The 288,358-nt window shown below is 38.5% G+C and overlaps 1 protein-coding gene across 9 annotated transcripts; it reads left to right on the forward strand.

Moving 5' to 3' along the window:
* Nucleotides 1-17,168: 17,168 nt before the first annotated feature.
* Nucleotides 17,169-215,577, forward strand: PTGER3 (prostaglandin E receptor 3). Of its 9 annotated transcripts, none has more exons than XM_003260190.3 (5): nt 17,174-18,303; nt 53,251-53,430; nt 91,518-91,609; nt 118,253-118,279; nt 201,868-201,942. In XM_003260190.3, exons 1-4 carry the CDS (start codon nt 17,407-17,409, stop codon nt 118,254-118,256), a joined length of 1,173 nt encoding a protein of 390 aa, XP_003260238.1. In that variant the 5' UTR covers nt 17,174-17,406; the 3' UTR covers nt 118,257-118,279; nt 201,868-201,942. The 9 variants fall into 9 exon arrangements, with proteins under 9 accessions (XP_003260239.1, XP_003260238.1, XP_003260241.1 ...); XM_003260193.3 differs by lacking the exon at nt 201,868-201,942 and adding an exon at nt 118,986-119,615; XM_030823139.1 differs by lacking the exons at nt 91,518-91,609; nt 201,868-201,942 and adding exons at nt 184,176-184,244; nt 186,428-186,562 and having other exon boundaries at nt 17,374-18,303.
* Nucleotides 215,578-288,358: the final 72,781 nt, after the last annotated feature.

Consider the following 288,358-nt stretch of genomic DNA (forward strand, 5'->3'; position numbering starts at 1 on the left):
TCACTGATACTTGATTACTATCTGGTTCTTCCGCTGACTTCAGTTTAGTTCATGGTAACTGAGTGACTCGAGACATTCTTTATGCCTAAGTTGTTAACACCTATAAAATGAAAATGACCATTTCTACCTTGTGGGAATTATTAGAAATAATGTAGCATATATGTATACAGCAAATATTGGCAGTTTTTATCCCTTCTCCATGTTTACAGATACTTCTCATATATACACACACATGCACATATATATGCATATATATGTGCATGTGTGTGTATATATTCTCAGATGCCTATTTCCCACTCTTTCTAGAGCACCAGATCCATGTATCTAGCTGCCTCCTGTGTGTCTCCCTTTAATTAATTACTTAATTTTTTTTGGCAAGATGGGTCTTGCAGTGTTGCGCAGGCTGGTCTCAAATTCCTGGACTCAAGCAGTCTTCCTGTCTTGGCCTCCCAAAGTGCTAGGATTATAGGTGTGAGCCACTACGCCTGGCCTGTATCTCCCTTCACGTGTCAGACAGGCAATTTTACTGTATTTAAATTCTTCCTAAATCTTCTATTCACCAAACCTGTATCTCATGTTGTATTTCATATTGATAAATATCATTATCAGTAACTTGATAATCCTCTTAGATTTCCTTTTTGTGAACACTACCACTACTTTGATTTGTAGGCTAGGATATTGTAGTTTCTTCCTAAATGGTCATTTGGCATTTAGTAGGATTTCAGTAGTATTTGCTAAATGAATTTTTTTCGCCAAGCATTGATGCTTTCATCACTGATGCTAGAATGCTCTTAACTAACGAGCATTTCATTTCATGTTATTTCTTTGTTTAAACCCTTTCAGTGCCTTTTCATGGCTTTCAGAATTAAACTACAATCCTTATGCATATAGTAAAAAGTTCAGGGTTTTTTTTCAGGACTCACACTACCCCCACCTCCCATTTCTAGCCTGCTTAGGTGCACAGAACCTATACACTAGCTACATTAACTATGCTGAACTACTAATAGGCTTTCATCTTAGTACAAGTTTCTTATACCTGGGATACCCTACACATACCCCACTACCATTTCTTTTTTCATTTAGCCTTCATGACTCAATTCAGAACACTAGGATGCCACCCCTGATGCCTCTTCCCTTTCAATGGGAATTGGGTGAAACTCTAAAAGTTTCTCCTTCCCCAGTATCCCTCTCCCTTAGCATAGTGTTTGTCGTTATAGCAAGCACTCAAATGTTTGATGAGGGTCAATTAATATCTGTTACCTTTCTCAAAGAGGTTTTGATCAGTTGTATTTTTTCCTCATTACTAATAGAATAAATGTTTTGTTCTTCGCTGGAAGGCATTCTTTGATTGTGAAAGGAGTTTTTATTCTAAAGTTAAAGCTTTGTAAGACCATTGTGACCGTCATTAAACTTGTGTCAGGAGAAACTTTCATTCTCTTTTTTCTTTTTAAATCTTTATTTTAGAGACAGGGTCTCACTATGTTGGCCAGGCTGGTCTTAAACTCCTAACCTTAAGTGATCCTCCTCCAGCCTCCCAAAGTGCTGGGATTATAGGCGTGAACCACCATGCCGAGCTTTTTTCTGTTTCTTAAGTCCAAGAAGGCCATTTCTTCACAAGCTGAAAAAACAAGTTATCCGTCCAGCCATACTTCAATGGAGGGTAGAACATGTGAATAAACTTTATTGTCCTCAATTTTCTACTTAAAGTATGCCAACTTATATTTTATTACACACAACTAAGATAGGTGGAGAAAGAGCAGCCTCACTGGCATACATTTTGAAATTAGATTACTTGTACATTACCAAGGACAGAAACACAAAAAATTACTATGCTGGAAGTAAGACTAGGGGTCACCTACTGGCTTTCTTCCTAACATGCTGCGTGATTCTCTGCAAAAATATTAACCTAAGGAACTTCACTATGGATTGGTAAATTGAGTTCCCTGTAAATGTATGATCCTGAAGTAAGTGCACTGGGGTGCATCATTGGCAAAATAAGCAACAAATCAAAAAGTAGTTTACCTAACTTGGAGGAGCAGATGATAAAGAGTTCAAAATACTTTGTTAGGTTAAAATACTATGAACAGGCATATCATGTACTAGGTAGAACCGAATTTTATAAGTATAGTTAAAAAGCTTTCAATACAAGAAAATATAAAATACATTATTGCTTGATAACTAGACCAGTAAAGTAGATTTTTACTGATAAATTGTTTGGACATTTATTTTGGCTTATATACATAACACTAACTGTAAATGAGCTATTTCTGTGAAAACACCTAAAAGTCAAAACTAAAATGGAAGTGTTCAGTTTGGATGAAGCAAATCCAGTTAATTATGGTCTATCCTCATATTAACTCTTAGTGACACTGTTACCTCTAATCTAGCTGTTGATTGTGAACCTGTCAAAAATGTTGCTTTTTCAGCAATTATTTCCATGTATCAGAATTCTGATCAGGGAAAACAAATTATCTGTATTATAATTTGAGTAATGTTATTAGAGCCTAAGAATTTTAATGTGGTAGCAGCAGCTGTGACACAAGATTGTGTTGCCCTATATCACACTCACAATTATGTCTCCTGTTCGTTATTATTGATTCCTTAGAACCACAAAAAGGGAAAGGTTAAGGAGAATGTAGTTACTTCTACCAGAAGAAACTACATCAGTATTCTCAGGCTGCACACACAGTACCTGTGGCACTAAAATCTTAGGATAGAAGAGTGCTAAGAAGGAAGAAAAAATAGAATAATGAAAATTATGTTTTGTGTTTTTTCCTCATATTAGTGATAATGAAAATGTGTTTAAATTCAGGCCTCCCATATAGTATTGCGTATCAAAGTCTAAGGCAGGTACCTGACCGTGAAAAACTACGTTTTGAAGCACTGATGACTGATAAGATAGACATAAAATGTTTAACCTGTAATTTTGGTGAAGCCATTGGAAATCAGCAAACCTACACTATGTTTTCTCCACATTTGGAGACTATTCATCTGTTAATGTAGATGCAAAAGAAAGTCTTGTTCAAGGACTCCAAAGACATATTTAACACACAATATTAAACATTGAACATGCATTTTAAGCACCACTGCATTCTAGTATCATTGCTTAGTGCCCTTTTGATTGTATTTGCTGGGGCTGTTTGAATCAGTATGATCTATTTTTGTAAAATCCTTAATTGTTTTAATTAGAGGATAAGTTAGCACAGCCCTTTTAGAGGCTAATTTGAGAGTATCTGAAAAATTAGAATATTCACAGTATGAACATTTAAACATACTAATGAATTACGTTACTGCATGCTAGGTAGTGAACTAACGTTAGATACCTTGATTGAAGCAAGGAGAACAATTCCGATTGCTACTGTGAAGGATATAAAAGGGATTGGTGTATACTACTCTTAGGACAGTAAGTGTAAGACCTTGGGGTCAGGCAAATTATACTTGGTAACTGAATTCTTAAGAGTTCAGTGCTGGGGGGCTAAGTCTGCTCCTGGATATGATGAGAAGCCAGTAAATGGCTTGGGAAAACAATGTTCTAAGACAGAGTTGTAGAGTTAGAGGACCTGTCATACAAGCCTCGTAAGCCATAGAAGGGAATTTACATGGTATGCGAAGAACAGTTGGAAAATAGTAAACAGTTTGAAGTGACCTAGTTTTAATACAAATTGGCCACTGCTTGGAGAATACATCAGAAAGAACCCTACTGGATGGAAAGGGAATAGTAAGAAGTCTTACTTAGGCAAATTAAAATAACAAGCCGGGCGCGGTGGCTCAAGCCTGTAATCCCAGCACTTTGGGAGGCCGAGGCGGGCGGATCACGAGGTCAGGAGATCGAGACCATCCTGGCTAACACGGTGAAACCCCGTCTCTACTAAAAATACAAAAAATTAGCCGGGCGTGTTGGTGGGTGCCTGTAGTCCCAGCTACTTGGGAGGCTGAGGCAGGAGAATGGCGTGAACCCGGGAGGCGGAGCTTGCAGTGAGCCAAGATCGCGCCACTGCACTCCAGCCTGGGGGAAAGAGCAAGACTCCGTCTCAAAAAAAAAAAAAAAAAAAAACAAATTTATATGATCAAAACAGCACTAAATTTTAGGGTAACTACATGACAGAGACCAATAGTGTTTTAAGAAGTTTAAAATGTGGAAATTAAAAGAAGTGGAAGTAGGTAATTTGAGCTGTTGCGAGATTCATTCCTCAGTAAATGGTAAAAGTACTATTTAAGTAGACTCTAATAAATCATGGAACTATATTTTAATCTCCATAACCACTAAGAGAATAATAAGGGTATAAGAAGTAGTGGGGGAAAATGGAGTAATGAAAATGATTAATACAAATTAGTTTTTTAAGAGATAAAGAATGACAAAACAGCAAGCCAGTTAAACTCTCGTACCTAGAACTGGATTATACACTCCAATTAATCCAGAGTATCAGACAGGGTTAAGATAAATTGACAAAACCAATTGTATATTTGTAATATGCATTTTCAGTTTGGAAATAAGGGAATGGGAAAAGTAAAAGTTTGGAATTAAACATCCCTATGGGTCAGCAAATAGCAGTGGGATTTTTTTGAATGAAAATACAATTTATCAGGCTGGGTGCGGTGGCTCACGCCTGTAATCCCAGCACTTTGAGAGGCCGAGGTGGATGGATCACGAGGTCAGGAGATCGAGACCATCATGGCTAACACGGTGAAACCCCGTCTCTACTGCAAATACAAAAAAGCCAAGCGTTGTGGCACACGCTGTAGTCCCAGCTACTCGGGAGGCTGAGGCAGGAGAATCCCTTGAACCCGGGAGGCGAACGTTTCAGTGAGCCGAGTTCGCACCATTGCACTCCAGCCTCTGTGACAGAGCGAGACTCTGTCTCAAAAAATAAAAGAAAAAAGAAAATACAATTTGTCAACACCTGTGAGATTGAGCTAAAGCAGTGCTTGGAATTGTGTGACTTTGAAAGCCTACATCAGAGAAAATTAAGTCAATTAAGCTTTCAAGAATACAGGAAAATACTGGCAGATCAAACATAATTCAGAGGAAAGAGGAGCGGAGGACTTATGCTTCAGGCCAACGTTTTACCCTTCAACCTGTAACAAAACTAGACAATGTATCAAGCAGCATTTTTCAGTACATTGAATGTAAGGCTGTGGAGGAGAGGTACCTGAGAAAGGAAAACAAGGTGAGTCCTATGAATGCTTCCCAGACTGGCCAGATTTTCTCGCAGCAGCCAACCATATCACACATGTATTAATGTTATAATTTCACATACTGTATAATGCTATCCTTTGATTAGCGTTTAGTTTGATGGGAACTCCATACCATTAAAGAAAATTCAGGCCAGCTGTGGTGGCGCCATGCCTGTGGACCCAGCTACTCAGGAGGCTGAAATGGGAGGATCGCTCAAACTCAAGAGGTCAAGTGAGCCATTATCGTGCCACTGCACTCCAGCCTGGGCTGTAACAGAGCAAGACCCCCATCTCTAAAACGGAAAAGAAAAATCATAGCAGGTGCTACATTTGCGCTGAGAAGAATCCACAAGCAGAGATGACTCTGAGAACAGTGGTGTCCTCAGCAGCATCAGTTCCCGCAGACTCGAGTGAATTGGGCTCTGGCATGTGCACCACGGGGGGTCCAGAGTGCCTGGCCCCAGAACAGCCGCTGAGTGCAGGGACCCTAAAGACAGGGGTGGGGGTCTAGGTGACAAGGCCAGAGGAGTCCCTGGCACCCCTCACCCACCCGGCGGGACACCCCAGTTGACACCGTGTGCCAGCAAAGTTGGGACCTGATAGTTTTGGGAACGTAGGTCATTGAAAGTGGCCTGCAGCACACAGCCTGTAGGGGGCAGGCAAGGAGGGTCCTTATCCATCCACCCCCTGAGGCTGTCCTTCCCGTGGTGCCATGCCACCTAGGCAGGAGTGCGTAGGACTTGCCTGGCTGGAACCCACCCTTGAAAACCGCCTGAGGAGGTGCCAGAGTGTGGCTGCGGGCTCCAGACCACGTCGGCTCCACCTGCCCAGAACCCAGCTGCCACCAGCGCTGGCTGGGAACACAGGCTTACTGTCTTCTCCGGGTCTTGGGAAACCTGTACTTCTTAAGACTCATTCAGGATCAGCATGTCCATCCCAAGGGCTTCTTCAGGAAAGGCACTCCCTCCCCACTAAAGGAGCGTTCCTCAAAGCAACCTGAGAAGCGCAGCCCATCCGCCTCCAGCTGGGTGGCCGCAGACACATCAGGCTCCCGCCTCTGTATTTTAATGCCTCACAGTGAAAACCATGGTGGGTATTTCTTTCCAGTTATGTCCTGAGCCAAATGTGGAGCTTTTCTGCCTAGGAAGGGCAAAATTCTAGCACTGGCAGGGGTGCAACCCAAGGGGTGGCTGGGGTTCTCACTGCCCTTGGCCATAGGGCAGGCTGTTCTAGACAGCAGGGGGATGTTTTCAGGGTTGAAGTTTCCCCCCCACCTAGTCCTGAACCCATTGGGTCCTGGAGCACCTGTGTTCCCACGAGGCCAGTGTGGGCCACACATGACTTCAAAAGGCACTTGAGGCTTGATTAAGTGTGCCAGTTTCATTCCAAACATGCTGCTCTAAAACATCCCTGCTGAGCCACAGGACGATCAGATACTGTGAGCTTCTGGCCTGTTGATACTGAAGAGCCAGGGCGTGCGGGGAAGACTCCAGAAGTCCTAACTCTTGCTCACCTTACATCTGGGATTCTTACACCCTCAGCTGAAGAACTTGATGAATTTCAACTTTGAAGAGATTCTTCTAACACTTGGCCATTTCAACCAGGCTTTGCTAAAGTCCTCTGAAATTGGGGGACTGAAAGCCAATTACTTAGATCACAGGTTGCCTGTGAAACCTGCAAGGACCTGCTGTCAGGGCTCATTAAACCCCAAAGTACGGCACCTTGGCGTGTGGACTACTCTGACCGAGAGGAGACTGGGAGGTCTCAGAAGCCTAGTCTGTCCTTCCCTCCTGGTTCCTGTGCCCTTTTATCCCACAAAGTGAGTCACAGAAACCAGAATTTGTTTTCCCCAAGGCAGGTCATAGAAACTAGAACTCCTTTCTCCCAAATATAGCCATAAAACCTAGCAAGGTCACTCTCTCCCTTCTCCCTGGAAGACCCTCATTCCCGAGGAGTCCTGCCCCATACCCAGGAGAAGGGGAATTGTACAAAGCAACCTTGCTGGGTTTCCCCACTCCATCCATCACCGTTAGGCCAGATGCTTTGTGTCCAGTCACATTTCTGTATGGCTGTTCATGCATCAAACCTAAATATAAAATTTTCCCTGGGTCTTTGCGGAAAAAAAAAAAGATTTCATTTGCCAGATTTCTCCACTGTAAATCTACTGAAGTTACTATTTTTCCAGTTGTATAGTAAATTCATTTGGCTTATTCAATACTACCTTATATATTTTGTTGTTCAAATGGTTCCACCTTTGGCCTTTGGAATTTTTTTCATGTTGGCTTCTTTGTCCTTTTGACACGTCCCCAAATTCTTCTGTCTTCTGAGCACTTCTTTAATTTTCAGCAGTACAAGATGCTCTAGGCTCACCTTGTATTTTCTCATTCATGGATGCAGAATCAGCCATTTGTCCGAGGAACCCTGTTTCTTTTTAAAGAAGAACTGTATTTAGACACCAAGATCTGGATACTGGACTAAATCGAAATTTAGTATATGATGGAATAGGGTTTCAATTAAGAGGAGAATTATGATTTACTTAATAAATGATGTTAGCTGTCTACGTAATAATCCATAAAAAAGAAGTTAAACCACCTCATTACCATTTGCTAAAAAGTACACATTTTACCATCTATTTAGATTGAAAACATGAATATTAAAGTAAGAATATTCCCAAGTGCAACGTGGATACAAGAATTAAGGAGAGACTTGCTTAAGCAAGTCTTAAATGAAAACTGTAAATGAAAAGATCATTTTCCTGAATAAATTTCTTATATATGGTAATAAACATGATACAAAAAGTAAAAAGGCAAATGACGGGAAAATTAGAAACAGATGGTACCTCTATACAGAGTTCCTACAAATTAATAGCATAATGATAACCCAATAATGTATATAATTAATAGAAGAGGATGTTATTTAGCTTCACTGGTAGTCAAATTAGCATAACAATGTATCTGGCCCATTGGGTTGTAAACATTTTAAACATGAGTGAAAATATCTTTGCATAGAATAAAGCATGAAAGAATACACCCCAACCCATTAATATTAGTTAATTTGTAAGTGAAAATAGAGAGATCAAGAGATTATTAACATTTAAAATACAATCTAAATGCTCATTTAAGTTTGTTACAATGAACATAGTTTAAAATTATAAGGTCAAGGCAATTAGAAATCTATTGGGGTCCAGGTGTGGTGGCTCAAGCCTGTAATTCTAGCACTTTGGGAGGCCGAGGTGGATGGATCAGTTGAGGTCAGGAGTTCGAGACCAGCCTGGGCAACATGGCAAAACCCCGTCTCTACTAAAAATACAAAACTTAGCCCATCGTCGTGGCACATGCCTATAGTCTCAGCTACTCAGGAGACTGAGGCACAAGAATGGCTTGAACCCGGGAGGCAGAGGCGGCAGTGAGCTGAGATCGCACCACTGCACTCCAGCCTGGGCGACAGAGCGACGCCTGTCTCAAAAAAAAAAAAAAAAATTATTGTGGCCAGGCATGGTGGCTCATGCCTGTAATCCTAGCACTTTGGGAGGCTAAGGTGGGTGGATCACTTGAGGTCAGGAGTTCGAGACCAGCCTGGCCAACATGGTGAAACCCCGTCTCTACTAAAAATACAAAAATTAGCTGGACCTGCTCTCTTGAGGCCAGGAGGCAGAGGTTGCAGTGAGCCAAGATCATGCCACTGAGCTCCAGCCTGGGAGACAGAGCAAAACTCTGTCTCTCTCTCTCTCTCTCTCTCTCTCTATATATATATATATGTATATGTATGTGTATATATGTATATATATATGTGTATATATATGTATATATATGTATGTGTATATATATGTATGTGTATATATGTATATATATGTATGTGTATATATATATATATATATAGCAGTAAATTAGGCAAAAGATTGTGGTGACTTGAATCAGGGTGGCGACGGTGGAGATGGACACAAGTGAGTGTATATGAGATATATTTTGGTATGAAATTAAAGTTCAAAAGAGAAGTGTAGACTGCAGGTACAAATTTGAGAATCATCAGCACATAACAGTCCACTTCTAATGATTTACCATGTAAAAATAAGTCCCACAAATACACATACCAATAGGTACAAGAATGTTATTGAATCACTATTTCATTTAGCAAAAGTTACAGGTGACCAGACATTCAGAAAGAATTTAATTATTCTTAGTAGAGCCTGAGGAAGAGCCTCCAAGGTCACACTCACAGGCCACATACTGTTATGCAGCTGCGAGCCTAACTGTGAAATTGAAGGGGAATGGCTTCTCGGGGTGGGGGACTGTGTGGTGGACTGTGTGGGGCTGAGGTGGTGAGATTGCTTGTGGTCAGGAGTTTGAAACCAGCCTGGGGAACATAGCATGACCCTGTCTCTACAAAAAATAAAATTGTAAAATTAGCCAGATGTGGTTGCATGTGCCTGTAGCTCTAGCTACTCAGAAGGCTGAGGTGGGAGAATCACTTGAGCCCAGGAGTTCCAGGCTATCATGAGCTAAAATCATGCTACCGCACTATAGGGTGGAGGACAGAGTGAGACTGTTTCTTTAAAACAAACAAACAAACAAAACAGAATAGAATTTCTGTGCCTACTAACTAAAAGAGATAATCACACGTTGTTCAATACAACAACAGCAGCAACAAAGCTGTAGGAGTACTTGCAGTAATGATAGAGGAGAAAAGAGGTCACAAGGAAAAATCCTCTTTTAATCTCAGAGGTTTATAGTTTTAACAGGTACATTTAAGTCTATTATCTATTTTGTTTTGTGGTGTAAGGTCTATGCTCATTTTTATATCCATACAGCTATCTAGTTTTTCCAGCACCACTTGTTAAAAAGACTGTTCTCTTGCATCACCTTAACACTTTTGACAAAAATCTGTTGAACGTCTGCATATGTGTGCACATATCTATATCTCTATATGTGTATATATGATGCTCTCTATAATACTCTCTTTCATTGATCTATAGATCAGTGTCTTAGTCTGTTTTGTGCTACTATAACAATACTACAACTGGGTAATTTATAAAGAATAGAAATTTATTTCTCAATGTTTTGGATGTTGGGGATGTTTGAAAGCAAGGCGCCATCATCTGATCTCTGGTGAAGGCCTTCTTGCCCTGTCCTCACATGTCAGGATGACAAGAAAGGGATCAAACTCCCTCTGTCAAGCCCTTTTATAAGAGCAGCTAATCCCATTCCCTCAAGAGATGTCCTCATAGCCCAACCACCTCTTAAAGGCGTCACCTCTTAATACCATTATAGTAGCCATTAAGTTTCAACACGAATTTTGGAGAAGACACATTCAAACCATAGCCTGCCTATCTTTATGCCAGTAGCATGCTGCCCTGCATATAACAACAGTAAAATATGGTTAAATTTGTAAAAACAAGTATTTGAATTTTATTAAATTATTACATTGGAAGGCATTCAAAAGCATACAGAAATCATAGAAGAGAAAAAAAGACCTGCAAATGAAAGAAGTAAAAATTATGACTTACTGGTTTTTGGGATCGAGGATCCTGCCCATTCTTCATGACTATGGCTATGGGAAATACTGGTAGAAAAAAAAAAAAATCATAGCCTTACTGGCAAAAAGTTCCAGAGACTGGAGTTAAGACTTGAAAAGCCACTGCAAATTTAAGTAGGAAATCTTGGTAATGAGAACCAGAGAAGAAATGAGATAGAACTACCCAAATCCATGTCTCACAGCAAAACTCTGCATGAGTAGAGGAGACCCCATGAGGCCTGAGGAAAAAGCAAGCAAAGACCAGATAGAAATCTAGTCCCAGCACTTTGGGAGGTCAAAGTGGGAGGATCACGAGGTTAGGAGATGGAGACCATCCTGCCTAACATGGTGAAACCCCGTCTCTACTAAAAATACAAAAAATTAGCCAGGCGTGGTGGTGGGCACCTGTAGTCCCAGCTACTTGGGAGGCTGAGGCAGGAGAATGGCATGAATCTGGGAAGCGGCACTTGCAGTGAGCCAAGATTGCGCCACTGCATCCAACCTGGGTGACAGAGTGAGACTCCATCTAAAAAAAAAAAAAAAAAAAAAAACCATTATTCAAGAATACATCTACTTTGATGCTTTACTTAAGGGGATGTATTCCTCCCTGTGCTGTGTGTACTTTGGGTGGGAGAAAGCTGAAGCTTCAGAAACTTGAAATGTCAGGGAATAGCCCTAAGCTGGCAGAGTAGCTGGAAGTAAGAGGAGAATCCCTAGAATCAAGGAACCCACACAGAAGGTGATCTCCATTGCTAACTGACCAGCAAATTACATAGGCATAGGGAAATCAATCTCTAGGAAGCCAAGCTAAAAGAGCTTGGAAAACCATGAGAATGAAGCAGGGATATCAATAGCAGCATGCCCCAGGGGAGGCAATATTGGCAGTTTGAATCCGGACAAGTTAAATGTCAAACAGAACAAACATAAAATCTGTAATACTCAGGGAAAGAAACCCAGTAGACTCCAGAGTCATTACAATATATTACAATGTCCAGTTTTCAATAAAAAAATAACAGGCATGTGAAGAATAGGAAGAAAAGATAGGAGAAAAGGCAGTCATAGCAAGGGACTCTTTGATCTAGCAAAGACTTCTAGGCATTGCTTTTATTTTGATACAGTAATTACATTGATTGATGTTTAAATATTAAGTCTACATTGCACTGTACTTCCATGGCAATCATTCTGAGAAGACAAAAGCCATGGGATCAGTGTTCTTTCTTCTGTTATTTGGCACTTAGAATCAGTAATTTTGCACTAAAATATAAACCCCATAAACATAGGGACTGTTATGTATTGCTTTTGTATCCTTAATGACTGAAACAGTGTCTGACATAGATTGGGTGCACAATGAATAGTTATTGAATGAATGAATGACTAAAATATAAACCAAAATTACTGGTTGGTTCCATGAGGAAAGACTTTCAGATATTTTCCATCCATAGTGAGGTAGTCAAGGGCTGATCATGTGACTAGTTATTAATCTTATTTTTGTATCCATATTTACCACTGCACCCGGCCTAGTCATCAAATTTCTTATCCCAGGGGGAATGTTGCCAGGCACTGTTCTAGGTCCTGAGGATAAAACTGTGAATAAAATAGAGTCCCTGTCCTCAATAAGCTTACATTCTAGTGTGAAGAGAAACAAAATAGCTTTGGGTATGACAAAAATAAAATAGCCTGAGAAGGAGCAGCTTTGAGGTAGGAGAAAAACTAGATGAGTATGGTTTCATAAAACTTGGAAAAGATGAGGATTTCAAGAATGAGGGAGTTGTCAGCCACGTCAAATACTGTAGAAAGGTCAAGTGAGATAGTAACAAAGTGTTGACTATTGGCCTTCGCCAAGCAATGGTGATTGGTGACCTTGACAATTGTTTCAGTGAACTGGTACTATCAAAATCTCAACTGAAATGGGTTGAGGAGGAGATATAAAAATTACAACTAATCTGCTTGAGGAATATTGATTTAAAAATACGTGAGAGAAGCAGCAGAGCCCAGGTAATGCGAAATGTGCATCGAGGGGAGTTTTTCTTAAAATGTATTATATTAAGGCATGTTTATATGCACATGAAATAATCTAAAAGAAAAAGAAATGAATTCAGGAAAGAAAGAAGATCATTTCAAAAATAAAGTCCTTGAGAAGGTAAGAGGGGATAGGAACAGGGCACAAGAGGAGGGCTTGGCCTTACGTAGAAGCAGAGATACTCCTTCCATTTTAACATCCTTTCAGAGGATCTACACACACACACACACACACACACACATATAGATATGAATGGGTATATATACATATATTTTTAAATTTTTTTTTTTGAGACAGAGTCTTGCTCTGTCGCCCAGGCTGGAGTGCAGTGGTGCAATCTCATCTCGCTGCAACCTCCACCTCCTGGGTTTGAGTGATTCTCCTGCCTCAGCCTCCTGAGTAGCTGGGATTACAGGCGTGTGCCACAATGCTCGCTAATTTTTGTGTTTTTAGTGGAGACAGGTTTCACCATGTTGGTCAGGCTGGTCTCGAATTCCTGACCACAGGCAATTCATCCGCCTCAGCCTCCCAAGGTGCTGAGATTGCAGGCATGAGCCACTACATCTGGCATATATATATAAATATATATATATACATATATATATATATATATATGTAGCTATCTATCTAGATATATAGAGAGATTTTTTTTGAGACAGAGTCTTGCTCTGTCACCAGGCTGGAGCAGAGTGGCATGATCTCAGCTCACTGCAACCTCCTCCTCCTGGGTTCAAGTGATTTCCCTGCCTCGGCCTCCCAAGTGGCTGAGATTACAGTCACCCGCAACCACCCCTGGCTAATTTTTTTGTATTTTGGTGGAGATGGGGTTTCACCATGTTGGCCAGCATGGTCTCAATCTCCTGACCTCATGATCTGCCTACCTCGGCTTCCCAAAGTGCTGAGATTACAGGTGTGAGCCACTGCACCTGGCCTATTTATATATTTATGTATATAGCAAATAACAACATGCTCTATGTAGTGTTTTGCATCTTGTTTTAAAAAAAACAACAGTATGTCTAAGTATACACTTAGAGACTTTCTCATTTTGACCGCTGTATAGTGTTGTCTTTTATTGCTACACCATAATTTACTTCTAATCCTCTACTAGTAAACATTGTCTGTTCCCAGTGTTTTTCTATTGCAAACAATGCTTTAATGAACATCTTTGTACAGACGTGCTAGTGTGTCTGCAGAATAAATTACTAGAAATGGACTTGTTAGCTCAAATAGTATAAACATTTTTAATTTTGAAAGCTATTACCAAATTGTTCCTAATTTATACCAATTTATAACCCCAAACACATATTAGAGTCCCTGTTTCTGCCTCATCCACTCAGCGTTAAGCAGACTTTAATATTTCTCAATCTGACAGGTGAAAAATTGTGTCTCAGGGCCTTAATTTGAATTTATCTTGTTACAAAGGAGGTCTGGCATTATTTTATGTTTAAAATTCATTCGTGTTTCCTTTTCTGTGTATTTTCTGTACATCTGCCTATTTTTCTATTGTTATTGGTCTTTAATATGTAGGAGCTCTATATATTAAGAATTTAGAGTTTTGTTATATATAGTAAATGTTTTCCTAATTTGTTACATGTGTTTGTACTTTTACATGTATCAAATTTTATAAACTTATGCAGCATATGTAAAAAAAAGATTTTTAAATAGATGTTTAATAGAAGTAAATAGCAAAATAAATTCATCATCACTAGCTAAATATTGACATACATTATACATTTTAAGCTGTAAGGTACAAGAGGGGTACAATTAAGTAATCTGTGAATTTAAAACATGTCCAGGGTAGAATTTCATTGAAAACATAATAGGTGAATGTATACTTAAAATTAAAAAAAAAAAAAACATGAATATCTGGTCTTTCAGTTTAATCCTCTACTGGTTTATTGACTGTTAAACAAAGTTGCCAATTTGTAACCTCAAAGGAAAACAAAGTGACCACAATTATGTACTGATAAGTAGATCTCTAGGAAAGAAATCAGAGATTCCCTTAGCAAAGCATCCATTGGCCCTTTGGAAATTCTCTTTAAAACAGCATAAAGCATGTTATTAGCCTTTTGGTCACTAGAGGGTGGTGTTGTTTCAGACCAACACAATTCACACTATATCCAGTCCAGAAAGTACCAAACAGAATCCAACTGCCAGCTTCACACTTACTCCACAAAACCTCACAGTCACTTGTTTACAAGGTAAATAGCTAAAGGCAGACAATATAGAATGAAGCAAAATGCTGAAAGAAGAGAAATGTTACCCAAATTATCTGAAATGCAACACATTTTGTTCATTGGCGTAGCGGTTAGTAAGAGGCTAACAATTCTTTACTAATACATGCCCCGACGCTTACCATGCTTATCAAGTCCAATTGGCTACAGCAAGCACTTCAGCGGGAGAAGTAAAAGTTTCAAATAAGTCAAATATTTGTGAATAAAAATGAGAATAGTTTTTGATGTAACTGGAAAAAGATAAGCCTTGCTTCCTTTGCTGTGTGAATGGTGATATGGTCTTAAATTTTAAATATTGAATTACACTAGAATTTTACTAACTGTAGACAGTATAAACTTGATAGCCACTTTCATCCAAATGCTTTGGATAAAGCTTTGTCTAAGAATACCCTCAAATATTATTTTATTTTCAAACAATATTAGGCTAGAAAAATACTATCCCAAATACAGGTTTGAGATTAATTCAAAATAATAAGACCAAAGTTTGGGGAATATTTTAGAATCAAACCATTTCACCCTTCCTAGCTGTTGTTCCCATTGTAAATGTGACATTTTAGTCAATAAAACGCAAAAGTGCAAAACATTTTTAAATGACAGCAAAACACAAAATGAAATTCATGTTGTGATTAATGCATCTTATTAAAATGGAGTTTAAGTTGTATTCCTGCTTTTCCTTCTTTAAAAAACATATAATGTTCTAGTGATATTTTTTCAAACTCTCATACAGAATCAAGACAACAGCACATAAAGAAAGCATGCAGAGGGACATATCCCATTCTTACCTCTTAAAAGTAATTTAAAAGTTAAGAACACCCATACAGAACATCAGCTAAGCTAAGAAAGGCAAAACTGATTGGGCTTGTTCTGAAAGTCGATCTGTGTCAATCAAAATAATGGTCTTTAGAGTGCTATATGATTAAGTCTAATTTCTTAAATATGAGGAAAAATGAACTTTGCAATTATTTTTAAAAATCTTTTCATTTCTTAGTGTAAAAAGGCAAAAAACAAAACAAAAAACACAAGACTTTCTCAAGATTAGGGGAAATTGATCTCACCGTTAATATTCATCTGCTGAGAGCAGTTATGGGACCCACGTCAGGAATACATGCTTCAAATAAGATGGGACTTGAGAATTGCTGAGAGACTTCAGGAACATTCTTTAATTTCATGGGGCCTCAGTTACCCCACCTTTAAGGGAAATAATAATAGCAATAGTACCTTGGAGGATTTCTGTGATAAAATGAGAAAATGCTTGTGAGAAGTACATAAAATATTGGCTTACTGAAAGATGTTACGAGGCAAGCAAGTATGCCTATTTTCATTCAATGTTTCTTATTTCAAAGGCAAAGTTTCCATATAGATTAAGGCCTTCATAACATCTGAATACATTTTCTAGTTCTTATTCTATGAAGATAAGAAGGATGGTTGGAGGCTTTGGAAGGAATGCTTTTCTCCTCTGCTCCCCTCTCACTCCCATAGGCTGGGAGCAGCTGATTTCACTACCTCAGATATGCAAATGATGCCACCTTCCTGTAGCCACTTTTGCCATAGCTGGCCTTTTTGTTGGGTGTTGGGGAGGGGAGCGGGCAGGATTAGGCGAGGGGTAGTAGTTGGGATTTCTTGGTCTTGGAATTCAATCATCCGATGTATTTGTTTCCCTGTGTCTATTCCCTTAAGTCTACAGGCACTGTCTAGAAATTTTATAATTTTCAGCGGCACCCCAGGGGACAGGACACCTTGGCCTTTGTATAATCACTCTAGAGTCCCAAAGCAGAAAGGAAAAAAGGTAACGATCAGCTCTGCAAAGGCTTGTGTGGACTGCTTCAGGACAGGCGACGTGCACTTTACCAGAGTTACTAAAGGACTTCAGGAGAAGGGTCCCGTCCCTGTAGGAGCGTTTGTGGTTGGAGAAGCAGGAGGGCGAGCGCTCGGGTGCGCCTCGGCGGTTTGCCTGGGGTCCGCAAGACCAGGGAGACTTACTAGCTGCCTGCCGCCCACCGACACTTCGGCGGAGAACCGGAGGAGGCGCCCGGTGGGCTCCCGGTCCGGCCAGGAGCAGGGCGTTCCAGGGGAGCCCGTCTGGGGTTTCCCGACCCAGGCGATCAGGATAGGCAACAGCCAAGAGAGGCGCTCAGTTGCTTTGCACCCTCCTCCCACCTCGGTTCTGTCCACACCCACGGGCGCCCCGCCCCCTCGGCCTTATAGCGGGGACTCGGCACCTCGGCGCGCCTCGGAGCCAGAGGTTTCCCGGAGAGGAAGGCGTGGCTCCCTCCCCGGCCAGGGAGCCCTGGCGCCGCCGCGGCCGCGGTCCCAGTAGCGGAGCAGGGCGGCGGCTGCGCCCCGCACCATGGAGGGCAGCCCGGCCCCAGCCGCTGTAGACGCCGACCTCCGCCGCCGCCCACGCCGCGTCTGCCCGCTCGGGCTGCGGCTCTCCGGACGCCATCCCCTCCTCACCTCGAAGCCAACATGAAGGAGACCCGGGGCTACGGAGGGCATGCGCCCTTCTGCACCCGCCTCAACCACTCCTACCCGGGCATGTGGGGGCCCGAGCGTTCCGCCGAGGCGCGGGGCAACCTCACGCGCCCTCCGGGGTCTGGCGAGGACTGCGGATCGGTGTCCGTGGCCTTCCCGATCACCATGCTGCTCACCGGTTTCGTGGGCAACGCACTGGCCATGCTGCTCGTGTCGCGCAGCTACCGGCGCCGGGAGAGCAAGCGCAAGAAGTCCTTCCTGCTGTGCATCGGCTGGCTGGCGCTCACCGACCTGGCCGGGCAGCTTCTCACCACCCCGGTGGTCATCGTGGTGTACCTGTCCAAGCAGCGCTGGGAGCACCTCGACCCGTCGGGGCGGCTCTGCACCTTCTTCGGGCTGACCATGACTGTCTTCGGGCTCTCCTCGCTGTTCATCGCCAGCGCCATGGCCGTCGAGCGGGCGCTGGCCATCCGGGCGCCGCACTGGTACGCGAGCCACATGAAGACGCGTGCCACCCGCGCTGTGCTGCTCGGCGTGTGGCTGGCCGTGCTCGCCTTCGCCCTGCTGCCGGTAATGGGCGTGGGCCAGTACACCGTCCAGTGGCCCGGGACGTGGTGCTTCATCAGCACCGGGCGAGGGGGCAACGGGACTAGCTCTTCGCATAACTGGGGCAACCTTTTCTTCGCCTCTGCCTTTGCCTTCCTGGGGCTCTTGGCGCTGACAGTCACCTTTTCCTGCAACCTGGCCACCATTAAGGCCCTGGTGTCCCGCTGCCGGGCCAAGGCCACGGCATCGCAGTCCAGCGCCCAGTGGGGCCGCATCACGACCGAGACGGCCATTCAGCTCATGGGAATCATGTGCGTGCTGTCGGTCTGCTGGTCTCCGCTACTGGTAGGTAGTTCCAGGGCTGGGGGAAGTCGGGAAGCGCGTGCGAGTAAGCGGGAACCTAAGACTTCGCTAAGTGGCAGCACCTGCAGGGGTGTGTTTGCAACCGCAGAGCGCTGGAGCGTCCTTTCCTCCTGCCCGCGCTGTCTTGGCTACAGCTTCAGAGCTGAGCTCCTCACTTACTAGCCGAGCGCCTTCCAAGAGCCAGGATTCGCATTAGGCACTGGTTATGAGCACAGAGAGATCACAGGGCTGCTCACATTCGAGTCGGGGAGGAGACAGGATGTGTCACTGAAATGACATATATGCAGAGGTAGAGGTTTGTCCTGAGTGCATTAAAAGCAGAATTGCTATGATAACTGTAGCCTGATATGGTGGGATTTTTTTTTTTTAAATTTCAAAGCCCTCTTTCACGTTAATGAAATTTTCAGTCTGCAACCCCAGGCAGTCACAGCCCGCCTGCGGCTTCTGAAACACTGCGCGACCTATGGGTGCCTTCAAGGTTCATTCTTGATGAGGCAGGAGAATGAAAGATGCGAGTTGCCTCCTCAGCCCTTCGCCATGGTGTTTGACCCTCTGCTCTAGGAAGTGCCCGAACGACAGTCAGTGGCATCCGGAAGCTCAGCAGCTTCTTCAGCCCAGCATTTACTTACCCTGGCAGCACTCAAGCAGGGTTCGCTAATCCTGAGATAGGAGGTAGAGGTTTCTCCATGTCCTAGCTCCTACCAGAGCAGCGCAGAGGAGCAAGGATGTTTGCAGAGGCTCTTTGCCTAACACCTGCCCTTACATGATATTTTCGAGGTTTTTTGTCTGTGTTACTTTTAGCTAGAAATGTCCGTGTGTAAGTGCTGTTTACTAATTCCTGAAAAATGGATGCTTACTTAGACCCTGGGGAGTCTGGGTTAATAGATGTTGCAGAAAGAGCGATTTGGTCACTGTTACAAAGGTATAACCAACTATATGTGTTATACAATTGTGGAAAACCTTTGAAACACGTGAACGCAGTTTTTTTTTTCCTAATCGTGGTAAAATATATTACATACAATTCAGTATTTTAGCTATTATTATGTGTACAGTTCAGTGGCATTAGGCATTAAGTACGTTGAGTTTTTTGTGCGCCATGTATACTTTTAAATCCCTTGCATTTGAAAATAGAAATGTAATTTCTCTCACCTGGTTTGGTAGATTGGAGCACAAACCTTGGCTCCAGATCAGTGACATGAGGGGACAAGGAGAGTTATGTTGAGACCTAACTGCCCACAAGTCGCTGTATGGTCACAGTTCTTTATTCCAGGAGTTGGAACTCAGGCCGATATCATCACTATGGCTTATCAAAACCAGCACCAGTTTTAGATAGACAGTATTTACTTTTATGGCCTAGAAATGGAGTGTACAGGTGGCCAACTAGGAAGGAAGAAAGAGTTCTAAATAGTAAACACTTTACTAAAGTGTGGTAATTAATATAACTTTAAAGGCAAACAGGGTATCTGAATTTTTCACAAGTGTCATTTGAGTCCCACATCTTTGAGTTTGCTGTATCACATGATTTATATCCTAGGGAAAAAAATGCAGTTAAATCAATTGAACAAAATACCCATAGAGCTAATCAGACTTATAATTTATTGTTTGTGTATTTTGTTTTTAAGTCAAAGCGAAACCATGTAGTGTGTTTTTGATTTAGACACTTTAATTCTAGTACCAAAAGTATGGTAGCGTCAGAAAGAAAGTAGATCAATCTTGAAAACTGTAATTTAGGGTGGCGAAACTCACTCTTTCAAGAAAGACTGTATTTGAAACTAGTCTTACTTAATTTCAATTTATTTTCATTTGGATAATTCTTTTTGATTTATAGCATTTTACTGGGCACTGTATTAATTCAATTATAAAAACATTAAACAAAATAAATTCAACATGTCATTATATCAAAAAGGAGATTTTTTTTTTTTTTTTTTTTTTTTGAGACGGAGTCTCACTCTGTCACCCAGGCTGGAGTGCAGTGGTGAGATCTCAGCTCTCTGCAGCCTCTACTTCCCAGGTGCAAGTGATTCTCCTGCCTCAGCCTTTGGAGTCACTGGGATTACAGGCACCTGCCACCACACCTGGCTAATTTTTGTATTTTTAGTAGAGATGGGGTTTCACCATGTTGGCCAGGGTGGTCTCGAACTCCTGACCTGAGGTGATCAGCCCGCCACGGCCACCCAAAGTGCTTGGATTACAAGTATGAGCCACCGTGCCCGGCCTAGGAGAAATGGGAACTTTTTAAAGAAAATGGTTCCATCGGCTGGGCGCGGTGGCTCACGCCTGTAATCCCGGCACTTTGGGAGGCTGAGGTGAGTGGATCATTTGAGGTCGGCAGTTTGAGACCAGCCTTCCAACATGGCCAAACCCCGCCTCTACTAAAAATACAAAAATTAGCGGGGCATGATGACATGCGCCTGTAATCTCAGTTACTCGGAAGGCTGATGCAGGAGAATTACTTAGGCTGGGGAGACAGAGGTTGCCGTGAGCCGAGATCACGGCACTGCACTCCAGCACGGGTGACAGAGCAAGACTCCGTCTGAAAAAAAAAAAAAAAAAAACTCCAAATATCTTCAAAAAGATATACTGTACGAAGTTGGAATTACTTCAAAGAAAAGAAACTGGCAAAGCTGCTTTCTTAATAGAGAATTGTAAGAATAAAAACACTAGAATTTAGTGAATTGAATTTTCAGCATATTAGTGTTAAAATGAGAGATTAATGCTGTTTTTTCTAACTATGAGTGTAATATAGATTTCCTGTTAGCATTTGTTACGTTAGGTATAGGATACTATTCTAATTGTCCAAACTTCTTACTTGAAAGGACCCTGAATATATCCTGGAAGACTATCATGACTATAATAAATATTGAGTTGTTACTGCAGGAAAACTTGGTAGGACAGAAACACCATAATAAGAAAATGTCCCAACAGCTACGAGTTCACACTACATAAATACTTAAATAGAGGTTTATGTATCCTTAAACAAAAGCTTTGTTTCCTTTTTCTTTTTCTCAGAAATTTTGCAAAATACAATATAAAATGTGAAATTAAGAGAGTACAGTGGGAAATTATGTCACCAGGATAGATGATCTACAGTTTTTAGTTACTGCTTATGTAAGGCATCACATCGTCATTCTGTTGCAATCAGCCAATTGATCCAGCAATGCAATCTATTTGATTTTTATCATTATTGTTTTATATTTTATGAATGATGCTCACCATAGCTCAGTTGTTTGACCTGATAGCTAAATTTCCAGAAATGGGAATAACCTCAGGATTTTGTTCAAAGGAAGCTATAAGTACATTTTGTACTTTTATAACTTGGCACTCCCAAACAGGTAGAATGTGGCTAATACTGTGAGCTATCTCAAAAACAGTAAATATAAAGCCAGCTATGAACATTGTGAAAAGTGAGGTATGAGCAACAAACAGTTTCTCATCATCAGTCTTGGAACTGGATAAAAGCAGCCTTAGAAACTTTTGCCTTTAATCTTGAACCACTGAATTCCCTGCTCAGTATCCACAAATAGAGATGTTTCAGTTCAAGAAGATATTTCACAATGTAGTTGTGATTTTTTTTCATTTTAGTTAAGGAATCACTGATATATTTTGACAGGTGAAATTTGCCTTTGATATGCCACATGTGGTAGATATGTATGATGAATTATTTTCAGAAATAATATTTTACAGCATATAAAAGTATTATTCAATTGCTAATCTCTTCTGCCTCTAACTTTCTGCCATATTCAGGATGTTGCTTCAGAGAAAGTGATTAAACATATGAATCCACATTGTAGGAAAAATATTCTATAATTTTTCTCTTTTGAAAAAGGTGTGAAGGTCAACAAAATATTCTATGATTATAAAACTGATTAATGTTATAATCTGTTCAGAAAAGCAGAATTTCCACATTTATGAGTGAAATATTTGTAGAACTGTAATACAAGATAGGATGTAATTAATGCCTTTGGCTCTCAGAAAAAAGTCAATCTGAATTTGCCAGTGGAGATTTCCAAGAAGATGAATTGGCATAACCTCACTTCACGACTTCATGACTGAGAGCAAGTGTGTCCCAAAACCCAGCCCAATGAGAACAAAGGGTGCACACTAGATCAATGGGAATGATGTTTTAAAAATGTTCAAGAAAGCAAATTTAGATGGTTAGTCCCTGAATGACAAGATGAGGACTTCACTCTTTTGAGTTTATCAGAAAGAGCCAAGAATTAAACACTTCTTAAGCCATCATCTTTGAAGAAATTCACATGGTCTGAAGTTGTAATATAATTGTGAGTCACTGGCCCTTCTCTTTTGAACAAGCTGTGAAGGTCAACAACTAAATTACAAAAGTTTCCATAGGTGTAGTTTTCTGGGACTAACACTCAGGAATATGCACCACAGGCATCTGTAACAGACTATGAGTCCTCTGAGGGTGCAGAGGGGTGGTAGGTGAGGGATACTGGGTGCTAAGTTTCAGTTTTTAGTTCTGCCCTTGCATTGCAGGAAAGAAATGCGGGGAAGTCCCCCCTAAAACACTGTACATCTGTGTAATGTTTTTGCAACCTGCCAGTGTTCCACATTTATCTCATTCATGCCTCACAACACTAAGATCTACAACTGTAACATGTCAAATTCTTACTCTCCCATTTTTTCCAGTTGCTTTACAAAAAGACAGGAAGGAAGTTTGTATTTCAACTCCTGCCAGCTGTGCTTCTTGAATATCATTAGACAATCTCTCAAGTCCTCCTTTTCCCTAGAAAATTCCAACTTTCATAAAGATGGTAACCAATGAAGGAGCCTCATTTTGGGGGGTTCCTCTTATATCTTGTCCCCTAAGTATATGGCGACATTTTACTGTAAACATAGTACAGACAGTCTCCGACCTACGCTTTTGCAGCTTCATGATGGTGTGAAAGGAATGCACATTCAGTAGAAACTGTACTTGGAATTTGGAATGGCGATCTTTTATCGGGCTAGTGATATGCAGTATGATACTCTTTGGTGATGCATGCACAGCTCCCAGTCAGCCACGCAAACACAAGGTAAGCAAGCACTACTCCACAGTGGACTGTGTTGCCAGATGATTTTGCCCACCTGTAGGCTAATGTAAGTCTCCTGAGCATGTTTAAGGTAGGCAAGGCTAAGCTATGATGTTCAGTATGTTAGGTGTATTAAACGTATTAAACGCATCTTTGACCTTACGATGTATTCAACTTACAACGTTTTCAACTGACAGTGAGTTTGCCCAGATGTAACCCTGATGTAAGTTGAGGAACATCTGTAATTGATTCTTATACAGAAATGACAGTTGGACAGCATATGACCGAGATACATACAACATGGAAACTCTCTGTGAATTCCTGCACCCTGCTCTCTTTACACAGAACACTTCTTTCTCCATTTTTTCATTGCCACTTTACCCCTCAGCCATTCAGCAATATCTGCCAAGCGTCCACCTCTCTTGGATTGGCTAAGATCTCAAGTTAGAAGCCATTTTCTAGCGAAGCCGTCCTTCATCCTCTCTAGGCCGTGATTGGGTGCCCTGATCTCATGATACCCTGCATTTCCGGTTCACAGTCTGAGTCACACTTCATTGGAGACGTTGGTTTACTGTCTTTCTGTTCTTTTAGTTCTGCCAAGGTCAAGTACAGTGTCTGTCTTGCACATTATTTTTTTCCTGGGAACTATCATAATTACTTGCCATATAAGGTCTGCCCAATACGTGCTTATTGACTGAATACTTTTTTTTCTCTTTTGAGACAAAGTCTCGCTGTTGCCCAGGCTGGAGTGCATTGGCACGATCTCGGGCTCACTGCAACTTCTGCCTCCTGGGTTCAAGCGATTCTTGTGCCTCAGCCTCCCGAGTAGCTGGGGTTACAGGCGTGCACCACCACATGCTAATTTTTGTATTTTTTTTTACTAGAGAGGGGATTTCACCATGTTGGGCAGTTTGGTCTCAAATTCCTGTCCTCCTGTGATCCTCTCGCCTCTGCCTCCCAAAGTGCTGTGGCATTACAGGCATGAGCCACCGTGCTGGCCTTGACTGAATACTTGAGCAACCAAATCAGAAGACAGGGTCTGGCCCCATGTAAATAAGCAATTACTTTTGGGCCTTAGACAATTCACTTGATATCTTTATGAACCCTTCCCTTCCTTTCCTTTCCTTTCCCTTCCCTTCCCTTCCCTCCCCTCCCCTCACTCTCTCCTTCTTTACTTTTCTTTCCTTTCTTTACTTTTCTTTTCTTTCTTTCTTTTTCTTTCTTTTTCTTCTCCTTCCTTCCTTCCTTCCTTCCTTCCTTCCTTCCTTTCTTTTTGAAACAAAAATGCCTACCCAGCTCATTTCACAGTATTATAATGAAAACCAACAAGATTAACATATGTGAAAATAATGGGGTAGTGTACAGTACTATGAAAATACTTTATTACTGAGTCCTTTTAGCAAGCTGGGAATATTCCTTCCATATGAGGAATACCACTGTGATGTTTCACTGAATAGTGATGTTGACTCTTGTGCTGAGATAGATCTTTCTTCTAGCAAACTGGAGAAAAGAAGCAAGTAGTGTTTCACAGCTTGATTAGTTATAGTTCATTGGGGAAAAAACATGGTAGAGAATGCAACTTTCAGAAAAAGGAAAAAAAATGGGAAACCAACTGTGCCTAGAGTTTTTTTTTTTGTTTGTTTTGTTTTTTTTGAGACAGAGTCTTGCTCTGTCACCCAGGCTGGAATGCAGTGGCGTAATCTCCGCTCACTGCAAGCTCTGCCTCCCGGGTTCTTGCCATTCTCCTGCCTCAGCCTCCCGAGTAGCTGGGACCGCAGGTGCCTGCCACCATGCCTGGCTAATTTTTTTGTATTTTTAATAGAGACAGGGTTTCACTGCATTAGCCAGGATGGTCTTGATCTCCTGACCTCGTGATCCATCCGCCTCAGCCTCCCAAAGTGCTGGGATTACAGGATGCCTAAATTTTTATAAGGTATTGTAATTCATCCCTCCTTCCCTCCCCCCTGCCACCATCCCTCCTCTGCATTCTCTCAGCCCTGTAATCTGTTCCCTTTTACAGCTTCTAGTTAGCTCTCTAACTCCAAAACACACTGATCCCATTTCCCCTTTCCCTTACACCTGAGGGAGGAGCTAGTACCTTGTGTCCTGAAGACCTCTGTCGCAGGTCTGGAATGCTCTTTTCTGCTCTGTGGCCCTGAGAAGGGGACGACTCATCTGCAGTGAGCAGCTCCCCTCCCCACCTAAACAGTCATCCCTCTGTGTTGGAGTTAAATGCGGGTCTTGCTAGCACCCACAGCCTCTCGTGTGAGCTCTTTCCTGTCAGGGTCTTCTTCCTGTTATCCTATATGTGCACAAACCTATTCTCAATGGAATCTTGAGTTGAACTAATTGTGCATCTAACTGTTGTCTAAGATCAAGTCATTCTGCAAACTTCTTGAGAGAGTCTCTCCCTCAGTTGTCTTCATCTTTTCACAGGCAATTAGAAGTGTTGGGGCTGAACAGAACCTCTGCTGCTGACTGACGGCCCAGAATTGAATTTACACAAGCCTTAAGTCAGACCAAAGTGTGTGAATCATGGAGCTGTAAACTGCTTCACACAGTTTGACCAGGTCCTGACAACACATTAATGTTATTTGCAGCCTGCAGATAGCACAATGTGTTACTTTCCTATCCAGCGGCCTTCCCAGATATTCTCTGGGACCACATTTATAAGGAGGACATTTCAGTGGCTCATGTGGCTGCTTACTTAAAATCCAAATATTATTTTAGCAAACTAATTTTATGACAGATATTTGAAGGATCATCGATCTAAAATGAAAAATGGTAGCAGAAATGGAAGAGGAGGCTTGAGTATTCCCCCTTTATATTAGAAAAAAGAAAACACCTACTAATTTAGGCAAAAGTTGTGCAATATGAATACAAGATAAATTCTCCACCAGATACCATTACTGCTTAAAAACTCTTGGTAATACAAAAACAAAAGGCCATGTTGGAACTGGAAGCCTATTTATTTCAAGCAATAATTGGTCCCCAAATATTAAGTGTAATTTAAAACATATACTTTCCACTAATTTTTTGTTATATCCTGAAAGTAAATTTGATTTGTATCTTTTTGTCCCTCTTTCTGAACACATAATAAATATCATTTTCTGTGGTTGAGAATATGCTGCTGTTGTGATTCATAAAAATTTGGGAAAAAGAAGTGTGTGATTAATGTTGAAAATGATGAAAGAGTGATTGTAAAAGATTAGATTCATTCTGAGAAGTTCACAAGACAGTAAAGTGGAGCACTAATTGCTGTTTGAGGTATGAAATTTCCTTGGTAACATCTTGCTACCAACAACCTTATTTGGGTCACAGCTTCTGGCAGATCACGCACTTTCATATTTCCCCAAATAGAAGAAAGCCCCAACAGCCAGCTCCTCAGCCACAGAGTAGCATCAGTGATTAAGTGACCCCCGACTTGTGAGGACTCCTCTCTGCTTCATAAGAAGAACAGAAGAAAGTTATTAAAGAAGCAAGTGAATGCCACAGAGAGAATAAGGCACTGGATGGCAAGAGACCTGGATCTGGTCATGGCCTTGCCACGTGATCTAAGTCACTTTATCTTGCCGGACTTTCCTTTTCTAATCGGTAAGATAAAACGATTAACGACTCTAATCATCCTTTCAGTTCTCACTTCCTGTAGCTCTAAATACATTAAATGGTCCCTGTTGGACATACTATTTCAGATATATGGGAGAAAATACTTAAAGAATTATTAGGAAAAAGCATAGAAATGTATGCAAACGGACAAAATAGATCACACGTTCTCTTAGCCAGTGATTCTATAAATATTTATTGAGAGCTTGTTACGTGCCTGCCACTCTCATCACTCTGGTGATACAGTGATGGCCAGCACTGATTCATTTAGCTATACAGGTTGAGCAGTTACGTTGTTCGAGAGAGTGTTATTCACATTATATTGTAAGATAATGACAATCTTTGGAGTTGAGCAGTATGCAATCTGTGCAGCTTTACGTGGTAGCCTCAATGGTAAACCAAATGGAACGCTATCTTCCTTCATGTAGCTTTCAGTCTACTAAGGTAGACAGACAGTAGATAGTCAGTCATTCCAATAAGCAAATGTAACTAGTCTGATGGGTCTTACTGTGGTTGCCCTTACTACCACACATGAGATTGGCCTCATGTGGGCAGGACGGGGCTGGTCCAGTGCAGCATGATGGCCCTAATGGAACACGCTTGGCCCCAGCTGTACTGGATCTGTGCTTGGATTCCATAATTAGGGAGCACATTAATTCGCACTTATGACTCCAGCTGTAATGTTCAGCCACAATTCTCCAGAACACAAACACTGCTAGAGTGAGTACATGGACTCAAAGGGCTGCTGACCTCAGGCCACATGCTGCCCTAGAATCAGCCTTCCCTCTGGGATCATTAGGCTCTGGATGGTACTCAGATTATCTCCTGACAAATGTGTCTTTCCCTTTCTTTCTTTCTTTTTTTTTTTTGAGACAAAGTCTCTCTGTTGCCCAGGCTGGAGTGCAGTGGCACGATCTCGGCTCACTGCAAGCTTCGCCTCCCGGGTTCACGCCATTCTCCTGCCTCAGCCTCTCCGAGTAGCTGGGACTACAGGCGCCCACCACCACGCCCGGCTAATTTTTGTATTTTTAGTAGAGACGGGGTTTCACCGTGTTAGCCAGGATGGTCTCGATCTCCTGACATTGTGATCCGCCTGCCTCGGCCTCCCTAAGTGCTGGGATTACAGGCATGAGCCACCGTGCCTGGCCGTTTCTTTTATTTTTTATTTTTAATTAATTTATTTTATTTTGAGATAGGGTCTTGCTCTGTCGCCCAGGCTATAGTACAGTGGTGTGATCATAGCTCACTGCAGCCTTGAACTATTGGGCTCAAGTGATCCTCCAGCCTCAGCCTCTGAGTAGTTGTACTATTAGCTGTGCACCACCACATCCGGTTTTTCCCTTTCTCTAAGTTTTCTTTTAAGGCTTTTATGTATTTTCCCTGTAGTGAATGTGGCCAAATCCACTCTGCTCCAAGTTTCTTGGCTTCAAATCTTGAGAGAAGAGGTTCAGTTTCTTGATCTCCTCTTTGACCAGAAGGTCCTGGGCCCCTTAAGCACCATATACTTCTTCCCAAGTGACCAGCAGTCTATATCACAGAGTGTTGTGTGGGTTTTCCTTTGTTATACCACACAATTTCCACTGTGTAAAGCTAATGATTCCAAATTTACCAAAATAAGTAATTCTTCTGAAACTTCTGCTCCAATGTAATTTGCTCTGCTCACTTGACCAGGGAAGTGCAGATGGATGCTGGCATACCTTTTTAAACATCAAAAACGAGCACTTTATGAAGGCAAGAGAAAGGTACTTTGGGAGAGTGTCAAAGAAGATCTCCTATTGATGCACTGGGGTTAGGGAGGGCATCTCTGGGAAAAGGGTCATTTATGATGAGTCTTACAAGATAAGACTTCAAGGAAGAAAGAGCAGTATGTGAAGGTGTCAGTGTAGGAATACACTGGAAGCATTGGAGGAACTGAAAGAAGGCCAGATGGATGGATTAGAGTGAGTAAAAAAGAGACTGCCTGCAAGGGAGGGAGGCAGGGCCAGATAATTCGCAACCTTGTCATTTTTGTTTGGGAGTTCAGATTTCTACCACAAGTACAATGAAAAACAACTGAAAGCTGTAGGGGAATGATCTGATCTGCTTTATGTTTTAAGACCACTTAAGGTTGCCTAATGGATTAGATGGGTAGAGCATCAGAGCCCTCGAGTACTGAGGACAGATGGACATGTAGAGACATTAATATAAAGAAAAACTTTCTTCCTTAAATGTTGCTTTAAAAGAGGAGTGGGAAGTAGCTTGGCCTAGAATCGGCGAGAGAGGGGAAGCGGCAGTGGATCTGTGCAGATGCACCACGGAAAATGTTGAACGGGATGTGCTGGGAACGGTAAGCAGATCTGTTTTTGCAGAAGTACACTTGAGAATGTCAAAAACTATAGATATAGTCAAATAGAGACTGAAGGGAAAGGGAGAAACACATAAGTAGATTGCTTAAGATTAGGAATGAGAATTTGTGTTTCATTTTGGGCAAGTTGTATTGATTTTCTATACTGTTCTATATTTGTAAAATAGGAGAGTGTGTATTATAAAACCTGAATTCACAAAGCTCGTTTAGGAGAACAACTCATCTAATATTTGATATCTTTCTTTTTTTTTTTTTTTTTTGAGATGGAGTCTCGCTCTGTCGCCCAGGCTGGAGTGCAGTGGCGCAATCTCGGCTCACTGCAAGCTCCGCCTCCCGGGTTCACGCCATTCTCCTGCCTCAGCCTCTCCGAGTAGCTGGGACTACAGGCGCCCGCCACCACGCCCGGCTAATTTTTCGTATTTTTAGTAGAGACGGGGTTTCACCGTAGTCTCGATCTCCTGACCTCGTGATCCGCCCACCTCGGCCTCCCAAAGTGCTGGGATTACAAGCGTGAGCCACCGTGCCCGGCCTCTTTCTAGAATATTCTTAGTGAAGTTGTCTCAGCTTTGTTTACGCTTTGTTGAACACCCTTAATAATAGGAAATCTTTTACCTCTCAAGAGCTCTAGGAATTTTCTTAGAGCCGAGACTGTGCCAGACTCTTTCTCACACATACTTTTTTTAAAATTTCTTGCAATAACCCTATGAGACAGGCATTTTGTCGCCAAAGTTATTATAATGAGAAAACTGAAGCTGAGAGGAACTGAGTGATTTGTTCAAGGTAGCAAAGCTATTAAGTGGACAGGCTGGGATTGAAAAGCCAACAAATTTTCAATAAAGAAACAAAGCTGAGAACCATTTGGAATTCATTTGTCCATGTTTCCTCCATGCCATGATGCCTTAGAATACCCAATTCATCTACAGTTGTTCTTTCTATTAGAAAAATTCATTTCCCTTATATTGACTGAGTCAGAATCTGTCTTCCCTTTTGCTTCCACCCTTCAGTGCTAATACTAGCTCTTGGATTAGTTAGAACAATACTAAACTTATTTTTATTTTACTATTATGTTTTATCACAAAGAGGTTACATTTTTTACTGACAACTCAGTCACTGCATACGTACTTTATTGCACAAGTTATCAGTGGATCAACAATTATATTAGCAATGTAAACTCATGTGCATTTACATAAAATGACTGCCCTAGATTCTGGTGCATTTTGTGCCAGGTACTTTAGTAAATATGGCAAACATAAAGGGACTTAGCTACTTCAATTTATGTGAACAGAAAGCAGCATATATATCATCTTATAAAATACCTGTCATGTCAAATCTAGGAAAATCAGTAAATGACAAAAGGAACACATTAAAAGAAAATTTAGCGATAAAAATGTTAGATTAAAATATGAGGTTTAAAAACTTTAACAGTTGGACTTAGGAACAAGAAAGCATACACACGTTGGGAATTTTTAAGAAAAGACTCCCATATTCCACTTCAGAATTATGACTGTGTCCCTAAAAAATAATTCTGAGTTGCTACAATGTCTTCCCTGCTAGTATAAATCATTGTTTCGTAGTTATTAATATGGTAACTCACATAAATGAGTTTTAAAATAAGATTCTTCTCACTCAAAATAAAATAAGATAAAACTAATATTACCTCCACCAAATTACGAAGAAATCCTATCAAAATGCTGGCCAGATAAAGAATCCAGATAGAGACACATCATAACAATACTAATTTACTTAAAGACATGTTTTATTTTTAAAGTTTTTTTTTAATTTTTAAAGATAAAAATACTATAGCAATAACTAGTTATACAGAGTAGTACTACTAATGCAGCATTATATTATTAGGTAATGAGGAGTTCTACTAAGTTTATAAGCAGAAAAATAACAAAAAATTATTTTGACCACGGCAGAGGGAGGAGCCATGATTTATAATTTATTTAGCAGACACTTATTGAATACTGATCGTATGTGAGGTAGTGCTACAATGACGTGACCCTTGTCCTCAAGGAATGTGTTGTCTTTAAAATGATTTCCTGGAGAAACTTGAAATTGACTCAAAAAAAAAAAGCAGCAGCATTTTCCATCTTTAATTTTCAATAAAGAAACAAAGCTGAGAACCATTCAGAATTCATTTGTCCATGCGTGCAATCAATATTTGTTTATTGAGCCTATACAATGTGTCAGGCACAGTTCTAGGTGCTGGAAATATAGCAGTGAATTAGGCTAGTTTCATGCTCTCAGGGAATTAGCATTCTAGTGGAAGGAGAGAGGCAATAAATAAACTGGAAGTCTAGTGACTGTGATAAACACCATTAAGAAAATGAAGCAGTGTGCCAGAATAAAGCCCGAAGCATCCTTCTGGCAGCTATATGGAGCTGGATTGCAGAAGGGTATGAGTGGGAGCAGGGACACCAGGTAGAAGGCTGTTGAAGTCATCCAGGTAAGAGGCGGTGACAACTGGGACTGGAGTGGAGATGTACCCACATCCACATGGTGTTTTGGAGACAGAGTTTACCGGACATTTTGAAATTTCTCTAATCCCTGTCCTATGACTCTGACAAGAAATAGGACCTCTCTCTTCCTCTCCAGGCCTTTGGTTTTGAGGTGGCCAGCTACCTACATATGGCTTTCCATTTGGCTCCCCAAGAAGGAAGTGACTGCTCTAAGCTTACATAACTAGGAAGGGACAGAATTAGGAGGTAAATTTGATTTAATAGATGTTATTTCCTTTTTTCTGAGACGTGAATCAGAACAGTCACACAGAGACATAGAAGTTAGCAAAGTTTTCTTATAGAATAATAGAATGTCATGAGAATCCTGATCCCCAGAAGATCTGGAGCGTGCTGATTTCCAGGCTGGGCCTCAGAAGAAACTTTCGTAGTCATTGTTCTTTTTAAACGGGCTCTGGTTATTGTTGGCCTCTTTTTCTCCTAAACGGAGAGCAGTTCTCAAATTAATACTCCCTACTTTTAAAATCAGGATTGTTTGGCTGCAAATGACCGAAAACTAATGCAAACTAGCTTAAGCAAACAACAAAAAAAATAAATATAAAAAGGTAGGGGGAGTTGCTTGATTCACATAAATCGCAGGAGTGTGAAGAGTGGAGGTGGCCTTATCGAAGATTGAAGGCAGCACTGTCTCTTTCTGAGCCTCTCACTTCAGCTTCTTGCTATGTATCAGAATCCCCACTTCAGGCTCTGCTCCTAAGGAACCAGCCTAAGCCATAGCTTTGCAGCTCTTTGGCTAGGTCTTGTGTTCTGTTTTCAAAGCTTCAAGTTAATAAGTTTATATTTGCTGTCTACATGTGAGGTTTTAATTTTGCTTTTATAATAATACAATATTTTATGAATACATCATCTTGAAGCACTGTTTAGACATCATAGATTTTTTCTATTGTTTTGTTTTATAAATACAAGAAACAGTCATAGATGACAAAGTTGCATTTTCAAAGACTAGTATGAGTTTTCTAAGCTATGAGGAAAGATTCAGGCTCAGAGAATTGTCCAGAAGTAAGAGTATAATGAAAGGTGGCATTATAAGACGAAAATGTCACAAATACTCCATTAACATCGTAGTGAGATGACTAGAGAAGAAAAAAGTTCTTTCTTGATTTTTCCATAAAGGATGAGTTGTAGTCTGGGTTTTATGTTATTCTGGCAACCAGCTTTTTCTTCGTAAATCAGTAGCTGTGCTAACGGCCAACATGCTGGGTGGCAGACTTTTGAATTTATTTAATCATAGTAATTTTCTCCAAGAATAGACTAGGGATTTGCCTGGATCCAAAAGTAAATTTCTTAATATTAGCTTTCGCTCTATAGAAGACATTAGGGAACATTTTGAAATTCTTTTCTCTAGCATCTATTTCTAATTAAATTTTGCTACAGATCAATATCAGGAAGCATGGAATATCTTCTGACTTCAGAATTCTACCCTCCTCCTTAGACATGGTTCTGGGTTGCAAACAACCAGCTGTGACTCCAAGTGCAAAGAGCATATGTGGAAAGATTTCAGGAGCTCACAGAGTCCAGAGAAAGCTGGCAGGTCAGGTTTGGAAAACACGCAAGACCCAGAATGTTCTTGATGATGAACTTCAGGCTGCACAGCCAAAGTCCTGCTGGAAAAATGTTTGCTGCGTGCCGCTGTGATGAATCCAATGTCTAAAAACCCCCTTCTTCTTTGTGTTATGCTTGTAAAATTCAAACTTCTATTGCCAGCCTGACTGGTGTAGCTTGGGTTATTTACCCCCACGCTATAACAAAGGATGAAGGCTCAGGCACCTCCAGCACTTGTATGTACTGGGATTTCTCCCCCACCCAGAATACAGAGAAACGGTTATCCAAAATTGGGATATTAATAATAAAAGGTGGGGGTTCATTTTTACCATCTATCTAATTTATTCGTAGAAACATTATAATAGTAACATATTTTTGAAGCCTTGTGCACATGTGCATGTGTGCACGTGTGTGTGTGTGTGTGTGTGTGTGTGTGTGTATGTTTTCCTGCCACGTATCTGTTGGGAAATTGGGGTAGCAGTGAGGCTGGTGGAACACAAACTGAAGAGAGCCACAAAAAATAAAAGGACTTCTATTTACTGAATGCCTATTATGTGCAGGTGCATACTTGACAATTACCCTTTCCATATATTATCTAATTTAATATTCACGACAACTTTTGAGTTTGTTACTTTTCATTCCCATGTTTCAGTTGCAAATAATAAGACAGAAAAGATTTGATAACTTTCCTTAATCATATTCCTAGTAATTGGTAGATCTTAGGCTTTTGTACACTAAAATGCTATGTGTCACGTTGTTTCTCTCTTTCTTATTAGTTTATAAAAATATTTTCAAATCACTTCATTGAAAATATTGTATAAAAAAGAACAAATTGATTGAGAATAATAAGAAAACAATCCCTGAAATTGTCTAGGTCAGATAGTTATGGTGATGAAGGTTTCCTGTAGAATAGCTATTGAGTCATCAACTGATCGACCTTTGTAGGAGCTTCAGTATCTGGGGAACATATTCTGAAAATCCCGTCGAAGGTGACAGGAGCTTTCACTTCTCTGACAGTAACTTGTTAAATGATTCCATTCACCATGATACCGGCGATTTAGGAAGTGTTTTTTGTAAAGGTGTGGCATCAACTTTATTTACTTCTGTGTGTCTTCACATCCAGTGATAAAGTTTTACTAGGCAAACATTTTTCAGCTATTACAAGTCACATATATTATTCATTTCACTAAACTATTTCTAAAACAAATAAAACTGTATATTGAGTTCTTTTTGCTTGGTGGGAAAGTGTTTGACTACAGTCAAAATTAGAAACTTTGTTTTGACAGGTCTAAAGCCTCCAGTATGATACAGTGCAATTGGGGTTGTTGCGAATCTGCTTTCATCCTTTTTCTTGTAATTAGGGAAAAGAGGAAGAGCCTTAGAGAACCTCAGTGTGGCCACGGTGACTCTCTAACATGGAATTCAGGCGTGTACTATAGTAGCCTCTCACCCAGATTAAAAGGCTTCAGATTCCTTAGTTTAATCCTCCAGATCTTGGATTTGGCCACATTTACCACTGTACCATTTTTTCCCATCCCTACCCCAGCATCCTCACCTTCAGTGATAAAAATCAGTTTGCAGCTCTTATAATGATTCACACTATTTCACACTCAGAAATATGGACTTTGTCTCAAATACCTACAAAGTATCCGCTGTTTTGGGAGACAGGGGTTTCTCTGAACCTAGAAACTTATTTATTTATTTACTTATATTATTATTATTATTTGAAATGGAGTCTCACTCTGTTGCCCAGGTTGGAGTGCAGTAGCATGATCTTGGCTCAGTGCAACCTCTACCTCCCAGGTTCAAGTGATTCTCCTGCCTCAGCCTCCGGAGCAGCTGGGATTACAGGCATGTACCACCACACCCAGCTAATTTTTGTATGTTGAGTGCAGATGGGGTTTCACCATGTTGGCCAGGCTGGTCTCGAATTGCTGACCTCAAGTGATCCTCCCGCCTAGGCCTCCCAAAGTACTGGGATTACAGGTGTGAGCCACCACGCCTGGCCATAGAAACTGATTTAAATGCCCCTCCTCTTTATTCCATAGTGCCTGTGCATACCTTTACACTTAATTATGCACAGTTATAATTATGACAATGAGGATGATTGGCCACAATACACAAATGCTTATTTTATAATTCATGCACATTGCATTTCACAGATATAATTTCATTTTGTTCTATTGATGACAACTTGAGGGGATACTGTCATCTTTGTTTCCAGAAGAGGAAACTGGTTTTGAGATGTAAAGTAACTTTCTTGGGGTCAAATCCAGATTTGTCTGATTTTATTGCCTATGTAATTAACCACCAAGCTTTATGGTCTCCCTCTATTTGTCTGATTCAGCTTAAATTACAAACTGCTTAAAAGCAGAGATCTTGCCTTATTTGTCAATAAATCTTCCTGACCCAAAGCAATCACGCAGTAATTGATTGTGGAATGAATGAAGAAGGGAGGTGTAATTAAGTGAAAGGACACTAGAATAGGAATAAGAAGATCAAGGTATAAATCCTAGCTTTAAGAGTTTTGCATACATTAGGTGATTTTTAATCTTCACATTAATCTTGAAATGTAGGTGACATTAATTCCTGTCTTTTGTTTTATTTTATTTTACTTTCTCACTTGCTAAGTAAACAACTTGCTTTAAGGCCACAGATGATAAATAGTGTTGAGTGAATCAAACTCAAATCTTTTTCATTCTAAAGCCACTAATCCAACTTGAATCTAATGAATCATGGGTACTATTAATACAGTAAAATTTGTTAGTATTTAAGATAATAGTATATGTTTTTCTTTATTCTTTACTTTTATTGTTTCCACTTTGTTGTTAGTAATAAAAATTCTAGAGAAGATTTAAACACACCTTTAGGGTAGACAACTATAAGAGAGACAACATTGTTTTTATAATGGAAGAGAGAAGTTAATGGGAAGGAGCACAAGAAAACAGTTGCTCTAACGCCTGGCGTTTAGAGATGGAAGACATAGAAGGGATGTTTGGAAAGGTGCCCTGGGGATAACAATTAAACATGAGGAATTTCAGCGACAATAGGGAAACAGTAAAAAATAAAAAACAAAGGAAAAAACACAATGCTTCAAAAGTTGCTCGAGTGTCACTATATTTATGTTGCCCTCAGTCGTTATAAGAGATGATGTAATATAGTGGTTTGGGAATAAAAAACATAACTGAAATCCAAAATTAGGGCAGCCTTCAGAGTTGGTTAATCCAAAACCTCAGCATCGTCATCTAGGACCAAGGTTTGCCCCATCTCTCTTTCGCAGGACAGTCTTGGCCTCATCCTATGGCTTGTTCCCCGCAAGTGGTAGCAGAGATGCTAGTACGTGCTTCCTGGTTAACTTCCAGCAGGAGAGAGAAGCTGTGTCTTTCTATGACTTTCTCTTAAAAATGAGGAAACTGTTGGATCTCATTAGCTAGTATGGGGTCACGTGACCATCCCTAACCCCGGCACTTTCCTGTAGCTAGGGATGGGGTCAGCCCTGAAGCACACAGGATCCAATGAAAATAACTATGCAGGGGAGATAGAAGAATGCACCCTGGGTAGGTGACCAATAGTGGACACTGCAGTGATGATACCTACACATTTTAATTGATGGAATAAACGTGGGAAACCCTCAAAAAGAATCAAGCACTAAACTTTCATCTATACAGCATAGTAGCCACTAGCCACATATGGTTATTTGCCTCTTGAAATGTGATTAATCCAAATTGAGATACTTTAAATGTAAACTACACAGCAGAGTTTTAAGATTAAATACGAAAAGGTAAAACGTAAAATGTTGCATTAATAATTTTTATGTTCACTACTTGCTGACGTAACATTTCAGATATATCAGGTAAATAAAATTCAGAATGTTTCTTTTTATTTTTTAAAAAAAATCTGGCTACTAGAAAATGCAAAAGCATACATGTGCTGCAGATTTGTGGCTTGAATTACATTTCTCTTGGATAGGACTGCATTAGACAGATGATTTTCCAATTGTTTTAACCTGGGGGACTATGTCAGTACATCTCTTTAGAGAAATAGCTGAAAACAGAGCTGTTCTGGTTAAATGGGATGGGGAACTGGATAGTTCCAAGGCTCAATAGATCTATTTGCCAATTCCTGCAAAACTATTCTTGAAAATATCTACTTCGCCTTGGTGAGGTGGCATAAAATCTTTTGTTTTTAATTCCAGTGCTTTGAGAGGCCAAAGCAGGAGAATCACTTGAGGCTAGGAGTTCGAGACCAGCCTGAGCAATGTAGGGAGACGCCTGTCTCTACAAAAATTTAAAAAGAAAAAAATTAACCCGGCATGGTGGCACATGCCTGTAGTACTAGCTACTAGGGAGGAACCCTTGAACCCAGGAATTTGAGGCTACAGTGAGTAAATTATGATGGCATTACTGCACTCCGGCCTTGGTGACAGAGAAACCCTGTCTCTTAAAAAAAATAACAAAATAAACTTACATCAAATATAGGATTTTAGATGAATTCACCAAAAGCATTTTCCCTATGATAGTTGTAGGAACTGTTTTATTATTACTTGTTTAAGGTAGTGCAGTAAGAATTGCTTTCACTGGGTTCACATGTTAAGGAGAGAGGGAGTGAATGGTGTTGGGATCTGTTTATCTTTTCACAGGAGCCTGGGAGCCTGTGATCCTCATAGGAGTTAGGCACGTGGGTCATGGTAGGGACAGGTTTCTTCCTCATATTTGCTTCCTTTTTGTTCTTATTATTTACTTTGCTGTTGAACCAACCCAGAATACAGAGAAAAAGTTATCCAAAATTGGGGTATTAATAATAAAAGGTGAGGGCCCACTTTTACCATCTATCCAATTTACTCTTAGAAACATTATAATAGTAACATATTTTTGAAGCCATGTCCAACAGCCATGTCCATGACCAAAGTCCCACAGCAAAGTAAACAATAATATAGTATTAATCTAAATAATATAATATTAGTAATAATATAGTATTAATCCAAATAAATCAATAGAGGAGACAAAAGCAGCCTAAGGGGGTAAACATAGAAGATGAACACATTATAATTTTCCATTTTCCTGCATCGCATACAATACAAATTGTGTCTTATTCAAACTTCCTTCCAACCTGGTATAAAATTGTAATTACTAACCATTATTTAAGTGAATTTTTAAAGTCTGATTTCCTGAAAAAGAAAAGAAACATTTTTTTCAGAAGTTTGGGAAACTAAAGTTTACAATGAGTAATATAAATATCTCATGGCACTTGCTGGTTTTCAGCTGCCACCTATGTGTTGCTTCTGTTTATAATACATAACATCCAAATAATAACAAAACAGCAAGTAGTACTTACATAGCACTTACATAGGTCAGGGACTGTGAGTATTACTCAGTTCCTATTTACAGTCAACAGGACAAGAGTTAGCTGTAAAGAAAGCTGGTAAATTTAGCCAGGGGTGTGTTTTGTGTTGGGAAAAGGAAAAGGAATGAATATAAGGTTAGGAAGTTCCTGATGCCAATACTGAGTACAAGCCTAACTCTGGCAGGGAATTTTGCAAGTGCTAAATTAAACTATTACTGATGTGTTATCTCAGATTCTTAGGGGTATTTTAAATATTTATTAGAGTATAAGCAAGGGCTGAGTAATCACACAATGCCAGATTCACAACTTGAGGAGCTGAAAGTGTCACACAATAGCATTGCTTTCTCTTTAACATTAGAAACAGTCTGTGATTTCCTAATCATGACAGGAAGTTTGGCCTTCAATGCCTCAACCTTTCCAAAGAGAGCCATGTTAACTGGGTTTAACCCACAATTTTACTGCTTGGCTCTTGTGAAGGGAAAAAGTTGCAACCAAATATTTCTGGTGACTTTCTCTTCTCTTGGGGTTACCCAGTAGCAGCGTTGAAGACATTCCTGCAACCCACTCACCTCATGGGTAAGCATAGTCTCTTATAGTAAGTATTATAGAAGCATTAGTTGCTGTTTTGTTATTGTTCTTCTTCTGTTGTTAAGCATAAGATATGGTCTTATATTTTTGGGCAAAATTTCTATAAGCAAGGAGTGCTAGAATCATATATAACACTGTTACAGTAATAAAAGGACTTTTGACACTAAGTATTAAAAATTTGATGGTATCCTCATTAAAGACTGTTAATATGCATAATAGCTTCTTTTTTTTCTTGGGCTATATTTTTAATAAATGTTGTTAGATAAATAGTTAATAGAATATCATCTCGTAGATTCAATATATTTTATTTTAAATACTTGGTTCTCCTTTCATTCTATAACCCCAACTTACCAGCCTCAGGGTTACTACTGGCTGTCATCTGAACACCAGAACGTTCCACTTAAAATTATGAATGATAAGAAGATGTGCTTATAGTCCATTAGCACCTAGTTTGAAGCTGTTATCCTGGCTAATTATAATACAAAGGAAGGAAGGAAAGGAAAGAAGGAAGGAAGGAAGGAAGGAAGGAAGGAAGGAAGGAAGGAAGGAAAGAAGGAGGGGAGGAAGGAAGGGCCTGGAGTCTTGAAAAGGATTGAATGATGTTCCCCTTCCTGTGTCCATGTGTTCTCATTGTGGAGTGGGGGGAGAGGGGAGGGACAGCATTAGGAGAGATACCTGATGCTAAATGATGAGTTAATGGGTGCAGCACACCAACAGGGCACATGTATACACATGTAACAAACCTGCACATTGTGCATATGTACCCTAAAACTTAAAGTATAATAAAAATAAATAAATAAATAAATAAGAATAAAGTATTTTTTTCAGCCGGGTATGGTGGCTCATGCCTGGAATCCCAGCACTTTGGGAGGCTGAGGCGGGTGGATCACCTGAGATCAGTAGTTCAAGACCAGCCTGGTCAACACGGTGAAACCCCAACCCCGTCTCTACTAAAAATACAAAAATTAGCTATGCACGGTGGTGGGCACCTGCAATCCCAGCTACTCGAGAGGATGAGGCAAAAAAAAAAAAAAAAAAAAAAGAAAAAGAAAGAAGGAAAAGGATTGAATGTTGGTAGGTTTGTCCATTAGATGAAAACTCTAGAATCTGTACCCCCAAATGGGCAGCATGCACTCTACCCTTGCCCTCATTCACTTATGTGTTAATTCAAAAACTATTAATCTACTGGGCTTGGCCCTTGCTGAGATATACCTAGAATATAGGATAGAATTGATCCCTACCCTTGTAACAATTTTCGATTATTGAGAGAGACCAACAATTTAAAAAAAGCAGCAAGATAAAATGTAGAGAAGTAGAGAATTGTGGGGATCCATATGAAGATTTTATTAAGGCTTGCTTTTGTCAAGGGAAATATCAAATAAATTGATGTTTCAGAAAACTTTTGCTCTTCGGACAATACCATTAAGAAAATGAATGGGTAAGCAACAGATTGACAGACAATAGTTGCAATGCATATATCTGATAAAGGACTTGTATCCATAATATGTAAAGAACTCTTACAATGCAATAAGAAGGCAGTCCCCGAAAATGTGGGAAAGATTTGAACAGATGCTTCACAAAGGAGTTTCACAAAAGATTTATAAGTGTCCAAGAAGCACATGAAAATTGTTCAACATCATTAGTCACTATGGAAAATCAAATTAAAACCACAATGAGATTTCACCATACGCTCATTGGAGTGTCTAAAATTTTAAAGACTGACAATACCCAGTGTTATGGAAGACATATAGCAACTAGAACTCTCATACATTGCTGATGAGAATGTAATATGGTACAATCCTTTGGAAAATAGCTACTGGTTTCTTATAAAGTTAAACATACACTTCCTTGTGACAATAGTTCAAAAAAAATTGATGTTTCAAGACCACGCATGAAATAAGTCAGAATTTTTCAAGTAAAGAAAAAGAGGATGAGAGCTTTAAGACTTAAAGATCCACATTGGTAATGCCTCAAAAACAAGAAAGAACTGTCACTTTTAAAGACCTGCAAGAAGTTCAAGCTAATTGGAATATTGATGCGTGAGGGTAAAAAATGGTGAGAACTTAGGCTAGAGAACACAACAGGTATTCACCAAGTAAACAGGAGATTTGAATTTAAGTGTTTGGACTTTATACTCAGGGCAATGTGTATAAACGAAGGACTTTTCAAAGTGGAATAATAAGATTAAAATTTCATTTTACAATCATCTTTTCTAAGCAGCAGCATGGGCCAGGCCAGATGGAGGCCAACAAATCATGTCATAGATGATTGTGATAGTTCAGACAAGAGATGATGGAGGCCTCAGTTTATGGTCAATTGGGGGTGTAAATGAGAGAAGTGATAGATTAAAAAAAATCATAAGAGGTTAATTGGAGACTCCATGATTGATTGGATGTGAGGAATATGGTGAATGTGGTGGAATGTGGAGAGAGACAGAGAGACGTAGAGAAAGACACACAGAGAAATGAATCAAGGGTAACTCCCAGGTTTCTGTTTTAGAGATGGGGATTTACTGTGATAGGGAAGATTAATGTAGAAACACCTTTGAGGAAAAAGATAAGAATTTTCATTTTAAAAATGTTGAATTTGATGTAAGACATTTAAACAAAGCCATGCAATAGCAGCTAAACTAATCCATTTGGAGCTCAGAGAAAAGGTGTGGCCTATAGCACATAAATGGGGTTTGAAGTCATTGAGATGAAAGACCACACATAGTCAGTTTATCCACAGTAAGAAGAGGAGGCTCTCTAAGATACAATCAGAAATGCTAACACATTTTGAGAGAGAGAGAGAAACAAGAGCATATAAAGGGGACTGCAGAGGAATACCCAGAAAGGTAGCAGGAAAATTAGTAATAAAATCAGAACAAATGGTGACCGGAATATTAGGGAAGAGAATGTTTCGAGAGACAGCTACATTCAATTAGGTCTGATGTTACAGACAAGTAAGACTGTGGTGTTGATTCTGCAACCGTGTTGGTGGCCTTGGGAACAGCCCTGTGTGAGGATTTGTGAACACAGAGGTCAGGCTGTAGCAGGTTTTGGAATAAGTTTAAAGATAAGGAGGGTAGACACCTCTTTTGGGAAATTTGGCTGTAACTTCTGGAGCAGTCTATATGTAGGTAGGTGAGAATTCCACAGCAGGTTTTATTTTCTCAAGGTGGCAAAAAGTTGGACGTGTTAAAATGTGAATGAGAAAATGCCAAAAGTGGGAGAAGTTAACTGTAAAAGAGGAAGGGAACACTTGAGAGTATATGGTCTCTGAAATTCAGGATGGATAAGATCCAGGGGCTAGAGAGAGGGTGTGCCTTAGATAGACAGGACACCTCTTCCAGTCAAATAAGAGGAAGGAAAGAATGGATGGCTGCAGATGCTGAAGTTGGTGGCAAGAAGGTGGGAAGCCCCCTAAACAGATTCTGTTCATTCGTGTGTGTGTGTGTGTGTGTGTGTGTTCCTGTGTATATGTGTGTTTGTGTGTGTGTGTGTATGAGAGAGAGAGAGAGCACTGACTAGAGAATGAATTAGGATTGGGGAGCATACATTTAAGAACACCCCAATCTGCTCATATTCACCCGGTGTCCATCCTGAATATAAGATGCATCTATTTTGGATTCTCCTGTGAGATGAAGTCTTAATAGATTTAAAAGGCAGTGTCATTTTGACATACCACAAAGTTTAATAAGAATTTTTCGTATCAGATTAGAACCATATGCATCACCCTGCATTGTGTACTGACTGTGGCACAGGAAGGGATTCTTTTGTATGTCATGGCTGTATTGTCCATCAAGGCCATCACTGACGCCAATAATTTATCACTAAATTTAGTAAGCCATAATTAATTTTTTGATCAAGCTAAATGTTTTGATCAATTCTAGAGTGTCAGACTGCTTACCTCGTATTAAATTATGCACACATTGACCTCTTAAGAATTCATCCTAAAATGACCACATTAGAGTTCTAGGATTGCAACACTAACACTTTACCAATACATGGATAGATGATTGTTTATAGCTAAGTCACCAACTACTCTAAATTTAATGCTTTTTAACGTGTAAAAAATAGCATGTGTGTTGTAAAGAATTTGGAAAAAAAATACAGAGAAGAAAATAGATATTGCCGTAATTCTCACCCAGAGAAAACTACTTCTAGTATATTTTACTATAAATAAGCACAGTTATTTTTTAAAATTTGGATTATACTGTGCAACATTTATTTTCACTTTTCACATTCTGAACATTTCTTCATGTTACTAAATATTCTTCATGTTACTAATATTCAACAGCATGATTTTAAATGTCAGCATTAGAATAGATATAAATTATGCATATGAAGGATGGTCCATAGTTTAAACAGTGCTCTATCGTCAGTCATCTAGGTTTTTCTAATTTTCTATTTTTATATTGAGGTGACTGTCTCTGCACACACAATTCACATCTCTGATTTTTTTCCTTTAAGTGTTTAGTTGTTTTTAATTGTCACTAATACTCTGATTCTCTGAATGGATGAGAGTAAAATTGAACATTTGGGGTTTAAATGAAACTATATTTTGGGAGGAAAAAACTCTGAAATCTAAGCATTTTTAAGGATTAATGTACTTTAAGCCTTGACAATGACATATTATCTAGACTGTTTTTTGACACCTGAGATATAGGTGTTTGAAATAAAGTAAAGAGAACTCTTCTAACTTGTGTGTCACCCAGCTAATCCATCATCTATAATCCAAGAAATGAATCCTTCTATAGAATAGATTTTGCCTTCCCCCTTTCAGCCAGAATTTGAATACTTACTTAGATACTGACATTCTGTGACTGTTCTAATAGAAAGATAAACATTTATCTAGACGTATGTCTTGAGCTATTCTGAGCCAAGTCATACAGAATTTACAATTTGTACTACTTGAAAGGGAAATTTTTATGTAGCAAATGATGTAGTAGCGGGATGCTGGCTTCTTTATAATTTTGATTTTCCATATCCAGTGACTGAATAATGATTCTGCATTACTAAACATTTTTAAAGTGCAAATTTGAGGTGAGTTTTCTAAAACCACTTTATTAGCTAGAAATTCAAGGAATATAGACACAATACATTTATTTCTTTGCAGTATTCCCCTAAGCATTTTTTGTTCTGTTTGTGACTGTCAAGGCATTTTGTTTTGGAAGCATCTGCAATAGTGTGAGTGCCTGAGGCATGGGAGGCATGGGAAGAGGTATGCTATATAAATTGAAGGTATTCATTATTCTTATCACATTTTAATTTTTGCAACTGCTCTACTAGATGGAGACGATACACAGTAAGTGTGTGTGAATCATGTTTTAGAGAAGGAAGAAGTTAAGAACCAAAATTAGGTTAACTAGTCTCCAAACTAGAAGCAGAATTGAGTCAGACTTATGGAAGTTCTTTATGTCTTGGTCAGTATGTTTGCCAGAATCTGCTATTTCTTTTAATAAAAATACCCCCACCCCACTACACACACACACACACACACACACACACACACACACACACTCTGCTGACATACACCAAAGCTTCATGAATCTAGTCCCTTGTTCTCACACACTGTCTTCTAACTTTGTAATTTTTCTCTTTCCTCCATTTGCCCCTTGGAGTTTTTTTTTGAAGAGGAATTTTGACTTTCGTTTCTCACCTATTTCCTGTAGGTTTTAATTGTTTGCCAAATGAAATCCTTTCATTTTCCAGCTTTGCCCCAAAAATCATCAGAAAAAGCTCTAGAAGTGTATGCAGAGGCCATCCAGTCCAGCCCCACTGCTTACTAGTAAATTTAATAAAGTTCAGAGATAAATGACTTTTCTAAAGTTGTAAATGATGGCAAAACCAGCAATATAATTTACTTGATTCTTAATCCATTGTTGTTTTAAAAAATCTTATGAAATTACATAGTAGTAAAGATGAAATGGCACAAATTCTAGTAATTTTTTTAATGTTTATGAGCTGTTTATCTGTAATGTTTTCAGTTTAAATAAGGCAGGGAAAGCTTTTGAAACAGTAGTCTAGGATCCAGAGATGATTTGACAACTGGAGAACAGTTGTAACTAGATTGGAGAGACTACAATTGTTTCTTAATCCACAGTGAAGCTTCTTCCCGTGCAAATCCTTCAAATTATGTAATTAACTAGTTTAAAGGGCCCAGACTGGTTTTAGTGTATTATGATGAAATACACTTATCAAATTATAGGGGGGAATTTCCAGTAGAGCAGGTTGTTCTCCCATAGCCTAACAACAGAGAATTATGGAAAACAAAACATCACAGATAAAAATTGGCTTGTGAGGAAATTTCTCTTAAACGCTTGCATTAGGAATAAACTGGAAATGCAGAAACACCCCAGAATTGAACCTAAGGGCAGCTAACCAATTTATTTCCTCCCCCAGAAATTAATTTTTCTGGGTTTCCTCATTTATCATCTTTAATGGATATGTGTGGCCTACAACCCAAGGCACTTTGAAACTAAGAAGTGAAGTACTAAAGATTTTTAAGTGTGTGATTATAAATCCTGCTGCAATAGAATAAAATCCAAGGATAGAATATGAAAGACAGCCTCCCTGATTAATGCTTTGAACACTTAAAAGAACATTATCACTGGGGAAAGGGTAAATCATTTTTTTCCTTTAGGATGGAACAAGGTAATTGTACTTGACAGTAGGCAGGGATGGCGAATTTAGAGGTCACTGATGTAGTTGTGTTCCTGGTTATCTCAAGTGCATAAAGAGCTCTCTATGAAGGGAGAGCTCTGCTAGAGGTCCTGGGAGAGTCACGTGGAACCCAGGGAAGGGGCTGACGGAAGAGCTGCAGCTCTGTTCAGCTAGAATTGGTCTCACCACTCCCTTGACCAGATCATTTGTTATATGAGGCTGTTTGAAAGGAGAAATAGTGCAGGGTATATGTGTGTTTGCTAAAACCAGTAAACAGCCTCTCTGTTAGCTGAGCATCCAGCTTTTTCTTTGTCCCCTCTCCCTTGTATGACATAGAATTGGACTAATAGGAATAATTAATTCTACCAGAAATCTACATATTCATGCCTAAGGTTTTCTCTCGAAGTCTAAACAGACTGAAAAATATTTGCAAACACATACACAAAAATTATAATCACTGCTTAAATATAAAGACTCAACAGATGGATGCTAATTTGAATTTATGTTCAAAATTGGATGAAGAATTTGGAGCCCCACTTTCATCGCTGCTGCCATTTGGAGATGGCAGTAGCATGCTCACTGCTTCTAATTCCAATTATCTCTATAATGCACATCTCATGATTTTTGGGGAAAGCTGGTGTCTCCCCTCATGTGCCAGCTACTGCTTACAGAGCTTGATTTTATAATTTTATAATCATTGCATTCTCAATAGGAAATTACAGTGTACTAAACAATGTAAGGCATATGAAACCTATATTTGCCTCATACAATAATTTTAAATTATTAGCCTCACAAAAATTAGTTTTCAAATAATCAAAGAGGACTGTGTAAAATGACTGATGTATCATTTTAATAAGTAATTTTGTGAATTTTCCTGATCAGAAAAAGTTAGAGAAATCCAATTCTTGATTTTATAGAGAAAATAAAAACATGATTTAAGTGAGTTTTTAGATAATTCTAGACCAGGCCCAGAACACTTTCTGGAGGATGGTAAGTGGTCAAATATATTTAACTATTGGGTGGGGTAAAGGACTGAAAAAGATAAGCAAAACTTTTCTAATAGTTTATAAAAAGAGGAGAAAGGGATTAATAAGCTTTTTTTCATAAAGCCAATGAGTTGAAAATATTAATTTTATACCTTTTAGTCAAACACATTGACATCTAACTGATGCCACTGGAGTAACAGGCATTCGGTTTTGCATGTTGTAAATTTAGAAATTGAGATAATTTGGACAGGAGTTAGAATGAAGTTTACTTTTACTTTATTCATTTATTTTTAAGTTTCCTAAGAAAGTAAACAATTTGAAGAAGCTTCCTAGGCTATTTTATCTCTGAGAATGAGAAAATCGTTTTCAAGCTCATTCTTTCCATTCCTCTTAACACTGGTTGGGAGGTCAGTGTGGGCATATTTGTTTTCTGTTGCTGCTCTAGCAAATTATTGTAAGCTTGGTGGCTGTGTTAGTCCACCTGAGACTTGCTGTAAAGAACCACCTGGGGCCAGGCGGTGGTGGCTCACGCCTGTAATCCCAGCACTTTGGAAGGTCGAGGTGGGTGGATTCCCTGAGCCCAGGAGTTTGAGACCAGCCTGGCCAATATGGTGAAACCCCATCTCCACTAAAAATACATAAATTAGCCAGGCCTGGTGGCACGTGCCTGCGATCCCAGCTACTTGGGAGTCTGAGGCACAAGAACGGCTTGAACCCGGGAAGTGAAGGTCGCAGTGAGCCAAGATTGCACCACTGCATTCCAGCCTGGGGAACAGAGCAAGACTGTCTCAAAAGCACGTGGTTCTGCTGGCTGCACAGGAAGCATGGCTGGGGAGGCCTCAAGAAACTTGTGATCGTGGTGGAAGGTGAAGGGGAAGCAGACACATCTTCACATGGTGGGGCAGGAGAGAGAGCAGAGAGGAAAGTGCTACACGCTTTTAACAAGCATATCTCATGAGAAGTCGCTCACTATTATAAGAACAGCAAGGGGGAAGTCTGCCACCACGATCCAGTCACCTCCCACCAGGCCCCTTCTCCAACACTGAGGATTAGAATTTGACATGAGATTTGGGCGGGAACACAGAGCTAAATCATATCAGTGGCTTAAGAGCAACGCATATTTCTCTAACTGTTCTGTAGGTTAGAAGCCTGATGGATCTCACTGGGCCAAAGTAAAGGTGCCACAGGGCTGCATTACTTTTTAAGCCTCTGAGAGAAAAGTGTTTCCTTGCTTTTTTCAGTTTTTAGAGGAGGTCATCCTCATTCCTTACCTCCTGGATCGCTTCCTCCACCTTCAAAGCCAGAGAGACACTGTGTATCTCTGACCATTCTTCTACAGTCATGTCCCCCTCTGGCCACAGCTGGGAAAAGTTCTCTGATTTTTAGGACCCTTGTTTTTACACTGGGTCCACCCAGATCATCTAGGATTATCTCCTCATGTCTGGGTCCTTTACCTTAATCACATCTGCAGAGTCCTTTTTGTCTTGTGTGGTAACGTATTCACAGATTCCAGGGACCGAGAAATGGATATCTTTGTCTGTGGCGGGAGGGGCATTATTCTGCCTACTATGATGGGAGGTAGTATTCAGCTCATAGGATGATAAGCCAGCCAGCATCAGAATATATTAATGTAAATATATTTATTTTAAGTAAATTTGGTGTATAATAGTCCATATCTATCAAAGAAGGGAATAACCGTCTGCTTTCTTTAAATAAAAGACTTTCATTAACATCAACTGAAATGTTTTTATATACATACAATTTTTTTTTTTTTTTTTGAGCCCAAGTCTCGCTCTGTCATCCAGGCTGGAGTGCAGTGGTGCTATCTTGGCTCACTGCAACATCCGCCTCCTAGGTTCAAGTGATTCTCCTGCCTCAGCCTCCCAAGTAGCTAGGATTACAGGCACACACCATCATGCCCGGCTAATTTTTGTGTTTTTAGTAGAGACAGGGTTTCACCATGTTGCCCAGGCTAGTCTCGAACTCCTGGGTTCAGGGGATCCATCTGCCTAAACCTCCCAAAGTGCTGGGATTACAGGAGTGAGCCACCACGCCTGGCCTGTGTACATACAATTTTAAAATTAAATTAAATTGTTTAAGAGTAAATTATTGTTAAATAGCAAGAATTCCATTGCCTTCCACAAGTCTGCCTATTTTAAGTAATATAACAACAAAACTTTATATATAAAGTTTCTTCTATTCTGTTTTTTTCACTTAATACTTATATATACTATTTGTGAATTATTGTTTTATTAAGCTTTGCACCTGACGTTAGAGATCTACGTGTTTGCAATTTCTTGCTGGTATATATAATGCTCCTCTGAACATTTATTTATTGTATAGCTACTATTTGCTTTTATTGGATAAATCATTTGGAAAAATTCCTGTGAAAGAAATTACACAAGAGGATTGCTTGAAGCCAGAAGTTTGAGATCAGCCTAGTTAACATAGTGAGACCCCATTGCTACAAAAAATAAAAATATTAGTTGAGTGTGGTGGCATATACTGTAATCTCAGCATCTCGGGAGGCTGAGGCAGGAGGAGCATTTGAGCCCAGGAGTTCAGGACTACAGTGAGCTATGATTGTGCCACTGCCCTCAAGCCTTGGTGATAGAGTGAGACACTGTCTCAGAAAACAAAATATGAGTCAAGCCCCAGAGTTTGCCTTATAAGCCAAAACTGGAAATTCCCATCCCCTTTGCCAGGGATCCATTTAAGAATAAAAACTGTGACTAAATAAGACAAAAGGGAAATGGCTGGAGACCAGTGTCACACAGTCTTGTAAGAATGTTGGTGTATTATTTCCTCTCTCTCTTGTCTGTCTGCTTCACCTGCTCTACCTGCTTTTTTGTTATATACTCGTATTTTTGAAATAAAATTGAGTATACATGAGCAGAACTGGCCATACCAGAAATCCTGTGACTCAGCTCTCTTTTCTTGTTGACTTATCAATACTGAGACCAGTCATTATCAGCTTAGTGGAAAAAGACACAGAAGATGGGGAATTAAAAGAATCAAATATTTACTTACTTCAAGCTAATAGAGCCAGTTACATCTTTTATCTCACAATAGTAGTCCATTTTGTTGACAAGAGTAGAAAATACTCAAACCTGATGGTTAAGTATCCTTTTTCCCAAAGAAAATCGATTTCAGATAGGCCAATACTTTGTTCAATTGCTTGCAGTCAAGTTCAGTAACCTTGGAGCTGGGTTCCGATGTGTTGACCTTATGTCCACTTTAAATCTTAGAGACCCACCTTTTCTTCCCCCATATGTCCAAGTTTTTGAGGGACATGCGGATGCCTGCTAGTATTGTCTATCTGTCTATCTACTACAAATATGAGGTTATATCACACACACACACACACAATTGTAGGCCTTCAGAGGCCAGTGGTTTGGAATAATCAGGAAAGACTGAGATAGTCCTGAAAGACGTGGAAGTCTCAGAAGTAGAAATGATGAGGATTAAAAGTGTTCCAGGGGTAGAAAACAGAAAGAATAAAGGCCAAGAGGGAGGAAAGAATAAAAGGATGTTCTAGACCAATGAACTATAGCTAGAGTTTGGAGTCTGTGTAGGCAATAAGTGGGAGACAAAACTGGGAAGAACAGTTTGGACAGTATTGTAGAGGGCTTTGAATACCAGAGTTAAATTTCTGATCGATGGACAGTGGGAAGACATTGACGATTTTCTAGTTGGAGAGGATTTGATCACAGCTGGGACTGGAAGCTGCACCTGTGATGGGCGGATGTCTGCATGCACTGTCTTAGTCTGCTTGGGCTGCCATAACAAAGCTGTAAACTTGATGACTTAAGCAGCAGACTTATTTCTCACCGTTCAGGAAGCTGAAGATTCTGAGATCAAGGTGCCCCCAGATTCAGTTTCCGTGAAGGCCCTTTTCCTGGCTTGTAGACTGCTGTCTTCTTGCTGTGCGCCACATGGCTGAAGGAGAGACCTGTGGGTTCTTCTCCCTCTTCTTATAAGGATAATAATCCCGTTATAGGGGCTCCACCCTCATAACCTCATCTAAACCGAACTACCTCCCAAAGGCCTCACCTCCTAATACCATCACGTGAAGGGTTGGGGCTCCCACATGTAAACTGAAGGGAGGCACAAACATTCAGTCCGTACATGTACCATCTGGGTGTCTGTTATTACTGTAATTCAAACAAGAGGAAGATCTGAACAAGGATGAGAGTGAAGCAAGAGCAAAAGGCATTGCAGAGGATGAGGAAAAGAGTTCACAGACTGCAATGTTGAGCCAGGGTGAGTGTAACAAAGTGCCATCATTGGAACTGTGGTTAAGTGGTTAGGGATATTTTGGATGCTCAGGGATGTTGAATTCAATTTAAGTTATGTGACCTGAGGGCAGAACATACAGATAAGTGTAAGCCTCAAGAGAGAGAGATTAGGTTCAATAGAAATGTACTGTAAGCAAAAAAAAAACCACAAGCCACATATAATTTAAAGATTTCTAGTAGGTGCATTTTTAAAAAGTCAAAAGAAACAAGTGACATTAATTTGAATAATATATGTTTATTTAACACAATATATGGAAATATTATTATTCCATTATGGAATCAACATATTCTAACATTTTGATGTGCTTTGGCTACATGTCAAGTACTCAATAGCTGTACAGGTCTAGAATGGGAAATTAGGAGCCAGTTACGAAGTCAGCTCATTTCTTTGCTTGGGATTGTGAACCCATGTTTCAGTTGTTCCTGCTTTTTTTGCTATTATGAACAATGCTGTTATGAAACAGTCATATACACAACTCTTGGTGCAGGAATTCTGCACAGTATATTCCTAGGAGTTGTATCGCTGGGAAATAGCAGGTGAAATAGTGCCAATTTGTTTTCTTTTTTTGTCTTTTTTTTTTTTTTTTTTTTTTTGAGACGGAGTTTCGCTCTTGTTGCCCAGGCTGGAGTGCAATGGCACGATCCTGGCTCACTGCAACCTCCACCTCCCGGGTTCAAGCGATACTCCTGCCTCAGCCTCCCGAGTAGCTGGGATTACAGACACGTGCCACGACGCCCGGCTAATTTTGTATTTTTAGTAGAGACGGGGTTTCTCCGAGTTGGTCAGGCTGGTCTCAAACTCCCGACCTCAGGTGATGCACCTGCCTCGGCCTCCCAAAGTCTTGGGATTACAGGCGTGAGCCACCGTGCCCGGCATGCCAGTTTGTTTTCTAGGTTGTTCCAGTTTACACACCCACTAATAGTGTGTAAAAGAGTCCTCATCTTAGTTCACATCCTCAGGAACAGTATAGTCACATTTCTTCATTTTGATCAATCTAGACAGTGTAAAATGGCTTTGCATTTTGTTGTAATTTGAATGTTTTCTGATGATTAATAATTTTGAACATTTTTCATATGCATAAGAACATCTTTTTCATTCAAATGTAAATGCATATTATATAACTCATATACTGTCATTTATGTGTTGTATAATATATTCATTCAAATATAAAAATTTCTCTCATAAATACATATAACTCATTTACTGTCATTTATATGTTGTATAATATATTCCTTCAAATATAAAAATTTGTTCTCTCACAAATACTTATTGAACATCTGCTATCTGCTACATATTGATCTAGGCACTTGGGGAAAAAATAGTCCCAAATTCCTGCTATCATGGAGTTTACATTGTAGTGTATATTGGGTGGGGGCAAAGAAAAGTAAAATACTGTACATCATATGGTATTAGTCTAGCTCATCCATTTCACCTCATTAAATCTTGGGTTCTGCAAATGTAAGAAGCAAGTGGTAATACTACCTGTCTTATGCTGTTTATTAAATGCATATGAAGAACTTGGCACCATGTCTGCTAAATAGTAAGGATTCTGAAAATGCTAGTGGCAATAATAATAACAATAATATTTCCTCCTTTCTTGCTTCTACTTTTTCTGCAGTAATTTTTTTAATTAGAACTACTGGAAATTTAAGATTAAGATGTTTTTGTTATTGTTGAAGTGTTGGCTCTCATTTGGGTGAACTTGTGGTGTTTTCTGCAACAAGACATGACTTTGGCTCATTTTGAGATGTGTTATTTTCAAGCTTCTTAAATTCCAAGAACCAAGAGCCTGAAGACATGCATGTTTTAAAAAGCTACATCACGTGAAATAGCCACAAATGTGGGAAAATACCTAGGAATGTCTTGTATAATTCAGGACTGTGTTATCCGAGTATAAATGTTGGTTGAATTAATCATTTCAATCCAACAACCAATTTATTGAAAGCCGACTATGTGCAAAGTACAGTGTAGAGGAGATGCATATGGCCTTACTAATCTTCGAAACAATTATTTGTCCCCCTTTCTTAGATAATGATGTTGAAGATGATCTTCAATCAGACATCAGTTGAGCACTGCAAGACACACACGGAGAAGCAGAAAGAATGCAACTTCTTCTTAATAGCTGTTCGCCTGGCTTCACTGAATCAGATCTTGGATCCTTGGGTTTACCTGCTGTTAAGAAAGATCCTTCTTCGAAAGTTTTGCCAGGTAGCAAATGCTGTCTCCAGCTGCTCTAATGATGGACAGAAAGGGCAGCCTATCTCATTATCTAATGAAATAATACAGACAGAAGCATGAAAGAAAACACTTAACTTGCATGTGCACAGCTTTTGGTAACAAATATCGCTAAACCTTACTGTGAATTTAGGCATCTCTGGCATGCCACTGTTTATGCATTGAAGTGGAATTTTTGGTATAAAGCTAAATGGTCTTAGAAGCATAGAAAATCCCTACGTGCCAAAAGTAGTGAAACACAAACAAAGGAAAATATATTAATAACAGTCTAGTGTTTTTGTTGAGTCTGCCATTTGTAGCTGAATATGTGATTAATTATGTGATGAAAACATTTTTTATAAATGATCTTGGTCTATTGGGGAGCAGGGATACTTAATATTCCAGTACACTGAATACATGAGGAATTTAACCACATATATCATTGAAGACAGGGGATAGCAGTTTGTTTTTATTCAAAGACATTGCTGTGTTCTCTTTCATTGCCTCTCTCGCTTTCTGTCACTTTTTTCCTCCTTACATTAAAAAAAGTTTGATTACAGTTAAAAAATGTATAATGTATTTACAATATTCATCGATAGTGTTATTCAAATATTGCTCAATATAGCAAATTAGCTCCTAACCTAACAAAGTTTAAGTTTAGTTGGATTGATAATTAGGTTTACTCTTTATCTGAATAAGAACCAATTCCATTTGTTTGAAATATGGAGTTTGTGACTACCCAAATTGCTAATTATTCTTTCTTTTGAATATATTTTACATTTCTACGAGCCTAAGGAAGATTCATGAAACTGACCTATGAGAGTTGTGAAGTGGTTTTTCAGAATGCTATGTAAGGACCGATTTAAGCACTAACTATAGGTACTCTGAATATATATTTCCCTTGATTTTTCACCAAAATTGTTCCCCAGTCTTTGACTCTTTAAATTCCAATACTGATTCCAAAACAAATAAATATTTTGAAGATTCAGTGAATACTTTCCATATTTTGGCTTATTTATATAAGAAAATTAATAACATTGACCATTCACAGCTCTTCTGCCTGCTCCTCAAAGTGGCTCTATCTAAATATTTATTAGTAAAAAGTTTTTCCTACAGTCTACATGAATACAAACCCCAATAGCTAAGCATGACGTATTTGTGCACAACTAGATCACCACATTAAGTTTTGGGAATTGCACTTCTTAAAAATATCTCCCCACCAAACATAGTAATCCTGTAGTTATGCCTACACAAAGCTTGTCATATTCTTTGGTGCATTCATTTTGTAAACCCATTAACTTTTTATTGTGAAGATTTTCGTTTGCAGTTTCTTGCACTGCTTTTCTAGTTTTTTAAAAGCTTGAGATTTATTTATACTTCTTGTAGTAACTGCATATTTGTGTGTGTGTGTGTGTGTAGTGGTCATTTGGTGAAGAACTCATTTCGATAGGTACAATATGTCTATCAGATTGATATATACACCAGCCTATGTCAATCAGGACTAATCATTTTAAATGACCATGTCAAATTGAATTTGGAGACAAAATCTGCTGAGAGTGCTTATGTAATTAATGATGGTTCTACTAATCTAAATTTTGGAAAAGGTGATAAATAGACTCTACTAAAATCTCTCTATGCCATAGAATTGGATTATCCCATAGGTCACCTCATTGGGTATAAGACAAAACTACCTACTTTTTTTTCAAAAGTGCACTTAAATCACATAATAAAGAGGCGTTGCCTCTTGGGTGGTCCTGTGACCCTAGGTTCTAGTCAGATAGACACAGAGGCAATGTGAATTTGAGTGGCATGAGCATGATTAGGTTATTCCTTCCAGCATCTTGTATAGCACCTGGAATATAGAAATTGTCCAGTAAATATTTGTTCAGTGAATCAATGAGCAGAAGTTTGCCAGGACAGTACATGTTGGCAAGGCACATACCATATGATTGAAGTGCTTCATGCCATTACAGTCCATCAGGCTGATAAAGTCAATTATTTCTGCTTATTTAATTACAGAAATATGAATTTATCTTCAAGGGTGTAGTGTCATACTGCTGTACAACAAAGTGCTTTATTTATACTAATAATTTAGGAGACTGACACTTCCAAATGATAGTGGCCATTACTATCACAAGAACATCACTTTTCATCAAACCACAAAAATACAGAAAGGCAAAAAGCCAGAAACTTATTCTTAACTGCAAAATAAATTCCTGCCCAGGGGATATATTTTAGGAGGGGATGAATGGCAGCTTTTGTGTTTTTTAACAAGCTTGAAAGGGAGGTGGAAAAGAAAGAAATTATGTAAATGGCATATCAGTTTTATTATCTAGGCATTCGTTAGTCCAGGGAAACCTGATAAGAAATGAAAATCCCAAATGATTTCAGCCTTTTCATGATGACTGAGGTTAGATTTCAGAGATGTACAGAGACTAGAGTATTGGTTAGAAAGAGGATATATGTTGTCACAACAGAAAGACATGTTTAAGTTTAATTTTATTGGCTTTCAAGTTCACTCGTGTATACTTAGTTTGTCCATACATATGTCTAATCAGGAAAGATGCATGTATAGATTATGACAGTTCCTGAATTTTGAAGTATTGGTTAAAAGACAATTAAAGGCCAAGAAAACCATGGCAGAAGAAGTAAGCGAATGAAATATAGAAATATATGTAAAATTAGCAAGTGTCAATTTTACCAAGTAGTGTTGATTTTCCAAACAATGAATTTATATACTATGCTGAGTCATAGAGGAGAATGATCACATGTTACTTAATGAGAGTAGTTTACTTTTCAAATAAAATAGGTATGATGAATGTCTTAAAAATATCTTGAAGTTGAAGAAACAAAAATGAATTATCTCAATATTTACCAAATTAACCTAGTGCTGTATATATCCCAAGATATTTTAGGTAAACGTAAGTGTTTAATCATGCCAGATTTAAACTAGTCTGAAATATAGGGTATACATATATTTCTACTTATGTTTCTTTATTTTATGAAATATCTCTTGACCATGTTGCAGAAAATAATTGCAAAACCTCATGTAAGTTAACTATGAAAGATCCTGTGAGCACACTGGCATTGAATGACAGACAAACTAAAAACTGGCAAACAGTATTTTAATAAGGGGGTCACTCTGTGGCAGTATTCTAATATTGGATTTTCAAGTCGATTTGGCTTTTTATTTATTCAATGCTTTTTACAATTTTGTTCTTTTTGACTCCAAATTATTGGTCAGCTTTCAACCTTCTCCACATCAGCAATCACTTAATAGTTCTTTTGGTTGAGATCAACTCAGAAAAAGAAAATAGAAAACTTTTGTTCTTTGAAATTTTAGACAAGCATAATATCTATTTATTTTCATCATTTAACCCCAAAAGCTTCTCCTGCAATACACAGGATTCTAGGAGCTGAATGACATAGGGAGACTACAGAGCATTTATTATTACAAACACATGAAAAGCCTAATTTGAAGAATTAAAATTTCTATTTTTATCCATATAACAAGTACAAACCATCAACAATGACAAATTTTCACAGCTGCTTGTTTGTTGCTTGTTTTATATGTTTACATATCTCAAAATCTGTTAAAACTGAGGTCTAAAAAATGTGCAGAATTGTGCAACTGTGGCTTCGTCCATAAGACTTTTCTGAGTTGCAATAAAGTGCTGACACAAAGTGACAGATGTCTGTGATGTTTCATGACATAGGTTATGATCGAGCCAATTTACAAAATTTAATAACCAACCTAAACTCACATACATATTTGTTAAGAAGCTGACATCAGTTCAGCATTGTAAGGAAACTAACTAGGTGGTAATGATGATAAAAGAATTAGGGAAAATATTTTATTTGATATATTCTCTGTTTTATAATTCCTAAAATGAAGATTCTATTTAAGGGTTATAATTTACATAAGTTTAGTCATATACCATTACATTATGATACCATAAGCCGAGTGCATTATGATTCTCTAGAAATACAATTCAATCAGATATGTATCATATTCATTTCTATGTCACACATTTTCTTTACTGAGAATAAAAATTATCTTATTTTCAGAAGTTTTGTATCAATCAGTTTCATGTAATAAGCAACCCAGATATCTACTAGATTACATATTTCTTCATTTGAAACTACACTGTTTTCTCCGAGTCCCCTTGACTCTGCTGTGCTTATCCATTCTTTCACAGAAAGAAAGAAACAGACATAATTCCTGTTGGTGAGGCTGGGATTGTTTTTAAGAGGAGAGATAATAACTTCATTTTTTTACATGTACCCTAAAACTTAAAGTATAATAAAAAAAAACTTCATATTTTTAAAGTGCCAGTAGCCTAATATGTGAAACAGATCAGAATCTGTTGTGTAGTAAGTCTGCTTTGTTGAAGAATTTATTATGGGAGTAAAGATAAGAAGGAAAGAGATCACCATCAGAAACAAGTCAGCCTTTTCATGCTTTTTTGAGCATTTTGGAGATGATTCTACTTCTCAAGTTATTAACATTCGTGCATCTCTTCAATACTATTGTTAAATGCTTTAGAATTAGAATATTTTGATCCTTTAATTAAAGTAAGCCAACGTCTAGGCAAAAACAATCATTAAACTTTAATAGTAATTCAAATATAGATTTCTCATACAGTTTTCCATGTCTGTAGAAATCAAAGTTGTAATGTTAAGCAGAGGGAAATGCATATGATTTGCTAATACACTTCCATGTTCTACTTTTGAAAGGATACTCATGTGGGTAGGGCAGAGAACATAGAAAAAGATATGATGGAAAACCTGTCCATTTTCTACCTGTTATCCTTCATCATTTTGCGCCAGGTCCCGTAAGCAAAGAGAGAAAGGGACTGACTGCATTTATCTTTGAACACTTGAGCATCAGTAGTACTACTGAGTGGCCAGGGGTCTTGTCTGTCAAAGCAAATGACAAGTTCATTTGCTTTGTTTATTGACTGCTGAACTCCCTTCCCAACTCTTCCTTGAAAGAGAAAAAAATACTTTGCCTTCTTGCTCTCCTTATCAAATGCTTCTGTACAAATAGTATAAGCCTGTTTAAGCAAACCAATTAAAATAGGCACCGATTATTTCGATCTGTTTGTAACAAATGAATGTAAGTACTATTTACATGGTGTGCCTAGGAGGAGCTGAAATCATTGGCACTTTAATCCATATTGTAAAGATCAGTATCGAAAGCGTAGTGTTCTTCACCTCTCCTCCTCAGCATCCATCTCTATATACTTGATTAAATGGAAAAGTCTCTTTTATCACCTCTATGTAAAGTTTTATGGGTAGTTATCGTCAGTGTATTTAAATATATCTTCTAGTATGTTTTAAAGGCTGGTCTTCAATACTGTGGAGACAAAAAATAAAAGAGCGTATGAAAAGTACGTTAGACTTTTGCTGGCATTCAAGTCATGGCTAGTCTGTGTATTTAATAAATGTGTGTTATTTATGTCGTGTTTGTCAACGGAAAATAAAGTTGAATGTTCTGAAATGTCCCTGTGTTTTCTTCCTGATGTCAACTCATGTCAGGAATACTTTACCTATAACTATGTTAAGTATTTTGCTGAAATCCCATTTGACGTGCTTTGGCAAGTAATAGCACAATGTAATGCAACATCCCCATGCTATCTGGAAAAATTAGATCATTTTGTTTTATATTCCATAATCATGTACATAACAAATTATTGTTGATTTAATATAAATATGAGAGTTGCTCTTTTCTCATTTTTGACATGATGTTTCTTTGTTTTACAATCTCCAGATTATTGTTCTTAACACAAGGTGCATTTATAAATTATTCTAAGCTTAGTTATTCCCCTTTCTTGTGGATTTTGGTGTAATCTACAGGCAGCCAAAATAAGAATTGTCCTTGCTCATAGTACAACCCTTTAATTGACCTGTGCCTGAGTATTGATGTGAGCTGAGTATTGGTGGTTATGAATACTGGGCTCCCCAGCTATTTGTTCATGTACTTATTGAGGTCACTATTGGTCTTTCTTCTTCAATGAAGGGAGAAGCTCTGTCGAATGTAGACTGCAAAGTCAAGCTCATTAAAAGTATCCCCCTTTCTTCCTGAGAAAAGGTATCCAAGGAGAATTCTGTCCCTGGTTCCTCCCATGTGGGGGTTCTAGGCCTAGGACCAGATCTTATTGTCTCTACAATCTTGATTCTTTAGTATTTCAGGATAGGCAGAGATTTGTTAAAGTATACAAAAATCATAGCTGGATAAGAGAGATAACAGAAATAAGTTCTAGTGTTCTATACTCCTGTAGGATGACTACAGTTAATGCTAATATACAGTTACAAATAGCTGGAAGGAGGCTATTGAATGTTCCCAACACAAAGAAATGATAAATGTTTGAGATGATGTTGATGTGCTAATTACCCTCATCTGATCAGTATACATTATATGTATCAAAACATCGCTCTGTACCCTGTAAATATGTACAACTATTATTAAAATAAATACATAAATAAAATTTAAAAGTCATTATGACTACTATGGCTATGGCTCACCCGAAATTTCCACCATCATGCTGGTAAGCCTATAGGCCATGGGGTGAGACATTCCCCAGTTTCATGACCTCAGAGGGCATGGGGCCAAATGTTCTTGGGGCCAGTGTGCTTGCTAGTACTAGCCTTGAGTAAATCCATTCTGGATGGATGTTTGTCATGGAGAATTTAAGTCACTTCTCTAGGCTTGCTCTTTCCTTCAACATATATTTATTGCATACCTATTATGTGCCAAGCTCTGGTAGGTACTAAGACCCAAGAATTAATAAAAACAGCAAGCTCTCAATGAATTTATAACCTGGTAGGGGAACAGGAAATAATCAGAGCTGCAGTTAGAGTGTGCACATGGTATCATGAGAATACATGGAAACGTGATGCTAACCTGGGAAGTATTCCTGTAGAAGGTGACATTTAGTCCTCGTTTTGGGGAAAGGAATAGGTGTTAACCTGTAAAGGAAGGACATCGTAGGATATTTTTTCACTTCACTCTGTCCAAAGCATTACAGTTTCCAAATCTGTCAAATGGACTAAACTTTAGTGGCCCTGTGGGTAGTGTGGCTCTACATAGAACCTATCTATATAACCTCTCAGGGTCATCAAAATGGCATGGCTTTAGGGCAGGGTTTCTCAACCTTGGCACTATTGACACATGGGACAGGTAATTCTTTGTCGTGAGGGCTGTCCTATGCATTGTAGGTTATTTCCCAATGTCCCTGACTTCTACCCATGAGATGCCAGCAATACCTTTCTAGCGTGACAATCAAAAATATTCACAGACATTGCCAAATGTACTATGGGGGACATAATTGCCCTCAGTTGGAACCACTGCTTAAAAGCAAGGGCCAGGGCCACTAAACAGGTGCTATGTACCCAAGGGTTTGAGGGGTGAGGCCATCTGTGGGGCCTTGGTCCACATAGGCACTGTTCTGGCATTTCCTGAAGCAGCAGGTACTAGAATGCCAGTTTGTGCCTGACTGCACAAAAACGTGGTGCTGCCACTACAGCAATGCCTGGATCACCACAGGCCCTGATCAGCTTCCATAATCGCATAAACCTATTCACAGATGATTAGGCACAATTTCTTAGAAAGTATCATCTTTCTATTGATGCCTCCAATCTCTGTTCTCTTTTGGATAAAAGGACTTAGGGTTTGTATGTCTCTCAAAGTGATACCTAAAGTGAGTCCTTGTCTCCAAAGACCTTTAAAAAATCTGTTATAATTCTACATCTTTAAGTACACATTTCCAGACAATTCTCTCAGAAGGAGAAAACTAATTTATCAAACTATTTCCTTAAATTACATGTTTGCATATTTAGTCTGTGTAACAAAGGTGCAGAAGCTTCATTTTATCTGAAAGATGATTTTTATCAAACGACAATTATTGGGCAATGTCTCTTGACGAGCCTGTGCCTTTCTGAGTTCATGCCAGTCTTCAATTCCTCAGGTCTAGAGTTATTATCATACATTTTGATAACAGAGTTCAAGTCATGATCTCTATAACTGACACTACTGAAACCTATTGTTTGTATAAAATGGGAAGATGGGTTTACCTACCACACTGAAAATCAAAATCTGATTTAAAAAATACAGTTAGAATGAGGGAGCTAATCTGTTAACCGTAAGTTTCTGAGGCCAAGTTACAAAAGACTATGGATAATCAGTGTTTATGCATAATATTCTTATGCAATTTTTAAAAAGAAGGCTTTGAATATAACATACAAGGTAGTTTGAATCTGATTTTGCAAAGAACATTGAGAGAAAATAATTCTGAAATCCACAATTGAGGCCGTTTTAAGTTATATTTAATTAAAAAGAACACTGGTTCTTAATCATTTTAGGATCAACGACCCTTCTGAGAAACTGATGATAGGTATGTGGTACTCCCACAAAAAGTGCAGAGGATTTTTGCACAGTGTCAGAAATTGTACAGACCTGCTGAAGTCTATCAATAGACCTCTTCAGCATTTATGCCTATAGGTTCAGAAATCCTTCTGTGAGAGTCTCTATGATTTAAGGAACCACAAAGCTTTCCATGTTTGGTTAGGAAGCTCAAACCTAAAACTGGAACTAAGTCAATGTAATTACTTCCCGGTGAATGCCAAAATTCCTTGACATCTAACTATATGTCCTTAATAGTAAATCAATGTAATTGGAGGTAGAATTATTATAAGGAACTGCAATCATTTTTTTCTAAAAGTTGCTATCATGTGATGATAAGAAATAACACAATTTGATCTGAGAGGAGCAATATAGGTTACTCACCCCAAAACAGGTTGAAAAGTGAAAGACTCATTTAAAAAAAATATTGCAAGTTGTCCAATGATGCATTTGCCTTACAATAAAGAAGTTGTTTTAGTTTTGCCTTGTGCTGGCCCAACAAGAGAGATTTATAATGTAGCTATTTAAAAAATAAATAAAAAAAGTCATCTACCCACCTCCCTGGAAAAATGTAATCTCCTATGCACAAGCAAGCTACATAGTTAAAATGTAACTTTATGATACTAGGATATCTATATAGACACATATCTATTTATACTTCTACAGGCACTAAATTTGTGCATTGCCATTCAGGGTGCAAGTGGCAGGGATGACCTTATTGATTGAAACTTTGAATAAGAAAGCAAGGCATATGCAGTCACAGACCGTCTTAGAAATGTATAATTAATAATGATTTAAGCCAACCTTTAAAGCTATTAGTAGGATGTCTTACTGATGTTTATGGTTTGCATTTCTCTGGAGGGAAGAATGCAGAGCAATTAATGACATGTATTTTTGCATTTATCTTTCCTTATTAAAGAAGATGAAAATGGAATCTTAGAGCATTGAAGTATTTGTCAATCATAAACAGCTCTTTGATACCAAAGCTTCCTACATTCTGGATGGATGTGCATGAATTGGACAGATACACAGTATGTGCGTGACATTACAAGTTGATTTTAACGAGTCAGCAGTGGTCCGTGAGTTGGAGTCTTCTTCTTAGAAGACCCATGAAGAGCTGTTTTTAGAAGAAAAGCGATTGTCCTTTGTTAGTTTCAACATTTCTCGACCATTTAAATTTTTTGCCCAACATTTCTATTTTAAGAATTAAAGGGGCCGGGCGCGGTGGCTCACGCTTGTAATCCCAGCACTTTGGGAGGCCGAGGCGGGCGGATCACGAGGTCAGGAGATCGAGACCACGGTGAAACCCCGTCTCTACTAAAAATACAAAAAAAAAAAAAAAAAAAATTAGCAGGGCGTGGTGGCGGGCGCCTGTAGTCCCAGCTACTAGGGAGGCTGAGGCAGGAGAATGGCCTGAACCCGGGAGGCGGAGCTTGCAGTGAGCCGAGATTGCACCACTGCGCTCCAGCCTGGGCGACAGAGCGAGACTCCATCTCAAAAAAAAAAAAAAAAAAAAAAGAATTAAGGGGACAAAATGGGTTTTTACTTGAAATATTTTGGAGAAATAACATTGGCATATCACGAAGTGTAATCACTGCCTTAAATGTTGGGCAGCTCTAATCAGACATGCGTGACTCTTACCCTGTCCCAGATTTTCTCACACCGTGACCGTTTTGAATATCCCTGTGACTATTCATTGAGACTGTTAAGAATTCAAAGCTGAACTAATTCATTTATTTTAGCCATATGTAATTTAAAATATTTTAAAGTATATTTTAAATACAGTCATTTTACAAAAATGCTCTCTAAAGTTTTGTGTGTCGTAATGAAAGAGAAAGTGTTCTACCTTGGACAAGGAGCCAGGACACCTTGGTCCAATTATTTGATTTGTTATTTACTGGTTATTTGCCCTTGACAATTCATTAAACCTCTCTGAATCAACTTGAATTTTCTTATCAGCGTAAGATTGTTACAATTAGATGAGATAATGAAAATACAGACACTTTTTTTTTTTTTTTTAAGAGATAGGGTCTTACTCTGTCTCAAAGGCTGGAGGGCCATGGTGTGTTCATAACTCATTGCAGCCTCAGCCTCCTGGGCTTAAGTGATCCTTCCATCTCAGCCTCCCCGGTGGCTGGGACTACAGCCATGTGACACCTCACTAGGCTTATTTTTTTATTTTTTATTGTTTTTAGAAACAGATCTCACTGTGTTGCCCAGGCTGGTCTTAAACTCCTGGCCTCAAGCAATCCTCCTGTCTTAGCCTCCCAAAGTGCTGGGATTACAGGTATGAGGCTTTGCACCCAGTAGAGACACCTGAAAGTGCTATACAAGTGGTTAGTGTTACTTTGTTATATTCATTTCATTAATGGAACAATATTAGAAAATTAATTATGATTGTTCTCATCTCATGTTTACTACAGCCTTCCCAGTTTAGTATGGGGCAATCGCACATTCACCAGAACACACAGGTGATGTTAGAAAGCTGGTTCTTGTCACAGACAGGATGTGTGAACTTCGGAAAAATACACAGCTTCTTTTAGGCTTAGTACCTCATCTGTAAAATAAGGGGACGATATTTCTATGTGGTATCTTCTCACTGAAAAGCCATGATTCTCCTTTCTCTCTGGCAATGTCATGAAGGTGGTCTTGTCAGCTAAACACGACAAGTTTTTTCTTCTGAGTCCTGGAAAACAGCTCACAGGAAACCTCTAGGAGACAAAAATAGCAAGACTCAAAAGTGTAGATTCTTTTTTTCTCCAAAAAGAAATTTCAGGTTCCCACTCTTTCTCCTGAATGAGATTGATTTCTTTTCTCAACCAAATTGCAAAATCCTTGAATACAGGTACCATGTTTTCCATTTGTTAAGATTTTCTGCCTCCTTTTGCTTTACTCTTCATCCTAACTACTAAATCCTATGCCTTTAGTTGTTAAATGATGGGTATTTATTTATTTATGGCTAAGGAACTCTTGTAACAAAGAGTAAGTTACATAGATTTTTATACACTTGTGCTTATTTATGTGTGTGTGAAGGAGCAAGAGAGATATCTGTTATACCTCAAATGTGTATTTCTTTTCTTAAGTTTTTTCATAAATTTTTATTAAAATATTATGTGCATCTCTTTAAAAAGTCAGATAGTGCTGAAAGGCTTATCAGGCATGAAACCCACAGTCCCCATTCTAACCCTACCCCTATACCACCTGCTTTCCAGTGGTTACTCCTTTCAGCTTATTTTTTCAATGTTTGTTCTAGCATATGCCACCATAATTTTAAATAATATATTGTTATCTCACACTTAATCAACTTTATAGACATTATATGCTGATTTTCTATTTTGCTGGATTTAGCTCTCTCTTCACCCATCCTCCCATTATAGTTATAACTGACTTTCATTAAATGAACATTCAATGTTTGAATTTTCATGATAATGAAAATATCCTTCACTGCTGAATCAGTAGTACTGTGATTACGTTTCTTTTCTTGAGTACATTTCTCTCTTTTTTTTTAGAGTTATGAACTCATCAAGTTTTGAATTTGCTTAAGTTTGCTTTGGGGACAATGGCTAAATCTTAACAGTCTTCCAAGTGCCCAAGCCTATCTGGTAATCTTTACCCACTTTGGGAGTCTAACATTTTTCTGGTTTTCTCTGCTATTTATCCTTTTGCCTCTTTTCTTTTTTTATTGATATCCCTTTGTCTAAATCCCATGTCTTCATCCTTCTTGAATTATTCACTCATTTTGACCACATCTGCTTTAAAATGAGCTTCTTAATAGTAAAGGATGTTAAGTAACCAAACTCCTAGAAATGGAAAGAGAATGCTTTCCGGGACACATGAACACTAACAACGTTTTAAAGAAATTTGAACTAGTGATAATGACCATAATGGCACATACCATTTTATGAGCACCTACACTTTTTGTATGTTATCAAATTCTCATGTCAATGACAGCAGGTAGGTGTTATCAGCACTTTCCAGATAAGGAAACTGGGGTTCGTGGAAGATAAGTCACTTGACCAAATACACAAGAGTTAATGAGAAATAAAGCTGGGGTTCACACCTGATTTGGGGTTAGAATATAATTATTGTGTTATCCCTGAGCAAATAATTACTACTGTGATTAGTTTCAGAAACTTCCAGTTTATCTTCGAGGGTTTGTCTAAACCCCCATGGAAGAAAGGCTTTGACTCTATGACCAATGTCTGGACATTTTCAAACCACCAGAAATAATTTTGGGGAGCAGTGGTGAGGCAGCTTTTCTAAGAGTGCTGATTAGATTAAGCAAACAAGATTCTCAGCAAAAAATGTGAAGGTCCATATGTCCAATCTAGGCGTGTGCACATGACTGCAAACATTTAGACCCTTCCTTGTTTGATCCAGGACCACTTCTGCAGTGGAGAGACTATTGGTTTCCTGGCAGCAGATGGTTGTACAGAAAAACTGCACTTCTACTTCCACACAGGCCTGTGGTTTTTGCTAAAGCCAAGAGTTATCACAATTTGGGTTACTAAGGATACATCTCCTTTGGCCCTATTGACTTGTGTCTCTTTTTTTATTTTTGCTTTTACCCGTCCTCTCTGACTTGTAATTTGGGAGAATGCTTACTGAAAAGCAGAAGGTACTTGTGCTTCCTAGTTACAGAGGAACTCCTAAGAGATTGTAGAAAATTCAGGACCTAGGGCAGACTGTTTGTCATCAGTGAAACTATTCTGATTATCATCTCTCCCTGCTTAATTCCGAAATTTGCTTTAGCTTCTTCTGGGAAAATACAACGCAGTTTGAGTGGAGCACATTTCGTCTTTCAGAAAGAAAAATTCTTGCCCCCTGTTTCTGAGTTTTCTATCCCTTTCTGCTAACAGGTGAAATCTATTTGATGCATTTGCTATTTTATTCATTCACCAGTTTTCTCTTCAACTGACTGCTCTCTGATTTCCACAGAACTGATCAGACTGATTAGAACTGTGCAAAACATTTTGTTCAAGGAAACAAAATCTCAGTGTCTCCAAACTCTAATTCTATTACTGTCACTAAATGAATTCAGAACGCAACCTATCCATAGATATATGGAGTTGAAAAATTTGTACATCTTGATGTTTATCTTTAGTCTCATTTTGTACATTGTCTTTTGAATATTTCAATGTAAGTGTGACAATAGTCAACAGTTCTCAGGCATCTCTGGGGTCAATTGACATTTCTTTGAATGAATTCAACCCGAGTAGCTGGGACTACAGGCGCCCACCACCACGCCTGGCTAATTTTTTGTTTTTTAGTAGTGAAGGGGTTTCATCATGTTAGCCAGGATGGTCTCGATCTTCTGACCTCGTGATCCACCCGCCTCGGCTTCCCAAAGTGCAGGGATTACAGGCGTGAGTCACCGCGCCCAGCCACATGCCAGGTTTTAAATATGGTACTTATCCTCCGTCATCATAATAAGCACCATCGTCGTTTCCTGTGCAAAATTGTCATAGATGTATCGAGATTCAAGCAGAGCAGTAGTTTATTTCTGAGTACCTCAGTTCATCTCTAGCTGTAAAGTCACAAACAGAGCTACCAGAGAATTTCCGGACTGTGATGTATTTGAGAAATACACAATTAAAAGGGGCATTAAATCAATTTGAATTAGGATGGAGGTGATTCTTTTCCTCTTAGTACTTGGATTCACAGCAGTAACAACTTGGTCCTTAGTGGAGCTGTTGCTTCCCAAGTGATGACTGTGTCTCCAAGTAGATTTTGACCACCGATTAAATGAATGATTTGTTGATTTATTTAGTCATATTCACATTTTTAATGAGCTTCTATCATGTGGGTCTAGGTTGTGGGGACACTGAGGTTTATCACTTGCAGATTTCAGATTTCAGATGCTCTTATTCTTCAAAGTGAAGTCTCAGTTTTCACTGATTGCATTTAGGACTTAGATATCTTTCCCAAAGTGTAAATAGCTCTACATTTTCTTTCATTATAATTAGAATATATATTCATGTATAAAATTTAAGCAATACAGGAAAGCACGAGGACCAAAGAAAAATTCCCTATACTTCACCACTCAAATTTAATCATTGTTATGGTTTTGATTAATATTCTTTCAAATATTTGTCTTTGTAAATTTCCCTTCAAACCTGACTGCATCTAAGAACCATGGTAAGATTCTCTCAAATGCATGACGGAGTGTCACATTAAATAGGGATTCATTTCATATGCCCTGAAGGCTGGACGAAGAAGCTACAGAGAGAAAGAGTCTGACTTAATCTAGAAAGGTGGGAAACCACTGTGCCCTAAGGTGGCAGGGCTGGCCTTAGGCAATAATGAGTTTCCTGTCACTTCAAATATTCAAGAAAATACCAAAAAACCACCAGGGAGTTTGCTGTAGATGGATGGAATACAAATATCTTCTTTAAGCCTTCTTCAAGCCTTCTTCCAACTCAGGATTTTATGATTCTATGTCTCAAAATAGTCATACCGTGGCTACCATATTGGAATTGGTGTAAAAGAGAAAGATTTGTCTGAATATAGCTGCTGAGCTTAGTGTTCTGCTTTCAACCTCTTCAGATGTGGCTTATATTCTACTTTATGTGTTACTAAATGCATTGTTGTTGACCCTAATCTCAAGGCTAGAATTTCAAGATTTCTATGTTCACCTTATCCGTTTACAACTTTTTTTGGAAAACTTGACTCATAAAAAACAGCAAAAATGTTATTTAAAAAAGAGCTACAGCAATTACTTTCCAATAATTAAATCAGAATATCTGGTGGCCATTAATAACAATTACAATTGGATTATTGGATTGACTTCATTCAATATGAAAGTCTGCCAACAATATGAATTTGGTCAAACTCTGCTTATTATCTATTCTGACCATTTTTTGCTATGTGTAAAATATACATATATTTCAGAAGAATAAATCTATCATGAATAACAATCACCAAATTTTTGTACAATATTAGCCAACCTGTTATGTATATATTTTTAAGTTTCATAACCAAGAGAAGAGACGTATACTTTATTTATTTACTTATTTTTATTTTTTTGGGAGACAGAGTCTCCCTCTGTCACCCAGGCTGAAGTGCAGTAGTGCAATCTCTGCTCACTGCACCCTTCACCTCCCAGGTTCAAGCTATTCTCCTGCCTCGGCCTCCCAAGTAGCTGGGATTACAGGCATGCACCACCACACTCAGCTAATTTTTGTGTGTTTAGTAGAGACGGGGTTTCATCATGTTTGCCAGTCTGGACTCGAACTCCCAACCTCAATTGATCTGCCGTCCTTGGCTTCCCAAAGTGCTGGGATTACAGGCATGAGCCACCACGCCCAGCCGAGAAATATACTTTAAAACATAGAAACAGGCCAGGCACGGTGGCTCATGCCTGTTATCCCAGCACTTTGGGAGGCCGACGCGGGCGGATCACGCGGTCAGGAGATCGAGACCATCCTGGCTAACATGGTGAAACCCCGTCTCTACTAAAAATACAAAAAAATTAGCCGGGCGTCGTGGCGGGCGCCTGCAGTCTCAGCTAGTCCCAGCTACTCTGGAGGCTGAGGCAGGAGACTGGCATGAACCCAGGAGGCGGAGCTTGCAGTGAGCCGCGCCACTGCACTCCAGCCTGGGTGACAGAGGGAGACTCTTTCTCAAAAAACAAACAAACAAACAAACAAAAAACAAACATAGAAACAAATGATTCAGTAAATGTTTAGGGAAGACTTTAAAGTTTAAAATAATTATAAGGAACCAATACCATTACATAAACAGGGAATTTTTTTTATCTTTTTTAAATCAACAATAACATTATTCTTAAAGACATTATTTTGATTATTTTGTCTCAGAGAGTAGGATAGAATGGGTAATTGTTTTTTAGGTAAGTCAAGCCTAATTACTACTTACCTATTCAACCTGACTCTTAACAGGGTTGGAAATAGTTACATCTCTTTTAAAGCACAAAACCAGACACTGACATCTTTGTTGGAAATGCTGAAATTTCTGGCATCGTTAATTGCTCCCTGAAGATAGCATTTCAGTGTGCCACTGCAAACTGCAAGGTTTATAGTACCATCAATAAGGAAGGCAATGAGTAGCCTTATGGAAGGGATTTGGGGATTTAAAGACATAAATGTGAGGTATGGTTCTTGACTTACCAGCTGTGTGACTGAGTAGGTTTTAATCTCTTTCAGCCTCTGTTTACTCATCTATAAACTGAAGATAACGACACCTGTTTCACAAGATAGCAAGGAAATGAGATAATACGTATATATAAAGCCCAGTAGGAACTCAATCATTTATAGAAAATATTAACATCAAATAACACTAATTTCCTTTCCTGAAATATATTTAGGAGTTATATTAATTGAATACTGATAACAAAATAATATTAATAGTCAACACTCATAAAAGTATGTTACACTTTCTAAGGCATTTTAGCATCTGTAGTTTTATTTGATCAAATTTTAGTTAGCTAGGGAGTATTGTTACTATCCCTATTTTATAAATAATTAAATTAAGATTAAGACATCTATCAAAACATCACGTTATTACTATAATTTTTACTTGCCAATTAAAATAATTCGAAAATCTTTTTAAAGAAGGACTAAGACTAGGTGTAGTATTTGGACGCTAGAGTGAAACTTCAGCTCAAATAGCACTTCTACACTTGCTTTAGAGTGAGTTTCTTACTCCTTCTAAGCTTCAGTTTTCTCATTTGAATAATGGAGATAGTAGAGTGTCCTCGACTATCTATTTCAAGAGCAGAGACTTAGAGGGCCCTTTACTATTTCCCCAGTGCCCACTGTACAAAGCCCAAAATCTTTAACTTGTTCAAAGCTCTCAGTAAACCAATCCCAATCTACCATTCCATTTTTTTTCTGGCAACACTGATACCAGCCTTTTTTGAATCCTCTCCCCAAACACATTATACACATTCACAATTCTGTTTCTAGTGTTTGCTTAAATGTTCATTTCAATGAAGAAAATTCTGCTCATTCATTAAAGCCCAGCTCAAATGACACCTACCCTAAGAATTGTTTCCTTACGCCTGATTCAGAATTACTGATTCCCTCCTTTGTACATTCATAAGCACCTCATTTATGCCTCGGTGATTACTTCTCACTGCTCAACTTGTATTACAGTGAGCTGTGCATGCTTCTAGCTCCCCCAGTGGATGGTTACCTTCTTGAATGAAAGACACTTCATTTTAATCTTAGTGTCCCAGCCCCTCCCACTTCCTCTCCACCCCAGACCTTCAGCTTCCAAGAATGTGAAGGCTTTGAAGTATAGACACACAGTAGGCATACAAATATTTATTAAATTGATTTTAATGACCAAACAAAATAGTACAAATCAAAAAAATACAATGATGCCCCAGAAGAGGTTTTAATTTATAAAAATTAAGGGTCAGCTGGTCACAGTGGCTCATGCCTGTAATCCCAGCACTTTAGGAGGCCGAGGGGGGTGGATCGCAAGGTCAGGAGATCGAGAATATGTCGGCCAACATGGGGAAACCCTGTCTCTACTAAAAATACAAAAATCACCCAGGCGTGGTGGTGCGCACTTGTACTCCCAGCTACTCTGGAGGCTGAGGCAGGAGGATCACTTGAACCTGGGAGGCAGAGGTTGCAGTGGGCCAAGATCACACCACTGCACTCCAGCCTGGGTGACAAGAGTGAAACTCTGTCTCAAAAAAAAAAAAAAAGAAATTAAGGTTTACAGACTTACCACATTGATAGATACAGCATGCACTACGTGTTTCCGTAAATAGTTAACTATAATTAGGGACTGAAATTAGAGATAATGGCATCCAAACTTTCGGCATGCTTGCTATTCAGAGTGCCTCTTTTTCCATCCCAGTAAAGGTCCCTTGGTGTCACCATTGGAGAGAATACTAAATTGAATAAACTACTAGTCTTAGTGGGTACAACACTTCTTACGTTCTTATATGAAGTTTCTGAGGTGATGTGAAGGGAAGACAGTTTTTGATTAATTCAGATGTCTGCAGTGGTCCTAGCTGGAGAATGGCCAGGCTGAGAGGTGAGCAGCCAGGCTAGAAGAGAGAAGGGCAACTGTGGCTGGCAGAGCAGAGCAGAGCAGGCTTCGGCCGCAGGGTCTAAACCCACATCCTTGCTCCCAGCCCTTTTGGTAACACAGCTATGAAGTCAGAGGCTGATAAAGAGTGAAACAACACTTTCCTTCCAAGAACAAGAGCCTTTCAAGAAAACTTCTGACCACCTCCTTTTGAGGCGCAAGGAAGTTGAACAGGATTTTGATCTGTTCACATTTAGAAATTCTTTTTGCTTCCTGCCATGTGTTCATATCACTAGACTGCAGTTTTGCCATCAATTCTTCTTATTGTTCACTGAATCCCTTATTCCTTCACTCATTCAGTTTGCATTCAGCTTCTAATTTCTGCTTATTACTATACTTAACCACAGTGGGGATGCAAATGCCCTTGAGGAGCAAAGAATGCAAGTAACACATCTCAAAGACTGGAAAACTCCAAAGCACACCTGAGCAGCCTCCCAGTCATTCCTGAAAGTCTTTCTTCTGAGCTCTCCAGGGACTACAGCGCTTTTTGTTGTTAACGCTCTTCACCTACGCCTCAGTTTTGTTAATGGGCTGCTGCAAAAGGAGAGCCTAACATGGTTAGACATTTTAGCCTAACTGTACAAAATGTAGACTTCTGCCCAAGACCAGTTCACTTTCAATACTTGGTGAATTTCTCAGAAAATGAGCCTAGCATGATTCCTCCAGCTTTTGGGGTATCATAAGCTCTATTGCAGAGACATATTCACCCATATCCCATGTATACACATGCACTTTACAAAGCAAATCAAAGACCCAGGAGTCTTGCACTGTCTCTCCAGAAGTTTTCCCTTTAACAAGGACACCATCTGTGATACATTCTGCTTTCTTAGTGGGGGATGTGTAACAAATGGAGGACAGTAATACTGAAAAACAAATGGTTTAATGATGAATGTGTTCCACTTGGCAGAAAAAGAGAAGTGAGGTTCATAAGAGAATATCTGGAAGTGGGAAGAAAGTAAGTATATCCAGATCTATATCTAGATATACTTGTTAGAAGAGGGGGGAATTTAACATTGAGGGACCTCATATCTAATTTTATTGAAGAAGAAAAACAAGGTTAATTGAATTTATTTTCAAGTATCTAATGAAATTAATCTCAAAAGTTCTACCCAGAGCAATGTTGTTGTTATAAATGTTTTGAGTCTTGGTTATACTGTTGCTATAGTATTCAAATTAGCATGGATGATCATTCATCAAATGCTTCGAAGATGGTAGTCACTGTGCTAAGTGCTTAGAAACTGCATTTCTCATCTCTGCTTCTCAGAGGGAAATATATAGTGTAGGGTGAGGCTTTAATTAGTATCTTTTATTTGGTTGAGCCCTGAAGGAAATCAAGTAAAATGATGAAATCGATGTCCTTGGTTGCTCAAGTGTTGCCTCTTTTCTGTCTCTAACACTAGGCTGTTTCCACCGGAGTGCGTGGTACAGAAAAGAGCACATTTTGAGACATGAAGCTGCTAGGTTTGTCTACACAATTGGTTACACAGGGTCCTGTAGCTGAAAGAAGCAGTAGAGATCATTGAGTCAAAAGGAGTTCAACTGGCTCAACAGAGCGCTATCTTTAGTAAGGGGTGAAGGGTTCAATTTTGAACAACATGTGGGCAGCTGTAACAGCAGCCTAGGTTCAATACCTCTCTTTTATCTGTTGTGTATATCAGGCTTTTAATTAGGATTTCATTCAAAGAAATTGTTCTGCTTCCAAAAAAACAAGGAGATCAACCACAAATTCAGTTCAGCTGAGAGAGTTTAAGTGGCTTGCTCAAAGTTGCATAGCTCCTTAGAGGCAGAGCCAGGTCTAGAACTCAGGCCTTCAGACTCCCAGACTGACTTCAGCCTTGATGCTGTTTTTGACAGCTATCTGGATGAATAAAGAGCAGGGATTCTGGAGCCAGACTACTTGGGTTCAAACCCCAGTTCATTTACTTACTAGCTGTATGACTGAGGGTAAATTACCCTCCTCGGGGCTCAGTATTTTCATTTGTAAAGGTATTAGTACTTTCCTCTGGGGTTACTATGAACATCAAATGAGCTAAAATGTGTAAAGCTTTTAGAAAAGTGCTCGATATTTAGTATAACCAATTAAATGTAGGCTATTATTATTATTTAAAGGGTTTCCAAAAGCTTTCCTAACCCTATAGGATCCACCATAAGACCTATAATCTAAGAATTTTCATTTCTTTGAGCAAGGACACAAAAGGCCCTTCTTAGAAAGTAAATGCATTATCTGAGTAATAACACAGTAAATCACTGTCACTCTCTCATATCTCATAAATAATTATTTCCATTACCTCTAGCCACTTAGTAAGGCCATGGAGGAACGGGACATAGAACAGTTAAGCCTTAATGATGAGTTAGAGTTAGAATTTCTTTGGAAAAACCTGGGAAAGACACGAAGGGCTGGGAGGGAGCAAATCTCAAGAGAAGACAGACACCTGAAGCTATTGTAGCCCATTTCAAAATTCTCTTCCGGGCCCACCTCAGAGACTGAGGCACGGAATGCATCTCCCTGCAGTTCCCAGAAAGGACGGGTGTCAGCGTCTCCGTGTGCTCACTCCCCAGAAACCTTCCCTCCCTGTCTCACTCCACATACGTTCTCTATGCCCTAGTATTCTGGCTCTGAGAGTGTAATGAAAGTAGCAGTGGAAAATTAAAGAAAGAAAGACGGCTTATAAGGTAAGACTGAGGGTTTGGAGAGGAGAGGATAAGAGAGCAAATGTCTCACCGGTCAGCCTCAGGGATAGTGGGCAGGGAGTGAGTAGGGTTTCCAAGAAAGGAGCAGTAAAACCAAAGTGTAATGTCCACAGGCCAGCTCCTCTTTCTCCACGTTTCCTTGGACTGTCAAAAGTGTGAGTATATGTCCTTGTAGAGTGTCTCGTTTTTCTAGATTGCACTGGAGAGTGGGAGTTCTAATGGTATGTGTGTGGGTGTCTGAGAGAGAAGAATTGAGTGGAGTTTAAGGTTAGGTGACTTTTGTTATTAATCAAATGGAAGCCCAAGGTCAATGAGAAGCACATTGGAAGGAAGCCTGTGAAGTGAATGACATTCAGAAGGCAGGTCTCAACAATAAGTTCAAATAACCTGCTTTCTTTTGAGCAAGAAATGAAATCTCACCTTCACTATCTGTGAAATGGAATTGTAGCATTTTTCATTCTGCTCCAGGGAAACACAGATAATCTAGCGTTTTTATTGCTATTAATATTAATCTCCATGTTATATCATGGTGGAGTGGTACACATCAGTTAAATATTTTAGTTCCAGCCAGGTGCAGTTGCTCATACCTGTATAATCTCAGCACTTTGGGAAGCTGAGGTGGGAGAATTGCTTGAGCCCAGAAATTCAAGAACAGCCTGGGCAACACTGTGAAACCCAATCTCTGCAAACATAAAAATTAGCCAGGTGTGGTAGTGTGTACTTGTAGTACCAGGTACTTGGGAGGCTGTGGTTATGCCACTGAACTCCAGCCTGGGCAACAGAGCAAGACACTGTCTCAAATATATATACACGTACTTACATGTATTTATATGTGTACATACATACATGTATATAAAATGCATGTGTGTATATATATGTATAATATGTGTATACATATTATACATTGATACATATGTATAATATATATAATATGTACTTTAAATATATATATGTACTTTTTTTTTTTTGAGACGGAGTCTCGTTCTGTTGCCCAGGCTGGAGTGCAGTGGCGCGATCTCAGCTTACTGCAAGCTCCACCTCCCAGGTTCAAGTGATTCTCCTGCCTCAGCCTCCCGAGTAGCTGGGACTACAGGTGCCCGCCACCACGCCCGGCTAATTTTTTTTTTGTATTTTTTAGTAGAGACAGGGTTTCACTGTGTTAGCCAGGATGGTCTCGATCTCCTGACCTCGTGATCGGCCTGCCTCGGCCTCCCAAAGTGCTGGGATTACAGGCGTGAGCCACCGTGCCTAGCCGTATGTGTATATATATTTTCACATATGTACACATACATAAATGTATTGTATATCATGCCCAGAAGCTTGATGTGTATATACACACATCCATACATGTATGTATATATTTTCACATATATATTTTTACAAATACATGTATATATGTGAAAATATATATGCGTGTGTGTGTGTGTGTGTGTGTGTGTGTGTGTGTGTGTAGGGTCCATTGACTGGTAGTATGTTGTTGATAATACAGAAGGCACCTCAATATTTTGTAAGTCCAGGGGCATTTTTGCTACCATTGATAACTGGCCAATGCTATCAAAGTAAATGCTGCTATGTGAAATGTCTGGATGCTTGATTCTGGGTTGAAGAAGTTTTGCTGTATATAGCACTTGGATTTCAATCAGTAAGTGACATATTCTAACTGCACAGCCTTCTATAATTTGTTAATAAATTTATTTCTATTTTCAGTCTCAGTCCAAGTGCTTCTCGGCTAGTTTCAAAATAAGCAGTTATGAGTTAGCCAAATACACATTCTCAATAATATTGTTTTAGCTAAAAATATTTGCATACATGTAGGTCATGAAAACTCAGACACAAAAATAAAATTATCCTGCAGAACCATGAAAGTGAGAAGGTAGAGAAAATAAGTTAATGCAGGCAAAAAAGAGTCCCTTTTAAAAGGTAATTATTCCATAAAGCTGAAAACAGAGTGCCTCTCCCAGGGAAACCGAAGTGAGCACCAAAATGATTTTAGTAACAACAATAACACTTTGACATACATTTATTTTATTTGATTATCCCAACTTCCTTGTGTAGAAAATGGAGCTGCTTTTATCATTATCCTTATATTATAGATAAGAAAACCAAGTTTTATAAAATTTAAGGAACTTTCCAGGTCTGTAGTGAGTTAAGCTTCAAGCATTCTGATTTCAGTTCTGAGCTCTTTCCCGTGCCATTGTCTGTATTGTAAACCCAGTATGAGGGCAGAGCAGGTTTTATTACACAGTAGTATGATACTGTGTCACCTTTCCTCTTTAAACATTTCAAAATATTGTACAAGTTTTAGGGGGGATATTACATGCGAACAATTTGAAATTATCATTGAACTTCTGGGCACGATACACAATAAAACCAGCCTCCTCATGTTAACTCCCAAAGCCTTGGTGACAGAATGTTTTAGGTAATTGACTTCATTTTAGGCTAGCTATAATGAAAGCTCTTGGTTTCCTTTTATAAGTGTGCCTTCTCTTCACATTGTCTTTTGATAACTGCTCAGAATTTATTCTGGCTGATGGGATGACTTTATCACTATGTTAGGTTTTGGTCAGCTTCAGAAAAAAACAAAAAATAAATAAAACAATGATTAAAAGAACACAGATGGGTATCTCTTTCCTATTTATATGAATTCTGGATGTAGATAGTCCAGGGCTGATCTGGCTACTTCCTGGTTATCAGAGATTGGAGCTATTTCTAGCTGTCATTCTTAGTGCACATCCTCATAATCCAATATAGCTGCTTGAGCTCCAGCCATTATTTTGCCTTCTGGTCAGCAGGAAGGAGGAAGGAATAAATAAAGAACGGTGTGCCTCTTTCCTTTAAGGAGACTTTTTAGAAGTCTCATCACTTCTCACAAATAATCGGCTGGAATTTGGTCATGTTGCCACAGCTAACTGGGAGAGAGTCTGGAATTGCAGTGTTTTAGTTGGTACCCACCTCATAATCAGGGCTCTGGTGGAAAGAGAGTGGATGCTAGGAAGCAATTGGAAGCCTCTGCCACAGTCCGAGAATGGTTCCTTATTTTATGTACCCATATTGCATGACTTTTAAAACTTCCTATGGGTTATTTTATGTGAAAGGATTTATCAGGGTTTTGCTTGAAGATCATAGTTACTATATTATTAAGAATAAGACAAGCTGAATGATAAGTAATTTGCTGTATTACTTCATATTTAAAATTAAACAACTGAGTTTTTAAACACTTTTATGTAAGATCCAGATTCCAAATGGTCATATTGTGACTGACGGGGCTTTAGTCATTTTTATCTTGATACTCCTATCACTTAGAGAAATGAGAATGCATTGTGAGTTTAGACTTTTCATAGCCACTAACTACATACAATTTACACTACATAATGAGAGCTGTTTAACAATAAAACATTTTTATTGGTGAGGAGTCAAAGTTTTCTTTCATTGCCTAGCACAGTGTCTTACACATGAAAGATATGTAATCAATGAGTGCTAAATTGAATTGACCTTCACTACTCAGTTGAATTTATTTATCGGATGTATAAAAGACCCTTGACAGCTTCTGCTAGTATCCAATCGTTATTCTTAGGGCAGTGTCACACTAGCTGTGATTTAATTTGATTGTATTGGGTGGTTGTGGTTATGTCTACGCATAGCTGGGACCACAGGGAACAAATCACTTCTCAGCTGTGTTAAGTGTTTTGCCCCAGACAGTGACCACACCTGCAACTTCAGGGAGTAGGAAATCCTCCAGAACAGTGAAGTGCATAGAGATCAATCAAATCAGCTCTTACTTGGAGAATAAGGATCGATTTATCATGGAACTACTTAGTGCAATTACCATATTTATGATAGTCTTTAATCTTATTTAATCCTTCTCAACTGTTGATGTGGTAATATACCAGAAGAGTGCATTTAATATTTTCTTTTTATCTGAGCTATATTTCTTGTAATTTACCTTGTAAAAACTGTAGATAAAATTGTAATGAGACCCTTGATTGACTCCTATTACTGATTATACAACAAAACATAACTTACACATTTTGTCAGCCTTAATTTGTCTTTAGACATATATTCTTAACTTGTTTGGAATTAGAATGGCCTGTTTTTATTAGTTATCTTTGACACTGTTTCCGTTTCCCTCCTGGTCACCTTTCTAATACATCAAACTGGAAAAGAAAAGGCTCATATTCACAGATTTATAAAGGGGAGAACCGTAACCATATTTGTCTAGGGCCATCGATATCTGTTTGGCTCTTAGAGTCTCTGTTTTTGCTAATGGCCAGGGTGAAAATTATACAGTGTACAACCAGTACACTGGTTACAGTAAATACTAATTGTAAAATTAATACAATTTTAGGTGCTTAAAGATATCTGTTTAAAATTTTTCTAGATAGAACAAAACTCTCACAGATGTTTGGTTTCTGCTGGCTGGAGCAGGAGCTAGGAGGTAGAGGAGTAGGAGATGGGTTCTTGATCTTGCAGTTGAAGATATTTTATCAATCCATTATTTTCTCATTTTGGGTTAATTCAGTCTCTTTGAGGCAAATGTTGTCTCTCATGGTTTCTCCCAGCACGCCCTTCCCTTAGCCAAGATGGTATCTGTGTAAAGGAGAAAGCTCGCATACCCTTGTGAAAACGCAGGTAAGTGAAGGCAGGTAGCTTGTCAAAAGCAGGTCCTGATCCTGCCCTTTGGGTCCTCCCTGAAATCCCCACAATCAGTTGTTGTCTTGCCTGGTTGCTAGACAGCCACTGGCATCCACCACTGATTTCAGTGCTGATGAAACCTGGGAACAGTTTCCTCAACATGTTCTAGCCTTGTGGTCCTGCTTCCTTGACTTGACCCCACTGTCATCTCAGTGGCACAGAAGACCCTTTAGGCACAGCCACTTCCTTCCTCCAGTCCATTGCCTTAGGCTTGTCCCCTCATAGGAACTGCTGTCTCTGCCATGGCGTTACAGGAAAGGGGTCCCGATACAGATCTCAAAAGACAGTTCTTGGATCTCAGGCAAGAAAGACTTCAGGGTGAGTCTACAGAGTAAAGTGAAAGCAAGTTTATTGAGAAAGTAAAGGAATAAAAAATGGCTAATCCGTAGAAAGAGCAGCCCCGAGAGTTGCTTGTGGCCCATTTTTATGGTTATTTCTTGATGATACGCTAAACAAGTGGCTGAGTATTCATGCTTCCCCTTTTTAGACCATATAAGGTAACTTCTTGTTGTTGCCATGGCATTTGTAAACCGTCATGGTGCTGGTGGGCGTGTAGCAGTGAGGATGACCTGAGATCACTCTTGTCGCCATCTTGGTTTTGGTGGGTTTTGGCCAGCTTCTTTACTGTAAGCTGTTTTAACAGCAAGATCTTTATGACCTGTATCTTGTGCTGATCTCCTATCTCATCCTGTGACTTAGAATGCCTAACCGTCTGGGAATGCAGCCCAGTAGATTTCAGAGTGGCTCTGGTTCAAATGCCTCTAACAATGTCATCTTAGCCCTAATCATAGCTGTGATAGACTGCCACTGCTGCTACTTGAGACCATCTCTACTGTTACTGCCTGAGACCGTCATTAAAAGACTGAACAAAGTGACAAACATAGAAATGAAAACTTAAGACAAAAGTAACTATTTTAAGGAAGGGTCCGGGGGAAGAAGAGCGCTCCCTGCTTCTAGCGAGCAAAGGCAGCCCTTTGTATTTATTGGGTAGAAAGAGCAGGGAGGAGGAGGTAACGAATGATCAGCTGCTTAATTGATCACAGGTTCACGTTATTACTAATAGGCTTCAGATTTGCCTAATCACAAGAAACACTTGTGCCTGGATTGTGGCTGCCCTCCTGCAGTCCTTGTGGGTGGCATACAGAGTTTGTCAGTTTGCCAACATTCTGCATTTATGAGAAACAACAGTTTGCTGTTTACTCACACAGCCTCCAGTGGTACACTCAGTTGATCACGACCCTTACTCTTTCGGCCTCCAACAATAGCAACTCCATGGCAGTCTCTATGGTGTTCAGCTTTCCACTGCCTTCCATAAGCCCCAGGGAGACTTCAGGGAGGCTGGAGGAGAGTCGGGGAATGGTAACTGGCTTTCTCCTTCATGTCCACACATGCATGCGGTGACACCTCATGAGCCTGTGTACTAAACAGCTTGTGACCATTTCTTCTTTCTCTGTATGTTTCTGTTCTTTCTCCCACTTCTGGATTTTGACTCTGAGGCCATTGTAATGGAGAAGTGAGGATGTTATCTCCTACTCCTCTTTCTATGCTGTCTCCTCTTCTAGCACTAGAAGGATTTTGTCGGCAAAGGCCCTTCCTCGCAAAGGTTTCCTCCTGCTGCTGAAGTTGACATTAGCGCTCCCATTTCCCTAGGGCTATCGTGATGGAAGGGTTTCCATGAGAGCGGGGAGGGGATGGAAGATAATATTATCACCAATTCAAGAACATGTATTAGGAAGTTTTTGAAGATTTAGAGAGCATTTTTGTTGTTTCACTAAAATGTCTCTTTAATTTTTCTGAATTGTTAACTTTATTCTTAACTGTCTTTGAAAAATACATCTTTTTCTTATTTTTTTTCCTTTAAATTATTAACTAAGATGTGAGTTCTTGGGCTTTCCTTATTGACTTAAAAATTTTTTTTAATTTTATTTCTAGAGACAGGGTCTCACTGTGTTGTTCAGGCTGGAGTGCAGTGGTACAATCAGAGTTCACTGCGTCTTCTAACTCCTGGGCACGAGGGATCCTCTCATCCTCCCACCTCAGCCTCCTGAGTAGCTAGGACTATAGGCTCACACCAGCACACCTGACTAATTTAAAACATTTTTTTGGTAGTGACAGATGTTGCTGTGTTGCCCAGGCTGGTCTCAAATTCCTGGCCTCAAGTGATCCTCCCACCTTGGCCTTGCAGAGTTACCCTTATTGTTTCATTAGTAGAGCAATTTTGAATAGTTAGAATAATTTTGTTAATTTAATGAATTTTTCTTTTTTTGAGGCAGAGTCTCAGTCTATTGCCCAGGCTGGAGTGCAGTGGTGTGATCTTGGCTCACTGCAATCTCCATCTCTCTGGTTCAAGTGATTCTTGTGCCTCAGCCTCCCAAGTAGCGGGGATTACAGGTGTGTGCCACCACACTTGGGTAATTTTTGTATTTTTAGTAGAGACAGGGTTTCACCACGTTGGTCAGGCTGGTCTCAAACCCCTGACCTCAGGTAATCCACACACATTGGCCTCCCAAAGTGCCAGGATTACAGGCATGAGCCACCACACCCAGCCTTAATGAACTTTAATAATGTTACTATTTATATCGATTAGCAACATAGCAGACAGTCACAACAGCTAAACCATACAGAACTCTTTACCTAGTAACAACAATTTCTATACTCAACCCAATGGTTATGTGTACAGTTGGTCCTCCAGTCAGTTCAGGCTTTCCATGGCAATGAATCCCTGGGACTAGGACCTTTCAGGACGCAGCCTCTGGTTAAAGTCTACTTCCAGGGATGTGGCTGTTTCCTCATGATTCTGAGAGCCAGGAAGCTCTACTTGTGGAACAAACTGACCAAATTCAATGGATCAGGAAGTGACAAAGATAGTTCAGGGGAGGATTAGTCTCTAGATTACTGTATTTTCGATACCAATAATTGTTCTTCCTCTTGCTTGTTTTACCTTTACAGAGCTGAGAGCACATAAAAGATTAGGCAGGATGTGAATTTGACCAGGTGTGCGTGGTTATCACCAGGCTTAAAGAAAACATATCTCCCTTTGACATATAAAGAGCCTTCTAAATCAGACAGCAAATCATAACTAGTGTCACTCAGCGTCAGGCATTGTGCTGGGTTCTTTAGAGTTACAGAACATTTATGATACAGTCTCTGATTTCAAAGAGCTTGAGTCTTGTTGAAAATATTATCCATTCATTCGGTAAATATTTAATGAGTTCATACTACGGGAGAGGCACTGTGGTGTGTGGGCATAGAGCAGAAACAAGGTCAATTTGAACCCTGCCTCAGTGGAGCTGATAATCAAGTGGTACTGATATTCAGTAACTGACTCTGGATGTTTCCAAATATCCCCAATTCTAGCCATAGAAAGTTCCGGTTTTTTGTTTTTTGTTTTTTGTTTTTTGTTTTTCAGATTAATTTAAAAAACTCAAGCACATCCTGGGTGACTTCATGAAATGCAGTCCCTCTCGAGCACTCTGATGATTCCAGGGAGTCATTAGGTTCTGGCCGTCACCTGACAGGTCTCTCTCTGGACTATGGTTTTGCATTTCCACAGGTCCCTTCAGGCTCTCTCTCATCTGTTTCTCTAGGTGGCTGTCCTCTCTCTACTGTGCTTCTAATCAGTCTGGGGAGCCTCCTTTTTTTATTCTTCAAAGCTTCACCCTCATAAAGCTCCTTATTCACTTAGTTGTTTAGCCTCTTTTTAGAAATTTGTGATTTATTTTATTTTTAATTGACAAATAATCACTGTATATGTTCTGTATTTATGGGGTATGTTGTGATGTGTTGATATATGTTTACACTGTGCAATGATTAAATTAAGCCAATTAACAAATCTATCACCTATTTATGAGTCTTTACTGAGACCTTCAACTGAGCCAAGGGTGAATGGGGAAGGAGGAAGTGAAAAAACAGTGGAATTTAAAAAGCAGAGATAACTACTCCGAACGTTTATTGACTGCTCCCTTGCATAGAATGGACAGTAAATTTTTTAGCTCTGCTAATATGGAGTGGCAGACAGAGAGGAATGATGGTGGAAACATGACAGGAGACTTGCGGCCCATGAAATAGATGTTTGTCTTTATTTTAAAGATAATAGAAAAATAAGAAGCAATTTTACAAAACATATATGTTGGGATGTCTGTGTATGTGTGTGTGTAATGAGCAGGCTGTCTTCAGAAACAATTGTGTGGAGAATGGCTTAGCTACTAATATTAGGTGGCATATGCTAGATGCTGGATGAGCGGAGCAGTGTCATATACTGATCGATGTTTTCCCTCCCCAATCTGACAGTAGATCTGTCAGACACCAGGAATTTCTTCCCAACAGACCAGGGGGGTGGTATACTGCAGTCCAATCACAAACAATATTCCCAAAGTGGGAGGCAGCAGGTGTAAGACTGAGCTTATTTATGTAGCAGGTCTGTGTGATTACACACACTATTGTAAAATATACCTGGTAGAATAATTTCAAGGAGAAAAAGTCCCTCTTAACCTGGTATCAGAAGTAGATGTACAGGGAAGTGAATGAAGCTGAAGTTTCAAAGTCTCTCACTTGCACAGGCCTTTTCCTAGGGACCTAGTTTTATATTCATTTTATTAAAGAAAGTTTTATACTCTTCAGATGCCACAAAACCTGGATCCACCTCTGTCCAGTATAGTCCCCAGGTATTCATGGAGGAAGTGGAATTTGAACTTGCCCTTGAAAGAAAATTAGTCTGTACATATGTCAAAAAGAATGGGAGCCCATTCTGAATGAGGATAACTGTGGGGGCAGCGTGGAGGGTGCACTGGAGGGCCATGAGTCAATTGATTGATGGGTACCAGGGATCACTAAAGCAAGGGTCGGATACCTAAACTCATCATCTAAGGTGTTTGCATTTGTTGGTTATTTATATTCTTTGAGCCATAGGAAATAGATCACCACTTATGTTAGCTTAAGGAAGAGGAGGTTTATTGTAATAGAAACAGCATTGTGGGCCATTCACAGTGGCTCATGCCTGTAATCCCAACACATTGAGGTGGGAGGATCACTTGAGCTCAGGAGTTAGAGTCCAGCCTAAGCAACATAGTCAGATCCTATCTCTACAAAAAATAAAAACATTAGCAGGGTGTGGTGATGCATGCCTGTAGTCCCGGCTGCTTGGAAGGCTGAGGTGGGAGGCTTGAGCCCAGGATGTCAGGTTGTAATGAGCTGTGATTGTGCCACTGCACTCCAGCCTAGGTGACAGAGACAGACTCTGTCTGAAAGAAAGGAAGAAAGAAAGACAGATAAGAAAGAAAGGAAAGAAAGAAGGAGAGAGAGAGAAAGAGAGAAGAAAGAAGAAAGGAAAGAAAGAAAGAAAGAGAAAGAAAGAAAGAAAAAGAAAAGAAAGAAAGGAGAAAGAAAAAGAAACAACATTATGGCTTGGAGTGTGTAGGCTGGAGTTGGAGAGTAGACTAAGATCCCGAAAATCAACAACTGGAGTAAATGGAATCTCTTGCCTATTGTCCACCATTATTGGAACCAGTTATTTTCTACTTGTCATAATTATCTTTCTATTAACAGTTGCCTATTCTTTCTCTGTATTGTCAATATAATTCCTTAGCTTAATCATCTTCTTCCTCATGGCTCTGTTCCTGATACTAATCTTCCTCATTTTCTTGACATTCTCAAGAAGGAAGTCTCTTATAAGGTCACTGTTCCTTGACTGGCAAAGTCATAGATCAGTGGCTAACCTATGGCTTGAGCTTGCACACCTTGTCCAATCAGGTATGCCTGAAATGTACAGAATCTTTGCACAAAATAGGTGACCTGCAGTTGCCCCTTCCGAAGTTGTGGGCCAGGGAATTTCCCTTACAAGAATCTGTAGGTGAGGCTAGCACAATAAATGGCCTGTCCGTTACGGCTGAATTAGGAATAGCTAATATTTTCTGAGTGCTTACTTTGTGTCATTGCGTCAGATTCTGTTCTAAGTGCTTTATATATATTAACCCCTTTTTTAAAAATTTAAGAGTCAGGGTCTTGATCCGTCACCCAGGCTGGAGTGCATTGGTGCAATCATGACTCAGATTCCTGGGCTCCCTCAAATTCCTGGGCTCTAGGAATCCTCCTGCCTAGGTCTCCTAAAGCACTGGGATTACAGACCTAATGGGCGGCCTGCATTAACCCTTTAATCCCACCAACAATCTTATAGGGGTAGTTACAACCTTTATTCCCATTCCACCAAGAAGGAAACTGAGGCCCAGCAAGTTGCAGTAACTTGTCCAAGGTCACACGGCTAATAACTGGTGGAACCAGGATTCCAGCTGGGCAATATGTTCTAGAGTTTACCCTTCTTCCTGCCTAGGGTTTTTGGCTATCAATCCCCCCAAACTATGTCAAAGTCCCCACTTATTTGAAAGTGGTAACAGTGCTATTTCTCCAGTTGCCATCCAGCCCTATCCGATCTTAGTCCAAAACTGAAGCATCCACAATAACTAGCTGTATTTGCTCGCTGCCTTCCACTCTCGCTCATTCAGTCCTGTCTTTGTTCAAGACTTCCCCGCCTCCCTTCCAGTTCTTCTTTTCATGGTCTGCACCTCCTTATGAAACCTCAACTCCCCTCAATTACTTTTATATTTCCCCTTTCTCTGAATTCTTAAGGCTTCTACAATCTGTACTATTGTGAAGAGACCAGCATAACTGCATTTAAGGTCTATTAAGAATATATTTTGATGTTTTAGAAAGAGAAAAACACAGAACCCCCTTAAAAGTTGAAGATGCAGAAAGCAGTGCTAGAAGTTACAAAGCCTGGTAACTGTATAATCTCTTTGGATAGTGAAGCTGTAAAAACTCCAAAAGATGAAATTAAATTGAGGAGACAGCTGTAAGGCATTAGAGTCTTTAATATAGTTAGAGTTAATCAGAGTCTCATGAAGGGGTGTGAGAACGTTCATTGGAAGGACAGTCCCTGGCCTACCCACTTTGTTTCTCCAGGCAGTTTGAATTCTGAGAGGAAAGATAAGAAAGGAAGGAAACTTTGGAAAGTAAGAAGGGGAAACCGTTTATTTTTGCTGTTAGTGTGATATAGCAGGTCCCGGACTAGAAATGATGGCTCACGCCCAAAAGACCAGCAAGCAAATAATGACAGTAGAAAACGTGCCAGCTGTACCCATTTCCTCATAATTCTGCTGAAGTGACAAATCTGTCTGTATTCTCTGTGCAGAGTAACTAATTAATTTTTTTACGAAAGCAATCTTTTTACAGCTAAATCATGAATTAGGCACCAAAGCCTGGTTTCTAGTTCTGGTTCTAAGTCTAGGTTTGAGCAAGTCAACTTCACTCAGCTTTAATTTTTTTTCACCTATAAAATAGAAATAATATCTACTCACTTATAGACATTGTATATAAAAACGTGTAGAAGAAATCGTTCATTCAAACACCACATAGTAATGAAACCACGTTGTGGCTGACTCTGGTTTACTCACTGAGGGTCCATCAACAAACAGAAATGCGAAAATCTCTGCTCTTGTGGGGCTCACTGAGTAGTATAATTGGCTAGCTCACGTTTTAGTTTTTTAACCCTGCTCAGTTATCCACACTTTTATTTTTTTAAGAAGCAAGCATTTGCTGAATAAGGTATGTTCTAGGGTATTTATGTGTGGATTAAATCTACAAATCTATTATTGGGCCTAGTGATAGAGCAGAAAGAGGAAGCTAGATTTCAGATAGGACTTTGCTGCAAGCTAGCTTTGTGACTGTAAAAAAAAGTGGCTTCATATCCTCATCTGTAAATAGGAGAGTTGGATTACATTATCTCCAAGGCTCCTTTTAGCTTTAAATTGTGCAGTTTTGTTTATGCCCACAGGGATCACTACCCTCTTGGTGGCAGCTGGCATGGTGCCTAAGAAGAACTTGCCAGTGCTCAGAATATACCCTGCAAATTCTAACAAAGTCGATGATGGTGAACACTACCATCCTATGCTCTGGAGTGTGACTATGCGCCATTTTCTATTATTTCTTGTTATTTCAATTGCTTCCCAACTAGAGTAGACACTCCTGCAAGGCAGGAATCAAGAAGTGCATTATACATATTATTATCTGGATCAGGAAAGACCCCTCTGATATCAGAAGCCTGGATTTGCGTTTCTAAAATTATCTATATTTTCCCCCTTGAGTTGGTCAAATGCTGCTCCTACTACTTTATATGTTTTGCTTATTAATTTGACCAACTAACCCTATTTTATGTCACGAACGACATAAAATTTAGTTCTACCCTTATCAGAATAATGTGTTCATTCCAGCTTAATGAAGTTTCATTAGACTTGCTTAAAAAGTGGGGGCAGGTTTGTAAATACTAGAAGTTAATATGCAATACAGGTATATCTAGCCTGAGTGCTACAATCAAAGACGAGAGCATATACCAAAAGTTTCTAAGAGACTAGTTTTATTAGCACAGGAATGAAAACCAGTTATAGAATTTGGAGGGAGTGAGGCAGTAGAGTGTGGTTAGGACCTGTGTTCTGGAACTAGACTGCTGGCATTTGAATTCAAACTCTGCCACTCATCTGGAGGTGACCTTAGGCAAGTTACTTTACCTATCTATGCCTCAGTTTCTGCATATCTCAAGTGAAGATGATAAGAGTACCAATTACAAATAATTAAATGAGTTGTTATTTGTAAAGTGTTTGAACAGTGTCTGACAAAGGGAGAGGACCTTCTAATTCTGGTCAGTTGTTTAGGAGGGAGCTAAAAGGGAAGGAATTAGGAGCAACTGAGACTGCATGTCACTTAAAGAAGCTGGTGTTAAAGGAAGGCAAAACATTCGACTGCACTTGTAGGAAGGAGTAGAGACAGTCAAGCACAGGTGTTTGTGTGTATTGGTTTCCCAAGACAAGGGAAGCCTCCACATATCTGAAAGTGGCTGGAAAGGAGCCAGTGGTCAGGAAGTTCGAAGAGGGAGGGGATAGCTATGGGAGTGGGATGACCTGTAACAAGGACTCAAGTAATCAGAGGTGAAGAGAGGGAATTCTAGGATAGTTTTCTCTTTATCCTTCAAAATCTAGCTGGCTTTATGCCATGTTACAAAACTGGCCTTGAAATTCTGAAGTGACAGCACAGACCATCATAGTCCTCAGTTATTTAGGATCAAGCAGTGGATGGGGATAAATGAGTGAGCTGGTGTGGGTGAGCAGAAAGAACTATTAACGACATGATGGAAAGTAGCTATAACCCTGTGGTACAGCTGGGTCATTCTGGAAGGAATCTCGTAGACAAACTAGCACAGTGTTCAGCCCACAGAGGCAGCATGGCTCTGTGAACACAGGCATCAGGCATCCTCAGCTAACCCATAAACGGCCACAGGGTCCACAAACGAGCCATAGCAGAAGGCCAAACAAATGAGCTATGTTTCTGGAGTCTCCATTTGGTGTCTGTGACGTCCCCATTCACACATCAGTCATCTTTCAGAATTGCCATAGGAAAATAATTTGGCCCAAGAGTTAAATTCAAATTGGAAGATCAACACCGACCCTCCCTCCAAATACACAATTAAATAGCCTGCATCACCTTAACTGAATTATTTTAAAATATCCTGTAACACAGCTTAGTAAATAAAGCTGTCTAAATTGAAATCTTTGGGCTCTCACATCCAGAGGGAGGATAAACTTTGCTGGCAGATTGGATATCTATATACTTGGCAATTTGGGAAGAACACAGCAGAGCTGCAAGTTTAGTTGAAACAAGAACAAGATTTATTTCAGGCAGGAAGATCCTAGGCAGCATAAACGAAAATCTTTATGGCTGCAAGAGCTGATGTGTCTAAGAGAGGCCCATTAGTACCTGCTCATCCTTATACTTTCAGGACAGGCCATATTTGGTGTGAATGAAGATCAGTGTATTAAAGGGTTTAAGCATGAAATGAAATTAAAGGCAAAGGGGCTTGGCATCACCTGACATATGGTAGTCTTTATCTTTTAGAAATGGGAAACTTTCAAAGATATTTATGATTTGCCAAGATTTGCCTTGGAAACAATATGCAGGACATGTTAAAGAGAAGGAAAACTTGGGTCAGAAACAGTAGTAGCAAGGCTATTAGTAGATCAAATCATATATAATCTCCAATAAACAACAATTTTTTAAAACGGAATTTATTTTTTGGAGCAGTCCATAGCAGAATTGTGAAGTACAGAGGTTTTTCACGGACGCCCTGTCCCCACATATGCATAGCCTCCTCCATTATCAATGTCCCCTACCAGAGTGGTATGTTCATTGCAATTGAATCTACAACGACACCACATTATTACCCAAAGTCCATAGTTTACATTAGGGTTCACTCTTGCTGTTGTACATTCCATGGGTTTGCAAAAACGTATAACGACACGTCCGCTATTATGGAGTCATAGATTAGTTTCACAGCCCTAAAAGTCCTCTGTGCTCCACACACAGGGCCACTAGGGAAACATATGCTTCCGAACTCTTGGCTCTTGACAAACTACCTTGCGGTGCCCCTTCTTTTAGTTGTTTTTTTTTTAATCTCCTGCTATTTGACATTGTACAGGTATGTGATAGCGAAATTCCTACAGCTGCAGTCTGCTTCTAAAGTTTAGCCAACAAAGAATCAAGCCCAAGGGCATTTCCTTAGTTAAAGCAGGCCTCTTAATAAGAACCAAGCAGCATAATAGCAGGAAGAGGAACCTAGTGGTCAGCTACGGTGAGAACTTATCCTAACCAGATCGTTCTTTAGCAGATGGAGAATCTTCTCACATAGGAGTACAAAGGGGTCTTTGAAAGTCTTGCAGAAAAAAAATTTATAAAAAACCCCAAAAACCTGTTCTCCTTTCTCCTCCACGTCTGACCATTCTTCCAGAACCATAAAATTTCTGTGCAAATTGCCACTAAACTTTTTCTGTTTGCTGTGGAATACATATTGGTCAAAGTGTAATTTTTGCTGCAAAGAAAACATGGCATTTTATGATTCTTCACACAGCACTGCCTACCTAAAACAGAAATCATCCATTTGCTTAACACAGTTAAGGATTGGAAAACTATATGTCTGTCTGGACAGCTTGTATAATGCCATGCCACTTAAGATGGCCATGCTGTTTAAGATAATCTTAATTAAATTTTTGAGAAAAAAAAAAACTTTAGAAAGCCAATTTAAAAAGACTGAAGAAACACTGGATTTTATCTGGATTTTATTTCTTTCTCCTTTCTCTTGTAACAAATTTTTATGGGGAATTCATTTTATTCTGTCTTTTTCTTATAAGACAATTACTGAGAAATTTATAAAAAAAGGAATCGTTTTTCGGCTGTGACATCCAATGAATTTAGGAGATGTGTAATATGGAGAATGCTGTTGAGGGATGGGCCTCAGGACTGGCTGTGCAGCATTGTTCACTCAGGCCACAAATGCTTATCCACTGTGATTTCTGTGCCAGGCACCGTGGTGGCTGCTGGAGACTCAGTGGTAAGCAAAACCAGGCATGGTTCCTGCTCTCATGAAGCTTATAGCTTAGGTACAATGACACATATTCAATAAATAATCACACACAGAACTATACGTTTCATACAACATGAGTTCCTGAAAGAAAAAATAGTAGATGTCATATAGTGGGGGACCAGTCCTAGCCAACAGGATGTTCTCCAAGAAGGTGGTTCTCCAAGTTGAGATCTATCAGATGAGTAGAAGTCAGCCAGGTGATGAAGAAATGGAAGCATACTGCAGGCAGAAGAAAGTGCCAGTGCAAAGGCCCTGAGGTATAAAGGAGGATGACACTGTTCGTAATGTTCGAAGATGGCTGGTGTAGCCTGAGCGCATAAGACCAAAAAGGCAAAAAGTTTGAAAAGAGGCTGAAATTGCATCCCGAGGCCAGATAAAACAGCCTTTGATGTCATGTTAAGAATTCTAGTCTTTATCCCAGAGCAATGGGAAATCACGAAAAATAATCAGCTGGAAGGTGGTTGAATTAGATTTCCCTTCACCAATCACTTGAGGTCAATGAGTTCTTATTCAGCATTTAACAAGTGCTGTGATAACTTCCCCAGTCACATCAGACATGGTCTCTGCCCACAAGTGGTATTTGACACATAAGTGTAGGAGGAAATAAGTGTGAGTGAAAGCATGGAAGTAGAAATGAGATGGTCCTAGGAAGGTAATATCTAAAACATCCTTATTGATCATAGCCAATGTGACTTCGATATGCAGGTTTTGGTTTTGCTTTTCTTTAAAAATACTCAAGGAAGTGTCCTGTGAAATCCTGTCTGTTCACAGATCAGGTACCACACAAACAACTATGCATCCAGCTCCACCTCCTTACCCTGCCAGTGTTCCTCCACCTTAATGTGGAGTGACCATTTGGAAAGGTGAGATTTAGAAACTGCTGGGATTTACAGCATAGCCTTCCCCCATCTCTCTGTTCCAATCGGAGTTGATGCTACAAAGGCAGACTATCTCTGAGAATTAAAATGCGGATTAAACACGTATGTCTGATTAAGAGCGCTAGATTCCTTAGAGGAGTTGTTGTTTTTAAAACTTTACTTAAGTTTCCTCCAACCAAGAGTTTTTTGAAACTGGCTCGAGTCTGATCTTGTGACTGATCAAGTCTCTTGCCATGAAAGAATCTGTGAGTCACTGATTTTTTCATAGTAAGAACAGTTTCCAGCAGTATGTTAAGGCTAAGCTATTCCTATCTTAATTAGGTATCAGAATCCAGCGTGTTCGCCATATGGCTCATATGGCTAGCACACTCTTAGCCGCATTTTTGACTAGATCTATTTTGAATAAAACATGTACTTCAATGAATGAGTACTCTAAAAGGCAGAACTTAATCCCAAATGTCATGTATGATTGGCCATATCAAATTTTGAGCTTTAGTTTCTTCCCTCAAGCACCTCTTTTTAGTATTTCTATTAATGGCTAATTGAATGGAAAGTCTGCTGGGTATTATAGCATTGTGTGATTTTTTTCTTTTTAAGAAAGACTGTGAAAAGGTTTATTTTTGCGGAGACAGCACAGTTGACTTATTAAATGAGTTGAACTCTTCATTTTAGTGAAAAAGCATGCTCATTTTATTTTATTCTCTGGGTAATGTCAGGTACGATAACTCCTCTGCTCAGTACAAGTTGTTATAATGGAGATGAACATTCAAGCAGCTCAATTTCTTTAGACATTTAACTTCATGGTTGAGGGAACTGAGAGAGAATCTCCTGTTCTTCAGAGGAAGAGATGAATGTGTTTTTTCAATAGAGATATATAGTTTTCCACTTACAGGATAAGAACAAGCTGGTTGATTCTGGAAAATAGCTTAAAAATCATGAGGCCAATACAATTTTTACTCAACTCACATTTATAAGCCTATATCCTTCCCCATATCTATCTATCTATCTATCTATCTATCTATCTATCTATCTATCTATCTATGTCTATAACACACACACACATATGTGCACACTGCGTACTGTTTTGCTATTAATACAGATTCTCCTAGAAAACAAATGAAGGGAAATGAAGAGAGATACCTTGTTTCCATCTCTTTTTTGGTAGGTTCACTATAACTCCATTTTTAATTTTTTAAAGTAGATCTTATTATACTTTTGCTCAGTTACAAAAATAAGCCCTGTTCTCTATGGAAACTTTAGAAAATGATGAAAATTAGAAAGAAAAGAAGCTTACTAAACTTTAGTCTCACTAGTCAGTAAAAATTCAGTATCATGTTAGTGTACATTTTTCTATTCTTTTTCCTGCAGTTTTTAAATTTCGTTTTACACACTTATGTTAATATTATGATATACATTTTTAAATCTTGTTCTCATTTTATTTAGCATAAAATAAGCATTTCTCAGACTATTTGCAAATTCTTTGTGAAGCCATTTTAATATTTATGTAATAGGCTATCTAAATAATACACTATAGTTTGCTTAACCATATGGTCAATTTTGTGGTCAAATTTGCCACATTGATGAAAATATTACTGTATCATTACCCAAGTATTGAAAGGCAGAGGTTTTAAAAAACGGTTTATATATATATATATAGATTTTTTTTTACCATAAGGAGACTTTATGGAATAAGTAATATGTAATATTTAATGTTCTTTAAAGATACATGTAGTCAGACTGTTTGCTAAAATAATTAGATTTAAAATTTTATCAACCATGTGTGATAAAATTTGCTTTATACTAATTGGCACTGTGTACTATCTTAAAAAAATAAACAGAATACTTTAATTAATTAATTTATTTATTTATTTTTGAGACGGAGTCTCACTCTGTCACCAGTCTGGAGTGCAGTGGCACCATCTCAGCTCACTGCAACCACCACCTCCCAGGTGCATGCAATTCTCCTGCCTCAGCCTCCCAAGTAGCTGGGACTACATGTGAACACCACCACACCCAGCTAATTTTTGTATTAGTAGAGACGGGGTTTCACCATGTTTACCAGGATGGTCTTGATCTCTTGACCTCATGATACACTTGCCTCAGCCTCCCAAAGTTCTGGGATTACAGGCATGAGGCACCGCGTCTTGCCTACTTTGATGTTTTGATAGGAAAATATTCTATTTCCTGGCTATTTCAGCTTCTATTCTTCCTTATTTCTTTTTAGACTAGAGTTATATACTAATTGAAACTTGTTTTTACAACAAGATTATTTGACCATTTATTGTGCCTACAATTGCTTTTTTAAAAATAAAACACATGTAATTACTTCAAATGAGAACATTTTAAACCTTTAAAGCAAACAGATTTATTCCTTATATTTTACTCCTCACACCATACATAAAATTAAAAAAAAAAATCCCCATCCATGCTTATTGCATCTTTCTCTGTCTATTCTAACAGATAATGAAAGAACGGAGTTGGACATTTTATTGCAATTCCTGCTTCCCTGAATTTGCGTATTTCTTCCCACCTGAGAAGGAGCATTATATATTTTGATTTGGCTTATTTCTTCATTTTTATCTTTTTATTTTAATGATTGTTTTGTCAGTAATACCCATGGAGATCAACTTTATTATTATAATCCATGCCTCTGAATATTAGATTGGTTTCTTGGATGGGATTTTGAATATGCATTTAAGAAGTTGGGAAGAATTTCACAGATGATGATTGGAGGAAAAGTGATGAAAAGAAAGACCTGTGTTCCAGGAGTTTTCTCCAACTTCAAACCTTTACGTGAATCTTAACCAAAGTGGACATGTTTACATTTCATGATAGCTTGCTTTTACAATATGAGTTTGAAAAATCAGTATAAGCTTATGATGGTGGAAAGTCAACATATTGAGAGCAATAATTCAATTAATAGGATATGAACTTAATGAGATATAAAAGCAAATGAGGGCAGGAGGGAATTCTGACAAAAAATATTTGTGCCCAATTATGATTAATGTTTTAGAGATGTTGTGTCCCTGTGGGCTTAGCATGGAACTAAAAGTTCGTAAGTCTCCATTCTAGTTATGTGTCATTTAGTAAGTCATGAATCTGCTTAACTGTTATTTCTAAGCTTTTGATGACAAAGTAGTGATGCAGCTAAGGGCATCCTTGGAGTGTCATAAAAAACAAATTTGAGGCTGAATGATTAGCTGAGCACTTAGAGTGATAAAAAAATCCAGGTAGGCCTTGTGATTCACGATGATCAAGTCAGGATTTCTTTTTTTTTTTTTTTTTTTACTTTAGGTTTTAGGGTACATGTGCACAATGTGCAGGTTTGTTACATATGTATCCATGTGCCATGTTGGTTTGCTGCACCCATTAACTCGTCATTTAGCATTAGGTATATCTCCTAATGCTGTCCCTTCCCCCTCCCCCACCCCACAACAGTCCCCGGAGTGTGATGTTCCCCTTCCTGTGTCCATGAGTTCTCATTGTTCAATTCCCACCTATGAGTGAGAACATGCGGTGTTTGGTTTTTTGTCCTTGCGATAGTTTACTGAGAATGATGTTTTCCAGTTTCATCCATGTCCCTACAAAGGACATGAACTCATCATTTTTTATGGCTGCATAGTATTCCATGGTGTATATGTGCCACATTTTCTTAATCCAGTCTATCGTTGTTGGACATTTGGGTTGGTTCCAACTCTTTGCTATTGTGAATAGTGCCGCAATAAACATACGTGTGCATGTGTCTTTATAGCAGCATGATTTATAGTCCTTTGGGTATATACCCAGTAATGGGATGGCTGGGTCAAATGGTATTTCTAGTTCTAGATCCCTGAGGAATCGCCACACTGACTTCCACAATGGTTGAACTAGTTTACAGTCCCACCAATAGTGTAAAAGTGTTCCTATTTCTCCACATCCTCTCCAGCACCTGTTGTTTCCTGATTTTTTAATGATGGCCATTCTAACTGGTATGAGATTGTATCTCACTGTGGTTTTGATTTGCATTTCTCTGATGGCCAGTGATGATGAGCATTTCTTCATGTGTTTTTTGGCTGCATAAATATCTTCTTTTGAGAAGTGTCTGTTCATGTCCTTTGCCCACTTTTTGATGGGGTTGTTTGTTTTTTCTTGTAAATTTGTTTGAGTTCATTGTGGATTCTGGATATTAGCCCTTTGTCAGATGAGTAGGTTGCAAAAATTTTCTCCCATTCTTAGGTTGCCTGTTCACTCTGATGGTAGTTTCTTTTGCTGTGCAGAAGCTCTTTAGTTTAATTAGATCCCATTTGTCAATTTTGGCTTTTGTTGCCATTGCTTTTGGTGTTTTAGACATGAAGTCCTTGCCCATGCCTATGTCCTGAATGGTATTGCCTAGGTTTTCTTGTAGGATTTTAATGGTTTTAGGTCTAACATTTAAGTCTTTAATCCATCTTGAATTAATTTTTGTATAAGGTGTAAGGCAGGGATCCAGTTTCAGCTTTCTACATATGGCTAGCCAGTTTTCCCAGCACCATTTATTAAATAGGGAATCCTTTCCCCATTTCTTGTTTTTGTCAGGTTTGTCAAAGATCAGATAGTTGTAGATATGCGGCATCATTTCTGAGGGCTCTGTTCTGTTCCATTGATCTATGTCTCTGTTGTGGTACCAGTACCATGCTGTTTTGGTTACTGTAGCCTTGTAGTATAGTTTGAAGTCAGGTAGCATGATGCCTCCAGCTTTGTTCTTTGGCTTAGGATTGACTTGGCGATGCGGGCTCTTTTTTGGTTCCATATGAACTTTCAAGTAGTTTTTTCCAATTCTGTGAAGAAAGTCATTGGTAGCTTGATGGGGATGGCATTGAATCTATAAATTACCTTGGGCAGTATGGCCATTTTCACGATATTGATTCTTCCAACCCATGAGCATGGAATGTTCTTCCATTTGTTTGTATCCTCTTTTATTTCATTGAGCAGTGGTTTGTAGTTCTCCTTGAAGAGGTCCTTCACATCCCTTGTAAGTTGGATTCCTAGGTATTTTATTCTCTTTGAAGCAATTGTGAATGGGAGTTCACTCATGATTTGGCTCTCTGTTTGTCTGTTATTGGTGTACAAGAATGCTTGTGATTTCTGTACATTGATTTTGTATCCTGAGACTTTGCTGAAGTTGCTAATCAGCTTAAGGAGATTTTGGGCTGAGACAATGGGGTTTTGTAGATATATAATCATGTCATCTGCAAACAGGGACAATTTGACTTCCTCTTTTCCTAATTGAATACCCTTTATTTCCTTCTCCTGCCTGATTGCTCTGGCCAGAACTTCCAGCACTATGTTGAATAGGAGCGGTGAGAGAGGGCATCCCTGTCTTGTGCCAGTTTTCAGAGGGAATGCTTCCAGTTTTTGCCTATTCAGTATGATATTGGCTGTGGGTTTGTCATAGATAGCTCTTATTATTTTGAGATACGTCCCATCACTACCTACTTTATTGAGAGTTTTTAGCATGAAGGGTTGTTGAATTTTGTCAAAGGCCTTTTCTGCATCTATTGAGATAATCATGTGGTTTTTGTCTTTGGTTCTGTTTATATGCTGGATTACATTTATTGATTTGCATATGTTGAACCAGCCTTGCATCCCAGGGATGAAGCCCACTTGATTATGGTGGATAAGCTTTTTGATGTGCTGCTGGATTCGGTTTGCCAGTATTTTATGGAGGATTTTTGCATCAATGTTCATCAAGGATATTGGTCTGAAATTCTGTTTTTTGGTTATGTCTCTGCCAGGCTTTGGTATCAGGATGATGCTGGCTTCATAAAATGTGTTAGGGAGGATTCCCTCTTTTTCTATCGATTGGAATAGTTTCAGAAGGAATGGTACCAGTTCCTCCTTGTACCTCTGGTAGAATTTGGCTGTGAATCCATCAGGTCCTGGACTCTTTTTGGTTGGTAAGCTATTGATTATTGCCACAATTTCAGAACCTGTTATTGGTCTATTCAGAGATTCAACTTCTTCCTGGTTTAGTCTTGGGAGGGTGTATTTGTCGAGGAATTTATCCATTTCTTCTAGATTTTCTAGTTTATTTGCATAGAGGTGTTTGTAGTATTCTCTGATGGTAGATTGTATTTCTGTGGGATTGGTGGTGATATCCCCTTTTTCATTTTTTATTGCATCTATTTGATTCTTCTCTCTTTTCTTCTTTATTAGTCTTGCTAGTGGTCTATCAATTTTGTTGATCTTTTCAAAAAACCAGCTCCTGGATTCATTAATTTTTTGAAGGGTTTTTTGTGTCTCTATTTCCTTCAGTTCTGCTCTGATTTTAGTTATTTCTAGCCTTCTGCTAGCTTTTGAATGTGTTTGCTCTTGCTTTTCTAGTTCTTTTAATTGTGATGTTAGGGTGTCAATTTTGGACCTTTCCTGCTTTCTCTTGTGGGCATTTAGTGCTATAAATTTCCCTCTACACACTGCTTTGAACATGTCCCAGAGATTCTGGTATGTTGTGTCTTTGTTCTCGTTGGTTTCAAAGAACATCTTTATTTCTGCCTTCATTTAATTATGTACCCAGTAGTCACTCAGGAGCAGGTTGTTCAGTTTCCATGTAGTTGAGCGGTTTTGAGTGAGTTTCTTAATCCTGAGTTCTAGTTTGATTGCACTGTGGTCTGAGAGACAGTTTGTCATAATTTCTGTTCTTTTACATTTGCTGAGGAGAGCTTTACTTCCAACTATGTGGTCAATTTTGGAATAGGTGTGGTGTGGTCCTGAAAAAAATGTATATTCTGTTGATTTGGGGTGGAGAGTTCTGTAGATGTCTATTAGGTCCACTTTGTGCAGAGCTGAGTTCAATTCCTGGATATCCTTGTTAACTTTCTGTCTCGTTGATCTGTCTAATGTTGACAGTGGGGTGTTAAAATCTCCCATTATTATTGTGTGGGAGTTTAAGTCCCTTTGTAGGTCACTCAGGACTTGCTTTATGAATCTGGGTGCTCCTGTGTTGGGTGCATATATATTTAGGATAGTTAGCTCTTCTTGTTGAATTGATCCCTTTACCATTATGTAATGGCCTTCTTTGTCTCTTTTGATCTTTGTTGGTTTAAAGTCTATTTTATCAGAGACTAGGATTGCAACTCCTGCCTTTTTTGTTTTCCATTTGCTTGATAGATCTTCCTCCATCCCTTTATTTTGAGTCTATGTGTGTCTCTGCACGTGAGATGGGTTTCCTGAATACAGCACACTGATGGGTCCTGACTCCTTATCCAGTTTGCCAGTCTGTGTCTTTTAATTGGAGCATTTAGCCCATTTACATTTAACGTTAATATTATTATGTGTGAATCTGATCCTGTCGTTATGATATTAGTTGGTTATTTTGCTCGTTAGTTGATGCAGTTTCTTCTTAGCCTCGATGGTCTTTACAATTTGGCATGTGTTTGCAGTGGCTGGTACCGGTTGTTCCTTTCCATGTTTAGTGCTTCCTTCAGGAGCTCTTTTAGGGCAGGCCTGGTGGTGACAAAATCACTCAGCGTTCGCTTGTCTGTAAAGTATTTTATTTCTCCTTCACTTATGAAGCTTAGTTTGGCGGGATAGGAAATTCTGGGTTGAAAATTCTTTTCTTTAAGAATGTTGAATATAGGCCCCCACTCTCTTCTGGCTTGTAGAGTTTCTGCTGAGAGATCAGCTGTTAGTCTGATGGGCTTCCCTTTGTGGGTAACCCGACCTTTCTCTCTGGCTGCCCTTAACATTTTTTCCTTCATTTCAACTTTGGTGAATCTGACAATTATGTGTCTTTGAGTTGCTCTTCTCGAGGAGTATCTTTGTGGCATTCTCTGTATTTCCTGGATCTGAATGTTGGCCTCCCTTGCTAGATTGGGGAAGTTCTCCTGGATAATATCTTGCAGAGTGTTTTCCAACTTGGTTCCATTCTCCCTGTCATTTTCAGGTACACCAATCAGACGTCAGTTTGGTCTTTTCACATAGTCCCAAATTTCTTGGAGGCTTTGTTCATTTCTTTTTATTCTTTTTTCTCTAAACTTCCCTTCTCACTTCATTTCATTCATTTCATCTTCCATCAGCGATACACTTTCTTCCAGTTGATCGCATCTGCCACTGAGGCTTCTGCAATCTTCATGTAGTTCTCGAAACTTGGCTTTCAGCTCCATCAGCTCCTTTAAGCCCTTCTCTCCATTGGTTATTCTAGTTATCCATTCTTCTAATTTTTTTTCAAAGTTTTTAACTTCTTTGCTATTGTTTTGAATTTCCTCCCGTAGCTCAGAGTAGTTTGATCGTGTGAAGCCTTCTTCTCTCAACTCGTCAAAGTCATCCTCCATCCAGCTTTGTTCCATTGCTGGTGAGGAACTGCATTCCTTTGGAGGAGGAGAGGTGCTCTGCTTTTTAGAGTTTCCAGTTTTTCTGCTCTGTGTTTTCCCCATCTTTGTGGTTTTATCTCCTTTTGGTCTTTGATGATGGTGATGTACAGATGGGTTTTTGGTGTGGATGTCCTTTCTGTTTGTTAGTTTTCATTCTACCAGACAGGACCCTCAGCTGCAGGTGTGTTGGAGTTTACTAGAGGTCCACTCCAGACCGTGTTTGGCTGGGTGTCAGCAGTGGTGGCTGCATAACAGCGGATTTTCGTGAGACCACAAATTCAGCTGTCTGATAGTTCCTCTGGAAGTTTTGTCTCAGAGGAGTACCCAGCCAAGTGAGGTGTCAGTCTGTCCCTACTGGGGGGATGCCTCCCAGTTAGGCTGCTCAGGGGTGAGGGACCCACTTTAGGAGGCAGGCTGTCCGTTCTCAGATCTCCAGCTGCGTGCTGGGAATACCACTACTCTCTTCAAAGCTGTCAGTCAGACAGGGACATTTAAGTCTGTGGAGGTTCCTGCTGACTTTTTGTTTGTCTGTGCCCTGCCCCCAGAGGTGGAGCCTACAGAGGCAGGCAGGCCTCCTTGAGCTGTGGTGGGCTCCACCCAGTTCGAGCTTCCTGGCTGCTTTGTTTACCTAAGCAAGCCTGGGTAATGGCGGGACCCCTCCCCCAGCCTCGCTGCTGCCTTGCAGCTTGATCTCAGACTGCTGTGCTAGCAATCAGTGAGACTCCGTGGGCATAGGACCCTCCGAGCCAGGTGCAGGACACAATCTCCTAGTGTGCCGTTTTCCAGGCCCATTGGAAAAGCGCAGTATTAGGGTGGGACTGACCCGATATTCCAGGTGCCGTCTGTTACCCCTTTCTTTGACTAGGAAAGGGAACTCCCTGACCCCTTGTGCTTCCCGAGTGAGGCAGTGCCTCGCCCTGCTTCGGCTCGTGCACAGTGCGCTTCACTGACTGTCCTGCACCCACTGTTTGGCACTCCCTAGTGAGATGAAACCGGTACCTCAAACAGAAATGCAGAAATCACCCGTCTTCTGTGTCGCTCAGGCTGGGAGCTGTAGACCAGAGCTGTTCCTATTCGGCCATCTTGGCTCAAGTCAGGATTTCTTAATATTTCTTTGCTGGCAGCATATACAGAGGCAAAGTTAATAAGTAACATAGTTGTTGAATAACAAATTGTATTACATTTTTATAAAATGAAAGAATCTATTTCATCTGTATTAAAATAGAAACTTTGTGGACTTTTAAAAGATATACTTGAGTCATCTAATAGTTTTCAACTGATATGCCGTTACCTGCTTTTAAATTCAAGCAGCCTTTCTTCTTCTTGTCCTTTTTTTTTCTCTTCGTCCTTTTCTTCTGTCCCCTCATTTACTTAATTCACCACATATTTACTGAGTGTCTCCTCTGTAGGTACCATGCCAAAGGCCATGCTGTCACCTATAGGACATCTTGGGAAGCGATGAAAATATGGTATCAGAAGTTTTGCCATAGAATCATATGCTGTGACTACATATCGTTTCTGCCAACTATAATGACTCGATAGTAGAATTCTTAAATAGCAGAAACAGTTGTGAATTAGCTATAAACTATAACTATTTTCTTCCAAATCTGTATTTAAAATGGCCTTAACTAGCACAAAGCTGATGCTGTACACAATCCCTTTACTTAGGTTTAAATTCAGTGAATTTTATTGAGTACATAGTATTTGCCAATATCAGAAGAATGTCCATTCTTCTGTTACTTCTATCTGTTCCTCATTCACCTGTGTGACTAGCTGTCATCTATTCACTATTTTATTTTTACAAAAGATGGTACCGTTTATAGAGGGCTTAACCGATTTTTCATACCTAACATAAGTAAGAATTTAAATTCAGGTTCAAGTTTTTAAAATTCCAGGTGTACTGTTCCTTCTTACAGCACAGTGGGATGAAAGATTTGCTGCAATGATATTTTGTTTACAAGACAAAGTGATGTGGTAACAGAAGCATGAGTTTTGGAATCAAACTTGGATTTAAATCTGGCTGTGCCACTCACAAGCTCTGTGACTCTGAGAAACTTACTTGCATCTCAATAAATTAATCTATAAATTGAAGATAATAGTACTTACCTGTAGGGTAATTGTAATAACGTACATAAAATGAGTGTTACACGATAGATCCTTAGAAAGTATTTACTATGATTGATTCTTTACCCAGATTTATTTCTACCTATTTAATATGAATCTCAATTTCAACTGTAGACTGGCTTCCTGACTGTGTGGGTTTAAATGTCGTGAATGGAATCAACCCCAACCATCCTTTGGATGCTATTCTTGTTTTAAGACCTCACAATAATTTTTGGCCATGCAAAACCTACCCCAATGTTCAGATCTCACCATGTCCTTAGGCCTTGAATACTTTGAGGATTTTTGTTTTTTCCTTACCTCTGTCTGCAACTTTGAAGTTACATAGCACTCATTTTGATTATTGTATTGTACTATTCCTTAAATATTTTCGTTGTATATGTCTCTTCCCATGTGACAAAACTGTAATTCATGGTGGAGAGGACTAGTTTCTTAATTTTTTTCCATAGGTCTCTTGGCAGTAGTGTAGTGTTTGACACCTAGAAAGATGTTACTAATTAAGTAAATTATCAGCAAAGGTAACATTTATTTACAAGATTAATGTAAGTGAACATGATAGCTTTTTGTTTTTATGTTGTTGTTCATGTTAGTGGTTGTTGTCATTTCACGTTAAATTTTCCTGGTTTAAAAATGTCTACATCCAGGGAGAATAATCACAAGAAATGCTTTTTGTTTGTTTGTTTGTTTGTTTTTAAGACCGAGTCTCATTCTGTTGCCCAGGCTGGAGTGCAATGGCGTGATCTCGGGTCACTGCAACTTTGGCCTCCCCAGTTCAAGCGATTCTCCTGCCTCAGCCTCCTGAGTAGCTGAGATTACAGGCATCCACCACCACTCCCAGCTAATTTTTGTATTTTTAGTAGAGACTGGGTTTCACCATGTTGGCCGGGCTGGTCTCGAACTCCTAACCTTATGTGATCCACTCGCCTCAACCCCCCAAAGTGCTGGGATTACAGGTGTGAGCCACCATGCCCAGCCCACATGAAGTTTTACATAGCACGTTTATTAAAGGTTTTTTGTTAAAGTAATAAGTAACAAAATAATTAGAAAAGTTAGAAAAATAATGACTATTTGGCAAAGATATTTCTCATCTCATACAATGAGAAATATCTTTGTCCAATTAGTTTAAAATCTGATGTAGAGAAACTATATATTTATATATACATATCTGTATATATATATGATACTTTAAAAATAGACTTTAGTTTTTAGAGTAGTTTTAGTTTCACAGCACAATTGAGCAGGTGCAGAGAACATTTTTGTTTACAGTCTGGACAAATGTATCCATTGTGTACTAAATTCATTGAAAATAATGTTATGTTATATGTGTACTCAAATATTCTGGGTTGTAATTCAGCAAAACACTGGTTTTTAATAAGTACCTTCATCTTCATTTTCGTCATTTTCAATAAACACAAATTCTCGTCATTATGCAACAAGGTTATAATAAAGATAGAACTAACCCTCAAAATAAAGTAAGACCCTTAAGAACTTTGCCGAAAGAAAAAAAAAAGTTACTTGTGAAGAACTGATGCTTGATCTACAGTTTTATTGTAATTATAGTAACTACTGTAAAGTTCTGTGGGATACGTATGTGAAACAAACATAGAACATTAATATGCTTTAAGTTGGCTGTATAGACGTGAGTCCTGACTATGCATATAATATATTCCACGTACTTTTAAACTTACAGCTTTTGCATTGGAAGAAATGAACTGCTGCCTACTCCAGCCCCCATCGTATTGCAGCATTAGTGCTTTCATTCGGCATTAGTGCAACCCAGCATCAAAGAAAACAAGCAAACAAACAAAAAACTCAGCTGTGCTGTTCCCGAGAGTGGTTGGACCAGGGTAATGTGGTCCATGGTCCATGGTCCATGCCAAGCCATGCCGAGATCTGTTAGCCAGGGATAGGTAAGAGAACAGAGAATATTGTGTTTAGAAGCTTTGGCTTCTGTCAGAAGGTATATTTATCTAAGTTCTCCCAAGGAGGGGAGAGAAAAGTAGACTCATTATCTTTTACATAATAAAATATATCCACAGAATATATGAAAATTCAGACAGAGTTGACTTGGGTCTGTGTTTTTAGTATCTATAAGAACAATTTTCAAAAATTAAATAAATAATGAAATAAAAGTTATAAGGAAATCAGAGAAACTAAGAGAAAAAGTTTTTCAACATTCTCAGTAATTGGAAGCACATTTCAAAGAAATCTGTTCTTAAGATAATTGTCACTATGCAGGTATCTTAAGGATCTGTATAAAACATACACTTATTATATTTTTAGTCATGACTACAGAAGTGTTTAATTGCCATCCTAAAAATATCTGTCCTCATATTTTTCATTAATCCAGGCTTTTACTATTTTATTAATACAAAATATTTCTAGAATCATCCTAGATTTTCTACAGTTTTATTTTCATTATCTGAATTTTTTTTTACTTTAAAATAATTTGTGCAAGATATATTTTTAAAATCTTCTGTATCTTTATTTAAATATTCAACCACACTGTAAGCTATTGTGGGCAGGACTTAAAGCACCTACAGAGAACCTATAGAGCCTAGCACAGTCAGTACTAAGCACATAGAAATTACTCAATAAAAACGTGATGAATAGTCTCGGTGGACCAGACTGTAATATAAATGAATGATGCCTAAGACAAGTAGGTGATATCACACTGTGAGTAATGGTGGCATTTAGTTGGCAGTTGATTCTCTATTTACATTTCTTTTTTGATATTATGCCATTTTGGCCAGTCTTATTTAAGTAGTACAAGTAAGTCTTTTTTTAGACTTCTTGAAGAAAACATCTGTATTTTTTTTAACATGGCATGACTGCTGTTAAGAAAAAATGTAAATTAGTTCAATCATTGTGGAAGACAGTATAGCAATTCCTCAAGGATCTAGAACCAGAAATACCATTTGACCCAGTAATCCTATTACTGGGTATATGCCCCCAAAATAGAAATCATTCCACTATAAAGACACATGAACATGTATGTTTATTGCAGCACTATTTAAAATAGCAAAGACATGGAACCAACACAAATGCCCATTAGTGATAGCCTGGATAAAGAAAATATGGTACATATACACCGTGGAATACTATGCAGTCATAAAAGGGAATGAGATCATGTCTTTTGCAGGGACATGAATGAAGCTGGAAGCCATCATCTTCAGCAAACTAACACAGGAACAGAAAACCAAACACCACATGTTCTCACTCATAAGTGGGAGCTGAACATTGAGAACGCATGGACACAGAGGAGGAAACAACACACACAGGGCTTGTTGGGGGCTTGGGGGTGAGGGGAGGGAACTTAGAGGATGGGTCAATAGGTGCAGCAAACCACCATGGCACATGTACACCTGTGTAACAAACCTGCACGTTTTGTGCATGCACCCTGTTTTTTTTTTTAAGAAGAAATAAAGAAAAAATGTAAACAATGAAAAAATAGATAAATATAAGCCTGCATATTAAATAACTTCTTTTTTATATTCATTTTTTAAAATTTTTTATTTCTATAGGTTTTGGGGGAACAAGTGTTATTTGGTTACATGGGTAAGTTCTTTAGTGGTGATTTGTGAGATTTTGGTGAACCCATCACCCGAGCAGTGTACACTGAAATAACTTATGTTAGCCAGCTATCTAATTTCTTACCTTGGCAGAAGAGCTGAATTTTAACTTTACACCTACAGGCAGATGAAGGTATTGCAGAAGATATATAGCCTGAACAATAAAATGAACATAATTTGCACACATGATAACAGGAGAAAATATAAATTTTATTACTTCTTTGAGCAAAGTATAGTGTTCTCTTCACAGAAATAAGTACACCAGAGCCTTAGTAAATGAATAACAGTTTTCAGTCTATTTCCAGATAAAAGTTGGTGATTGCTAATTATGGCTTTAATCAGTTTATTGATTTAACATAAAACTCAAATGCTAAATCTATTTAGAGGCATTGGAATTACATAAGAAATACTTGTGGAGCATTACTTTGAGAAAGTAGTAAAAAATAAAATTCCAAGTACATGTCAAAAACCTGAGAACTTAAGGAACAAGCTCTGAAATCCTATGGTCCTGGAAAAGCAGAAGAAAATACACACTAAACCACAGAACAATGAAAAATACAGGATAAAGCAAAAGTAAAGCAGAGAGGAATGTAAATTTGTCACAAAACAGGACAAAGGATAATTTAATAAGAGGTGCTCCATAAACACTTGCTACTTGTTGTGGTGGTGGTAGGGAGATGCTGCTGCTTTGTGGTGTTGGTAAAGAATAAGACATAGGTATTCAAGTAAAATTAGCTAACTGTCATACTAAGTATGGAGGGAATGGGGAAAAGATAGTAATATAGTCTTAAAAAAAACTTTTGAAAAAGGAATGAAAATAAAGGATTGAGTTAATCTCCTTTCTATGTATCTAATCATCCTGTAAGTTACATTAGTTCTACAAGTATTACTCAATTCTGCCCCTCCGTCTTTGCTGGCGTGGTCTACATCTAGGTCTCCATCATTTCCCATCTGCATTGCTTCAGTAACAGGTGTCTTTCTTCTGGTCTTGGCCCCTCCATCCATTTTCCACACCTGCTGCTAGAGTTATATTTTGTTAATAAAATGAAAATCTGTTTTTTTTTTCTTTTTTAAACATCTTTAATATTTTCCTGTGACTTTTAGGATAAAGTTAAAACAACTAAACTTAGTCCACAGAGCTTTCTACAACCTAGTTCCTGCAAGGCTCTGATTTTTTTTACATCCACCTGGATTTACAGCAGTGCCTACCCGCTCTCTCATGTCTCTGTGCTTTTCATATGCTGTTCTATCTACACTGGATACTCCCTTCTCCCTTTCTCTATGTGACTAACCCTCACTCATCTTTCATATTTCAACTGAAGTACCACTTCAAGAAACCTCCTTCCTTTAGAAAACATTTTTCTGTGTTTAATTTGTTGGTTTATTTGTCCATCTTCTTTGCTATCCAAGATGGGAACCATATTTCTCACTTCCACATCTGGCGTGTCTATCACAGTGTATGGCATAGAGCCGGTACAAACAAATTCTTGCTGGAGAAAGAAAGAACAGAAAGAAAATATGCAACAATCAACTATGAAAGTTTGAACAAAAATAATAATTCAAGATGGAAACCATCCTTTGGTTACTTAAAACCGGTAATTAGTCACATTTCTGAATAACTGCTTGGTATCGTTTGGCTGTGTCCCTACCCAAATCTCATCTTGAATTGTAGCTCCCATAATTCCCACCTGTCATGGGAGGGACCCACTGGGAAGTAATTGAATCATGGGGTGGGTCTTTCCTGTCTGTTCTCATGATAGTGAATACATCTCACAAGATCTGATGGTTTTATAAAGGGGAGTTCCCCTGCACATGCTGTCTTTCCTGCTGCCATGTAAGACATGACTTTGCTCCTCATTCACCTTCCACCATGATTATGAGGCCTCCTCAGCTATGTGGAGCTGTGAGTCAATTGAACCTCTTTCCTTTATAGATTGCCCATTTTAGCTATGTTTTTGTTGGCAGCATGGAAACAGACTGATACAGTAAATTGAGCGTTGCTGTAAATGGCATCTGAGAATGTGGAAACAACTTTGGAACTGGGTGATAGGTAGAGGTTGAAACCGTGTGCAGGGCTCAGAAGATAGGAAAATGTGGGAAAGTTTGGAACTTCCTAGAGAATTGGAGGGCTCAGAGGACAACGATGTGGGAAAGTATGGAACTTCCTAGAGACTTATTGAATGGATGGAGCAAAATGCTGATGGTGACGTGGACAATGAAGTCCAGGCTGACATGGTCTCAGATGGAGATAAGGAACTTGTTGGGAACTGGAACAAAGGTGACTCTTGCTGTGCTTTAGCAAAGAGACTGGTGGCTTTTAGCCTCTGCCTTAGATATATGTGGAACTTTGAACTTGAGAGAGATGCTTTGGGATATCTGGTGGAAGAAATTTCTAGGTAGCAAAACGTTCAAGACGAAGTGAAGCATTAAAGTTTGGAAAATTTGCAGCCTGACCAGGCAATAGAAAAGAAAAACCCATTTTCTGGGGAGAAATTCAAGCCTGCGTCAGAAATTTGCATAAGTAACCAGGAGCCCAATGTGAATCACCAAGACAATGGAAAAAATGTCTCCAGGGCATGTTGGAGACCTTCCTGGCAGCCCCTCCATCGCAGGCCTGGAGGCTTAGGAGGGATAAAATGGATTCCTGGGCCCCCCTGCTGTGTGCAGCCTAGGGGCTTGGCACCCTGCGGCTGCTCCAGCCATGGCTAGAGGGAGCCAAGGTACCATTCAGGCAGTGGCTTTGGAGGGTGCAGGCCCTGGCCCTTGGCAGCTTCCACATGGTGTTGGGCCTGCAGGTACACAGAGGCCAGAAATTGAAGTTTGGGTGCCTCTTCCTGGATTTCAGAGGATGTGTGCAGATGCCTGGATATCCAGAGATTTGCTGCAGGGTTAGGGCCCTCATGGAGAGCCTCTGCTAGGGCAGTATGGAGGGGAGATGTGAGGTTGGAACCCCTATGCAGAGTCCCCACTGAGACACTGCCTAGTAGAGCCATGGGAGAAGGGCTGCCATCCTGCAGACCCCAGAATGTGGATCTGCCAAAGGCCTGTGTGGTGTGCCTGGAAAAGCCTTAGATACTCAATACCAGCCCATGAAATCAGTCAGGAGGGGGGCTGTACCCTGCAAAGCCAGAGGGACAGAGCTGTCCCAGATTATGAGAACTCACCTTTTGCATCGGCCTGACCTGGACATGAGACATGGAGTCAAAGATCATTTTGGAGCTTTAAGATTTGACTGTCTCACTGAAATTCATACTTGCATGGGGCCTGTAGCCCCTCCGTTTTGGCCAATTTCCCCCATGTGGAATAGCTGTATTTACCAAATGCCTGTACCCCCGTTGTATCTAGGAAGTAATTAACTTGGTTTTGATTTTACAGGCTCATAGGCACAACGGACTTGCCTTGTCTCAGATGAGACTTTGGACTGCAGACTTCTGAGTTAATGCTGAAATGAGTTAAGACTTTGGGGGAGTGTTGGGAAGGCATGATTGGTTTTGAAATGTGAGGGCATAAATTTGGGAGGGGTCAAGAGTAGAGTGATATGATCTGGCTGCGTCCCCACCCAAATCTCATATTGAATTGTAGCTCCCATAATTCCCATGTGTTGTGGGAGGGACCTGAGGGGAGGTAATCGAATCATGGGGGAAGGTCTTTCCTGTTCTGTTCTCATGATGGTGAATAAGTCTCATGAGATCTGATGGTTTTATAAAGGGGAATTCCCTTGCACACACTCTCTTGCTGCCACCATGTAAGACATGAATTTGCTCCTCATTCACCTTCCACCATGAAGTGTGAGGCTTCCCCAGACATATGGAACTGTGAGTCAATTGAACCTCTTTTTTTTTTTTGTAGATTGCCCAGTCTCAGGTATGACTTTGTTGGCAGTGAGGGAACAGACTAATATACTGCCCAGTTGATGGCTTTCCTGTAACAGACAGAGCTAATTTTACATTTAGAATCAAAGCACACAGAGTCCTGTTGAGATAGCAAACAAAACTAAGGATGATTGTTGTAACCACACAGAGTCCTGTTGAGATAGCAAACAAAACTAAGAATGATTATTGTAACCTTTTCTCACTTGGTAGAATTTAAACACAATCTTGGAAACTCCAGGAAAAATAACAAATGAAAATGTTGCTCTCAAACCTGACCCTGCATTTCTTCAAAAGTAGAATAGAGTCATCCTGGAGGAGCAGCTCAGGCTTCTAAGTTGGGTAGCTGTGGGTTTGAATCCTGACTGATAGTAGGCAGTTGTATAATCTTCAAGACTGTATATCTGATCTTGTTTAGCCTCGGTTTTCTTATTTGTCAAATAGAGTAACATCTACTTGCAGTGCTGCTGCAAAAATTAGAGCTAAACTGTGTCAGGTCACTATTTTTAGAATCATTACAAATCCCCAGAGGGCAAAGATGGTCCAAAGAAAGCCATTTACAGGATGCCTCAACTTCGAGTTTGTGGCTGGAATTTGGATCTAAGAGATAGGAATTATGTGTTCCCAAAAGCAGCAGATGGGCATGATAGGGCCCTAAGCAATTTTACTACGATCCTTTTGTAAATCTCTAATTGTTCTCTAAAGAGTTAACTTCAATTATCATTAGCCATCTGCTGAACCAATGGGATTTCCTCTGCAAGTGCCAGCAAGAATATTCCTGCCAAATAAAGAGAACGTTCTTTTGAAATAAAACTTGTAGAGCATAACTCACACGTAAATACTTTCAAAGTTAAGAGGAAACAGCCTGAGGCTAGAGCCACCATTAATATTCAGAGCAAAATATGCATGTTATATGATAAGAAAGAGTGAAAGATAAGCAGAGAATTACCAGTGAAGGCTACATCATCTGAGTTTGTTTCAGAGTGGCCTCTGGACGACATCATGATACCAGGGCCAGCTGGGATTAAGGAAGACTATCTCCCAAGGCACCTGTTCATAAAGAGAAAAAGCAGGGTACTGTGGTCAGCCAATGGGATCAGAAAATTCAAGGTACAGAACCTAGTACTTGTGCTACTCTTAGCTCATCACATAGCTACTGCCATATCGCAAAATTCACTGGAACCAAGTGGAAAAACGACAGATGCTAAAAAAAAAAAAAAGGAATTTACAGAGATTTGATGTAGCATTTTCCAAACTCGCCTAATCATATTAATCAGGCAGGGATTGTTGAAATAGAAAATTCTAGGCGCTTCCCTGGAGGTTGAGTCAGAAAGTCTGGCATGGGGCCGAGGATTTTGCATTTTTTTAAACCTTCCAGGTGATTCTTCTCATCAGGCAGGTTTGACATTGATATAGTCCAGTGGTTCTGAAAGTATTGCCCCCAGATCAGCAGCATCAGCGTTACCTGGGAACTTGTTAAAAATGCAAGTTTTTAGGCCCCACTCCAGACCTATGAATTGGCGACTATGGGGTGGAGTGGGAAGAGGGGACAGCAATCTGTGTTTTAGAAGCCCTCTGGTGATTCTCATCCCTACTAAAGTTTGAGAACTACATTTGTCAAATGTGGCCCAGAGAGCTGGAAGTGGGGAGTGTAGCCACTGATTAGGAAATTCTCCTGGCCCAAATTCTCCAAGGACTAAGAAGGTCATGACTTAAATCCAGATACTAACTGTTGCTTTTCCCTTGACTTCAGTATCTCCTTTTCTATTTTCTAAGGAGCAGTTTAATTGTGTGGCCCTTTTAAAATTTCCCACTGATCAAGGCCAATCCCCTTTCTCCTTGATAGCAAGGATTCTTTATTATTTTCCTCCTTGATCCTCTTGCTTCTTTGCTCCCATCTTAAAGACATTGGTAGAATGACATTGGTAGTAAGGTTGAAGCTCACATTTCTGTCAAATGTCTTTTAATATTGGAATGTATCCAGAGATCTGTTACAATATTTTTTAATGGAAAGTTTTAGCAGATCTTGTCCTCTTTACCAAGCCTCACTTTTTTTTTTTTTTTTCACGTTTTGGAAGGGCAAGGCAATGCTTAAAGATATTATCCGTTTTCAAAATGGTCATCATTTTGAAGGCTAGATTCTGGCATCAATGATATGCAAATATTCCCACTTAGTGTACAGAAGCAGAAATAAAAAGAGAGTCACTAATCAGCTAATGAGACAATTTTCTGGCACAACTGTGAAGGAAGTGTATTAGTGTTATTTTCTTAGGGTTGCCATCATGAAACACCACATGCTGAGTGGTTTAAGCAACAGAAATTTATTACCTCACAGTTCTGGAGGCTGGAAGTCCAGGATCAAGGTGTTGGCACTGTTGGTTTCTTCCATGAGCTGTGAGGGAAAAACCCGCTCCATCCCTTTCTTATAGCTTCTGCTAGCAAGCTTTGGGGTTTCTTGGCTTGTAGATGCATACCCATCTATGTCTTTAGGTTCACATAGTGTTCTCCCTGAGTGTGTTTGTTCCCACTTTTTAAAGAACACCAGTCATATTGATTTAGGGGCCCATCCTACCTCATCTTAACTAGTTGTATCTACAATGACCTTATTTTCAAATAAGGTCACATTAGATACCAGGAATTAGGACTTCAATATATGAATTTGAAAGGGGGTGACAAAATCGATTTATAACAAGAAGGGTTGGTAGAGGGAGGAAACCAAATCTAAACTCCAAAATCATAAAGACCTGACATGATGTTGTCTATGGGACTTAAAGTGTTTAAAAACTGAATAAAAGTCTCAATGACACATGTCAGCCCTGGCTACAATTAAGAATCTATAAAACATAGATGAAAAAAATTGAAGAGGGGCTGGGCATAGTGGCTCATGCCTGTAATCTCAGCACTTTGGGAAGCTGAGGCAGGCAGATCATTCGAGGTCAGGAGTTCAAAACCAACCTTGCCAATATGGTGAAACCCCATCTCTACTAAAAGTACAAAAATTAGTCAAGCATGGTGGTGGGTGCCTGTAATCCCAGCTACTCGGGAAGCTGAGGCAGGAGAATCATAGAATCATTTGAGCCGGGAGGTGGAGGTTGCAGTGAGCTGAGATCTTGCCACGGCACTCCAGCAGCCTGGGCAACAGAGTGAGACTCCATCTCAAAAAAAAAAAAAAAAAAAAATTGAAGAGGACACAAATAAATTGAAAGATATTCTATGTTCATGGATTGGAGAAAATAATCATTAAAATTTCCATATTACCCCAATCTACAGATTCAATGCAATTCTTATCAAAATACTAGTGACATTCCTCATGGAAATAGAAAAAACAATTTTAAAATTTATACGGAACCACAGAAGACCCAGATAGCCACAGCAATTCTAAGCAAAAAAGACAAAGCTAGATGCATCACACTATCTGACTTCAAAATATACTACAAAGCTCTAGTAACCAACGCAGAATAATACTGGCGTAAAAATAGACAGATAAATGGAATAGAGAACCAAGAAATAAATTCACGCATTTACAGCCAACTGATTTTTGACAAAGATGCCAAGAACACACATTGGGGAAAGGACAATCTCTTCAATAAATTGTGCTGAAAAAAATGGATAGCCACATGCAGAAGCATGAAACTAGACCCCCATCTCTCACAATATACAAAAATCAACTCTAAATGGATTAAAGACTTAAACATAAGATCCAGACTATGAAACTACTACAGCAAAAGATAGAGGAAATGCTTCATGAAACTGAACTGGGAAAGGGTTTTTTGAATAAAACTTCAAAAGCACTGGCAACAAAAGCTAAAACAGACAAATGAGATTACATAAAACTAAAAAGCTTCTGCACAGCAAAGGAAATAATCAATGAAGTGAAAAGAAAATCCACAGAATGAGAGAAATATTTGCAAACTATGTATCTGATAATAAGTTAATATCCTGATTATATAAAAAACTCAAACAACTCAATGGCCAAAACCCCAAAAGTCAGATAAAAAATGGCAAAATACCTGAATAGACATTTTTTCACAAGAATACATACAAATAACCAACAGATATATTAAAAAATGCAAAACTTCACTAATCACCTGAGGAATGCACATCAAAACCATAATGATATCACCTCACCACAGTTAAAATAGCTTTTTTCAAAAAGACAAACAAATGCTGGCAAAAGAAAGGGAACTCTTATACACGATTGGCGGAAATATAAAGTAATACAGCCATTATGGAAAACAGTATAAAGGTTCCTTTAAATACTATAAATAGACTACCATTTGATCTAGCGAGCTCATTACTGGGCATATATCAAAGAAAATGAAATCAGTGTGTTGATGATACATCTGCACACCCATGTTTATTATAGTGCTATTCACAGTAGTCAAGATACGGAATGAACCTAGATGACCATCTACAGATGAATGGATTAAAAAGTGTTATACACACACACACACACACACACGCACACACTCAATAGAATACCATTTAACCATAACACAGAATGAAATTTTGTCATTTGAAGCAACATAAATGAACCTGGAGGACATTATATTAAGTGAAATAAGCTAGACACAGAAAGACAAACACTGCATAATCTCACTCATGTGAAATCTAAAAACATTGATTTCATAGAAATGGAGAGTAAAATAGTGGCTACCAAAGGCTGGAAGGGGGGACAACAAAAGGTTCATCAATTGCTACAACGTTAAATTGTACAGGAAGAATAAGTTTTGGTGTTGTATTACACAACACGGTGACTGTAGAAAAATAACATTGTACTACATATTCAAGATAGCTAGAAGAGAAGATTTTGAAGGTTGTCACCACAAAGAAATGTCTAAAATGATGGATATGACAACTACTCCAATTTGATCATTACACTATGTATATGTGCCTCGAAACATCACATTTTATCCCAGAAATATGTAATATTATTGTGTCAATTATAAATTTAAAAATAAATTTTAAAAAGGAAGAGAATTCAAAAGTGGTCAGATTTCTGACCCTGTATTATCTGGAAGTTTTCCCTGCAAAAAAATAAATAGTGCAAAGTTTTTAAAGCACATGGTGGGAAAGATATTTATGTTGTTCATAATGGATTTTAAATGATCAAATTAAATGAAAGTCAAATTGCTCTATGTATACTGGAGAGGACGAACTGTTGTAGGAATGCCTGCAGTTACGTTATCAACTCAGGTTGACTTCACTGCTTTGAATAGTCCCATTTCGCCCTGTAGTTTCCAAATCAGAACAATATACTCATATATACTCATTTAGGGGTTGAAGTTTGAAAGGAAATCAGATGATGCCCATTTAAAAGATGATTAAGATTTACATAATTCTTTGGACAAGGGGACATTCGAATAGATGTATGATGTTATTACTGAAAACAGAGGGTAATGGTTGTCTCACTGTTGCCTTCTTCACTTAGACTTTCTTATTTGGAGATTTTAATTTACGATTCTGTCCTGTACAGAGACAAACCTTCACAAGAATATAACGAACAGCTTTACTTCTATTATTATTATTATTATTATTAAGACAGAGTCTTGTTCTGTCACCTAGGCTGAAGTGCAGTGGCAAAATCTCGGCTCACAGCAACCTCCACCTCCCTGGCTCAAGCGATTCTCCTGCCTCAACCTCCCGAGTAGCTGGGATTACAGGCATGGGCCACCACACCTGGCTAATTTTTGTATTTTTTAGTCGAGATGGGGTTTCACCATGTTGGCCAGGCTGTTCTCGAACCCCTGGCCTCAAGTGATCTGCCCACTTCCGCTTCCCAAAGTGTCAGGATTACAGGTGTGAGCCACCACGCCCAGCCTATATTTATTAATAAAAGTTTTATCTTGAGTTTGGGTCAACTGCCTCTGCTGGTCTCTTAACCCCATAGTCCAGTTGTTGGCACCAATTCATCTTGGTGCTTTGGAAGCCTCTAAAGGCAGTTCATGATCATTCAGAACATTGTTTATTGTTGTTTCTAATGCACGTATTGTTAGTCTTATCCTGACCTTTACATTGTGCCAGTAAAATTCCATTGATTGTACTTTTTCATTTCATCACTGTATTTGTGTACCCACGCCCCACTTTTTAAAGAAAAAAATCGTGTTTGAAAGACATGTACTTGTGTTCTAAGAAGTGATGCAATGTTTTTGGAAAAAAAAAATGAAACTTTAAGCATATTTCTAAAGTTCTTTTTGGATCAACATTTCTTGCTGTGTTTTCCCAGTTATGGTGGTATGTGACAAACACCCGGCTGATACTAATCTGGTACACAGCTGAACAAATCATTTTCTTAAAATGGTTCCCCCAAAAGGCTAATTATAAATATAAATGCCTGTAATTACTTAGAGTACCTGTCCATATACAAATTATTATAGGAAATACAGAGGGAACTGCATTCGTATGATCCACTTAACAACATTCACGATCTCCTGTAATGAATTCACACTTCAACTTCATTCAGACTTCGAAATTACACAAGAAATTAACTCTTTCTCATGGTGGAGATAGCTGCCCAAACCTGTAATGGCTCTCCTCTGCGGTGAAGTTGGAAATAGCTACTTGAGATGCCATGGACAGCCACAGTCCAGTTAAGATCAATCCCAGACTGGGTGTTGAAAAATTTCTTTAGGTCTTTCAGGTTTACATTAGGCATCTGGTCGGTTGTCTAAAAAATAGATGTATAATTGTGCATAGTGGTGGGATTAGTGGCCCTAGAATAAATTTCTGTAACGATTCCACCCTTGAATGACTGATAAAATCAAATAGGGCCAAATATATTTCAAGCAAAAAGTTCTGCTATGAGAACTAATGACCAATTTCTAGTGATATTATCAGAAGTTTTATAAATGTTTTTTTATTTCCTGTATTTCTACTGGGGAAAGAGAATAAGGGCAGGATGTATAACTCCAAGTGCTTCCGATCTCTACTAACAGAACAATATTGGATCATGCAGAGAAGGGACATGTCTCCAGCTGATTTTAGTGTTTTTCCTAGGATTTTTTCCCCTCTCTCCCTTCCTCCTTGTCTTCCTTCCCTTCTTCCTTTCCTCCATCTTTCTTCTCTGTCTCTCACTTTCTCTCTTTGAATACTTACTAAGTGAATAAAATCCACTTGATTGTGCATTACTTGGGAATAAGAATCAGGTTATTTCTAGAATGATGAGAATCTATCTGATGCAAAGAGAAAAGGGAAGTAAATGTTTTAAAGTTTATAATCTATAAGTGCTTTATATCCACTGTGTCATGTAATAGCCACCACCTTTCTGTGAGATTGTTGTTATAAACTTTCATTTCAGAGATAAGAAGCTTGAGGCTCATCTCTAAATTATGGCTTAATTAACTTACTTCCTCAAGGCCCATAGATTTATGTGGTGTTATTAGAATTCAAACTCAAGTTTGTCTGGCTACAAATTCTGTATTTCCACTGTAAGTTTCAAAATATTTTCAGTGTTTACAACTGACTGCAAATAGATTGATGTTAGAAATTATGTTAGCCATAAGAAAATAATTATAGTTTCTTAAAGAAATGATGAGACTAAAAGCTTCCTTCCCTATTCTCTTCTCTCTTTTTTCATATAGGTAGAGATTAAAATTCTCTGAAACTGTGGGTATTATTTTAGCCAGAAGACATGACAATATAGAATACCTTACTTTAATTTCATTTTCAGTAGTATATTTGTAGTTTCTTTTTTTAACCGTCATGTGTTTTTTCTTCCTTTTAGTTGTTGAATGTAGAAAACAGAATTTCAAATTCCCAACTATGTAATAACAAAAAAAATTTGTATTACGTGATAGCAAAATGCCGTCAAGAGACACTATTGAATTTGCTTTCTCACACAGAGAAAACTGTAACAGTGAAAGGGGAAAAAAGGATATTAGACTTGAAATCAGAGGTACTGGTTTTGGAATACAGACTCTTCCACCTATCATATACGCGAATGTGGGTAAATGATTTAAAAGCTTTAAGCTTCAGTTCCATCATCTGTGACAAAGATCTTAATGCTCGTTTGTAGGACTGCTGTGAGGATTAATATGAGGAGACTATGTTAAGACTGAACATTTTTAAGAGTAATGCCGACATACAGCACTAGTACTGCCAGTCCCCACTCCTGACCCCACAGAAGATCCTGCCAAACTATAATGGTAGTCTTTCCAGCAGATCTGGACAGCTTCACAAAATGAAGCCTCATAAAAGTCTTTTATAAAGACTGCTCCAATAGACCTGCCTAGGTTAGTGGACCTAACAAGTGGGCATAATTAAGCAAGATAGATCCTCTTGGCCAGCCTGGGTTCAGGTGAGAGATATCCACTGCCTTTTTCCACCTAAGGCCTAAAATACTAAGTTGGAGCTTTAGCCCCTTAACTTAATTCTTGTTAAAATGCAACTATCTTAGTGAGTGATTTCTATATACTTTCCTGGGAGCAGCCTGTGACAGGGGAGTGGGAATGGGACAGGGAAAGCATGAGTTGAATACAGAAGAGACAGAAAGGCATGTCTATGACTAGGAGATGCTTGGTAGGCAGAACCGAGGGGATGAATGACAGTGTTCCCCATTTCTAGTCTCTTCAGATTCAGCCATGCCTATGTGGTTTACCTTTTGCTACACTTTTAGTCTATTTACCATTACCCCTCACAGAAATAGCTATTTTCATTGAACATCATCTGTGGTTTAGCATCCTGCTAGGAACTTTGCGTATTAAATTATAGCAAACTTATACTGTTATTACTCTTTTTCAGATGAGAAAAAGAAGACTCAGAGAGCAAGTAAGTTGCAAAGATAGTATTAAAACTTGTTGCATTTGAATCCAAATCTCTTCACTTTCTGCCAACTGTACTGTTTGTCCTATTTCCTTAAATTGAAAGTTCGTATTTTCCTTCCTATCAAGAATGTGAAGGAACCTATCCCAGTCACAAAGATTAGATTATATAGTAGCAGCAGCAGCAACAACAACAACAACAAATCCCCAAATCTTAGCATTTAAAAATGACAAAAGGTCTTTGCCCCCATATAACATGTCTGTTGGGGATCAGCTGTGCGGACTTGGCACATTGTCCTCATCAGAGACTCAGGCTATTGGAGGCTTCAAGCATAGCTAGACTCCACAGCACACAGAAGGGAAGAATTGTACGGCAGCTCTTAAATACTGCCAGAGCAAGTATTATGTGATGCCAACCTAAAGAATTATGGTTGTTCCTTTGTATCCACAGGGGATTAGTTACATGACCACCTCCCCCATACCAAAACCCCAGGATGCTCAAATCCCTTATGTAAATTAGAGTAGTATTTGCATATAACCTATGCACATCCTCCTGCACATTTTAAATAATCTCTGGATTACTTATAATACCTAATACAATGTAAATGTTGTATAAATAGTGATTATACTGTATCGCCTTTTTATTTGTATTATTTTTATTGTCATATTGTTATTTTTTATTTTCTTTTCTCAATATTTTGATCTGTGGTTAGTTAATCTGCAGTTTGCAGAACCCCCAGATACAGAGGGCAACTGCACATTGTGGGCAAGTACAAACCTATCGTGTGCTGGAACAGAGGAGAAATGGAGGGACTTGAGAGCAGCGTTCATGTACACACCAGAATCTCAGCAGTAAAGACAGAGTAACAGTGAAGAAAATAACGACAGGAGTCCTGTGTTTTAAAAAAGCAAGCTCCTCCAGCTGAGTCTGTGACTCTAATCCCTGCTTATTTTGAGCACTTTCCATGTGTTGATTGACTTGGAAAGGTGGGAGATTACCAGGAAGCCAGGTCATTTGGGCAAACATGGGCATATTTTTAGCAAGGCTGAACAAACTGGTTGGTCACTCGAACTACCCAATTTAGACTTATGGTAAGAATAGCACATGGTTCAGAATTGCCAAGACTGCTGCTTTAGTCAACAGAAATTTTTTCATATGCATGCTGGTAATGCAGTGCATCTCTGGAAGAAATGCAAGACTATTTTAACATTTGGTCCAGAAGAAATATGTAAAGGGTGTTTGTAGAATTTGGTGCCCTCCTCAGTGACATAAAGTTATGGGTTTGTGAATTGAAAATCTGTAATTTGTTCAAGTTATTAAAACACATTCTAATTCAAAATCATTAGACTGGCAAAAAACTTCCACTTTTAGGACTCTATAAAACACACATCAACCTTGAATTAACAAAGCTAGGAAGTGTGATGTAGTAGAAGGGGCTTTAGGGAAGGCAGGGTTCATAACCCCATCATGAAGTTACTTACTACAAGAACTTTAATTAATTCTGAATCTTTCAGACCATTTCTCATCTATTATGTGAGAATATTAATAAGTAAATGTGGCAAGTACTGTTGACTCTACCTTCAAAATGTATCTTGTACTATTCACTTCTGTCCATCTCTAAAACTCCTAATTCAGGCAAAACTAATTTCTCAGCTAGACCACCACACCCGCTCCTAATACTTCTCCTCTTGCCCCCACCAGCCCACTCATTATTCAGCAGGCATAAGGATCTCTCCTGCCCCAGGTTCTTTGCACATGCTGCCCCACTCTTCTCCCTACTTCCTACATGCCACAGCTCTGTTTCTTCCTTTGGTTAACAGCTTAAGTACTTTCTTGAAGCGTTTTTTCTTGATATTCCTATCTACAGTAGATATCTCTATTATTTACTATCTCAGCTCATTTGTTTCCTTCATGGCGCCTGTCCTATTTAGTAATTTGTTTCTGTTTGTTTGTCTACCTTTTTGTTTTCTACATTAGAATATGAGTTTCCCAAGGGCAGAGACAGGCTTTGTCTTGTCTGTCCTTTAATCTACCAAGCACAGAGCGTGGCACATTGGAGGTGCTAAGGAAATATTTGTGTAATGAGTGAAAGAATTGCTGTGAGGAATATATGAGTTAATTAAGTGCATCTTTAGGTACCTGGGTAGTGCTCAGTTAATATTGTTATTCTTTTCCTTTTCTTTACCAGTGCTGCCCAATCAATCGCCTTCTTCTACTCCATATATTTCCCTGCTGAAGGTATACTAGCATGTTTCCCCATCATATGCAAATACCCTAGAAATCTAAACTAAAAGGCAAAGATATTGAAGTACAGGGAACAGAAGAAATTGCTCTTGACTTTGATGCATTGCTCTTTTAATACATCTGTGTTTTTGTGAATTATGCACTGAAACTCTTACGTGACCTTTCCTACAACAAATTTAGAGGTTTGTAATTAGCAAACAAGTGTTTGTTTCTTATGATTTCTTTCTATAGGTTATACAGTATCTCTGTTTGTCTTGAACAATGGGTTAAAAATAATTTTAATACTTTATTGTTATTTTCTTTTATTATTCGAAAATGGGTGGAAAAATGAAGATGTAAAAATGCAGAAAGTAGTTATGAAAAGTTAGGGAAGGAACAGTAGAGTTAAGACAAAGGTAAAATTAATTAAGAATGCAATCGATGGTTAGCATTTAGTTTCTATTGGACACATTAAAATTAAACTGATTAATAGTGTCTTCATTTACAAAGGAAGCAAGAAAGTTTAAAGAATAGCATGAAAGCCTGCACAGTGTTACGCACTAAAAAAAAAAAAAAAAAAAAAAAAAAAAAAAAAAAAAAAAAAAAAAAAAAAAAAAAAAAAAAAAAAAAAAAAAAAAAAAAAAAAAAAAAAAAAAAAAAAAAAAAAAAAAAAAAAAAAAAAAAAAAAAAAAAAAAAAAAAAAAAAAAAAAAAAAAAAAAAAAAAAAAAAAAAAAAAAAAAAAATGAAATGGCTGCACAGTGGCTTACGCCTGTAATTCCAGCACTTTGGGGGCCGAGGCAGGCAGATTACTTGAGGTCAGGGGCTTTAGACCAGCCTGGTCAACATGGTGAAACCCCATCTCTACAAAACAACAACAGCCACAACAAAAATGAAAATTAGCCAGGCGTGGTGGTGGGTTCCTGTAGTCCCAGCTACTCAGGAGGCAGAGGTGAGAGAATGGCTTGAACCTGGGAGGTGGAGGTTGCAGTGAGCCAAGATCATCCTGGGCGACAGAGCAAGACTTTGTCTTAAAAAAAAAAAAAAAAAATAGATGAAGAAGAATAGCATGAAATGCTAGAATTTATTGGGTATTATATCAAAAAGGAGAGGCATATTTATGAAATTTAAATCAGTTTTAGCTCTCTGTAGAACAGAATCCCCACTCTAAAATACATTATCTCTTGCATATTTGACTTTCTTATGTTTTTAGTCTGATTTTGTTTGAAAGTAGTGGATCGCCAATACAGCTTGCTCCTTTTTCCCCTGAAAGGTGAGCAAACCCACCCTGTAATTTACTTATGAGAAACTTGTGACCCAGTGAGGTGAAGGAATTAGTCCTACTGGAATGCCTCCATTCTTTGTAATCAGTTGCCTGAATTATTTTAGAGCCTGTTTATTTTAAAGGAATCTTTCATAGCTCTGGCAAAAATTTATTTATAAATGGCTTTGAGTTTGGGGTAGAAAATATTAACTATTAGACAGCTGATTGTTCTAGATGCGCAAGAAGTAAGGCACTCAGGATGTCCTCAACTTTGTTTTCCCCTTGGTTGGTTAATCCCTCCATATGCAATAGGTTGTTTACTTCAATCTGTTTCTCGTTGAAGACCACTGAAAGTTAGTCCATGGAGATCACAATCTGTACCTTCTGAAATAACTCTAACAAATCAAGTTTAAAATTTTCCTGACCCTTCTTCATGCCTTCCTTCACTCCTTAACTCCTGCCAGTATGTGCTGGGAATTTGCCTCTGGACTTTGCCACATTTACTCTTTAGATTTGTTATGTCCCACATTAACTGAACTTTGCCATATTCTTAATGTTGATCTGGATTTGCAGAGGCGGTTTTGGAGTTCTGCCCATATTCCCAGCGTCTAATCCCCAGCAAGCCTATCTCTGTTTTCCTCCACTATCCACTGCCTTACATTAAATTACCATTATGCTAGCTACATTTCAAGTTCTTGGTAGCCACGTGTAACTACTGGTAATCATATTGGACAGGATAGAAAGTTGTATTGAATAGTGCTGCCCTAGAGTATCTAGACCTTCACCTACCTGTGCTAGCGTCAGTATCTCTCTCTATAGATGAAATATCTGAGCAACACAAACTAGAATGCCTCAAGTGTTCATAAAATCATTTGGCAAGTTATGTCTCAGTAAAAATGTCCTTGATGTTGTTTTCTTTGTAGTTAATGATGCATTTCATTGCTTTCCAAACTCTTTCACAAGGCTTACAAAATCCATCACGACCTTTACCATTTGTCTGACTTCACTATTTCTCTTTCCCTTGAACTGTACTCTTTTGAACTATTTTACATTTCTTGACTCCAAGTCTAAACCTGCTACTCCTTCTGTCTAGAATATTCTTCCTTTCCTGTTCAGTGTCTCAAGTATTCTCTGGTGCTATGGGACACTTTAAGAGGAGGAGCTTAATCCCTTTGGACAACTTAGAGATGTGGAATTAATTTAATGCTGCTTGATGATTTCTATCATTCAACATCAGAAAGCAATTTAGGGCACAGGCAATGTGAAACTGCATTTTGTACACAGAAAATTATGAAATACTAAATTTCTTAAGGGAGGAGAACTTAACCTCAGAAACTTAGATTGTTCCTATTGTTTTATAAGAAACAAATCTTTTGTATATTTATCTGTAGATGTGTGTTTGGGTATGTAACTCCCTTCTGCCGCATAAACTTTTCCCAACACTCCTTTACCCCATCCCTGAAGAGACAATGGAGGAGAGAATGGAGGAGCTCTGTGAATAAAATGCAAACTGTATTTGAATCCAGTCCAATATTTAACCCAAAGAAAATATTTTAATACCAGCCAGAACTTTTGAGAAGTATGCTCTAATTCATCCTTCCTTTTTCTTTATGACGTCTGTCTAGAGGGAACATTTGTGGAAGAGACTCATCCACAGAGAGAGTAGGGTTGGCAGAAGCAGTGCAGCTCACAGATAGGCTGTGGTCCTTCCTGTAAGGCAGCACCTGAGCTCTATCTAGTCAGAAACATTTAGAGAGAACAGGCTGAGTTGCAGCAGAGAATGACAAAGAGTTGGACCATCCCCATTAAAGATACTTCCTAGTACTATTATGTTTTTGTTTGTTTGTTTGTTTTGTTTTTGTGAGACAGAGTTTCACTCTTGTTGCCCAGGCTGGAGTACAACCACAAAATCTCAGCTCACCACAACCTCCGCCTCCTGGGTTCAAGCAGTTCTCCTGCCTTAGCCTCCCAAGTAGCTGGGATTACAGGCATGTGCCACCACACTCGGCTAATTTTGTATTTTTAGTAGAGACGGGGTTTCTCCATGTTGGTCAGGCTGGTCTTGAACTCCCAATCTCAGGTGATCTGCCCACCTCGGCCTCCCAAAGTGCTGGAATTACAGGCGTGAGTTACCGTGCTCGGCCATATTATTATAATATCTTCAGCTAATATATTTGAATGAATGTCAAACATGGGCTGGCACTTCACCTGTATAGCTTTTTCACTGCCTTTCCCTGTTCTTCCTTTGTCCATGTTTGGGGTGCAGAGACCAGGGTAGAGATCTCTTCAGGAAATGTGTTTACTTAATGACAATAAGCTACAAGGGGCCTTTTCTGATACTTTTACTCAAGACTTGACAATTGAACCTGATGTATATGCTTCAGACTAATAAGAAAATGAAAAGAAAATTTGTGATGTTTTAAAAGACACCTATAGTTGCAATATCATCCTGAAAATGCAGTAACTATGATGATTTCCCAAATTCCATTCAATAGATCCCAATTTGACCAAGATCAGAATATTCAATTAAACTTTCAGGCACTTAAAGCAAGAACTCACAATCTTCATCAAGCCAAGAATGTACACCCATCTGAGAAACTATTCACAATTCAGACGAAATGACTCTGGTCATTTTTCTTTTCAGTTATTGCAAAATCTGCTTCACTGAAACATGCCCATCTGTTTCTGTATAATTAAAAAATATCTTGTACAAGTAATGAAGTACATGAAATCAAACACACTTGCTAAACTAATGGCATATGGAGTTATTATGCACGTGAGACTCAAGTCTCAGTGATTAGATTATGCCTCTCCACTTCCATTATGACTGCAAATTGGTATGCAGCCATTTTCAAATTAGTGACTGTATTAGTTCGCAGCCTGCTGTAAAGATCTGCCTGAGACTGGGTAAATTATAAAGGAAAGAGGTTTAATTGACTCACAGTTCCGCAGAGCTGGGGAAGCCTCAGGAAACTTACAATTCTGGTGGAAGGGGAAGCAAACACATCCGTATTCACATGGTGGCAGGAAGGAGAAGTGCAGAGCAAAGCAGGGTGGGGAAAAGCCCCTTATAAAACCATCAGATCTCATGAGACCTCACTCACTATCATGAGACCAGCATGGAGGTAACCACCGCCATGATTCAGTTACCTCCCACTGGTTCCCTACCATGTATAATTCAAGCAGAGATTTGGGTGGGGACACAGCCAAAGCATATCAATGGCAACATATAAAGCTCAAAGGCTCATGTCTAGTTTTGCAGAGTGTTGGTTTTATATGATAGCAGTTACTGTCCCTATGCAGTGAAGTGTGATACAGGCTCTTTCTAAGGCATTACAGGAAACCTCTACCATTTCATCACACTCACTATGCTAAAAGCCATGATGAAATCCATGACTGTGCTCTCTAGCACTTAATAATGTTTTGATTACTACAAATAATTTATTTTTTTACATTTTGTTTCTTAGGATTCCCAGGCACAAACACCCATACATCCTATCAAAACAAAACAAACCATAGCACATATACGTAAACACTTTTAGAACATGTACACATAGATAAACGAGTGTATAGAATGTAACAAAGTTTCTAAACCATATCACAGTGCTTATTTTAGTTGCCAGTACTCAACAATGATTCAAGAAATTCAGACCCCAACAGCATTAATGTCTCAGCAATGTAACCTGAAACTCAGCAACCCAAATCTACAGTAGTGGGAAAGCCTGAGTTTGTGCGTTGTCCAATGTGAAGGTTAATTTGAATTATTTTTCCAGACATATGGAGCTCTCCTTTACTTTCAGAAAAAGAGAGAAAGAAAAAGTTGTTGCACACCTACTGTATTAGTCCATTTTTACACTGCTGAAAAAGACATACCCAACCAAGACTGGGAAGAAAAAGAGGTTTAATGGGACTTACAGTTCCACATGGCTGAGGAGATGTCAGAATTATGATGGGAGCTGAAAGGCACTTCTTACATGGTGGTGGCAAGAGAAGATGCGGAGGAAGCAAAAGCAGAAACGCCTGATCAACCCATCATATCTTGTGAGGCTTATTCACTATCATAAGACTAGCACGGGAAAGACCAGCCCCCATGATTCAATTACCTCCCACTGGGTCCCTCCTACAACATGTGGGAATTCTGGGAGATGCAATTCAAGTTGAAATTTGGGTGGGGACACAGCCAAACTGTATCACCTACTTTAGCTTAAACATGGTGTTACTCGATATGTCCACAGAAGTTACCATGTTTAATTTTAACAATGACCCTGAGAGTAAGAATTTTTATCCCTATTTTTACTGATGAGGAAAACTAAGGCATAGAACAGATCACTGACTTCCCCAAGAACACAGTGCTGAGGCTGAGATATAAACCTAGTCCTGGAACTCTTGAGTTTATTCCTTTTCTAATGTACCATGCTATCCCAGGTCACTGAAAACCTACTTACATAGTTACTGCACCTGGAATTGTATAACCCTGCTCAAGGACATGCAGGGGCAAATCAACCAGCAAAAATAAAGTATAGCAGAACCGGGAACATAAGACCTGTGAGCATGCATATCTGATTCCTGGAACGCAAATGGTCAGGACCCCAGCCAAATGAACTGAAGGTTAGTTCTGGGCCACAGTCCAGTTGGAAATAGAAGTGTCAAATAGAAAACCTATAGCAGAAGTCCTGGTAGGCACACTGTGCCAGTTGAGTGGACTATTGGAGATCATTTTGGTGTGGTGGGTCCATGAACACCCAGGGCCTACCAGATACACCAGCTTTACAGCAACGGACTAACTAATTCCAGACTCTGCAGACTGGCTTTACTATATGCCTGCCTGTTAAGTTGTGTAAGATGATTTATGCCAATTATCTCAATGAAACCTCACCACAGCAGGAGGAAGCAAGATTATTTTATTACTTGCCATAGTTTAATATGGCAGGTTAAGTAGTGGTAAAGAGCATGCACTGTAGAACCAAGTTTCCTGGGTCTGTCTTCTGGTTCTTACCGATTCTGTTATCACCTCTTTGGGGAAATTGGCTTAACTCTGTCTGTGACCCACTTCATTTGTAAACTGGGAGTGAGATCTAGTGCTCAAGTTTTCAGCTTTCCAAGAGTATAAAGAGCTTCAAATGGGGCCTGGCTCAGGAAATTGCTAGGCAAGTGTATGATAAATAAAGGAGAAAACTAAGTAACTTGCGTAAATTCGTAAAAGTGATATGTGCTGGGGCTGGGACTTAAATCCAGAGATATCTGACTCTGCAAGTGAGGGACCTCAGGGACTTCACCTCTGAGGGGACTAGGGAAAGCAGACATCAACACAATCCCAAGAGTCCTCTTATTTTCTCTCTTATCCTATATTGGCTACCATTTCAATGGAAGTCATGAAGTTACTAAAAGTAATTTCAGAATCTCCTTTGCATAAGGCCCTTTCCAATGTTAGCTGTGCACTTAAAATATTTAACTTTGCATTACTGAATCCACCTCCATCTCACTTCAATACTATTTTGCATTCTCTGGTTCCTGAGGAAATCACAGTAATGGGCCCTAGGCAAAAATTTTAGGTTAGAGTATGAAGAACCCTATTGAGTTGATGCACATCAGAAATGCCTTCTCCAAAATAAGAAATATGCTTTCAATTTACATCATAAAATGAGATTTCTTAAAAAGTTAAAGGTTTTCTTGATGCACTTCCTTAAACTAGTATTTCAAAAGATAAAAACAGCTTTTCTCTGTTAAGAAGGAATGGCTGCTTTATGAGTGTTTTCTTCTTAACTTGACATGAAGCAAATTTAAGCAATATATAGCTAGATCTGTTCAGTCTCACCAATACATGAGAAAGTAAATTTTCATAAAAAAAAGTTACCTGTGCCAAATCAAGTCCTATTAGGTTGTATAAGATCTGTTATCCCATGACTCCGAGTCCTTGGAATGCATCCCAGTTCAGTCTAGTAGAGTTACTTTCTCTGGATTTCATATGCATAGACTACGCTTGGTAGACAGAGACACCGTGTGAATTCGAAAGCAGGTATTTTCAAACAAAAGCCATGACTGACAGTTCTAAATGAGAGCAAAATCTCCCGTGTTCCTTTTCACAAAACTGCAAAGCTGTAAGAACAACACGGGTGTGTTTTGGTGCATTTTCTTGGATCAGCTTCTGTCTCACTGTTACTAGTCTCTCCAAGTTCGAAGAGGCCATGTTTAGTCTGTTTTTCAACTCAGAAAATATAAGAATTATATCATGAAGTGATGTAATATGTATAACAGTAGGGAAATTAAGCAAAACTTTTGAAGTCAATCAATCCCCTGTGGGTTCAAATAGTTCCTCAGCCACTAGCTAACTACAGGACTTTAATCAAGTTATTCAAGCTCCCCAACAGATTAGAGTAGAAACAATCTGGAGACTTGGAGGCCTCTCAGGAGGCTCCTGCACTGGTTCGGATGAGAAGTTCTCTTTAGAATGGAGATACTACAATGAAGAGGGAAAATCTACTGAGGATTTGGCCTTTGGGAAGCAAATATTCTGATTGGCTCTGGTGGCAAGGACTCAAAACCCTTTTTACCTAATTTCTCGGATGAAAATCCACTGGTTATAGAGCACGGAGTTAGTATTTCTGATGAAGAGGTAAGGCTATAAAAAGACATATCCACAAATGGCACAATAGGTAGCATTTTTCATCTTCATTCAGTCTCAGCAGAAAGTTCTTGAGCATCCACTTATTTCAGATACAGGGTTAGGCATTCAATTTGGTGCTAGGTATACATAATAAAACTTCACCAGCTCAAAGACATGCAAAGATATGCTATCCATGATTATCTGGATTTTGTTTCAAACAACACCAAAATTCAGATTTAAAAAATGACATTTATTGATGAAATAACTGAAAAGTCTAGGACTTCAGAAATGGATGGACCTTGGTGCTTAAATGATGTGTGAAGAATCTGGGTTTTTCTATCTTTTGCCCTGACTTCTTCTATCCTGGTTTCATTCTCAAAAGTACTCTTTTCATGGTGGTAACATGGCAACCAGGAGCTTCAAGCTGTTGTCTTTACTATTTGAGAAATTTCAGTGGGAAAAAAACTGCTTTGACTTCTCACAATTTCTCAGAAGTTCCAGCAAATATTGCTGATAGAGTTATTGACCTAGTTTAGGTCATATATCTCTATGTCCCTTCTTGAGCTAATTATCTTGCACTAGGCTTGACCCTAATGAACTTTATAGACTAGAATAAAGTGGCTCCAAAAAAGATGATTGAATCATTATTACTAGCATCAAGGAAGAATGACTTGAGTGATCAAAAATTACATATATCAACTATCCTATCTAATTGATTTAAGTAAGTGCTCTTTTTTATTGAAAATAACAGAAATTCATTCCAGCTTAAACCAAATGAAATTTGATATAAAAATGTCATGGAACCCAAGAGCAAGGTGTGCCATAGGCCTCATAAGGAACTGAAATGAGAAAATGAAAATTAACTTGTATTACTGCTGTCTCTCTCTCTCTCTCTCTCTCTCTGTCCCTCCCTTTTCACATCTGTATTTAGGATATGTCTCTGTCTTCATTCAAATATCTCTCCATCTCAATGCACATGATTACCCAACAATTCTCAGTTTCAGCCACTCAGAAGAGAACAAAATTAGTTTCCCTCACTCTCAATTCAAAATTTGTGGAAAAAAATATTATTAGTTAAACTTGTATCTACTGACCACTCTTGTCCAACCAAGTATGACATACAGACTGGTTTAAACCAACTGCTTGGTTTGGGGGTAATTCTTGGAAAAAGGCTATTGTAATGTTGACGAAATACCAAAAGCAGTCCACTGCAACATCACAACCAACCTTACTGACAGAAGATCTTGTTCCTGCTATAAAATTCATCTTTATCTTCTGGACTTTAGTAAATCTGCAAAGGTATAGAAACTATACCTTTAAAAATGTCCACAAAACAATATGAAAAATGGCAAATCAATCTCCAATAATGAAATCGTGTATCAAAATCAGGCTACATGATTGTCACCCTGGCCATATATGTAAAGAAAGTAGACAACAAATAAAAACTCAAACTACTTGCTTATTTGCTTACTGGTAAGTTGCAAGTTGTGGAGAAGAAATTAATCCATTCTAATGAACATTTATCCATTTCTTATGAATTTCCAAACATGTCGTCAGGAGTTAAGGCAGCAGATTTGTAGACAGAGTCACTTTCCCTGAAAGACTGACAGACTAGTTGAGGAGACAGACAAGTAAATCACTGATTGAAAAATAGCAAAGATAATTGATAAATGGGGTGTGCTTAGGATGCTATGAAATTTCAGAGGAGAAAACATCCTGCCTCGAGGGGTATATTAGTTTACTAGGGCTGCCATAACAAAATACCCACAGACTGAGTGACTTAATCGAAATGTATATTCCCACAGTCCTGGAAGTGAAAAGTCTAAAATCAACATGTTGGCAGGTTTAGTTTTGTTTGTGGCTTCCCTCTTTGGCTTGCAGGTGAACACCTTCTCTTTTTGTCCTGTGCCTGCACATCCCTTGTCTCTCTCTGCATGTTCAACGTTCCTTTTCTTATAAGGACACCAGTTAAATTGGATTAAGGCCCACCCTGAAGACCTAATTTAACCTAATTACTTATTTAAAGGCCCTATCTGCAAGTACAGTCACATTCTAAGATACTAAGAGTTAGGTCTTCAACACACAAATGGTGGGGTGAGGGCGGTGTGCACAATCCACCCATAACAAGAGAAATTTTCCAGAGTAGAGATGCTTGACCCAGCCTTAAAGAAGAGGGCATAACCCCGTGGATAGAACAGCAGAAACAAAGGTATAAATGCAAGGGTGAGCATTGCTTATCCATGGAATTTTAAATAGTCTGGTAAGGCTGGAGCTTAGGATACAAATGAGGATATGAAAATTGGTAAAACATGAAGTTGGAAAGGTAATTAAGGATTGAATTATAAAAAGTTTTGTATTCAGATGGGCTAAATTATGGTTAAAAAATGCCTCAAGATATAATAGCACAGAAACAACAAAAGTTTATTTCTCTCTCAAGGAATAGTTCAGGGTTGGTGCTACAGGTCCACCAGCAACTCTCTTCTACAAAGTGATTCCTGGATCAGACTCCATTCACTCAAGGCTCTCATCTGTATGATCGTGCCTGGGTGGCTGTGCCCAAGACTTTCACTTTAAGGTCTGAACCAGTAAGTGGCACACTTCACTCCTGCTGTCCTGCCATTGCTGAGAACTATTCACATGACCTCTCCTGGTTGCTGGGTTATGGGCATTGTAACACAAGGGGGTTGGCTGGATAACCCTTTCCCAGCTGTAATTCTATTATTATGAAAAGAAAGAAAGGCATTTTGTACATAGGAGCTGTCGTCATCACAGTCTTGTAAGTCATAGTAAGGAGTTTGGGTTCTTACAAATTTGAGGAATTTTAAGGAGGACAGTCGTGATTAAATTTTAATTTTAAAATGTAATGCTAGTAGCATTATAAAGAAAGAATTTGTGAGGCAATGTCAGAAGCACAGATATAATATTGAGGAAGCTGTTTTGGTAATTCTGGCAAGTGATTCTGAATTAAGGCAGTGCTAGGAGGAGTGGAGAAGACAAAACAGATTCCAGTGATATTTTAGAAATAGACTCATCATGACTCCTGACTGATTTCTTTTGAGAAGGGAGGAAGAGGAAAATTCTAGTAACTCTTAATTCGTGGCTTGGGTGAATGATGAGATTTTGGTAACATTAAATGAGGAGGAGAGGGCTTGGGAAAGGCTCAGTTAAAAACATACTGAGGTTTGAGATATCTGTGGAATATCAAAGCAGAGGTATCCAGTAAGTCATACACATAAGACACATTTTCAAGGGCTGAAAAAATACATTTCATGGTTATTATAATAGTGACAAAATGTAATTGGAATCACATGGAGATGAGGTCAACTATAGTAATCATAGATTTATATAATGACATAAGAATGGTGATTTCCAATTTTCATTTTATGCTCAAACAAAAAAGGTCTTAGGCAAAATAGAAGAGTTTAAATACTACCAAATTATGAAAGCAGTGGTTTAGCCATTTTATAAGTATTCAATGGCAAAAAACACAAAAATTTCCCCTTAAAATTCAGAGATTCAAATTCTATATAAAGATAATCATAAAACAGAAAATCATTACAAGTTAGAGGAGTTTTTGAACTTGACAACTCTTTATATATGAGTATTGCATTAGATATGCACTGTCATTGAAGTAGACATTTAATTAATAACCCTATGCTCTTGCAAGTATCTATCAAGTATGTTGAAAAAACAAGAAGCAACCAATTTTATTCTTCCATCTATCTTGCTGGCAAATAACTCACTCCCTTCTGGAAATGCTGAATCATTTATCTTTACATTTTTATTAACCTGCTCATTTTGTAGGATAGGCTCAAGATAGTTACTACTAAATTAAAGATGATCACGTGACCATGAGTTAGAAACATGAATCTAAGACCCAAATGCAAGATCCTATAACATGACTGTTAAGAAAATGACAAACAACTAAGTAATACCCAGATGGTATGGTTTGTCTGTGTCCCCACTCAAATATCAACTTGAATTGTATCTCCCAGAATTCCCACGTGTTGTGGGAGGGACCCAGGGGGAGGTAATTGAATCACAGGGCAAGTTTATCTGGTGCTATTCTCATGATGGTAAATAAGTCTCACAAGATCTGATGGGTTTATCAGTGGCTTCTGCTTTTGCTTATTCCTCATTTTTCTCTTCCTGCCACCATGTAAGAAGTGTCTTTCACCTCCTGCCATGATTCCAAGGCCTCCCCAGCCATGTGGAACTGTAAGTCAAATTAAACCTCTTTTTCTTCCCAGTCTCAGGTATGTCTTTATCAGCAGCATAAAAACAGACTAATACAGTAAAGTGGTACCAGTAGAGTGGGGCATTGCTGAAAAGATACTCAAAAATGTGGAAGCAACTTTGGAACTAGGTAACAGGCAGAGATTGGAACAGTTTGGAGGACTCAGAAGAAGTCAGAAAAATGTGGGAAAGTTTGGAACTTCCTAGAGACTTGTTGGATGGCTTTGCCCCAAATGCTGATAGCAATATGGAAAATAAGGTCCAGGCTGAGGTGGTCTCAGGTGGAGGTGAGGAAGTTGTTGGGAACTGGAGTAAAGGCAACTCTTGTTATGTTTTAGCAAAGAAACTCATGGCATTTCTCCCCTGCCCTAGGGATTTGTGAAACTTTGAACTTGAGAAAGGTGACTTAGGGTATCTGGCAGGAGAAATTTCTAAGCATCAAAGCATTCAAGAGGTGACTCAGATACTGTTAAAAGCCATTCTGTTATATAAGAGAAGCAGAGCTTAAAAGTTTGGAAAATTTGCAGCCTGACTCTGTGATAGAAAAGAAAAATCCATTTTCTGGAGAGAAATTCAAGCCAGCTAGAGAAATTTGCATAAGTAGCAATGAGCTGAATGTTAATCCCCAAGACAATGGGGAAAATGTCTTCAGGCCATGTGAGAGATCTTCATGGCAGCCCCTCCTATCACAGGCCCAGAGGCCCAGGAGGAAAAACTGATTTCATCAGCCAGGCCCACAGTCCCTGTGTTGTGTGCAGCCTAGGGACTTGGTGTCCTGTGTCCCAGCCACTCCAGCTGTGGATAAAAGGGGCCAATGTACAGCTCAGTCTGTGGCTTCAGAGGGTGGAAGCCCTAAGCCTTGGCAGCTTCCATGTGGTGTTGAGCCTCTGGGTGCACAGAAGTCAAGAATTGAGGTTTGGGAACCTCCACCTAGATTTCAGAGGATGTATGGAAATGCCTGGATGCCCAGGCAAAAGTTTGCTGCAGGGGTGGAGCCCTGATGGAGAACCTCTACTAGGGAAGTGCAGAAGGGAAATGTGGGGTCAGAGCCCCCACACAGGGGCCCTACTGGGGCACTGCCTAGTGGAGCTGTGAGAAGAGGGCCACCTTCCTCCAGACCCCAGAATGGTAGATCCACTGACAGCTTGCACCATGGTCCTGGAAAAGCTGCAGACACTCAACACTAGCTCATGAAAGCAGCTGGGAGGGAGGCTGTACCCTGTAAAGCCACAGAAGTGGAGCTGCCCAAGACCATGGGAACTTACCTCTTGCATCAGCCTCACCTGGATCTGGGACATGGAGTCAAAGGAGATCATTTTGAAGCTTTAAAATTTGACTGCCCCACTGGATTTTGGACTTGCACGGTTCCTGAAACTCCTTTGTTTTGGCCAATTTCTCCCATTTGGAATGGCCGTATTTACCTAATACTTGTACCCCTATTGTATCTAGGAAGTAACCAGTTGCCTTTGGTTTTACAGGCTCATAGGGGGAAGGGACTTGTCTTGTTTCAGATGAGACTTTGAATTGTGGACTTTTGGGTTAATGCTGAAATGAGTTAAGACTTTGAGGGACAGTTGGGAAGGCATGATTGGTTTTGAAATGTGAGGACATGAGATTTGGAGGGGCCGGGGTGGAGTTTTCCATATGGTTTGGCCATGTTCCTAACCAAATCTCAACTTGTATCTCCCAGAATTCCCACCTGTTATGGAAGGAGCATAATGGGGGATAATTGAATCATGGGGGCTGGTCTTTCCTGTGCTATTCTTGTGATAGTGAATAAATCTCATGAGATCTGATGGGTTTATCAGGGGTTTCCACTTTTGTTTCTTTCTTATTTTTCTCTTGCTGCCACCATGTAAGAAGTGCCTTTCACCTCCTGCCATGATTTTGAAGCCTCCCCAGCCATGTGCAACTGTAAGTCCAATTAAACCACCTTTTCTTCCCAGTCTCAGATATGTCTTTATCAGCAGCCTGAAAACAGACTAATACATCAGATGTTTGAAAATATTTGAAATTTCTTAGATAATATTAATGAATTCAGGAAATGAAAATGGAAAATGTTTTTTAAGATACAGCATTATCATTGAGTACTTTCCAAAATATTTAAATTCTTTTTCAGTGAGAACCATTATAGTAAATTTTATAAATCATTATAATTTTAGTAAAGGTAACTTACAAATTACATTTGAGTTCATTGTACTGAAAAATCCCATAGTGATTTGATTTTTCCCTGTCTAGTCTGGTACTCAGGCTCAAGTGTGATGTTTGGGTATTGACCCTTGGGCACCGAATTTGATGTATTAGCTTCCTCTTCTAAGTTTTGATTTTCTATTTTTATTTCTATAGCATGAAGCTTTTAAAATAAGACTTTTGCTAAAATTGACATTGACACCCGCACCCCCCCACCCCACCAAAACACACACTGTGTTCTTTAAAGAGGAGAGTGTAAACAGTATTTCAAAATAGACATCTTATAATTTGGACTGTAGAGTCTTTCAGTTATAGAATTTGAGTTTGACTCCAAAATGTCATATTTCATCTCAAAATAAAGGCCAATACTCTAAATAAGAACTAACTCTTACCCATTTGGTGGGAATCAAACTATAAAACTACCTTTCTTTTTTTTAATAAAAGTGAAATATGCTTAAAAGCAAAATGAGACAATTGCTTCAGATGATGCATAAACATAATAAACAATGATTAACTTTTATTTCTTTAAAAGGGTACTGTATTTTCATGTTTAATATTTAATTGACCATTAAATAAATGGTTGTAAGATGATAAAGAAACAGTATGCTTTTAAAAGGGATTTAGAGAGTCACTTATACTACAGAGATAGATTTTCTATGTGAGAGTGACCACTTCAAATGATGAACTCACAAGTTTCCTTGGGACTAATGATACCTAAAAGGCAGTTTCAAGTACATCCAAATTCCAAATTCTCAGGATCTTCTTCACCTAACTATTCCTTTTGATTTTCCTCAGGGATTTATCTTGGTCCACTTCACATAGTGTACTTCATGGATTATGTGGCTTAAATTCATGTCCACATGCTGATGATTCCCAAGTCTCTATCCTGTTCAGACCTCCCACCTGCACATCCAACAGCTGGCTGGACATCATATTCAATTTAACCCCACACCTAGTGCCCACCAAATAAATGATGTCCATTAAATGGTTTATTGAGAATGTTAAATGCTTTACAACACTGGATTATAGACATCTTTGGCAACACGAAATAAAAACTACATCAGCTTACAGCAATTTTCATCCCAAATTTCCAACTGCCACAAGTAATTTCCACCTGTTATCCCTTCCTCACCCAAAATTCACTATGCTTATAATCATAACATTCCCCTCTATCTTACTCTGAGACAAATTTCTAGATCTTATCCTAATTTCCTCGTGTCTTTAAATGGCACCAACCTTGTTTTGGGCCAAAGGAGCCCTATTCAAGTGTACAAATTGGGAAAAATATATTTTGGGCAGGAACTTCTTCCCCTTTTAGATGCTTTTTTTTCTGCTCTTGTCCCTTCATTCCCTCCCCCACTACTGAAATATTGCTTTCAGCCAGTTGTCAATTTCCTTCTTTACTGGATTTTAATGGATACAGTATTTACTCTCCTAGGGAACTGATGAAAAAAACTCAAAAGAATGACTCTGCAATGGTGAAATTTTAAGCATTATGCTAAAGACAAAGCAGATATACTTGGGGGGTGAGGTCTTTCCTGATACCTTCCAAATAATACAGATTCCACTATAGAGAAGTATGAATTTACAGTGAAGAACACCTAAAAGTTATCTAAGCCACCTTTGTTCTCTTGTGTTACATAGTCTTACCACCAACTTCCTAAAATCCTGTTTTATTTATGTTTCTGTCCAGTTGAAGAACATACAAAGCCTCTTCCATTTTGTAGGCCATTGCAATTTAAAATGTATCAGATCCTCAGTCTGATCTTCCCTTTACAGTCATTTTTTTTCTTCACTATGTAAAGTCTCCAGACTTTACACTTTTTGACTTTTAGAATTGTACTATTCCGCATTCTATACTTGTTAGTTAAATTGTTTCATTAAATGATGAAATAATAACTGAAATAATTAATGAATAAAACATGGCTATGCCTGCTCCCTGCATGCCACTACTACTCTCACTCCAGCCTCTACACTTTTGTGCATGCTATTCCTCACACCTGGAAAGTGCACTTTCTACCTCTGCAACTATGGCTGTAGTGTGCACTAAAATCACCTGGGGGGCTTGGCAGAGCACACAGTGCTTGGTCTCATCCTAGGCTGGAGCCCAAGGCTTTGCATTCAAGCAAGTTCCCAACAGAGGTTAATGATGCTGATCCAAGGACCACACTTTGAAAACACAGCTTAGAGCTCATATTATCTAGAGTTCTGAGATCCACTTTGTATTATTTCACATGAATTTTTGTGATGTCCTTTTTTCATACTAGAAGCTTTTCATACTTCTAGAAACTCACTAAGTATTGGTCCATTCTCCAAAAACTTGGTGCTCTCACAGCATTAGTCCTAACCATGCTGAACTTTTTACCTTCCTCTGAAAAGACCATGCATTTTTGTAATTTCCTGCTATTCCCTTTTCCCAGCTTACTTCCCATTCCTTTCATCTTGGTAAAATCTAAGACCTAGTTCTACTGTCCTCTCTTTTACCAAGACTCCTTCAAATTTCTTGGAAATCTCCACCCATCCCCATCTCTTTGATCCCATGGATCTCTGTACTTGTCAAGACCACTGAGAATATCTTTGCATGCATATTCTGAATGCCTAAAAGGCAGAAAGCAGAATATATATAATATACATATATATATATTTGTATCCTTAGTACCAACACAATGCCTCAACAGAAGTATTTTTAAAGTATCCCAATTATTTGTAAAATATTGTGTTGAGTAAAAGCAAAAATAAACAATAAAAGCAAACCAAAATATTGCAAAAGGAACATGAACTTACATACTGAGTTGTCATGCAGAATATTGAAAATCAGATCAATTTAGGTAAACTCTCCCAATAAGGCACAACCTCAGCTTTTATTCATGGCCAAAACATGCTAGATAGTATGTTGATATATTTATTTATTGCTATCTCTATATATAAATAAAAACTGAGAAGAAAGAGTAGGCAGAAGGAAGGAAGGAAGAAATACCTCTGTTTAGTCTAAATAATACTGACTAGATAAAAATTAGAGGAGGTGAAATAATATTTAGATTTGCTTGTATATTATAAATGTATAGGAAAAAAGCATTGCAGATGTCATTGACAATGAGAACTTTCTGAAAATAGCTCCTATGACCTCTTATGAATTATTTCTGACTTCAATGTGCTTCCCAAACATAGATTTGATTCTTTGCCTCAAGTCCACTAGATACTTTCTTGCACTTGACTTTAGGATCAAGGCATCTTGATGGGCTCACTGTGGACTTACTTCTCTTTTTCTATCTCCGGAATATAAACCACATGTAACTTCAACAATGCTTTGTACAAAATGGATCTATTTAGAGCTGATGATCAACATTTATCTTGAAGGGCCAAAAGGGAAAGTTTAGAGCTGCTAGGTTAAACAAGGTCAATTTGAGGAAGTAATCATTTCGACGGCTGACATTATGTCTTGTAATAAACTTGGCCAACTGTTTTTTGTGGAAATTTTATTGTTTCTGTTGTTATGGCTGCTTCTGTCAGGGAAGGGATCTGGACAGTGTTTTAGAAAGCATGCTTTTCATAATTGAAATGATAAATTATCTTATGTAACTATCACACTCATTTACATCTTCACATTGAGGTAGGCAAATCTCTGGAAAGTAATGTTGTGTGTGTGGCCTGTATTTATGTCTCAATGGAGACATCCTAATTTTCCCCACAGTTGATCCATGAGTATATTTATAGCTTAGTATTTTTAAATCTACGTTAGTGATGGACAGGCCACTTTCACTGATATGGAAACTATGCAGTGAGAAACTGAGTTTCCCAAGCACAGAGTTAATGAGAAACTACAGAGTCAGAGGATATAGAAGATTAAAATAAGCTAGCATTGCCAAACTAAGTTTCCTTAGCAGAAGTAGCTGAATTCCTGAAAGGGAGCCAGTCACTTTGAGACATGTGTTTTATTTATGCTGAGGCATCTTCGTGATGATGCATATTACTCATGTGTATAGTCAGAGACACATGACTGTGAAAAAAAAAAGGAACAATATGCGGTAGCCTAATGTTGTTGGGTGATATGTCAAAGTCTTGGTTGGAGTTGTTGGTTGAGATTATTTTGCCTTGTGGGTAGTTTATTGTGTGCTCTAATTTGTTCCCTTTTCCAGGTAATTACGAGTTTAGTTTTCTAATTTTTGGTTTATAATATTGTCAAGATAATTAAATAAGAATATATTGTGAAGAGATTAGCACAAGACTGGCATATGTACATTGTCAATAAATGGAGCTATTATTATAATTGTGAGAAAAATGAGATATTTGAAGATTTTATTTTCAGGGACAGGAGCCGTCCTATTCTTCCATGTGCATATTTACTTCAGCACTTAGAGCATACTTCAACTTTTCAATCAATTTCCATGAAAGAGTCTGCCTCACCTATTTCCAATGGCTGGCAGTATTGTCACCATTTGGGGGATAGGGTAGTAAATTAAAAAGTTAATGTTTCTCCAATTTCTGAGTTAAAAAAAACTTCCATCACCCCTTCCAAAGTCATTATTTCTAAGGATAGCTAGGCATTGGAAGAAAAAGTATAGAGTGACTCTAGCTATTAAAACTAGGTGATTATAATTGCTTTCACTCCCAGTGTTTGCCGAAGGACAAATTGTTGCCAACAGATGAACAAAGAAAAGGGTCTTCTGCTTCTGAAGTAGTCACTTTCTCCTTTCATGTTCCCAGCAACTGTTTATTTGGTACCTCCTATGCGCTGAGCCTAGGCAAATGAAAATGAATCTGAGATCATCTCTGTGCTGCATAAAAACTTTGCATTGTTTAATGATGTTTATTTGGGGAAAATATTTGGGAAATATATTAAATGATATCAGCAAACATTAAGGAGAACTTACCTTTAACAAAGCACAGTGACTTTGAGGGAAAAGATAATAAAAGAAGGTATGATCTTTTTTATGATCTTTTTAGGATAGGGTAGAGGAAATGGAATTAAATCTAGGAAACTCAGTGATAGCAGTCAGTCACAAGCAAGAAATAAAGTGTTATGAGAACTCAGAGAGGACAGAGTTTATTCCTGTCTTAGATGAATCTGCAAGACTTCAGGGAGGCAAGGGAAACTAAGTCTTAAAGAATAATAACTTCATTCACTCTTCAATCAAGCAATTATTAAGCCATTACTAAATACCAGGTATTACTTTATACAAATAAGTAAGATACAGAGGAGACACAGCTCTGCCTTTAGGAGCTCATGGTCTAGTTATAGAAGAGACAGGTAAATAATTAAATAATTATAACACAATAGACATAATATTAAAATATAACATGATACTGATATAATTTAGTATAGTTACTGAGAGAACCCCTGACTCTGCCTTCAGTCTACAGTTGTGTGTATGTGTGTGTTCGTGTGTATGTTTTTGTATCTCTATGTGTATATGTGTACAGAAGGGAAATTTAGGAAGTCTTTCCAGAGGAGACATTTGAACTAAGTCTTGAGGAAGGGTAGAATTCAGCAAGCTTCCCTGAGAATTGGGGGCATAGTTGAAAGAGGGAGGTGATATGGTTTGGCTCTGTGTCCCCACCCAAATCTCAACTTGACTTGTACTCCCATAATTCCCACGTGTTGTGGGAGGGACCAGGTGGGAGATAATATATATTATAGGTGCAGTTTCCCCCATACTGCTCTCCTGGCAGTGAATAAGTCTCATAAGATCTGATGGTTTTATCAGGGGTTTTTGCTTTTGCATCTTCCTCATTTTCTCTTGCCGCCACCATGTAAGAAACACATTTCACCCCCTGTCATGATTCTGAGGCCTCCTCAGCCATGTGGAACTGTAAATCTAATTAAACCTCTTTTTCTTCCCAGTCTCAGATATGTCTTTATCAGCAGCATGAAAATGGACTAATACAGTAAATTGGTACCAGTAGAGTGTGGTATTGCTGAAAAGATACCCAAAAATGTGGAAGCAACTTTGGAACTGGGTTACAGGCAAAGGTTGGAACAGTTTGGAGGGCTCAGAAGAAGACAGGCAAATGTGGGAAAGTTTGGAACCTCCTAGAGACTTGATGAATGGCTTTGACAGAAATGCTGATAGTGATATGAATGATAAGGTCCAGGCTGATGTGGTCTCATGGAGATGAGGAACTTGTTGGGAACTGCAGTAAAGGTGATCCTTGTTACGTTTTAGCAAAGAAACTGGTGGCATTTTGCCCCTGCCCTAGAGATTCGTGGAACTTTGAACTTGAGAGAGATGATTTAAGGTATCTGGTGGAAGAAATTTCTAAGCAGCAAAGCATTCAAGACATGACTTGGGTGCTGTTTAAAGCATTCTGTTTTAAAAGGGAAACAGGGCATAAAAGTTCAGAAAAGTTGCAGCCTGACAATGCAGTAGAAAAGAAAAACCCAGTTTCTGAGGAGAAATTCAAGTTGGCTGCAGAAATTTGTATAAGTAGCAAGGAGCTGAATGTTAATCCTCAAGACAATGGGGAAAATGTACCCAGGGCATGTCACAGGTCTTTGTGGCAGCCCCTCCCATCACAGACCAGGAAGCCTAGGAGGAAAAAACGGTTTTGTGGGCCAGGGTCAGGGTTCCCACGCTGTGGGCAGCCCGGGAGCTTGGTGCCCTGCATCCGAGCCGTTCCAGCCATTGCTAAAAGGGGCCAACATACAGCTTGGCCCATGGTTTCAGGTGGCGCAAGCCCCAAACCTTGGCAGCTTCCACGTGGTGTTGAACCTGCAGGTGCACCGAAGTCAGGAATTCAGGTTTGAGAACCTCCACCTAGATTTCAGAGGATATATAGAGATGCCTGGATGCCCAGGCCAAAGTTTGCTGCAGGGGCGGGGCCCTCATGGAGAGCCTTTGTTAGGGCAGTGCAGAAGTGAAATGTGGAGTCTGAGCCCCCACACAGAGTCCCTACTGGGGCACTGCCTGGTGGAGTTGTGAGAAGAGGGCAGCTGTCCTCCAGACCCCAGAATGGTAAATCCACTGACAGCTTGGACTGTGCACCTGGAAAAGCTGCAGACATTCAATGCCAGCCTGTGACAGCAGCCAGGAGGGGCACTGTACCCTGCAAAGTCACAGGGGCAGAGCTGCCCAAGACCATGGGAACCCACCTCTTGCATCAGGGTGACCTGGATGCTAGACATAGAGTCAAAGGAGATCATTTTGGAGCTTTAAAATTTGACTGCCCTGCTGATTTCAGACTTGCATGGGCCCTGAAACCCCTTTGTTTTTGCTAATTTCTCCCATTTGGAATGGCTGTATTTACCCAATACCTATATCCCCATTGTATCTAGGAGGTAACTAGCTTGCTTTTGATTTTACAGGCTTGTAGGCTGAAGGTGCTTGCCTTGTCTTAGATGAAACTTTGGACTGTGGACTTTTGTGTTAATGCTGAAATGGGTTAAGACTTAGGGTAACTGTTGGGAAGGCATGATTGGTTCTGAAATGTGAGAACATGAGATTTGGAGGGGCCAGGGGAGGAATGATATGGTTTGGCTCTTTGTCCCCACCTAAATCTCATCTTTGATTGTACTCCCATAATTCCCATGTTCTGTGGGAGGGACCAGGTGAGAAAATTTGAACCATGGGGCAGTTTCCCTCATGCTGTTCTCATGGTAGTGAATAAGTATCATGAGATCTGATGGGTTTATCAGTGGTTTCTGCTTTTGTACCTTCCTTGTTTTCTCTTGCCACTGCCATGTAAGGAGTGCATTTTGCCTCCCATTGTGATTCTGAGGCCCCCCAGCCATGTGAAACTGTAAGTCCAATTAAACCTCTTTTTCTTCCCAGTCTCAGGTATGTCTTTGTCAGCAGCACGTAAATGGACTAATACAAGAGGAAACCAAATTTTCTCAGGAAACTGGAAAGAATGTGACTGTATGAGTAAGTGTAGGGAGATGGAGAGTGAGACCTGGGAGTGGGAATTATAATGTCAATTATGATTTAGATATGAGGGAGAAGAAACTAAAACTCAGGTAAAGACAAGATCATAACAGGCTTTGTACAAAACAGCAGGGAATTTTTGAGGTGGTTGTGGTTAGCCACAGGGTGACTGAGCCCTGCCACTGGGGAGTCGGGGTCAGTAGAACGGAGTCTGCTTTACCCATGCCCCAGCGTCAGTCACCTCTTTTTTCCAGTCCCACACAGCTGTGTTGCAAATATATGACCTCAATTTTAGGAGCCATGAAGCCAAAATCTATTGTTATTGTTTGAAATACTTCGGGAACATGAAATAACACCTTACTTAGTTTGGAACTAATTAAGCTTCACCTTTTGATATAAATGTAATTTAGCCTGTTAGCTTCATCTTTTGATATAAATGTAATTTACGTCTGAAAATCAAGAGACATAAAACAGAGCAATATAAGGGGAAGCATTTTTAAGCTGATAAGAGATCTTATATTTTTTGAGTAATATAGTTCAGAATGGTTTCTTCTACCCTGAGTTACTCAGAATAATTTCCTTTGTTCTTGAAACAGAATATTTGTCCATATTTCATTTCCGTTTAACTCATTTATCTCTCTCACTGTAGAGGTTTCCCTGCAAATACTTTTTCTCTACTGGAGGCTTTGGGAATAAATAAAACATTGGAGGTAAAATTGCAAGTTAAAACTATTGTTTATTTCTCCATCGTTCGTCAGTAACTTAAAGGGTAACAGAGATAAGAGCTGTTCCTTGGGAACTTCTGGGAATTTGGTAGGGGGTTATCTTTTCACCTGTTTTCCAGCTCATGAATATAAACACTGCTCAGAGAGACCTGTTTTAGGGTAAAAGCAATGTCATTTTGTACACAGAGTGCTGTGTATTACAAAGTATTTGATTAACCAGGGCGACCAGTAACAAAGTTAATTATTTAGTCAATATTTTACTAAGTGTTTCAGTCATTACCCATTTTATTTTTAAGTACTTTAGTTTTCTATTCTCTCCATCTACACATCTGTTGTTTTACATGAATGTATTTAAATTATGAAATCAACTGCAAAAGCTAGTCACAAGATTTTAAGATTAGCCCAATAACCAAGATGTTACTGCTGAATGACAGACAAGAACTCCACAGTTTTTACAGTTTGAAGGTAAATGGGGAAAACCCTTTTGAGGGTTAATGTCATAGGAAAAGTGCAGAATCAAAACACAGCTGTATTTATTCGTCTTTAGAGCTACTTTATTTCATAACTTTGGATTAGTCATTTAAAAATGCCACAGAAGTCATATGTTTTCTATGACAGAAGAGAATATGGCCGGGCACGGTGGCTCATGCTTGTAATCCCAGCACTTTGGGAGGCTGAGGCGGGCGGATCACAAGGTCAGGAGATCGAGACCACGGTGAAACCCCATCTCTACTAAAAAATACAAAAAATTAGCCGGGCGTGGTGGTGGGTGCCTGTAGTTCCAGCTACTTGGGAGGCTGAGGCAGGAGAATGGCAGGAACCTGGGAGGCGGAGCTTGCAGTGAGCCGAGATTGCACCACTGCACTCCAGCCTGGGTGACAGAGCAAGATTCCATCTCAAAAAAAAAAAAAAAAAAAGAAGAGAATAATACACACAAGGTCAATGTACAAAACTCTAGTTTGCAGCTCTCCTGAGAAACAGAGTTCTGAAAAATCTCTGATCTGGAGGACTTAGTTCAAAGTAACAGCAGAAATTTTGTTTAAGTCAAGTGTTAGATTTGAGTTCCCTAGTTCCTGGGTTGTGAATATGTGTATTTATATATATGTGTGTGTGTGTATATATATATATATATATATATATATATATAGTATGTGTGTATATATATATAGTGTGTGTATATATATATAGTATGTGTATATATATAGTATGTGTATATATATATAGTATGTGTATATATATATAGTATGTGTGTATATATATATATATATATATATATATATATATATAGTATGTGTACATATATATATATAGTGTGTGTGTGTGTGTGTGTGTATCTGTAAATTCCTAGGGTGGAAAAACAGGCTAATGAAGCAATGTGAATTTCTGAAATTTTCTACTGAGCAGTTGTTTTTAAATTATAATTATTAGTAATGCATGGTAATTGTAGCAAGTCAAACAATACAGAAGCATTTGAAGAAAAATATTTAAGTTTCTCCGGTTTCCAATTCCTTTTCCCAAGAATAGAAAGTCTCTTGTGCATATCCTTCATTTTTTGTTTTGTTTTGTTTTGAGACGGGGTTTCGTTCTGTCACCCAGGCTAAAGTGCAGTGGCACTGTCATGGCTCAATGCAGCCTCAGTCTCTCAGGCTCAAGTGATCCTGCAACCTTAGTCCCCTGAGTAGCTGTGACTATAAGCACATGCCACCATGCCTGGATCATTTTTTATTTTTTGTATAGATGGGGGTCTCACTATATTGCCCATGCTGGTCTCAAACTCCTGGGCTGAAGTGATCTTTACCCTTTGGCTCCCAAAGAGTTGGGATTGTAAGCATGAGCCACTTTGCCCAGCTTCCTCTTCATTTCTTCCCCCCTACCCACTTTTTTTTTGTAATCAAAGGTATTTTAACCTCATTAACATGATTTATAATTTGGAATTTCTATAGAAGGCAGTAGTTTTCAACCCTACTGATATCTCTTACACACATTTATGTATACATATATATAAATATATACATGGTGAATGGATTTCTTCGTTGTTAACAGAAATGTTTCATAATTTATTTTTAAAGCCATAATCTTTAAACAGTACTTAATTTATATAGTACCTGGTAGATAAAAGTTGCTCAGTATTTGTGGAATGAAAAATAATATCCATCTAACCATTAGAATTAGCTCTAGCACACTCCAAGGCACAACTTAAAAATCATTAGATCAGTGTGTAGGATAAATACAAGAAGCTAAGGTGCTTGGTTTAGAGGTTTGGGTTTTGCATAGCCCCTCTGTGTTTCAGTTACAATTTCTATTTTACTTGATGTATCTGGGACAGTTAACGTCATTGACCACTTGGCTTTTTCATATTTTCCTGTTCTCTTCTACCCCCCTGAGAGTTTCTCCAGAGTCTCCTTTATGGTGAATGACCTCTAGGAATCCAGCATAACTCTCTTCTCCTTTTTTGCTTGATATGCTCTTTTTTGAATGATCTCATCTACTTCTGTGGTCTTAGTTACTGATGTGTTGAGGATATTTAGATCTTTATTTCCAGAGCCTGCCATTCTCCTGAGATCCAGAAAATATTTCTAAATGTGGCTGAACAAGTTCGTTTTTATGTTATGCAGATGCTTCAAACTCTCCGATATATAATGCTGTCCTCTCTATCATGGTATTCCATAGGTATGCTTTCTTTTTTACTGTCTTCTCTATTTTAGATAATGGCATTGGTTGTTCAAGCTAGAAAATTAAAAGTCATCTTAAACAATTGTCACTTCTCTTACATATCATCAACTCCCGTAGGTTCTATCTCTTAAATAGTTCTTAAATACTCCACCTCATATAATTTGTCCCTACGACCACTATGTTGGGTCAGAACCTCAACATCTCTCACATGGATTGTCTCTCCTCTACAATGTTGATAAAAATATTATATTTGGCTGATTATTTGTATAAAGTACAGCAAGAATAAATATTTGCCATAAGCTTTTTAAAAATTGGCTTTGATGGAACCCTGTTCCATAGAAAAAATCTTAGATAAGACTTTTTTTTTAAAAGCCAAGCCCTACCATGGGTTTGCACCCTCAGATACCTACAAGTTGGGTAAATTCCTCTCCTTCTGAGGTCCCAAGATAACTTGGGGCTCCTGGTCCTGTGATGTTCTTTACTTACCACAGGTCAGGAACCTCGTACAGGGACGGTGTATCCAAGGTGTGAGGCCAATTCCTCAAGGGACTTTTATTGGCTCTACGAGTCAAATTTGATTTCTTAAAGAAAAGCATGCCATTCCAGTAAAAGCCTTGGTAAAATAACCAGTTTCTCTAATTGTGTCCCATTGCAAAAGAAAACAGATTCTTATTGCAGTCATGCAAATAACTATGTTGCCATAAATTAAGAATATTCACAGATAGTTTCCAAATTCTGGACAAATCAGGTAGAGAGAAACAAATATGCTCCAAATTTTGTTCATAGGAGTATACTTTACTCAATTGCTACAAGCTACAAATAGCTCAGAAGAAAAGTTTTCCTAACTCTGAATAACAAAACAAAGGATCAGTCATGTTTTAAGAAAAATTAAAAAGATTACTTTAGACTTCTATTAGTTTAGTCCATGCAGTTAACTTCTGTTTAATATTCATGAACATTTCAGCTTTCCAAGAGTGTTCTGAAAGATTTTTCTCTATCCTAATGTAATAATCTCCAAAGTTATCAGAAACCTGCATTTAAGAACACCTGTTAGAGTTGTACAGTTGACTATAAAATCATCTTCCAAAGAGTTAGTTAGATTAAAACAGGACAAAAATTGTCTGTGGATGATAAAAAGTCTTAGGACAGCCACTATTAAAGCCACAATTGATACGGAAATTTGATTACTTCTGTGGCATATAGCAATTTCACATAACAATTATAACTATTAATAACATACATTAAGCCATATCAGAATTAGAGGAGTTTCCCATAATTTTGGAACACATACCAATAACACATTTATACAAATAGAGCCCCAAATAAACCAAGCACCATTTTATATTTGACAATGCTTCTTGTATGATTTTTATACCAAGTAAGCCAAACATCACTGTTGTGTTAGTTCATTATTGATGTTAAACCCAATAGGCAAATATATTCAATAAAACCTTATAGACAAATCTATTCGATCTTAATCAGTTTGACCACAGGTAAGATTTTAATAAACCTTTTATAATCCTTTACAATTTTTCTTAGAGGTCAGATCATAAGCAGATTTTTGCTCTAAGAAAACCTTGTTATGCTTTTATTCCAATTCTCAATTTACAGAAAAAAGGAAGTAATACCCCTTTAACTTTAGCCAGTGTGTTCACACACAGGATTTCTTTTACAATTAATTTTTCACAAACCTTCCACAACTTGCATAACTCCTCAGCTTTATTCTAACTTAAAACAATCTTTTAACCCTTTAATCTAGGCAGAAAAATTCATATTCCCAAGACCTCTTATAATTTTTTTACCAAAAGCACATTTTACTTTCTTTACATGCCTTGTGTGTAGAACTGGGTTTTTTTTAGTAGTCTCAGATACATGTTATGGTATTAACTCTTAGCAACTTTTTTTTTTTTTTGGTGAAAGCCTTGGTAAGTAAGGGATTTTAATTATGTACTAGTGTGGAGCCTAGGACCCAGACAGAAGTGCAGATAAGAGGCTGGCTTTTCCCAGCACAGCTAGGGGGCATGGCTAACTCCATATGTCCCAGGTCTTACCTAGCTATAAAGCAAGGAAATTGTATAGTAAGAGTCATAGTGGCATTTTATGAAGCATTTAGAAGGCCAATCACCTTTAAATTGTACAATGTTTCTTGCATAAATTCCTTTTCATAAATTCTTTTATGACTCACACAGATCATCTACAACATGCTTGGACTTTCTAACTTGTCATAAAACTTCCTCTTGTTAAACAACCAGTCATTTTGCTTTAGGACAAGAATTTACCATAGAAGATCCTTTCCTATATAAAATCTCTTTCTTTATAACCTTCTTTGCATAGCTAGAAGCTATGCTTATTTCACATGTCCCCAGGCCTTGTCTAGAATCTGATATCTCCAAGGAAGGTTAAATTGAACAATTTCTAAAAGCCAAAGAAGCAGTTTATGACCTTAAAGCATTTAGCAAACTTAATATCTGACCTGTATAATTTAGACCTAATGTATACATTTTTGAAAAAATTTTAATTTTACCAACAAAATTGTCTTTATTTTAAAACTGTCTTTATTTCCCAAAGATTACTTAAGTCATATGAACTAAAAGGCATTACACGTTTTACTTTTCTGACAAAATATTTGATTTAGCACTTATTTTTAAGTCAATCAATCAAAGCTCTTTCATATATAAATATCACACACATAGTACATATAAATACATAGACAGAAGATAAAGGACTCATTTTCCAAGCCAGGAATTAAACCTTGAACCTGGGCTGCCATTGTGATGGCAGAGACCAAGAGAAAGTACTGCCACCTGGTTACAAGGTCAAGCTCCCAAGGACATACAAGAGACAAGAGGGAAACTTCATCCAGTTTTTTGTTCTTTCTTTCTTTTTTTTTTTTTTAGGGACCTGAAGCAAAGTTTATAACTGACCAGTTTGCTGGGCCACCTTCAAAAGCAGGTTTAGGGGTGTCCTAAGCCCATGTTCTGTTCTGAGTTCACCTTATTATGACAGAACAATACAGAAAGACCCACAAAGCACAGCAGATTTGCTACAGCCTATGTCTAGCCTCACAAATCCTTTTTTCCATTAATTAAAACTTTACAGAGAAGATAAACAGTGATTTTTACCATTCATTCAACTAGTTTGCAGAGAGACAGAAAGGAAAGCATTGCCTAAGGCAAGGTAGGGAAAGCGAGGCACTCAGGGAGGCCAGAGAAGACCCACCCTTTGCAGCGACACTGAAAAGTGGGTGGCCGCTTGTTGGTTTTCCCATTTTACATTAAATGATATACACTTCTGTTTCTCTGAGTACATATCTATCTGTGCTACTAGATTGTAAGCTCCTTGAGGGTGAAGACTTTCCTAATTTTGTTTACTGCTGGTACTCAGAATAGTACGTACAACATAATGGATTCTTAGCAAAGTTGCTCTTTTTTACTCATTTTTCAAAAATCATATTGAGCACTTATTATGTCTATTTATAATGTAAATGATGATATGTGTGAACAAATATAAAGTACATGAAATATTTTAACAGCGATAGCACTGCATGTATCTAAACTTTACCAGCTTCTTGAGTAGTCTTGTCTGTAATTAGTTTATTTGTAAGAGTAAGAGTTAGCCTTGTATAGAATATGCATAGAGACAACAACATACAAAAATTGTCAGGATTCTTGATTTCCTCTTTAGTGCTTCTTGCCCTTCTTCATCTAACCACATTTCACAGTCACTAATAAAATATGAACAACTGATGTCAAATTCAGGATCCTGTTTCAGAAGGGAAAACAGAAACATTTACCTTGTTCTTAGGACATGCTATGCTCTTTCACAAGTGTCTGCCCATATTGACTAGTGTTGTTGAAATGGCTTTCTTAATTTAATAATCTCAATCTCCAGCTTTGTAGCTATATCTAAAGTTCCCATATTACTTATACTTTGGGCTATAGACACTGATACCATATGTCAACATGCAAACATAATCTAGAGAGGAAACAAAATAAAAACCTTAATTAATCATTAATAACTTTATTCAGATTGGTTTCTGAGATTTCTTTTAGTAAGCAGAACCCTAAAAAAATGAAACCCTAGTCAAAATTATTTTGGAACCCTGCTCAATCCCAGTAGGACCTTGAAGTGAATTCCTGAACAGCTGAGTTACACAAGGGCTAGAAATCTCTCCAGTTCTTCATTTCTCCAGCCTATTGAAAGGCTGCCATTTTAACAAGAAAGAAGTAACCAAAAGTCTGGAGGGGCATGAAAGATGAGTTTAATCTAGAGTAGAGAATGAATCTCCAACCTCAGGTTTCTTTAGAGACACTTAATTTTTTTCTTGAACATTCATTTCACCTTGTCACTCATATTCTTCATTTCACCTTGTCACCCATATTCTTCTGAAAAGTTTGTGACAGTTTCTACATATAGTAGACAAATTGAGACAATTATCATCATTAATTGGGCCTCAAACTCAGCCCCAGGAAATATCAGAATCAACAGAGTATTTGCAAAAGACAAGAAAATGACTGTGAGCAAGGCTTGCCCCAGTAAAACCCAGAGCTCCTTTATAATTGGCAAGATATGTTACCTCAGTCTAGCGGAACTCAATATTTTTGGTAAGATTATTTCTTACCAATGATTTCTTTACAACTGTAATAACTGTGTGCTCACCTCAATCCTCTGCAATTCTTTTTCTTATGAAAGCCTAGGGCAATACAAATGGAACTCTCCCTGAAACTATTCTGGCTTCTAATGATTTTCCTCTCCACTGCACAGAGTATAGAATAGTAATTCCATTAAATACAGATTCAGTAAGCAATGGCCATATCTTATATTCATCTTCTTTTATCCCCCAGTTGTAGTAAAACTCAAAGTGAAAAAGAGATTTTTCTTCAGGAGAAGCAGAGATTACAAATGCCCACTTAACTGACTGAATTTTAGTCACTGTGGGTTAGTCATCACAATATTTGCTACCTGAATTGAAATAACATTCAATACATTTAAATACATACAATTAGATGTATTAGATTGGTGCTTAAAATCTAAATGGAGTTTTCTCTAGGTAAATATGCTTTGTAAGATATGCTTTCTATTCTGTATTTACTGATCAGCTGTGTTCCCAGATTTTTCAGCTCCTCTCAGGTCACTGGAAAGGAAAGATATTTCATGATGGGTTCTGAGAACTAGAAAATATCAAGGAACAGACTCTTTGTGGCATAATCCAAAACACCTCCATCTAAATATACAGAGAGAAATTTCCTTTTAAGAAAGGAAAGAACTGACAAAATTATTACTTCATCATCATTTCAAAACTCAGGGTCTATTTGGATTGGGTTAGATCCCAACAGACTAAATTGCTGGACAAAGTTGGGTGGTGGTTTACATTATTAGAGAAATAAATTGCAATGGGCCTGGCAGGGGCAGAGAGATAAAAGAAATATAGTACCCATGCTTTACAGATGGCCTACTTGAACAGAATGTAGTGTCATTTCAAATAAGCCCAGACAGGAGTCCCAGGCTCTGTGTCATTCATGGTTCTACTTCTTACTGCAAACTAGAGCCTCTATTTGTATCTCTGAAAACGTGTCCAAGAAACTATAACTATTTCATTGAAATGGATATTGCAGGCTTAATGTAACAGCAAATTATCCTAATTCTCTGCGTCATTATTCTTAGGCATTTATATACCATGTATCTAGTATATAGGGAGAGCTACCTGTATATTAGCAATCATCATTTGCTTCAGGAACTTCAATAGAAGTACATCACAAATTGGAAAGCTATTTGTTCATGTTCAAAATTCAACTGTGGAATCAACATGTTGGTGCTGTCAGGGGCTAGAGGATCACCCATTCTAATGTTTTCTGGGTTTTGGTGAGGAGAGAAAGGCCCAGATTGTGAAGAGACTTGCTCAAGATCATACAGCAAGTTAGAAGGACAACCAGGTCCAGATTTGAGAATTCTGACCCCTATTATCTGTGACTCAAGTCCAGAATGATCATTGCCTTGATTAAGATGCTCTAGAGAAAAGGTAGATTCTTGTTTGGGAAAAAAGTGAACAGCTTCCAAATTAGATTGACTTTGTAGATAGTCTCCACTTTATTGATTGTTTCCTTGACTGTGAAGAAGCTTTTTGGTTTGATATAATCTCATTTGTGTATTTTTGATTTTGTTGCTCGCCTGTGCTTTTTAGATCTTATTCAAAACCCTGCCCAATTTCATGAAGCATTTCTCCTGTTTTCTTCTAGTAGTTTCATATCTTCAGATTTTATATTTAAGTATTTAATCTATCTAGAATTGATTTTTGTATATGGTGGAGAGATAGAGGTCTAGTTTCATTCTTCCGCATGTGGATATTCAGTTTTTCCAGCACCATTTATTGAACAGACTATCCTTTCCCCAGTATGTATTGTGCTGTTGGTACCTTTGTTGAAAATCAGTTGGCTGTAAATGCATGGATTTATGTTGGTGTTCTCTATTCTGTTCCATTGGTCTATGTGTGGTTTTATGCCAGTACCAAGCTGTTTAGTTACTATGGGAGAAGTATTTGCAAACTATACACCTGACTTGCAAACTAAACTATACACCTGACAAGGCATTAATATCCAGATTATATAAGGAACTCAAATAACTCAATAGCAAAAGAGCTCAAATAATTCAATTTTAAAAATGGGCAAAAGAACCAAGTAGATAGTTATTGGCAGAAAATCCAAATGGCTGATAGATGTATGTAAAAATATTCAACTTTACTAATTATCCGGAAATTGCAAATTAAACTACAATGAGATGTCACCACACTCCAGTTAGAATGGCTATTATCAAAAAGGCAAAAAATAACAAACACTGGCAGAGAAAAAAGAACATTTATACATGGTTTGTGGAAATGTAAATTAGTACAGCCATTACGGAAAACAATTTGGAGTTTCCCCAAAAAAATAAAAATAGATCTATCATATAATCCAGCAATCTCTTTACTGGGCATATATCAAAAGAAAGTGAAATCAGTATGTCAGAGAGACATGTATACTCATGTTTATTGCAGTGCTATTCACGATAGCCAAGATACGGAATCAGCCTAAATGCCATTCTATGGAATTGATAAAAAATATATATATACACACACACAATAAAGTACTATTTAGCCATAAAACAGAATGAAATCCTGTCATTTGACGCAACACAGATGAAGCTGAAGGACATTATATTAAGTGAAATTAAGCAGGCACAAAAAGACAAACAGCACATGATCTCTCCTATGTGGAATCTAAAAAAGCTGACTCTGAAAGTAGAATCTGAAATACCAGTTACCAGAGGCTGAGGAGAGAGGGGGAAAGCAGGGTTGTGGGGGGACCAGGAAAAATTGGTCAATGTGTACAAAGTTACAATTAGACAGGAAGAATAAGTTTTGGTGTTCTATTACACAGTAGAGTGACTCTAGCAAATAACAATGTAGTGTATATTTCAAGACAACTAGAAGAGAGAAGATTTTAAATGTTGTCACAAAGAAATGATAAATGTTCATAGTGATGGGAAAGGTAATTACCGCAATTTGACCATTACATCATGTATACATGTGTTGAAACATCACATTGTATCCCATAAATATGTATAACTATGTGTCAGTTGTGAATTTAAAAGTCATATTAATGTCCAAACAAATTAAGTTAGCTTTTTAAAAAACTTTTTCAACTTTTACTTTAGATTATATATGCAGATTTTTTATATGGGTATATTGCAACCAGGTAGTGAGATAGTACCCAATAGGTAGTTTTCCCACCCACGTTCTCCTCCTCCCCCATGCCCAGTTGTCTGCAGTATCTATTGTTCCCACATTTATGTCCATGTGTACTCAATGTCCCACTTACAAGTGAGAACATATAGTATTTGGTTTTCTGTTCCTGTATTAATTCTCTTAGGATTGTGACCTCAAGCTGCAAACATTTGCTGCAAAGGAAATGATTTTTGTTCTTTTTTATGGCTGTGTAGTATCCTATGGTATATATGTATCACATTTTCTTAATCCAGTCAACCACTGATGGGCACCTAGGTTGATTCTAAGTCTTTGCTGTTGTGAATAGCATGGAGATGAACATATGAGTGCATATGTCTTTTTGGTAGAATGATTTATTTTCCTTTGAGTCTGTACCCAATAATGGGATTGCTGGGTCAAATTGTAGCTCTGTTTAAAGTTCTTTGAGAAATCTCCCAACTGCCTTCCATGGTGGTTGAACTAATTTACATTCCCACTCACAGTGTATAATTGTTCCCCTTTTCTCTGCAGTCTCAGGAGCAACTGCTGTTTTTTTACATTTTAATAGCCATTCTGACTGGTGTGAGATGGTATCTCATTGTGATTCTGATTTTCATTTATCTGATGATTAGTGGTAGTAAGCATTTTTTCATATGTTTGTTGGTTGCTTGTATGTCTTCTTTTGAGAAGGTCTGTTCATGGTCTTTACTTATTTTTTTAAATTGGGTCATTTGTTTTTTGCTTGTTGAGTTAAGTTCCTTATAGATTCTGAATATTAGACCTTAGATGCAGAGTTTGCAAATATTTTCTCCCATTTTGTAGTTGTCTGTTTACTCAGTTGATAGTTTGTTTTGCTGCACAGAAACTTTAGTTTAATTAGGTCTCACTTGTCAGTTTTTGTTTTTGTTGCAATTGCTTCTGGGGACTTAGCCAAAAAGTTTTTGCCGAGGCCAATTCTGAGAAACAGACACATAGACCAATGAAACAGAAAACTCAGAAAAAAAGCTGCACATCCACAATCATCTAATCTCTGACAAGACCAACAAAAACAAGCAGTGGGGAAAGGACTCCCTATTCAGAAAATGGTTTTGAGATAGCTTTAAATTTTGGTTGAAATTGGCCAAATGGACAATTATATTTGAGACACTTAATGACTGCTAACACATTTGGGAATTCCTCAACTGTCAAGTAAAGTTTATTGTGACTTTCAGATTGTTATCCAATTGGCAGAAGACAGTCAGGCTCTCCAAACTATCTAAACAGACAACAATCTGACTTCCAATTCAGTGACCTTAACCAGTATGCTCTGTTTGCATCCTCATCTCTTCTTTCTCAGTTGTTTCATCATCATCATTTTCATGATCTCTTTTAAGGTCTTTGTGATTCTTAGCCAGTATCTTTCCTTTCCAAACTCTCCATGCATTAATGTGTTCATTCATTCGTTTATTCAATAGGCATAGATAATTTAACACATTCCATGAAACAGATATATAAGACAACTCTCCTCAGAATTCATAGCCTAGTGAGGGGGACATTGATTGTAACAGTAAATGACAATTAAAAAAATCTAAGTTTGAAGCTCACACACCCATGGGAATAATCTATGCCGTTCTTGATTTTTTTCTAATAAAGCAGATTACAATGTACTTTTATGTAAATACTTCTCATGCCAAGCTTATGAGGTAGATAGAATAAACAGAAGTCTCAAAGAGGTTAAAGCAAGGTCAGTAAGTCCCAGGAACCGTCAGTGTCCTGTTTACCACTTGTGACTTGCGCCTAGCATAGGTTCCCGGCATATACTTGGAGCTTAATAAATTTTTGACTGAATGACTGAACACAGCTAATAAATGTCTAAACTAGGCCTTAAACACAGGTCTCCTAATCTTGATTCCAGTATTTATTCAATTGCATCCATTTTCTGTGCCCCCTGTGATCATTACCTTACTTTACTCCTCAGAGCCACCTCTCTCATTTTCTTCAAGTTCCATCTACTTGATATAAATCATCCCAGTTAACTAATGCTTAGAAAGCTATTATTCAATATATTAACAAACTTAAAAACAGTTTCAGCTGAAGCAGAGGATGATTGATTCTCTAGGTATTGCACCTCAGTTGAGTAGATAATTTAGATCAGGAAGCCCATCAAATCCTATCAGAGATAAAATTACAGACTGCTCTTTTGTAGAATCCCAGCCTTGGGAGTCCTGTGACAAGTTTTGTGAAAAGAGTGAGGTGCCTGGGATGTGACATTTTTTAATGACAAACAGCTATAAATTTTTGAAATGCTCATATTTTTATTATTAAATGGTAGAAATTATGAAAATAGTTATGATGATGTCATTGATGGCAGGAATGAGGTTGATAATTATACAAAAATATGACAACCATTTACTGAGATCCAACTCTGTTCCAGCAATGTGCCAAATGATTTACACATGTTATCGCAATCAAATCCTAGCAATTTCATGACTAGATATCAACGGCAGTTTATAGGTAACGGAGGCACAATGGCTTCCATTAACTCCGAATATTCAACAAACACAACTCATCCTTCAAATGATTCATCCCCAAACAGATGTACTGTTCTCATTTCCTCACAGCCACCTTCATCCATTTCCCTCACACACACATATTAGAATACAGATATTATGTATATTATATGTACTATATATATATACTATATATACTTATATATGCTATAAGAAAGGCCAAACTAGCAGTCAAGTAAACAAAATATTGAAGACCATAGAATACTTTCCAACTCATTCTATAAAGCTGGCATTACTCTGATGCCAAAACTCAAAGACATTACAAGAGTGCAAACTACATAACATTATCTTTCATGAAAATAGACACAAACATTTTTGTTAAATTAGTTAACCAAATCCAATAATATATATAAAACATAACAAATCATGACTAAGTGGAGTTATCCCAGAAAAACAAGGTTGTTTAACATTCAAAAATCAAGGTACTTCATCATATTAACAGACTCAAGAAGAAAAACCATATAATTTTTGAATACATGAAGAAAAAACATTGAAAAAAATCTATATTTATTCCCCTATAAAATCTCTCGGCAAACTGGGAATTAAAGGGAACTTCTTTTTCCTAATAAAAGGCATGAATAATATTCTGTGGCTTAATATTGTACACAGTCGTAAACAACTGAATGTGTTCTTCTCAAGTCTGAGAATGAGGCAAAGCTGTCTCCTTCAGTTCACATTTACCGGAGATTCCAGTCAGGACAATAAGGCAAGAATAAGGAATAAAAGGAATACAGATCAGGCATTTAAAAATGAACTTTCTATTCACAGACAACTTCATCATCTATGTAAAAAGCCCTCAAGAATTTTTAAAAACCTGCTGGAACTAACCAGTGAATGTAGCAAGACTGTAGAATACAAGGTTAAAATTTACGAATCAATTTCATTTCTGTACGCTAGCAATGAACCACTAAAAATTTAGATTTAGAAGACAATACCATTTATAATAGCATCAAAAATATGAAATATTAATAGGAATAAACTTCATAAAAGATTCACAAAAGATGTACACTGAAAGCTACAAAACATTGCTGAGAAACATTTAAAGGAGGCCTAAATAAGTGGAGACATATACTGTGTTCACAAAATGAAAAATTAAATATTGCTAAGATGGAAATCCTCTCAAAACTTATCTATAATTCAAGGCAATTTCAAACAAAATCCCAGCAGGCATTTTCTATAAGCTGATTATAAAATTCATAAGAAAATGTCAAAAAGCTAGAGTAGCCAAAACAATTTTTCGAAAAAGAAGCCAAACTAAAGGACTTGTACTACTTGACTCCAAAATTTATTATAAAGCTAAAGTTAAATAAAAAGTATTGTAATACCGATATAAAGATAGACATATAGATCAATGAAACTGAATAGGAATTAAGAAATAGTCTCACACTTATATGGTCAACTGATTTTCAATAAAATTGCCAAAGCAATTCAATGGTGAAAGATCATCTCTTCAACAAAGAAGCTGGAACATAAATCTATAGAGGCTAGAAAATAAAAACAAAAACATGACAAAATAGAAGGGTTTTTGCATGTTTCAGACTGAGTGTAAACAGTACAGGGCTTATATGTTGGTTCCATGATGTGCAGGACATGGCCTTTTTCAATCTTGTAGCTCTGAAATTCTCTACATGTACCTTTCATTTTGAGATTTAAAATAGTGGTTCCAACTCCTTCTGTTATGTGTAGATGATAGTCAGTGGGAAAGAAAGAAAAGCAATGAAAAACAAACCCTTTAATTTAACATAAATGGGACATTGAACACATCATTTCTGTTATCATTCCACTGAACTGAGCCACAACAAATATAAACATACATGAAATTTCACTTGAACCAGTTCAATAAATGAGCTGTTGATTATGTTACAGTTTTTTTCAAAGATCATAGACCAGAAACATTCTCTATTTTGTTTTTCATATGTAAGATGGGAAGAGTTAGGCTTTAGATTGAGGAGAAAATGAATGGTATCCTAGATCCTGCAATCAGAGTTCAAAGCTGTGTAGACTTTGAGAAGATGGGAAAATTTCATGTAATTTTGTAACATTTTGTAATGATGTTATCTACTCAAGAACACCCAGTTATGATAACTTCAAGTTCTTTGATCCACAGCCATGCAGGTCCACCAATATTTCTATGAGTCAGCACAAAATGCTTAGCTCTCAATGAAACATGAGAGCAATTTTTGATGTCATTATCAGCTACTTTCTGGGGAGTGACTTTTTTCTTTGATCATGATGGTGAATATTTGGGATCACGAAAGTACAAAAAATTTTATAGGTCTGCAACAAAATGTGGATCTCTTTTTCTCCCTGAAATTTTTAATAAAAGATGAAGGCAATGTGCTGAAAGTGAAAAATGATTATAAACATTTATCATCTGGGGCCTTTTTGTTCATTGTGGAGTTCAAAACAAACAAATAAAATTTTTATTTCTAGTTACGTTGTAACACGATTTCCTCTGAATTTTTCAGTCTTATGAAATCTAACCTTGTCTAATCTTTTAATAGAATTGGCTAAAAACCTTCATTTTATAAGTTCCTATCTTCCTAGTTCCCCTCCTCTTAAAAAAATGTCGTCAGTTTCTGCCATCCTACATTTTTTGTCTTCTCCCACTTTTTCCCCTGTCTTCAGAGAACTCACACTTGAGTACTTTTAATTTAAAGGTTAATACTTGCCATTGTTAGAGGGACAAGGTCAGTATGAACAGACAAAAATCCTATCGATAACTGTCACCTGGGTACTACCAGATTTCTAGAACTTGGGGAGAAAAGATTTCTTTAAGACAATGTGTCCTGTTGTTCCCATAAGAATATTTGATGTTATCAAAACATGTGCTCCGGTTTTGGGTTTGGAAAGCAAAAATGTCACTGTAACTGTGGGGGGAGAAATTTCATGCATTAGTATGTCTGAGTACAAAAAAGTCTGACAATGAGGTATGAAGAAAAGGGTCTCTAATCTAGTTGGTTTGCTTGTCTCTCTGCAGGTCTACCAGCGTGATACTTTGTTCAGATTAAGCACTTTTGGTTCTCAATCTAGAATGATAAATTTGACACCCATAACATCATTCATGTGTATGTGTGGCATTTGTTATGGTTAATTAGAATTTTTTTTTTTGAGATGGAGTCTCGCTCTGTCACCCAGGCTGGAGTGCAGGGGCGCAATCTTAGCTCACTGCAACCTCTGCCTCCCAGGTTGAAGGGATTCTCCTCCCTCAGCCTCCTGAGTAGCTGGGATTACAGGCACGCCACCATGCCTGGATAATTTTTGTATTTTTTAGTAGAGATGGGATTTCACCATGTTGGTCAGGCTGGTCTCAAACTCCTGACCTCGTGATCCGCCTGCCTCGGCCTCCCAGAGTGCTGGGATTACAGGCGTGAGCCATGGCCCCGGCCGGTTTAATTAGAATTTTACAACCAGAACGTGGCTCATTGCCATTTTTTCTAACCAATGCTTGCTTACTTTGTTTCTTCTGTTTTGTAAATGTTGTCTCTTCGCAAGCACGTTCAGCAGAAAGGATGGTTGAGATTTTTTAACATAAAGTTAGGTTGAACAGTTTTTAGATCATTGTATTTCCCTAGGCAAAATTAATATTCTGAATTTTTTAAGGTATTCATTCACAGCTACAGTCAGGGGCTCATACCTGTAATCCCAGTCACTTGGGAGACTGAGGTGAGAGAATCACTTGAGACCAGACGTTTGAGGCTGCAGTGAGCCATAATCATGCCACTGCACTCCAGCCTGGATGACTGACAGAGTGAGACTCCATTTCTAGAAAAATAAAATAAAATAAAAAGTAAAGTCACAAACACCTTCAGCCATGGTTCACCAACCTGGGTGTAATCGGTGGACCAGAGATTACGGCACATATGTTGAGGTTGACAGATTCCACAGCTGTCAGGCAGCCTTGTGGCTTTAGGCAGAACCTGGATGTCACTTGGGGTTTTGCTTCAGAGAAAGCCAATGAGATCATTTTGAGTGTGGGGTTTTCTTTTGGAGTAAAACTGTAGACCTTCATTTTCCTACAGAAGTACTTTCCGTTCACTCTTCTCAGTTCCTTACGATATCAGTAAGGTTGTGATCATGTTGCAGTTGCTATTTGTCAGCACTTATTAGCAATAGTAACATGTAATGATTACTGAGTGCCTGCTAATCCCAAGCAATGTATTATAGTAACTGATTTGCATGAATTACCTCAATTCATCCTTACATTAATTTTATAAAGGTTGTATTCTTATAATATGTGTTTTACAGATGAATACATTGACCCGTAGTGGGTAAGTGATTAAGCAAGCATTTCAAATCAGTTCTTTCTGATTCTTAACCCTCTGAAGTGAGCAAGAGTGAAGAAAGCTAATACTCTTTATAGGAAGCCTTCTTGAAACATTTTTCTTTTCCTTTCTTGTAATATCCCATGTGGCACATGTGGCTTTCAAAGATATTATAAAGACTCCGCAGAAAAATATTTTTGTCAAGTAACTATTGACAGGCCTGGGTATTTCACTTCAGTTGTGAGTTAATGTATCTACAAATTATCTCAACCTTCCTAGCCTCATTTCCTGCCAACTCTACACAACAAACTGTACAATTACCCAGCATCTTGTGAACTCTCACACTTGAGGAGCTTCAAAAATACTGCTGCTGGGAGAGATCTTCTGCATGTACTCCCACAGTATGTCCTTTTATGGGGCCTTCTGGGACTCTTCCAGGAAGAATGAATTCTTCCGTGTAAATTCATATATAGCTTGATTACACAATATTTTTCATATGGCTTTTTGAAAGAGTAGTATATACTTATATTAAAACAATAAAAAATGGCTTTCAGTGTAAAGTATGTCTCCCTCTCATGCTCAACGCACAGGCTTCTCCTAAGGGAACAACTATTACCTGCGATGGTTAACACGCACAGAAATATACATGTACACATAGTTCTTCGGGCTTTGCAAGATTGGAAGCCTGTGTAATTTGGTGTTCTGCACCTTGCATTTTTCACTTAACATCTTGGACTTCTTTCTATATTAGTATATAAGCTTTATTTATAGTAGCTCTAAATATTTGATTACATGACATCCCATAATTTATGTAACCATCCTCCTATTGACATTTGCATTGTTTCCAGCTGTAGCAAACAATGCAGAAATAAGCATCCGCATGTGCGTGCTTATACAGAGAGTGAGTGGATGGGCCCTGACAGCAGATTTCTGGGTTTTGAATCCTAGCTCTGCACTACTAGCTCCGATACTCTTAAGTTGGTCAACCTCGGTATGCCTCACTTTTCTCTTATGTAAAAATGGATATGTAATTGTAATTGCATAGCGCTTTCTGAGTATTAAGTGAGATATGACAAGAAAAAAGCTTTAATGCCTAGTATATAGTGAGGACTTAATGATGTTTACTACTATTATTATAAAGATCATGCCTTTGGGGGCATTTGTGAGTATAACTTCAGGATAAATTCCTGGAAGTGGAAATCTTGGGGCAAAAGACATGTGCATTTACTATTCTTATAGACACCCGACTTAATTGGGTTCACATAGAAGCAGATCTTGAGACAAGGATCTGAATACAAATAGATTATTTAGATGGTGGAGGAAAGTCCAACAGGCGAGTGGGAAAGTGAAGCAGGAAGGGAAAGTAGCCAACAATGGGTGCGCTATTGAGTCAGTTATCACTTAGTGCACCTGGAGCTCAATGCTACTGAGGAAAGTCTGGGAGCCAGTACAGACGCAAGCATCAGAGTTATCCTGCTCCAGGGGAGAAGGAGCTGGGGTATCAGTACACCGACTCCTGTCCTGGTGGGTCAGTCATTGGCTGAGAGCTGCTCCTAAGATCAGTGGCGTCCAGATTAGCACTGGGAAATCTCTGCCTCAGGTTCTGGCAGTAATGGGATTGTGTAGATCATTTTAAAAGAGCAGAAACATCGACCAAAATTCATTCAGATGTTTATCGTCATGATACGCTGGGAATTCTCTACAATCTTTGTTATAAAATACTCGTCTCCTCAGGGGCACCCCACCTTGCCTCTCTGTATTCCACACCCTGGGAGGTGCTCATTTCCAACACTTTTGGCCTATTGCACAAGCAAAGTAGGTATAATTAGTCAGAGAATGAAAGGAATGCAAGCGCCAACCACTGGAAGCCTGTCTTGCATGAACTGAAGGGAGAGACGATATGGTCAGAGAATCAACAGTGAACCTGCTCTACGCACACTATCTACGCAAGCTGATGACCTGGTGGATGTAATTCTTGAAGCTCTGCCCACAGTAGTGAGAATTTCCCCTCACTACTCTCTTTCCTGGCCACCCTGGGTGGAGCTGTGTTGCACAAGCAGTCCACTTTCAGCTCACATGAAATATTGAGCCGTCCGTCTCTGAAACAGACCTGGGTTTTTCATCCCCTGGTAGCTGGTTATGGGAACTCTCTGTGGGGTCTCAGGTATGACCTGAGGGAGACACATTGGTTTAACAAGTGAAGTAATATGGGGGACTTAGCTGCCAATTTGTGTAATTTAGTTGCTCCCACTGGACATGCTCATGCCTGATGGCGAATGTACCGTTCATTTTATGATGTGTTACTGATGTGCCTGCCCAAACTACTGACTGAGAAGATCTGACAGTAAAGAGCTCACGATGAGCAGCGCAGTCACACAATTACTTGATGTGCCATGAGCAGGCTCAATTTCTACTAGATCCAGTAGCATACCAAGAGCTGCTTTTTGAATGGCAAATGGTTCTTCGAAGGCTTCTGGCTTTCGCATCATGTCCTGATTGATAGTAGAGCTTGTCCATTTTTTTTCTGTTACCTATGACGCTAACAGCCACCAGCTGACGTCACTGTCCTTGTAATTCTCATTATCCCCTTATCTCTAATATTCTGAAGATATTGCATAAGCTTGTATATGCCCTTCATCCTGTAACCCAACCCATTTCAGACTAAGGAATGAAGATGAAAATGCTAGTTTGGACCCTGAAACGCCTTGCAATGTAGAGGTGATTTTCCATAGCTAAAACAGAAACAACAGCAAAAGATGTTACCGTATTGTTACCAATATTTGAACTTTTCTACCATTGGTGAGTGCCATTTGGTCATTATAGGTACCTCACATTTAGTGAACTGATGTCTTGTGACTCTAATCTAATACAACTTGCTAAGACAGGAAACACTTGGCACTTCCCTGAGGCACTGATTAATGAGGAAACACTTGGTTTTACAGTTAATCTGAATTATGTAACCCCTGGGAACCTATTAATTTTATGAGAAAATAGTTCTATATGATGATTGCATTTGTTAACATCTGCATTCATAATGCAAAAGCTACATTTGTATATGAACTTACCTCAAATTAAGAAAATGCAATTTGGAGCCAATTTGTGGAAATGCATGTATGTGTCAAATGCTAACTCTCTCCCTCTCCCTTCTTTCCTTTTGTCTTTCCAGTGGCTTATAGATATGAAAAGAATGGGGAGACCAAACTAACTTGAACTTACTATCCCACTTTTATATACATTTAATTCAATCCTTCAACAGCATTATGAGTCAAGTATTATTATTCCTATTTTAAAGTAATTTGCCCAAGATCACACAATTTACAACGTACAAATTATAAAATTACTATATGGAATTTATGCCTAGATCAATTGATGCCAGAGCTCATTTTTTCCCACTCCTGCAGGAGTTCTGAAAAACTGGCTGCAGTTATATGACTGATTTGGGATGCTTTTTAAAAATAATGATGCTTGAGGCCTACTCCTAGAGATTCTGATTTAATAATTCTGTGGTAGAATGTAGGCACCCATGACTTTTTAAAGTTCCCCAGTGATACTAATATACTGTTACATCTGTACCACTCTTCTGCACCATTTCCCTTTACTCTCATAATTATAACTCACATTTTGCATTGTCCTTACAGTTTTCAAAGTTTTGAAAAAATACATAGCTCATTGTATTAGTCTGCTTTCACGATGCTGATAAACACATAACTGAGACTGGGAAATTTACAGAAGAAAGAGGTTTGATGGGACTCACAGTTCCACATGGCTGCGGAGGCCTCAGAATCATGGTGGAAGGCAAGGAGGAGCAAGTGACATCTTACATCGATGGTGGCAGGCAAAGAGAGAGCTTGTACAGGGAACTCTATTTGTAAAACCATCAGATCTCATGAGATTCATTCACTATCATGAGAACAGCACAGGAAAGAGCCACCTCCATAATTCAATCACCTCCAACCGGGTTCTTCCCATGACATGTGGGAATTGTGGGAGTTACAATTCAAGATGAGATTTGAGTGGGGACACAGTCAAATCATGTCATTCCACTCCTGGCCCCTCCCAAATCTCTTGTTCTCACATTTCAAAACCAATCATGCCTTCCCAACAGTCCCCCAAAGTCTTAACTCATTTCAGCATTAACTGAAAAGTCCACAGTTCAATGTCTCATCTGAGACAATGAGCCTATGAGCCTGTAAAATCAAAAGCAAGTTAGTTTCTTCCTAGATACAATGGGGGTACAGGCGCTGGGTAGATACAGCCACTCCCAATGAAACAAATTGGCCAAACAAAGAGGTTACAAGCCCCATACAAGTCCAAAATCCAGCAGGGCAGTCAAATCTTAAAGCTCCAAAGTGATATCCTTTGACTCCATGTCTCACATTCACGTCACCGTGATGCAAGAGGTGGGTTCCCATAGACTTGGGCAGCTTTGCCCCTGTGGCTCTGCAGGGTACAGCTTCCCTCCCAGCTGCTTTCATGGGCTGGCATTCAGTGTCTGAGGCTTTTCCAGGTGCATGGCGCAGGCCGTCAGTGGAGTTACTATTCTGGGGTGTGGAGGATGGTGGTCATCTTCTTACAGCTCCACTAGGCAGTGCCCCAGTAGGGACACTGTGTGGGTGCTCCGACCCCACGTTTCCCTTCTGCACTGCAGAAGGTTCTCCATGAAGGCCCCACCCCTGCAGCAAACTTCTGCCTGGGCCTCCAGGTGTTTCCATACATCTTCTGAAATCTAGGCAGAGGTTCACAAACCCCAATTCTTGACCTCTGTGCACTCCCAGACTCAACACCATGTGGAAGCTGCCAAGGCTTGGAGCTTGTACCCTCAGAAACCACAGCCTGAGCTCTATGTTAGCCCTTTTAAGCCACAACTAGAGCAGCTGAGACACAGGGCACCAAGTCCTTAGGTTGCACACAGCACAGGGACCTTGGGCCCAACCCAGAAAACCGTGTTTTCCTTCTAGGCCTCCAGGCCTGTGATGAGAGGGGCTGCTGTGAAGCCCTCTGAGATGCTTTGGAGACATTTTCCCCATCGTCTTGGGGATTAACATTCACTCCTCACTATTTACACAAATTTCTGCAGCCAACTTGAATTTCTCCTCAGAAAATGGGATTTTCTTTTCTATCAGATTGTTGGGCTGCAACTTTTCTGAACTTTTATGCTCTGCTTCCCTTATAAAACTGAATGCCTTTAACAGCACCCAAGTCACATCTTGAATGCTTTGCTGCTTAGAAATTTCTTCCACCAGATACCCTAAATCATCTTCCTCAGGTTAAAAGTTCCACAAATCTCTAGGGCAGGAGAAAAATGTAGCCAGTCTGTTTGCTAAAACATAACAAGAGTCACCTTTGCTCCAGTTCCCAAAAAGTTCCTCATCTCCATCTGAGACCACCTCAGCCTGGACCTTATTGTTCATATCACTATCAGTGTTTTTCTCAAAGCCATTTAACAAGTCTCTAGGAAGTTCCACACTATTCCACATTTTCTGTCTTTTTCAGAGCCCTCCAAACTGTTGCAACCTCTCCACCTGTTACCCAGTTGCAAAGTCATTTCCACATTTTCAGGTATCTTTTCAGCAACTCTACTGGTACCAATTTACTGTATTAGTCTGTTTTCACACTACTGATAAACACATACTGCTGATAAAGACATAGAGACTGGGAAATTTACAAAATAAAGAGATTTAATTGGTCTCACAGTTCCATGTGGCTGGGGAGGCCTCAGAATCATGGCGGAAGGCAAGAAGGAGCAAGTCACATCTTACATTGATGGCGGGCAGGCAAAAAGAGAAGGTGTACAGGGAAACTCCAGTTTTTAAAACCATCAGATCTCATGAGACTCATTCACTATCACAGGAACAATGCAGGAAAGATCCACCCTCATAATTCAATCAATCGACTCCCACTGGGTTCTTCCCACAACACATGGGAATTGTGGGAGTTACAAAAAAGATGCGTTTTGGCTGGGAACACAGTCAAACCATATCACTCATCTAATCTTTAAACCAACCGAGGGAAGAATTTTTATGCTCATTTTACAGAAGAGAAAACTGAGATTCAAGGAGTCTGAAATCTTACCCAATATTACAAGAGTCAGTAGCTGAAACCCAGGATAATTGGAAAAAGGCTGTTTTTATCCTCATTTAGAATACCCTAATTGTGATCCCTTTTGGTTCCCTCTCTCTTTTTCCCTCCTCCTCTGGTTTATTCCCCAGTCTGAGCCTGCAAAAGCCTCTTGGATGCCATTTAAAGCTGTCAACCATGTATGAGTGGGAAAAGTGGTAGCTGTGAGGACTGATTCATTACCAAAGAAGCATGGGTTCATAGTGAAAACAGGGAGTTAGAGTTAGAGATAGAAGTATGGATTAACTTAAGAAGGTGATTTTATTTCTTTGAAGCCCAGGTTCCTCAACAATAAATGGAAAAAGAAACCATAATAGGTACCTCACTATTTTGTCATGAGAATAAAATAAAATTATCTGTACAAAGATTTGTAAATCGAAAGACATTATATCTATGTTAGTCATTACTATCTCACTTGTAATGATTAGTTTTGAGGTGTTATGTTGCTTTTCCAGGGCTGTTGTAATAAATTACCATAACTTTGGTGACTTAAAACTACACAAAACTATTTTCTTCCAGTTCTGGAGACCAGAAGCCTAAAATAAGGTGACAGTGGGGGTCACACCCCCTCTGAAGGCTCTAGAAGAGAATTCATTCCTTGCCTCTTCCAGCTTTTTCTGGCTGTTGGCATTCCTTGGTGATCCCTGGCTTGTAGTCACATTACTTCAATCTCTGCCTTTGTCTTCCCAACACCTTCCCCTCTGTATCTCCCTCCAATCTCCTGCCTCTTTCTTTATAAGGGCACTTGTTACTGGATTTTGGACCCAGCTGAAGAATCCTAGATGATCTTTTCATCTCAAGATCTTAACTATTATATATGCAAAATTCTATTTCCAAATAAGCTAACTTTTACAGGTTCTGGGAATTAGGACATGAGGCATATCTTTTGGGGGACCAGCATTCAACCCACTACAGGTATTATGAGTGTTTCTCTTTTCTTAGGCTCAATATCCCCCTCTCTGATTCACTAACTGCCACTTGCTAGTGGATTTCAGTTCCAAATCTTTGATTTGGTAAATAAGTTATCCAGTACATAAATCAGCTCTGCCTCCTCCCCTAACCAGCTACACAGAACTTTCTGGTGTTTTCTGAATATCCCTTGTACTTTCCTACCCTGTGCCATTCCTTCGATGCCTTTCCTCTCTTTCTGGAACTCAACACTGTTTTCCACCCTCTTCTGTGAAGTATTTCTAATCATCAAGAAAGACTGCTCTCTCTTTTCTCTCCAAATCTGTTAGATTTTTGGGCTTTCTGTCTTGATTCTGGCACTTATCACAGCGTGACCTTTACCGTTGTAGCTGAGCACCTGTCTGCTTCTCCATGAAACTGAGTGTTGTTTTTCTCATGTCTTCAAGATACAGATAGTGACTCATTCATCTTTGTACCACCTACTGCCTATGGCCAGTTGCCAGACATGTGGTACCTTTTCAGCAGAGGTTGGTGAATCTCATGGAACTGTGTATAACTGCATGGCACCTGACTACCTCCTCCCTCAGGTTTCCCTGGTCTACTACCCTGTGGAGGCAGCTGAAATAAAAGCTGTAGAGTCTTATTGCCTTTTCAGTGGTGCAAATTCTGCTGATAACTTTGTCTTATTCTCCCTATTTGGACATTTATTATTATTATTGTTGTGGTGGCAGTAATTATTGTTATGTTAAAAAATTGACTTATAGGTATCTTTTCTTCCTTTTTTCATTCTGTAGTTTATTCTGTGGTAATTAATCTCTGTGTTTTAAGGTTTTCTTCTTTGAAAATATATTTTTTTCTGTTGGAGAGTCTATATCTTTACTGTCAGTAATAACTGGTATTTCGGATAACATCTTACTTTGGTTAACTCTTGGTTGAGGTAGGGGAAGGTACAAAGAAGCTGTTTGAGTCTCTTTTCTCTCCTCAAATCTCTGCCCTGAGCTGTGATTTAGGTTGACATTTTTGAAGTTTAATAAATTGGTTTTTCTCTTTATTTTCCCCTATCCTTTTTGTAGTGAAATCCTTCTTCCATCTTATGTTTAAAATCCAAAATTTGTTTGGGATAAAGTAAACAGAAGATTGACCTTCGCCTCATTTCCTAAACATTACCAATGCTGTGTGTGGTAGGTACACAGTTGCCTTCATGACTTTTCAAAAGCTTTTCCTTTTGAAGTGAACACCTGTCTCAGAATCTCCTAGATTAAATAGTTATATTCACATATTCCTTAAACTGTAAATTCTTTGAAGGTAGGCACTGCCTTTGCTCTTCACGATAATCATGGTGCCAGTGCAGCATCTGGCACATAATTGGTATTCCAAAAAGGTGGATAACTAGGTTAATACAAATAACTATTTCGGGAGTTGGCACAACATCAGTTGACAATGGATTCCTCTGATTTCTTATTTCTACTATAATACAACTTAATTTCATGGTAGTATATTAATGGACATAATCTCTCTTTTTACCAACACAATATCCAGGGAAGCCCAAATAAACTCTTGGTTGAAACCAACATATTTCATAATTCCTGTTCTCCATGTCCCACCTCCACATAACAGCTGATGATGACATGTTTTCTTACAGCTCCTCTAGTCCCACTCTGAGAATTTAGGGACAGCTTAGATTTGTGAGCATTTGCGGAACAAGACAGAAGCCTGCCCCACTCCAAAAACAGTTAACTTTAGTCCACATACACCAGTGTCCCAAGTTTCAGGCCTACCACTTAAACCTCTAAACTCAGAATGAGATCTCTGTGGATCAGCCAGGAGACTAAGGGGTTTTCTCTTCCTGTTTTTCCTATGGGCTTGGACATCAGTTTTATCACATACGGCCTGGTTTCTCCCAGGAGAAGTCCATTTGAACCTCACTAAACAATAATTTCTGGGCCATACCCTCGCAGTATGTCTAAGACACTCCTATCTGTTTCCTCCTACTGGTCCATCATACATACTTGTAATAAATAATCAAATAGCAGAACAATCAAGTCCCAACCCTCACTGCTTTGTAACTTGGGCTTGGAGAGGTTTATCCAAGATAAATTGGTTCATGCATTATGATCACCTCCCAGTGCATGTGTGACATTCTTCATGGAGTGCACTAAGTTCTATATAATGGGGGTGCCCTACAGAAGGCTGTGCTTTCCTCTCTCATTCCTCTTCTGCCTTCAAAATGAAATACAGAGCAGAAAGGCCACGCCTGTCTTAATGGATGTGCCAAGCTGCATACATTACATTTTGTATCTCACCTTGGACAAGAAAGAAATAGGATCTTAAAAGAAATGCTCGACACGCCGTGTGTATGACCTCTTTCCTCTCTAAATTCATCATTTGTATATTAATATAACTATGATCTAAAATTGCCAACAAAAGAGATCTAAAAGCATACTGAAGTAGTCTTTAGGAGTTCAGTCTACATTTCCCATCACTCAGAGCCAGGAGCACTCAATCATTTGTTCCTGCGTGTAAAAGAGGCTGACACTCAGAATGAGAATACAAAGCAGCTGTCCTTCAAGGTCCAGCCCTATTGTATACATAGCAGAGAACACCCCTTCTCCCCAACTCCATCAGCCCGACCACTGACAGAGTAGGAAACACGGGTCATGATAGGAGCTGGGGCGTTTGTAGTCAGCCAGCAAAGAAATAGGGGCAGTTGTCTGTAAGATAATAAATTAAAGTTAAATCATGTAGTAAAATAAGACAAAAATAAAAGTAAAGGCAATCTGAAACAGGCTTTGTGTCAAAACAACACCAACAACAACATGCTGAGGGAAATAAGGAAGAAAATTGATAGCTTTAGGTTTTTTAGTCCAAGCTTGCACCTCTGTGGGAAAGGCTAGTGTCACTGAAGTGTGGCTGAGGTGTTTTCAGAATCCTTTTAACTCACAGGTTGCTCCTGACATATTCAAAATTCCTACCATTACAGTCATTGCATCTAGAAAGTCTAGTGAAGTATTGAAGAGTATAATACTGAGTCATTGAAGGATATAGTACAATTACACCCTCTGACAATTGGTGTGAACTTTTATCTATTTTCTCTCCTAATCTCTTCACCAGCCTTTTTATTTGCTTATGTCCCTTAGTTCCAGTACTTAGGATTTTTATGGGGCTTTATTGTAACAACCTTACAAACTGATTTCTGTTTCTACTCTAGTCCCCTGCAACTTACCCTTCACATCACTACTAGTATAAAACCCAAATCTAGTTCTATTTATTCCCTCCCTAAAACTCTTGAAGAGCTCCTTAAGAGTAAAATCCTGCAGAGTAAAATCCAAGCAGAAGCATGAAAGCACCATATAATCTGGCTCATGCCGATCTCCTCTAACCCCACACTCCCTCAGAACTCCTTGCGATTGCTTCAAATCACATTAGTGATTCATGCTTCTGTGTCTTTCATGAGAATTCCTGTTAGCCTGGGATACTCTTCTCCTCTTCCAAGGCTGATCAATTTTCATTCATGCCTTGAGACTCAGCCTGGGTGCCATTTCCTTCGGGAAGCCTTCTCCTGCTCCTGGAGTGAATTATATACATGCACCGCAAGTTACCATAGCGTTTTTTTCTCCCTCCAACACAGCTCCTCATATTGCATCACAACTGTATGTGTAATTGTCTCTATTCCCCACTAGACAGTAAACAGTAGGAAAGCATGGACTGAATCCCCAGCACCCAGTAACATAATGCTAGGAACAGAACAGGTGTTTAATAAACATTCCTCTAATGAATTCACAAGGTGTTCCTGAGACACATTCTACCTGGAGCATTTTCGCATTTTTACGCCTTTTAATCTTCCAGCAACAAATCCAATCCTTTCCTTTTACATGAGAATAGTCTATTTCTTGGAGCATTCTTCAAGCATCAGGCTAAGGTAGATAAGTATCATTACACCAGGCAATTGAAAGAAAGAGAGGATGCTCAGATGGGAGGTGAATGATGAAAGAGGCAATAGTTAAGAAAGAGGAACATAAAACAGAGATGTTAAGACATTGCAACTTTGATGTTATAAGAAAATTGTATCTCCTTATTTGAGATTTTAGAGAGAAAAAGGAACATGAGATTATATCACTGTATATTATTAACTAGGTAATATGTTCACTATTTTATGTGCTTTTATGCATTAACTCACTTAAGCCTCAAAAAACTCCAGAATATAAACACTATTATTATCCTCATTTTACAGAGGAGAAAACTGAGGAACAGAGAAAGAACTAACTTGTCCAAGGTACATAGCTAGTAAGTGGCACAGTGATGATTATCAGCCTGAGCAGTCTGAAACCAAGAGACTGTGCTCATAGCCACTATACTATGTTCTTTCTGCATGATGCAGTTACAGTGCAGAGGGGTAAATATTTTAACAAGTTGTAGCAGCAGCACTGATGGAAGACTGGTGGTCAAGGAAGGCATCTGAGAGGAGATGAGGAATAATGAAGTCTTAGAGGAGCAGGAATTAACCAAAGGGCAGGGAGTATACGAGCATTTCAGGAAGAAGGAGTGATGTCTGTAGAGACGAGCAGGCTGTGGAGAAGAAGCTACTATCTTGGTCTGGAGTTGTATTTATGGCTGAATACCAAAGAAAAGGGGAAAGGAGAAAAACAGGAAGACCAACATGGACATCAGTGTGTGTTGCCCAAGTCCATAGTCAGTAGAATTGGCCTGGGTTGCCCAGCAGGGATGTGGGAGAAGTCCTCCTTGATAAGACCACAGTTCCCCTCACATGAGGATGCTGGGCAACAAGCCTCAGATGGACAATTCCCAGAGCCAGCAAAGGACTGGGATGCATAGAAGACACTAAATACACACTATTAAGGTAAAAAATATCCACAGAGACCCTCTTTCCAATTACCCACTCCCAATCCCCACTTTTGTTTTTTAATCAGTGAGGACCACATGTTCAAATACACTAAGTGATATGTTCAAATAGATTAAGTAGTATAGCTCCTTGGCAGAAAGGTTGGGACTAGAAACAAGGAAATGCAGCTTTTTTCTTTGAAGAACTGATGATGTTTTAGGGAGATAAAAATCAAACAAAAACATGCTGAAGTCAGTAACAGTACAGCATCTCAATGAATGCAAAACAAACAAACAAACAAAGTTATTTCACAGTTGAAGTTCTAGGTGCTGAAGGGTTGACTGAGTAAAGGTGGAAACCAGGAAACATTCCTGGAGCAGGTGAGCTTTTAACCAGGTTTTTGTGAAGTGATGGACCTTGGCTGGAGGCAAACAGGACTGGAAGAAAGGAGCTCCCGAAGGGCAGACATGTCTTATGATACTATGATATATACCAGTTTGGTGGGTTGTACGGGCAGGCAGCTTGATAGAGTGGAAAGCGCCGACACGTGGGAGTCATAAAGAACTGAGGTCAAGTTGCTGACATTCATCAGCTACAGGACCATCAGCTGTGGTTCAATTATTTGATCCCACGTGTTCTCCTCTATTCAACGAGGGCAGAGGTTCTCATCATTTAGTGGTTATTGTAGTTACAGAGTCATTTGGTGACAGCAGGGCTTGATATCCTTAGAACTCCTCTTTTTTACTATTCATTGAATGAATTCATAAATGAATAAATGAGTGGATGGATTCCTGGTTAGATTTTCTTCACGCTAAAGAACACTTCAACCCCCTCAAGCAATGGAAATGTGACATCAGTGCACTCTAGTATTATCAGATAAAACGTACCTCACTGTCCCTAACCTGCTCTTATGTAGCTTGCCTGGGAGGAGAAAGGAAAGGAGAATGGGCTCTCAAGATCACTGAGTGGTGGATTATTTGATGATACAAATATAAAAAGGAAGAGGCATTCCACAGACCTCAGGCACCTATCCCTAAGCTTCTGAGAAACACCGTTCCTCATTGGATCCATGGGTGGAGGCACATCTAACTTTCACATCCTATACAAGGAGTGCCTAGAGTTTTACTCCTACTCAAACTACAGGGAAAGAAATCCAGCATCTGCATGTAGAGTATCAAGCCATATTGTGGGATATTTTCTCACGTTTGGGTCTGAAACACCTAAATGTTGTGCTTGTTTGTACTCTGCTATGTCAAGGAGAGTCTGAAAAGCTCCAGTCCTGGAGGAACACTAACGCCTAGTCAAAAAATTAGAAAAGAGGTGTTGCAGTGTAAAATATCATAAAATCTTAGGGTTGGATGGGAACTTGTGGCCACCGCTGATAAGGGTTTTCAGACTCTGTGATTTTAAGAACTAGTAGAATTTCAAAAAGCAAAACAAATAAAAACAAAAATAAGAATTTGACCTACGAAGGCTGTATTAGCTTCCTAGGGCTGCTGTAACAATTTACCACAAGCTGGGAGGCTGAATAGAAATTTACTGTCTCATAGCTCCAGAGGCTGGAAGTTTGAGATCAAGGAGTCAGCATGGCTGGTCTCTACTGAGGACTGGGAGGGATAATCTGTTCCATGCTTCTCTTAGCTTCTGGTAGTTTTCTGGCATTCCTAGGCATTTCTTGGCCTGTAGATGGCATTATCCCTGTGCGTTCACATCATCTTCCTCTTTGTATACATCTGTCTCAGTGTCCAAATTTCCCGCCTTTTATAAGGACACCAGTCTTGAATTAAGGCCCACCCTAATGTCCTCCTCTGAACTTGATCATTTGCAAAACCACTATTTCCAAATAAGGCCACATTCATAGATACTACGGATTAGGATTTCAATATCTGTTGTGGGGACACAAATTAACTCTTAAGAGTAGCCAACTAGTAATTTAATTAAGTAAGGACATTTAAAAAAAAGAGAAAATACATGCATTCTACTATCTTCATCATTTTGAAGAAAAGATATTTTAACTTCTAAAATTTTAGGAATGTTATCATTTCACTGCAAAGGGCAGTCTTTCCCAGAAAGAGTAGCTGGAATCTTACACCAGACAACATGCACATATGCACCACAGCACTCTTCTTCCTAATCTTACTCCAGGTTGTCAGAGACATCGCCACCGACCACTAGGGATCTGTGAAAAAGTTTTCTTTGGTTCTGCTGGTCTAGTACAACTGCTCGTCCACCGCTTAAACCTCTTTTGCAACCACCTTAGCCTGAGCTTTGAAACTATAGTTCTTACATGTGATAACAGATACAATCAAAACAAGAGCTTATGCTGTTACCTCAACATCACACTTCTGTACCTCAAATTATGTCAGACCAAATTCCTTTCCTGTTCTCTGAAATTTCTTCAGCAAGTATGCTATGGGTTGTTTCTATGAAACAGAAACTTGTTTTTGTGAAATCTCACATCGGGGACTGGGCCAAGCATTCTAAAGCATCTTTATTTATTTTTATTTTTTGCAGCATCTGGAGTCTGAATTTCAGCTCTGTGTCTGTTCACTTGGTTTACAAACCAAGATGATTTAATCAGCCCTTACACTGGATTTTATGTAAATGATTTTGTAGTTGTATACCATGAAAAGTAACCACTCTTCAAAGGCAACGAGTAATCATAGGCAGCCACTTAAATTTTGGGACTACTTTTCTCTTATTCCTGGCCAAAGACAAGTTTCCTCAAGCTGGCAGAATACTAACCACATGAAGCTTGGACTGTTTGAGTTGCTCTTCATGACCAGCAACTGACTTTGCCTTATAAATGTCCAGAGAGCCTGATACACGGAGAGTGTGGACTATCACTTGTCAAATATTTTGAGAAAATAAGAAAAGAATGAGTCAAAATTGTGGCTTAAATATTATTTGTAATTTCTCCTAGTTGTCATTTCTTTTGTTAAATGCTATGCTCTTGCTCCTGGTGCTGGGGGGGAACTCAGTATTGAGATGTCAATAATCAATTGAAATCAATAATCAATTGAGAGTCATTTGGTGACAGCAGGGATTTATATCCTTAAACTCCATTATATTTGAACCATCAAACAACCCACCACTCAGTGAGATGTCAAGAGAAAACTAAGGGAATACTAAGAAAGTCATGCTGTAGGTAAAAAGATTGGATTTTGGTGTCAGATATAGGTGGTTTAACCCCCAACTTTGCCGTTCAGCTTTGTGTGATTTCAGGCACGATACTTAAACTCCCTGAGTGTTAGTTTTATCTCCGATACAATGGAATTAACATCTATTCCTTAAGACCATTATACGGATTCACATACCTCTATTGGAGATAGGGTGGGATGAGTCGGGAGAGGACTTTCAAGAAGCAAACGGTAAACTAAATATACTTTTGCCTAAAGGTGAGGCTTGATCAAATTCCACAGGAATTGTTATCCATAATAGCACTTCATTAAAAATATTCTAATTTTCTTCCAGGAGTTGAATAATTATGTAACATACTTTTTGGAAAAAAAAATGAGTTTGCCTTCAGCAAGAGTAGAAGAAAACCAAATACGTTTCGTATCAGACAACCAAAGTGTTCTGAAATATAATAAACTATTCAAGGTCATGTAGAAAACTAGGCATTCAATGTAGTTTTCTGGCAGACTTGCAGGCTCAAAATGCTATTTGGTAGTTAACAAAGTTAAAATGATGATTGTCACAAAACTTCGTAAGAAAACAAATTTATCAGGCACTCTTTTTTTTTTTTGAGATGGAGTTTCGTTCTTGTTTCCCAGACTGGAGTGCAATGGCATGATCTCGGCTCACTGCAACCTCCGCCCACCAGGCTCAAGTGATTCTCCTGCCTCAGTCTCCCAAGTAGCTGGGATTATAGGCACCCACCACCACACCTGGCTAATTTTCTGTACTTTTAGTAGAGATGGGGTTTCACCATGTTGGCCAGGCTGGTCTGGAAATCCTGAACTTAGGTGATCCACCCACCTCGGCCTCCCAAAGAGCTGGGATTACCGGCGTCACCCACCACGTCCCACCTATCAGGCACTTTAAAAGATTATTTTTCATCCTGACCAAAACCAAATTGTGGTTCTTGACATTTAATAATTATTTTGTAATAAGGCTGTTACGTGTAGATTAAATTTTTTATTTTATTTTTCATAAATATTGTTGGATTTAAGAAAACGTTGAATGGGGTATGGAGGATATGGAAGATGTAATTAAAATATCAAGGAAGCAACCAACAAATGAATTTTCTCTGTTGCTCTTATTCCTAGCAGCAATGGACTTTGGAACATTCGCATACGTTCATCTTGGCAGTAGTTTTCAAAAGAATTTTTTCCTGACTTATTTTAACACTTTGTGTCATAAAATCCTATAAATTCACAGAAAAGTCCTGACTATTCAGGGAGGAGTTCTTACTCAAGTAAAAGGCATTTCACATTTCTGCATGAACACTGACATGTGAAATTAAAAGCTAGAATTTAGCTTAAACAATGGTTTGTCTGTGATCTTGTCACCTAGTTGGGTAGGGTAGATGCTGGGGCAAGTCCTGGTGATGTAGCCTCCTCAGCTCCTCAGGAATCACAAGGAAAGACGTGCAGAAGAAAGACCCTGCTACCATTCCCAGCATATTGGCCTTGTCCTGATGTCTTTCTCCATGCCACAGTCCTATAGCTGAAACAAGAGGCAGTGTCCTGTGGGAGGAGGCAGCAGGCTGTTCTAGAATTAAATCTAAGCACTGGCACTTAGCTGCATGATTTTAGGCAAGTGTCTCAGACTCTTTAAGCATCAGCTTCTCATCTGTACCATGGAGATACCAGTATCTACCCCACATGGATTATTAGAAAATTAGGCTTCGTGGTACAAGGTGCCTGGCACATAATGGGTAAATTATCAGCTTCTAACCTGAAACCACACAGTTATAGCATATTGCATTCGGAGAATGAGGATCTGAGAAAAGCTGGTAAATTCCATTTGTTCCTTGTTTAGTTCCAGTTTGTACTCAATAGTAATGAAACGTTTTTCTTTAGTTGGACATCGTTTCTGCTTTGCAAGAGGCAATCCCCTACTCACAGAAAGCACATAAATCAGATATTATTTAATATGTATTACAGGATCTGCTGTAGATGCAGTATTATTTTATGTGCTAGGAAGACATGAAGGTGAAGTAAGAAATGTTCTTACTCTTTTTTCTTTTTTTTTTCTTTTTTTTCTTTTGAGAAGGAGTCTTGCTCTGTCACCCAGGCTGGAGTGCAGTGGCACAATCTTGGCTCACTGCAACTTCTGCCTCCTGGGTTCAAGCAATTGTCCTGCCTCAGCCTCCCGAGTAGCTGGGACTACAGGCATGCCCCACCACACCCAGCAGATTTTTGTATTTTTAGTAGAGACAGGGTTTCACCATGTTGGCCAGGCTGGTCTCAAACTCCTGACCTCTAATGATCCACCCACCTCAGCCTCCCAAAGTGCTGGGATTATAGGTGTGAGCCACCTCCTAAGGAGGTTACAATTTGTAGAGGAAGAAGACAGAAGATGAGGATATGTACCAGCTTGGATAGCTAGTACAATCTATCTATGAACACTATCAGCACACTTCCATTCCTAACAGTTTTTCTGTACATGCTTCTCATTTGACACTAGTCATACCTGGTGCCAGCTGTGTTAAATACATGTCGACAGATGGCAGTCACCATTTACTATCCATTCTGTGCCAAGCACTGTGCTGAGCACTTTGAACACCTTATCTTGTTTAAACCTTACAAGGAACCTGTGAGGTAGGGTTATCGTCAACATTTTACATGAGGAAACTCAAGCTCAGAGAGGTTAATGAATATGCCCCAAAGCAACAGCTCATAAGTGATAGAACTGGGTTTGAAATGCAGGTCTGTCTTCCTCCAAAGCTTTTTTTTTCCCCTGAAACTCCGTATTTTACAACCTCACCTCTGTGTATTTTTCACAAGAGGTTACATAATATGTGCCCCAAAGTATTGATTCCTAGATAATTATAAAGAGGTAAGTAGCTGGTCTAGGAAGCCCTTTCAACATTAACTCAGCGCTGTTGTGGATTTCCCCTTTCAGCTGAGTGAGATTTCATGGTAAAGATTTTGTTTCCATATAGCATTACTACCTCTAAGTGCAATTTCAAATGTCTTTTCCGAAGACTCGTGGGACATGTCTCTCATACATGGTTTTCCATATTATAGAAAGCATTTGTTAGGACCTTTTAAGATCTCCATCAATGATCTTAAATTGGCATAATTTTGTAATCTTTCCTTCCTCAGCTTGTGACTAAGATTACAAGAAACTCCATGCTATTTTTATAATTGTTGTTAGAGAAGAAGAATGCTATGCAAGCCTGCAAGCTCTAAAACAAGCAGACTGTATCGAGAACACAGTTCCTGTCCTGGAGGGTATCTGATCTAAAACCACAAATGGGTGTATTATATGACACTGACCATTTCCATACCCTTGGGGCAGCAGTAAAGATTATTTGATGTCCTCCTATTTTAAAAATGGAGAAACTTTTCTTTTTTTTTCTTAAGATAGACTTTTATCAATTATAGTGAATGAGGGAGAGAATAGAATAGCAAGAAATGAGAAACAGAGCAGTGCTAGGAGTGTTGAGCCTTTAAAATTCATTGCAATGTTTCTAGCTGCTTTATTAACATCTAACTGTAGGTCTGAGGGTGGCATCTGCAGTTTGTGAGTGGGTGCGTTTACACCAAATGGGAATTCAGGAAATGCATTCCAAAATCAAATAGAAATAACTTGGAAATTATTGTGTCTTTATTTTTTCATTAAACAATCCTTAATTGAGTGCCTGTGGGATGAATGATAGTCCCTGCTGCTGGAAGCTCATGGTCTAAGGCCAGAGACAGCAAAGGCACTGCTGGTTGACACAGAATGGGGTGAGTTTTATAACAGTGGAATTGAAGGTTATAGTTGAAATCCAAAGGAGTGACACTTAATACAGCCAGGTAGTGAGTGATTTAGGAAAACCCAGCCTGGAGAAGGTGAAGCAGAGTTTTGCACGTTGAGTAAAAGCAACTGCACTGAAGAATCAGGTTCCAGAGAGGACAGCACGTCAATTTGTATGAAGAAAGTAAGAGGGCTTATTATGTTTAAGGTACTTAAGGAACAAAACAAACAAAAATTCCTATGAATATATAACTGGGTGCTCCTGCAGGTAACTCTAGAGATAAAACCAGAGGGAAAAACCATAGCCATATCTTGAAGGGCTTTCTATGCCAGCCTGAGGACTTTGGACTTTGTCCTAAGAAGAATGATTAAAAGGTTTTTAATATAAACATGATAAAAACCAATTTCCCTTATAGCACCGTGAAGGATCGGTCAGGGAGGGCTGTGTGTGAGAACCGGCTGTTACAGTAAGAAAACATAGTGTCTGTGGAGATAAATATTTAAGTGCTAGAACTGAGTTGACAAAGTAACTGGTTAGGAGAAGGTTAGATGAACCATGCAGCTGAGTAGATGACTGTGCCGTTTACCAAGAAAACATACACAAGAGGGAATTTGGAAGGGCTGATACTTAAGGTAGATTGTAGCATAAGTTAATGGGCCAGTATTTTGTATTATAGTTGTTTCGATGTCCACTTTTTTTTTTTTTTATCATCCTCCACTAGTTTACAGAGGTTAGAAGATAGATTTGGGGGTCATTTCAAATTTCACATCACTTACTGGCTTCCTGATCTTAAGAGGGATCACTTAATTCTATAAGCCTCAGTGTTTTCAGTGGTAAAATAAGAATACTTATGGTACAGGGGTGTCAGAAAGAAGGGTTAAAAGAGAAAATGATATAGAGTCCTGAAACCAAATAAGCGTTGTTAAATAAATGGCAGTTGTTATTATTACTTTTGTTGCTGTCTGTTGAATGCTCACTGAGTGGACGGTCTATGCTTCCTTCACTCTGTGTTTCTGCAGGAGCTTGTCTAGTGGTCTGTGTGTAACAGACTAAGCCGTAATCATTGAATTGAGCTGAATTGAAGTGGTACAACATGGAAATGCCAAATGACGTTTCTGAAAGACATGAAGTGTTTATGCATGTTTGACGTACTTCAGTTAAATAAGTCACTCAGAAAGGGTCAAGAGTAACATTTGGAGATGAAGGACAGGAAAAGAACAATGATATTAATTAAGTAAGATGGAAAGCGGCTCCTAACAGTAAAAAAAAGTAAACTGACCCAAGGGAAGAAGCCTAAGAACAAGTTCTCACAGATACATGGGGCTTTCAAGAGAAGTCAGTGATCTGATGGTTCTCCTCAGCTCAAGGTTTTACCTAGACGTCATATCAGCAATTATCTAACACATTGATCACTGCAAGAAGAAAACTATAGACCATAAGCCATATGAAAAGAATTAAACACTAGCCTGGTGTAGAAACCTAATCTGAACATTGATGTATTGTCCAATTGTCATCATGATTCTTATTTTACTTTTCTTTCGGTCATTTAATTTTCTCTGAATGTGAGTCATGTTAATATTTATAGGTAATTTTAGGTTGCCTTTGCATTTTATACTAAACTTGTCCAACAGGGAAATCAAAATTATATTTATCATTAACATAAATTAAATAAAATATAAGCCAACAAAAACAGAGCACAATCTTTTTTTTTTTTTTGAGACGGAGCCTCGGTCTGTCGACCAGGCTGGAGTGCAGTGGCACGATCTCGGCTCACTGCAAACTCTGCCTCCCAGGTTCATGCCATTCTCCTGCCTCAGCCTCCCGAGTAGCTGGGACTGCAGGCACCCGCCACCACGTCCGGCTAATTTTTTGTATTTTTAGTAGAGGCGGGGTTTCACCGTGTTGGCCAGGATGGTCTTGATCTCCTGACCGCGTGATCTGCCCACCTCGGCCTCCCAACGAGCACAATCTTAAGTGGAAACCGATTGAGGTACTTGTACTGATTTAGATTTGAGGGGTAAATTTGCCTATCGCTAAAGAGCTAGTTAGCATGTATCTAGGTATAGTAGGTAAATCTAAGCCAATGGGGCATGAAAAGGGGGGAAATCTTTAACACCACATAAATTCAGCTGTTCTTAAGCACTTTCTTTTCTAAAAAACCTACCACACTCCTGCTGTGCACTATGGCCCACCCTATCTCAGGGCAGCTGCAAATTGTTACGCACATTATTCATACCACGAGGGTGCCAGGCAGAGGAGAGGGAAGGTGAATCCCAAAGAAACAGGCATCTTTTTCTAATTTGCACAAATCTACGGCTAAACAACAGCACAACTACATCCTATGCCCTACAGTCTTTTCCATCAGAAAAAAAATCCCCAAATTCACAAACCAAAGCCTAGTTTCTTAGCATAGATTGTGCTTTTTTTCACATCTCAGATGAATTTAAAAGCCTGAGATGGGATGGAGAACAGGGAGAAATTTGGTTAAAGGGAACATAGTTGCTGTTTGTAGGATAAATAAGTCTAGAGATCTAAATTATAGCATAAGGACTATGGTTAATGATACTGTATACTGGAAATTTGCTAAGGCAGATTTTAGGTGTTAACAAACACACACACACAATGGTAACTATGTGAAATGATAGATACATTAATTTGCTTGAATGTAGTAATTATTTTGCTATGCAAATGTATATCAAAACATCACGTTGTATGCCTTAAATATATACAATTTTTAAAATGCCTGGGCGGCTGAAAAAAATAGGATCTACATAGATAGATTTTGATGTTCCTGAACTTCCCTAACCCTCTTTTTAATTGTCTCCAGAAGCCTATTATTTATCCTTTAAATGGTGGTTTTTCAGAGTCTTTGGATCTGCCTGAATTCGTAAAAGGCCATCACTTTGATGCCCCTTCATGATTGTGAGGTGCCTATTGCAACACAACCATGACTGCTACTTCTGCTAAGAGGGCTTGATGGGGCTGTTCTCTGCTCCTGGAAACTCAGCTTGGAGAAAGGCCAGGAGAAAGCTTGCTAGTGTACATGGTACTCTTATGCTGATTTTCAAATAGTCAACTCCCACAGCTTTGCACGCTTTAACACCAAAATGAAAGACAGAAACAGTGTTATTGCTTCATTGCCTTCTGGTCAGGAACAAACACATATGAAGCTGCCTTGACCCATACCTATTTTGAGTTACTCAGAAAGATCTAAATAGAATCTTATATCCAAACATAATGGAAGCAAGAAAATATGTTTCTACTCTTTGCTATTGTTTACTTGCTGGTCTGAAGTTTGGGTCTTAATATGAGTTTTGGAATATTATGAAACAGCATAACCACCCAGCTAGAAAATAATAGCTAATATAAATCAGCCAGCTCACAAGCAAAACAGATTTTTAAAATCTGCTTTATATTCTCTAATGCACCACAGAGAAGGTATCAAGAATTTGAAATTTTAAATACAGAGAAAGATTATTTAGAGACTTTGTTGAAAAATAAGTATACATAGGAGCAATAAACAAATCTATCATATCAGAACCTAGAATTGCACTGAAAGGAAGCAGATTTCAGTTATTTCCCATGCCATAAAAAAATATCAAAAACTATAGATTTAGAAACCTGAGCCTTCCTCATTCCACCAAAAATGGGGGAGGTAGGAACGTTACCAGTAGGACAAATTACACACATTTGGGTTGAAAGAAGAGAAAGAACTGTAATAAGCATAACCAGCAACATGCAGAAAATCAGCAACAGAGCTTGGAGATCAAAGCAGACCGTAACCTAAAGCTAAAGCCTTTAACAGACTATATCAAGTCATGCATGAAAAGTGCCAGGAAGGAATATATTTACTAAATTACCCACTTAGTCCCCTTGAGATAGCAGTATTCTGTAGAATTTCAGTGGAAATGCAACAAGGTCCAAAGTGTTATTAGAGTCCATATAAATGTCCTTTCCGCTCTCAGCTGTTCTCAAGCCCTCACCATTAGTACTTTGAGGGGCTCATAACCCCACTCAGTAAGATTTTTCTTCATGCCCAAAGGAAAAATTATAGACTTCTCTTCCAAGACTTCCAGATGTTTCATTATTGGTCCCAAACTATTTCCCTAGTTTCATCTTCAGGACCCTCCTTCTCACATTCCCTATGTTGCAACTTACCTGTCTCTAGTGTTAACTCATTCTTCCTTCTAAGCAGTGAGGAGAAGTATTTAAGAACTGGGTCAATGGGGCCAAACAAATCTTGATCCAAGGACCAGCTATGCCATATACCAACAGTATGACCTTGGCAAGTCACTTCATTCATTCATTCATTCATGAATTCAACCATATTTATTGAGCATCCAGTGTGTGCCAGGATCTGTGCTTAGCGCTGGAGATAAAGAACAGTACAAAAATTCCTGTCCTCATGAGACCCTTATTCTAGTTCGGGGAGATAGAAATGGTCTAATAATTGCCATGATAAAAACTAAAGCAGAGTAAAGATGCAGAGAGTGATGTGGGAGTGAAGAGAAGAGAGAGAGGAAAGAGGTTGTGCTTTTGACAGATTGATTAAGGAAGGCTTTTCTGATAAGATGACATTTAGATGGAAACCTGAATGAATGAGGAAGTGAGCCTTGTGGTATCTGGGAGATGGTGTCCCAGGCAGAGGGATGATGAGTTTGTGGTCCGATGATTTCAGTCTCTTCCTTAGGAACTGTTCCCCATTGATGTTGCATCACTGTTTTGGTCAGTTGGGGAAGCTATAACAAGATACCACACACTAGGGGGCTGAAACAATAGAAATGGTTTTCTCACAGTTCTGGAGGCTGGCAAGTTCAGGATCAGGGTGCCAGCAGATTCGGTGCCCTGGCGAGTGCCCTCTTTTTGCCTTGCACATGTCAGTCTTCTCATTGTATCCTCAAATGGTGGAGAAAACAGAGAAGGGAAGCAAGCTCTCTCTTGTCTCTTCTTAAAAGGGCATTAATCCCATTATGTGGGTCCCACCTTCATGACTCAGTTATCTCCCAAATCTCTATCTCCAAATATCATCACACTGGGGATTAGGGTTTCAACATATGAATTTGGTGGCTGGGTATGGGGGAGACAAATATGCAGTCTTTAGCAATCTCTGATCCCATGAAGTTGTTGTGAGGATCATATGAGGTTTATTAGTATACAAGTGCTTAGGGCCATTCTTGGAGCATAAGAAATGGTCACAAAAAGACAGTATTATTTTTTCTATCAGGTTCAGCAAGAATATCCCCTTGAAAGCTCTTTTGCCATAGGCTTCCTCCCAACCTCATCGCCAGCATTATTCCCCTCTCTATTTGGTCTGCATTGCATGTTGTACGCAACACTGTAATAGCATTTATCATATTGTGTGTCTTTATTCTTTTCTTTCCCCCTTTTTTTTTTGTTTCCTCAGCTAGACTGTGAGCTTGATGAAGGGAGTGACTGCACCTTATTCTTGGGCCCTCAGAGCCTAGCACAGTGCCGGATGCATTAAAGTTTCTAAATTCATGCTTGCTGAATGAATGAATGAGCTTAAATACTTCTTGTTCCATGAAGTTTTTAAACTTACTCTCATCTCTATCTCCACTTATATTTTGTATCAGTCATATCACATAATATATGTATCACTTAACCCATATTATTTTGTATGCAAAATTTTTTGCATCTATACCTTCTTTCCAACTAGATCATAAAGTCTTATGGAACAGAAATGGTATATTATATTCTTTGTATCTTTCTTAGAGTGTTATGTGCATACATGGGTTAATTATCGTTGTAGTATTAAAAGAAAAGCTTAATGAATAAATGCACAGATGGACTTAAAAACCATTTGATGGAGTATTACACATTTTTTATGGATGGGGTGAATAACGATGTTAGAATGTAACTACTATTGCTTCAGAGCAACCACAGAGAACCTCAGAAGTCCAACCCAGAGAAGTTTTTGAATGCTCTCAGAATGAGGTGGAACAATAAAAATCTCAATATTATTTCAAAACTCAAAAACTTATTCCTGGTCACTAAAAGAATTAAAAAGAGTCTAACTCTTTAGAATCAGACAAATTTTGGCTCTTGCATTTTCAGGAAAATGATCTTGGAATAGTTAGACAAAGTGCCAAAAATACACAGAATGCAATGGGATGTGATTTTAATATCTGTAATAGTTGTGTCCCAAATAAAGGAAGCATACAACAAATATAGAGGATTCCCCTCATGTTCCCATTTACAATAATCTAGGAACGTGATGGAGTTCCTTTACGTAGAAAGACACCTAAATACCTCAGCCAGAAAATGATGCAAAATTCTATAGCAGCCTGTATGGGGTTTCCAATCTCTGTAAGTGGACAGAATTACACATGTATACACTGAATTTAAGGGACACAGATGATAAGACCACCCCAGTTAAAGAGTGTATTAATTTTCTATTGCTTCCTAACAAATCACCACAAATTTAGTGACTTAAAGCAACACAGTTTTACTATCACGATTTCTGTGCAGGAATCTGGGTATGCATTAGCTTCGTCTTCAGCTCAGGGTCTCACTAGGCTGAAATCAAAGTGTCAGCCGGGGCTGTGGTCTCATTTGAGGCTTGAGATCATCTTCTAAGGTCAGCAGGAAAGTGGTGATGCTGCTGCTGCTATTGCTCCTGCTTATCTCTTTTAAGGTTTTGCCAGATTAAATCAAACCCACCCAGGAACTTTTCCTTTTTAATTAACTCAAAATCAATTGACTAGGAAACTTGATTGCATCTGGAAAATACCTTTGGCAATATAGTGTAACATAATCATGGGAGTTATAACCCATGATATTCCCATCTGCTCACACTCAAGGGGAGATTATTATACAGCTTGTGTATACCAGGGGGTGGATGTCTTGGAGGCTATCAGAATTTTGTCTAGTTCAGAGGGCACTGAGACAGATAAATAAGAATCAGGGTGTCCCACACAACAGCATTACATATAAGTGTCTCAAAATTACTTAGGATGGTAAAATTACTGGGGATGATATAATTGCGTTCTGATCCTTTTTTTTTTTTTTTTTTTTTTTTTTTTTTGAGATGGAGTCTTGCTCTGTCACCCAGGCTGGAGGTCAGTGGAGCGATTTCCGCTCACTGCAAGCTTCGCCTCCTCCACTCACTGCAACCTTCGCCTCCTGGGTTCAAGTGATTCTCCTGCCTCAGCCTCCCAAGTAGCTGGAATTGCAGGCATGCGCCACAAAGCCTGGCTAATTTTTGCATTTTTAGTAGAGACGAGGTTTCACCATGTTTGCCAGGCTGGTCTTGAACACCTGACCTCAAGTAACCCACCCACCTTGGCCTCCCAAAGTGCTGGGATTACAGGCATGAGCCAACGTGCCTGGCCATGTTCTGATCTTTTAATGATGGCAACATTTAGTATTATAGAGCATGAAAATGTCAAAGTCACAACTCTAAAATGTTTTTATTTAGAAATATGTGCCTATCAGAATTTTAGTTACTAGTATTATTTAAGAAAATTGGACTTTTTATAATAACAGGTCAACATTGTAATTCCAAGCTAAAATGGGTGAGTAATTGCTTTAGGCTTGTAATTTCAGATTAAAATCTTACTTGGAACATTTAAGAGAACTTCAGGTTCATCATACCTATAAATTTAATTTATTAGGCTTATAAGAGTGACTTAAGTTCCTGGGAAGTTTCTTAAGTCGCCTAATTGGTATACTTAAAAAGAAAATAGAAATATATTACATTAATAAATGTGCTTAAATATTTAAGGAATTTAAGTTGTGAAATCTTCCTTCAAAGTAATTATAAAATTTGCTATATTTATGAATGTATTAATAAGATTTATAAACTAACATAACAGCTTAAGAAGAACAAGAGTTTAAATAAATTGAACACTAATTTTGCACCAAAATTACGTTAAATAGGTTTTTTTCTAGGCATAAAAACTGCCCTCAGGAACATAAAAATACTCATGTTCAACAAGTTTCAACTGTGCTATTTTGTATGACCTCTGTCAAGTTACTTCTCTTAGCTTGAGTTTCCTCATCTACAAAATGGGTATCGTCATATTAACTTTTAGGGTTGCTGTAAGGATTGAGATATTTTGCGTAAAGTGGTTGGAACATGTAAGGTCCTCAATAATGACAGCTCAAACAAAAAGAGATTAGAGGGTCCAAGATGATAGGCTAGAAGCAGCTCAGGTGTGCTGCTCTCAGAGAGGAAACAAAAGGGCTAGTGAACACTGACCCTGCAGCCAAACATCTGAGAAACCACGTTGGGATCCATCAAGGCAGCAGGGGACACAGAGCAGAGAGAAGCAAAGCTGGACACCAGCCTATCTTGGCATATTGTGAAACCAGGAGAACCTCTCCCACATGGTAAAAGGTGAGTGAGTGAGAGCCCCCTAGAAGATTTGCACTCTCCACAGGGACCAGTGCAAGAATGGGAATGGAAGAATCCCTCTGGCCCCCCACACTCTCATCTGTGATAATAAACTGAGGTAGAGAGCCACCTGGTCATTTTGTGGTGGCAACTCTTGAGTCTAAGAGGGCCTCTACAAGCCTTTAGCCCCAAAACAGACCAGCACTGGCACCATAGCTCCAACAGAGGCCACATTTGCAGTGTCTGAGAGAAATAAGATTGATCTATCCTCATCTCATTGGACAGGGCTCAGTACCAGCTTGCAGCCCAGTGGTGCTGCTTCTGCCTGAACTTGGCCAGCAGCCATAGCCTCCTGCTGTCCCAGGAAGCACCCAGATGGCAGAACAAGTGATCCCACCCATCCCCACCACTGATAACCAGGTGGGCAACACCTGCTAGAGCTTCCAGCCCAACAGTCCCACTTCCATGTAAACTCAGCCAAGAGTGCAGCATTCTGTTGTCCTGAGAAATACCCAGATGGTAGGGTGGGTGACACCACACACCCACGCCAATGGTAGCCAAGGGGGACAATGCCTGCTAGATCTTCAAGCCCAGAAAACCCTCTTCTGCCTGAACTCAGCTAGCAGGCAAAGCCTCCCATTGTCCTGAGAAACACTGAGATGGCAAGATGGGTGACCCTACCAATCCCTACCACTGGAAGCCAAGTGGGTAATGCTTGCCCAGAGTTTCCAATTCAGAGGTTCCACTTCTGTCTAAATTTGTTGGGGGTGCAGCTTCCTGATGCCCTGGAAACATCTAGATGGCAGGGTGGGCAACTCCACCTAACCCTGCCTCTCATAGCAAGATGTGCCACACCTGCTAGAGCTTCCAGCTCAGTGGTTCTGCTTTTGCCTAAACTCTGTAGACAGGTGCAACCTTGTGTCTCCCTGAGAAGCACTCAAACAACATATTAGGGCCAACCTAGCAAGGACATGGCTTGTCTGCTAACTGCATCCTCTGCCTAAGGAAGTCCTGTGAACCAGAACACCCAACAAAAGAAACACAGTCATGGAGATAGTAACTGGAGGGGTCTCCTCTAAGACCCAGGAGCAGACTATAATTGAAGCCAGTTGTCTAATCCCACCAAGAACCACAATCAAACCCTCAAGGGCACCAAAAAAGATAAAAGCAAAAAGCCCATCCAAAGGACTGCAACTTCAAAGACTGAAGAAACGTCCGCCCACATCAATGAGAAAAAAACAGTGCAGGAACTCTGGTAATAGCAACAACAACAAAAAAGGCAAAAGTGTCTTCTTACCTCCAAATGACCACACTAGTTCCCCAGCAAAGGTTGTTAACCAGGCTGCAATGACCGAAATGTCAGAACTAGCATTCAGAATATGAATAGAAATGAAGATCACTGATATTCAGGATAAAGTCGAATCCTGATTCATGGAATCTAAAGAATATAATAAAACAATACAGGAGATGAAAGATAAAATGGCCATTTTAAGAAAGAATCAAACTGAACCAATAGAGTTGAAAAACTCACTTTAAGAATTTCATAATACAGCAAGTATTAACAGCAGCATCAACCAAGCTGAGGAAAGAATCTCAGAGCTTGAGAGATTGCTTTTCTGAAATAACTCCGTCAGACAAAAATAAAGCAAGAATTATAAAGAATGGATAAAACCTCTGAGAAATATGGGATTATGTAAAGAGACCAAGAGACCAAATCTATAATTCACTGGCATCCCAAGGAAAGGGAGAGAAAGCAAGCAACTTGGAAAACATATTTGAGGTTATCATCCATAAAAATTTTCCCAATATCACTAGAGAGGCCAACATTTAAATCCAGGAAATTCAGAGAACCCCTGAAAGACACTATACAAGACAACCATCCCCAAGACAGATGGTCATCAGATTCTCCAACGTTGAAATGAAGGAAAAAATGTTAAAGGCAGCTAGAGAGAAGGGGCAGGTCACCTACAAAGGGAACCCTATCTAGCTAACAGTGGAACTTTCAGCAGAAACTCTACAAGCCAGAAGAGACTTGGGGGCCTATATTTAGCATTCTTTTTTTTTCTTTCTTTTTTTTTTTTTTTGACAGAGTCTTACTCTTTCACTCAGGCTGGAGTGAAGTGGCGTGATCTCAGCTCACTGTAACCTCTGCCTCCTGGATTCAAAAGATCCTCCTGCCTCAGCCTCCTGAATAGCTGGGATTATAGGTGCCTGCCATCATGCCTGGCTAATTTTTTATTTTTAGTAGAGATGGGGTTTCGCCATGTTGGCCAGGCTGGTCTCGAACTCCTGACCTCAGGTGATTCACCCACCTCGGCCTCCCAAAGCGCTAGGGTTACAGGCGTGAGCTACCTCACCCAGCCTCGGCATTCTTAAAAAAAAAAAAAAAAAAAAAAAAAAAAAAAAAAAAAGAAATTCCAACCAAGAATTTCATATCCAGCCAAACTAAGTTTCATAAGCAAAGGAGAAATAATACCATTTTCAGACAAGCAAATGCTCAGGGAATTTTGTTACTGCCTTGCACGGTCATTAAGGGAGTGCTAAATGTGGAAAGGAAAGACTGTTACCAGCCACCACAAAAGCACACTTGAGTATATAGGTCATTGACACTATAAAGCAACCACACAATCAAGTCTGCATAATAACCAGCTAACAATATGATTACAGGCTACCTTCACATATCATTTTTTTTTTTTTTTTGAGAGGGAGTCTCACTGTCACCAGGCTGGAGTGCAGTGGTACAATCTTGGCTCACTTCAACTTCTGCCTCCTAGGCTCAAGTATTCTCCTGCCTCAGCCTCCCAAGTAGCTGGGACTACAGGTGCGCACCACCATGCCCAGCTAATTTTTGTATTTTTAGTAGAAACAAGGTTCCACCATGTTGGCCAGGATGGTCTTGATTTATTGACCTCATGATCCACCCACTTGGCCTCCCAAAGCACTGGGATTGCAAGCATAAGCTACTGCGCCTGGCCACGCATATCAATATTAACCTTAAATGCAAACAGAATAAATACTTCAATTAAAAGGCACAGAGTGACAAGTTGAATAAGAAAGCAAGATCCAACTGTATGCTGTCTTCAAGAGATCCATCTCACAGACAATGACACCCATAGATTCAAAGTAAAGGAACAGAGAAAAATTTACCAAGCAAATGGAAAACAGAAAATAGCAGGGGTAACTATTTTAATTTCAGACGAAATAGACATTAAACCAATAATGATCAAAAAACAAAGAGGGAGGCTAGACGTGGTGGCTCACCCCTATAATCCCAGCACTTTAGGAGGCCGAGGTGGGAGGATAATTAGAGTTTGGGAGTTCGACACCAGCCTGGCCAACATGGTAAAACGCCATCTCTACTAAAAATACAAAAGTTAGCCACATGCTGTGGCTCACACTTGTAATCCCAGCTACTCAGGAAGCTGAGGCACAAGAATAGCTTGAACCTGGGAGGCAGAGGTTGCAGTGAGCTGAGATCATGCCACCGCACTCCAGCCTGAGTGACAGAGTGAGACTCTGTCTCAAAACAAAACAAAACAAAACAAAACACCAAACAATAAAAGGAAGGACAGAAGGGCATTACATAATTATAAAGAGTTCAATCCAACAAGAAGATCTTACTATCCTACATATATATCCACCCAACACAGGTGCACCCAAATTCATAAAACAAGTACTTACAGACCTATGAAGAGATTTAGATAACCACACAACAATACTAGGAGATTTTAACACTCCATGACCATATTAACGATATCATTGAGGCAAAAATACTAACAAAGGTATTCAAGATGTGGATACAACATTTGATCAAATGGACTGAACACACATCTATAGAACACTCTACCCCAAAACAGGATATACATTCTTCCTATCTGCACATAGCACATACTCTAAAATCAACCACTCAATAGGATGTAAAGCAATTCTCCGCAAACTAAAAAAACAAACAGAAATCATACCAACCACACTCATGGACTACAGCACAATAAAAATAGAAATCAATACTAAGAAAATCACTCAAAACAATACAATTGTGTGGAAATTAAACAACCTGCTTCTGAATGACTTCTGTGTAAATAATGAAAGGAAGGCAGAGATGAAGAAATTCTTTGAAAGTAATAAAAACAAAGATACAATATACCAGAATCTCTGTGACATAATTAAGGAAGTGTTAAGGGGGAAGTTTATGGCATTAAATGCTCATATAAAAATGTTAGAAAGATCTCAAATTAATAACTACCATCACAATTAGAGAAACTAGAGAAACAAGAGCAAACCAACCCCGAAGCCAGCAAAGGACAAGAAGGAACCAAAATTAGAGCAAAATGAAAGGAAACTGAGATGCAAAATAAAATACACAAAAGATCAATGATTCCAGGAGTTGGTCTTTTGAAAAAATTATTAAGACAGATCATGAGCTAGACTAATAAAGAAAAAAGGAACGAAGATTCAAATAAACACAATCAGAAATGACCGTGGTACTTTACCACTGATCCCACGGAAACACAAAAACACCTCAAAGATTAGTAGGAACACCTCTATGCGTACAAACTAGAAAATCTAGAAGAAATGGATGAATTCCTGGAAACATATAACCTCCCAAGATTGAACCAGGAAGAAACTGAATCCCTGAACAGACCAATAACATGTTTGGAAATTAAATCAGTAATAAAAAGCCTACCAACCAGAAGCAGCCCAGAACCAGACGGATTCACAGCTGAATTCTGCCAGACTTACAAATCTATGACATCCATAGGTTTGTAATGAAGAACTGGTACCAATTCTATTGAACTATTCCAAAAAACTGAGGGGGAGGGACTCCTCCCTAACTCATTCTATGAGGCCAACATGATCCTAATACCAAAACCTGGCAGACACACAACAAAAAAAGAAAACTTCAGGCCAGTGTCGTTGATGAACATAGATACAAAAATCTTCACTGAAATACTAGTAAACCAAATCCAGCAGCACAACAAAACCTAATCCACCATGACGTAGTAGGCTTTATCCTTGGGATGCAAGGTTAGTTAAACATACACAAATTTAAAAATGTGATTTACCACATAAACAGAGCTAAAACCAAAAACAACATGATCATCTTAATAGGTACAAAAAAGCTCTCCAATAAAAGTCAGCATCCCTTCATGCTAAAAACCCTCAACAAACTTGGCATTGGAGGAATATATTTCAAAATAAAAGCCATCTATGACAAACGCATAGCCAACACCATATTCAATGGGCAAAAGCTGGAAGCATTTCCCTTGAGAACCGGGAAAAGACAAAAATATCTACTCTCACCACCCCTATTTAAGATAGTACTGGAAGTCCTGGACACAGCAGTCAGGCAAGATAAAGAAATATAAGGCATCCAAATAGGAAGAGAAGAAGTCAAACTATATCTGTTTGTAGATGATATGATTCTATACCTAAAAAAAACCCATGGTCTCTGCCCAAGAGCTCTTAGATCAAATAAAAAGTTTCAGGATACAAAGTCAATGTACAGAAATCAGTAGCATTTCTATACACCAACAATGTCCAAGCTGACAGCCAAATCAAGAATGCAATCCCATTCACAACACCACAAAAACAATAAAATATCTAGGAATACAGCTAACCAGGGAGTGAAAAATCTCCATAATGAGAAATACAAACACTGCTCAAAGAAATCAGAGAAGACACAAACAAATGGAAAAACATTCCTGCTCGTGGATAGGGAGAATCGATATCATTAAAATGACCACACTTCCCAAAGCAAGTTACAGATTCAATGCAATTTCTATGAAACTACCAATGAAATTCTTCACAGAATTGGAAAAAGTTGTTTCAAAATTCATATGGAAGCAAAAAAGAGCTCGAATGGCCAAGGCCATCCTAAGCAAAAAGCACAAAGCTGGAGGCATCACGTTACCTGACTTCAAACTACACTACAACGCTACAGTAATCAAAACGGCATGGTGCTGATACAACAACAGACACATAGACCAATAGAACAGAATAGAAAGCCCGGAAGTAAAGCCACAGACCTACAGGCATCTTGTTTTTGACAAAGTTGACAAAAACAAGTAATGGGGAAAGGACTCCCTATTCAATAAATGGTGCTGGGATAACTTGCTAGCCATATGCAGATGATCGAAGGTGGACCCCTTCTTTATACCATATACAAAAATCAACTCAAGATGGATTAAAGGTTTAAATATAAAACCCACAACATGAAAACCCTGGAAGGTAACCTAGGAAACACCATTCTGGACATAGGCTCTGGCAAATAGTTTATGAAGACACCAAAAACAATTGCAACGAAAACAAAACTGAACAAATATTTTCTCCCATTCTCTAGTTTTTCTGTTTACTCAATTGATAGTTCCTCACAGCAAAAGCAACTATCAATTGACTAAACAGACAGCCTAGAGAATGGGAGAAAATGTTTGCAAACTACACATCTAACAAAGGTCTAATATCCAGAATCTATAGGGAATTTAAACACATTAATAAGCAAAAAACAACACCATTAAAAAGTAGGCAAAGGACATGAACAGACCCTGTTCAAAAGAAGACATACACATGGCCAACAAGCATATTATAAGATGCTCAACATCACTAACTAGAAGAGAAAGGCAAATCAAAACCACAATGAAATACCATCTATGCCAGTCAGAATGGCTCTTACTAAAATGTCAAAAAACAACAGATGCTGGCAAGGTTGTGGAGAAAAGGAAAGGTTTATACACTGCTGGTGGGAATGTAAATTAGTTCAGCCATTGTGGAAAGCACTGCAGTAACTCCCTAAAGAACTTAAAACAGAATTATCATTCAACCCAGCAATCCCATTATTGAGTATGTGCCCAAAGGAATATAAATCACCCTACCATAAAGACCCATGGGTGCGTATGTTTATTGCAGCACTATATACAGTAGCAAAGACATGGAATCAACCTAAATGCCCATGGATGGATATATAACATGGATTACTACACAGCCATAAAAAGAACTAGATCATGTCCTTTACAGCAATATGGATAAAGCTGGAGGCCATAATCCTAAGCAAACTAATACAGAAAAAGAAACCCAAATCCCACATTCTAACTTGTAAGTGGGAGCTAAACATTGAGTATGCATGACCATAAACAAAGGAAAAACAGGCACTGTGTCTTACTTGAGATTGGACGGTGGGAGGAAGGAGAGATTTGAAAAATTCCCTATCAGGTACTCTGCTGATTATCTGGATGATGAAATAATCTGTACACCAAACCTCTGTGATGTGCAATTTACCTGTATAACAAACCTACACATTACCTCTAAACCTAAAATAAATTTAACAAATAAAAAGAAGAAAAAAGAAATTGTATTCTTCTCCTAAAACAAGGACACAGGCCTTTTTTACAGTCTATCCATGTCACTTTAAAAGTTCAATCCTCCATATACTTGCTTAAGTACCGATTAGTTGGTTACCTTTCTAGGCACAAACGATGTTTAGAGAATTAATTTTAATGTCAACAGCAGGAAAGTAACCTGTCAAACCCCAGGGAGGTTGATCACACCCTTCAGATCTTAACCAGAAAGTGGCTGAAGGAAAGCAATTGCAAACCCATGTCTCAATTTTGTCCTTAAAATTGAGACATAGAGGGCAGAAAGTCAGCATCAGTCTCCAACGACTTTTTGCAACCAGTATTTCTGTGCCAACATCTTAGGCCAAATTATTGGAATGAGGTTTAAAACACTAGGGGAAGGGAGAAGCTGAGTATTCCCTCTAGGCTAATAGTTGCCTGGTGAAATGTCACTGCATTTGTGTCAGAATGTGCAGAGGAATGCAATCCTGTCTGGGCAGAAGGCAAATAGAAACCCAAAGGAGAGCTGATCCAATCACTCTGTATGATTTAGAATGTATTATGGTCAACATAGACACTGATCTACTTTTCCCAAGTTCCTATATTTAGGGACTGAAACTGCTGTTTCAAAGAAAAAAAAACACATAAAATGAATTATTCTGAGCACTTATACAAATCTTTTAGTGTTCAATTTCTCCTGGGAAAATGCAATGATTTGATGACAGCTCTGGAAGGGAACAAACAGAAGTATAGAACGGGGTATGGGGAAGTTTCAGAGAGAGACAGAGACAGAGGGAGAGACATAAAGAGATAGAAAGGAGGAATATAGAAACAGAAAGTCTCAAAAAAAGAAAACAAAGAAGGACAGATTCAGAGACAAGTTGTGAGGCAAGACCCAGACAGAGAAAACAAACACAAAGAAGTAATATTTAGAACACAGAGAGGCCTAACACTGAAAACCAATGACATAAAAACAAATGAAACACTGAAAAAATGTATACAATTTTTAAAAACCCAAGGAACCAGCCAGAGGAGCTGGGGAGGGAAAAGAGAGAAAGGAAGATAACCCATGGCAACACGCAATTGAGTCAATATTTATTGAGTGCCCACAGAGAGCATGGCAACCTACTGGAACTTAAGTAGAAATAAATTCAATTCTCTCCGGTCCTGAAGGATGGGGAAGCTCAGGTCTGCCGTGCTGCCTAGGGGCTGAGGAAGTGTGAGTACAGGCAGATCCGCACTGAGCTCTGCTTGCTGCAGTTTGGCCCCAGCTCCACTTCCTTGGTCTGACCTGCAACCTTCTTCCCCAAATTCTACTGAAGAAAAACAAATACTTAAGGAGACACAAAGTTTTTTTGTTTGTTTGTTTGTTTTTTGGTATTTGTAACATCAGGTCTAAAACAAGTACTATTATTAGTAATAATGCCATATTTCTTTATGAAAGATAAAAATCTGGAAACTAGATGTTTTCAAAACAGAAAGGTTAAAATTTTAAGAAGAGACCAAACAAGAGACCACTTTCATTACATATCTCCCCTCCCAGATCCTGACATATATAATAATACACAGTATTTTAAAAGCACCAAAACCCCAGCCTGGCCAACATGGTGAAACCCTGTCTCTACTAAAGATACAAAAAATTAGCCAGGCGTGGTGGTGGGTGCCTGTAATCCCAGCTACTCAGGAGGCTGAGGCAGGAGAATCTCTTGAACTCAGGAGGCGGAGGTTGCTGTGAACCCAGATAGTGCCATTGCACTCCAGCCTGGGTGACAGGGCGAGACTCTGTCCCAGAAAAAAAAAAGCACCAAACCAAAACCTCATAAATACCACTAAAGACCTTACTCATGTAACCAAACACCACCTGTTCCCCCCAAAAAACCTATGAAAATTAAAATAAAATAAACAAAACAAATCTAAGTTTTATACAATTTAGTCTATAAAATATGTTGTAAGAATATCAGAGTACACAGACACATATCTGATCAAAATGTCTCCAAAAAACCTGCAGAAAGGGAAATGTGGTCTGTTATATGACTCACCATGTCCATGAAATAAAAATAAACCATGGTTTCTAAGAAATACAACCATTTCTGGCAGTGGGTGCTAGAAAATAGATTTGCAAGGAAAAGACACAATAATCAAAGCTCATTATGCTCCATCAATGGACCATACCTATTCAGACCAAACTATATCTGGTAAACCTAAAGAAAGAAGGCACAGAGCAGAATAATTTGTGGAATATTAGCTTATTTATTCTTCCTATATTTTCCTACCTCACAACTGGAATTTTAGAACTGCTCGGCCTCTAGGATTTTTACAGGGTGGAAAACCAAAAGATACTTAAAAGAGATTTTTTTTTTTTGTCATATGAGAACTTCTTGAAAAAACTATGCTACTATTATCCTGAGGATGCAGGATAGAGAGAATACTCTCAGAAGCTTGGGAAGAGGGAGCTATGTCTCCTGAATCAAAAAGAGGGTCAAAGTTTTTTACCCTCTTTTCTCAGTAGCAAAATACCACCCCAGGGAGGAGTTATGTGTTAGTGGAAAGGATCACACACTCTGGAACAGAGAGACTCTCAATGGTACCCAGTGGACCAAGGACCAAGGAATACATCTCAGATGATATGGTACTCCCTGTAACTAACTTTAGGAATTCAGCACAACTCTATGGTGTGGCAAGTCCCAGTAGTGACTTCAATTGAATTCTCTACCACTCTAGCAAAATAGGCTATGAGAACAATTTTAGTTAATTTTATAAAAGAGCTATTTCATATAAATTGGAGTTTGTGGTCTAGATATCATATATGCTACACAAACTTTGGCATCAAATAGAATGAGGTCTGAGTTAACTTTCGGTCATCTTACTTAATTTCTCCAAGTCTTACTTCTGTCATCTGTAAATGGAGACCAAAGGTAGAATTTTATTCATTTGTTATTATAAGCAGCGAGCAATAGCTTTATGCTCAGTGTTTAGTCCAGTACCTGGAACGTAGTCAGTGTTCAGTAATTGTCATTTTTATTCAGTTTGAAAAATGTCTCACTCTAGTAAGAAGTCAAGCAAAATTTTGACACAAAGCTTATACGTAACTATTATAGAGGGAAACACCATTAGTTATGCACAACTGTTTACAAGATTTAAAAATTTAGACTATTAATAGTTCTTCAAGAGGAATACCCCTAACCATCTCAGGAAGAACAATATGAACATACAAACCAAGAAAAACACCAACCATCTCCCACAACTTTCTCAAGAGGGGCCCATGCCCATTCAGACCAATGTGTCCAATAAACCTCAAACTCATGGGAAAGAAAAATTTAAACAGCAATTCAAAGCTTTAATATGTCAATGGCTTTTAAAAAGTCAACTGTCACATTTCTTCTCCTTTTTTTCCCTCCCTTCCCTCAACACAATCGTGTTTGAGGCCAAAGCTATTTATAATTCTTGGAGTGACTGACATTAAAAGACTTTTGACAAGCAGTCTAGTGACCTTGATGAAAGTATCTTAATCTGACAGACTTCTCAAATGGAATGTGGGAGGGAAGAGCATATTTTAACTTTTGGTAAGCTAAAATAGCACCTTGAAAATTGAATGACCCTAGATATGGATTTAGTAGTTGTACCCATTTCAGGTTATAAAAGCCCTAAGATTAAAAAAAAAATTGCAAGTCCAGCTCAGGATAGAGGAAGTTTGATATTTCTGCATCTAATGTGTGCCTGTAGCTCATTAGGTAATAAGGTTTGCATTCATATTAAAATTCTTAGTGTGGCTTCAGGCTCTCCTCCTTTTTGCTTTCCTCTACCCTTCTCAAATGAGTTGGGACTAATCATTGGTTTCAGTTCTCTCACCAAGGGGCCCATGGTGAAAAAAGCATGACTTAACAATTCAACAAGCATTGCTTGAGCATTTGTTATGAACTCAATGCCAGGGATACCGACAAGCACGTAGTCTCTGCTGTCAGCAGATATTAATACTCTGTCATAATTGTTTCAAATTTCTTTTTCCCTAAAAATTATAAAAATTTTGATATAGACACAAATTAAAGTAGTAGTAGATATACCAATCACCAAGATAAAACAATTACCAAGATTTTGTCGCATTCACAGAACTTATTTATTTATTTTTAAAATTATGGTAGAAAACAGATTTTAACATAACATGTTTAACGTAAAAATTAGCACCTCGACCATTTCTAAGTGTATAGCTCAATAGTGTTAGCAATAGTCACATCGTCGTGCAACAGATCTCTAAGAGTTTTTCATTTTGCAAAACTGAAACTCTACACCCACTGAAAAACAACTCTCTATTTCCCCTTCCTCAGAGCTCCTGACATCCACAATTCTGCTTTCTATGAGTTGGACCAATTTAGATGCCTTATACAGGTGAAATCATACAGTGTTGGTCTCTTTGTGACCGGGCTTATTTTACTTAGTATAATGTCTTCAGGGTTCATCAATGTTATGGCACATGACAGAATTTCCTTCTTTTTAAGCTAAGTAATATTCCACTGTATGTATATACTCCATTCTCTGTATCCATTTATATTTCAGTGGATATTTGGGTTGCTTTCACCTTTTTGGTATTGTGAATAATGCTGTAATGAACATGGATGTGAAAATATGTCATCAAGATCCTGTCTTCAATTTTACTGGATATGTACCCAGAGTGGGATTTCTGGATCTTATGGTAATCGCATTTGTAGTTTCCTGAGGAAACTCTATACTGTTTTTCATAGTGGCTGCATTGTCAATTCACATTGACAGTGCACAAGAATTGCAATTTCTCCACATTCCAATACCGCTTGCTATTTTCTGTTTTTATGACAGTGGCCATGTGTATTAGTCCATTCTCACACTGCTATAAAGAACTACCTGAGACTGGGTAATTGAAGAAAAGAGGTTTGGCTCACAGTTCCCTAGGCTGTACAGAAGCATGTTTTGGAGGCCTCAGGAAATTTACAATTATGGCAGAACGCAAACGGGAAGCAAGCACATTTTACCATGGTGCAGCAGGATAGAGACACAGAGAAGGGGGAAGTGTGCCACACAACTTTAAACCATCAGATCTCATGAGAACACACTAACAGCAAGGGGGAAATCTGCCCCCATGAGCCAATCATCTCCCACCAGGCCCCTCCTCTGACATGTACAATTTGACATGAGATTTGGGTGGGGACACAGAGCCAAACCATATCACCATCTTAATGGGTGATATCTCATTATAGTTCTGATTTGCATTTCTCTAATGGTTAGTGACATTGAATATCTTGTCACTTGTTAGCCATTTATAAATCTTTGGAGAAATACCTCTTTGAGGATTTTACCCATTTTTTTTAACTAGGCTATTTGCTTATTGTTAAATTATAGGCATTCTTTATATATTCTGAATCTAACTCCTTATCAGATATATGATTTGGAAATATTTTCTCCCATCTTGTAGATTACTTTTTCACTCTACTGATTGCTTCCTTTCATGTGCAAAAGGCTTGAAGTTTGATGTACTCTCATTTGTCTATTTTTGCTTTTGTTGCCTGTGGTTTTGGTGTCATATCCAAGAAAACATTGCCAAATCCACTGTTATAAAATTTTTCTCCTGTGTTCTTCTTACAGTTTTATATTTTATATTTATATACAGTGGAATATTACTTATGCCTATAATTTATATTTATATATTATGCCTAGGTCTTTAATTCATTTTGAGTTTATTTTTGTATATTGTGTAAAGTAAGGATCCGACTTCATTTTTTTACACGTGGATATCCAGTTTTCTCAACACCATTTATTGGCAGGACTACCCTTTAAGCCCATTGTATGGTTTTGGCACTCTTGTCAAAATTGATTGAGTGCATGCACAAGGGTTTATCTGGGACCTCTATTCTATTCTATTGATCCATATGTCTGTCCTTATCTCAGTACCACACTGTTTAGATTAACTTGGGATCACTTAACCTATTTTTTAAAACACGTTTTTTCTTTTTCTTATTTGAAGTATTTTTCAGCAAATATCAGATGGTATTATTTTGCCTCTTCATAATTCAATATAACTCTAAAAATTATGGCCCACTACCAAATCACAATATTATTATCACTCATAATGTTTCTTTGGCGTAATCTTATACCTGGTCTTAATCAAATGTATGGATTTTCTCAAAAATGTGTTTTCTGGCTTATTTGAATTAAAATCTAAACAAGGTCCACATTTTAATATGTTTATTTTTTAGGTCACTTGTAATTTAGAACAGTTCTTCCTCTGCTCCCTTTTCCTCCAGCCATTGACTTATAGAAATTAGTTTAGTTGTTCTATAGAATGCCTCCCATTCTGGATTTCTCTAATTCTTTATTATGTCATTTAACACTAAATGGAAATTAGCTAGGGGCTTAACTCTATGGTCATTTAACTATAAATTGAAATTAGCCTAGAACTATGATATTTTTATGTCTGCAAGCAGCTTTTTAACCTTATCTGCAAATTGAAGATTCTGAGGGCTTTTCCCAGTTTCACTGGGCATTCTCACACGTCTTCCCATATTTCCACCCAAGGAACATAGGATCTTCTTCTTTTAGTAGATGTTTGTAGAAAAATTTTTTACACCCTGAGTTTGTGGCATACATAGGTTGTCCCTATTCATTTTTCACTATTACTGCCACACAACTTCATTCTTGTTCTTGTTATACTGCTGTAAGTGATTTACCACTCTTGTTCATAATCTGAAATTTATGAGAATTTATTGCCTTTGATTTTTATTTAAGATATTAACAGTGCACTTATTATTGGCTATCCTAATTGATTTGTTTGTTTTCCAGGAGGAATTTTGGGGAAATTAAAACCTGCCTTTCTGCCAGGATCACATCACTGGAAGCTCCGTGACTCTCTTGTTGCAAAAGAAAAAAAAAATCACAGAAACACCCCACCTCCCAACCTATTCTCTTTTACTTCTTCCCCCAAGCCCACCCCCAAATATAACTGCTATCCAGAAGCTGTTATGTCCTGTTTCCATACATGTTTTTGTACTTTTACTATATCTACATACGTCAATTAAATTTATGTCCTATCGGTTTATGAATTTATATTTGCATATATATTTTCATATGTATAATTTGCATTTTATTGAAAATTATGTTTCTTGAGATTTATCCACATTGAAACATGGAGCTCTAAATTGTTAATTTTAACTGCTACAGAGTATTCCATAATTTGAATAAAGCATAACTTGTTTGTACAATCTCCCGCCAAGGGAAAATTATTTCCACTCTCATCATGACAAGGAGCACTGCAAAAATTAAAATAAAAATTACATTCATACTTGTTTGCCTGCACCCATCTGCCTGATTTTCTCTAAAATAAATATCTAGGAGTAGGAGTGGAAGTGCCAGGTCAAAGAGCATGTGCATCTTCTTATGCCCACATATATGAGAGTTTTCCCCGAGTATATCTACATCAACATCTATGATGTTTTAATTTTCTACATCCTTCTCTGTATTCGTTTGTTTTCATGCTGCTATGAAGAAATACCCAAAACTGGGTAGTTTATAAAGGCAAGAAGATTAATTGACTCACAGTTCCGCATGGCTGGGAAGGTTTCATGAAACTTACAATCATGGTGGAAGGGGAAGGAAACATGTCCTTCTGCACATGGTGGCAGGAGAGAGAAATGCCAAGCCAAAGGAGGAAAAGCCCCTCATAAAACCATCAGATCTTGTGAGAATGAACTCACCGTCATGAGAACAGCATGAGTGTAACTGCCCCCATGATTAAATTACCTCCCACTGAGTCCTCTTATGATAAATAGGAATTATGGGAACTAAAATTAAAGGTGAGATTTGGGTGGGGACACAGAGCCAAACCGTATCATTGTCAATATGAAATAGTACTTTATTGTTACTCTATTATATATTTTATTGAATGAAATGTGAGGTTGAGAACCTTTACAAGTCCTATTCATCATTTTATCTTCTTTTTCTGTGTATGGTCTGTTTATAACATTGATAATCTCTTGGGTTTTATGTCAATTTCTCAATGATTTGTGAGGGTTTAAAAATATATTCTAGATAATGATTCTTTTTGATATTTATTAAATACAATGTATTCTCATAAAATCATCTATGAACTCTTCCTCCCTTCCCCCTCTCCATTCCCTTTCCTCTGCCTTCATCTCTATCTCTACATCTACCTCTACCTCTAGCTCTATCTCTAGTTATAGCTCTAGCCCTATCCCTATCCCTATCCCTAACTCTATCTCTACCTCTAGCTCCACCTCTACCTACCTCTACCTCTATGTCTAGCTCTATCCCTACCTCCACCTCTAGTACTGGTCCCAGCTCTAGCTCTACTTCTGTTTCTACCTCTACTTCATCTCTATCTCTAGCTCTACCTCTAGTCCTACCTCTAGCTCTAGCTATACTTATATCTCCACCTCATCTCTATCTCTAGCTCTAGTTCTAGTTCTAACTCTACATCTAGCTCTAGCTCTAGCTCTACCTATCTCTATCTGTCTCTATCTCTATTTCTATCTCAATCTCTATCTCTATTTCCATAACCCTTTCTCTCCCTACAGTTCAGATTTTGTTCTTGGAAACAGCCTAGGAAACAGGCAGTTTACTATACTTTCCATTTTCCCAAATCTCCATCTCTAACCACACCTCACCCCTGCTAGCACCACACAGATTTCTTCTTGGAACATCCCTTGTTTGTGAAGCATTGACACTTATGCAAAAAGGTATTAAAAGTAAGCATCTGGCCAGGCACGGTGGCTCATGCCTATAATTCCAAGCACTTTGGGATATGGATCACAAGGTCAGGAGATCAAGACCATGCTGGCTAACACGGTGAAACCCTCTCTCTACTAAAAATACAAAAAATTAGCCAGGCTTGGTGGCAAGCAACTATAGTCCCAGCTACTCGGGAGGCTGAGGCAGGAGAATTGCTTGAACCTGGGTGGCGGAGGTTGCAGTGAGCCGTGATCGCACCACTGCACTCCAGCCTGGGTGACAGAGCAAGACTCCATCTCAAAAAAAAAAAAAAAAATAGTAGAAGTTTCCTGCCTTTATGGACAATCTGTTTGTCAAATATGATCACATTCCATAAATTAGTTTTAAGTTCAACTGGGGTTTCCCTCCTTTCAGCATGCATATTATCTCTTCCCTTCCTCTGGACCTTTCCTATCCATGTCTTTACTAGGATTATTACCTGTCTGGTGAGTGCTGTAAACAAAATGTTATGTGTGCAATTAATGCTAATTTGGATGATAGGAAACAGAAATATTAATTCTAGTTACTTTTCAAACATAGCTCATGCATTAATAGAATCTGATGTCACTGCAAGACAATTTGGTTGAGATGATAATGCTAATTTATTGAAATGGGTGGGTGTCATAATCAGTTTGAAAAAAGAGAGAGACATTTCTAAGACATACCAGATCATATTAATACATCACCTCCACACAAAAAATTGGTGTTAACATACAAATTCCTCTGGACGTTTAAGAAGAAATGCCTCCTCAAATATTGAGATCTAGTGAATGCAGCTTTTAAAACTGTAATATATAGGTCAGAGGGTTTTTTGTTTGTTTTGTTTTCCTATCTTTCTATTTGGCTTTCCTCTTAACATAGACTAGAGAAATAAAGGTACATGCAAATGCATAGATTTATTTATTTAGATTTCAATTGAAATTTTTCATTATGTTTATTATTTTTAAACACAGGCATCTGCTTGGCTTCATGTGCAAAGCCCTGAATTTCATTCTTTTCTTACTGAAGTTCGTGAAATGAAAGTAATACTTTAATATTTGATAATAATAGCCCAAGAAGGATGGTAACATCCAAGTGTAAGTACTACATATTGAAGAATAAATTTTTTACAGGAAAATGCATTATATTAAGAATCATAGAAGTTTTTACTCATAATAACAAATATGGAAGAAAAAATAGCTTGCAATAAACGTACCCAGTCCATATTTGTATCCAATATATATTTTTTCTCTAAAGCAGAATTACAATATAAAAACAAAATTTAGATTCCAAATGGTATGTCATATTAGAGAGAAAAATAGTGCAAATGAACAGTTTAAAACTGTCCAAAAATATGAGTAATTTTATTTGAAAAATGACAAGGATTCTTCAGAGTTCTGGACCACCCAATTATTTCAATAAAACAAATTGTCCTGGAGAAAGGCTCATAAACTCTGAGCCATTCATTAGTTTTTTTTGTATCATCAGGGAGTTAACTTGGGAAACTGGCAAAATCCTATCTGGCTTGAAAAGTAAATGCCCTCGGATTAGGGTTCTGTTCAACAGAAAATGCAAAAGGCTAATAATTTTATTTAAAAATTTTATGATTATTAATTTTCATTCTGTCAGCCCACATCACAATTAAAAGAAATAAATCATTTTGGTGGTTTGTGCCTGATTTTTCCCAAATTTCTTTCTTTGTTTGCTTGTTTTAATATTAAGTATATTTCTATTAGCTGGCAACAGCTGTCATTTGGGTGCCTCAGCTGACCACTCCCAGAGCACCCATAGCTTCAGTGTGTACTCTTTACTACAAATTCTTAATGTCTGGATTTACTAAATAATTAAAACCATCCTTGCAAATGTCCAATATAAGAGGGAGTAGATAAACTTCTTGCTTCATACCTTTTTCCAAAAGCTTTTATTTTCAAGTGAAATTGATTCTTATTTGCTTTTAATTTACCAGCCACAAGCTTAATATCATTTAACTAGCTAGTTAATAAAGCTTTGTAATTAAAGCTTTGTAATTAAAGCTTTGTATTAAATGTTTGTATACACAACGATTTATTTGGGACTTAAATTTTGAATTCTTTTCTCCTTAATAAAATTTTGAGTTTCTGTTTTAATCTTCAAATATTTCAATTGTTTGTTTTTTAAACAAACAAGCCTGAATTAAAGGAATGATTGAAATTCATAAATGCCATTTTTTCTCTTACATGATCATACTATTAAAACTATGAAGTTTCCACATCAAAATAAGAAGATAACTAAAGACAAAATAAAAAATTGTGAAAGCACCAAGAAATAAATGACACCTTACCTATCGGGGAAAAATCTTATGGACTGTCCATAAGAAAGAGCAGTAGCTCCTCCAAGGTCCCTGAAGGATAATAATCTGTGACACTACAGTAGATACTCAGACATAAAGTAGTTCCAAGAACAAAGACTACTGTCTGTCAAGAGTTGCTTATTTTCTTATTTTCATGACAGCCAGGAATGTATTCAAAAGGTATATTTGTAATACATTAGCCACAATCTAATTGTGCTACCACTGGAGGGCTGCTCAGTGTCTAGTTCATCACACAATAGGGGATGGAAGTTGGATTCATTCTTTTTGAAGGTTTATATGGTTTGGCTGAGTCCTCACCCAAATCTCCTCTCCAACTCCTACATGTTGTAGGAGGAACCCAGCGGGAGGCAATTGAATCATGGGGGCAAGTCTTTCCTATGCTGTTCTCACGATAGTAAGTCGCATGAGATCTGATGGTTTTAAAAACGAGAGTTCCCTGCACAAGCTCTCTTTACCTGCTGCCATCCATGAAAAATGTGACTTGCTCCTCCTTGCCTTCTGCCATGATTGTGAGGCTTCCCCAGCCACGTGGAACTGTAAGTCCAGTAAACCTCTCTATTCTGTAAATTGCCCAGTCTTGGGTATGTCTTTATCAGCAGCGTGAAAGCGGACTAACACAAAGGTCTAATCAGAGTTGGATTTGTGTTGCTTTTGTTTGTAACACTGTGCTAAGACTGAACACAGTGAGGTCCAGTTTTTTCCATGGTACTAGCTTTTTCACCTCTTTTCCACAGTAGCACAAATTCATGCTAGGAAGTTAATTGTGTAGGCATGAGAGCTTGTCTATACCATGTTCTCCAAAAAACTGATTTTAATTCTTTTTATCTTTCCTACCAGTATACCTGCCATTGCTTTCCTCTTCAAACCTCGGCTATTTAGTCAGTGGATTCAGCTTTAATCTTGTCACCTTATATGTACACAGACATTTTTACATGTTTTACGTGAAACAAGATAGAGCATGAGTGAGTAAATAAGTGTGTGTGTATGATGCACGTGTGTGCAGAAAACTGTAATCTCAATTATTATTATTATCTAGTGCAATTAGAGAGATGGTCAAGCACAGGAAACAAAAGGGTTTAACAGAAAACGGATAACGTACGTCTTTAGGGAAGAAAGGATTACAAATTTCACGCTGGTCAAAATTGAAATTTCGTAGAATAAACATCTGCAGTTTATACTAAAAGCTGCTTGTAGGGTTAAAATATGATATTATTCTAGGTAGATTTCAACCTTTGGTTGCAGCTGGCTGAGGGGGCTGCTGGCAACAGCTGTTATTTGGGTGCCCCAGCTGACTGCTCCCAGAATACCTATAGCAGTTACATGCTGGGAGGAGAAGGAGGCAGGTGCTATCAGATGACTCCTCAGGAATGTGCCCTAAAGGGAACACTATTTAGCATACAGGAGACTTGGCATGTGACTTTCTTTGGAGGGTGATTTTAAAGACTTGTTTGCAACTAATGATGTGTGTGATCTGTACAGAGGTCACCTTCAATAACTTCTCTTCCTGTAAACAGGAAAAGGCATGCTGGGAAATGGGTAACAGAACAAACAACAGGGAGCCCCAGTCACTTCTGGACCCAGTAGCCAATGTGACACGGTTTGCTATCCCTGGAGCTGAGTATTAGTAATCCTTAGATATTTTCAGTTTACTTTGTTTAGAAATTGAACTTCAACACAATGAACACTAGTGAGGTTGGATGTTGCAGCCAAAAAGCTTAGGATTTGAAGGAATCCTACGAATCCATCTTCACTACTTCACAGCTTTGTGACACTGCTCTTATCAGATAACTTACCTACATGTTATTATCCCAGTTTGTAAAATGGTGATTATAATAACTGCCTCAATACATTAATATAAAGATGAAATAAGGAAACATGTAAGGTGTCTGGCATATGTTAGATGCTCAATATTTACGCTTCCTTTTTCATCGTGTTGTAGGCTAATTGAACCCAATCTTTCAACCCTCAGAGACTGAGTTTGGTATTAGAAGACATTCACATGTTTATGTTAGGAATCAATTCACTCCATCCACACTGGCCATCCTTGTTGCTCCTTAAACATGTAGGCATTCTTCCACCTTAGGGCAATGGATCTGGCTGTTCCCTCCTCTGGACCTTCTCCCAAGTATGCATTCGAACTGACTCACTTCCTTCAACTCTTCACTTAAATGTATTCTTCTCATCGAGGTTTACCCTGACAACCCCACTTAATACTGTAAACTGTACATGGCCCTCTCCACTGCTCCCTCAGTGCCATATTCCTGAGTCCCCTTACCATGCTCCTTTGCTTTAAAAAAAAAAAATACATTTATCACCTTCTAGCACTTAATAAAATTTTAAAATTATATTTACTGTTTATTCTTTGTTTTCTCCAGTAGACTGTTGTATTAGTCCGTTTTCATGCTGCTGATAAAGATATACCCAAGGCTGGGAAGAAAAAGAGGTTTAATTGGATATACAGTTCCACATGGCTGGGGAGGCCTTAGAATCATGGCAGGAGGTGAAAGGCACTTCTTACATGTAGGTGGCAAGAAAAAGATGAGAAGGATGCAAAAGCAGAAACTCCTGATAAAACCGTCAGATCCTGTGAGACCTATTCACTGCCATGAGAACAGTATAAGGGAAAACACCCCCAAAATTCGAATGATCTCCCACTGGGTCCCTACCACAACACATGGGAATTATGCAAGTACAATTCAAGATGAAATTTGGGTGGGGACACAGAGCGAAACCATATCATTCTATCCCTGGCCCCTCCAAATCTTATGTCCTCACATTTCAAAATCAATCATGCCTTCCCAACAGTCTGCCAAACCCTTAACTCATTTCAGCATTAACCCAAAAGTCCACAGTCCAAAGTCTCATCTGAGACAAGGCAAGTCCCTTCTGCCTACAAGCCTGTAAAATCAAAAACAAGCCAGTTACTTCCTAGATACAATAGAGGTACAGGTGTTGGGTAAATACAGTCATTCCAAATGGGAGAAATTGGCCAAAACAAAGGTGTTACAGGGCCCATGCAAGTCCAAAATCCAGTGGGGCAGTCAAATTCTAAAGCTCCGAAATGATCTCCTTTGACTCCATGTCTCACATCCAGGTCACGCTGATGCAAGAAGTAGGTTCTCATAGTCTTGGGCAGCTCTGCCTCAGTGGCTTTGCAGGGTGTAGACCCTCTTCTGGCTGCTCTCATGGATGGCTGGAGTTGAGTGTCTGTGGTTTTTCCAGGCACACAGTGCAAGCTGTCATTGGATCTACCATTCTGGGGTCTGGAGGACAGTGGCCCTCTTCTCACAGCCCCACTAGGCAGTGCCCCAGTAGAGACTCTGTGTGGGGGCTCTGACACCACATTTCCCTTCTGCACTGCCCTAGCAGAGGTTCTCCATGAGGGCCCCACCCCTGCAGCAAACTTTTGCCTGGGCATCCAGGCATTTCCATACATCTTCTGAAATCTAGGTGGAGGTTCCCAAACCTCAATTCTTGACTTCTGAGCACCTGAAGGCTCAACATCAGATGGAAGCTGCCAAGGTTTTGGGGCTAGCACCCTCTGAAACCATGGGCTGAGCTATACCTTGGCCCCTTTTAGCAATGGCTAGATTGTTGGAGGCAGGGCACCAAGTCCCTAGGCTGCACACAGCACAGGAACCCTGGGCCTGGCTCACAAAACCATTTTTACCTCCCAGGCTTCTGGGTCTGTGATGGGAGGGGCTGCTGTGAAGACCTACAATATGCCTTGGAGATACTTTCCACATTGTCTTACAGATTAACATTCAGCTCCTTGTTACTTATGTAAATTTCTGCAGACAGCTTTAATTTCTCCTCAGAAAAATGGGTTTTTCTTTTCTACTGCATCATCAGACTGCAAATTTTCTGAACTTTTATGCTCTGTCTCCCTTTTAAAATGGAATGCTTTTAACAGCACCCAAGTCACCTCCTATCCTTTGCTGCTTAGAAATTCCTTCTGACAGATACCTTAAATCATCTCTCTCTAGTTCAAAGTTCCACAAATCTCTAGGGCAGGGGCAAAATGCTCCCAGTCTCTTTGCTAAAACATAACAAGAGTCATCTTTGCTCCAGTTCCCAACAAGTTCCTCATCTCCATCTGAGACCACCTCAGCCTAGACCTTATCAATCGTATCACTATCAGCATTATTGTCAAAGCCATTCAACGAGTCTCTAGGAAGTTCCAAACTTTCCCACATTTTCCTGTCTTCTTCTGAGCCCTCCAAATTGTTCCAACCTCTGCTTGATGCCCAGTTCCAAAGTTGCTTCCACGTTTTGGGGTATCTTTTCAGCAATGCCCTATTCCACTGGTACCAATTTACTGTATTAGTCTGTTTTCATGTTGCTGATGAAGACATATGCAATACTGGGAGGAAAAGAGGTTCAACTGGACTTATAGTTCCACATGCCTAGGGAGGTCTCAGAATCATAGAGGGATGTGAAAGGCACTTCTTACATGGCAGCAGCAAGAAAAAAATTAGGAGGATACAAAAGCAGAAACCTCTGATAAAACCATCAGATCTCGCAAGATTTATTCACCACCATGAGAACAGTGTAGGGGAAACCACCCCCATGACTCAAATTATCTACCACTGGGTCCTTCCCACAACACATGGGAATTACAGGAGTACAATTCAAGGTGAGATTTAGGTGGAGACACAGAGCCAAACCGTATCAACTGTATACCCCATAAGGGATTAAAATCTTTATTCGCTTCACTGATGTATATCACGCACCTGTTTCCTTGTAGGTAGTTAGGGCCGAATAAATATTTTTTCATGAATGAACGCACTTAGGCATTTCAGAATACATCAATCTATAGTGTTTAGGAATTGACTATGACCTGAATTAACATGCTTTGTTCACCTCACATCCCCAGATCCTGGAGTGTAGTATGACATGTATAGTAGAACGAATAAAAAATAATGGATTCAGGCACAACACAGCTTCCCATGAGGCTAGGGAATTACCCAGACTCAGGCAAAATTCATTACCATCATTCCCCTCTTTATGAACCTGACGACCAAACATACTGGCTTAGGAATTTTTTCTGTTAAATATATTTGATTGATATTATATACCCAGAAGGTCAAGATAATGTGGAAAATATTATCCACTGCCTTTGAGTCAAGGACTCTGATGTATATCATGGTGAATATTTATGCTTACTATGTCATTTCAAGTTTGAATGTTGACATTTAAATTAAAATAATGTCCCTCATTTTTATAACACAACAGCAATAGAAAGGTCAGTTGTACCTTACCAGTGGATAGTGCTACATTTCTCCTGTGTCATTTTGAGCTTTGCTGACCAGGAGACTGGCTTCTAATCTCATAGAGTGATCCTATGTACATCACTCAGTTGAAGAAACACAACTGATTAAGCCTTTCCTAAAAAGCTATTCTTTGTTCTTGAAAGTTTCTGCTCTACACTTAGTAGCAAGATGGCATTATCTAGTACAACCTTAAGAAAACACACCCTCTCAACACTCAAGATGAAAATGCTCAGAGGATTTGTATAGAGTCAAATCCAAAGTGAAAAATAACTTTATAGTTGTGTTATTGGGAGGAGTGGTGACAATAAGACATAAAATAAGGAGGGGTAAATGTTATAAAAACAAGATAGAAAGTTTATGGTAATCATAGTAAATTTCTGTCAAGAGAGCTGCAATTCAGATATGCTCCATTCTCACTTGACCTTTATTTACCTCTACTCCCAGTCATTAAAATGATGGTCTTTCTCCTGAGATAGTTCTATAATGGATACTTTGGGACACATTAATCTGATTTCATACAATTGCTGTGCTCAGTCATCTGTACTCAATGTGTCATATATGCCTGAACAACCAGACATCATACAAAGGCTTTATGTGATGCTAGTATGTGGTCTTGCCTTATAACAATGCATTTATCACTTAAATGTGCCTTTATCTTTTCTCCTGGAATTAAGACAGCTAAAGATTTCACAAGTTACACCTAAGAATGATACCCCAGGGAAGCATTGGACCTGTTTATATTCCACCTCATCATGAACACAGTCATTCACTTATTTGATCACACAGGGTAAAGGAGATATGCAACACTTCTCTGAAACAACGTGAAGAGAGGAGAATAAATCAAGCATTCTGGTAAACAATTCATGCCCTCAAAAACATGTTTTAATGTGTGCAACTGTCTTTAAGTGCTCCAAACCCAGACATCTTACTTGAGAGTCAGAGCTCCCAAGTGGCAAACAAAAGCACCAACTTGCTCATGATTCATTGTAACCTTTTTACATAAAACTGGAACTAGGAACCATAGTCAAGCAATAAGAAAGCTGATCCAGAATCTACCACTGTAAATTATTCAGCTAAAAAATATTACATAAATGCATGCAGAAGTCAGGAAGAAGAAATCAAAACATAAGATCATAATCCCAGTGGTATACTGTTAAAACATGAATGAACAAAGATTGTTGGTTCTATGTAGAGATACTGTATTGAATGAAAGACGTGAAAAGCTGTCTGCTCCCAAGACTCTCATGACATAAGTATCAAAGAATGAGAAACGGACTGGATGATTAGTGCTAAAAGGAACTTTTAAGGACATCTAATGCAAACCCAGTAATTTTACAGAAGCTTTAAATAGATTTGGAGAAGTTGAATAATGTGCTCTCAATCCATAATTAGTTGATACTGGTGAATATACCAGAAAAACAGAACACACCGTCTTTGCCATTAAAGTGTATCTGTCTTATTAGGTTTAACTAATATATTCAGACATCAGGTCATGTGATACCAAATGCTTGAACTGGTCAGGTGTTGCACTTTTTGTTCCCAGAATTGATAGATGGTTGTTATTCCATTCTGCCATTGCCTTTGTTTGTTATCATAGTAATTATAATGCCCTATTTACTTCAGCTAGAGGATTAATGTTTCTGGATATCTTTTCTTCTGCCTAGACATAGATTATTTGTATAAATACTCTATAAAATGGAGTTCCCAGGTTTTGTTCCTATTCAGTTATTCTACTTTCTATCTTGCAATTAACTACAAAGAGGTGAATACATAGCACTGAGAATGAGGCAAACCAAGGGCCTGCCATCAGGTGATTTTAAACATTGAACATTGGCACAGCAATTAAACTCAACCAACTGTAGAATTAATAAAAATACAGACCCAGATTGCTAGTCGACTATTTCAGATGCATGGTTCTGGTTACACAGTGAAAATCTAGGAACCTTAAGGACACTATAGAGGTTACTGCAGCCAGTTTAGTCAACACCTTACAAACCATCACAGCTGAAAGGGCAAAGAACGATCTAGTAGACAATTCTCACTCAAGGTCAGAAAGATAACTGATGGCTGGACCAGAATGGACACGAAGAATTTCTCACACGAGACCAGGAATCTCTCCAAACAACTCTTACCTTGAGGATAATGTAACTTTGGAAGAAATTTGTACATATTTTTCTTAGTTCCATGGAATATTTAAATGGTCTCAATTTCAAATAAATCCTGAAGTTTCGTGGATCTTGGTTTTTTTTTTCAATCTACAAGTTATTTACAAGTTTTAAAACTACTGAGTTAGGTTTTCTTTTGTTTGTTTATTTAAGAAAAGGGAGAACAAACAGCCCCAAACTTCAAGCTGTTCACGCTGAGGAATTGGACATTATATATTAAGGACACAAGAGGTATGTGAATCCCTCAGCTACAGTTGGCAGCAAATGTGTTGGACTAGCTGAAAGGTTTAGCACTAGGTACAAGGCAAGAGAGATAGAAGATAAGGAAGGAAAGCTAAGGAAATAAATTTTTCTTACAAAACTCCTCTAAAGTTTTTATAACAGGTCTTGCCAGAACTTAGATAAGCCAGAATGACTACGTTATTCTTCCAGAAAACGGTTTATGAATCAGTCTGCTATTTTCTACCCCCCAAAAAAAAGAAATCACAGTACTTCAGCACTGAGGGGATTAGTGGCTGAGCAATCCCCTTCAGAGTGCTGTTCACTTAATTTGTTAAAGGACAAAGTAGTTGAATCATCTCACTCGCTGAATCTAGAGGAAAAATACTGTCACTTCTTTATTGTTGTCATTTTCCAGTGTTTATTATGTCATAAAATGTTAGGCTTTAAAGTCCCAATCTGACTGTTTAGAGCAGGGATCTCCTGCCAACTGCATTATGTCATCAAATGAGCAAACATAATAAACATAATTAACATAGCAAGCATTTTTCAAGTCACTGGAATTTAAAAGTTGTTTGTTATAGCTACTGGTGTTACTTACCCTGACTTATGCACGAAGGAAAATAGTTTCATTTCGAATAGGTAGTTTTTTCCCAAACAGCTATACATATTTTTTACCAATATTTTATTCCCCTCTTCTGTATACCTAGAGGATATGATTATTGTCTTCCATGAAACTGAATAAAGTATTGTGACTAGATCTAGCCAATAAATTGTAAATGAAAATTATTAGGTTGGTGCAAAAGTAATTGTGGTTTTTTTCCATTACTTTTGATATGTGTGGCTGTGACTGTAGACATCTCATGTTCAATTATCCAGGCTTTCTTTTGGTGATCGAGACAGTTTCATGTTCTAAATGTTGCAGCTACCACATAGTAAAGCCCCTGCTGGCCTGGGTTTCTGAGTAACTCTAGAGTTGAGTCCCATGGCAACCAAAAATAGTTACATAATTTGAGTAGAAAATAAGGTTATATTGTGTTAAGCTGCTGAGATTTTCGGTTTGTTATCACAGTACAACCTACCCTATCCAATATATATGACACATGGGATAAAAAATATGTATGTATATATTTGCATATATGTGTATATTTGTATATAAGCATCTATGTGTATGTGTATATATGTACATATATGTATATGCATGTGTATATGCATACATAGTACATATATACACACATAAGTTTATGTATGTGTATGTACATAGACACATAAGCACATGTAAAAGTGTATTAGTCAGAATATGCACGTATATACACGTGCATACATGCACGTGTATATATAATATGATTACTAAATTGTTGCATAAAGAATTCTGATAATATATTAGTGCTTTATTTTACAGAAATGTTTCTTAATTATGTCTTTAGAAGAAAACAGTTTTCAACAATTTAGATTACCTAACATTATACCAAAAAGCAAGCAAACCGTAGCCTAGATGGCAATCTCTGCTAGAGGTTCTGCAGGTGCTAATTATACCCCTTGATCTTTTTACATTTTAACTAGTACGAAAATAAACACAAAAAATACGTGGAATTGTGAGTCTCAAAATATTAGCTTTTCACCCTAAACCTCTGTACTACCTCATACGAACTGACTCATCCTTCTACTTAAGGGAGAGCCGCTGGAGGACTGTGGGCTTCCCTTTGCAGAGCTAAAAATGCTCTTCTCTAGTGAGTTTACTGCACAGAGGAGTAAGCAGAGGAAAGCAGGCACTGCTTGAGGACACGTCAGAGAGGGGGCAAGAGGCTGCTGTCTTGCACCACAATGATACTCGCCTAATCTCATCCTTAGGAGAAGTAGAAACCAGGGCAATTGGGAAGACTCCTGGCGTTCTTCCCATACTGTTTCCTCCTGGAAAGACTCAGAAATTCTTTTTTAGCTATGAAATGTTAAGAAGTTGATTAATATGCTTTCTCTCCCACCCACAACAACCTCGTATGAGTCTTCCACACCTTTGCCATTATTACTATTCAACATTAAATGCTGTGTCCTCTGACTGAAGAGACATGATGACTAGGTGTATGTGGTGTTCTCAGTTGGATACTGAAACAGAAAAAGAACACGAGTAGAAAAACAGATAAAATTTTAACAAAGTCTGAAGCTTAGTTGATAGGAAGGTACTGATGTTAATTTCTTAGTTTTGATAAATATACCATGCTTATATAAAATGTTAACATTTGGGGACGCTGGATGGAGGGTACGTAAAAACTCTGTACTACTTTTGCAACTCTTCTGTAAATCTAAAATTATTTCAAAATAAAAGTTTAAAAGAAAAATATTTTTATTTTACAGGATGGGGAACACAATCATTAGAAATTTGTCTTGTGAATAGAAAATTCTTGGCAAAGCCTGCCTAAAGGCAAAGTGAATTAGGCGGGATGAACCTAAAGAGATATTTTGGGGCTCCTCTTTTAATATTCTGACTTAAGCACAATAATAATAATACGCTTCTTGTAATGCTCTGTGACTTTGAATAGAACGGGAGGCAGGTCTGCCCTAAGCAATATCCAGCTTGAGTTTTCCTTAGTGATATTGGAGGACCAAGATATTTTCCTTTCACGGGTCAATGAATAAGAAAAGGAGCAAATACATTAAAAAGCTGACCTAATGTATGTGACTGACTTCTCATAATTTTGTGAATCCTAAAAGGTATTCTTTCTTACTTTGTTCCCAGCTTCCTTTCATCTGAGAAAGTTCTTAAATATGTAGTACCCAAGAATCTGACCTACCCTTCTCAACTCCTAGATGAAGGGGGGATCTTAAAGTTTCATCCTCACCATTCCTTGATGGGGGGGGTCTATAGACATATGGAGTACCCTGGCTGGATGAAGCCACCCTGCAATTAACCTCAGTGTTCATGTAATAGATATGAGTTTGTCACTTAATTTCAACAACAAACAACCTCGTAAAAGCCAAAACAGTAGGGAAAAAAATGGTTAATAGCTTTGGAATTAGAGAGAACTAGATTTAAATAGCAGATGTGTCACTTTCTAGCCAGCTTCCATTAACCGAAAAAATTTATCAGATTCTGAGTCCGTTTGTTTGTCTGTAAGACTGTAATAGCCTACCTACAAGGTTGTTGTGAGATTTAAATGACACAGCACATGTGAAATAGTTCCTGGGATTAAGTAGTGTATCTCAATATATTGGTTCTACATTCTCTGAAAAAAGCAGGGTTTGATAGTAGGATGGCTTGAAAGTATGACCATCAAGTTGGAGGGAGGGGCCAGGCGCCCTGGCTCAGGCCTGTATCCCAGCACTTTGGGAAGCCGGCGGGCGGATCACGAGGTCAGGAGATTGAGACCATCCTGGCTAACACGGTGAAACCCCGTCTCTACTAAAAATACAAAAAATTATCCGGGCGTGGTGGCGGGCGCCTGTAGTCCCAGCTACTCGGGAGGCTGAGGCAGGAGAATGGCGCGAACCCGGGAGGCGGAGCTGGCAGTGAGCCGAGATTGTGCCACTGCACTCCAGCCTGGGCGACAGAGCAAGACTCCGTCTCAAGAAAAAAAAAAAAAAAAAGTTGGAGGGAGGAACAAAACGTCAGTGCAAGAAGCCTAGGCATACAACTGCATGGTGGTTTTACTGAAAGATGTGTACAGTACTTCACAATTATATAAATGTTGGATTATGGTCACAGGTATAGCTGAAGCATCTTTTAATCTATTTTCACCCTCATGCCACTGCTCATGGCATCATGGAAAGGTGTACAAGATGCATGCCCTGGCAGTATCAAGATTCATTGAAAGACACAACTCAGCTGCTTCTAAATGGCAACTTCTTTTTATGGTAATTGCATAATAAAGACTATTTAGTCAAAATGAGTTTACCAGTTGTTACTTTAAGACTTTCAGTACTCCCATTTGGAACAGAACAAATCTTAAAATAAGATTGATACAAAATGGTGTTCATTTGCATGAATAGAAGGTTTTTGCCCAACCAGATCAAAGCACATTAGTGGATTTTGAGCTCAAATTTCAAGCAATTTGCAACTGTATACCTGACAATTCACAGATCAGAAATAATTTTATGAACATTGATCATAGTGGAAATAGCTGTAATACAAACAAGAGCTCTTAGCAAAAGTGTTTCAAGGCCTTATAAAACCAACTAATCATGTAATGATGTTTTGTTCTGTTTAATTACAAGTCATAATGCAATGTAATTAAACCCAGTGGCAGGAGATAACAGTACCAAAATGCAGACAATTAAGTTAACTACAACACATGTAAGATATATTTATGTACCCGATAAATCTTCTGACAGGAAGGATCTAGATCTACCTTAATTAAAATAAGCATTTTTCTTGCATTTTCACATAATAAAAAGATACACAGTTTCCATATTCTAAGCAGTAGGATAAACAGTCAATGACTGATGTTTAAGAAACATGGTTAAAAACCTGAATTTAAGAGTTTAAGAATGATTTCTTCTAATTCAGATGTTTAGAGAAACCCTGGATGAAGGGGAAAAAAGTAATATTGTTTGGTAAACATAAGTGTCTCTTTTAAAAAATTGATTTGCGGTTTATTACAAATTCTGGGTAATAATTATTTGTTATGTATATATTGCAAATATCTACTCCCAGACCTGTAACTGTTTTTTTACCTTTATCTTATCTTTTGAAATACAAATTTTTACATTTTAATTTTGATGTATTTATCAATCTTTCTTACATGGCTTGTGCTTTTGTGCCTTATTTAAAAATACCTTTCCAATCATATGGTAGCATATATTCTCCCACATTTTCTTTTAATAATTTTTTTTGTAGTTAAGTTTTCAATTTCTCTGATGTTAATTTTTGTGTTTTGGGTGAAATTGGGGCCAATTTCACTGTTTTAATGGAAATCCATTAATTCCAACACCATCTTCTTACTTTCTTATTTTGTTCAATTGAGACAAGCTATTTTTTTTTCACCAGCACCATTTCTTTTTTACTGTTTTATAACATCATTTCTGTCAAATCTTTATATATTTATGTATGTATTATGGGATTCTCTACTCCATTACATATCTCTTCTCCTATTCTAATATATAACTATTTTAACTTTTATAACATTGTAATAAATCTTGGCATCTGGCAGCCCTGCCCTCACTCAAATGAGTCTTGACTTTTCTTACTCTTTCAGTCTTCCATATTAATTTTAGAATTCTCTTCTCATGTTCCATGAAAAATAATTGCCTTTTTTATGATATTGAGTCTTCCATATACATGGCATAAATCTCCCTTTATTCAGATTTTTACATGACCTTTAATATTTTTAAATTGCCCCCATAAAATTCATACAATTGTTATATTGATCAATTCCAATGAAATTCATAATTTTGGACACTTTTTAGTAGGATATTTTTTCTCTTATGTTTTCTAATTGGTCGAAGAGCAGGAGTAGGCATCCCTGTTTTTGACTTCAATGAGAATTCTTCTAAATAGTAACAAATATTGAAGAAATGTTTAACCAGTAGACTGCAAGCTCCATGACAACAAGGTCTTGATTCTTTTTATTGCTATATCACAATGCTTAAGACAAGTATCTGATAAGTGTGGCTATAAAATAAATATTTATAATCTGAATAAATAAAGATATGATGCAGGTTTTTTGGTAGAAATCTTTTATCTTTGTAATCAAGTTTTCTTCTCTCACCAGTTGTGTTTTAAAAAATCATGAACTGCTGTTGAATTTTGTAATTTATTCTTTATATACTGATACAATTGTATGAGTTTTTGTCCAATAATTGCTATTGTTTTGAACTGGTGATTTCTCTAATATGTAACTATCTTTACTAGTGATGAGGCATTACATTTTTGTATATTGTAGAATTTGTGTTGCTGATATTTTAATATATTTCCATCTCTTGCAAAAGTGATATTGCTCTATACTTTTGCTGAGTCTGATTATGTGTCTTTTCTAGACAATATGTAGTAAGATCATGTTTTATTAATTCATTTTGCCAACTTCTGCTTTTGAGTAGAGTGTTTAATTCCTTTACATTTAATATAATTACTGATATGGTAGGATTTATATCTGCCATTTTACTTTTTTTTCTATATAGCTTATACTTTTCTTGTTCTTCTAATCTTCTGTTCTGCCCTTCTTTTGTGTTAAATAGATATTTTCCATTTTACCTGTATTAGTCTGTTTTTACACTGCTGATAAAGACATACTCAAGACTGGGCAATTTACAAAAGAAAGAGGTTTAATTGAGCTTTCAGTTCTTCATGGCTGGGGAAGGTTCACAATCATGGCATAAGGCAAGGAGGAGCAAGTCACATCTTACATGAATGGCAGCAAGCAAAGAGAGGTGTGCAGGAAAACTCCCCCTTTTAGTAACCATCAGATCTCATGAGACTTATTCACTATCACAAGAACAGCATGAGAAAGACCTGCCCCCATGATTCAATTACCTCCCACCAGGTACCTCCTACAACATATGGGAATTAAAGATGAGATTTGGGTGGGGACACAGAGCCAAACCATATCATTTGGCCCCGGCCCCTCCCAAATCTCATGTCCTCACATTTCAAAACCAATCATGCCTTCCCAACAGTCCCCCAAAGTCTTAACTCATTTCAGAATTAACTCAAAAGTCCACAGTCCAAAGTCTCATCTGAGACAAGGCAAGTTCCTTCCACCTATGAGCCTGTAAAATCAAAAGCAAGTTAGTTACTTCCTAGATACAATGGGGGTACAGGCATTGGATAAATACAGCTATTGCAAATGGGAGATATTGGCCAAAAAAAGGGGGCTACATGTACCATGCAAGTCCAAAATCCAGCAGGGCAGTCAAATCTTAAAGCTCCTAAATGATTTCCTTTGACTCCATACCTTACATCCAGATCACACTGATGCAAGAGGTCAGTTCCCATGGTCTTGGGCAGCTCTGCCCCTGTGGCTTTGCCGAGTATAGCCCCACTCCTGGCTGCTTTCATGGGCTGACATTGAGTGTCTGTGGCTTTTCTAGTTGCATGGTGCAAGCCGTCAGTGGACCTACCATTCTGGGGTCTGGAGGATGGTGGCCCTCTTCTCACAGCTCCATTAGGCAGTGCCCCAGTAGGGACTCTGTGTGGGGGCTCCAACCCCCATTACCCTTTTGCATTGTCCTAGCAGAGATTCATGAGGGCCCTGCCCCTGCAGCAAACTTTGTCTGGGCATCCAGGCATTTCCATACATCTGATATCTAGGTTTCCAAACCTCAATTCTTGACTTCTGTGCACCCGCAGGCTCAATGTCACGTGTAAGCATCCAAGACTAAGGGTGTCTACCCTCTGAAGCAATAGCCCAAGCTGTACCTTGCCCCCCTTTAGTCATGGCTGGAGTGGCTGGGACCCAGGGCACCAGGTTCCTAGACTGCACACAGCACAGGGACCCTGGGCGCACGAAATCATTTTCTCTTAGGTCACCACCCTCATGCCTGTGCTTTGGAGGGGCTGCTGTGAAAACCTCTGATAGGCCCTGGAGACATTTTCCTCATTGTCTTGGGGACTAACATTTGGCTCCTTATTACATATGCAAATTTCTGCAAGGAGCTTGAATTTCTCCTCAGAAAAGGGATTTTCCTTTCTATTACATTGTCAGGCTGCAAATTTTCTGAACTTTTATGCTCTGCTTCCCTTATAAAACGGAATGCCTTTAATAGTACCCAAGTCACCTTTAGAATGCTTTGCTGCTTAGAAATTTCTTCCATCAGATACCCTAAATCATCTCTCAAATTCAAAGTTCCTGAAATCTCTAGGGCAGGGGCAAAATGCTGCCAGTCTCTTTGCTAAAACATAACAAGGGTCACCTTTGCTCCAGTTCCCAACAAGTCACTCGTCTTCATCCGAGACCACTTCAGCCTGGACTTTATTGTCCATATCGCTATCAGGCTTTTAGTCAAAGCCATTCAATAAGTCTCTAAGGAATTCCAAACTTTCCCATATTTTCCTGCCTTTTTCTGAACCCTCCAGACTGTTCCAACTTCTGCCTGTTACCCAGTTCCAAAGTTGCTTCCACATTTTCAGGTGTCTTTTCGGCAGCTTCCCACTCTACTGGTAGCAATTTTCTGTATTAGTCTGTTTTTATGCTGCTGATAAAGACATACCCAAGACTGGGCAACTTACAAAAGAAAGAGGTTTAATTGGACTTATGTTCCACGTGGCTGGGGAAGCCTCAGAATCATGGTGGAAGGCAAGGAGGAGGAAGTTACATCTTACATGGATGGCAGCAAGCAAAGAGAGCTTGTGCAGGAAAACTCCCCCTTTTAATAACCATCAGATCTCGTGAGACTTACTCACTTTTATGAGAACAGCATGGGTAAGACCTGCCTCCATGATTCAACTACCTCCCACCAAGTCCCTCACACAACATGTGGGAATTCAAGATGAGATTTGGTTGAGGACACAGCCAAACCATATCAGTACTATTTTAATTCTATCATTGTTTCTTTAATTATATATTTTTGTGTTATTTTCTCAGTGGTTGCCTGGGGACTGCAATTAATATCTTAATTTAAAACAACATCATTTGGATTAGTACCAACTTAATTGCAATAGTATATGAAAACTTTGGTCCAATATGTGGCCATTTGTTTTTGTTCTCTGTGTTATTGTTATGCAAATTATATATTTATAGATAATATGCCTTTAAACATGTCTTATATATATTGTGTTATACAGTTGTCTTTTAACTGCCATATTGTTTCCTTTATGACTACTGTTTCTTTCCTCATGTGGATTCAAGTTAATGTCTACTGTCATTTTATTTCAGCCTGAAGGACTTCCCTTAGTATTTCTTGTAGGACAAGTCTAACAACAACCTTTCTTAGTTTTCATTTCTCTGAGAATGTTTTAATTTATCCTTCAGTTTTGAACGATATTTGAATATAGAATTCTTGGGTGATAGTGTTTTTCCTTTAGCAGTTTAAATATATCATCCCACTACCCTCTGATCATTATGGTTTCTGATGGAAATCAGTTTTAATCTTATTGAGGATCCCTTGTATGTATAAGATATTTCCCTCTGCTGTTTTCAGGATTCTTTCTCTTTCAATAGTTTGATTATAACATGTCTAGAAACAGATCTTATTAAGGTTCTAACCTTTGAATTTTTAAGCTTCCTGGATCAATGTTTTTCACCAAATTGGATGAAGTTTTCAGCCATTAATTTTTCAAATATTCTTTCTACCCCTTTCTCTCTGCTTCTTCAGAAACTGCCTTTGAGTGTATGTTGGTAAGCTTGATGGTGTGCATAGATCTCTGTTAATTATTCTTGATTATCTTTTCCCTGTACCCCAGACTGGGCCATCTCAATTGATCTATCTTCAATTTTATGGTTTCCTTTTTTTTGGAGGGGAGGGTGCTATCTTAAATCTGTTTTTGAGCTTCTCTACTGAGTATTCTCTTTTAATTACTGTAGTTTTAAACTTTGTAGATATATATATATATATAATATGTAGTATTGCATATATAATTTCTGTCTATCGATATTCTCTATTTAGTGAGATTCTTATATCATACTTTCCTTTTTTAAAAAATACATGGCTTCGTTTAGTTCTTTGAGCATATTTACAATAGATTATTTGAAGTCTTTTTCTAGTAAGTCCAAATCTGGACTTATTCAAGAACAGTTTCTACTGACGTTTTTTTTCTATATATGAGCCATACTTTTTTTTTGCATGTCTCTTTTTTTGGGTGTCAACTCAACATTTTAAATATTATTGAGTAACTTTTGCAATTATATTAACCTTCTTTCCAGTGTTGTTGTTTTGGTTAAATGTTGTTTTGGTTATGATTGTTGTGGTTGCTGTTTTTTCTCTTTGTTTATTTAGTAACTTTTCTGATTATGTAAATTCTGAGATTTTTGGCTGATTATACCACCGTACTTCAGTAAATTCTCCAGGACAGAGAATATGTTCTGTACCAACAATGCCTCAGATAGTTTCTGGCCATGTTAGAAGCTCAATACATTTTTTATGTAAAAGATGAACAAATAGTATCAATAACACTTTTCTCTGATGTGGATAATGAGGAAATGGAAATAATAGTATACAATTTGGGTATTGCCACTTATGTGGTACTTACTACAAATTGACAGACACACTATGATAATTTTAAATACAAACACTGAGTTATGATTTAGTAATGTTTTAATTTTGAATTTTCTTATTCTGCTTTAATAAAATGTTGGACTATCATCATTTAATGTTTGAAAGCTGAAGTTTGTATGCAGCTTTCGGTCACTAGCAGTTAAAATGCCCCTTGTAATTTTTCTCTATTTGCTTTTAAAATTAAACCAGTTTAAATCAGTATCTATGGAATACCTGTTACTCCCAAGGGGGCTTGGAAGTCTCAACATTTTCTGTTATTTGCACTTGGAGAAATGAATTTCTGTTGCATGTAGCTAGCATCGACTGCCACAAGAGAGGTAATGGCCACTGGATACACATTCACGTCTCTGACAGACCTTCTAGGACAGGGAGTTACCAATTAGAGGTTTCTCAGGAAGCTAACTTTTACCCCAATAGCTAATTGACAAAAGAGACCGTGGTTTCCCTAGTAATAGCTGTAGACTTGAAATTTAACCAGACTTACACCTCTGCATCAGATATACCAGCTTATTAAATAGGTTGTGTAGTTTGCAAGAATCAAAAACTTTTTTAAAAATCTGAATATTTACCTTTTTCAAGTGAAAATATTGAAAGTTTTTAACAGCCTCTGAGCAATCAAAAGTTATCATAAAATCTAGCATGTAATGTGTCCAATATATTGAAGTGTGTCAGTTATTCTGGAATAAGGCAAGGTACACATAAATATATACATATACCATGAGAAAGGCAGATAACTGTGGCAGAGCAGAAACAATTGGATATAACTCATGAATGAGAAGTCAGAGCTATCAGCCTGGAGGGAGCTAGAATAACTATGAATGCTTTGCTGTAAATAACACAAAGAAGACAAACATTTGAAGGAGTTTCAAATTTGCGAAGCCGATGTGAAGTGGAGAACAAATTAATTTTTCATTAATCCAGTCTGATACCTTGTGTGATATTGACAAGTGCTTCTGCATTCTATGTTAATTTAATAAAGTCATCTTGAAGAACCTGCATTGACTATTTACAACAGTCAAGATTCCCCTTAATCCTTAGATCCTCATAAATGTGGCTTTTGCATCCTCTGCTTATTTCCGATTAGATGTAACATTACAAAATTTAAAATTTATCTTTCTCCCTCAGAAAGAAATAGAAGTCACAGATATCAGCATTCCCTACACTTCCCAGCCACATGGGAGCTCTGGAGTAAAGAAGGGACAACACAACTCAGAAAGCAATTGCTTTGCTGAAAGAGCTGACTATAGGTTAAGGCACAGCTCAGCAATGAGACAAAGTATAAAAATTATGTTTTTGTATTCACTGTTGTATAGTCCTGAAAATTAAAACCCATTTCCATTCTTATTTTCTAAATAGCATTTCAAAGTTTTGATTTTCATAAAAAGGAAATATTATAAATCTTTAATTGTATTAATGAATAATGAATGATTATATTCCAATTAACACTAAATCATAAAGTTCTTCATGTCATTATTAGTGACAACATGCTTGAGATAATTACAGTTTACCTTCAGACAACGTGGTTTTTATTGCATCACATAAATAATCTGTTCTCATTCCCACCAACTCCCTACAACAAAATAAATTCCTACAAAGCTGAAATTCCCACTTATCAAAGTCTCTCTTTATGAAGCAAACATTGATGTACCTAGAAGTTTCTTGTTCAAATATCAATAAACTGAAAGCAGAGTATATCAAGACTTAGAAATCTTTAACACTTTAGTGTGGATAGCTCATCAGTGTGTCTTTTTTTTTCTTGCAAGAAATTGGGAAGACAAAATTCTGAGGTTCACAAATGTCCTGAGCAGTTAGAGTTTCACCAAATAACTCACAATCAACTATTAACTAGCAGCAGTTCAGAGGGAGTGAGACAGACTGGAAAGACATTCTCGATAAAGTAGAAGAGGGAGAGATAGGTCCATAGCTTCTCATACACACTAACCTCTAGGTTTTTACACCTTCTCCTCTACTGAAACTCTCTAATCCTCTGTCCCAACCCCACCTCTCTACCTGGCTAATTCCCTCATCTTTGGGTCTTAGCATAAGTGCCATTTCCTCAGGCAAGTGTTCTCTGGCTCCTAAGATTAGGATGCTCTCAAAGGGTACTTAAAATCTCTGGTTTTGCCTGTATCAAATACCAATTAATTCTCTAATTATGTTTTAATATCATCTTTCCAACTGCACTGTAAGAAACACCATGACAGAGCCACGGCTGTTTTACTCAGGATTCTTTCCCAGCCCCTGACACAAAGTAATAACCTAAAAATATATGTGGACTGACCGTTGGGTGCAATGCAAATGCATGCAGTAAGCTTGGCAGCAAGTTCTGCATGGCAAGACGGGGGTAGAAATCTGGGTGGTTGTGTAAGCCTTGGAAGGTTATGATTAGGAATGGAAGGGAAAGAGAAGAGAAAAAGATAATATTTTCAACTTCACAATTTGCCTAAAATTTGTTCATGTTATTTCTTATTGGCCCCCACTTTTTCTATTTCTTGCAGCCTCCTCTTTGTGTGTTTTGGTAGGAACAATGCTAAAATTATGTAAAAACTTATGTAGTGCTCGCCAGGTACCAAGCACTGTTCTAAATGCTACACATATTAACTCATTTGGTCATAATAGTAGCGCTTATAGAATAATAACTTTGTTATCTACATTTGCAGTTGAGGAAACTGAAGCGTTGAGAGGGTAAGTAATTTCCCAAATTCACACAGATAGAATATTGTAGACCTAGGAGGGTTGGAACTCAGCACTCTGACTTTAGAATGCATGCTCCTTCAAGACCATCCTGGCTAACACGGTGAAACCCCATCTCTACTAAAAATGCAAAATATTAGCCGGGTGTGGTGGCGGGCACCTGTAGTCCCAGCTACTCGGGAGGCTGAGGCAGGAGAATGGCGTGAACCCGGGACGCGGAGCTTGCAGTGAGCCGAGATCGCGCCACTGCACTCCAGCCTGGGCAACAGAGCGAGACTCCATCTCAAACAAACAAAAAAAAAGCATACATGCTCTTAAACGCTTTGCTAAGGTTATGTGGAACAATAGTGTCGATGACATCCCTGCTTAATTAACATCTGTTTCCAAACTTCTTTTCCCTTGCCCATATCCTTTGTAGGAAAAGTTAAATTTGATTCGTTCCCAGTCTCTTGCATCTAGGGGTGGCTGTTCATGCCAGTTCTGATACATATGGCACAAGTAGATGTCTTTTGAAGAGAGAATACTTCTGGGAAAGCAACTGCTTCTCTGAAAACATAATGGGATAAATGTGAGTGGTGCCATATTTTCCTTTGTTTCATGTCTGGAATACAGATATGAAGCCTGGAGTTCTAGTAGCCATTTTGTATCCATGAAGTAAAACCAAAGAATCATAGAGGTCATAGCCAAAGCCTTGATAATAAAGAGGCAATGAACCAATGTCAGCACCTAACGGTATAACTTGTCCTTATTATGTCATTAAAAATAAACTACAGTTTGCTTATTCACTCTTGGTAATGTTTTCTGTTAGTTGTAACTGAAGACAAGCTGAAATTAGACAAGCAACAAAAAACATTATCGTTCTGCACAGCAAAAGAAACTACCATCAGAGTGAACAGGCAACCTACAGAATGGGAGAAAATTTTTGCAACCTACTCATCTGACAAAGGGCTAATATCCAGAATCTACAATGAACTCAAACAAATTTACAAGAAAAAAACAAACAACCCCATCAAAAAGTGGGCGAAGGACATGAACAGACACTTCTCAAAAGAAGACATTTATGCAGCCAAAAAACACATGAAAAAATGCTCATCATCACTGGCCATCAGAGAAATGCAAATCAAAACCACAGTGAGATGCCATCTCACACCAGTTAGAATGGCCATCATTAAAAAGCCAGGAAACAACAGGTGCTGGAGAGGATGTGGAGAAACAGGAACACTTTTACACTGTTGGTGGGACTGTAAACTAGTTCAACCATTGTGGAAGTCAGTGTGGTGATTCCTCAGGGATCTAGAACTAGAAATACCATTTGACCCAGCCATCCCATTACTGGGTATATACCCAAAGGACTATAAATCATGCTGCTATAAAGACACATGCACACGTATGTTTATTGCGGCACTATTCACAATAGCAAAGAGTTGGAACCAACCCAAATGTCCAACAACGATAGACTGGATTAAGAAAATGTGGCACATATACACCATGGAATACTATGCAGCCATAAAAAATGATGAGTTCATGTCCTTTGTAGGGACATGGATGAAACTGGAAACCATCATTCTCAGTAAACTATTGCCAGGACAAAAAACCAAACACCGCATGTTCTCACTCATAGGTGGGAATTGAACAATGAGAATTCATGGACACAGGAAGGGGAACATCACACTCCGGGGACTGTTGTGGGGTTGGGGGAGGTGGGAGGGACAGCATTAGGAGATATACCCAATGCTAAATGATGAGTTAATGGGTGCAGCAAAACAACATGGCACATGGATACATATGTAACAAACCTGCACATTGTGCACATGTACCCTAAAACCTAAAGTATAATAATAATAATAATAAAAAAAACAAATTGAGATTTCTTTTTTAAATTAACTTCCTAACCAAAAGAATGGAGACCTAAGGGACTTCTGAAGCAATACCAAATTATAATGATGATTTGTAAAGGAAAATATTGTGAAGGGCTAGAATTATACCACACTATACTAGTCAGAATCTCAGCAGAGAATAGATCAAACATTCAGAAGGGCTTAACGGAAGACAGTGTAAATAAGATCATTTATAGAGGGATTAACAGGGTCAGGGAAACCAACAACGGATGGCGAAACACCCAGAATCAAGCAACGGGCAGGAAGCTGGGCCTGATAAAGCTAACAAGGGAAAAGAGTTACCAGAGGCCAGAAGCACCTGCAGTTGTGAAAGCGGCTTTACCGCAAGGGAGTTTTGTATGTAGAAATACTTAGTCTCTGGCAGAACCACAGTAGTCAGGGCTGGAGAAGGGGGTAGGTACGTAACTACACCAATACTTATCCCTTCTGACTCCTGCAGGAGGCCTCCCATGAGTAAGCCCAATTAGAAGCCAGAGGACAGGAGACTCTGGGAGATCTAAGTGGTAGAGATTGGCCTGCTGGGCACTGAGAGGGCAGAGAAGGACTGAGAATAGATCTGGAGGTGGGAAAGTGGGTGGAAGGGATACAAATGGAGAATATAATCAAGCTTGCTCTGGCACAGACAGCAAATAGACTTCCTTCTTCTCTTTGTCTTCTTTTCTTTTACAGATATCCCAGAAATTAAGGTAGAATATTTGATAAAAATAATAAAGGTAATCAGTTCTACCCTCCCCCCCCCACAAACTGTGTGACCTGGGGCAAGTTACTAGCCACTGTCTCAATGCATCCCAAGCATGCTGCATATCCTGGTGGCTTCAGTGTCCTAAAAAATGGCTCATCTGATACTCTAGTTATTTGCTTTCTTGATTGACTCAATGACCTTCATTCACTCCCACTCATGACTACACTTTGGACCTTGTTTTCACTGGAAACTGCTCCACTATTGAAAGTCTAACAAAAATAACCCACAATCTGCATACAATGTTGTGGTAAGTTGAATAAAGCACCCCCGTCCCCCAAAATGTTCACATCCTAAACCCTGGAACCTGTATTACCTTATACAGCAAAAAAAAAAAAGTTGAAGATATGATTAAGTTAAGGATGTTGAGATAGGGAAGTCATCGTGGATTATCCAGGTGGGACCAGTACCATAATGACAGGCATCCTTATAAGATAGCTGCTACTGCAGAAGAGGAAACAGCAATGTGATGATGGAAGCAGATTGGAGTTATGTGGACACCAGAAGTTAGAAGATAAAAGACAGATTCTCCCTGGATCCCCCAGAAGGAACTAGCCATGGAGACACCTTGATTTTAGCCCCGTAAACTCTTCAAACTTCTAGTCTCCCAAACTGTAGGAGAATAAATTTCTGTTGTTTTAACCCATTAAGTTTGTAGTAATTTGCTAAAGCAGCACTAGGAACCTGAGACAAATGTCCTCTCTTTTAAAGCTCCCCATACTTTCAGTAACTCAGAAATGCGCATTGGTGCTTTTACTTTACCCTCGCCATGCGCTGTTGTCCTTATTCCATCTCTATTTGCACGCTCACCTGAACACGCCTCCCATCAACATCATCATTTCCCAAGCACCACCCCCCTCTCCTCACACCCACTCAGCAGACACCAACTCTGGGGTCGGTCCTTGTACCTGCCTTCTCCATTCCTACACCTGGAATTCCAAGAACTTCTGAAGAAAATGTCACCATCTCAGGATGGTGCCCTCCACCTAGTTTGGGACAGCTTTTTTCTCTAATTTTCGCAAACATCTATGTCAGTTCTTCACCGCTCTTCTTTATCCCCTCCCCCAATCTCCTTCTATTATATCTCAGCAGGTAACCTCACCTATTTCAGAAAACCAAAGAAAACTGAAACCAGTCATGAAAAACAAGGATATTTTCTTGGTATCTTCTTTCTAAATACCTATTTACATTCTTTTCCACCTTTACCTCTTTTTGTTCGAATTTCTGTTTCCTGCCTACATGCTTAGAAGTTATATGAAAAGATATGCACATAAATGCAGAGATAAATATAAACAAAAGAAAAATGACAGCAGTAGACTATCCCCACCAACAGCAGTAGGGAAGTCAAAAGTCTGGCACATTTCTTAAAAACTGCACTAATTGTAGTAGGCTCTTTGGAGTACAAGACTCTCATGCAACCTATTGGGAGAAGCAAATATTTCAATGTATACATTGTGACACACTGTGTAAGTGTAATAGGTGATGTAGGTATGGATACGGGAGAAGCAGAGAGGAGAGAGTGAGCAACTCTGCTAGAATAGTTAGGAAAAGAAGCCCAACATTGGCCAGAGGCTTCATGGGGACTGCTATGATGGAGCAGGACCTTAAAGGCCGAGTGCCAAAGAAAGTATTCACCAAAGAGGGACCAGTACGTCCAAGAGCTGGAGGTATTGAAATGCATCGTGTCTCCAGGGAACAGTCAGAGGACTGGAATTGCTGGAACATTCCACTGGTGTTAGGAACTGGAAGGAGAGGTTCTGGAGACATAGTCAGGGGCCAGGTTCTGCAGGCCTAGGCTAAGGAGTTTCAATATTAATTTGGGGCTAATTTTCCCAAATTGACCTGATCAAAAGAATCACGTAAAATATTTGTTAAAAATATACATTTTCAGGACTTTTCTCTAAAGATCCTGACTTAAGTATAGGATTAAGTATTGCCCCCAGGAATCTGTATTGTAATGAAATGTAGGAATGGAAAGAAGGAAAAATTTTAGAAATAAATTTTAATTTTAATTTTGCCACCTATTAAATATAAGATCCTTTAGAAAAACACATAACCTCCTTTAGTTTCATCGTTGAAAAGTAGAAAATGACCCCTACTTTGCAGAACTACTATGGGAAGAAGAAGGGATGTAATAAAGTGCCTGGCATACAGTAGAGAGGCCAAAGTAATAGCTATTACTGTTACTTTTGCCATTATTATGTCCCCTATTGTTCATGAGTTCAGGTCCTCTCTTTTTCTGGACTATTATAGTAACTTTCCAACAAGTCTTCTTGCCCCCAATGTCACCTGAACAAGCAGCAAGAGACTGGGCAGGCACAGGAAATTAAAGGCTGGGATGAAGGATAAGGGGTAGGGGCCAAAAGAAAGACTGGGCAAAATAAGCCAGACACAGAAAGGCAAAAACTGTATGATCTCACTTGTATGTGGAATTTATAGCTCAAACTTATAGAAGCCGAGTGGTTGACAAGGATTTGGGGGGAAAAGAAAATGAGTTTTTGGTCAAAGGCTACAAATTTCCAGTTATAAATACAGTAAGTTCTGAGGATCTAATACATAACACGGTGACCATAGTTAATAATACTCTATTGTTTACTTGAAATTTATTGACAAGGCAGATTTTAAGTGTCTTCACCCTCCCTCCGAAACAAATACAAACAATGGTAACTATGGGTAGTGATAGATGTGTTAATTAATTTGACTATGGTAAATAACACACACATAGTGTTTACATATATCAAATCATCATGTTGCACACTTTGAATATATACAATTTTTATTTGTCAATTAATTATTTAAAAGAAAGAAACAAACAAAAGACTAAGCTAAGCCATAGCTCTCATATTAGGCAACCGAACTCTGAAGAATTCACATGTGCTTCTAAGAACAGTGTCAGAGGAAGAGTGACAACCAACAGACAGGATTTCAGATGTGGAGTTTTAACTTGTACAGTGCTATGGTTTGCAAACAACCAAGAAGTAAAGAACCTTCCCAAGGTGGTCTTCAGGGGAAGAAAAGGAGATTTAATTTAGCACCACTGAAGGCAGAGATTCTGAAAAAAACCTAAGACCATTTTAGGTGTATGCCCCTTCAATTTCAGACTGTTCAAGAATTTGGTAAGAGGGCTGATGCTATCAAAGATGACATGCAGGTCTCTGGCCTGGGAAAGTAGGTGAATAGCAGTGCTGTGACATGAGGTGGAAATATAGAAGCCCAGGTCTGGGCATAGAGATTTGTGAGTTGAATGGCTGAAAGTGTTAGTGAAAGCATCATTGGGGATGTGATGTCATGGGCAGAGTAGAATTAAGGGGATCCAAGAAGAAAATCATAGGAAGTCTTACATTTTAGAGGCAGTCAAAAGAAAAGTAGTCAATGAAGGCACCAGAGAAGAGAGAGAATAATACACAAAGGGGAGACTATGGCTCTTGAACCCAATTTCACTTCCACAATTGTGCCAAGGGCCAGACCAGTTGATCAAGCTGTGCTTTTCTCATTCCCTCCAGGAAGACAAAGGGTTTTGTGTTTCAAGAAAGTTCTGCGATGTGTACTAAAGGTAGGCAATATACACTTGCCATTTTCTTTGGCTTAGAACTCTAGATAGGTTCATTGGTCTGTAGAACAAATGCCCAAGAAAGAAAACACATAATGTATTGTTTCCTAAATGATTTGGGTACATCAAGCACCAATTATAGTATATTGCCTCTTCATATACTGCACTGACCCTAGAGTCATAATTCTATAAGCCAGGAAAAAGGGTAGCTAGAATTAAAAAAATGCATTTGTCATGAGTTCTAAAATGTTTTTCTCAATTTGAGAATGCCAGATTGTGAACTTGTAGACAGATTTAGTGCTGTCTTCTAGATCACATGTCCCTCCGTCCAACTCATAGGAGAATGTAAATAAAATATATTCAAGATATATTTATTGTGAACATAGGTCAGTTAGAGCTACAGAGGAGGAGAATATCTGGTGGCATGAAGACAAGTGTCCAGGTGCTGTGGGGGCCCTGGCATGTTAGCAAGTGCCCTGCGATGGAGGTTCTGTCATTGGTGATGGTAGGTACATAGGTATGTGGTGGTGACTGCACCATCTGATTATTCTTGTTTCAGTAAATTGGCTGTTAAGATCTCTCTCAATTCCTGCCAATCCTAATCCTCCATGCTTCCTAGATTTCTGTGAGCTATGAATGCTTTCTCTACCTAAGTTAACCAGATCTAATTATAGACTTTTTTGTGTGTGCAGCAAAGGGCCCAGACTAGTACAGCACTACTTTGGACTTCGCCTTCCTGGCAATTTGCTTTCAGGGAGCTAGTTCTGTAGTGTTTTAGGATCACATATAAGACTTGTGGGATGGGAAGCTTAGTAAATATCTATGGTATCTGTTTCTCTAGTATTTCTTTCCCTGTGTTTCTACTAAGGTACATTCTTACTCTGGTTTTCATATAGACACATGACCTAAACTTGATCAGACAAAATATTTTATCATTACTTTGTGTCATAGTGATATAAAATGATATACACTTATCAGGGCGAGTGTAACCTAAGGCTTGACAATCAGACTTTAGTCTAGAATTGCTTTGTTGAGAGATAGGTAAGAGTAATAAAGAGTGGTAGGAAGGAAGAGAAGATGCAGTAGATGGTGTTCATACCTCACCCACTTTCTTATAAATCTCTTTACCATTTTCATACACCTGCACCTCTTGGAGGCTTGCCCTCAGGATGTGAGATTCACTTTGTATGTGCTGAAAGATTTAGCTGAAAGATCTTAGAAATTTATAATTCCCTAGAAGCAGCTCTTAACTAATGACTAGTATTTGGTTATCAGGACAAAGCTGAGGGGAAATCTCCATTTCGGAGTCCTCCTGGGGGATTGAGCCAAGGGGAGCCCTTGATTTCACACCTGTGCACCTTAGTTTGTCTGCCTTTCCTTCTCTGGCCCCATCTCTACTCCCTCACCAGATTTTCCCAGAAACACTTCCTAATAAATTCCTTTCAAGGTCTGCTTCTGCATAATTTAATCTAACATACCAGAGAAGCCAGAAGTTATCCCTACTTCCTCGCGGATAACAATGCTTGAGAAAATACAGCCAACAAGCAGAGAGATAACTTGAATCTGCTTCCAATCACTCCAGCCTTTCCAACAGATGGAATGATAAATTCCCTTTTATACCTAAGCTAAATTGAGTTTGATTTCTGTCACTTGCAATCAAAAGATATAATTCATCAAGGTGATGTAGTGACTCCTTTCCTTGCTTAATCCAACAACAAATCTCATAGATAAGATGTACATGATATCACTGTGAAGGGAAATAAATCGGCAGTGTTTTCTGAACAAAGTTATTAGGAGGCCGCTGTCATATTTACTGTGCCTTAGATGCCGGGTGCCCAGTTCTTGATTTGTGATTTTCGTATCTTTCATTAGAGTTTATTGTGCTGTTTCCAGACTTTTCCACAGTATAATCAAATTTAAAAATTCAGTCTATCTTGATATATTCCGTAACACATATCTTGCATATGTTAGGAAAGAAAAAAAGAATAAGGAGCAAAATCTTTCTGAAATGCAAATATGATCATGTCAGACCAAGTTTAAGGACCTTCAATACCTCATTCTTGTCCTCAAGATAAGATTCATACTTAAAATAGCCTCAAAATTCTTCATTATGTGGGGTCTGTTGCAATCTCTGCCCACAGTCTTCCCATCCACCCCACATTCTACTCACAATGAAAACTTTTCATTCCTTGAATGACATGCTCTTTCTTGGCCCTGAACCTTTGTCCTTCCTCTTTCTCCATATGCCCACACCCTCAGATTCTGAATTCACTAAGATTATCGCATTTTAGGTTTCAGAACTTAACTAAGGTGTTACTTCTTCCAGGAAGCACTTTTTGATGTCCTGCCTTCCCCCAAATTCAGATTAAGGTTTCCTCCTAGGTGCTCCCATTATTCCCTTTACTTTCCTATAATTGTATATGTCACTATTTATTGCGAATAAATAGTGTTTGAATTAAGAATATATGGCCTTTGACAGAAGATTTTGTCTGTCTGTCTAATGCTATATTTCTGGAGTTTAGCACAGTGTCTGTCTCACAGAGTCACAATAGTATTGAATGAATGAATGGAGAGATGTTGAAAGAGAAGAAATAATATCTTTTTGAAAACCAGCATAGCTGGTCATTAAATTCCAAGCAGGAAACATCTTCTTAGAGGAAATGTGCTGATGGGAAATAGATGACTACATCTCTTCCTCCCCAGCATGTTTCCCTGGGTATCATCTCTTTATGAGAGCTAAAGTTAATAACCATAAAATGTGTGCTCAGCAACAAGGTAACTCCCGGGATTTAACAACAGGACCTACAGTCATTTAGCCATGATACCTGGCTTCCCTCCCAGAATAAGATACCCAAGTTCTCTTAAAAAAAAAAAAAAAAAAAAAAAAAAAAAAGCAACTGAGATAAGTGTACGCACAGCTGAGAGACTTAGGTTGATCACTCAACCTCTTTATTGTTATATTAATTTATGGATTAATGTCCAGAGGCAGCTAGCTGTAAAGACTTCTCTTCAAAACAATTTCATTTTCAAATGTGTCTCATCTAGTAGCCAGATAGATTAAGGAATAAGGAGACTGATTTATGGAGCAAGGTGTAAGAATGAAAATCAGAAGTTCGTGAACTATGAAGAAGATTGTAATATATTGTTTCTTAGCAGGAGAAAGACTAGACAGCACTTGTGTATCAGATTGAAGATCAGTGTTTATTGAGAGGAAAGTTACTATACACACAAATGGAAAACACACATAACATGATGACCTTCACCATAAGGTACAGGCGGCCAAATAAACAGAAGGCACTATCTATGTATGCTCTTTTTTATCTAGAGAAGTAAGACACTTACCCTCTCTCAACACAGTCGATTTGTTTTAAGCTGTCAGGTTTGCCCTGACCAGGATCACTATACTGGATGTTATATACTCAAACAATAGGCTAACCAATCTCAGAAATGGAAGCTATGACTAGTACTGCCCTCCTCCATGCAGTATCCTTGGTTGTTTTGCTGGATATCAGTCATCATTTCTTAGGAGTATTAATCCCAAATCAGCATAACTGAGGAAAAACACCAAAATAAACTTTCTTCCAATGCTCAAAAACTTTCATTAGAAAAGAATAGAATGAGGAGAAAACGCATTCCGAGTCTGAGGATTGACAGTGGCACGAATCACAATGCATACTTGCGAATGATTGGGTAGAAGACCAGTTAGGCTGAACTGAAGAGCTTGTATAATGGGGTATTAAGGGAAAAATGTTGGAGATTGAAAGCCTTTTTTAAAAAGTGTGGTTATAGGGTAGAGGCTTGCCAAACTTGTGCTTTAGGAATAAGAATCTGGAAATGTTGTACAGGAGAGATGGCAGGATGGAGAGACTACAGGCAAGTCATATGTAGTATTCTATGCAAAAATCATGATGGTAAGAAAACAAGATGTTAAAGGTACAGAGACATTTCAAGCAGATGTAACAAATGCTTACAGCATGGATTGTGAAAGGTAGGGATAAAATTTAAAGATGACAAATGAAAGTGGATGACTTGTCGTTTGAAATTACTTATTTAACCCAAACACATATGAATACCTAATTCCGGAAACATTTGCTGTCATAGTTCTATTTATAGCTCATGACTTGCAAGAATAAAATAAGGCACCTTGCACAAATAGCTTTCTTTTCCTGACAAATCTTATTGAATAAGAGATTGTCAGATATAAAGACTTTAGTCATTACAGATGGAAATGAGAGCTTTACTGCTAAGACTCTGACTTATTTATCTCATTTATTGGCAGTTTCCCAAAAGGAAAGACAGAGATATATTAAGGTTTACTTATGTTTCTTCCCTTTGTGCAATCTAGTTCACCCTCAGCCTGATTCCAGGGAGACAGCATTATGGTCAGATTAATCATATATTTAGAAAAAAAAAAGTTCTCTAGGTTACTTAGCATTGAAAAAGTTATATTTTTATATTAAGCTCTTGAACTCAGATCAGTTAAAAAAAAAAAAAAAAAAAAAAAAAAAAAAAAAAAAAAAAAAAAAAAAAAAAAAAAAAAAAATTAAGCATAATTTGGAGGTATAACTATTCTTTTTTTTTTTTATAATATTTTTTTAGAAAAAAAAAAAAAAAAAAAAAAAAAAAAAAAAAAAAAAAAAAAAAAAAAAAAAATGCTTTATGCATTTTTTTTTTTTTTTTTTTTTTTTTTTTTTTTTTTTTTTTTTTTTTTTTTTTTTTTTTTTATGATATTTGAGTTTCTCTATTACTTTTTTTTTTTTGAACTCAGAATAGTCAGAAAATAGATACTTATCTCCAATTAAGAAACTGAGACATTCTACTGCATTCAACCTCAGAAATTACCTGCAGAATTGAACATATGAGGATTGAATTTCAACCAGCTGGATTATTCTATTTTTTTTTTTTTTTTTTTTTTTTTTTTTTTTTTTTTTTTTTTTTTTTTTTTTTTTTTTTTTTTTTTTTTTTTTTTTTTTTTTTTTTTTTTTTTTTTTTTTTTTTTTTTTTTTTTTTTTTTTTTTTTTTTTTTTTGATTTCAACAATCAAATAGAAAAAACCCTCAAATAAAAAAGATGCACATGAAACAAAAAAAAAAAAAAAAAAAAAAAAAAAAAAACATCTACCTGTGAATCCATCTGAAAATAAAAAAAAAAAAAAAAAAAAAAAAAAAAAAAAAAAAAAAAAAAAAGAGTGCTGAACTTTTTTTTTTTTTTTTTTTTTTTTTTTTTTTTTTTTTTTTTTTTTTTTTTTTTTTTTTTTTTTTTTTTTTTTTTTTTTTTTTTTTTTTTTTTTTTTTTTTTTTTTTTTTTTTTTTTTTTTTTTTTTTTTTTTTTTTTTTTTTTTTTTTTATATCATTTACCAACTTTTTTACCAATGGACAGATGTGATTTGTTTTCTTCTCCATCCTAGTGGGAAAAAATAAAAACAAGTATAAAAAAAAAAACAAGTTTATAGAAATGCAGAGTATCAGCCTATCATTTACGCAGCCTTGAACTGTGCTGTCCTCAGAATACAAAACAGAAAATTTCAATTGGAGGCTATTGCAACTGGCTTCCTCTGATTCATGAATGATTTCCATTCAACTCAAATAGCAGAAATAACCCTCAATAAAAAAGAGGCACATGATAACTCTACCTGTCAATCCATGCAGGTGAACATAAAACTATCAACTTTTACATGGACAGATGTGATTTGTTTTCTCCATCCTAGTGGAAAAATAAAAACAAGTTTATACTTTACCATGCTTAAGAAAACACTGACTCATGGTTAATGGCTGTGATTCATTCCTAAGCCATTGCTCTTCCTTCAAAGCTGAAGCATGACCCAGTCAGGTTCACTACTAATTCATGTAGCAGCCACATTTACAACTTCAAAGTGGGGTGAAGGTGGAGGGGAGGGGAGGTGGAAGTAGCTCTAGGAAATATCAGCTGATTATCTACTTATTTAGTTATCAGATGATTATCTGTTATCTAGTTAAGAGAAAAGTGATAGGTAACCAAAGAGATTAAATGTAAAACATGCATTTGTAATTATAGGTTACAATTTGTAATTGCTATTTGTTATTTGTAATTGTAGGTCCATCCAGAAATGGAGACAATTCCTGGCTGCATACATCCACATAATGTAAATTACTGCATAGATTATTAACTGTATAGTACCTAGTTCACTGCAATAAACTACAATAATTTACAATAAACTTTTTTTTCCAAAAGCGAGTTATATTTTTGTTGTTGTTTAAATGTGTCTGGTATATAAATAGAACAACATTGCTCTAAGTAGAATTGTTTCTTTAAAAGTAAGATCTGGGAAATATTCATAACTACTCTGCATCTCCATTACAATAGCAAGGGTGCAGAACATCTCAGCTAAAGGGTGTCTAGTCCCCAGCATGGTGACCTGGCAGTAAATGAAGAATGAGCCGTCACTACTTCAAGTCCTTTCATCTAGAATGCTTCAGTGAGTTTTTATGGGGAAGTCATTTTCCCTTCTTTCTTAAGATCATTTATCATTTAGTTATATAAACTGATATTTACATCTGTCACAAATGCTCAACCCTATCCCAGAGCATATTAAGGGGAACTTGTGGAATATTTATGTGTTATGTGTATACAAAAAGAGGTTGTCTACAAAACCTCTATAAAAGACAAGTTGCCGTTTCCTGTACCTTGGGGGAATAGTAGAAGCCCCTTTCTCTTCTCCCCTATGCTGAATTTACTGCCATTTTCTTGCCTTCTTTATAGGAAACTCTACCTTTTGTGTATTTAAAACACGGCTAGGTGTTTGTGGAAAACAGAAGGAGAAACTTGCTACTTTCTAATTTTTGTTGTGGAGAAGACACAATAATATGGTATTTTATAGTTAGGGTTGTCAAAAGCAAATCTGTGCTTCGCCACATAACAGCAGGACCTTTGGAAAATTATTTGACTGTTCTAAATGCCAGTTCCCTGTCTGTAAAATGGAAACATAATAGCATTGAGGTCTCAGAGTTGCTGTACATGAAATAATGTACATGAAACACATTGTACATTGTCTCATTTAAATCTCAAACCACTCCATGAAGTGAATCTATTATTATTTCTCATTCAACAGATTTGTTCATTAAATTTCCCAAGTTCACTCTGTTAACTGGCACTGGACATGGTATTCAAACCCAGCTCTGCCTGACTCTAGGCCTAAACTCCTTATCACTGCATAAGACTCCTCCCTAGGTACTTCGCTGGTTTCTAGTGAGGAAGGATTTAAGTCACTGTCAGAGCTCTGCTATATAATCAATCCTTGTATTTGTGATATTTGTAATTTGGTCTAGCCTCCTTGTATAGACACCGGTTGCATTAGTCCATTCCCACACTGCTATGAAGAAGTACAAGAGACTGGGTAATTTATAAAGAAAAGTGGTCTAATTGACTCACAGTTCCTTGTGGCTGGGGAGGCCTCAGGAAACTTACAATCGTAGCAGAAAACACCTCTTCACAGGGCGGCAGAAGAGAGAACGAGTGCAAGTAGGGAAAATGTCAGATGCTTATAAAATCATCAGATCTCAAGAGACTCACTATCACGAGAACAGCATGGGGGGAACCACCCCCAGGATCCAATTGCCTCCACCTGTTTCTGCCCTTGACCTGTGGGGTTTTTAAGGATTATAATTCAAGATGAGGGTTTGGGTGGGGCACAGCCAAACCATATCACCTGTCTCCAGTTTTCATACCATACTACAGATACAGCCATTTCACATCCAATCGTTGGTTATTGTTTTAAAATCACACATCTAAAAATCTCCTCAACCATTGCTCTAGTTTGATATCTAACAGGTAATTCCCAAAGGCTAGCTGCAGTGAAGGTTCTGGGGCTCAGGATAGGCAGAGCAACTCAGCAACAGGTATAAAATGGGCTCTTCTCCAGGTGTCCTGCAGGTTACGCTCATAGTCACAAATGTTAATCCAGCTGCTACCTATTTGAAATTGCTAATAGAGTTATAATAGATTACCTTTCTTCAAGCCAATACCAGAAAATTCAAACCAGAGACAAAATTAGTCCTGCAGGTACTGGCAGTTTAATAATAGCTTATCCCTGAGGATCTTAATCTTTGTGGTCTCAGGACCCCATGTGCTCATTAAAAGTACTGAAGATCCAAAAGCAGTTATGTGTGTTACTTATGTATTACTAGGCCCCATATTAAAAATTAAAACTGATACTTTTATTTGAAATAACAATAATAAACTCATTACATGTTAGTATAAATTAATGTTAACATAAGTATCTTTAAATAAAAAATATATTTTTCAAAACAAAAAAATTAGTGAGGAGTATGGCGTTGTTAAACATTTTCGCAAATCTCCCTTATGTCTTAATAAAAGATAACTGGATTTTTACATCTGCTTCTGCATTCAATCTGTCACAGTATTACACTTCCTGTAGATTCTGGAAAATGTCATTCTTCACTCATGAGGGAATAAGAAGGAAAGAAAAAATAACATTTTAGAATGTTTATTAAGATAGTTTTGACCTTACAGAATCCCTGAAAAGATCCTGGGGCATACAAGAGTCTCTACCCCACACTTTGAGAACCACTAACTAGTAGTATACTTGATATAGCTAGAAATAAACTTGTTGCCATAAGGAATGTCCCACTGATGCAGTTGGTTTGATTGATAGTTCAATAATATTCATGACTAAAATCATTCAATCTTTAAAAAGTAGACTATTTAGTAAAGTAAGGTTTGAATTTGTGAGTTCCAAAACTTTTACACAAGTAGTAAGAAGGTCTGGGACCTTTGTCATTATAGCTTTTGCAGATGCGAGAAATAATCATATTTCTTTCCTATGATCTTTGTTCACTTAGAGTGTGATCTGACTGGTGTCAAAAGTCACTTTAAAGAGTGGTTGTGAGATTCAAATATATATTCCTTCCAGTAAAGGAGTATTTGCTGGACAGTGCGGTATCCATCTTCAAAGGATCCATCAGGCATCTGGTGTGTAAACAAGTCTGTGGTGGCCCAGTTGGCTTTCTCTTCCACAGGTTCCAAGAGAGTCCAAATCTCCCCTTTTTCCACTGTGTTCTTTGGCAGACCACTTCAGCGCACATAGCCTGGTTCTCTTGCACTGTGACAGGCCCACAGAGTCTCTGGACACTTATGCTTTCCTGCTTCTGAGCATATTCCTTATAGTTTCCATGGTTACATTGGTGAAGCTCCAAGTAGTCCAGATGGCTGCAGAACACAGTTCTCTGATTACCTCTCCTGAGAGTACCCACCTGCTTTATTCCGTCCCATTTGATTTTCTTTCATCCTTGGCCCAAGGAGATCTTTAACAGCCTGCAGTTCCTAGTGACCTTGTTGATTTGTGAAGCTCATTCCAAATAGTCTCCACTAGTAATATTCAGCTAACTCTGCAGTTAGTTAGGCATATAATAAACCTTGAAAATAAGTCTGATACCAATGTTATTAATATTTATAAGAATTTCTTAAATCTTATAAAATCATTATTATTGCTGCTATGCACAAGTTCTTAAAATTTAACATACTCATATCATGCATCTTGCACTTTGTAGGACTTTCTTAGAACTACTGTGATATAAATCATAATATAAAATATCAGTTATGATGTATCAATAAGTGGTAATCTAACGTATTTATAACTATTTTCAGTTTAAAAAGTCCTTTCATAGACATTATTTCATTTAATCCCCAAGAAATGCTCCTTCAGATAGCTACTTCTTACGCCTAGTCCACAAATGAGAACAAGAAATGAGGCAATGGGAGGTTAATTAACTTGTTTGAGTAATCAACAGACTGTTTTCCAATTATGGGTCTTCAGATTAACAACTTAGCCCCTTTCTGTTATACTGGTGTTTTGTGTATTTAAGATATTTCGATATTATTTGCCATATCCATGTACTCAAATTTGCTATATCAAATAAAGTTAATTAATTCTAGTTGGAAACTGTTGCCTACTAAAAAAACAAAACCAAAAACTTAAGGGGAAAATAGCATGAGGTTGAGAAGTTGTTAATGTCATACCAATACCAAACTGTGGCTTCCTCTTTAAGAACTGAAAGGAAATTGAATAAGGAATAACTTTAGCAATACCCTACGTATAATCATTTTAATATCTACCCATGCTTGCTCATTGAATTTTGAGCACTGTCTTCAATCGTTCTGAATCCCTTGCCTCAATGAGTTCCAAGTCTCCCATAAAGCAGGTGATCAACCAAAATCTATTAAAACTGTTTGAAAGTGAAGACCCCCCAAAAGGAAATCAATATGTGACTTTCAGCATAAATTGTGGCATGGCATATTTGAAAAATTAACGGAAGTAAGACATTTAGTTAGCGATGAGCGTCAAGTTTTTAATAGAAGTGATTGTTGAGAATGTCACCCAAACTCACCCAAAAATTCACTGCAATTGTCTAGGAGGAAGGAAGTGGAGACAACATATAGCTGATTCAGGTCTCATTTCAAAGAGCTTCTTTATAGGAGAGAAACATGTATATCAAGTTAGGATTCTAGTTAGGAAGAAAGATAGGATGAGCCCATGTTTCCCAATCTCTTCTGTGAGAGAACACCGTAATACTGGAACAAACATGAAGAGGCTGCGGTAGCTGTAAGAACTTCCTTAGAGGCTAAGAGTCCCTGAGTGGCTGCCAGTGCCTGGGTGATCAGTATCTCCGGAAACTTGCACATCACTTGTGGCTCACTAGGCTACAGCAGCACATTGGTGGGAAGCTCTGCTGTAGAAAACTGATGAGAGGACCATGGAATAAGAAGAAAAAAACATAGCCCCTGACACCAAAGAATTAATCCTTTCTTCCAGAAAAAAAATGTATAAAGCATCGATGGTGGCAGTGGCCTGTCTGGAGCAGCCACTGTGAGGACACCAGCTGTAGCAGGGGAGTCACAGCCAGGGCTGCATGCTCCGTGGAGCTGGCAGGGGCAGGGCACAGGTGATCCCAGTGGGAGCCCCACACCCTACAGGGTTGACAGGGTGGAAGCCCACACTCCTGGGTGCAGCTGCACTCAGCTGTGGCTCTGGACATGGGCATCCCTGTGCTCTCAGGGACCCAGGAAGCTTCCTGCCCCTGCAGGCTCGGAAGTGCTTCTCACACTCCCTGGCCTCTCCCTGCTGCCAGCACCCACTATGGATGTGTCTCAATAGCCAAGCCCAGGCACTGTTGTGACCTGGCCAGGTGCATGCACACTCAGGATGGTGCTGACATGCCAGCCCCCTGCTTCCTTGGCCCCCCAAAAAAATAACCTCTAAGGCTGAAACTTTGGGTGCCAACGAGCACAGGAGGGAGGTTGGGGGACTGAGGGTGGCTCAAGGCAGGCCTGCAGGTGCCCCGTGGTGCAGACAGCCTGGGTACCATAGATGGCATGTTGGTGGTGGCAAAAGGCAGAAAGGTTCCTAGGCAGCAAGGGGTGGGTCCCCAGTGAAACCCCACCTTCAAGCCAGGGATGGCCTAAAGTCTGGTGGCTGGGCTGCCAGTTCCAGGTAAAGTACGAGACCCTGAGTGAGAACTTCCTTGATGCTTTTCGGCCGATCCGATGGTGCTTTTTCCAGGCCTGCCCCTGGCTGCTCATGGATCAATCAGCATGCCCTTCCACCCAAGAACTAGTCAGCATGCACGTCCTTCATTCTGAGCCCATAAAAACCCCACACACAGCCACACTCACACACTTATTGGGACTACGTGCCTGTGGACAGGAGCTAATTGCTTTGGGTCTCCTCTCCGCTGAGGGCTGTTCTGTCACTCAATAAAGCTCCTCTTCACCTTGCTGACCCTCCAGTTGTCCACGTAACTTCATTCTTCCTGGATGCTGGACAAGAACTCAAGACCTGCTGAATAGAGGGAGTTAAAGGAGCTGTAACACATTCCTGGCTGGCTTGCTGAGCTGCAGGGATAACATGCTCTCAGACTGTGGTAGTGAAGAGTGGTGGCCCTTCTAGAGGCCCAGACCTCAGGATTTCCCCAACCAGAGCTGCTGTAACACTATAGTCACCCTGCCCTCCACCAGAGCCATGCAGCCACCCCATGCAACGGGAAGCAGCAGCAGGGCTAGGAGCCATGGGCTGGAGAGGGGCAGTGGCACTGAAAGAGTGGTAACACACACAGGCTGAAACATACCCCCCTTCCATTTGCCCTTCCATTTACCGCGCTGAGGGTGACGAGAAGGAGAGAAGAGCTGTGGCCCTTCTGGGAGTCCAGACCTCAGGGCTCCCTGAGCTCCCAGAGCTCCCTTTTGAGGGCTCAGCGGTTCCTCGTGTCTCCAAGCTTTCGATCGCTACCATGTTCCCCTCACCAGTCACTGGTACCCTCAGTGGAAACCGCTTACGGTACGTCTGGCCCAGCTGTAACCTCATACAAGGCTGGTGCCTGTGCCAGCGCCTGGAGCTGCTCGCCCTGCTGCAGCAGCCAGCATGCCTGGCTGTCCACAGTGGCCAGACCCCGCACTCCCACACCCTTTGCTGCACCATACCTGGCTTGCCCTTGAGAGGTGTGGAAATGCAGCATCTCAGGTTGCTGCCTGTGGTGTGAGCCAAGCACAGCCTAACAGGTCAAGCATGCGGAACAAGCCCAGCAGGCACAAGCAAAACTCAAGCAGAAGTGCTGCTGGCCACAGAGGTTTCCAGCTGGAGAAGTGACACCCGAAGGATCCTGTGACAGCATCTTGTATGAGGAAGGCACTGTAATAGATACTATGGACATAAGGCAGATCTGTATTAAACAGAATTTTCAGTTTTACCTTGGAGAAGGAAAACATCGAGCACCTACAACGTGTGACACATAGTGACAGACATTTTAAATTTCTCAGAGTTTACAAGTATTCAAGAAATGACTACTATAGATCTCTCTGCCAAATTAAATTTCTTTTCCACACCCAATTTTTATATACTTTACAGTCATTAATTTCATGGTATGCATTTTACTTCTTCCAATTGCCTCATCAAATAATATATGAACACTTTAATCTAAATTTATTTCTCTCTTTCCAGGAAAACAAAGTTTAGTGGGTACTAATAATATAAGAGGTATCCCACTTGTGCCTTATATAAACTATTTTAAACTTACATCAACCCCACAAAACTGGAATAATCATCCAATTTTACAAATGAGAACGTTTTGGCCAAAGAAAAAAAGTAAATAATAGACAATAAACCCGCATTAAAATGGAGGCATTTCTGACTTAAAAGCCAATCACTTTTCACTACCATATATTGCGGTTTTGGAATCTATCTCCATTAATCTTTTGTTAGCAAAATCTTTGTGGGGCTTAAAACCTAGATGATGGGTTGATGGGTGCAGCAAACTACTATGGCACATGTATACCTCTGTAACAAACCGCACATTCTGCGCATGTATCCCAGAACTTAAAGTATAATAAAAAAGATAATAATAATAGCTATAATGACTGGTATGAGATGGTATCTCATTGTGGTTTTGATTTGCATTTATCTGATGATTAGTGATGCTGAACACTTTTTCATACGTTTGATGGCCACTTGAATGTCCTTGCTTTGAGAACTGTCTGTTCATGCCTTTTGCCCACTTTTTAATGGGGTTGTTTTTTGTTTGTTGATTTAAGTTCCTTATAGATTCTGGATATTAGACCTTTGTCAGATGCACAGTTTGTGAATATTTTCTCCCATTCTATAGGTTGTCTGTTTACTCTGTTGTTAGTTTCTGTTGCTGTGCAGACGCTCTTTGGTTTACTTAGATCCCACTTGTCAATTTTTGTTTTTGTTGAAATTGCTTTAAGGCCAATGTCCACAAGGGTGTTTCCTAGGTTTTCTTCTAGAATTCTTTCTTTCTTTGTTTCTTTCTTTTTTTATTTTTGAGATGGAGTCTTACTCTGTCACCCAGGCTGGAGTGCAGTGGCACAATCTCGATTCACTGCAACCTCCACCTCCCAGGTTCAAGTGATTCTCCTGCCTCATCCTCCCAAGTAGCTGGGATTACAGGCATACACCACCATGCCCAGCTAATTTTTCTATTTCTAGTAGAGATGGGGTTTCACCATGTTGGCCAGGTGGGTGCCGAACTCCTGACCTCAGGTGATCCACCCACCTCGGCTTCCCAAAGTGCTGGGATTACAGATGTGAGCCACCATGCCTAGCTTCTTCTAGGATTCTTACAGTTTGAGGTCTCGTGTTTAAATATTTAATCTGTCTTGAGTTAATTTTTCTATATGGTAAGAGGAGTCCAGTTTAATTCTTTTGCATATGTCTAGACAGCAATCCAAGCACCAATTATTGAATAGGGAGTCCTTTCCCCATTGCATATTTTCATCAACTTTGTCAAAGATCAGATGGCTGTAGGTGTGCGGCTTTACTTCCAGGCTCTCTATTCCGTTTCATTGGTTTATTTGTCTGTTTTTATACCAGTACCATGCTGTTTGGACTACTTAGCCTTATAATATAGTTTGAAGTCAAGGAATGTAATGTGATGCTTACAGCTTTGTTTTTTTTGTTGTTGTTGTTGTTATTTTGTTTTTGCTTAGATTGCTTTGGTTATCCAGTCTCTTTTTCAGTTCTATATGAATTTTAGAATAGTAGGAATTTTTTTTACTCTGTAAACAATAACATTGGTAGTTTAATAGGAATAGTGTTGAATCTGTAGATTGCTTTGGTAAGTATGGCCATTTTAATAATATTAATTCTTCTAATCCACGAGCATGGAATGTTTTTTATTTGTTTGTGTCATCTTGATTTCTTTTAGCAGTGTTTTGTAGTTCTCCTTGTAGAGGTGTTTCTCCTCCTTGGTTTAATGTATTCCTAGGTATATTATTTTGGGGAGGGCTATTGTAAATGGAATTGCATTCTTGATTTGGCTGTCAGCTTGAATGTTATTGGCATACAAAAATGCTATTGATTTTTGTACGTTGATTTTGTATCCTGAAACTTTACTGAAGTCATTTATCAGTTCCAGGAGGCTCTTGGTGGAGTAATAGAGTAATATTGTTAGTAAAGAGAGATAGTTCGACAATTTCTTTTTCCATTTGGATGCCTTTTATTTATTTCTCTTGGCTGATTGCTCTGGCAAAGAAATAAGGGGATATTTTCAGTATAGACACACATACAAGGAGAGTACCATGTGAAGATGGAGGCAGATGTCAAGGTAATAAAAGAGAAGCCAAGGAATGCCAAAGATTGCCAGCAAACCACTAGAAGCTAGGAGAGAGTCATGGGATGGATTCTCCCTCATAGACCTTAGAAGGAATGGACCCTGCTGACAACTTGATCTCTGATTTCTAGCCCCCAGAACTCTGAGACAATAAATTGCTGTTATTTAAACAAATGTTAACAATTTCTAGAAGAAATATTTCAGCCATCAAATTGAAAAATCTCCGTACATGTGGAGCAGAATTTTAAAAAAAATCACCCAGTACTATCAAAGTAGCATGGCAGAACATCAAAGGTAATGGGGAAAATATTAAAAATTGATATAAATTGTATGTTTTGTGTATTTTGTCACAATTTTTAAAAATTGCCAAAAACGATCAGATAGGAAAGATATAAGTGAACACGTGAGTTTAATCCTGGGGTGATTTTATAGGGTCTGAGAAAGGTGTGGAAGCAAGAGCAAAGGGCATCTGCTTTTCAAATATTGGCAATACCTCCATCTCGACTTCATCTTCGTTGGATTCTGGCAGCACAGTAGCTGGTGAAGCTCGTGTTTGGCCACAGAATGTAAGTGTAGGACTAGAAAATTAAGGGAGTGTCAGGGATGTGTGTGTACACATGTAGGGAAAACTCCTCTTTCCATAATTAGTAGTTCCTGGGTATGTTGGAAAGAATAAAGCTCAATGTATCAGCATATATCCATTCAGTCATATATATATATATATATATATATTACCTCATCCAAGCCAGGCACTACCCTAGGTTTATACATACAAGGGTAAATAAAACAGAGTTTCTTCTTTCATTCACGGGTAATTTCACTCTGTTGTACTATTTATTACAGATACAGAAACAAGATATAGTTTTTGAAGGTAATCTATTCAGGGTAAATATTCCATTCAAATGGCTTTAAGGATATTTGCTGGAACCTTTCTTGAATGTAGACCTTCTTTTCTAGAGCTTTGCTACATGCCTTTGCACTCCATCCTGATGAGATGGTTAAGAAAAAAAAACATAAATAAGCAGATCGACGTGCTTATCATTTAGATATCAACATTACTGCCTCAATTTTTTCTAAATACCTTAAGGAGGCAGATAAAGATGATTTATACACTGAACACACTTGAGCATCGGTGTAAAAATTCAATATTAAGGCATTACTAAATTTACTTTCAACGTCCAAACTAAATGTGTTTTCAAATTAAGTTGAAGCAATTGCAGAGAAAGTCAAATATTTGCTCTCATTAATAATACATTGGTACTAAAAAGAAGAATAATGACAATCTCATAAAGGTTTTCTTTAACATCTCTAAAGATTACTAATCATATTTTATTCATCCTTACCACAATTTGTTTTTGTGGACTACTTTATTAGATTTATTTCATGGAAGTTTGTCTCCAGTTTCAGCAATTGGCTAAACAATCAATACTTTAGCTATCAAAGAAAAGTTTCCTGAGGAGGAAGAAATTTCTTCTTGAATGACCTTTTTTTCAGGGGAGCACCCATCACGGATGAAGAACCAGGTCACTCTGCAAGTCAAGTCTCACTAAAGCTTGAAGCTTCTTTTTCTTTCTTTCTTTTTTTTTTTTTTTTTTTTTTTGAGACAGTCCACTCTGTTGCCTGGGCTAGAATGCAGTGGTGCAATCTTGGCTCACTGCAACCTCTGCTTTCTGGGTTCAAGCGATTCCTTTGCCTCCGACACCAAGTAGCTGGGATTACAGGTACGTGCCACCACGCTTGGCTAATTTTTGTATTTTTAGTAGAAACAAGGTTTCACCATGTTGGCCAGGCCGGACTTGAACACTTAACCTCAGGTGATCCGCCCTCCTCAGCCTCCCAAAATGCTGAGATTCTAGGAGTGAGCCACAGCTCTGGAGCTAAAGCTTCTTAAACAGAGAGCTGTGTCACACAGAAATGTCCCATGGGCGCAAGTCATGTTCCTAGGAGGCTTTCTTAGGTGATCATTGCGCAGATATCGATGGCATGCTTTTTTATTGTGTTAGCATCCAGAAGAAAAAAAAATCTACAAGAGGAGTTGAGCAAAGGGAACTGAAGGCAGGAAAATTAGGTGTAAGAATGCATAAAATTTAAAGTAAGTTTTACTGAAGCTTTTGTGCTGAGAGAGATATGTATGGGTAGATTCCCTCTCAAAGCCAAACATTATCTCCTAATTATGGCCTTAACAAATAACACTAGTATATAACAACAATGACAAGTTAAAAAAAAACCTAGTTTATTTTGAGATCTAAAGTCACAAACTAGTCCTATTTAGTGCCAATAGGACTAGCAATGTTGTCCACAATTTGTGAAGGGAGGTTCTAATAATGCTACTTTTATTTTTTAAAATGGTGATAGAAGAATGCTAAGCATTTCATGCCTATAAACAAGGCACTGAAAATGAAAGGTAAGGTAAGATAATGTAAGAAGTTAATTAAGAATGGGTTTTAATCTTTCCTTTGATTTTTCTTTTCTTTTCCTTTAGCCTTAAAAAATTCCAAACTATAACAAGGAGAGGAAAAAGCCAGCAGAAGGAGAGGAAGAGTGACCCACGATGATGGAGTATCAGCATTGGAAGGGTGGGAAGAACAGACCTGGTTGGAAATCAGAAGACATGGCACTTACTTCCTGGGCATAGAGATTTTGGGGAAGGATGCTTACTGTCTTTGTATACCCATTTTCTTAGCTGTAATATATAAATAACAATATTAGACCGTGCGATGAAAGTGTGTAAACTGTCACACACTATACAGACTGCAGTTATCATTATTCACACACCTACAGTGAACATGGTGAAAAACATTTGCCTCAAGGGAAGTGGGTTAGAACCTCTACCACATCACTGGGCCACACCCAGTCACAGATGAACAACTAGGCCACTCTGCAGGTTGTCCCACAGAAGCTTCTAAAATAGAGATGTGTCACACAGAAAATGCCCCAGGGGCTGCAAGTCATGTTGCTGGGAGGCTTTCTTAGGTGATAATTGGGCAAATATTTTTTGTTACTTTTAACACCCAGAAAAAAATGTACAAGAGGTTGAGCAACAAGATCTGAAGGCAGGAAAATTAAGAGTGCCTGTGTGTAGAGCCTAAAAAGAGAATGCTGTAGATAAGAAATTGAGAAATACCACAAAATGCCCACAGGGTACAAGGAACACTCCCTTTTCACCTCCCATCTGAGCTGCAATGCCCATCCGAGTGCTGAATACTGACTGGAAATAAGGCATGGTGATGCATCATTCTGTTAGATGTGCAGCCTCCCTGGTTTTGTCCACTTCCCTCACCACAATACTGATTGCAAATGCCACTTGTCCTCTTAGTCTTAGTATCTATTTATAACTATACCTGGAGAAGTTCTCTAATTTTGACATCTGAAATCATATTTTCCCCATATTAATTCTCTCTCTCTCTTCTTCCCACAAGAATGTAAGAACCAAGAAGCCATGAATTTTATCTGTCTCGTTAAGGAACGTATCTCTACTGCCTAGAACAGTGACATATTGTAGGCATTGAAGAAATGTGTTGATGAGTGAATAAATGAAGAAAGTGATGAAAGACTTAGTTACTAAGCAGCTACAAATAATTTACAAAAAGGAAATATTAGGATATTATTATTTCCAACATACATAGATTCAGATGATATAAAACATTTGTTTACCCAAAAAGTCCCTACTAATGTCTCTTGGTGGATAGTTAGTAGTCTCTTTGAAGTCTGGTCTCCAGTGTCTTTTCCCCCATTTCTTCCTCTTCCCATCTTTCCTTTGGTCTTTTATTCCCTTCTATTCTTCCTTGCTTCATCACCTAATCCACAGTCTCAGTTCTGTCCTGGAGAGGAACTCCATCTTAGACGGTAGGTTTTACTTTCCACCTAGGAGTAGATTCAAGTGTTCAAAGTCTTAAGGGAAGAACATCTATAAGAAAAGCAACTCTTGCTAAATTAATCATATTTCCATAGCAGAGTTTCCATAGCATATTATGCTAACGAAGTCTCTATTGCTTTCGTTTTCCTGTCATAGACGAGGAAGACAAGGGAAAAAAGACAAGGCTAGAAACTAGTGCAGAAAGTTCCACTGTGCAACAAGAGCTCACCTCATGGAGATGGCAACTCAAGAACTCTAGAAAGTTTTCTAAAACTGCTTCTCAAAGTTTAATGCGCACAACAATTACCTGAGATCTTGTTAGCAAATTTTGTTTCAGTAGTTCTGGGGTGAAGCTTCAAGTTCTGCATTTCTAATAAACAACCAGGTGGTCCATGGGTCCACACCTTGAGTAGTCAATCTCTAAAAGAAAACTTTTCATTTTGGACCTCTACTTTACAGTCTACTGAAAGTAGTCTACTTTACAGTATGGTCTACTGAAAATACACTATGTAAGGGAAAGAGCAAGAGGATTTGGGGTCATCTAGGACTGGGTTTGAAATCTGGCTCCACTATTCCTTAAGAGACACTGGGCAAGGATTATTTTTAAAAACATAAATTTCCTAAGCTTCAGTATCATCTGGAATATGGGTATAATAATATCTGTCTTATAGGATTGCTATAAAAATTAACTTTTTTAAGGCACTTTAGCATGGGGCGAAGCTTGATCCCTTCCTCTTTCTTTTCCCATTTCAAATTCTTCAAAATGGCCCGAATCAGCTTCAAATTCTGTTTCAAACTTTGCCTATTTCTATTCTTGAAAACTGAAAGCATATACACCCAGACAGCTTACTGTCTATATAAACACAATTTCACTTTTCAACCTGTGCATTAACCTGACTTAATTATTCCTGGAAATCCTTGCCCAGGAAGTTGGAGTTGCAAATAACTGTTTATTTCAGAATCTCCTAAATTTATTTATCTGAAAAATCAATTCATTCTCTTTAAGTAAATAGCCTCTTCTCGAAACAGTAGATTATTAAGCTGGGCTCAACAAATGATTATTTACTCTTAAAGACTCTTCAGTGTACTCCCTTTACTGTGTCCATTAATTATACACTATTATATTATAACACCTTTCAGTACCAATCAGACCACTTCACTGAAAGACATGCCTTAAAGTAGACTCCAGATCCTTACAAATGCCAATTTTGATTCTTCCCTTGCAAAACACCACTAAGACTCCGCCGAGGTAGTCAGTGGCTTCCCTTACTACAGTAAGAAATAAACTTGTCTTTGCTTGATCAAACATGTGATTTTGCTGGTATCTTGAGAGTTGGCAGTTGACAATCTCTTCTAATAAAACTATCATCTAGACAAATGTACTTAATTACTTGTTATTTCCTGGAGGTGCCATGCTTTTTAATATTCCATGCTTTTGCACAATCAATTTCTTTTTTCCTGGAATATCATCTTTTATTTAACCTTCAAGACTCATACTAAATGTTGGTTCCTCTGTGAAATATTTATTGAAACCCTTTAGCAACATAGATTTTTCATGCTTCTGTTCTCCCATAGCACTAAGCAGGTCTTTTCCATCACGCCCTATTATTTCCTGATTGCTTGGTTACGCATTTTTCCTTCCCAAACATAGTGTGCTCTTTAAAAACAGGGACTGTGCCTTATCCACCTCTGTCACCAATGTCATAAAGAATTTTTAAAAAAACTATTAGTCGATCAATAAATATTTGTTGAATATTGAATGAAACACAGTGGATATTTAGAGGAAGAAAAATGGATAAATAAATATTTGTTAAGAGAAACTTGAGCTTCTTTCCATAAGGATTTCCTCTGCATCCTCTTACCCTTTTTGTTTTAGGTAATCCTGAGAAGTTACCTCTGAAGTCTACTGCCCCTGAAGTAGTAGCTCTCTGAGCCAGCAAAATAGGACCTTTTGATGTCTCAAATCCTGTCAAGGAGATTTCTCCTTTCTTTCTCATCTAGTAATTATTGATGGCAAGCATGAGCATGCAGTTGGGCCAGTCCTTCTATCAGGGTAGCAGATAACTTTTATTCCCCCTTCAGGGAAATTTTCCCTCCTCTTTCATCAGTCTGGATATAAATGTTGCTGGTTTCATGATCTGAAATTAAGAGTGAACATTTTGTTTAGCCCAATCAAGGCTGGTAGAAGGACAAACTTTTATAATGTGAAATTTATGACCCTGTGGTGGCTGATAAAAATAATCCCTGGCGTAGTTATGCTTCTATTTAAGTGTTAATTATCCCCTATGCACAGTGTGTACTCTTTTTGATAGCTACAATTCAACACTTAGGCTATTAAAGGCAGATTTATGCTATAGCAATAGAATATTTTTTATTTCCATCTAAACTGAAATCTGGAAGTTCCATAGAAGTGTAAGAGCTCCTGTCATGGCTAACAGGTTTTGACAAGAGCCAAGTTAATATTTGCAGCAGTAAAACCATTTCCTGGTTGACAGTTTGTTGAGACATCAGAGAAGTCTCTGAGGAGAAAAATTAAGTAAATCTAAAGGGTACATTTGACAAACTGTAAGCCTGGACTGACATTTTACTCTAGCAAAAATAAGCTGTTTGGAAAAGAGTACAAAATTATATGTATCATATCTCAGTTTCTGATCATTTTAGATCATTTGAGGTGTAAATATTTAATAAATATGTTTAATGTTCAGCGGTATGTGAACACCACTTTCATCTCTCTCTCTTTTTGGCTGTCATCAAAAAATGAAAGAAGCAGCCTTCATTATAACATAAGCTAGTTAGCCCTCTGACTACTCCATGTAACATTTGCTTCATACCATAATAACAATAAGCATTAGAACAGATTTGTGTGAAGTCCCAATGATCTTGATATCTGGGAGGCTTGTATTAATCAGATTTTTTCAGGAATATAGGTAGCAACCATAATATTTCATTGTAAGTTTATTGTAATTTCTGCCATTAACATGCATGACCTGTGTGATCCTTAAATACTCCTGTGAAGTATTAATGTGCCCATTTTACAGGGAGAAGGAGACTCAAACAGAAGACGTGCCTTTTCATAGGTCACACAGAACATGGCAGAGCTAGAGCCAGAACTCAGAACTCCTGTCTCCCAGAAACAGTCCCCTTTGTTCTACAATACACAGATCTCTGTTAATATATTTTAAAATGATTACGGAAGAGATGTTACAGACCCTTCACATAGAATTTGATCAATGTTTATTTTGAGGCAAGTGAACTAAGCATTAATTTTAATTGCATTCTCCATTTGAGAACAGTAATCATGAAAAGAAATTAAAAGACTGAGTTCAAGATCGATTTTCCAGTCTTTGTAGCAACCCCTGAAGCTTCAAAAAGCTTGCAGAAAGACTTTTTCCAGAGACTGTTTTGACTTCCTCATACTAGACTATTAACGACCACACTTAGTACTCAGTAGAACATTAATAATACTGGGCTTGAACTGAGACTTTTTTCCTGTGGGTACTTCTACATTTTGAAGAGTATCAAGGCAAATACGTGCCCATGCAGGGCATAACACAAATTGATGAAGTGGATTGGTAGTTTTCAAGCACTAGTATGTGCCAGGAACTATGCTGGACACTTATTTTCTATATTTTTCAATTAATGCTCATAACAATCCTACATCCATTTTATGTATATAAAAACAGACTCAGTGGAGTTAAGGAACTTGTCAAAATTCACAAGATGTTACATAACTGAGTCAAGATTTGAACCCGGGTCTATCCAATTTCAGTAATTCCACTTCAGTATGACGTTTAGTTCTTTTCAAACTCACAACAAAGGAAAAAATCTTTACCTAGTCAGGTGGGGCCTACATTTAACCTGGATAACCTACATTTGGAAAGTGGGAGAAATGCAATTGTTTTCACTGTTTCCCCTTTCTCTCTTCCACGTCTCTTTCCACCCTTGCTGGCTGATATTTCTCACTCTTTCACCCCTGCCGGAGACTGACCAGAAGAAAGAATCCATTAGAGAAAGAGAACACAGTTGTACATGCCCAACACAATTGCAATCCAGTATAAGAGGCTCCCCTGGATCCAGTATAAGAGGCTCCCCTGGATCCAGTATAAGAGGCTCCCCTGGATCCAGTATAAGAGGCTCCCCTGGATTCAGTATAAGAGGCTCCCCTGGATTTGACTGCTGTCCAGAGCGGACCTGTTCTACCATGATACTCTTCAGTTGTTCTTTGTAGATCTGTCAAGTAGGGGGTTTTTCTATAGCATCCTAGGTACAGAAAATGTCTCCCTGCTGCCGGCCACTTACCACCCCACCATCAGCCCTTAGGTTTTCAGCGGTCTAGAAGCTAATGGATCTTCTTTGACTCTCCAGCCAGTCCTCTTAAAAGCTTCTTTTCTTGGAGTCCTCTTTTGATTTCCAAGAAACACACAGCTTTGCTCCCAGTTTGCTCGGCCTGGTGAAAATGCAGCTCACTCTCAATGCAACCATTTTTATCCTATTGTCAGCAGACACAGCTGCAGCCACAGCCTCTTGTCTTTCATTTTCCTCTCAGGCTTCAGATGTTATTGAATTGGTTTTGTGGCTTTTTTCCTTTGACCTATTGTTAAATACATTACATAAGTAGAATTTGTAATACTAATTTTTTTGTATATGAGGAATAAATTCTACCTGTTTTTCATGTAGTTTTTTTTAAGAATCTATTTGCTAATATCTCATTTTGTAGCTTTGTGTTTCTGCTCATAATTAGAGAATAATTGATTAGTAATATTTTTTGGTTAGATTTTGCTAACTTTCTAAAATTATGTAAAAAAGATCCCATCTGGTTCCGTGCTCTGGAAAATTTCTATAAAATGGAAGTCAACATCTCCTTGGATATTTTAAACACTTTCTCATAAAACTCACCATGTTAAGTGTGATCGATAGTCATTAATACTGTAATTCTTAGTGTTGCTCTTTGTATTATTAAATATACTTAATTTCTATTACTTGATTTATCAGTTTTTAAAGATACATCTGATTCCCAGTTATTGCAACAGATGAGGCAACAATAACAATAACGGAATGTAATCTATTGTTATGTACTCTGATAATGCAATAATGTCAAACTAACAAGTAAATGGAAGCAGAGGGGGGAAACAAAAGGAAAAGTAGAGAAAATAGGAATTAGCCAAACACACACACAAAAAAATGTCCAACATCATTAGTAATCTGAAAAGTACAAAACAAACTCACAATGAGATAGTATTTTATATGCACCAAATTGGAAAATCTGAAAATATCTGACAATATTATGTTAGGCCAGGCACAGTGGCATGCACCTGTAGTTCCAGCTGCTTCAGAGGCTAAAGCAAGAAAATCACTTGAGCCCGGGAGTTCAAGGCTATTGTGCACTATGATCATGTGTATGAGTAGTCACTGCACTCTAGCCTGGATAACATAATGAGACTCTGTCTCTAAAAAAAATTAAAAATAAAAATAAAAAGACTCAGTGTTGGCATGGATATGAAACAACTAGACATCTACGTCTTTGGGTAAAAATGTAAATTGGTACGACTTTGTACCAATACTTAAGTCTTTTTGTGGGGATGTAAATCAATATAAAATGATAACAACTTTTTTTTTAATTACAAATGCACTCATTCTATGACACAGGGATTAAGCTCCCACAATTATTCCATAGAGAAACTCTTGCACATATATATGGATAGAAATGCCATACAAAATATTCAAAGCAACATACTTTGCAATATCACAAAACTAGTGATATAGTTTGGATGTCGGTCTCCTCCAAATCATACGTTGAAATGTGACTCCTAATGTTGAAGGTGGGGCCCAGTAGGAGGTGTCTGGGTGATGGCAGTGGATCCCTCATGAACTGCTTAGTGCCCTCCCTGCAGTAATGTGTGAGTTTTCACTCTATTCATGAGAGCTGGTTGTTTAAAATGAGACTGGCACCTCCTCCTCTCCCTTGTGCTTGCTTTCTTGCCATATGACACACCTGCTCCCCCTTCACCTTCCGCTATGATTGGAAGCTTCCTGAGGCCCTTACCAGAAGCAGATTCTGGGGCCATGTTTCTTGTACAGTCTGCAGAACCACGAGCCAAATAAACATATTTTCTTTAGAAATTACCCAGCCTCAGGTATGCCTGTATAGCAATGCAAAATGGACTAATACAACTAGAAACAACTCAAATGTTAATTAATGGTAGAAAGGCTAAAAAATATTGTATATAACACTATATATTATACATTGTACTTTAACAGTGAAAATGAATGAAATACAACTGTATAAAAAAACAAGCTTACATCTCTTAATGTTGAGTACAAAGGAGATTTGGGGTATGTGTGAAAGTTTGTGTACAGTATGAGACCACTCATACAGCTTTTTAAAATACAAAAATAAGCACTATGTCATTTGACATAGAAATGTATGTGGTAAAATGCTAAAGTAAGAAAATTATAAACTCGGCTGGGCATGGTGGCTCACGCCTGTAATCCCAGAGCTTTGGGAGGCCGAGGTGGGCAGATCACCTGAGGTTGGGAGTTCAAGACCAGCCTGGCCAACATGGTGAAACCCTGTCCCTACTAAAAAGTACAAAATTAGCTGGGTGTGGTGGTGGGTGCCTGTAATCCCAGCTACTCAGGAGACTGAGGCAGGGGAATCATTTGAACCTGGGAGGGGGAGGTTGCAGTGAGCCGCGATTGTGCCACTGCACTCCAGCCTGGGTGACAGACTGAGACTCCATCTCAAAAAAAAAAAAAGAAAAGAAAATGATAAACTCAAAGTTGGGAAGAGTACTTTCTTTGGAGGGGGAAGGATATACTAAAGTGCACAGAGGTTTGAAAGGTAATAAAAGTATTTATTTTCTTAAGATGGGTGATGGGCATTTGGAGCTTATTTTCTCTTTATTCTTTCTAAAGATTTTGTACATTATTTAAATTTACTTAACTGTCTTAGTCCTTTGAGCTGCCATAACAAAGTACCATAGATTGGGTGGTTTATAAGCAACAGCAATTTATTTTCACATTTCTGGAGGCTAGGAAGTTCATGACCAAGGTGCCAGCAGATTCAGTGTCTGCTGAGAACCTGTATCCTGGTTCACAGACAATGTCTTCTTGCTGCATTCTCACATGGTGGAAGGGACAAGGGCACATCTGTCATCTCTTTTATAAAGGTGCTAATGCCATTTATGAGGACTTCACTTTCATGACCTAATCACCTTCCAAAAGCCTCAACTTCAAATACCATCACATTGGGGATTAGGTCACAACACATGAATTTGGCGGGATATAAACTTTCAGTCTACATTTAACTTTAAATGTAAATGATATACTAATTCATTAAAAACACAAAAATCTTCAACCTTATTGGTAAAAAAATGCAAATTAAATATATGTGTTTTAACTTCCATCAGCACAGATTAACCAAAAATATGATGTTTGCAAGTGTAGTTGAAAATAATTCTTTTCTACACTGCTAATGAAAAAGTAAATCAATCATTTGGAAGGAAGCAATTTCAGAACATCTTTTGACTCAGAAAGTCTACTTTAAGAATATTAACTAAACAAATAATCAGAGCCACACATACAAATTTATATTAAAGATATTCAATATAGTAGAAAGATAGTGAACCCAACCTAAATGTACTATAGTAGAGAATTGCATCAATTACAGGACTGCCTAAAGGAGCATCTGGAACATAATAAGTGCTTAGTAAACAATTACTGAATGAACCAGTGAATAAACATATGCACGTATTTATATGTATGTGTACAAAATATTAACAGTGATTATTTTTGGGAGAAGAGCATATGAGTGATTTTTCAAACTTTACTTTTCTGTATTTTTCAAAAATTTTTGCTATGAAGATATATTACTCTAAGAAGCTGAAAAAAAAAAAATGTTAAGCTCTTGCTTGCTTCAAAGCAAAATTTGCCCCTATATCTTCTGTCTTCTGGAAATGTACCACATCTAACACCACCCTTTCACATAAATTTATTTTAATACATTGAATAGCTATTCTTTCTCTTCCTGACATTCCCTTCCCCACCATAGTCCCAACACCATTGCTTGAATACTTAAAATTCACGTTTCTTCACTATCATGATTGCTTTCGTTAATCTCTTTTGTTTCTATGATGAGGTTAAGGTCACTAGGCAATGGTGCTCTCATCTTAATAGCAAGTTGAAAACCAGGGAACAACTTAGTTCTTTTCATTTCAAATAGGAACACATTGCCTTGTGGCACTGTGTACTCACTTTCCCCATATCCTCTGTATATACACAAATACCTAGGTGCTTGCTTACTGGTTTACCCTCAACTTTCTCATAATTTGGAGCTGTCTCTTTATGAAAGATAAACCGTAGAATCTAAAGTTTAGGTCTTTTAGGAAAGCATTTGTTTACTTTATATATTTTTAAATGTTCCTATTTTTATCTGTTTAAATCACAGCATACGGGTATAAATCGATTAAGGAATATGGAGTTCATTTGTTTCAATTTATATTCAGTATCACTATTTGGAATAAATGGATTCACCTGCAGCTAAAATAGAATTATAGTGAAGTTTAAAAAAGGTAAATGGAAATATCATTTGGTTTCTCTCCATGCATGCATAAATAAAAATACTGTTTTGTATGTTTTGAAAGTAAAGTCTTTTGTTTACAGTTTTTTTCCAAGTACTTAGTATCAGTTAAATGGGATCATCATAAGTTAAATCCTTCCTGGATTCAAAATATCTTTTCTAATGAAAGAAATGTGATTGGGGTGGGAGACAGGGTTCATATATCCTTTCTACATATGAATTTATGTCTGTATAGATCTTTCCTATGAATTCTGTATTTATATGTCCATCTGCATCGATGTCTCAGGCATCACACACTCATATATTCAAAACTGAATTCATGATTTCCACCCAAAACCACTTGGTTCCTCCTCTCGTGCTTAGTACAAATTGAGAAATAGAATAAAGAAAGGATAGATGGAAACCAAACATGGCTGCTCGGCACTCTGAGGAATCCAAGCTGCCCGTCTTCCATACCTTGTTATGGTGCCGTCTGTGTCCTTCTCGGCTGCCTAGCAGAAAACAGCCTGCAGAACCTTGTGTCTTTGGTGCTTCTCCTAAGAGGTAAAAAGCATCACTTCTGCTCACATGTTATTGTCCAAAGTGAAGTCCCATGGCCATGCCTAATTTCAGGGAGCCATATGCCCAGAAAGAAGGATGAATGGGGAATCTTGATGATCACTTCCACGAGCAGCAACTTAGATAATCTCATTCTGTTTACTTGGTTTGGTCCAATGTACTTTCATTCTCCCCACACTTACTATCTTCTTCTCGATTCCCACTCTGAGTCAAGGCCTAGGAGATGATATATGTTGAGGCAAGAGGAGGCCCAGGTAGCATCTTCACCTGGTTTCACCCTTTTTCAATATTTCTCCAGTTCCTCACACAGCCCTGAAAGGACTTTTTTGTCTTCTTCATGGGGCTGGAACTTCAGTGATTCCATTGAGGAATACCGTCCTCCCTGTTCTATAGTTTATGCTCTCGTCAATCTTCTAAGCTTTAGTCTCTGATATTTAAAGGAAAATTTTTAGGATTCAGAAAATCTATTTCTTAAGTAAAACTAGCTTTCAGGACAACTGCTCTAAATGTACTTAAAAGTCTAATTTGAAACCCAAACTCAAGTAATATCCCTTTCTTCTAGGCAAGAACTGCATTCTTTCTGAATAAAATGAATGTTATTCTTTTAATGTGTGAGAAGTTTCAGGACAACAAAATTTAGAGAGAATTGAGAAGACAACTGATACTGTTTTTTTTTTTAAATGATATTTCTGCTGCCCCTGCATCTGCTACTGAGCTACAAGATTCATGAGGGCAGAAATCAAATTGTTTGGCTTGAAATTGTTTAGCCAAAAAATTATTTGAATAAATACAGCGACGAATGAACAAAACAGTAGATCCAGAAGATTGTTAGTTACATAAGTACGTTAGTAATTCTGGATAAAACAGAGAAGAAAACACTTAAACTTACAATATAATCTAAGGTTCTAAAGTGAGTCACAATATATAAAAGACTGACAAAGTGTCCTGGATAAGTAGGAAACTCACTGTGGTGAAGAAAAGAATGGAGATGCACAGAAGCACAGTTGGGACACTGGGTGCAAGATCAGAGGAGAGGGATTCTTTTCAGTGAGACACAGTGAGAACCATTCAAATATTTTCTGACCCAGCACTGGGGATTCGTCCTAGGATCCTTGAGAGGGATGTTGCATAATATAAAACAGCAGCTTGCTTACCAGGATCCACCTAGAGAGACGCACTCTCTGCAACCAGTCATGCAGACCCTGGCTTAGAGATGCTTCCTCAATTTTAGGGTCGTGAGGCATTGGCAGCAGAGCACAATAGTCATGGATGGAGAACGGTAATGACCAAGACAACAGCCATATTGTTCCTACCACACTTTTGAGGTCAAGAATTGAGTCTTACTCTTTTTGAATCAATGAGTAAGTCCCACTAGGGACTGCACAGGAAATGCAGAGAGATTTGGAATCTCTCTGTGAGGAGTTTAGGGGCCAGAGATCATCAAGATTATTATCTACACTTTAAATTGTCCCCAAGGCTTGAGAGACCTCAGCAAGCAAAGGTCACATGTTGAAGCAAATTGCTACATTTTAGCAAATCTTCTCTCACACGCTGCATAATTCAGATGAACAAATAGGTCCCCTTGTGGGAAATTTTTTAGAACTTTTTCAGACTGTCCTGAGAAAGGGCCGTATGACTGCTCACTGGGATTTGGAATGAATTTCTCAGGTTTCATCTCTTATCAGCTACCAGAAGATCATCTGGTAAGATAAGTATTAAAACTTTGATAGTATGAATCTGGCACTGTCTAAAATCAGCAAGGGTGAAATTTCAAATTTCGATCTATCCCTACATGATAAAGATTTCATTTGAAGCCCCAAGTATTAGTACACTGTTGTGACATCATTGGTAAAAACTGTCCAGGATTTGAAATTGGAAGTTTCTTTGTGTCTAAATTGTCATGGTCATTAAAATTTTTTAAAATGTCCAGCAGTTTCCAATCATGACGTTAAAATTTCTCTCTCTTGTTCCCAGAAGCCTACACTAGCATATTTATTTTATGCTTGCCTATGAAGAATTAAGCTTTATTTTTATGCAAGTTAATTTTCTCCTTATGGAGTCATCATTAATATAAATAGCAATATAAATGGCAATTTATATTAATAATGACTCCATAAGGAGAAAAAGTATAAAAGTGGTTACATTCAGTAACTTTCTAATCTACAAATTTGTCATCTCTTTAAAATAATAAATAAGTACCAGAAGATATCTGAAAGGTGTCCCAGAATATAATTTTTTAAAGGGTAATTAAGTGTGACAAGTAACTATAAAGGCGATTATAATTCAGTTCATTTGGATTTGAGTTGCCAGATGAACTGTTATTTTATTTAACAAATAAAAATATACGATGTCCAGTTAAATGTGTATGTTGTACATGTACATCCAACATGGAGCCTGGTCATTGGAGGTGCCCCTGGCAATTTTTCTAAGTCCACCTACAAGGGCCAAGACTGACTAAGAACATCCTTTGACTTAAAAAATATTATAGGGCCGGGCGCGGTGGCTCACGCCTGTAATCCCAGCACTTTGGGAGGCCGAGGCGGGCGGATCACGAGGTCAGGAGATCAAGACCATCCTGGCTAACACAGTGAAACCCCGTCTTTACTAAAAATACAAAAAATTAGCAGGGCGAGGTGGCGGGCGCCTGTAGTCCCAGCTACTCGGGAGGCTGAGGCAGGAGAATGGCGTGAACCCGAGAGGCGGAGCTTGCAGTGAGCCGAGATCGCACCACTGCACTCCAGCCTGGGCGACAGAGCAAGACTCCGTCTCAAAAAAAAAAAAAAAAAATTATAGTTTATCTTAAAATCACATTTAACTGAGTATCTTCTACTTTCATCTGGCATTGCTAATTTGGAGGAACTGGCTGCTTGCCATGATGCTAAAAATATTACTGTAATTTTTTCATCTTGAATTATCTTTATGTCATTCAGCTTATTTATAAGAGAAAAAAGTAAATTAACTTGTACCAGAAAATATTAATCGAATAAGATCACCCTGGATTTTACTCTGTTGGCATTTTCCTTCACAAAATTTTGAAATCAGTGTTAGTTGGAGAAGAGGATTTGTTGTGGAGTATTTTGGGGTAGGAGAGTTCAGGATGCAGTCAAGGGAACCATTTTAGGAAAAATTTCCCAGCATCTTACAGGGCCATATTCTTGCCAGCACACAGCTCTTCACTCTAGTCATCAAATGTTCCCAGCAAGACGAGTCATAATTTAGGTTCACTGACTTTCTTCTGCTTACATCCTGGAAATGCAGAGCTTTGTGTCTTTACAGCAGCCTAGGCCTGTACTTGATTGAGGACAGGATTAAATGTTTTCATTTCATCAATAGGTTCAGAGAGTTAGATCAATTTAATAATATGTCACATGGTTATGGGGAGATATGAATAAATTGCAAACCTGTTGAATTCTTAAAGAGCAGGGAGCACTATTTAGAGAATGTGGTGCCTTCAGTTAGTTTTATTATTTGTAAAAATAAAAGCCACAGTTTATTCAGCTTTTAGTATGTTATGGGCACAGGATAAATGATCTAGAGTAATTATTTCCCTTATCCACACAACGTTCTCCTCAGATAGGTCTTATCATCTCCATTTTATAAGTGAGGATTAATCTGTCATCCCTGAGTCATGCAATTGTCAAAAACATAACTGAATTTTAAACCCAGCTCTTATGCTAAAGCTTATATCTTAACCACTATGTTGTATTTCTCACCAATTATGTTTGTGTGTTGATTTGGTTTTAAAGAATGAGATGTCTGCTAGCAAAGCTCTCATAATAAATCCCTCTACCTTCACTCCAAGTTACAACTTCTTCCCCAAAATGGCAGACATATTGAAGGTTTGCTCACCTGAAACTCAAAACACATTTGTCCAAGGAGCTAGGGAAAATGAAACAGAGTAAATATTTTTCTGCCTGAAATAAATCACATTTCATATCAATTGATGGGTCCGATGCAAGAGAGGTGAGCCCCAGCATTGGGGCTTAGTCCAGAAGGGTTCTTGGTTTCACTCAGAAAAGAATTCCAGGGAAAACTGGTGTCGTTAGATAGCAATCTTTTATTAAAGGGTACTGCTCCTTGTGAAGTAGGGCTAACTCATAGGCAGTGAACCCAGAGGCTGCAATGTATGGGTTCTTGGCAACTGTATGGTTACTCACCTCTACCCACTTTCGATTACATGCAAATTAAGGGGCAAGTTAATGCAAATTGAGGGACGGGTTACCTAGAACTTTCTAGGAAAGGGGCAGTAACTTCCAGGCCATTGCTATGGAATAAAGTCATAGCTTCTGGGTCACTGTCATGGCATTTTATATTTATTTATTTATTTTTATTTATTATTATTATTTTTTTTTGAGATGGAGTCTCACTCTGTCGCCCAGGCTGGAGTGCAGTGGCGCAATGCCGGCTCACTGCAACCTCTACCTCCTGGGTTCAAGCGATTGTCCTGCCTCAGCCTCCCGAGTAGCTGGGACTACAGGTGCATGCCACCACACCCAGCTAATTTTTGCATTTTTAGTAGGGACAGGGTTTCACCATGTTAGCCGGGATGGTCTCGATCTCCTGATCTCATGATCCACCCACCTCAGCCTCCCAAAGTGCTGGGATTACAGGTGTGAGCCACCAGCTCTGGCCTGTCATGGCATTTATAAACTGTTGTGGTGCTGGTGGGAATGTCTTATGCTAATGAGCAATGAGGGCGGCCAGGGATTGCTTTTATCGCCATCTGCTGTTTCCTGCCATTTTTTTCACTTCATCCTATATGGGTGAGATCCTGTTTTGGTCAGCAGGGTTGTGACAAGTCCTGCTGGTCTCTTTCATTCTTCTCTCAGAGATTAGATACTCCTTAATCTTAAGAGGGCTGCAGAAGGGAAAAGGTCCATCTTCTGTAACTGCTTCTTGCTGATTCTATGGGCATAGGCTCTTACTCCTTCTATTGGAGGAGTAAAAAATCTCTGGATACCTGATGTAAGGGGCCCAACACCAGGATGTTTTTATTTTCTGGGTAAGAAGACAGAATGGGTTGGAAGCCTTGTGCCAGCATCATCTTCATGTGGAACTGTTGTAGTCTAGAAGATACAAACTTAACTAAGAGGTTAAACAAGCAAGGGCCAAAAATTAGTAATAATAAAGTAGTTATCAAAGGTCTTAGGAAAGGTAAAAACCAGGTGAGAATAATAGATGTGGTTTATTATTGCATATGCTCTTCCTTGTCATGTTATTTATTGGTGTGTTTGCAAAACAATAGTTTTAAGTCTTCTAGGGGTTCACAAATGTAGGGTGTGGGGTCTTCCTCTTATACCTGTGGGGAGTCACAAGAAACAGGTTTAATCCTGGACAGGTGTCCCCAGCTAGTGATTTTCTGAAGCTTAACAGCAGTGGGGGTATTTAACAATAGCTGATAGAGGTGTCTTGGTTGTAATTGATTTTCAAGGGATTTTTTTTTTTTTTTTTTATGGAGTCTGTCTCTGTCACCCAGGCTGGAGTGCAGTGGCACTATCTTGGCTCACTGCAGCCTCCGCCTCCTGGGTTCAAGTGATTCTCCTGCCTCAGCCTCCCAAGTAGCTGGGACTACAGGCATACACCACCACGCCTGGCTAATGTTTTTGTATTTTTAGTAGAAACGAGGTTTCACCATATTGTCCAGGCTGGTCTCGAACTCCTGACCTCGTGATTCACCTGCCTCAGCCTCCCAAAGTGCTGGGATTACAGGCGTGAGCCACCATGCCAGGCCTGGGATTTTTTTTTTTAAGTCTTTAGTAAGACTAAGTCTTCCAGTTAAACAAGGGAGCTTTTTTTTTTTTTTTTCATTTGGGGGAAAGAGCAATATTTTATTTTAATTTTGAAAGGCCTTTTGATCCTGGCCTAAATTTAAATTTGGGGAGTAAGCATGGTGAAGCATGTCTGACCCCCTGTTTCCTGTCATGGTTTGAGTTAGTTTTTCAGGTTTCTTTGGGATTTCCTTTGGCCACGGTACTTAGAGCCAAAAGACTGATAGCCAATTAAACTTTTTAGACCATATGGGAATGGATGTGGGCAGGCACTCATTAGCCCTTAAAATTTGTTATGCAATATAAGAGTCAAAAACTAAAAGCCAAAAGTAAGGTTCTATATTAAGAAAAACCAATAGGCGGGTGGCCAAGATAGCCAGGTAGAAGCAGCTAGTGTGTGTGTCTCTCATGGAAAGGTACAAAAGGGGTAATACAGCACCTTCAACTGAAACATCCAAATACTCACATTGGGACTGATCAAGGAAACAACTTGACCCACGGAGAATGAAGAAAAGCAAGACAGGATGATGCCCCATTTGAGAGCAACACGAAGCCAGAGGACCCTCCCCACTCCCAGGGAAGCAGTGAGTGAATGTACAACCTCAGGAAACCATGCTTCTCCCATGGATCTTTGCAACACTTGGGTCAGGAGATCTCCCTGTGAACCCACTCCACCAGGGCCTTCAGACTGAGAGACCTACATGGAGTCTCAGCATAGCAGCTGCTCAGGTATGCATGGAGACCCAAGAGCCTTAGATACTCAGGCTTTCCAGCAAAGTAGCTGCAGCCCAGCCAAGTGGGCTCCCGTACATACCCCTAGGAAAGATGCTGAATCCAGGGGGCTGAGCAGCGATAGTCTACAGACCCCACTTCCATGGCACCTGACAGGATAAGACCCACTGGCTTGGAATTCCAGCCAGCCACCAGTAGGCAGGGTTACACCTCCCTGAGATGGAGCTCCCAGGAGAAGGAGTGGACTGCCATCTTTGCCATTTGGGTGACTTGCTCTCTAGTCTTTGGGCTTTGGAGAGTCTGAGCTGACCAGGGGCAGAAGGGATCCTCCAGCACAGCAAAACTGCTCTACCAAAATGTGGCCAGACTGCTTTGTTAAGCGGGTCCCTGATCCCATTCCTCCTCACTGGGTGGGGCCTCTAGCCACCCCTGCCTGTGTTCTCCAGCCAAGAGAGATTTGAAAACTCTCTGGGACAGAGCTCCCAGAGGAATGGGCAGGCCGCCATCTTTGCTGTTTGGGTGACTTAGCTGCTCCAGCCTTTGAGCTTTGGAGTGTTCGAGGTGAGCAGGGGTTGAAGCAGACTCCAGCACAGCACAACTGCTCTACCAAAATGTGACCAGACTGCTCTTTGGATGGGTCCCCAATCTCATTCCTCCTCACTGGATGGGACCTCCCAACCAGTCTTCAGCCACATCCTACAGGTGTGTTTGGCTGGCAACAGACATTTACCTCCCTAGGATGAAGCTCCCAGAGGGAGAAGCAGGCTGCCCTCTTTTCTGTTTCTCAGCCTTTACTGGTGAACCCTCCAGGTACTGGAAAATATGAGATGACTAGAGACTGCAACGGGCCCCAGCATACTGCAGCAGCCCTATAGAAAAGTGGCCAGGGTGTTACATGGGTGCCTGTTCCCTTATCTCCTCACTAGGCAGGTGTTCCAGGCCTAGGCCTCCAGCCACATGCTGTCAGAGCTACCAAGCCAGTAGTAACTCAGCAACTCCCTGGACAAAGCCTCCAGGGGCAACTGAATGCCTTTCTACCACTGCCTCTGCAGTGGAACTGCCCTTGTCACCATCAGACTAATGAAGGAGAAAAGACCCTAAGTGCCTTATCCACACCTCCAACAAGCTGCAGTTGAACCAAGGAGATGAGGCCAATCTGTCTCCCCTGGGTCCCACACACCTCCCACTGCTCATCACCAGACAGGAAACCTGTGACTTGGGCCCACAGCACAGACCCTCCACTCTGGGCTGATTGCACTAAGTGATTGCTGACCTGCATCTCTCTGGAGTGGAGCCTCCAGGAAACAAGCAAATGACCCCTGGCTAGAGCCACTACTAAGGTCCCTTCCTCTACTGTCTCAAAGTTGAGGAAGAAACACTGAGATCACCCCAGAACTGCAGTGGGCAGCACAGGAGTCCCAAGCCACAGTCTACAGCCAGCACTCAAGGGGGAAAGAAACCCACACTTTCAGAGCATTGAGAGGGAACATGGCTGCAACTGTCAAGAAACACAGAGGAGCTACACAACTGAGCTACAATCTACCAACTGACCAGTCAGCCTAAGTGCCACCTGCTGGATCATTCCCCAAAGCTTCAATACCAAAAGTACCTTGCTAACATACTCGCCTCTGAAACCAGAGACAAGAAGTCAGTTTCAAGTGAAGACACTGCACAAAGCCTCAGCCAGTGAAAACATTTAGAATAGAAGTCTGTTGACAGTACTTAATCTACACTGCAGTTAAAGGAATACCCACATGCAGAGATTAGAAAAAAAAAAAAAAACTCAAAAGACCATAGTGTTTTGTATGTTCTCCAAATGATTGCACCTGTTCTCCAGGCGTTCTTAACCAGGCTGAACTGGCTGGAATGACAGAAGTAAAATTCAGAATATGGATAGAAACAAAGATCATTGAGATACAGGAAGATGGCAAAACCCAATCCAGAAAAAAATAAGAATTATAATAAAGCTATACAGGAGCTGAAGGATGAAATAGCCAGTATAAAACAAAACCTAACAGGTCTGACACAGCTAAATAACACAATACAAAAGTTTCACAATGCAATCACAAGTATTAACAGCAGAATAAACCAAGCTAAGGAAAGAATCTCAGAACTTGAAGACTGGGTCTCAAAATAAGCTAGGCAAAAATAAAGACAAAATAAAAAGAAATGAACAAAACCTCCAAGATGTATGGGATTATGTAAAGAGGCAAAATCTATGAATCATTGGCATCCCTGAAAGGGAGGGGGAGAAAGCAAACAACTTGGAAAACATATTTCAGGATATCATTCATAAAAACTTCCCCAACCTTGCTAGAGAGGCCAGGAGTCAAATTCAGGAAATACAGAGAACTCCTGCAAGATTCTACACAAGATTATCCCAAGACACATAATCATCAGATTTTCCAAGGTCAGAATGAAAGAAAGAATGTTAAAGGCAACTAGAGAGAAAGAGCAAGTCACCTACAAGGGGACCCCATCAGGCTAACAGTGGGCCTCTCTACTGAAACCCTACAAGCTAGAAGAGACTGGGGGCCTATATCCAACATTCTTTAAAAAAAAAAAAAAAAGTTTAAACAAGAATTTCATATCCATCTACACTAAGCTTCCTAAGTGAAGGAGAAATAAGATCCTTTTCAGATAAGCAAATATTGAGGGAATTCATTACCACTGGACCTGCCTTACAAGAGATCTTGAAAGGAGCACTAAATGTAGAAAAAAAAAAAAAAGACTGCTACCAGTGAGACAGGAAAATAGGGTTTGGAGGCAGGGAACATAAGGCTGATTCACACTTCAGCTATCATAGGAAATATCCTCTCCATAGGGCATAGACCAAGTAAATGACTTTGTAATTTTACTTCATCCTCTCCATTTACATAGGGCATACCCCAAGTAGAGGGCATTTAAACTCACAAAAACTCTGTAACAGGGCCTTTGTGCTCCCATGCTTGGGTCCACTCCCACACTGTGGAGTGTACTTTCATTTTTTATAAATCCCTTCATCTCTTCCTTGCTTTGTTTGTGTGTTTTGTGCAATTCTTTGTTCAAGACACCAAGAACCTGGACACCCTCCACCATTAACACCAGGTAATACAAACACACACTTAAACACACAGACCAATGTCACTAGAAAGCAACCATACAAACAAGCCAGCATAATAACAGCTAACAGCACAATGACAGGATCAAATCCACATATAAATACTAACCTTGAATGTAAATAGGATAAATGCCCCACTTAAAAGTCACAGAGTGACAAACTGGATTCAAAAAAAGCAACACCTAATGGTATGCTGTCTTCAAGAGACCTATCTCACACATAATGACACCCATAGGCTCAAAATAAAGGAATGAAGGAAAATCTACCAAGCACATGGAAAAAGGCAAAAAGCAGAGGTTGCAATTCTAATTTCAGACAAAACACATTTCAAACCAACAAAGATAAAAAAAGACCAGGACATTACATAATGGTAAAGGGTTCAATTCAACAAGAAGACCTAACTATCCTAAATATATATGCACCCAACACAGGAGCACCCAGTTTCATAAAGAAAGTTCTTAGAGACTTACAAAGAGACATAGACTCCCATGCAATAGTAGTGGGAAACTTCAACACTGACAGTATTAGAGAGATCATCAAGGCAGAAAATTAACATAGACATTCAGGACCTGAACTCGAAATGGGACCAAATGGATCTGATAAACCTTCACAGAACCCTCCACTCAAAACCAACAGAATTTACATTTTTCTCATTATCGCATGACACATACTCTAAAATTGTCCACATAATTGAACATAAAACATCCTCAACAAATGCAAAATGCAGAAATCATAGCAAACACACTCTTGAACCACAGCACAATAAAAACAGAAGTTAAGACTATGAAAATCACTTAAAACAATGCAATTACATGGTAATTAAATAGGATGCTCCTGAATGACTTTTGGGTAAATAATGAAATTAAGGCAGAAATCAAGAAGTCCTTTAAAAATAACGAGAACAAAGATACAACACACCAGTATCTCTGGGACACAGCTAAGGCAGTGTTAAGAGGGATATTCATAGCACTAAATGCCCACATCAGAAAGTTAGAAATCTCTCATATTAACAACACAACTGAAAGAATTAGAGAAGCAAGAATAAATGTAAATGAACCCTAAAGCTAAAAGAAGACAAGAAATAACCAAAATCAGAGCTGAACTGAAGGAGGTTGAGACACAAAAAATCATTCAAAAGATCAACGAATTCAGGAGTTTGTTTTATGAAAAAAATTAATAAGATATATAGGTCCACTAGCTAGACTAATAAAGAAAATATAGAAGATTCAAATAAACACAATTAGAAATGATGAAGGGAATGTTACTACTGACCCCACAGAAATAAAAACAACCATCAGAAATTACCATGAACACCTCTATGCACAAAAACTAGAAAACCTAGAAGAGACAGATATATCCCTGGACACATACACCCTCCCAAGACTGAGTCAGGAAGAAATTGACTCCCTGAAGAGACATATAATAAGCTCTGAAATCGAATCAGTAACAAATAGCCTACCAACCAAAAAAAAAGCCCAGGACCTAATGGATTCACAGCCGAATTCTACCATATGTACAAAGAAGAGTTTGTACCATTCCTCCCAAAAAGTTTAGAAGGGACTCCTCACCAACTCCTTCTATGAGGCTAGCATCATCTTGATACTAAAACCTGACAGAGACACAACAGAAATGGTAAACTTCAGGCAATATCCTTGATAAACACTGATGCAAAAATCCTCAGCAAAATGCTAGCAAAAATTCAGCAGCACATCAAAAAGCTAATCCACCATGATTAAGTGGGCTTCATCCCCAGGATGCAAGGTTTGTTCAACATATGTAAATCAAGAATTATGATTCATCATATAAAAGGAACTAAAGACAAAATAGACATGATTATCTCAATAGATGCAGGAAAGGCTTTTAATAAAATTCAACATCACTTCATGCTAAAAACTCTCAATAAACTAGGTATTGAAGGAATATACCTCAAAATAACAAGGGCCATCTATGAAAAATCCACAGCCAACCTTATACTAAATGGGCAAAATCTGGAAGCATTCCCCTTGAAAACCACACAGGACAAGGATGCTGCCTCTCACCACTTCTATTCAACATAGTATTGGAAGCCTTAGCCAGAGCAATCAGGCAAGAGAAAGAAATAAAGGGCCTCCAAATAGGAAAACAGGCATCCAAATTTGCAGGATACATGACTCTATATCTAGAAAGCCCCACAGTCTCAGGCCAAAGGCTCCTTTAGCTGATAAACAACTTCAGCAAAGTTGCAGGATAGCACTCTTATACACCAACAACACCCAAACTGAGAGCCAAATCAGAAAGGCAATCTTATTCACAATTGCCACAAAAAGAACAAAGTACTTAGGAATACAGCTAACAAGTGAGGTGAAAGATCTCTACAACAAGAATTACAAAACACTGCTAGAAGAAATCAGAGAAGACACAAACAAATGGAAATACATCCCATGCTCATGGACAGGAAGAACCAATATTGCTAAAATGGCCATACTGCCCAAAGAAATTTACAGATTCAATAAAAACAACCATTATAAGTTATTCCTATCAAACTTCCAATGACATTCTCACACAACTAGAAGAAACTATTTTAAAATTCATATGGAACAAAAAAATAGCCCAAATAGCCAAGGCAATCCTAAGCAAAAAGAACAAAGCTGGAGGCATCACGTTTCCCAACTTCAAACTATACTACAGGACTACAGTAGCCAAACAGCCTGGTACTGGGACAAAAACAGACACATAGACCAATGGAACAGAATAAAGAGCCCAGAAATAATGCCACAGAACTACAACCATCTGATTTTCAACAAGGTCAACAACAACAACAAAAGCAATGGAAAAAAGACTTCCTATTCAATAAATGGTATTGGGATAACTGGCTAACTATACGCAGAAGATTGAAGCTGGACACCCTCCTTACATCATACACAAAAATCAACTCAAGTTGGACTAAAGATTTAAATGTAAAACCCAAAACTATAAAAACCCTGGAAGACAATCTAGGCAATACCATCCTGGACACAAGAATAGGCAAAGATTTCATGACAAAGATATCAAAAGCAATCAAAACCAAAGCAAAAATTGAGAAGTGTGGCCTAATTAAACTTAAGAGCTTCCACACAGTAAAAGAAGCTATAAACAAAGTAAATATACAACCTACAGAATGGGAGAAAATATTTGCAAACTATGCATCCAACAGAGGTCTAATATCCAGCATCTATAAGGAACTTAAACAAATTTACAAGAGAAAAACAAAAAAAAAGTTAAAAAGTGGGCAAAGCACATGAACAGACACTTCTCAAAGGAAGATATACATGCAGTCCAGAAGCATATGAAAAAAAAGCTCAATATCACTGATCACTAGAGGAATGAAAATCAAAACCATAATGAGATGCCATCTCACACCATTCAGAATGGCTACTATTAAAAAGTCAAGTAATAGCATGCTGACGAGGTTGCAGAGGAAAGGGAACACTTACATACTGTTGGTGGGAGTGTAAAATAGTTTAATCATTGTGGAAAGCAGTATGGTGATTCCTCAAAGAGCTAAAACCAGAACTACCATTTGACCCAGCAATCTAATTACTGAGTATATACCCAGAGGAATATAAATAATTCAACCATAAAGACACATGCATATGAATGTTTATTGCAGCACGATTCACAATAGCAAAGACATGAAATCAATCTAAATGCCATCAGTGACAGATTGGATAAAGAAAATATGGTACAAATACACCATGGAATACTACACAGCCATAAAAAAAGAAAAAATTCATGTCCTTTGCAGGAACATGGATGGAGCTGGGGGCTATTATCCTTAGAAAACTAATTCAGGAACAGAAAACCAAATACTGCATGTTCTCACTTATAAGTTGGAGCTAAATGATAAGAACTTATGAACACAAAGAAGCAAACAATGGACCCTGCTGTCTACTTGAGGGTGGGGGGTAGGAGGATGGAGAGGAGCAGAAAAGATAACTATTGGGTACTGGGCTTTATACCTGGGTAATGAAATAATCTATACAATAAACCCCTGTGACACAAGTTTACCTATGGAACAAACCTGCACATGTACCACTAAACCTAAAATAAAAGTTTAAAAAAAAGAACAGCCAAGAGTATGTAATCAAGTTATACTGGTTAAGCATGTCGTAATTGACTGGCTTAACCACACACTTTTTATAGACCTCTAAGATAAAATATTTTAGCATGAGGTCATAACAACAGTTACAACTAGAGGAGAAAGAATTATAGGAGCTGACTAAAAACCTAAAGCAGAGTTATTATCTCAAGTCTTCTCAAAGGGAGTGAGTCACAATAAGAGTTGAACATCTATGATATGAATCTGAGAAGTTTTAAAAGAAACCAGTTATAGCATTAAAAGAAAAATTTCCTGTAACACAAATCAGTATCTTAAGAAAACCCAGTTCCAATATGAAGATTATTTTCTAGAAAGTCTATCACAAACAATTTTTCTTCAATCACAGCCAGCTTAATAATATACAAAATCCCCCTGACAACTTTCCCTTTACAAACCCCATCACTCTTTTGCAATGCTTGGACTCTCTGACCTATCCTTTGCCACCTCTCTCCCAAATAACCCGTCACTTTATTCTAGGAAAAGAATCTACCACACAAGATCCCTCCTCACAGAAAATCACTCTTTCTTTTTATCCCTCCTGACAAAAAAAAAAAATGTATCTTCTATCCATAACTCTCCTCATATCTTTCTTTTTATTCGCTTGTTCCTTCATGTGTTGAACCAGCCTTTTAATAAGTTCCAGATCGGAAAAAAAAATTCTTTTTTCCAATTAAAAATATGTCTCCCCTGGCACATTTCATATAAACTTAGGAGGCAGAAAATTCTGAACTGCCTGCCAGATATTGGGATTTTATAGATGAGAACCATTCTATAATTTTAAGAATTTAAACCATACACAAAGCTACCCATTCAAAGCTTTTAAAAATATTCTAAAGCCTAAAAACATCAGTGGTTTACCTAGGTAAAAATCTTGAAGTTAAATTTTAGAAGACACAACATTCTCTTCCAACTGTCAAGTTTAGCCTATTCTTGTTTAATTCATGAGCATTCTTTTATTTATAAGCCAATTTGATAGCATGCTGGACACAACACACATCACACAAATGGAGTGACCTATATACAAGACAGCTGGATCCAAGTTATTTACAAAATTTGAACCTATCCACCTGGCCAAATTGTGTTTGCCCCAATAGGTATGGAAGACAGGGAGAGGAAGGGAAGGGGATCCTATAGAAGGGAATGGATGGACCACATTGCTCCAGAGGAGACCTCAGAGTCCCCAAGACACCAGAGAACTTATCCAGATGTGGAGACATCAAAGAATAATGTTCAGATGGCTGCTTCTCTGCCACTGTGGGAAGCTACCCATCAGAAGAAGGGTCCAGGACCCCCAGTAATTTTACTTAAGCAAGGCAGCTTGTTGCAACTAGTGCAAGAAAGCTAGCTCTAGTATCAGAAAGCCTATGAGTCTCCTTCCCACAGCAATTATTACCCAGAATTTTTAGAACATGGAAGAAGCCCTGGGTTTCATTTCTGGCTAGGCAGATTGATGAGGAGTCTTTTTTTCCATGCACCAAGGACAGTTAGAACATTCTCATGGCCAGTGACCCTCATTCCTGCAGAAGGCACAGCGATTTTGGCTCAGGGGCTGGCAAGTCAAGGGCTCTCATCTGGGCATCCCAGATGCTGATCTCATGACACTTTCTGGGGATGGGTAATTCTGGGTTGGCGGGAAGCCTAAGACAACTGCTAATAATTACACTTATTGACTATTTATTTTGGTTCTCTCTCTCTCTCTTTTGCCCTGTGCCTGTTGTTGTAAATCTTAAAGGCTATGTTTAAGAGCTGGCTCGTAGGGGTTTAAAGTCCCACTGCTGCTTTTTGTAGCTTCCTCCTAATGTCAAGTGCATATTGAGTAATAATATTCATAACCAGGAGAGTTTGCCTTTCTGGGGAGTCTGGTCTGCATTAGTATATGTCTTAAGTGCCTCAACCAAACAAACTGAAACAGAGTGGCTGTTTTGTCTTTTCCCCAAGTTACTTTTCTAACCGTGTCGTAATTGACAGGCTTAACCACACACTTTTTCCTCCACTTTTCCTCCATGACACAGCAAGTGGATGATAATACTTTCAAGTCATGCCAAGTTAAATCAAAGAACATGATCAACTTAACAAATTCCTGGATTCTCTGAAAACCAGCTAAATTTCTCCTTGCATAAAGCCAAAACAGACATAGAAAATGGCACATGTACCCTAAGAATTCCCCTATTTCCAGCAACTATTTCCCGCAATGGACACAGGTTTGACTTAAGGGGCTGATATGTATTTCTTTGAAGAAGTTTATTAGGTAAATCAGTGTTATTTTTTCTTCATTATTCAAATGCAAAGCTAATTATATTAATAATCTCTCAAAGTAGAGTCCAATATTTTGAGAGAAATGCACAAAATCAGGAGCAGAATGCTGAGAGAGAACGCACAATGCTGAGAGAAATGCTGAGAGAGAATGCACGATGCTGAGAGAGACGCTGAGAGAGAATGCACGATGCTGAGAGAGATGCTGAGAGAGAATGCACGATGCTGAGAGAGATGCTGAAAGATAATGCAAGTGAGAGAAATGCACAAAATAAGGAGTCAGAATCTTTTTTAGAGTTTAAACTCTGCTATTTCATGCCTATATAACCTTGGAACTTATTGACCTTACTGAGCTTCTATTCCTTCCTTTGCAAAATGAGGATGCTAGATTAGCCATCCAGTCCAGATGTAGCATCTGATAATACTTTTATAAGAGATAGTCATTTGTTTAATTCCTTTAACCAACAATGAGTACTTGCTGAATGCCAGGCACCAATGCTTTCTGCTCTTAGGAGAGAGCCAATGTTGCAGCAGGAGCAGGGGCCACCAGACTTCTGATTCAGGAAATGACTAAGGCCTCTAGCCCACCGTTTGCACTGCTGTTTTGGCAACCTTCCTCTGTCATTTTAAAAGTGCTGATTCTTACAAGTGAATTTATAAGAGCTTTGTATAAAAAGATTTTGAAAATTTTGCAGGATCCTGGACTTAATTGAAGACACTGAGATGTCTGAACATGGGGGCTGTGTCTTGAATATGCATATGGTAGGAGTTCATCAATATTGAATGAATGAATGACCTTGGAACTTACTGATTATCAGTGGGATATCGGTTTCACCTTTGATTAAATTCCTGAAAATTGAAGCATCTTCTTCATGTTTGGCAATATCATCTATGCTCTATAAAAACTTGAGAAATAATAATATTAACATGCTTGTATAATATGTATAGTTTGTATCTCTCTTTCATTTACATTGTCTTATTTGCTCCTCACTAAAACAATGTGAAGTTGGTAAGGCAATTATTATTATATTCTTTTATTTTTTTAGGAGAAAACCAAGGTTCTTAGTCTTAATTAGCCGCCCAAGACTCTGCAGCAGTAAGTAGCAAGAGAGTATAAAAGCACAATTATTTATCCTTTCCTACCACATGATTATGCATCTATCAAAGTTTCAGTCTGTCACTAAATAAGATAATGTATACAGATTGCAAGGCACAACAGGGAGTGCACCATACAATTTATTTCTACCCCTCTGCTTCTCTGCTTATCATGTGGTAAGGCAGAAAATGTGCCTCGTTGAGTGGCATAATTTGTTTTTCCATAAACATTGGTTGAAAGCCTACCAAAGGCCAAGCACTGTGTCAGTCTTGGAGATACAAATGTAGTAAAACACAATCTTTGCCTTCAAGTTGCTTATTCTATCGTACAGAAGACGGACTAGTAAAGAGGAAATACTTTGAAAAACGTAATGCCTACCAGTTAAAGTACCTCCTGAGAACTAACAAGAGATACCAATCCAGTTTTAAGACAGCCTCAAAAACTAACCAAGGAAGTAACTGTCCAGGCTGAAACTTGGTTTATCAAGGCTGTGGTCATTTAAAATGTGTCCACAAATGTGTTGAAATTCCTTTAAAGAGGTGAAGCTTAATTTGCTTCCTTTTGGGTGTAGGCTGGACTTAATAAATAAGATATAACCAAAGTGATGGTATTTTCCATCCAAGACTAGGTCATAAAAAATGTGTTGCTTTTGCCTTGCCCTCTCTTGGGTCACTTCCTTTGGAAAACATCAGCTGTCATGTTGTCAAAACACTCAGACAGACATATGAAAAGGCCCACATGATGATAAGCCAAGGCCTTTGTCAATAGGTGTCGAGGAGCTGAGACCTGCTGCCTATAGCCATAGAAGGGAGCCATCTTGGAAGCAGAATCTCCATCCCCAGGCGAGCCTTCAGATGACAGCAGCCCTGGCCAATGGCTTGATTGTAACCACACGAGAGAACCTGAGCCAGATCTCCCAGCTAAGCTGCTTCCAGATTTCTGGTCCACAAAAATTGTGAAATGATAAATATTTGTTTTTTTCAAGCCGCTAAGTTTGATTAACTTGTTATTCAGCATAGATAACTAATACATGGAGAATGGAAGAAGTGGCTGTGAAAATATTCTAGAGATGTAAAAGGAAAAAGAGTCAAATTAAAATGCTAGGGGGAAGAATCATAGTAATGGAGATGAAGAATACCTTTAACTTGTCTATCAGTAGACTTGACACAGCCAAGGAAAGAATAAGTGACCTGAAGAAAGGTCCATAGAAATCATCCAAATTAAAACCTGGGTAGTGGGTGGGGGAGACATCATCGAAGAAATATTTGAAGAGAGTGGCTAAAAAGTCTCCAAAAATACTAAAAACATAAAATCACAGGTCCTAGAGGCTCAGAGAAGCTCAAACAGGACAAAATAGCCAGGTGTGTGGCTCACACCTGTAATCCCAACTCAGAAGACTGAGGTGGAAGAACTGCTTGAGGCTAGGAGTTCCAGACCAGCCTGGGATGTAAAATGAGATTCCATCTCCAAAAATAAAAATATAAAAATTAGCCAGGCATGGTGATGCACACCTGTGGTGCCAGCTACTTGAGAGGCTGAAGTGGGAGGATCACTTAAGCCCAGAAGTTCAAGGCTGCAATAAGCTATGATCCCACCACTACACTCCAGCATCTGCAACAGAGTGAAACCGTATCTTTCCAAAATAATAATAATGATAATAAATACCTAGAAACATGATATTCAAAATGCTGACCACAAAAGATAAAAAGAAAATCTCAAAGTCATCCAGAGAAAGTCACATTACATAGAAAAAAAACACAGAGAAAAAATACAGCAGACTTCTTGCCAGAAATTTTGCATGCTAGAAAAAATAGAGTGACATTTTCAAGTGCTGAAAGAAAAATACTATTGACACTATATATAATAAAAATATCATTTAAAACTGAGGGATAAATAAAGACTTTTTCCAACAAACAAAAACTAGGAGCATTCTTTAACAACAGATATGAATGACATCAGACAGAAACTTGAATATACATAAAGAAATGAGGATGCCTAGAAATGATTAAAACATAAAAGACAACTATTTTTCTAATTTTTAATATCTCTAAAAAATCATTTTCTACAGTTAAAATAGGCAATGATTTGTGGGTTGGGCACATAAGTGAAACTAAAACATAAAACAATAGCCAAAAAGCATGGACTAGAGATATTGTGAGTATACAGTCATAAATTCCCATACCATGTGTGAAGTGGAATAATACTATTTGAAGATAGGCTTTGATTAATTAAAGATGTATGTTGCAAGCCCAAGGTCAAGAATTAAAATAAATTAAAATGAAGGTAGAAATAATAAGCCAATAATAGAGATAAAATACAATAATAAAAAATGCTCTTTAAGATGTAATCTAAAACAGAAGGAAAAAAAACAGAAAAAGAAAAACTACCAAGATGATAGATATTAACCAAACCATAAAAATACTTACTGTCTATGTATATTATCAAAACACAAAAATTAAAGTCATACTTCATCAGATCGTATTAAAATGAATAACCATAATCATGTCTATAAGAAACATACTTTTAAATATAAACATTTAGATTGGTTTACAAGTAAAAATATATTAAAAGACAAAGCATGCATACATTAATGAAAAGACATAGCTTGCATACATTAATTAAAAGAAAACAGTAACTATATTAATACCTACTAATTCAAAATTCAAAAAAGAATAGTACTAGAGATAAAGAAGGGTGTTACCTATTGATAAAGGGCTCAATTCACCAAAAAGACATGCTTACGTACCTAACAGTAGGGCTTCAAAATACATGATGCAGACTAAAAGAAGGGAAGGAGAAATAGGTAAGTCTATACTTACAGTTGGGGACTTCAGCACTTTTCTCTAAATACATTGATAAAACAGAAAGATGGCAAAATCGGAAAGGATATGGAACATCTGAATAACACTAAAAACTAGTCTGACTTAATTGCCACCCAGAAGCATCAGAGTACACATTCTTTGCAAGTACACATAGACTATTCACCATGGTAGATAATATTTGGGGGAAAAAAATCAAAGCTTAACAAAATAGAAGGATTTAAATCTTATAAAATATGACCTATGATCATAATGGAATTAAACTAGAAATCAATAAAAGAAAGATAGCTGGAAAACTTCTAAATAATTGGCAATTAAATAACACTCTTTTAAATAAGACACACCACATTTCAAGGAGGAATTAGAAAGAAAACTAGAAAACATTTTGAAACAAATGATAATAAAACTCAGTAATAACAATCTATGAGAGACGGCCAAGGCAGTACTGGGGGCAGTTACAGCACTCGATTCTGAAATTAAAAATAGGAAGGGTCTCATCTCAAGGATATGTGCTTCCACTAAGAAACCATAAAAAGAGTTAATATAAACCCAAAGTAAACAGAAGAAAATAAGCAATAAAGAGCAAAAGTGAATAAAACTGAAAATGAAAACAATGAAGAAAATTAATGTAACCAGACTCTGATTCCTAAAAAAGGTGAATAAATTAATATACATCTAATCAGACCAACAAAGAAAAATATAAAACATAAATCTTACTTGCATTTGGTGCCTTCTATTTTTGTTTAATTTGACTTGAGTTGTTTCCCATTCCTTGTAACCAAATAACCATAAGACTAGACATATAAGACAACCAACCCTGGAAAGACAGAATCCCACAGGAATGTCAGATCTCATGCTTAGTTGAAATGATGCAGCGAGAATACATCTTCAGTTAATGTATCTCATTTAAAACAATATTTATCCTCATTGGGAAAATGTGCATAGAAGAATATACTTCTTAATGACTTTATATTACATTTTAAATCAATCTTGCTTAAGGTAATGTTACTAGAGATTTGATTCTATTAATGTCATTCGAATTCATTTTAATTTTCACTGGGGATTTTTATTCCTCTCCATCTACAACTCATGATAATAATTGAAATGGAAGAAGCCATTATCTTTATTTTATAAACTCTTTAAATGAAATTATTTTTATACAAGATATGTATTTATTTAATTTGGAGGATTACAATCTTATTAACTGTTTAAGGAGAGAAATGCCCAGTGACATGAAAATAAAATGAGTCTGTTGTTTTGAACCATGACAGAGAAAACCAAAAGAATTCTAATACTAATCAGGCATCAAGGTGTGGCAGTCACTGTACCATGTCTTAGCAAGGCATATGAACAAGTTTAAAAAACAGTTTCTTCAAATCTAGAGATTCCAGTGCAAATAAGAAGACAAAAATGTTTCATGCCTGTAAAACCAGAGTGTAGGAGAGAAAAAAATTTTTCACAGAACAGAGACAATTTTAGTAGTGTTTTTTGGAGAAAAAAAAAAAGCATAGAGAAAAACTTGCCTGCAGAGAATGAGAATCAATGTTCAAGAGAAATGACCGAAACTTTTCCAAATTTATAGTAGACAGAAATTCTCAGGTTGAAAAGGCACATTAGATCAGGCAGGATAAATAAAATGAAATCCAGACTGAGACATAGTGTAGTGAAACTGAAAAACATTAAAGAAAAAAACAGATGTTATCCACAAATGAACAATAACTAAAACTGATAGCCAACTTTACAACAGCTACAGAAGAGGACAAAAGATGATGTTAAATATGTAATAAGTAGAATGTTAGATATAGCTTAAAGTGAATTTTTTTCATATTAGAAAATCCAGGGTTCCACAATGGCTAACATTGGTTAATTCCTCTACAAAGCCATAATGTCTCAGGGTCTTAGTTTTCCCACTCTTTCATTTTCATGTTTGGATTTCATGCCTGGAAAATGGGTTACTGCAGTTTCCAACATCTAGTTCATGATTTTTATCTCATGTCTGAAAAATGGTTATTGCAGCTCCAGACATCTAATCAATGTTCAAGGCAGGAAGAAGAAGGAAGGGGAACGCCTGTCTAATTTTAAAAGAAAACCTTTCCCCTGAATGCCCCTTCGAAGAATTCTCTACTTATATAGAATGTAGAGTAAATAGGATTACTACAATAACACTTCCTATTTTTAAAAAAAAGAATTAAGAAAACCAATCATCTACAGTGCATATTAAGTCCCAAGGTACAATAATCATAAGGATTCTTTATCCAAGCAGAGGAAAAACTTCCACTTTAGTCAACTTGATATGTGCATAGGGTGATGCTTTCTGCAAGACTCTGTCTTCCTCACTTCTCTCTGGTTTTGTACTCTGGGAGATTCTTCTGTGTCTATTTGATCACAGCTGAGATGAATGTTAAAGAGGATGTATTAATACCTAGGTGTTGCATGGTTTTCCAATGAACTTGATGTTGACGTGAGTTTGGAGCTGGGCCGAGGGGATTGTTTTAGAAGTTAAACAGTCACAGGCTGCATCTAGATGGGCTTGTTATTTTTGATATACAGAAATTTCTCAAAGCTTTCCCATCGATTGGTTTCTAGTCATGTCAGTGAGCAAGTAACGACAGCCAAAGATCTTATCTAGAGATGTACAGTCTTCAGAGCAGTGCTACTCAGTGACAGCCAGTGAACAGTTTTTTAGTTGTTTGATGACAAGAACAGAAATAGAGAATAAAATTGAGAAATTGTTATAACATTTTGAAAGAGTAATTCTATCTGTTACATATGATAATGAAAAATGGGTTTATTTTTATATCTTTATTTTTCTTTTATATGTCATTTTCATAGTAATTTATTTTCATTGTATTTTGCAAAGTATTGGTCTGCAATGAAGCGGTGGGGGAGGTGGGTCCTTCACACAGATAGTTTGAGAAGCACTCTTTTAGACTAAAAGTTTTAGTCATTTACTTGTGGGCCTCTTTGCCCCATTTGCTTCATCTTAATGGTTGCTCCTTTGAGTAAATTTGAAACAATAGACTCAGGAGGAAATAAACTACCTCTTAATCCAGTTTTTTCTGAGGTTCACTTCTATGACTAAGAGAGGACATTTAAATAAGATTTCTTAGAAAGACCTAGCACTTCAATATTCTCAGCTTCAAGGATGTATCTTAAATTGTCCTGGCTTTAAGGTGGGTTCTGAAATAAGCCAACATTTCCATTTCATCAAGGCTCCAAATTATGAGGTTCAATTCATTCAAATTTCAGGCCTACTGGCAGAGAGCACCTGTCTTAGCAAAACTGTATATGGAGTAGACAAAATGCAAAAAATGCATCTCATAGGTTGGTGAATTTATTATATGGCTAATGAAATATTTGGTTTGAGCCTATGGAGCTAGTCAGCTGGAAGTTCTAGGATCCAGCTGCATGATACAGATCTGGCTCAGTTCTGGAGATGATCTGGTGTCTTGGTTCGGTGGCCAGTTGTGATTTCTACAACAACAGCAGTGGTCTGGTAAGAGTAGGCTTGGAGAATACTAAGATGTGGGATCCACTTTCCACCTCTCTGTTTCCCAAAGAAGAGCTATTCACTAATATTCCATTTTTCCTTGTCCCCTTTTCTATGCCACTCATTCCTTAATGAAGACAGGTACTTTGTTCCACCATTGTTTGAAAAAATTTGTGAAAGACAGGAGCCAATTGCCAAAAGTCTTATATCTGAATTTGTGTCATGTGACATATAAATCATGATGTACGCATGACACGCAAGGTGGATTTAACCCAGTAATAAAAGAATGGTTTAATATTGGGGAAAAAGCCTGGTAACATACTTATTACATTAACAGTTTAAAGTAAAATAAAACACGTGATATAAAATGCTAAAGGCCTTCAATAAAATTAAATACTTATGATAAAACTCATGTTAAACTTGGAATAGAAGTATCTTTCATTACCTGAGAAAAGAAATTCCAAAAATACAGAACAAACATCGTATTTTATTTTAAAATTTGAAAGAATACTCCTTAGTAATAGTAGCAAGATAAGAGTGGTATTTGTCCCACCACTATTAAAGATTGAATAAAATCTAATAAAATACCTGTAATTCGTTAATGGAGAAAGTTATAAAGCTTTTGTGGAGTATATAAAAGTCACCATAAATAAATGGTGATCTATGTGCATAGGTACAAAAAAACTGATATGTTAAAAAAGTCAAATCTTTCTAAAATCACAATATTTTTAGCAAAATTATCATGCTGATAATAAAATGATAAGATGAGAGAAAGACAAAAACAGACAAAAAATTTTGAACAAGACAAAGAACAGGGAGGAGGTAGCAGAATTATAAAATATCAAGAAATATAATTACTATGGTAATTATACCATAATTATAATTACTTGGTATGATTACCATAATTATACCAAGTTGCCTTGGTAAAAGGATAGAAATACAGAATAGAGATACTCAAACAGAATCAAGTTTCTATGAACACTTGTAAGAGATACAAGATTACAATTCAGAGGAGGGAAAGATGCACATATGTGGGGGGAAATGTCATAAATGGGAAAAATAAGGTCAAAGCATTACTTAATATCTTACTTGAAAATAAAAGTCAGCTGGAATAAAAAATTACATACAGAAAGGCAAATCTTTAAAATTGTTAGTAAGAAATTTAGAGGGGAGTTCAACGAAAGATTTTAGAATGCAGCACAGTTTTTTACTTTTCCAATTTCCCCTACAAAACAGGCAATGCAACTGGAATAACAAAACATGCTGCCAAAATCTACAACAAAAGTGAACAACAAAGTATCTCCATGAACCCTAAAATGTGAGAAATTGAGGTCAAACTAACTAGAATAAGTTTCACATAGTAATAGTAACTGTGAAGGGTAAAACGGAGTAGGTAAAAGGATTTCTGATAGCTGGGAAAGCTGCAGGACCCTAAAATTGAATTGCTCAAGGACTTAAAATGGAGTCATCCATTTTGGAAAGTTCAGTGAGCCATTCTTAAAACAGCACCAAAACTGGAACTGGTTTCATGGGCCCTAATTTGCAAGTGCAAAAGTACAGCAAAAGTCAGATGGTGCAAGTCCGTTTGTATCATATGAAAACTTGAAATATAATAGCTCCTTTTTAGGTCAAAGACCAGAATTGAGAAGAATCTACTATGAGTAGAACTTAGCAGGATAGAGACATGTAGGACCAAAGAAAAGATCCAGACAAAAGTAGGGGAAGAGAACAGAGAAAGTAGGTCACAGAAAGGAGATCATATATATATATATATATATATATATATATATATATATTTTTTTTTTTTTTTTTTTTTTGAGACGGAGTCTCGCTCTGTCACCCAGGCTGGAGTGCAGTGGCATGAGGAGATCATCTATCTAACCACCTCACAACAATAAGAAAAGAGATCTCTACATCTGTGAAGCAATGTGAACCCCAGATATCTGAGACAGGTCTCGGTTAATTTAGAAAGTTTATTTTGCTAAGGTTGAGAATGAGCACCCATGACATAGCCTTAGGAGGTCTTGACAACATGTGCCCAAGGTTGTCAGAGCACAGCTTGGTTTTATACATTTTAGGGATACATGAGACATTAATCAACCTATATAAAATGAACATTGGTTTGGTCCAAAAGGTGGGACAACTCCAAGTGAGGAGGGGGCTTCCAGGTCATAGATAGATAAGAGACAAAAGGTTGTATTCTTTCGAGTTTCTGATTAGCCTCTCCAAAGGAGGCAATCACATATGCGTTTATCTCAGTGAGCAGAGGAGTGACTTTGAATAGAATGGGGAGGAAGTTTGCCCTAAGGGATTCCAAGCTTGACTTTTCTTTTTAGTTAAGTGATTTGGGGGCTCCTGGATTTATTTTCTTTCACAGCAGGCATGCTCTGAAGGCCTACACTCCTCTTCTGAAACTGTGAAAAACTCATCTCACTGAAACAAGAACAAAAGACTGTGGTCAATACACACACAAAGTTGTTGTAAGATAAAAGAAAATAATGGGAGGAGACAAGATAGCCTACCAGATGCAGATGGGAAGCACTTCACCCACTGAGAGATACCAAAATATCAAGTAAACTATCACATTTCAAACAGACCTTTCGAGAAAAAAAAAATACTGAAAGTCTACTATGGTAGAACAGGGAAAAAGCCTGGAACCCTGTACAGAGTTGCTGAGTGCCGGCACATCTCCTGGCCTTGAAGGGAACCTAAGAAAGGGATGAGAAAAGAAACTGCAGGGAAACACGCTCCTGACGTGGACCTCTGGGATCCTAGCTACAAGAGATCCCATGACCCCATAGACATCTGAATTTGCAAGAGACAAAGATCTCTACAAGGAAACCTACAAGGGAAGCCCATCGACTAACAGTGGACCTCTTAGCTGAAAGCTACAACCCAGAAGAGACTGGGTGCCAATATTCAACATTCTTAAAGAAAGGAAATTCTAACCCAGAAATACAAACAACCATTAGAGAGTACTATAAACACCTCTATACACATAAACTAGAAAATCTACAAGAAATAAATAAATTCCTGGACACATACTCTCTCCCAAGACTGAACCAGGAAGAAATTGAATCCCTGAACCGACCACTAATGAGCCCCGAAATTCAGGCAGTATTAAATAGCCCAGGAATCAGATGGGTTCACAGCTGAATTCTATCAAGTGTACAAAAAAGAGCTGGTACTTTTCCTTCTGAAACTATTCATAAAATAAAAATGTACTCCTCCCTAACTCAGCATCATCCTAATATCAAAATCTGGGAGAGATACAACAAAAAAAGAAAACTTCAGGCCCATATTTTTTATGAACGTCAATGCAAAAATTCTCAACAAAATATTGGCAAACCAAATCCAGCAGCACATCAAAAGGCTTATCCATCATGATCAAGTAGGCTTTAACTCTGGGATGCAAGGTCATCACATAAACAGAACCAAAGGCAAAACCAAATTATTATCTCAATTGATGCAGAAAAGGCTTTTGATAAAATCAAACATCAATTAATGTTAAAAACTCTCAATAAACTAGGTATTGAAGGACCATACCTCAAAATATTAAGAGCCATCTATGACAAACCCAGAGCCAACAGCATATGGAGTGGGCAAAAACTGAAACAACTTCAACAAAGTTTGAGGATACAAAATCAATTCACGAGGTCAGGAGATGGAGACCATTTGGGCTAACATGGTGAAACCCTGTTTCTACTAAAAATACAAAAAATTAGCCAGGTGTGGTGTCAGCTGCCTGTAGCCCCAGATACTAGGGAGGCTGAGGCAGGAGAATGGCATAAACCTGGGAGGCGGAGCTTGCAGTGAGCCGAGATCACGCCACTGCATTACAGCCTGGGTGACAGAGCGAGACTCCAAAAAAAAAAAAAAAAGAAAGAAAAGAAAAAAGTCATTAGCATTCCTATACACCAACAACAGTTAAGCTAAGAGTAAAATCACGAAAGTACTCCCATTTACAATTGCCACAAAAGGAATAAAATACCTAGGAATATAGCTTACTAAGGAGGTGAAACATCTCTACAAGGAAAACTACAAACCACTGCTCA

Source organism: Nomascus leucogenys, chromosome 12 (genome assembly GCF_006542625.1).
Source record: "Nomascus leucogenys isolate Asia chromosome 12, Asia_NLE_v1, whole genome shotgun sequence".
Lineage (NCBI taxonomy): Eukaryota > Metazoa > Chordata > Mammalia > Primates > Hylobatidae > Nomascus > Nomascus leucogenys.

What these genes read in the sequence shown, in the direction of transcription:
- PTGER3 (XM_030823139.1), top strand. Translation starts at nt 17,407, where the DNA reads ATGAAGGAGACCCGGGGCTACGGAGGGCATGCGCCCTTCTGCACCCGC. An exon ending in AAAGAAGACTCAGAGAGCAA is followed by an intron (nt 118,280 to 184,175) that starts GTAAGTTGCAAA and finishes GTTTTCTCACAG; the next exon opens with TTCTGGAGGCTGGCAAGTTC. An exon ending in CTGGCGAGTGCCCTCTTTTT is followed by an intron (nt 184,245 to 186,427) that starts GCCTTGCACATG and finishes TTTTTTTTTGAG; the next exon opens with ATGGAGTCTTGCTCTGTCAC.